The sequence below is a fragment of the Entelurus aequoreus genome, linkage group LG03, assembly GCF_033978785.1.
Source record: "Entelurus aequoreus isolate RoL-2023_Sb linkage group LG03, RoL_Eaeq_v1.1, whole genome shotgun sequence".
In the NCBI taxonomy this organism is placed as follows: domain Eukaryota; kingdom Metazoa; phylum Chordata; class Actinopteri; order Syngnathiformes; family Syngnathidae; genus Entelurus; species Entelurus aequoreus.
In genome coordinates, this window is record NC_084733.1 from 56159346 (window position 1) to 56447703 (window position 288358).

The 288358-nt window shown below is 41.5% G+C and overlaps 7 protein-coding genes and 1 pseudogene across 16 annotated transcripts in view; 6 read left to right on the forward strand and 2 right to left on the reverse strand.

Annotated features, from left to right (window-relative positions):
• Nucleotides 1-3761: 3761 nt before the first annotated feature.
• LOC133645725 (uncharacterized) lies at nt 3762-6548 on the forward strand (annotated as a pseudogene).
• Nucleotides 6549-34664: 28116 nt separating this feature from the next.
• Nucleotides 34665-43732, forward strand: LOC133646651 (thrombospondin-1-like). Its single transcript, XM_062042239.1, has 22 exons — nt 34665-34783; nt 34887-34970; nt 35047-35606; nt 35676-35754; nt 36327-36416; nt 36494-36603; nt 36836-36958; nt 37222-37318; nt 37394-37567; nt 37646-37822; nt 37900-38073; nt 38394-38674; nt 38758-38976; nt 39063-39170; nt 39604-39763; nt 39870-39988; nt 40290-40524; nt 40603-40830; nt 40912-41183; nt 41760-41857; nt 41936-42075; nt 42160-43732. The coding sequence occupies exons 2-22, from the start codon at nt 34907-34909 to the stop codon at nt 42165-42167; spliced, it is 3516 nt and encodes a 1171-aa protein (XP_061898223.1). The 5' UTR covers nt 34665-34783; nt 34887-34906; the 3' UTR covers nt 42168-43732.
• Nucleotides 43733-76064: 32332 nt separating this feature from the next.
• fsip1 (fibrous sheath interacting protein 1) lies at nt 76065-194197 on the reverse strand. 2 transcript variants are annotated; one of them, XM_062042241.1, is made up of 10 exons: nt 194052-194197; nt 193388-193478; nt 193131-193300; nt 192984-193068; nt 192809-192889; nt 192386-192501; nt 187981-188100; nt 184524-184682; nt 128419-128571; nt 76065-76723 (listed from the first exon to the last, which is right to left on the reverse strand). In XM_062042241.1, exons 1-10 carry the CDS (start codon nt 194148-194150, stop codon nt 76646-76648), a joined length of 1152 nt encoding a protein of 383 aa, XP_061898225.1. In that variant the 5' UTR covers nt 194151-194197; the 3' UTR covers nt 76065-76645. The 2 variants fall into 2 exon arrangements, with proteins under 2 accessions (XP_061898225.1, XP_061898227.1); XM_062042243.1 differs by lacking the exon at nt 76065-76723 and adding an exon at nt 98966-99094.
• On the forward strand, nt 81880-83103 carry LOC133647160 (uncharacterized). Its single transcript, XM_062043303.1, has 2 exons — nt 81880-82656; nt 82759-83103. The coding sequence occupies exons 1-2, from the start codon at nt 81880-81882 to the stop codon at nt 82993-82995; spliced, it is 1014 nt and encodes a 337-aa protein (XP_061899287.1). The 3' UTR covers nt 82996-83103.
• A 27-nt stretch (nt 194198-194224) lies between the features above and the next one.
• On the forward strand, nt 194225-209213 carry LOC133646652 (sushi domain-containing protein 4-like). 3 transcript variants are annotated; one of them, XR_009825328.1, is made up of 13 exons: nt 194225-194421; nt 196693-196829; nt 199801-199992; nt 200108-200302; nt 202626-202817; nt 202953-203144; nt 204052-204243; nt 204821-205015; nt 205221-205353; nt 207024-207394; nt 207472-207547; nt 208111-208810; nt 208905-209213. XR_009825328.1 is itself a non-coding variant. In XM_062042240.1 (11 exons), exons 2-11 carry the CDS (start codon nt 196715-196717, stop codon nt 207495-207497), a joined length of 1803 nt encoding a protein of 600 aa, XP_061898224.1. In that variant the 5' UTR covers nt 194226-194421; nt 196693-196714; the 3' UTR covers nt 207498-209213. The 3 variants fall into 3 exon arrangements, 1 of the variants encoding a protein (XP_061898224.1); XR_009825327.1 differs by having other exon boundaries at nt 194226-194421; nt 207472-208810; XM_062042240.1 differs by having other exon boundaries at nt 194226-194421; nt 207472-209213.
• LOC133646654 (hepatic sodium/bile acid cotransporter-like) lies at nt 206901-230981 on the reverse strand. Of its 4 annotated transcripts, XM_062042246.1 has the most exons (8): nt 230890-230956; nt 220581-220663; nt 219888-220318; nt 216890-217094; nt 216470-216648; nt 212237-212430; nt 212016-212148; nt 206901-207493 (listed from the first exon to the last, which is right to left on the reverse strand). In XM_062042246.1, exons 3-7 carry the CDS (start codon nt 220274-220276, stop codon nt 212042-212044), a joined length of 1074 nt encoding a protein of 357 aa, XP_061898230.1. In that variant the 5' UTR covers nt 220277-220318; nt 220581-220663; nt 230890-230956; the 3' UTR covers nt 206901-207493; nt 212016-212041. The 4 variants fall into 4 exon arrangements, with proteins under 4 accessions (XP_061898230.1, XP_061898228.1, XP_061898229.1 ...); XM_062042244.1 differs by lacking the exon at nt 206901-207493 and having other exon boundaries at nt 211950-212148; XM_062042245.1 differs by lacking the exons at nt 206901-207493; nt 220581-220663 and having other exon boundaries at nt 211950-212148; nt 230890-230981.
• A 10796-nt stretch (nt 230982-241777) lies between these two features.
• LOC133646657 (protein max-like) lies at nt 241778-252373 on the forward strand. Of its 4 annotated transcripts, none has more exons than XM_062042252.1 (4): nt 241778-241984; nt 244025-244144; nt 250592-250715; nt 251203-252373. In XM_062042252.1, the coding sequence occupies exons 1-4, from the start codon at nt 241949-241951 to the stop codon at nt 251385-251387; spliced, it is 465 nt and encodes a 154-aa protein (XP_061898236.1). In that variant the 5' UTR covers nt 241778-241948; the 3' UTR covers nt 251388-252373. The 4 variants fall into 4 exon arrangements, with proteins under 4 accessions (XP_061898236.1, XP_061898237.1, XP_061898235.1 ...); XM_062042253.1 differs by having other exon boundaries at nt 244025-244132; XM_062042251.1 differs by having other exon boundaries at nt 241779-241984; nt 244025-244132; nt 250577-250715.
• A 2708-nt stretch (nt 252374-255081) lies between these two features.
• LOC133646655 (ras-related protein Rab-15-like) overlaps nt 255082-288358 on the forward strand; it is a 65625-nt gene continuing 32348 nt past the window's right edge. Inside the window, exons 1-3 of the mRNA XM_062042248.1 lie at nt 255082-255340; nt 282619-282679; nt 282767-282827. Coding sequence (XP_061898232.1) covers nt 255217-255340; nt 282619-282679; nt 282767-282827 — 246 coding nt within the window. The 5' untranslated portion in view covers nt 255082-255216. The remainder of the gene's footprint in view (nt 255341-282618; nt 282680-282766; nt 282828-288358) is intronic.

The window sequence follows — 288358 nt, forward strand, 5'->3', positions numbered from 1 at the left end:
TATCTTTGTGAAAATATTGGACACAGTGTGTTGTCAAGCTTATGAGATGCGATGCAAGTGTAAGCCACTGTGACACTATTGTTCTTTTTTTTTATTTTTTATAAATGTCTAATGATAATGTCAATGAGGGATTTTTAATCACTGCTATGTTGAAATTGTAACTAATATTGATACTGTTGTTGATAATATTCTTTTTTGTTTCACTACTTTTGGTTTGTTCTGTGTCGTGTTTGTCTCCTCTCAATTGCTCTGTTTATTGCAGTTCTGAGTGTTGCTGGGTCGGGTTTGGTTTTGAAATTGGATTGCATTGTTATGGTATTGCTGTGTATTGTTTGGTTGGATTGATTAATAAAAATAAAAAATAAAAATAAAAATTGTTTTAAATAATAATTTTAAAAAAACAAAACGATTAAAAAAAAAAAGAGAATCAATTCTGAATCGCACAATGTGAGAATCGCGATTCGAATTCAAAACAATTTTTTCCCACACCCCTAATATCTATAATTTGAAAATATACAGCCGGCCGCATTGCAATGTCTATTATGTTGTATTATGCCCAGGTTGCCCAATTGCTTTTTTTATGCTGTTGCAAGACCCGTGCCACCTGACTTCAAACTTGACACCTCATTGGCTGTTTTTAAGACAGCATCGATTGCATCAGTCTTAATTTACCAGAAGTCAGCAGCAAATTTTTTGACACTGAATTTTTCAGCCCATCCATCCATTTCCTACCGCTTATTCCCTTCGGGGTCGCGGGGGGTGACGGAGCCTATTTCAGCTACAATCGCACTGATTTTTTTTTTTTACACTGAATTCTTATACACTGAAAATTAAAACACTGAATTTTTAAACACACGCATTTTGCTGACATTTTTGTTCAATTAAATTGTCAGCATAATTAGATTGTTTTAGAATTTATTTCTCAAAATTCAAACGCAGAAAATTCAGTTACATAAATTCAGTGTAAAAAAAAAAAAACTTTTGTAATGAAGGCACAAATGAACCTCCATAGTAAATAAACATAGACAAGAACTGAAAATGGTCAATCTAATCATCAAAGTGACGATATGACATTCAGCACTGTGTCATGTTGCTTTTGCAAACAAATTAAGGACAAATATTCAATATTGCATTCATTTGCTTCACTTTCTGCATCTGTGTTGAAAAACATATTATACTCATGAATGGTCAAATACAACATAGTGCACATACGGTATAGGCAAACAACTATTCTAATGTCTGTTTTCTTGCTATTCACTCTATCTACATTGGGTTGGTTTTAGTGTGCACAATAAAAAAAAAAATAGGGGTGGGCGGATCGATCCTTTTCCTTAGAACTCCACATAGCAACAGTGACAACTCTTGCATGAACTTGAACAGAAAGAAAACAACATGACTACAAATGCTGTGTGTTGACTCGCCCTGGGCGCTGGCAACCAACTGCACCTCAAAAGAATAGTTTACTTGTTTTTGTAACAGGTATTTAACTTGTTTAGTCAGAAAGAATCATGAAGTTTTGCACAGGGTTTCTTCATTTTTGCGTGTTATCTGGCCATCCTTTTTCTTCTTCTGATCCTATTCAGGGTTGTTGGAGCCTGTCCCAGGTGACCTCAGGTGACACCCTGGACTGGTCATTAGTCAATCATTGACAAAAAAAACCCCAAAACATGCTCACTCACAAATAAATGTGTTTTTTTTTACTGTAAAATGCACTTAAAACCCTTTCATGGCAGTTTTATGGCAGTCACACATAAGATATATGTGTGGACTGAAGGCTGAAGCCTGTTCAATAAATGACGCTAGCAAGTAACCGTAAACAAGCAAGCCCAAAACATCAAAACATTAATGTTTCATTGAGAATATAGAACATTACGCACAGCGCTCAAAAACCTTCAAAATGTTTAGTACGACGTTAGTAAGCTACGAAGCTGCACCGCTTGATGGATTGTTGGGGCATTGCGGCTACCGTAGTCAGACTCACTGTGCTTCAACACACAGGTATTATGACGGTATGTATAAGGACACCAAAATGGTACCTATTAGGAGGGATATTATCTAGCGTTTTGTCTCGACCTATTATAGAATAGAACAAAATAGAATATAGTTTTATTGTCATTATTACAGTGAACAGGTTCAAAGAACAACAAAATTGGAGCAGATCCCCTAAGGTGCATACACAGTAATTTAGTAATATAAATAGTAAAAAAAAGATAAAAAAAGAAGATATGTATCTATATATATATATATATGTATATATCCACACACATACACATATCCATACATATGCATATATATACATATATACACATATAATAGGGGTGTGGGAAAAAATTGATTCGAATTCGAAACGCGATTCTCACGTTGTGCGATTCAGAATCGATTCTCACTTTTAAAAAATATTTTCTTTTTTTTAAAATTATTATTTAAAAATGTTTTTTTTATTTTATTTATTTTTTATTAATCAATCCAACCAAACAATACACAGCAATACCATAACAATGCGATCCAATTCCAAAACCAAACCCGACCCAGCAACACTCAGAACTGCAATAAAAAGAGCAATTGAGAGGAGACACAAACATGACACAGAACAAACCAAAAGTAGTGAAACAAAAAAGAATATTATCAACAACAGTATCAATATTAGTTACAATTTCAACATAGCAGTGATTAAAAATCCCTCATTGAAATCATCATTAGACATTTATAAAAAAAAAAAAGAGAACAATAGTATCACAGTGGCTTACACTTGCATGGCATCTCATAAGCTTGACAACACACTGTGTCCAATATTTTCACAAAGATAAAATAAGTAATATTTTTGGTTCATTTAATAGTTAAAACAAATTTACATTATTGCAATCAGTTGATAAAACATTGTCCTTTACAATTATAAAAGCTTTTTACAAAAATCTACTACTCTGCTTGCATGTCAGCAGACTGGGGTAGATCCTGCTGAAATCCTATGTATTGAATGAATAGAGAATCCCTTTGAATCGGGAAAAAATCATTTTTGAATCGAAAATCGTGTTCAATTGAAAAAAAAATTGATTTTGAATCGAATCGTGACCCCAAGAATCGATATTGAATCGAATCGTGGGACACCCAAAGATTCACAGCCCTAACATATAACATTATTGCACATTTATTCCGAAAAAAAAAAAAGACATGAGGACATGATGGACACATTGTGCTCACTCAGGCCTGTTTAATGCTACTATGGCTCTTGGGTAAAAAACTGTTTTTTAGTCTATTTGTGCCCGCTTTTAGCACCCTATAGCGTCTGCCCGAGGGCAGCAGTTCTAGGTGGCAGTGCTTGGGTTGGGATGGGTCTTTCAGGATGCTCTGTGCTTTCCTGAGACAGCGGGAGCTTTACAGGTCAGCCAGGGAGGGGAGGGGGCATCATTATGAAAAAACAACTTTTCTTACCTATTGGTACCTGCTGATGTGTATTTGGGATCTGCATAAGTCTCGAAAATGTATGAGTGTCTACCAGGAAGAAGTGCCTGATGGGAGCAGAAGCAACACAACGCACAGGTGTTACACCTGGTGAGACGCAGGAGGTGCCAGGCCCGGAGTCACCCCATAGTGCCCAGAACCTCCATGTGTTGCAAACTGCTCCCTCGAGCATCAAGTCTGAACGGAGGCGGATCAAGTGGCCTGCAGCTAGCATGACCTCACACTGGAAGCAATTCGATGACGATGTCGACCAAATTCTGGAGGCAACGGCGAAGGGAGAAGCCGACGGGAAGCTGCAAGCTATGACAACAATCATTGTCAGCATTGCAGCTGAACGGTTCGGCGAGGAGGAAAAGAGAAGCTCCGGAACCACGTACTCAAAGAACCACAGAGCTATAAGGATCCATAACATTAGGCAGGAGATGAAAGCGCTGAAGTTCCAGTACAAGGCGGCAGGACATGAGGAACGCACTGGCCTGGCCCAGCTGATGTGCATCCTTCGTAAAAAGATCAGAATTCTCCGTCGGGCAGAGTGGCATCGGAGGCGGCGATGCGAGAGGGCACGTAAACGTGCTGCTTTCATCGCTAACCCCTTCAAGTTCACAAAGGATTTGCTGGGACAGAAGCGCAGTGGCAAACTGGCCTCCTCGCAGGAAGACATAGATCAACATCTGAAGCAGACATACACTGACCCCGTAAGAGAGCAGGAGTTGGGAGAGTGTAACAACCTCATAGACCCCCCTGAACCAGAATTGCAGTTTGATATGTCGGAGCTGCAGCTAAAGGAAGTCAGGGAGGTTGTCCGCAGAGCGAGGGCAAGCTCTGCACCGGGACCGAGCGGCACTTCATACAAAGTGTATAAGAACTGTCCCAAACTCCTGCAGCGTCTGTGTAAAATCCTGCGAGTCTTCTGGAGAAGGGGGAGGATCCCTGAGCAATGGCGAGTGGCGGAAGGAGTATGGATCCCAAAGGAGGAAAACTCCACTCAGCTGGACCAGTTCCGCATCATCTCCCTGCTGTGCGTTGAGGCAAAGGTTTTCTTCAGCGCTGTTTCCAAACGACTGTGTACCTACCTGGCAAAGAACACCTACATCGATACATCTGTCCAGAAAGGCGGCATTTCAGGAATGTCAGGATGTATAGAGCATACCGGTGTGGTGACGCAGCTCATTCGGGAGGCTCGAGAGAACAAGGGCAACCTATCAGTACTGTGGCTTGACCTGGCAAACGCATTCGGCTCCATTCCGCACAAGCTCGTTCAACTCACTCTGATGAAACATCATGTACCCAGCAGGTGTAGAGACCTCATTGCTGATTACTACAGCAATTTCAGGATGAGGGTCTCTTCCGGACCAACAACATCCAGTTGGCACAAAGTGGAGATTGGTATTATCACAGGGTGTACTATCTCTGTGACACTGTTCTCACTAGCCATGAACATGCTCACCAAGTCTGCTGAGCCAGAGTGCAGAGGGCCCCGCACAAATTCCGGACAAAGGCAACCACCCATCAGGGCATTCATGGATGACCTCACAGTCATGACAGAATCAGTTCCAGGCTGCCGTTGGATTCTGAAGGGACTTGAAAAGTTGGTGGAGTGGGCCCGGATGCGTTTCAAACCCGCCAAATCCAGATCAATGGTGCTGAAGAAGGGGAAGGTGGAGGACAAGTTCCGGTTTAACATCACAGGCACGGCCATTCCAACTATCTCAGAGAAGCCAGTCAAGAGCTTGGGCAAGGTTTTTGACTGCTCTTTGAGAGACACAACCTCCATCCAGTCGACATGCGCTGAGTTGGATGGCTGGCTGAAATCCGTGGACAAGTCAGGCTTACCTGGGAAGTTTAAAGCCTGGATTTACCAGCATGGCATTCTTCCCAGGATTCTATGGCCCCTCCTCATCTACTCGTTCCCCATCTCGACAGTTGAGATCCTAGCACGGAGGGTCAGCAACCACCTCCGGAGATGGCTGGGACTACCTAAGAGCCTGAGTAGCATTGCACTCTACGGGAACAGCAACAAAATGCAGTTGCCTTTCAAATCCTTGGAGGAGGAATTTAAGGTAACTAGAGCCAGAGAAGTGGTACAGTACAGGGACTCAAGTGATCCGAAGGTGGCCAAAGCAGGGATCCAAGTGAGGACTGGCAGGAAATGGAGGGCAGAGGAAGCAGTTCAAGAGGCAGATGCAAGGCTGTGACACAGGAGCCTGGTTGGAGCAGTCACACGGGGTCGAGCTGGGCTAGGATTCTTTCCAACTCCCCAACTGAACACTAGGGGGAAGGAAGGCCGACGTCTTATTCAGGATGAGGTGAGAGCGGCAGTGGAGGAGACAAGAACCTGCAAGGCTGTTGGAATGAAGCAACAGGGAGCTTGGACAAGATGGGACAATGCGGTTGAGAGGAGAGTGACCTGGGCTGAGCTTTGGAAAGCCGAGCCGCAACGCATCAAATTTCTCATCCAGGCAGTGTATGATGTGCTCCCAAGCCCTTCAAACCTGCACACATGGGGCATAGCAGAGACACCAGCATGCCCACTGTGCTCCAAGCGAGGAACCCTGGAACACATCCTCAGTTGCTGTACAAGGGCACTTGGAGATGGAAGGTACAGGTGGAGGCATGACCAAGTCCTGAAGACCATCGCTGAAGCCATTAGCACAGGACTGGCATGGGCAAAACAGTTCCACCCCTCCAAGAAAACCATCGCCTTTGTCAGAGCTGGGGACACGCCAACTCCTGCTAGTAGAACATCAGCAGGCATCCTGACGTCTGCAAAAGACTGGCAGTTGTTGGTGGACCTTGAAAACCAGCTGAAGTTCCCCAGCCACATCGCAGTCACCACCCTGCAAACAGACATTGTCCTTGTGTCTGAGTCCACCAAACAAGCTGTGCTGCTGGAGCTGACAGTCCCGTGGGAAGATCGCCTGGAAGAAGCCTTCGAGAGGAAGCTCTCCAAGTATGAGGGACTGGTCAGCGACTGTCAACAGGCTGATTGGAGAGCAAGGTGTTTCCCTGTGGAGGTTGGATGCAGAGGATTTGCAGCCCGTTCCTTGGTCAGAGCCTTCAGCAGTTTGGGCATCGATGGAGAGAGAAAGAGGAGAGCCATCCGCAGTACCACCGAAGCGGCGGAAAGGGCCTCGAGATGGTTGTGGCTCAAAAGAGGAGATCCTTGGAGTCATGGTAGCTAGCGAGCCGTCTGGACACAAGCCGGGGGATTTGATCACCCCCGGTTGGGTCGCTTGGAGGAGGGCGTTTGACCAGTTGAGAGACCCGAAACGCCCGGTGAATCCAAGAGGTCACTGAGGATGTGTCCAGACTAAGCATCAGTAGATGTATGTACACAGCCATTGTAGCCTGCGCCGTAGTCAATAAGCTCCTTCCTTTTCTCTATCTTCTTGTTGTGGGACATTCATCCTCCACTGTTGTCATTTCTAAAATAAAGTAAATTATAGTTTGTTTTTCTTCTGTCAATACACTCCATATGGAAGCGTTAACAAACTACAACATATATGAAGGGGAAAATACAGTTGAAGTGGAAGCACGTACATAAGACCCGCCCACAAAATGGTGAATCCTGACAAGACGGTCAGAAAGAAGTTTATGGATGATCTGTAAAACATAATATATGAAAAATCATGACCAAAGAACCACCATTACATGTTATTCTGATTACGTAGACCACAAGAAAAAAAATTTTGAGGTAGAAAAAAATAATCGTAATACGACCCCTTTATTGAGCCTTGTAATACGACAAATATGATACACTTCAGTATTATAACTCATTGAGGTGCCTCAGCATGCAGCTGTATTAGCACCAACACACATTACAATTGTAATCGATACTCTCCTCCATGTCGAAAGCCATTGTGCATCTGCATGGGATACAACTGTCAGTCAACACCAATGCATACCCTTCCACATGAGTAAGAAACATGACAAGCCAACACTGTGCAAATGACACATGCTGTCTTAGCAGCGTGTTTTAATGGCCACCACGACCATAAGCATGATGTTATTTGGCCCAAACCCAGATGAACATATGGTGGCATAAAACAGTCCAAGCCCTCACACGTGAGCTAGGAGAGTAAAAAAAAAGTTTTATTGTGACAGACAGGGTTATGTCCAATAAAGCGAAGGAATCCCCATCGTTAGGATAAAAGCATCAGAGATGGAAAGTGGGTCAGAAAGAACAGGTCTGGGTCGTTAACAAGGACACAAAAATGCAGTGCGTGGATCAAATAGTGGAGGAAGGAAATATAATGTAATGGTCAACACGTGCAGAGGGGGCCGCAGATAGAAACGTCGAAAGATGTGGGGCCAGTTTGTACATTAAATATGCTAAAACCAATCCAATGTAGTCAATATGAACCAAACAACATGTGTACTCTACATTTGTGTTATAGGGCACAAAGCTAATTAGGGTAAAATCTAATCATTAAGGCTGTCCTTACGATTAAATATCTTAATTAAATTAATCACAGTGTTGCTGTGAATTAATTTTGATTAATTATGATTAAATATAATTCATTTTAAGATATATTTATGGTGTTCCATATTGCACAAGCAAAGAGACTAAAGAAAGTAGGTAATATATACCAGTGTTTCTTAACCATAGGGCTGTGACCCAGTGTTTCTCAGCTGTGGTCCATAGGGCCGCAGAGGTACTCAGCTGTAATACACTTTTCCACCACTTGTGGCAGTAATGACAATATCAAACAAACAGAAGAACTCTGGCGCTAAAGTCACAGAGAAGTTTCTTAAGCGCAAAAATGATGACAAAAGTGATGAAACTGTATTTTTTCATTAGTACTTAAATGTTGACAGTTTAGTTAAAAAAACATATATTATTATTATGTAATATTACCTAGTTAGAATGTATTTATTTTAGCACTGCGTAATTGTATGTAAACTTGTTTTGTCAGTTTTATAAGTTCCTTCTTTTGCAGTACATTTGATTAGAGTTTATTTTTGTAATCAGCCAAACACAAGGGTTCAATTGACAAGGTTTATCCTGTTTAACTGTAAGTAGGTTAAATGTAACTATTGAATATGATTAAAATCAAGAGTAAGATTACTAAGTCAGTGTTAATATTTAAGTGGGTGCCCAGCCCCTCTGTTGTGGAAAAGTTCAGAGGTTCAAAACCCCCGAATGCTGTATGTACCTAATTTGTTAAAGAATCACCTTTAACGTCATGTTCATGTCAAAGGGGAACTGCACTTTTTTGGAATTTTGCCTTTTACAAATCCTGATGTGAACACATGTTTTTCTTTTTTTTACGGAATTTAATTTGTCAGCTCGTCGGCCAGCTACTGGGGTAGTGACCTTGTGTGTCAGCATGTCTGTGATCTTCTTTTAATTATTATTTTTTTTATATATAATAATAATAATTATTATTATTATTATTATTGTTATTATTTATTTATTTTAAAAATTATATTTTATTGTTATTATAAAAAACAATTCCCCCCCCCTCAGGGGGGTAATTCGACAGGGCGGTTGCTGGTTGTTCCATCTCCATCGTTGGGGTCCCTGCGGGTGGGGTGGGTGGTTCCCATGGCCCCATGTTGGGCGGTCCTGCGGTGACCAACTTGGGTGGGGCGGCCTGGGGCGGGCCGCGCCGTGCTCTCCGGGGGTGGGGGTGGGCTCGTGTGGGCCCGGTTGCTGGTGGGGCAGTGGTGGTCTTCCCGTCCGGTTGCGGGGAGTCTCTGGGCCCTCCGGGCGGGGCGTCCCGCCTTTCTGCCCGTGTGGGGTGTGTTTTCTTGCTGGCTTGAGGGCTGGCTGTCCCCTGCTTCTCCCGTACCTTGTCCTCTGCCGGGCGGGTCTGTCTGTGGCCTGCTACTGGCTCTTCCGGGGGTCACGGTGGGCCGGGCTCTGGGGTTCCTGTCGCTGACTAGCTTGGCTGCGTGGTCCCTGGTTTCCTGGGCGCCACACCTGCTGTTTGTGGGTTGGGCTCTCTGGGTGGCTGGGGCTGTACTCTGGCTCCCACACACACTGGGAGTCAAATATATTGTACGTACAAATACACATATACTCATATGCACACCATTATTCATACATACATACATACATATATACATACATTCATACATTCATACATACACTCCCACATACATACACAAATACAGTACATACCTACATACTCAAAGTTTGTACATCCACACGCACATTCACTGTACAAACATACAAATACACATACTGTACATATACATTCACTGTACAAACATACATATACACAATCTTTGCATATACATTCACTGTACAAACATACATATATACATGCTGTACATATACATTCACTGTACAAACATACATACAGTATACACATTCTGTACAAACATGCATATACACATACTGTACATATACATACATACACTCATGCATATAATCACGTTTCATCAAACATATATTAACGTTGTTACCCTAGGGTAACCTGGATAACACTTGGCACACTGACAAAGCTTAAACTATTGATACTATAACAATCTACAAGGTTAATATAGGTTGCTTCCCTTTCTTCCCCTCAATTTTTCTGCTTTCTTTTGTATCTTTAGTTATCATTACGTATATGTATTGTTGCATTTGAACAACTGTATTGTTGATAGAGGTAAATTATTGGTATTATTAATTTTTAATAGCGCTATTTCTATTGGTATTTGTATTGCTCCATTTGTAATGTAATAATGCTCATTGTCATTTCTGTATTATTATTTATTTTGCTAACTGCTTCTTTGCTATCACTTTTACCATCATATTTGTACATATCGTATTTGCTGATGTTGCTCTATTGTTGTTGTTCTTGTTATTGTTGTGTTTGCTGTTGTTTTTGTCTCTCTATCTTATCCCCCTCTTGTCCCCACAATTTCCCCCTCTGTCTTCCTTTTTTTCTCTTTCTATCCCCTCCTGCTCCGGCCCGGCTGCACCAAATGATAATATAAATACATTTAATAAAGTCAAATACAAATAAGGCAACAAGAGAAGTATCCTACACTTCTCTTTTGTAAAGTAAATCTGAACAGCCAATATGGGCATCTACATCAACAATATGATTTGCCTGAGAAGCTGGACAGGACAAAATATATATATATATATATATATATATATATATATATATATATATATATATATATATATATATATATATATATATATATATATATATATATATATATATATATATATTTATATATTTGTCAGCTCGTAGTACACAGCTAACAATGTAGCTAAAGGGAGTCATCTCTTCACCCAAGTATTACCTGACATTATTATTCCAAACTACGCATTTATCGTCCAACTTGTAAGTCCCAAGTAAAAAATATATATATATATATATATATATATATATATATATATATATATATATATATATATATATATATATATATATATATATATATATATATATATATATATATATATATATATATATATAATAATAATAATAATGGATTAGATTTATATAGCGCTTTTTCTAGACACTCAAAGCGCTTCACAGAGAAGTGAGAACCCATCATTATTATATTATATATATATATATATATATATATATATATATATATATATATATATATATATATATATATATATATATATATATATATAATTTTTTTAATCTGTCCTTTCTAATCTCTAAACTCTCTAGCCGCTCAGGCAAACTATATTGTCTGAAAATGCATTTTCCCATCGATAACGTGACATCATCGCACTCGGAATATATATATATATATATATATATATATATATATATATAGACACACACACACACACACACACACACACACACACACACACATACATAAAATGGTATTGTTTTATCTACCAATGTGAAGTGTGTGAAGTGAATTATATTTATATAGCGCTTTTCTCTAGTGACTCAAAGCGCTTTACATAGTGAAACCCAATATCTAAGTTACATTTAAACCAGAGTGGGTGGCACTGGGAGCAGGTGGGTAAAGTGTCTTGCCCAAGGACACAACAGCAGTGACTAGGATGGCGGAAGCGGGGATCGAACCTGCAACCCTCAAGTTGCTGGCACGGCCACTCTACCAACCGAGCTATACTGCCCCAATGTGGATCCTAAGTTAATAATAATAATAATAATAATAATAATAATAGCCGTGGTCTGATATAAAAAATAGCCATTCACACTCACTCCTATGGACCATTTAGGGCCTAATTTACCAAGATCCAAATACCAAGTGCTAAACAGCGTGTGCAATCTATAAATTAGTATGTACTATTAGTGGGCGTGTTGCGTGGGATCTACCAAGACTACGTGTACAATTGAAAAGTGGTGCAAACCGCCCTTTTTAAATGGGAATTTTGCGTGTACTATACGGGTCATCACCACGGACACACTCTCATTTACTGCACATTCATGTTATCATGCTCATACCTGTGGCATTTTGCTAAGTTTTCAAATATACACGAGACATGTACTACTTTTTATGGGCATTTAGAAGCATTCGTGCAGTGCATCTACAATGAAATCTCTTTTTTCTTTACAACTCAAGGTGCGCTCGTTAGAGAAAGGCTGCACTTACTCCTCCCAAGACACAAAAAAATGCATACTTAAAGAAATGTATTCATATAAGAAACATAATTGTGGTAATCTGTAAATGTCCTTGCCTATTTCTGTTGTCTGCACTCCATGTTCACTCTCTCTCTCGTTCACAGTATGGAGTGCAGCTGACGCAAGGCAGCAGCACACACCTGACTGTAATTAAAAACAGCCTATTTAACCAGGCTGCTGACAACCGGTGAGCGCCGGAACTTTGCCATTGCTTGCAACCTGTTGGTCGTGCCAAAAGAACTCACTAGTTCATCGTGTGCTTTTCATCTCAGGTTGGCCCGTATTATTCCTAGCCTTGTCTAGCGTTTTATTTTGTATCCAGTCTATTTACTTCTTTCATGAAGTATAGTTTTCCTAGCCTTGTCTAGCGCTTTTGGTTTTGTGTGTTTTTTTCCCTCTCAGTAGTTTTTTACATGGTGTGTTTTGTGTTTTCCACCATCGCCTTTGTTTTGCTACCTTGTGCTTCCGCCTAATAAAAGGAAGAACAATTGTAAACACAAATTCGTCTCTGCATCCTTGGGATCCACCTCACCAAACCCTAACAGAAAGTTCCGGCCAAACTATGGAACCCGCAGAGACAGACCCCTGGAAAAGAGCATTGCAAGGCCAGGCTCAAAGGATCAACCAGCAGGGGGACCAGCTTGACCACCTGAGCCGAGGTCTACAGGGGATGTCGGAGCGTCAAGACGCCATGTTGGAGCGAATCAACATGCTGTTAGCCACCGTCGTACCCACCTCGACCACCGTGCCTGACCAGGCATCCACCCAGCCTACACAACCCGCTAGTACTAGCAACATACGGCTTTCCCGACCCGAACGTTTTTCCGGGGAAAAGGAAGACGTAAGACAATTCCTGACGCAGTGTGAACTTCATTTTGAGCTAAACGCTTCCGCTTTCACCTCTGAGCGGGCTAAGGTAGCGTTTGTGATCTCTCACCTGTCTGGCCGTGCTGGCACCTGGGCGACTGCAGAATGGAACCGTCAGACCACCTCCAGCTCCACATACGCGAACTTTTCCAAATCCTTGAAGCAAATCTTCCAACGACGACTCCCAGGTAGAGAGGCAGCGAGATCCCTTTTCCGGCTGCAACAGGGTTCACGACGGGTCGCGGATTACGCGATCGAGTTCCGCACCATGGCGGCCGATTGTGACTGGGGTCCCTCAGCACTATTGGACGCTTTCTTCCTGGGTCTCGCGGACGAGATTCGTCACATGATGATCCCGCTGTCACTCCCGACGAATCTGGATGATCTCATCGAGCTGGCGGTGCAAATCGACTTCCGCCTATTGGAGGAGAGGAGGGATCGACTAGGAAGACAAGCCCCACCTTGCAGCCAATCAGCGCCTGCTAGACCTGCCATCTGCAAGACGGAGCAACTCGAAGACAACCCCCCTTCATGGCAGATAGATGAGCCGATGCAACTGGGAGGCCACCGACTCACCGCCGCCGAGAGGGAACGTCGCGTTCACCTCCAACTCTGCCTATACTGTGGGGCCGCGGATCATCTCATCTCCCGCTGCAAAGAACTGCCGCGCCCCGCCGCACGGCCACGAGTGCGCCCTCACTCGCCAGAGGACACGTCCACCAGAGGTCGTCGTTCTCCTTCGCTGGCCGCAGGCAGAATGCAGCTAAAAGGTACTCTTTCTTGGTCTAACCAACAAATAGACATTTGCGCTCTCATTGACTCAGGAGCAGATGATAACTTTTTGGATTTTGAATTCATGAGACTCCATAAGATTCCTGTTGTCAAACTATTTGTGCCCAAGAGGGTGTATTCTCTTGATGGGCGCCTGTTAGCCAGCATAACCCACCAGACACTCCCACTCAACCTGCGCTTGTCTGGAAATCATTGTGAGAAAATAATTTTTCTTGTTGTGCCATCACGGTCCGCGCCCGTCATTCTAGGGTTAACCTGGTTACATAAGCATAACCCGCACATAGACTGGCCTCGTTCGGCCATTATTAATTGGAGTGTAACCTGCCACACACATTGTCTTCGTTCCGCAGCAGGATCTCGTACACCGCCACCCACCGCTGTTATAGAGAACATAGACTTGACAAACGTGCCCAAGCACTACCATGACTTAAGGGCGGTGTTTAGCAAGGATAGAGCACTCTCACTTCCCCCCCACCGACCCTACGATTGTGGCATTGATTTGCTAGCCGGGGCGGCGTTACCATCGACCCGTATGTACAAGGTGTCTAACACCGAACTCAAAGCACTAGAAGAATACATAAACACATCTATAGCTGCCGGCCTCATTCGCCCTTCGACCGCACCTGTAGCCGCTGGATTTTTTTTTGTCGAAAAGAAGGACAAGTCCCTACGGCCTTGTATAGACTACCGCACTCTTAATCAGATTACTATCAAGAATAAGTATCCTCTACCACTCCTTGATTCAGCTTTTACTCCATTACAATCAGCAAGGTTTTTTACTAAACTCGATCTACGTAACGCTTACCATCTTGTTCGCATCCGAGAGGGGGATGAATGGAAGACCGCATTCAACACTCCTCTCGGACATTTTGAGTATCTTGTCATGCCTTTTGGACTTACTAATGCACCTGGCGTTTTTCAGGGTTTCATTAATGACATTTTTCGGGACATGACAGGTCGTTTTCTCTTTGTTTACTTGGACGATATATTAATTTATTCATCTACATTTGACGAACATGTGCAGCAGGTTCGGTTAGTCCTTCAACGATTGCTCGAGAACAAACTGTTCGTCAAGGCGGAAAAATGCGAGTTTCACTCATCCTCCATTCCATTCTTAGGTTTTATCATTGAGGAGGGTAGACTCAGACCGGATCCCGCTAAGGTAAAAGCAGTAGTAGATTGGCCCACTCCGGTTTCCAAGAAGCACCTTCAGAGATTCTTGGGCTTCTCTAATTTTTATAGGCGATTTATTCGTAATTTTAGTCGCGTCGCTGAGCCACTTACGAGGCTAACCTCTACTAAGGTTCCGTTTGAATGGGGACCCGAAGCCAATTCCGCGTTCTTGAGGCTGAAAAGGTTGTTTACTTCTGCCCCTGTTCTGTGTTACCCTGACCGTTCTCTCCAATTTTTTGTTGAGGTGGACGCTTCTGATTCAGGTGTAGGGGCCGTACTCTCCCAGAAATCTACCACCGACCAGAAGTTGCACCCCTGTGCTTTCTTCTCTCGTCGCCTATCCCCTGCTGAGAGAAATTATGACATTGGCAACAGGGAGCTTCTGGCGGTCATTTTGGCCCTTCAGGAGTGGAGACATTGGCTGGAAGGGGCGGAGCAACCATTCATCATCTACACAGACCACAAGAACCTGTCCTACTTAAGGACCGCACAGAGACTGAACCCCCGCCAGGCCAGGTGGCAACTATTTCTGACCCGTTTTAACTTTATCATCACTTTCCGACCTGGTTCTCAGAATGGGAAGCCCGATGCCCTGTCCCGTGTCTACTCTTCATCCTTTGAGAATTCTTCACATGAACCAATTGTTCCCCATACCCACGTCATTGGGGGACTCCAGTGGGACATCGAGCGGCAAGTCTTGGAGGCCCTGAAGTCGGACACATCTCCTCGGGGCTGCCCACCAGGCCGGTTGTTTGTGGCTCCTCGGCTCCGCTCCAGCGTTCTGGATTGGGCACATGGGTCGAAGATCGCTTGCCATCCAGGTATTCGTCGCACCAGTTTTGTCCTCTCCCAGCGTTTTTGGTGGCCATCCATTCTGGCAGATACGAAGGCGTTTGTGGCAGCATGTCGGATCTGCGCCCGGAACAAGGCATCCCACCAGGCTCCAGCAGGACTGTTACACCCATTACCCATCCCCTCCCGCCCGTGGTCACACATAGCTGTGGACTTTGTCACAGGACTACCCCCCTCCGAGGGTAATGACACTGTCTTGACCATTGTGGACCGGTTCTCGAAGATGGCCCACTTCGTGGCCCTCCCCAAGCTGCCGTCAGCTCTTGAAACTGCCCAATTATTAGTGCTCCACGTTTTCCGGCTGCACGGCATCCCCACTGATGTGGTATCCGACAGAGGACCACAGTTTTCCTCGGCCGTCTGGAGGGCATTCTGCAAATCTCTGGGGGCCTCCCCTAGCCTGTCCTCCGGCTACCACCCTCAGAGCAATGGACAGACCGAGCGGACCAACCAAGACCTGGAGGCAGCCATCCGGTGCACTTGTCATCAGCAACCTTCGACCTGGTCTGAGAATCTCCCATGGATCGAATACGCTCACAATTCCCTCATTAGCTCCGCCACCGGCCTGTCTCCATTTCACGTCGCCTATGGGTTCCAACCACCAGTTTTTCCTTCTACCCAACCCAGTGCCGACGTCCCATCTGTTACTGCACACCTACATCGGGCTCACCAGGCTTGGCGCAACACCAGGGCGGCGTTAAGAAGAACATCGGCCAGGAATCAACTCTTAGCCAACCGCCATCGCACACCAGCCCCACACTACCTGTTGGGACAGAAGGTCTGGTTATCGTCTCGGGACCTACCATTGGCCACCGAATCTAGGAAACTGGCTCCCAGGTTCATTGGACCATTCCCCATTGCCAAGATCATCAATCGTGTTGCAGTCAAGCTCCATCTCCCTAGATCTCTCAAGTGCCATCCTGTTTTTCACGTGTCCCGCATCAAGCCTGTCTCATCCAGCCCGCTCAGTCCTCCGGAGGTACCGCCTCCTCCACCCAGGCTGGTGGATGGTCACCCAGCATTTACTGTAAACACCATCTTGGATGTGAGAAGAAGGGGAAGGGGTTTCCAATACCTGGTGGACTGGGAGGGGTACGGCCCAGAGGAACGGTCATGGATCTCTAGATCGCTTATAATTGACAAGGACTTGATCAAGGACTTTTACGTTCGATTCCCAGACAAGCCAGGTAGGTCGCCAGGAGGCGTCCGTTGAGGGGGGGGTACTGTGGTAATCTGTAAATGTCCTTGCCTATTTCTGTTGTCTGCACTCCATGTTCACTCTCTCTCTCGTTCACAGTATGGAGTGCAGCTGACGCAAGGCAGCAGCACACACCTGACTGTAATTAAAAACAGCCTATTTAACCAGGCTGCTGACAACCGGTGAGCGCCGGAACTTTGCCATTGCTTGCAACCTGTTGGTCGTGCCAAAAGAACTCACTAGTTCATCGTGTGCTTTTCATCTCAGGTTGGCCCGTATTATTCCTAGCCTTGTCTAGCGTTTTATTTTGTATCCAGTCTATTTACTTCTTTCATGAAGTATAGTTTTCCTAGCCTTGTCTAGCGCTTTTGGTTTTGTGTGTTTTTTTCCCTCTCAGTAGTTTTTTACATGGTGTGTTTTGTGTTTTCCACCATCGCCTTTGTTTTGCTACCTTGTGCTTCCGCCTAATAAAAGGAAGAACAATTGTAAACACAAATTCGTCTCTGCATCCTTGGGATCCACCTCACCAAACCCTAACAATAATGTATATTATGTGAAAAAAAACAACGTAATTGAAAAAATATAAATGGACACCAAAACGCATTCATTTAATTTGTTTTAAGCAGCTCTTCAAGTCCTGCAGCAGCTATAAAATTATAAAATGATGTTGCTGAATAGACAATACGTCTAATGTTTTTTAAGTTCTGACCGTCCAAAATGTTGACACACACACGTAGGATAGAGGATCCTTGTCTGTCCATCAACTGTACTGCACGAGCCCTGATCCTGCAGCCGTGTGTGTAACTGTCAGTTTGCGCGTCCTTCTGACATGTGCTAAATAAAACGTGAAATAGTGCTTGCAAAACTGGAGTGTTAATAAATCACATTGGGTGGGCTAAATAATTATATTTGTATCTTCTCCTCCTAGCATGGTGGGCGTTTTGATGATCAGCATATATTTTGCATTATAATGAAGACAGAGACGCAAAATGGATTGCACGCCTTATTCTGCTCACTTGACCGACACAATTCAAGGTTTGGTTGATCAGCTTTGCTTGAGCGATCAGGTTTGCACGTGTTTTAGTACTCGCACACATTTAGTAAATTGGGCCCTTAGTCTTCATGCATGTGTTAGACCAGGAGTGTCAAACTCATTTTAGCTCGGGGGCCGCATGGAGGAAAATCTATTCCCACTTGGGCCGGACGGGTAAAATCATGGCATAATAACTTAAAAATACAACTACGACAATTTCAGATTGTTTTCTTAGTTTTACTTTGGCCCAAAATAGAACAAGCACATTCTGACAAATAACATGTACAAATAACAAAACACTTGAAGTTAGTTGAAAATTCTGAGAAAAAAATCAGTGCCATTTCAAAAACACCATGAAGAACACAATGAATTTAGACTTAATCTCAGTATCTGTTAAGCAATTAAACTTTAAGTCGCAGCCCATCTAGGATTGAACAAAATAAATCATCAATACAAACTATTTTCATTTGTCATTTCCACATATTAATCCTGTGCTAACTCAACAAACCTTACAAACTGAAGTAGAAACTATTCAAGAAGGTTGAGTTACTCGCTGCCTTCTAGGCATCACTGTGTATCGATAGAAAAATAAAAGCTGTGCAATGTGTTAACAATTTCAACAAACCAACAATAAAAACTTAAAAGACTGACAGTATTGTATTAAATCCCACACTCTTTACTTTCTTAAATTTGCACAGAAGACAATCATTTTCAGAGAACTATTTCAATGTGTAGTGTCTCATGCAGCATTTTAAGTGGCGTTATCAATCATTTATTTTACTCCTGTTTGTTTTAAGTTGGTTGGAGGTGGAGGAGTCACAGTACCGCTTTACCGTGTAGCTCTTGCTTGGTATATTTAATAGCAACTACGATGGTTCGATAGTTGTTAGTGTGCATTGTGTGTCTATAAGACAAAATAAGGTAGAGTGACAGATTGTTATTTGTATTTTCTGGTACTACTTAATTTGTTGCTACTAAGTACACATATTCCTAAATGCTAAATAAAACGTCCTGATCCTGGAGGGCAATTACATATATAAGACAGAATGAAATGTCATTCATCAGGGAGTTGGCAGATGTTATAGGCGCAGAGGGCACTGTACTGTAAAATAGCTACTAAAAGTATCTAGGGAACAAGGCAACTCCAACAGTTTAATATCCTCATCTCCATGGTGACAGCACACACTTCCCAAATTCACAGTTGTATTTTACGAGAAGGCCAGGAAACAACATGTGGAGCTTGGAAATGTGTGCTGAGGGAGAAGGAAATGTTGCTGTTAACTTATGGTTTGGGTCTGTAAAGTCCAGTGGGTGTTGCCAATGGCTATTTGTTTAATCACTAGAGACTGTGTGGGCTCTGTGTGCTTCACAAAGACAGACCATTTTCTTTTGAATACCAAATATTTCTGTTTTGGAAAGCAGTTGTTTTTTTTAATGAATTGTATTTTGCATGTTTTATGTTTTTTTACTAGACATTTTATTATGATGGAAGGGACAAGCGGTAGAAAATGGATGGATGGATGGATGGTGGCATGCTGCCTTATGGTTTGCTTTATTTAACCACAACTACTAAACTATTTAGTAGTGACACTGGTAATAATTTTCACCCATGTTAAGATTTTATAGCCTAATGAGTTTTGTTTTGCTTATTTTGGCATAACAATTTATGGTTTGGGGAATTTTCAAAAGAGATACACATTGACGTGATATTATTTTAAACAATATGAAAATATAGAGCCACTTAAAAAATATATATATATAAAAACCAACTACTTTCAGCTTTTCCCGTGCCACGCTAAGCTACGCTAACAGATTCATGGTCTGATTCTAAGCTAAGACTTAGCAATAGAAATTGAGCTAATTTTGAAATAGGCTACAGAAACAATGCAAGGTTAAATCGGGTAGTGATGCATTTAAAATCAGCATATAATATAAGTACGAGTTATTGAGGAGGTGTTTTTTTTTACCGCATATATTTAGAAGATGACTTAACTAAGTTTTTCTAATAAATACACAAAGAACGGTAAGGTAACACAGTTGAGGGGGAAAAGCACACCTTTTCAGAAAAAGAAGCCATCAAATGAAAACATTTAAAAATAATGAGCAATAAAGAAGCAGTGTTCTCTATTTTTCTTTTCAGTTCAGAAACTCACTATTTTAGTCTAATCCACTTTAATGCTAAACTGTGCTAACAAATTCAGAGAGGATTTCTATATAATTTTTACATATCAACTTGAGTTTTCAGAACAAAAACAAGAGAATACTTTAAAATAATAAGCTATAAAGGATACTATATTTATTATTTTTTCATTCTTGACCATTTCAGGGCAATTACAGTATAATACCAAAATAATTTTCTCACAAACAGAGGGATAACATAAACACTAAGTTTTGAGAGAAAGGGACCTATGATTGAACAAGTAAACAATAGACATATTTTTAAAAATAGCCTAATAGAGGAATTTTGTTTTTTATTCCAAATTCATAGGATGGCTAACTATTGTTACTTCTGGCGTAGTTAGCAGCTAGTTGGTTAATTAGGTGACTGTAATGGAGTAGCCAAAGAAGGATGGTATGATGTGCCTATCATAGAACAATATCTCAAAAAATGGTTGTTTTATTTTGAAATGCACAATATATGACGTTGTCCACTTATGTGATCCGAAAGGGACCGTTTTTGTGACATCGCTTCTGACACATTCGACCTCCAAAATAGATTTTACGGCCTACATTTCTTGTATCATTCGAATGGTATGTAATGGTCCGTCAGGCCAGGAGTTAAAGATGTGCACAGCAGTGAGCATTTTAGCTCCATCACTCAGCACACCTGAGGGGCGCATGGATGACTTGGCGTGTGCAAACAAAGTAGGACGACGCCAGCTTTCCGAGGGCAGCATCCATCCAACATAATCAGACTGTGACAACACATGCAGGAATTTAAATGTGCTCACCGCCATCAATTTATGTTCTTTTTCCATGCATTTTTCCTCACATATGTCAAACTCCTAATGTCTAATATTTGATATATTAATGCTTGAAAATACAGACGGTGACGAATGAAAAAGACAATGTTATGAAGCAAACATTTACTACACCAAAAATAGTTCTTTTTCCTTAAGCTACATTATAGTTTTCCACAGAGGCACTGTCTGGTGAGGGGTCTATAATCATTTAAATGGACCACTGTTCAGACACGTACCATAGATAAAACATTTTGCAACTCGCAGCCTCCAGCTCTGTTGGGAAAATAATACTTTTTGACTCACTTCCTTGTAATACGTCAAATAACATGGTGTGTCTGCACATTCCCTATTCCCAGCATTTCCATCTTTGGGTACGGTTGAACCCTATGAACACCACATTTATCGGTGACCTTATTTATCACCACCAGGTTACGCTTTCATCAGCATCTTTTATTTTGCTTATTTTTCAGGATGACGATTTGTGAATGGACAAGCCAACCAAAGAACCATTTGATTTTGAAATGGAGGTTTTAAATAAATGTGTATATTTATTTCTAGTATTTCCTTCTATTTTGAAAAAAATAAAAAATAAATGTCATTTAATTTGAATTAAGACAGTACATATTAATTAGTGTGTCAGCAAGGAATTAGCATCAACATAAATATGCTGGAATTGGCACAAAAGCTGAATTGCATCCATTGTTCAAGGCAGGTAGAAAAACACAAGCACATAGACACTATGGACACAATAGACAAACAACAACACCACAGGTAAAAATAATCTGAGTTTTAGTCCAAGGAGAGGTTAATCTATGGGAGCATGAATGGTTTAACTTCAACCAATTTTTAAGGACACCTTTAAATGTCAGGTAGTGCCCACAGTTTCTTAGGCATTCCAGTTCAAAGTGTGTACGAGTTAAAAGTTTTCGTATACCGTCTTGGTTATAATACGGTCAAACATTGCATGTTACAAAGTACAGTCGTCCCTCGTTTATGGCATGACAGCAATAAACTAATTTCGGCCAAATAACAATCTTTGATTATAAATAGAACCGCTAGATCATTAAAAAAAAACTGTTTATGACCTTCTAAATGCATTTTTCAACATTATGAGAGCCCTTTAAACATGAAATAACACACTCTAGTCACCTTTACACTCTTTTAATCCAATTTAGTAATGCTGCCTGTGGCTGAGTCAGTCAGTGGCCACTATATTGAACAGCGCATTGCTTTGCTTTCCTCTGGTGGCCAAAACTACTTTAGTATTGCTATTTATAGTTCATTTAGCTACTGTTATGCCTAAAATAATGGAGGTCTAAAATGTTGTGAGATATGCCTTGAAAAAATTGTAATAAAAAAACAAAAACAATGTGTGAAGGACAACTATAGTTGTTTTGCCCGTGTATCATTCCGCCCATTTGAGTGCCCAAATAGTCTTTTAGTATACTCACAAACACAGAAGGTGAAGCAGGGAAGTTCACGAAATTATAGCAGCCACCAGCGCTGAGTCAGTAACAACTCAACAGAGGGTCCTTGACATAATCAATCCTCGAGCACTGAGGAACAGGCGAGGCAGGCATAAATAGCCACAACTGCAACCAGGTGTGCCCGGCTGCCAATCAGATACAGGTGAGCGCTCAGGGAGACATGCAGGAAATGCAAAAAAAAAAAAGAGCCCTGACAGGAAATAAACGTCAAACAATCGACAGATTGTCACAGGAACTACACCCGATGAGACACTTGTGATTAAGGGCTATATAAATAAACTTTGATTGATTGACATTACACTTTGGTAATAAATACAGTACTTTCTCAGCAGGATCAAAACATTAAAACAATGTTCAAAACCTGTTGAATTAGGTCCTGACGTTTTGAAACTCTATCTTAATGTTGTAACAACATGCTTTTTGACGATTTTGATTCAATATTGGCTTCTGATGTTGATTTGACCTTTGAATTTTGGTCATTTCCCAACCAATATTTTACAACACAAGTACAACGTTGAAACAACATGCTTTTTGACGACGTTGATTTGACCATTGAAATGTGGTCATTTCCTAACCAACGTGTTGTCATGTCTGTGTTAATGATGTTTATGTTTGGCCATGTTTAGCTTGGTTTTTGGACTCTTTTTTTAGTTCCTGGTTTCACTTCCTCTTTTTGTTTGGTTTCCATGGTCACCCATTAGTTTTCACCTGTCATGTCACGCACCTGTTTCACGTTTAGACTCACACACACCTGTCACCAATCATGTCACTGTTATATAAGCCCACCTTTGTTCATCACTCGTTCTGCCTGCATTGTCTTTATGTCACACCGGTTCATGTCTCTTTCTGACCAAGTAAGTTTCATAGTCCATGCCATAGCTTCTGCTAACTAGCAGCTTCATTTGTGTTTTAGGCACGCTTGCCTTTTTTGTTGTATTTTTGTGGTTATGGTAGTGAGTTATTTATGTTAAATAAATCCAAGCCTACCTTCACGCTGTCGTCCCGAGCCGTTTTTGCGTTGGAAGAACAACCCCGCAGCAAGCTGCGACCCCCACCTGACAGAATGCAGGCAGCAGACGTTCTTCCGCAGACGAGCCATGAGGAGGTGATGGAGACGCGCTGGCGAAGATGGAGGCCAGGCAGAAAGGCTTCTTTTCGCCAGCATGGTGCGTCATGCCCCCAGGATCCTCCTCCGGACCACAAGATTCCCCAACCAGCCCAGTCTTCCTCGCCGCCGCAGGAGACCCGTGCTGATGACGTCATCCCGCCCACTTGTGATGACGTCAGAGACCAAGACTTTTTTTTAGATTCTATTTACGCCCTCTGTCAGCCGCCCACTAAGGACTTTGTTTCTAAAAATAATCCTTTTGAGAATTTTTTTTCAAAATTTAGATTTTTTCAGACCCAGTCTAAAGTGGGGGTGGTGAATAGATTTTCTGAACAATTTAAAGGGAAGGAGTCTACCCCCCTCCTGACCTCCCTCCACCCACCCCAAAAAACGGTTCCAGACTGCGGGAGCGCGTCTGGTATCCGCTCCTTGAGGGGGGGCTAGGGCCGGGAGCTGTACTAGTGGGGTGACTCAGCTGCGCCCAGCCAGGCAGCAACCTCCGGTACCGGCTCCACGACGCCAAGCTCCGGTACCAGCTCCACGCGGCCAAGCTCCGGTACCAGCTCCATGCGGCCAAGCTCCGGTATCAGCTCCACGACGCCAAGCTCCAGTACCAGATCCACGCTGCCAAGCTCCGGTACCAGCTCCACGTCAAGACCAATACCCTCGCCAAGACCAAGACCCTCGCCAAGACCAAGACTCTCGCCAAGAGCCACGCCAAGCTTCGCCACACCACGACCCATCACGCCAAGCTTCGCCGCCTGCCACGACGACAACGCCCCCACCTCTTCGTCGGCCAAGCATGTGGCCATTCCATGGGCGTCCGCCACGCCAGGTACGCCAACCTCCTCGTCGGCCATGGATGTGGCCCTTCACGGGTCGCCCACCTCGTCAGGTACAGCGGCGGTCTACGCGTCACCGCCACCTGATCCTGCCCCGGTGGATTCAGGGACACGTGGTCTGGCGACCCACCGCCATGTCCCCCTCCCGCCCTCCCATGACTCTTGTTCATTTTTTTGTGTTGGGACATCTGGGATCTGTCCGTAAGGGGGGGGCTCTGTCATGTCTGTGTTAATCATGTTTTTGTTTGGCCATGTTTTGCTTGGTTTTTGGACTCTTTTTTTTAGTTCCTGGTTTCACTTCCTTGTTTTGTTTGGTTTCCATGGTCACCCATTAGTTTTCACCTGCCATGTCACGCACCTGTTTCACGTTTGGACTCACACACCTGTCACCAATCATGTCACTGTTATATACGCCCACCTTTGTTCATCACTCGTTCTGCCTGCATTGTCTTTATGTCACACCGGTTCATGTCTCTTTCTGACCAAGTAAGTTTCATAGTCCATGCCATAGCTTCTGCTAACCAGCAGCTTCATTTGTGTTTTAGGCACGCTTGCCTTTTTTGTTGTATTTTTGTGGTTATGGTAGTGAGTTATTTATGTTAAATAAATCCAAGCCTACCTTCACGCTGTCGTCCGGAGCCGTTTTTACGTTGGAAGAACAACCCCGCAGAAAGCTGCGACCCCCACCTGACACGTGTATCCAACGTTATACATTAACGTTGTCTCGATTTACAAATCCAACTATTTTGCAACGCTATTTCGAAGACAGTGTTAAAGGACATATATGTATAATCAACTTTATATCAATGTCTTGTGCCTGCTGGGTTATGACAAACATTGTCCATTGACACAACTTAATAAAAAGCAAAATAAAATTAATTAACCATGGATGATAAAGAGATTGAAAAAGGCATGTAACCAAAAAATACATTCCAATCAATCAAAGTTGATTTATATAGCCCTTAATCACAAGTGTCTCTAAGGGCTGTGCACGTCACAACGACATCCTCGGCTCAGATCCCACATCAGGGCAAGAAAAAACTCAACCCAAAGGGATACAATGAGAAACCTTGGAGGGGCCCTGACTGCGCCTAGAAATTCTGTTCATAAAAGTTGTAAACAGAATCGGTGACAACGGGCAGCCCTGGCGGAGTCCAACCCTCACTGGAAACGGGTCCGGCTTACAGCCGGCAAGGCAGACCAAGCTCTGACACTGATCATACAGTGTCATACTGGAGGTGAGAATTTAAACTCTCTCTGACGGGACACTCCACCAGATGTTCCCAGCAGACCCTCACTATACGATTGGGTTTACCAGGTCTGTCAGGTCTGACTCACCGTGGTGATCGGTTGAAAGCTCCGACCCTCTCTACTGACCAGTGACGTGCGGTGAGGTTCATGGCTGGTGAGGCACTGACTTCATCACAGTTAGATTTACAAACATATGAACCCTAAAGAGTATCTTATTCACCATGTGATGGGCAGCAGTTAACGGGTTATGTTTAAAAGCTCATACCAGCATTCTTTACACATGCAAACTGTAGCACACAAAAGAGCACATTTAATAAAAAAAACATTATGGTCTTACCTTTCTTGCTGGACATCCACACAGCCAGCCTTTGCGTGTGTACCACGCCGTTTGAAAAGAACGGGTCTTCTGTCCCGAAGTCAAAAGCAAACCTTTTAGCTCTGGCGTTGGTCTACCTTTAGTTATTACCTCCTGCTTCGATTGAAAGTCCAGTTTAGAAAACTGTTTTATTTTACATATGTAATCCTCCATGTTTTTAATAAAAGTTCAGGCTAGAGGAAATAAACAATCGCTGCACTTGACTTGCTAATTGTTGCTTGTTGTCACTTCTTCTGCGGCCGAGGAATGATCTCTGGGATCACTACCGCCCTCTACCACCAGGAGGCCGGATTACTGCGAGCCTCAGCCAGTACGTCTTTTGCAGCAGTTTTATGAATGCTCAGCACAAAAAATACGTTACACACATACAGTTGTTGACAAAATACACTGTACATTATATACCTCAGCTAACTAAACTATGGAAATGTATTATATAATTCATATAGCAATACGGTCTCATTGCACAGCAGGCCAGCAGTTAGCCGAGTCATTGCGCACAATCCATGTTGAGGCACAACTGAGTGACGTGCCTCAACTGGCTGCTCGCACCGTCTCTTCTCAGTATTTGAACGGCAAATGTGAAAATAAAAATAATCTAAAACTGTTGAAGTTAAATGGAAAGTAACTTTAGTATAATCACTGGATACATATAACAATTTTTTTTTTTTCTTTTTACGTTTTTTTTCTTTCCATGATGGCAGGTGAGGCCCTGCCTCCCCTGCCTCTACTGACTGCACGTCACTGCTACCGACTCTCTAATGTCAAAACACGAGACCGAAAATCCAATGATACAACCACAGAGTCGATCATCGAACTGCGGCCTGGGGTGTCCTGGTGCCAAGTGCACATATGGACACCCTTATGTTTGAACATGGTGTTTGTTATGGACAATCTGTGACGAGCACAAAAGTCCAATAACAAAACACCACTCTGGTTCAGATCAAGGCGGCCATTTCTCCCAATCCCTCCTCTCACTGTCGCTGCCAACGTGAGTGTTGAAGTCCCCCAGTAGAACAAGGGAATCACCAGTGGGAGCACTCTCCAGTACTCCCTCTGGGACTCCAAAAAGGGTGGGTACTGTTTGGTGCATAAGCACGGTCAGGACCGTCCCCTTACCCGGAGGCGGAGGGAAGCTACCCTTTCATGTACCAGGTCAACCTCCAAAGTGCCATCTTCGGGTTGGTCTGTCCCAAGGGGAGGAGTTCAAGTACGTTGGAGTCTTGTTCACGAGTGAGGAAAGAGTGGATCATGAGATTGACAGGAGGATCGATGCGGTTTCTGTAGTGATGCGGACCCTGTATCCATCTGTTGTGGTAAAGAAGGAGCTGTGCCGGAAGGCAAAGCTCTCAATTTACCGGTCGATCTACGTCCCTATCCTCACCTATAGTCATGAGCTTTGGGTTAAGACCGAAAGGACATGATCACGGGTACAAGCGGCCGATATGAGTTCCTCCTGTCGGGTGGCGGGGCCCTCCCTTAGAGATAGGGAGACAAAATCTGTCATCAAGGAGGAGCTCAAAGTAAAGCCGATGCTCCTCAACATTGAAATGAGCCAGATTAAGTGGCTTGGGTATCTGGTCAGAATTCCCCCCGGATACCTCTCTGGGGAGGTGTTTGGGACACATCCTACCGGTCAGAGACCACGGGGAAGTCACAGGACATGGTGGAGAGATTATGTCTCCCAGCTGGCCTGGTAAGGGCTCGGGATCCCTCGGGAGCTTCTCTGCTTAGGCTGCTGCCCCCGCAACACGACTTCGGATAAGCTGATATCTAACTAACTGAATAACTAACTACCTGCAGTATATGAATAAATAATACATTTTACATTAAGACAGAAACAAATGAATACGGCGTGGCTCAGGTGATTAAGAGGCTGTGCCAGCAACTAGAGGGCTCCAGGTTCGATCCCAGCTTCGCCATCCTAGTCACTGCTGTTTGTGTCCTTGGGCAAGACATGTAACCCTTGCTCCTGATGGGTCGTGGTTATGGATGGCAAAATAAATACCAACACAAACTACAATACCAAACAAATGACAATATATACATACATAATATTTTCCCTGAATACAAATAAATACAATGTATTAAAAAAGTATAAATGATAGTATAATTTAATACATTGTTATGAATAAATAAACCATCCAAATTAAGCCAAAATCAACTAGTTAATAAACAAAGATATATACACATTGTTCACTGAATAAATACACTGACTAAAAGGTAAATACATACAGTAAATAAAACCATAGACCAATAAGAAATAGATACATGAAATGGTCTCAAAATAATAATAATGACCATTTTTTTCAACTTTATTTTACCAGGAAAGATCAATTAAGAACAGCTTCTCATCTACAATGATGACCTGGCATGAAGACCCAGCAAAATAAAAAAATAAAATAAAAATGGTAGATGTTAATACAACACAACAATAAGGAAAAAAACAAGATGTCAAATAAAACGTAAATAATAACATTGAAGTCATTAAAACATTAACATCTGTACATTACCATTAAAATCCCTGTGAAAAAAAGAGGAGCTGGGTGTCATTGAATCGGTCACTTCTTCTTTGGTGGAGGTCAGGTGTTGCATGATTTCCAACAGTAATCACCTGGACACTCTGTAAATGTTTATCAGTGAGTCACAGCACGGTGTGATTAACAAGCAGGTACAGACGTGTCTTCCACACGCCAGACATTATCTTTGTTGAGACAAGGCCGTGTGTTTTCACCTCAACCACAGCTGATGGGTACTTGAGGCCTCCTTCGGGCGCTCGTGTAGCAGGTAGTGACGCACAGGAGTGGCTCGACTCCCCTTCAAAAAAATGAAAGTTCAACACTTTTTTTTTGCTGAATATACTTGGCAGCGACTGTTTCAAATATTTGGGAGGTCAGATTAGATGAAGGAATAGTACATTTTCAGCGTCATACATGAATCCAACCAGGAGTTCTTCTTTAGTGTTAGTAAACCGAAGTAAATTAGTACACATAGCAGTTTTTATTATGACTTCCATTCCGCTTGGATACCAAACATGTTTACGGTAATTGTGTGTTGATTAGCCAGTATTCTGTCCTTACTTCCATATGTCGGTGTTGGTCTGCTACCAAGGAAATTCAAGGTCAGTAATGCCGATATCCAGGCCAACATCCTGATTGTAATCAGGACAATGATACTACTGTATTCAAACAAACTAAATAATAACTCATTTATGAACAATGTAATATAGAAATATACTGTATATACAGTATTTTATGTAACATATAATGATAAAGTATTTGTAAACAAATTGTCACAAGCTGAAAGCGTTGCTTGCAATGTGACTCCAGGAGGTGGCATGCAGGCAATAAAATCATTTACTGAACACAAAACAAAAACTAGTGCAGACAGGGTGCACACAAAAAGCAAACCTTTGTCTTCGCAGCATAGCCCCAAAAATTTTGAAGCATAGCAGAACCGGAACCACAAAATAATGACAAAGCTGAAACAGTAAGAAACACTCAGATTGGCAACCAGGAGCAGTCCCTGTTAATCAGGGACAGGTATGGGAAGCAGCACTCATTGGCAGACAAGAAAAGCAGACAGGAAGTGGAAACTAGAAATACAAGACAAGAGAGCTGCAACCGAAATGACACAAAAACAGGAAAATAATAAATACAAGGTCAAAACTGTCATTGAGGATCACGGCACAAACGTTTTTTTGTACAGTATAACGTTATTTAATCCACATAAAGGCAGACATTTTGGTCGTTCAGCCATATATTTTATTAATCCATGATACTTCCATCCATCCATCCATTTTCTACCGCTTATTCCCAATGGGGTCGCGGGGGGCGCTGGAGCCTATCTCAGCTTAAAGGCCTACTGAAACCCATTACTACGGACCACGCAGTCTGATAGTTTATATATCAATGATGAAATCTTAACATTGCAACACATGCCAATACGGCCGGGTTAACTTATAAAGTGCAATTTTAAATTTCCCAGGAAACTTCCACTTGAAAACGTCTAGATATGATGACGTTTGCACGTGACGTCAATGGTTGAAACGGAAGTATTCGGACACATTGTATCTCAATACAAAAAGCTCTGTTTTCATCGCAAAATTCCACAGTATTCTGGACATCTGTGTTGGTGAATCTTTTGCAATTTGTTTAATGAACAATGAAGACTGCAAAGAAGAAAGCTGTAGGTGGGATCGGTGTATTAGCGGCCGGCTGCAGCAACACAACCAGGAGGACTTTGAGTTGGATAGCAGACGCACTATCCGACGCTTGTCGATGATCGGGTGAAGTCCTTCGTCACGCCGTCGATTGCTGGAACGCAGGTGAGCACGGGTGTTGATGAGCAGATGAGGGCTGGCGTAGGTGGAGCGCTAATGTTTTTATCATAGCTCTGACGAGGTCCCGTAGCTAAGTTAGCTTCATTAGTGTCGTTAGCAACAGCATTGCTAGGCTTCGACAGGCGGCACAGCATTAACCGTGTGGTTACAGGTCCAGTGTTTGGTTCGGTGTCTCCTGATAGTAGTATTGTTGATCTTCTGTCTATCCTTCCAGTCAGGGGCTTATTTATTTTGTTTTTATCTGCATTTAAGCACAATGCTATCACGTTAGCTCCGTAGCTAAAGTGCTTCACCGATGTATTGTCGTGGAGATAAAAGTCACTGTGAATGTCCATTTCGTGTTCTCGACTCTCATTTTCAAGAGGATATAGCATCTGAGGTGGTTTAAAATACAAATCCGTGATCCACAATAGAAAAAGGAGAAAGTGTGGAATCCAATGAACCCTTGTACCTAAGTTACGGTCAGAGCAAAAAAAGATACGTCCTGCACTGCACTCTAGTCCTTCACTCTCACGTTCCTCATCCACGAATCTTTCATCCTCGCTCAAATTAATGGGGTAATCGTCGCTTTCTCTGTCCGAATCGCTCTCGCTGCTGGTGTAAACAATGGGGAAATGTGAGGAGCCCTTCAACCTGCGACGTCACGCTACTTCCGGTACAGGCAAGGCTTTTTTTATCAGCGACCAAAAGTTGCGAAATTTATCGTCGATGTTCTCTACTAAATCCTTTCAGCAAAAATATGGCAATATCGCGAAATGATCAAGTATGACACATAGAATGGATCTGCTATCCCCGTTTAAATAAAAAACATGTCATTTCAGTAGGCCTTTAAGTGGGGTTTTTCAATGTTAAATTGTAAAATGTTCACAGGTGTACAATATTATGTCAGTTATTCCACATTACCCAAAGCCAAACAGGACATATAAGTCCTGCATTTTTCAAAGGGCATACAAACATTTTGGATTCATATATTTGTTTTACTTTATTTGCTCAAATCTCTCAATCGACTTCAGCCCTAAACAAAAAATAACATACACGTATTTATTTCATTTTAACCTTTTGATCAAACAATGTCACAGTTTTCAAAAAGCATATATTTTAACAATATATGAGTTATTTTACTAATCTAACATTTGACATTATCTGGTCAAAAGACCTTCAAAAGGGTAAAAATATTAAAAAATATGACTACATGTTTAATATTTAACTGAAGTTTTGCAAAAACCGAATCATAGGAAAAGTGGGGTGCATGAAAATGGAGTTTTCTGAAGGCACACTTTTTGATGCATGTTTTTTTTAAATTAAATCCCATGCTGACGTCTTCCATGAGGTATAATGAAGATTTATGTCTAAAGATGCGATTCATAGACAGAAATCTAGAGCAGACCTTTTCTGACTTATTTATATTGCTGTCTTCTTAGAGAAGTTATGTGGCACTCTCACAATGTAAAAGTTTGATATCTATGGGCTGTTTCCGCTGAGGTTTTGGCTCAGCTTCATTGCAATCATGAGTACTCTGTGCTCCAGCACGGTCTTGTCTTGTCAGTAGTCCGCCTACGCCGCGAGCTCTCACTCACACAGTCCCACCTGACTGGTATCACTGAACATCTTTCCCACCAGGACAACAACTCCTATCCACCTCCCATCCTGCAGTATTTCACAACCTTGCTCAAATACTTTCCATTTGAATCACAGTCTGACTGCTGTGTGAAATGTATGCCTTCAGCAAACTGTTCTGCCTATTCAGGAATCACGGGCTTTCCCTTGACAAATTAAAAAAATGAGCAGATTTCCCAGAATTTCATGTATTCCGGGACATTTTTCCCATTCAAAATGAATTGGCCATTTCTCAAACTTTTACCATTTCCACATTTTTCAACCTATTCAAACCATTCCACCTTCAACACATTCTGTAAATTTAAACTATCATTTTTCCAAGTTCAAAAAAATTACAGGTTTTTCCAGAATTCCTGCTTTTCCAAAGCCCTATTTCCACCTTTTTTTCTGGCGACTACTCCTTCCACATTTTTCAACGCATTTCAACCGTTCCACCATCAAAACCTTCTTCTTAATCAGGACAAAAAATTACGTTGTTTTTTTAACTGGAAAAATTCCCGGTTTTCCTGAAATTCCAGGAATACCGTAATACCATTTCTCAATTCAACATGTTACTAATTCAACATTTCTTGACCGATTTGAAAAATTTTGACACCAACTATTTCAACTCATTCAGACCATTGATGTTGTTTACCATTTTCCAAAAAATTCCCGCTTTTCCCGAAATTCCCAATATTTTCTGAAATTCCCATTGAAATCAATGGGACATTTTTCAAAGTTCCACAATTCCCACATTTTTCATCTGATTCAAACTTTTCCAACCTCAAAATATTCCACCTGTTCAGGAATTGTGTGCTCTACTTCAACAATTCTAAAACAAATTCCAGGATTTCTTATAATTCCTTTTTTTTTTGCATTTTCCCCAATTCAAAATGAATTGGCCATTTTTCAAACTTCCACAATTGCCACATTCTTCAACCAATTCAAACCATTCTGTCTTCAACACATTCAACTCATCCTGGACATTCAAACTACCATTTTTCCAAATTCAACACATTTCCAGAAATTCCCGTTTTTCTGTAACCTATTTCCACCCTTAAATTCGACTACTCCTTTCACATTTTTCAACCCATTACAACCGTTCCACGGTCAAAACACTCCTCATATTCAGGACAAAAACCAGGTTGGTTAAGGAACTAGAAAAATTCCCGGTTTTCCCAAAATTCCAGGAGTTTCTCAATTAAAAACTGTTTCTAATTCAACATTTGTTGACCGATTTAAACAATTCCAACACCAACCAATTCAGCTCATTCAGGACATTCATGCTCCAATTATTTTCAAAAAAATCCCGCTTTTTCCTTACTTCCCAAATTCCTAGGAAGTTCCCATTGAAATGAATGGGACATTTTTCCAAGTTGCACAATTCCCACCTTTTTCAACCTATTCAAACCATTCCAACATCAACACATTCCACTCATCCTGGACATTCAAACTAACACTTTCCCAATTTCCAAACCAAATTCCGGTTTCCCTGGAAATTCCAACTCTTCAACATTTAAAGCATTCTAACATTCAAACTATTTCAGCATTTAAACAATTTCAACATTTAAACCATTTCCACATTTATCCTATGTTCCATTAGCATTTCGGTTCAGCGTCAGCTTTTCAACATTCAAACCATTCCAACATTCAAACTATTCTTAAATTCATACTACATTCTGTCAGCATGTCAGTTCAACTTTAGCATTGGAGCATTCACACACAATTCCTTTAGGAATTGCCTCTTCTAGTTATTTTCTATTATTTGTTGTTGTTATTACTTTGTAACTTGACGTAAGTAAAATATTCTCGTAATAATGACAATTAATATGATGATGATGATGATGATACAAGCTACTTGCACTTAAAAAAGGAAATTTGAAGGAGGATTTGAAATTATTTAAATATTTACACAAGTAAATTGCACTTAACATTAAAAAACATTGTTAATACCATAATAATAATAATAATAATAATAAAATAATAATAACAATATAAAAATGTAAATCATCAATACAAAACATTTAAACATTACAGACTTATATTTATTAATTAATAATAATTAATTACAATATATTGCTTAATCACTTACAACATTATAATGATATTAATAAAAACACAATAATGAATAACACTCAGAGACATTAAAAAATACAACCTAAAGTGTATTTTAACGCCCAGAAAGTAAATGTACAATAATATAATGCAGAGTATTAATGACTGTATTTTTTATGCAGTGCAAAGGAGTCTCACTGGCTTGCTCATTGAGTCATCTAGTGGCCACATTAGGAATAACATAGCTTGAAACGTTTTACTCAGTCTGCAGTTGAGCTGCTATTAATAAACATAGTTTAAGTTTATATTAATAAAATACATACATACATTGTTTTATTCGTGTTACACACATATAATATACATAATACTAATGGCCGGGCTATAAATTGTCCAGATAATCTTGGCACACATTGTTCCTTGAAAACAACAGTTAATAAAAACGTCAAGTATTTATTGGGAGATTACATTTGTATTTGACCGGAAACTGCCCCTGGTGAGTGTATGGAATATTTGTCCGCTGATGGAAATGCAGCTCAGGAATGCATTTTTGTGCGCGTCTCGGATGTGACTGCGACTGGCTGTGTGAGGTCAACTGCCAAGACCCGCCCCCAAGTCTGCGTCTCTGGCCTCCCATTGGTGCAGTCTGCGCCTCAGGAATGTCCCTCAACTCTTCAAATAGCCTCCACTCCGCGCTACTTGTCAGTGGAATCCAACGTTTGAGCCTCCATCGGAATAAAATCAACATATACATTGAGCCTCCCCCAACTCCACAAGTTACAGGATAAATATATTTTTTTTCACTTTTTTTAGGAATTCTCTTTTTTACAGGTACGTCCACTATTAAATGTTTTATTTATATATTTATATGTTTTATTAGTGAAAATCACGTGTCTGCAATTAAGTAAAATTTACATTTTTGTTTAAAATATAGCTTTAACTTGGGAAAAGGAGATGATGCTGTGGGGCATCTTTCTGCTTTTGATGCTTTGGAGGTGTGAGGGCGCAAGATTGGCAGGTGAGCATGCAAAAAAACAAACATTTAAATGTTATATTCAAGGTATATGTAATTGTTTTTTATGTTTTCTCCGCAGAGGCTCGTGATGACAACAGTGTTTATGACTTATTTGATCTTGTCCGAGTGGACAAGAGATACAGTGGGGTGACTCTGGTCAAAGGTGCTGATCCATACAGCCCGGCCTACAAGATCCTCAACGCAGACCTGATCCCCCCCGTACCAGACAGCTCCTTTGGGGACCTCATCGACTCCATCCAATCCGAGAGGGGCTTCATCCTCCTGGTCAACCTGAAGCAATCCAAGAGGAACCGAGGAAGCCTCCTGACAATAGAGAAGAAAGACGGGTCCGGTCCTGTGTTTGAGATCATCTCCAACGGCAAAGCCAACACTTTGGACGTCTTCTACTCCACCGGCAACCACCAGCAGCTGGTGTCCATCGAGGAAGCACACCTGGCCACAGGGCACTGGAAGAACATCACACTCTTCTTCCAGGATGACCGTGTGCAGCTTTTTGTGGGGTGCGAGGAGATCAACGTGTCCGAGATGGACGAAACCATCCAGAGAGTGTTGTCCCAGGAGCTGGCAGATACCTCCAGGCTCAGGATCGGGAAGGGAGCGGCGAGGGAAAAATTTATGGTAAGGATTTAGTAGACCTTTTTAATATTTCATGTGGAATATTTCTGTAATAACACCGTCTTTCTTCAGGGAGTGCTGCAGAATGTGAGATTTGTCTTTGGGACATCTTTGGAGACCATCCTAAGAAATAAGGGGTGCCAAAGTGGAGGTAAGTCCTTAAAGTACAGTATATTGAGGAACATAAACACGGGAAGGGTTCAAATTGTCCAGAATTTATCTATACAAAATAAACAAGGGAGACAATAAAGCAACATTCATGTAGATCATAGATTATCAGACTGCTGTACGAACACTATGTTCAGTAGTATGGAGGAACACTGTAAATAAAAAATAAATAAAAAAAGTATACCGTAAATATATGAAATGTGTGTGAAATAATCATACACATTCAAATGTATTTCTAAATATTCTATGAAATTGAATTTACTTTGCTAAAGTACTATTGTTTAAGTCACCTAATACGTACGTACACATTGCATAAAGTGAGATACTTAGATTGGATTAGATATCATTTTTATTGTATGGCCTCATAAAAAATACAGTTTCCAGTTGCAGCAACACTATATGCAGTATACATAATAGCAGGGGAAAATAGAAAATAGAATGATCCAGCAGATCATTTCCCAAAAAAAATGTTTTGGTTTGAGTGACATACTGTAAATAGACCTATTTCTGACTGATTCAATTTACAAACAATATTTATTGATCATCTCCTTGCAGCCACTTTAACCGATGTCCTCACTCTGGAAAACCCAGTGAACGGCTCTAGTCCAGCCATTAGGACTGACTACACCGGCCACAAAACCAAAAGTAAGGAACCCACACGTGCCTCATTTTCACCTCAAGGAAGTGAGGTCCTGAACGGGTTTCTGTTTTTTGTACTCTAGATATGCAGTCTGTCTGTGGCCTCTCTTGCGAGGACATCGCAGGCATGTTCAAGGAGCTCCGGGGACTCGGCGTGGTGGTTACGCATCTGTCCAACGAGCTGCGTAAAGTGGTAAGCACTTCATCACCATAGCACATTCCCAGCGCCACTTGTCGCTGCTGTCCCTAATGAGACCCATGTGGATACACAAATATGTTTGCTCACAAGAGTCAGGCAATGTCTTAATCATTATGTAGGCTGGTGATTCATTTGTACTGGAACGTTGGCAAAGTGCATGTTTTCCGTCCTTGGTCCCAAGCTAGCAACCCCTCTCCCTCACTCTAGTCCTCTCATTCCCCTGCAGTCTGAGGTCAGCGCCGAGATTCAAAACAAAATCAAAAACCACAATGTGTGCATCCACAACGGGATCGTGCACAAGGACAAAGACGAATGGACGGTGGACGACTGCACTGAGTGCACTTGCCAGGTAAGTGAAGGAACACTTGTGTTTCCTACTCGGGAAGCCAAACACAATGTGAACGCATTAGTGAAGGTTCTCAGAAACAGACACAAGCACCATAGGGATATTTTCCCAGCATGAAATTATTTTTGTCAGGGTTCTGATTTGTGTCAACAAAGCAGGAGTGTTAAGCTCTTGCTAACAATCAAGCTGTTGTACAACATAGCAATTAGTCCACAAATGAAGCCAACTCAATATTCTTGTTCTAACCCGATCGTCCCTTCATTTAGAACTCGGCCACTGTGTGTCGAAAAATCTCCTGTCCTCTGATTCCCTGTGCCAATGGCACCGTGCCAGAGGGAGAGTGCTGCCCACGTTGCGGAAATCGTAAGCTTTAATCTTAAAATATATTCTTATGTCCTGTTTCATGTGAGAATGTTTTAACCGCCTCTCTTCCTACAGCAAGTGACTCTGCAGAAGACGACTGGTCTTCTTGGTCACAGTGGACTCAATGCTCTGTGACATGCGGTCGGGGGATCCAGCAGCGTGGACGTTCCTGTGATCGCATCAACAGCAACTGTGAGGGCACCTCAGTCCAAACGCGAGACTGCTTTCCTCAGGAATGCGACAAACGCTGTGAGTACAAATGAAGTTCTTTGTAGAATCTGCTGTTTTAGAATTGGGAGGACTGAATGTTGTGTTTGGCGCTCACAGTCAAACAAGACGGAGGTTGGAGCCATTGGTCTCCCTGGTCCTCATGCTCTGTGACCTGCGGGGAGGGGCTCATCACCCGCATACGCCTCTGCAACTCCCCCACACCCCAGATGGGAGGCATGGAGTGCCAAGGAGAGGGACGGCAGACTGAAATCTGCCACAAGTCACCTTGTCCTAGTAAGTTTAATTCCATCATCAAAAGTACATTTGAATTGAAAAAAACATACTAAGTGGTGGTCTTCTCAATCTTTCAGTCAACGGAGGTTGGGGGCCTTGGTCGCCATGGGACACCTGTACAGTCACATGTAATGGAGGCATCCAGATCCGCAAACGTCTCTGTTCTGATCCTGTTCCCAAATACGGAGGGAAGGATTGCATTGGAGAAGCCACCACGTCTCAAGTCTGCAACAAACAGGACTGTCCCATTGGTAAGCAAGTGTGACAACTGGTAGTATACTACTGTATTGACCCGAATATAAGAAGAGTCTTTGTTTTAAGACAACAAAACTAATTTGCAATGCAAAAAATACATTTCTTTGAATTTTACAGTTTAATAAATCTGTTTTTTTTTTAAAGTCACTTGTGTGTGTGAGTGACATGATTAAAAGCTCTGACTTATTTGCATGGATAGATCTGTAGACTCCAAATAATACATTATCTGTCTCTTCCAGGCTATTTTTGAGAGAAAGATTACCATTTAGACAATCTATTTGCAAAATTTAACACCAACCCATTTTTCTCTGTGCAGACGGTTGCCTCTCCAATCCATGCTTCCCTGGCTCAAAGTGCACCAGCTTCCCAGACGGCTCATTCAAGTGTGGCAAGTGTCCGATCGGCTACAACGGAAACGGCGTTGCGTGCAAAGACATCGACGAGTGCAAAGAGGTCCCAGATGCTTGCCACACACAAAATGGAGTCCATCGGTGCGAGAACACAGAGCCAGGATACAACTGCCTGCCATGCCCAGCTCGCTACTCCGGTCCTCAGCCCTTCGGACGGGGGGTGGAGCAGGCAACTGCCAAGAAACAGGTTTGAGTTATTACTCAGTGCATGCATGGAAAGTAGGCCTGCTGTTTTCAGTTAAATTAATTTGCGGGATGTTTTACTTCCAGGTTTGCAAACCTCGCAACCCTTGCCAAGATGGTAGCCACAACTGCAACAAAAATGCCAACTGCATCTACTTGGGCGTCTTCTCTGAGTCCATGTTCCGCTGTGAGTGCAGGCCAGGATATGCTGGCAATGGGCATATCTGCGGAGAAGACACTGACCTGGATGGATGGCCTAACTCTGAACTGTTGTGTGTGGAGAATGCAACCTACCACTGCAAAAAGGTAGCCTACACAGACTGGACAGACATCCAAAACAACCCAATTCCATGATTGTCCATCAATCTAACTGACTTGTTTCCCTTACTTAGGATAACTGCCCCAACCTTCCCAACTCTGGTCAGGAAGATCATGACAAGGACGGCCGCGGTGATGAATGTGACCACGATGATGACAATGATGGTATCCCTGATGATAGGGTGAGTCATCCCAACAAGGTTTTATTATTGCTTAAACATTGAGCATTCACCACAGAGCAGACAGAGCCCCAATTCAGTCTTGCGCAGGCCGTAGCTCTGTGTATGCTGTGTGTATAAATATAGGAATATATATATACAGTATATGTATATATGTGTGTGCTTGTTTGCTATGATATTATGCCCATATCATCACCTTTTCCAGTAGTGTAGATGTTTTAATTATTTACCTAAACCTCGAATAAAACTCAATATATGTAAAAATTAGCTTTTTTTAAATAATGATTCGGAGTGCAAAGGAAAACTCATAGTTATTATTAGCTGAGTGGCAAAACCAACATTTTAAAACACATGCAGACTTAGATAAAGTTGCTAAATAAGTAGAAGTTTTTTAATTAATTTTAATTTTAATTTAATTTACTTTTTATTTATTTAGGATAACTGCCCACGAGTGTACAACCCCGCCCAGTATGATGCAGACAGGGATGATGTTGGCGACAGCTGTGACAACTGCGTGTTTGAGGCCAACACGGACCAGACGGACACTGATGATAACGGGGAGGGGGATGCCTGTGCTGTGGACATTGATGGTGATGGTAAGAAGCAGTGACATTATGCTTCATAACTTCCCCACTGCGTCTAAAGAAAAAATGTACTTAGTCCCAAAGGCTAATAATACAAGTATGCTTTTTATCACAACAGGCGTTCTGAACGAGCATGACAACTGCCCGTATGTTTACAACGTGGATCAGAGGGATACAGACAGGGATGGTGTGGGGGACCACTGTGATAACTGCCCTCTGGAGCACAACCCTGATCAGGTGAGGCCGATTTTATATTAGTCATTCCTCAGCACGGAGCAATGCCGTGCAAGATAACAATGTGAGAGTCATCTGGAGGCTATAAAAGCTGTAAAATGTAAGAACTGTTTGAAGAGAATATGATAAAGAATGATTTAAGATTAAGCTGCAGCTTGCATACCTCGACACAAGGATTTGCTTTAAATCCCATACATAGCATCGCCTCTCATACTAAAACTGATGAAAAAAAAAACAAAAGCAAGTAACGAGTTATTTTCACATGGTGCTGACCCATAAATCTAAGAATGTATCTTTCCTGCAGATCGACTCGGACTCAGACCTCGTGGGAGACAAGTGCGACAACAACCAGGACATTGACGAGGACGGCCACCAGAACAATTTGGACAATTGTCCCTATATATCCAATGCCAACCAGGCGGACCATGACAAGGATGGCAAGGGCGATGCCTGCGACCACGATGACGACAATGATGGCATTCCTGATGACAAGGACAACTGCAGGCTGGCCTTTAACCCTGATCAGGTGGACACTGACGGTGAGTCACTCCTGTCAGTCTTACACGTCTATCAAGTCATGTCCATGCCTGATAACTTATTGGGTGTTCTTGTCTTAGGTGATGGCCGAGGTGATGTGTGCAAGGATGATTTCGACCAAGACAACGTCCTGGACATTGATGATGTTTGCCCAGAGAACTTTGCCATCAGTGAAACCGATTTCCGAAGATTCCAGATGGTTCCTTTGGATCCTAAAGGCACCTCCCAGATTGATCCCAACTGGGTGGTCAGACATCAGGGCAAAGAGTTGGTACAGACTGTCAACTGTGACCCAGGCATTGCTGTTGGTAAGAAACTTAGACGCACATTTCTGCTCAGACACAATGTAGTTGCCATCAAATCCTAAACCATCTCTCGTCCTAACTCAGGTTTTGATGAGTTCAGTGCTGTGGACTTCAGCGGAACGTTTTTCATCAACACAGATCGGGATGACGACTATGCTGGTTTCGTGTTCGGCTACCAGTCCAGCTCTCGATTCTACACGGTCATGTGGAAACAGATCACACAGACCTACTGGTCTCATACTCCCACTAAGGCTCAAGGCTACTCAGGCCTGTCAATCAAAGTGGTTAACTCCACCACCGGGCCTGGCGAGCACCTGAGGAATGCCCTGTGGCACACTGGAGACACAGCAGGACAGGTGAGCAAATATTTATAATGTATTTTTGAACGTTTGTTTGTCTGTAGCTTTCATGTTAACGAGCTGCGTCGCTCCAAAAAGTGCTTTTGTGCATGTATCCACATTTTACTTATATACTAACTATGTACATGTCCAACATAATAGATGTCATATAACAACATGAGTGGAACAGGAGGAAACAAACACCAGCAACACTAGCATAGCTATGTGAGCTACATTGCTAACATTACACTCACATTTTCACAACAAAATCATGCTACGTTAGCCTATTTGCTGAAGAAAAACTGAATGATCAAACTTACAGAACGCATATCCGTAGCTGAGTGACTCATATTTATTTTAAGATGTGTCGCAAAGCGTGTTTTTTTTCTGGGGGGGGTTTGATCATTTTAATCAAAGCTATCCTCTGTGAAGTAGTGACAATATACACAAGGCAGGCTCATCTAGTTAGGTAGCAAGATTGAAAACTTGAAACTTCAAAACCAAAGTGGAGCACGATTTCTGGTCATAAACAGAAATCAAGCCAATTCTGTATAATAGGGAACACTAAAGTTTGAACTTTGTATTGATTTCCAGGTACGTACTCTGTGGCACGACCCCAAAAACATCGGCTGGAAGGACTTCACCGCCTACAGATGGCACCTTATCCACAGACCAAAGACTGGCCTTATTAGGTATGTTTTACGGCTTCATTAGAAATTTCATTTTGGAAGCAGCAATGATCTGACGTGAGCCCTGGGTCTATTTTTTAGAGTGGTGATGTACGAGGGTAAGAGAATCATGGCCGACTCTGGAAACATCTACGACAAAACCTACGCTGGGGGGCGACTAGGCTTGTACGTCTTTTCTCAAGAGATGGTTTACTTCTCCGACCTGAAATATGAATGTAAAGGTGAGACTTGCTGAATGACAATCTATACAGCACTTGAGGTGGCTGTTAAACACAAAATACATTATTTGTGACTTTCTCTTTCAGATGCGTAATGCAATGAAGTCAGGCTGAAAGATGTCTCCCAGTTTTGAAGCGATGCACATTGGAGGAAGAATGAGCGGTAGCGTGAGGTAACATGACCTCAGGACTTTAAAACCAAATGAAAGTTCAGTGATATTTCTGCACCAATTGTGAGCGCAGCTCTGCTCAGAAGAATCTGCCTCCCTCCTTCCCTTGAACGCGGGGGGCACATTTATTGCTTTGCACACCTGAACTTTGCTGGTATCCCTCAGTGGAGAAGGGATGAAAGGGAACATTCCTTTAGTGTTCTTTTCATCTTTGAGCATTAATGTACATCTGCTGTGGACTCTTTTTTTTTTGTATGAAGAAAGCAGTAGGAAAACTTTCTTTGGCCGGGGGACTACCTATAACCCTCCTGAAAGGAATCTTTGAGGGACCGTGGACAGTTTGGAGTGAATGTTACGATCATAAATAACGAATGTGGTTTGAGTGGACGTGCATTTGTTTTAATTTTTTTTTTCAGCACTTCTTTTAGTGTGACCCCTTTCAAACTTGCTGATCTTTGTTATTAAAGGTCTTCTACGTATATAAGGATGGCTATCTCAGGTTAAGAGCACAAAAAGGAGAGCACAGGGCCCTAAAGCAATTGTTTTGGAACAAATTATATATGATATTTATGAAGATAATAAAAAATGTGGCCATATTAATCAATACATTGAAATTTGGTTGAACTATTATTTATTAATAAAGAGTGCACTACTTGGCAGAAAGCAGCAAAGGCACTGTTAAGTCGGTCTCAACTCGTTTGCTGAAACATGTCCGCTCTGGTAGATTGAGTTACATGCCCAATGGAAACAAGAGTTCAGAAATTTCTGAGACAAAACAATATTCCAATGCCATCGTTTTTTCAGTCAATTTTAAGAGATTGAGTCAGACACCCATCCCTACTTGTCAACAAGCTATTTAAAAATGATTTTTTTAAATTACAATTTCACTGACAATTTGTGCACAAAATGCATAAGTGGTGTGCCTGAGCTTGTGTGTGCAAAAAAACTAAACAAAACATACAAATATTACCTCATGACTTGTTTTTGCATTGAGGCCAATTCACTTTTCTTAGTCTAAATTGGATGGCATCGATTCGTTTTTGCCTTTTTTGGGTAGCTTTTTCTTAAGGTCTTTTAGCAAAGACCGTACTCTCAATCATGTGCTGTATATATACATACTATTTTTATAGGGGGGGAATGAAGCCCAAGCAGGAACAATTATGTTGTGCTATATGTATTTTCCAGTGCCTTTTTTTTTATAAATTATTCTGATGTTGAAGTTATGAGATTTGTGTAGATATATGCTATTTAAATAATTTATCTAGAAGCCTCATGGAAGCGTTTCTGTCTGTATAAACTTATTTGCACACTGATGTCTTTTGTTATTTTGATGTATTTGACGCTTTTCTATAAAAACCTTTGTATAGTTTTTACCAAACAAAAAAAATTATGTTTATACTCCTATTTGTTTTTATTGTTGTTTTGTTTGTTTGATATGTCAAGTGAACAATAAACGCTTTAAAATATATATATATATATACAGTATATATCATGTCATTACTTGCCTGTCAGACAGTCCATGCATGGACGCTATATTTACTTTGATGGAGCTCTTGTCCTTAAAAAAGCAAAAAGGGAGTCGAGCCACGCTGTGTTTAGCAAATGGAATTCATTAGTCGAGTCCGGTGAAGCCTTTGAGAAAGGGAGTATTCTTGAGAGTAAACAGCGGGAAAACTCAACATGAAATATAAGCCAGTTAACTGCACGTTCACACAGATATGATTACACATCACGCAAGCATCTCTTAAAGCTTCTAGCTCTGCATGTGACCCGCAGACATTAGGAATTTAGCAGACCACAGTGATAAATGCACTCATTGTTTCCCATTGTTGCTGCTAAGAATGTGCATTGTTTTGGTTGAAACGGCTAATAAATCATGTCTAAATAGATGATTATTCACTAAACCGGGGGTTAGCAACTCTTTAGAGCCCCCTCTCCCTGGAACTTTTTCAAAACTGTATGAAAAATGAAAAAAATGGGTGAAAATATAATTTTTTTGTTTTCATATAGTTTCTGTAAGAGAACAAAAAATGACACAAACATTCCTAATTGTTAGAAATCCCACTGTTGAAATTAAACATGCTTCACTGATGAGAGTATTTGGCAAGCACCGTTTTGTCCTACTAATTTCGGCAGTCCTTGAACTCACCGTAGTTTGTGTATGTGTAAAACTTTCTCCGACATTGCCACAGAAAGACATATTTAATGCCACTCCTTCTTTGTCTCATTTTGTTCACCAAACGTTGTATGCTGTGCGTGAATGCACAAAGGTGAGCTTTGTTGATGTCATTGACTTGTGTGGAGTGCCAATCAGACATATTTACTCAGTGCTTGACTGCAAGCTAATTGATGCTAACACACTATTTAGGCTAGCTGTATGTACATATTGCATCATTATGCTTCTTCTGTAGGTATATTTGAGCGTATTTTATTTCCTTTATGTCAAAACGTGGACTATTACGCAATTTACTGCGAGGAATGTTTTCCCGAGACGCAAACGGACTTGACCGGACACGGCTTGCAGGTAAAAATATGATTTAATTAGGCATGGAATGAGCAGCATGAATTAAGCATGAAATAAGTCAGCACAGAGCAAATCCAGAATATCAGAGTATGAACAATGTCAATGTCGCCAAGCAGACTAACTGAAAAAGACAGGCTTAAATAACAATGTTAGGATTAGAACAGGTTCGTGAGTCCAAACAAATGAGGCAGGTGAAACTAATGAGTTGTCATGGTGACTAAACAAACAAGGGAGCGTAAACAGGAGCTAAAAGAGTCTTAAACAACCAGAAAATAACAAAACATAATCCAGACCACATAACATGACACTTAATTTATGTAATCTGTGTATTAAATTTATCTTTGCATGTCTAGTGACACATTACAAACGTTACCCAGCTTGCAAACATTGTAATAAATATATTAGAAGAAGACAGCTTGCCGTTTCGTTTAACTTGGACACACAACTATACCTTTGGCCACTCTAAACCAGTAATTTCCAGGAGTTATCTCTCCTTCCTAGAAGCCTCCATTTTACTAATGTTGTCCAATGTTGTAAAAAGGTGTAGAATAAATATTACATTTCAACATTTCTGTCAACGAAGATTTGCGTCAGCCTGCGACACATAGTCATTTTGATAGTAGGCTAATATAGCTAATATATACATTTATATCATGTGCTGCCTTCATTATAAGACTTATGTAAGACTTTTCATTTTTTTGCAGCTCCAGACACATATAAGTTTGTATTTTTGGTCAAGTGTGGCTTTTTTAACATTTGGGTTGCTGACCATTGCACTAAGCAATGAACCAAGATCAGGACTGCTAATTGGGATTTCGCCACAGTTTCCCCTTCAAAATTATACTACAGAAAAGTACAGCTGCATTGAGAACCGGACAACTAACTACAAAATGCAATTGTGGTAGAAATTGCATGTGAGTGCTGAAAAGCCGAAGCTAAACTGAGATGCTAAAAGTTAACATCCTAGCCAGATAGCGTCAAGTAACACAATATATGACTCTTCAGTGTATACCTGATACATTTGGGAAAAAAAAGTAAGCATACTGACATGCTAACATTAGCATGCATGAAGTAACAAAATATTTGACGCTGAGGTGTTAACTTACAAAATCAACTAAAAAAGCTAACATGTTAAGGTTAGCAGTTAACATGCGCAAAGGGCATACTTGCCAACCCTCCCGGTTTTACCGGGAGACTCCCGGTATTCAGCGCCTCTCCCGATAACCTCCCAGCAGAAATTTTCTCCCGACAAACTCCCGGTATTCAGCCGGAGCTGGAGGCCACGCCCCCTCCAGCTCAATGCAGACCTGAGTGGGGACAGCCTGTTCTCATGTCCGCTTTCCCACAATATAAACAGCTTGCCTGCCCAATGACGTCATAACATCTAGGGCATTAAGAGAGTAAAGTGCACAACTGCGCACACAAGAAGGAGACGAAGCAGAAGAACGAGGAAGTTACAAACATGGCGACGCCGTCGACGAGCAAGATGAAGAAATATGCTTGCAAGTTCCAAAACGAATGGAAACAAGAATGTATAGCTCGGTTCGTAGAGTGGCCGTGCCAGCAACTTGAGGGTTGCAGGTTCGATCCCCGCTTCCGCCATCCTAGTCACTGCCGTTGTGTCCTTGGGCAAGACACTTTACCCACCTGCTCCCAGTGCCACCCACACTGGTTTAAATGTAACTTAGATATTGGGTTTCACAATGTAAAGCGCTTTGAGTCACTTGAGAAAAAGCGCTATATAAATGTAATTCACTTCACTTCACTTCACACTTCAATTTCAGTTCATCCAGGACAGTTCGAAGGGGAAGGGGTATGTAATTATGTCACCTGTACATTTTGTAGAACAGACTTCTCCATTGAACACGGTGGCTGGAATGATATACTCATTCATGAACGGAGAAGTTAAACAGGACAATACTGCCATCTACTGGATAGCCTCCGGCACACTGAAATTCAAGTATTTATTTTATTTATATGTATAATAAAATATATATATATATATATTTATATATATATATATATATATATATATATATATATATATATATATATATATATATATATATATATATATATTTATATATATATATATATATATATATATATATATATATATATATATATATAGCTAGAATTCACTGAAAGTCAAGTATTTCCTATATGAAATACTTGAGTTGGTGAATTCTAGCTGTAAATATACTACTCCCCTGTTAACCACGCCCTTAAACACGCCCCCTCCCCAACCACGCCCCCGCCCACCCCCGACCACGCCCCCACCCCCCACCTCCCGGTATCGGAGGTCTCAAGGTTGGCAAGTATGGCAAAGGGACAAAATATTACAAAAAAGTGTTATGGTAGAGTTGTAAATTCAGGGAAAACTGGGAATTTTCAGACATGAACAAATAAATAGCCGGAATGTCCTGAATATGTGAATTTTTGATGGCTTAATGGTTTGAATTGGTTGGGAAAAAATGTTGGACAAAAAGACAAAAGGGTGGAAACAGTGGTATTGAAAAGTGTGAATTTCAAGGAAAGCCGTAATTTTAGAAACGTTGAAAATTGTTAGTTTGAATTTTCAGGATGAGTAGAATGTGTTGACGGTGGAATAGTTTGAATTGGATGAAAAAATGTGGGAGGAGTAGGCGGGCAAACACAAGGATGGAATAATATTTAGAATACTATTTCAAGTATACACAGTACATACACAACAACAAGGGAGGGCAGTGAGGGCATTCTGTATGTACTTCACATGTTAGCCACAGTAAGAAGACACATTTCATGAGGGGAAACTGCTTGAGAGCAGCAAGAAAACAGATTGTGAAGAATAGCACTGCACTATTGCAGCCTCAAGAGGTATAACAAAACAACAAGGTAAGCTAATGTTAGTATTATCGCTAGATAACAGTATTATTCGTTATCTCATTTTCAAATATGGAACCTTGAGTTTTGTAGATTTCTCACTCGATACATAAAAGCGAGAGACAGACAGTTTGCCGCCTTGCATGAAGCAATATCTTTCGGGGTAAAACCATACAGTGCATTCCAGCTTTTGGCTAGCAAGTGGGTGACACGGCTAGCAATAGTCGCTACCCGATTTGCTGAGTTGCCCCATGAGCTGCATTTACAACACACCCGTGCCAACGTATAGGCCATAAGGTTTTTAATTTAATCTTGTTCCCATGTCTGGGCACTAAATAATTTTTGGTTCTTAAAAAATATATTTTGGTTTTCAAAGAGAAAAAAAAAGTTCTCCAATGGACATCCAGGCAATTTTTTTAAATTAGTGTTTAAAGTCGGTACTATTTCTTGCTTGGCGTAACAATATTTTCGTCTCAAGAGGTGACGTTTTTGTCACGTGCTTCACATTCGACCAATCGGGTAGCCGCGCAGATCCAAGATGGCGATGTCAACAACGTCTAGCGCTGAAGAGGAAAATACTCTGAAACACCTTAAAAAAGTTTGAAAAAAGAACAACAAAATATGCTACATGCATGTTACGTCTGTTAGGAATGAAGAGGTGAATGATTTCACTATCAGAAGGTGGGATACTTACAGGAATTGTTTAAAACGGTGGCTTTGCTGTGATGGCGAGTCTCATAAAGTAGCCGAGACATTCACATCCTGTATCGATGTTGAATTTAAAGATATTCCTGATGACGCTGGGCTTCACCCGACTTGTTACCGGCAGTTCATTGATAAGAAGCGTTTGGATTCTGCCGAAAAACTGGCCAATCGGCTGGATGTGGGTCAAGATGAGTTTGTGGCATCGGACATTCCAAATAAAAAACTAAGATGGAAGACGGGTCTGCCTATCGGTTCTATTGGCCCTGTGCTCCCTGCCATTTATACCATTTGCAAGAAAACGGACAAGAGAGTTACTGTGGGAGGAAAACGGCAGAGGGACCATCTTTCACAGGCAGAAACGCTTTCAGCAGGTAAACACACACACACACACACACACACTACACATAGCACTTACACACATACAAACCATTTAATCATATTTTATTTTTAGGCTAGTTGATGAATGCTGTCAGGATAAAGCAAGACAGTAGCATTATCTTGCATATTGAAGACAGAGACTATGTGGCCATGGAAGTGCGGTACCACAAGTCCTGTTCCAGATAGTACACCAGCTTCATGACAAAGTCTGATGTAACACTTCCTGGAACCGCAGATGAAGAAGTGTGAGTTATTAAATTGCATTATCAATTATATACACACTATAAATTACAATTCATATGGGCAGCACGGTGGAAGAGGGGTTAGTGCATCTGCCTCTCAATACGAAGGTCCTGGAGTTTGCATGTTCTCCCCGTGACTGCGTGGGTTCCCTCTGGGTACTCTGGTTTCCTCCCACCTCCAAAGACATGCACCTGGGGATAAGTTGATTGGCGATACTAAATGGTCCCTCGTGTGTGAATGTGAGTGTGAATGTTGTCTGTCTATCTGTGTTGGCCCTGTGATGAGGCGGCGACTTGTCCAGGGTGTACCCCGCCTTCTGCCCGAATGCAGTTGAGATAGGCTCCAGCGACCCCAAAAAGGGACAAGCAGTAGACAATGGATGGATGGATTATAGATGCATGACAGATACAGTGTCAATAATTATGAAATGAATATAGAATGAATCACTTTTTTAATTGACTTTTCCATGATATTATATTTGTTTTAGATGCACTTGTAAAGGCTGTTTGTATGTAGATACAATCTTGACTGCATACCTTTTGGCACATATTAAATGTGTGTGTGCGTGTGTGTGTTTCTTTTCAGAAGTGAACCAACCTTTGATGCCAGCTACAACATATTCTGCGAGAGGATCATCCACCAAAGAATAATTGTTAATCAGGAGGTGCTGAGAATGAACCAGCTACGACAAATGTTTTTAAATACGGTGCAAAAACATGAAGATTGTGATACTTCAAACTACAGGTAACAACAGAAGCTTTTTTTTGGCAGCGATGTAAAACACTTTTATGCTGGAAAATATCAAAACAATAATAAATAATTTAAAAAAAGGCTCTGATAGTATATTTAAACTACTAATACTTATGAATATATCTTTATTTACACCCTTGTGCTCATCTTTCCCTGTGTTCTTATGTTGCAGGCAGGATACATTAAAGAGAAGGCTGACTCTGGACTTTCCCCAACTGGTGTTTCAAGCGTAACATCTACAAACTGGTTTTTGTTGAGACATTGTCTGCAGATAAACTGATAGACAGGCTACCTCATCCATCAGGTACAGACACAACTGAGTCAACTGAAGTAAGCCAAGGTGAAAGTGACACTGAACACATGGCAAGAACAACAGTTGGTCCGCAAACTACTGAGAACACAAGGACACTTTATAGTGTAGCGCAGATATTGAAGCAACTCTGTGACTCTCCCGGTATGACGTGCCCATGGCCACCCACATCAGATGATTTAAATGTGTCCCATGCAAAATCTGCTGTGCCACTTGAACGGTACAATGTTATTGCTTGGATTGTAGGTGCAACAGAGGAACCAACGTTAGCCTGTTATGTTGATATTCCAGAAGATGTGAACCTAAAAGTGATATCTGTTTGTCAAGACATTATGTATCTTGCATCTAAAGGTCAGATGCAGACACCCAAATCATTATGTTTTGGTCTAAGTATTCTGCATTTAACAGGTTCCTCACAAGTTGTGTCACTGCTGAGTGGTATAGGACATTGTGCTTCATGAGACATTCTCTCAAATGTATAATCTCTGCCCCTTCACCCAATGGCAATGGATGGCACATTGAGGATGGGGAGTTAAAAGTGACATGGATGACTACAAATCCTGCCACTGATAGTGTGTTAAAGGTAGTCCACTGCAGCTGCAAGCAGAGCAAATGTGAGACCGGAAGATGTTCCTGTATGTCTGCAAGATTGTCCTGTACTGATTTGTGTCGCTGCCAAAATTGTGCCAATATTTCCATGGAAACAGAGGATAAAAGCACATGGGAAGATGGCTATGATGATAGTGATAGCTAAGAGATGAACAATGTCTCCCTCCTTCAGAATACGCAAAGTCACACTTAATCAGTTAGTTCTCTAATCAAAATTTGAGTTTTTGCCCCATTTGAGAAAAATCCCTCAGAGTATTTTACAATTTCTTTTTTTTAGTTACTTCAGTTAAATACTTTAAAAATAGAATGTGAGGTTACAGTGCACTTGACCTTAAAAAAAATTATACTAATCATAGTTTCAGTTTGTGCCAAATTTGAGGAAAATCTATCAAAGAATTCTTGAGATATGGCTTTAACAATGTGCAAAGTTAAGACAAAATAATAAAAAAATGTATTTAAAAAAATATTCAAGACCTGCTGTGACATCAACTCATTGTTTTGTTCAAGTAAATATTGGTTTGTACCATATTGTGTACACATTCTAAACTGTAAGGCAGTTTTTGTTGTATTTCCATTTTTCTGCATTATTCGATATTTTGATTGATGTCAGCCATTTTGGGCCAAAGTGTTCTTTATTTTATTGTATATTTTACTTCCTTTTATAACACAGTATCTACTGACATTTTTTATGTATACAACATCATTGTTTAGCAAAATGTACCATGTGTATGTTCAATTGTACAGGTTGCTATTCACTTATTTTGAAGCGGTTTTTAATTGTTTTTGTATGTTTCATGGTTTAAATTCAAATTAAAGTATACCAATGCTAAAATACTTGTCTCAAATGTTAGGTATATGTATTAATGTCAATTTGTGAGAGAGATTATGTTTCCAGAATGAATGTAAATACATTTACAAGAAAAAACAGCTGCATAAGATTTTAGTTTTTTGTAATTCCTATTTTTATACATTTATGGCTCTAAAAAAACCCACCAGGATATTTTGCGGAGAACTTTTAACCTAGTGTCCACAATGGCATTGTCTATGCAAAAATGCAAAAAAAGAGTAGTGCCCAGACGTGGGAACGAAAATCACTTTCTTGGTTCACCTTATGGCCTAATAGCAACTTCTTGTCGTGCTAGTACAACAGTTTTACGACAGCTTCATAAGAAATATTGAAAAAATAACGCATGTGTTTTTAAAGTGTTAGTAAAGTGAACATTATTTTCGAAAAATGTAGTACTTGTTGTCACTTTACATCGTGTTGTGAGGTGCCTGTCGCTACACAATGGGTTCCTGAAGACACGATCAGTCCAAGCATGCGCAAAGACTACGTCAATTATTTTACAGAAGTCATACGGCAGTTACGTTTGTGCACGATGTCACTGTTACCATGCATGGTTTTATTTTTTGTATAATCTTTATCTCGATAACTAATAAACTGTATCAAGAATAATGTCCATTGACTGTAACTACCTGATATTTATAGAAACCGGAACCAAAATAAAACAAAGTACAACGTAATCAGTCTTTTTTGCTACTTTATTTACATCCCGACAATTGCAAAGTCTACTCTTTGTGTTAGCCTGCAGATACAGATTTCAGTCACAGTCCTTAGCCTTCCCAGTAAGGTCTGTCCAAATGTACTGGAGAGGAGGCTACGCCGGATAGTCGAAGCTCAGACTCATAACAAAATCTGATAGCTCAGCTACATCTAATTTTTATTACCTATTACCTATTCTGTGTTATACAGTATGTCTTTTATGTTGGACGATTGTTCCAAGAAAAATTGCTAGTTCGTTAACCCGTTCTCAAACAATGGCAATAAAAATATTCTGATTCTGATTCTGACTCAGGAGGAATAGTGTGTTTTTTGTCCTGGTTGTGGAACTGTGGACCAGCTCTATACTCTCTGCAGGATCCTTGAGGGTGCAAGGGAGTTTGCCCAACCAGTCTACATTTGTCTTGTAGACTTGGAGAAAGCATTTGACCGTGTCCCTCGGGAAGTCCTGTGGGGAGTGCTCAGACACTATGGGCTATCGGACCGTCTGTTTGTGGGGTTCACTTACTTTATGAGCCGCCAGGATCAGGATCAGGTCTTTGCTTTTTGCGGATGATATGGTGACTTTTGTTCACTTCCTGTTCTCAATTTATTCACAATATACTCCATAAGTAATCACAATAAAAATAAATAAATAAATAAATAATACTCGGTGAAGTAAGTTACATTTCGTATGGTGAGATGAGTAAGATTATTTTGAAAATGAACGGATGGATGGATTAAATACATTTAGAATGTTTATTATGGTTCTTGTTCTTTGTACTTTGTAAACACTTTAAGTTTGAAGAGTTTCTTGAAGTGGATCATATTAGTACATTGTTTGATTTCTTTGCTTAATCCATTCCATAATTTAATTCCACATACAGATATACTGAAGGTCTTAACTGTTGTACGTGCATACACATGTTTTAAATTAAATTTTTCTCTAAGATTATATTTATCCTCTTTTTTAGGAGAATAATTGTTGTATATTCTTGGGTAGCAGGTTCACTATGTCGTGGAATTTCAGTATTTTTGATTCAATAAATAAAGGGTGTGTATGTTCTCTATATCCAACATTATGTATTATTCTAACTGATCTTTTTTGTAACACCGTTAATGAATGAAGTGTACTTTTGTAGTTATTTCCCCATTTCTACACAATAACTCAGATATGGTAACCCTAGCGAGCAGTAGATAATATGAAGTGATTTTTGGTCTAGAACATGTTTTGCTTTATTCATTATTGACGTGTTTCTTGCTACTTTATGCCGTATATTTTTTACATGAGATTTCCAGTTCAATTTATCATCAACCATTATACCTAGAAATGTGGTTTCATTTACTCTTTCAATTTCTATTCCGTCTATTTGTATTTGTGTTTGACTTTCTCTTCTACTGTTACCAAATAGCATTATTTTAGTTTTACTGAGATTCAAAGATAGTCTGTTTTTGTCAAACCATCTTTTTAATTTGTTAATTTCTTCTGTTATTATTTGTATTATCTTCTGTGTGTTCTGTCCTGAACAAAATGCAGTTGTATCATCCGCAAATAATACTAACTTTAAATATTTTATAATTTTACAAATGTCCTTTATATAGAGATTGAATAATTTTGGTCCTAGTATTGATCCCTGAGGTACACCACAGGATATATTTAGTGTTTAAGTAAGTTTAGATATTAAACGTATTTCCTTGTATATTGTATAACACAGAACTAAATTGTTGTTTTGACTAATATTGGATTGGTTTTAATATTTTTAATGCACAACATTGACGCAACTTCAGTTATTTATGCTACATTTAGGGTTTTATTTATATATATATATATATATATATATATATATATATATATATATATATATATATATATATATATTTTTTTTTTAACATGTGCTGCCATCAACCATATTCTTGATGTAGATGCCCATATGCCCAGAGAGGGATAGACAGAGAGACAACAACAACAAGAGAACAACATCAGCAAATACGATATGTACAAATATGATATGAAAAATTATAGCAAAGAACCAATTAGTCAAGTACATATTAATAACACATACATGACAATGAACATTATTGCACTACAAATGGAACAATAAAAATACCAATACAAATACACTATTGGTAATTAATAATAATAATAATAATAATTACTTATATTATCAACATTATTATTAGCATTTGCAATGCATCTGGAAAGTATTCACAACACTTCATTTTTTCCTCATTTTGCTATGTTACAGCCTATCTTTGGGCACTTTTGCCCATTCCTCTTTGCAGCACCTCTCAAGCTCCATCAGGTTGGATGAGATGTGTTGGTTATCATCCAGGATGTCTCTGTGCATTTCTGCATTCATCTTTCCTCTATCCAGACTGGTACCTGCCGCTGAAAACCATCCCCACAGCATGATGCTGCCACCACCATGCGTCACTGTAGGGATGGTATTGGCCTGGCGATGAGCGGTGCCTGATTTTCTCCAAACATGATGCCTGCGTCATGTTTGGAGGAAACCAGGCACGCCAAAGAGTTCAATATCTTTCTCATCAGACCAGAGAATTTTGTTTCTCATGGTCTGAGAGTCTTTCAGGTTTATTTTGGCAAACTTTAAAAAAAAAAAATTGCTTCTCTCTGGCCATACAGGCCTGATTGGTGGTTTGCTGCAGAGTTGGTTGTCCTTCTAGAAGGTTCTCCTCTCCACAGAGGAATGCTGTAACTGACAGAGTGACCATCAGATTCTTGGTCACCTCCCTGACTAGACTAAGATGAATGCAGCAATGTACAGAGACATACTGGAGGAAAACTAACCCTTCCTATCCAACCTGATGGAGCTTGAGAGGTGCTGCAAAGAGGAATGGGCGAAACTGCTCAAAGATAGGTGTGCCAAGTTTGTAGCATCGTATTCAAAAAGACTTGAGGCTGTAATTGCTGCCGAAGGTGCATCAACAAAGTATTGAGCAAATGTTATGAATACTTATGTACATGTGATTTTTTTTGTTTTAATAAATTAAAACTAATTTTACATTAGTAAAATTTAAATATTAAATACATTTGAATAAATAATAGTTTTACTACATTTTCACATTGTCATTATGGGGTGTTGTCTGTAGAATTTAAGAAAACAATGAATTTATTCCATTTTTGAAACTAGGGCTGCAACATATTAAAATGTGAAAAGTGAAGCGTGACAAATACTTTTTGGATGCACTGTGTTGGAGATTACTTGCCAGCGGCTTACATTTTTATTTCATTTCAAAACTCATATTAAAGGCCTACTGAAATGAATTTTTTTTATTTAAACGGGGATAGCAGATCTATTCTATGTGTCATACTTGATCATTTCGCGATATTGCCATATTTTTGCTGGAAGGATTTAGTATAGAACAACGACGATAAAGATTGCAACTTTTGGTATCTGATAAAAATAAAGGCTTGCCCCTACCGGAAGTAGCGTGACGTAGTCAGTTGAACATATACGCAAAGTTCCCTATTGTTTACAATGATGGCCGCATGAAGTGAGAGAGATTCGGACCGAGAAAGCGACAATTTCCCCATTAATTTGAGCGAGGATGAAAGATTTGTGGATGAGTAAAGTGCAAGTGAAGGACTAGTGGGGAGTTGAAGCTATTCAGATAGGGAAGATGCTGTGAGAGCCGGGGGTGACCTGATATTCAGCTGGGAATGACTACAACAGTAAATAAACACAAGACATATATATACTCTATTAGCCACAACACAACCAGGCTTATATTTAATATGCCACAAATTAATCCTGCATAAAAACACCTGCGTGTTTGTTATGCTAGCTCCTAGCTCCTCTGCTAGCTCCTTGCTCCATAGAACACGCCAATACAATTCAAACACCTGATCAACACACACAATCACTCAGCCCAAAAGACCGTTCACCTAACCCAAGGTTCATAAAGCTTATATATTTTTAAAAAGTTACGCACGTGACGCGCACATACGGTCAAGCTATCAAATGTTTAGCAGCCAAGGCTGCATACTCACGGTACCTGATATTCAGCTGGGAATGACTACAACAGTAAATAAACACAAGACATATATATACTCTATTAGCCACAACACAACCAGGCTTATATTTAATATGCCACAAATTAATCCTGCATAAAAACACCTGCGTGTTTGTTATGCTAGCTCCTAGCTCCTATGCTAGCTCCTAGCTCCATAGAACACGCCAATACAATTCAAACACCTGATCAACACACACAATCACTCAGCCCAAAAGACCGTTCACCTAACCCAAGGTTCATAAAGCTTATATATTTTAAAAAAGTTACGTACATACGCAAAAAAAAGTTGCGCACATACGGTCAAGCGATCAAATGTTTTGAAGCCAAAGCTGCATACTCACAGTAGCACGTCTGCGTCTTTGTCATCCAAATCAAAGTAATCCTGGTAAGAGTCTGTGTTGTCCCAGTTCTCTACAGGCGTCTGTGTATCCAAGTCAAAAGTCCTCCTGGTTAGAGTCCCTGTTATCCGAGTTCTTTCATCTTGACTGCATCTTTCGGGAATGTAAACAAAGAAGCGCCGGCTGTGTACTGTTGTTGCTGACTACGTTCGAAAAATACGTCCATTTCGCACCGACAACTTTCTTCTTTGCTTGCTCAGCTTCCTTCTCCATAATGCAATGAACATGATTGCAACAGATTCACGAACACAGATGTCCAGAATACTGTGGAATTATGAAATGAAAACAGAGCTTTTTCGTATTGGCTTCAATGTGGAAGGCATACCCGTGTTCCCCGGTCTACGTCACGCGCATACGTCATCCTCAGAGGCGTTTCGAACCGGAAGTTTAGCGGCAAATTTAAAATGTCACTTTATAAGTTAACCCGGCCGTATTGGCATGTGTTATAATGTTAAGATTTCATCATTGATATATAAACTATCAGACTGCGTGGTCGGTAGTAGTGGGTTTCAGTAGGCCTTTAAAGCTGTTTACAGAAACTATGTTTTGTATTTTGTTCCCTTATACTGAAAATGGATGTAACTTTAAAACCATGTTACACACCAAACCGAGCTTATTGTGACGATCTGTCACTTCATTTTTTCTGTTTGTTTCCTTGTTTTGTATTCACTTCCTGTCTAACATTTCCTGTTTGCCCTGCTGGGCACTGTGTTTTTTCCCTCACCTGCTGTTGATTGGCAGCCGGTCCACATCTGCCAGCCTCGCGCACTCCTCAGTGCTAGAGAATTTAGTTATGTTTGGACCTTTATGCACGACTGCTTCATCTCCTCTGTTTTGAATTATATTAAAAGGATCTTACCAGCTCATCGTCTGCTGGTTCCTGCATCTTGGGGTCACAACAATTGCAGCCATGCGAGTTTGCGACACTTATGGCTTAGCGTTACACCTCTATACAGTAGTTAGCATGTGTGTCACTTCCAGACGGGTATTTCCAAATGTTAGGATAATGAGTTTATCAACTGACTAGCTACTACAAATAGTAGAATCTCGTATCTGCTTTTGCCACTGTAAAAATATAAAGGTTTATTTTTTTAAAGGCAACAGAAAAGGTCTGGCGCAAAAAAGCCAGACAGTGTAAGAATGCAGCAGGTCACTTTACATTAGCACTGACCTCATTCTTACCATGCTGAGCTCACACTGTTTAACCCACATAGGCTTAATATCCTCCCTCCCTTTACATCAGTAATGGTACACATCTGGGAAACCCTTATCAGCTACTCTTGTCGGAAAAAAATATTTTGCTTTAGTAAGGTGTTAAGATTCCTAGACGGGTAGTGCTGGGTCTGACCCTGTAGGCTCTACCTGCCTGACATGTTCTCAATCCGTTGGAATGTGAGATGGTTCCTACTGTCGACAGGACGGGGTCAGAATGTGAGGTGGAGAGGGGAGATGAACAGGCCTATAGGTGTCCAATGCAAAAGTCAAGGACCTCTACCTACGCTGAGGTCAGCCAGGTGCAGCGTTGCTACTCAACACTTTGCACGCAAACAGAAACGCTGCCAAGAAAAAATCTCCCGAGCAAACCTGAAAAGACTCAAAGACAATCCTCTTTTTAAAGGTTTCTTTTTTTTTTAGGTTACTTGCCAAAATAAAGAAAGGTGCAAGAGAGGGTCTGCTTTCAGAGAATCCAACTTCTACAGTAGACCTGTAGCAGCAAGATTGAGAAGAATGTTGTCAGTTTGTCTCGTGGGGAGACCACCGTCTCGTTGGCAGCTGTGATGGACACCAGTAGTAGTTTTATTTGAAACATTTTTTGACACCACCAAGAAACTTAAATTATCTGCTAGTCATTGTTTTCAACTAAAACATTACTCTATATGAAATACAACAGCGGCGTGGCGAAGTTGGTAGAGTGGCCGTGCCAGCAATCGGAGGGTTGCTGGTTACTGGGGTTCAATCCCCACCTTCTACCATCCTAGTCACGTCCGTTGTGTCCTTGGGCAAGACACTTCACCCTTGCTCCTGATGGCTGCTGGTTAGCGCCTTGCATGGCAGCTCCCGCCATCAGTGTGTGAATGTGTGTGTGAATGGGTGAATGTGGAAATACTGTCAAAGCGCTTTGAGTACCTTGAAGGTAGAAAAGCGCTATACAAGTACAACCCATTTATCATTTATCATTTACAACAAACAACACCCTCTGCTGGGTTTGGTTGGGCACTGCCCCTCCAGAGGGCCCCTTAGGGGGCCGCCAAAAATAAGTGTTTATCAGCTATGGGCCTCAGCAGTACTCAGTTGTAATATGTTTGTCCACCACTTGTGGCAATAATGACAAAATTAAACAAACAAGAAGTCTGGAGCTAAAGACATAGAGAAGTTTCTTAAGCGCAAAAAATATGACTAAAGTGGTGAAGCTGTATTATCATTTACACTTTAATTTTAATGGCAGTTTATGTAGGAAATATTTTCATTATTATTGTTAATTTAGATATAATTTTTTTAATTTTAGCTCTGTTTAATTGTATGTTCATTCATTTTTCGTCAGTTTTTATGAGTCCCATTTTGTGTAGTATATTTGATTATTATGTATTTTTGTAATGAGCCTGACCTATACCTTGATAATAATATTTGTGATTAACACATGATTTCATATCATTTGATAAGTAGGTTAGATATGATTATTTAGTATGACTAAAATGAAGAGTAAGATTATTAATTCAGTGTTAGATTATTCATTCAGTGTTAGATTATTCATTCAGAGTTATGTAATAATTTCATGTCAAGTCATCATTAAATGGCCCTGATTTGTCAAAAGGCATTAATAAATAATGTTCTTTTTGAATACATTTATAACTGATAACAGTAGTTCAGCCGGGATATGCACATTTCAAAATTAGATTTACAGCCCCGAAATATTGTTGTTGTTTTCATTCCGATGCCCCGCCCTCCACCGTTTGACCAATTAAAAGTCTGTGAGTGTGTCACATCCAGGTTGTCAGTTACGCACCGTCATCTTCATCTAGCTACTGCCATTGGTAAAGTTACTAAACATGTCAGACCTCAGTAAATCTAAAAGGTGTCGTTACGATTCTTAACTTATTCATGAAAAAGCCAGGAACAAAACGAGGACTTGTATCGGGGATGCCTTTGAAAGATGGAGACGATGGAAGGCGGAGAAGATTTTTTCATCTGATGTTAAAATTGTTAATTTCCTCCTTGCTAGGTAAGTCAGGCATTTACGTTTTCTTATTGCTTGTAATAAATTCAAATGGACATTTTGTATGTAAACATTAATGTCCAATACAGTCTATGATCTTGTCTAACAAAGCTAGTATGTTCGTGCAACGAATGCTTAGCATGCTATCCCGTTCAATGACACATCGACATACAGGCTAATGGGGGAAATATATGCCCGTTAGCCTGTATGTCGATGCATCATCCAACTGACAGTGCAAAATATATTTTCGACAAATAAAACCTATGTGGATATGGGTAGTGTCAGTGCCTATTTCGTTCTCAATATTCCGATACGCTGAGGAAATGTGTTCTAACATTAGCACGGCTAATTGCGGTTTCTGGTACTGTATGTGCATCACACACATATGGGGTGGTATTTGCTTGGCACAATATAATGCATTACATGTAATGATTTTCTACTTTGTGTATTGACATGGTAGTAGGCTATATGATTTATGCGTAACGTGGTTTTTGCGTAACGTTGGTTGGATCATAGAATTGCACTCTGCACTGAAAGATGGTGATGTGTGTACATGGAAGAGAATGCAGTGCGTCAGGTTGGATGCAAAATAGAGTCATGCAGAACGAAATGTGGCGGTAATTTTACTGTTGGCCTTGGCTTGCCATCAAAGTAGGCCTATGCGATATATAATATATCGTTATGTATATAATTATTTCGATGGTGATCCGTGCGGTCAAACTAGACATTTCAGCAGGGTAATGCCAACAATCTGTCCTGACTCCTGACGAAAATATTGCTGCGTAACTTTACAAATACATTTGGCTAATCGTCATCAGTAAAATGTGGCATAATTACTTAGTAAACCATCTTGCAAGAAGCATAAACAAGAGAAACCTACAGGGTAGGACTCGTCGATTGCCATTTGAAGTTCCTTAGAGTACGATTTGGATTCGGCTGTGTATCTGGCAACCTCAGTCGTGGAGAGTGGGAGGAGACTACAGAATTTTGACCATGATTACAGTACCGTTTCTGGCCACATTACTACATATGGCACCTTTGATATTTGAGTGGGCCTCGGCCTCTACTGCAGTGAAAAACTCGAGCCCCGACGGCGAAAAACTTAAGAACCCCTGGATTAAAGGACCCATTGCGTCTTGATGACTGAAATTTCACTTACAAGTTCTCTGGGGCAAAAAAGTATCTAGTCAGCCGTCGATTGTTCAAGTTCTCCCAGTTAAAATGATGACAGTGTCAGGACGTGGACTATGAAGTGGTTTGTTTTCCTGAGATGCATAAGAATTGGATCGGACATGGCGTGCAGTTGAATACATGATTTAATAATAGACTATAAAAAGTATAAACAAAAGGCGCGCACAAGGCAGGAAACAAACTTGGTTAATAAAACAAAACTAGCACAAAGGCAGAACTATGGAAAAAAAGGAACAAACAAAAGGCGCTCACAGCGGAGGTACAAAACAGTGGCTTGAATAAAGAAAAAACTTACGTGGCAAGAAAAGAGCAGCATGAACTATGACCTGGACAGAGTAAGCAGCGTGTCAAGAGTGCAGGGCATGAATGTGATGTCGCCAGGCCGACCAACAGAAAATGAAAAGCTTAAATAACACAGACATGATTAACAACAGTTGCGTGAGTACAAATGAATCAGGTGTGTGACATGAGGACAGGTGAAAACTAATGGGTTGTCATGGAAACAAAACAGGGAGTGAAAAAACAGGAACTGACACAATCCAAAAAAGCACATGGCCAAACAAAACATGATCACACAGACATGACAGAATCCCCCCTCAAAGACAGATCCCAGATGTCCAAGAAACCAAAAAAAACAAAGCAGGATCAAGAGTCACGGGAGGGCAGGAGGGGGACATGGCGGTGGGTCGCCAGACCACGTGTCCCCGAATCCCCCGGGGCAGAGTTAGGTGGCGACGACGCGTAGAACGCCGCTGCACCTGACGAGGTGGGCGACCTGGGAATGGCCACATCCGTGGCCGACGAGGAGGTCAGCGTACTTGGCGTGGCAGACGCCCATGGAATGGCCACATCCGTGGCCGACGAGGAGGTGTATGCGTCGTCGGCGTGGCGCGTCGTCGGCGTGGCGCGTCGTCGGCGTGGCGCGTCAGGCGGCGAAGCTTGGCGTGGCGAAGCTTGACGTGGCGGGTCTTGGCATGGCGGGTCTTGGCATGGCGGGTTTTGGCATAGCGGGTCTTAGCATGGCGGGTCTTGGCATGGCGGGTCTTGGCTTGGGTCTTGGCGTCGTGGAGCTGCGAGTGGCGACACTTGGCGTCGTGGAGCTGCGACTGGCGGCACTTGGCGTCGTGGCGCTGCGACTGGCGGCACTTGGCGTCGTGGCGCTGCGACTGGCGGCACTTGGCGTCGTGGCGCTGCGACTGGCGGCACTTGGCGTCGTGGAGCTGCGACTGGCGGCACTTGGCGTCATGGAGCTGCTACTGGCGGCACTTGGCGTGGAGCTGCTACTGGTAGCACTTGGCGTGGAGCTGCTACTGGAGGAACTTGAAGTGGTTTGTTTTCCCGAGATGCATAAGAATTGGACCGGACATGGCGTGCAGTTAAATACATGATTTAATAATAGACTATAAAAAGTATAAACAAAAGGCGCGCACAAGGCGGGGAACAAACTTGGCTAATAAAACAAAACTAGCACAAAGGCAGAACTATGGAAAAAAAGGAACAAACAAAAGGCGCTCACAGCGGAGGTACAAAACAGTGGCTTGAATAAACAAAAAACTTACGTGGCAAGAAAAGAGCAGCATGAACTATGACCTGGACAGAGTAAGCAGCGTGTCAAGAGTGCAGGGCATGAATGTGATGTCGCCAGGCCGACCAACAGAAAATGAAAAGCTTAAATAACACAGACATGATTAACAACAGTTGCGTGAGTACAAATGAATCAGGTGTGTGACATGAGGACAGGTGAAAACTAATGGGTTGTCATGGAAACAAAACAGGGAGTGAAAAAACAGGAACTGACACAATCCAAAAAAGCACATGGCCAAACAAAACATGATCACACAGACATGACAGAATCCCCCCTCAAAGACAGATCCCAGATGTCCAAGAAACCAAAAAAAACAAAGCAGGATCAAGAGTCACGGGAGGGCAGGAGGGGGACATGGCGGTGGGTCGCCAGCCCACGTGTCCCCGAATCCCCCGGGGCAGAGTTAGGTGGCGACGACGCGTAGAACGCCGCTGCACCTGACGAGGTGGGCGACCTGGGAATGGCCACATCCGTGGCCGACGAGGAGGTCAGCGTACTTGGCGTGGCAGACGCCCATGGAATGGCCACATCCGTGGCCGACGAGGAGGTGTATGCGTCGTCGGCGTGGCGCGTCGTCGGCGTGGCGCGTCAGGCGGCGAAGCTTGGCGTGGCGAAGCTTGACGTGGCGGGTCTTGGCATGGCGGGTCTTGGCATGGCGGGTTTTGGCATAGCGGGTCTTGGCATGGCGGGTCTTGGCATGGCGGGTCTTGGCTTGGGTCTTGGCGTCGTGGAGCTGCGACTGGCGACACTTGGCGTCGTGGAGCTGCGACTGGCGGCACTTGGCGTCGTGGCGCTGCGACTGGCGGCACTTGGCGTCATGGCGCTGCGACTGGCGGCACTTGGCGTCGTGGAGCTGCGACTGGCGGCACTTGGCGTCGTGGCGCTGCGACTGGCGGCACTTGGCGTCGTGGAGCTGCGACTGGCGACACTTGGCGTCGTGGAGCTGCGACTGGCGGCACTTGGCGTCGTGGCGCTGCGACTGGCGGCACTTGGCGTCGTGGAGCTGCGACTGGCGGCACTTGGCGTCATGGAGCTGCTACTGGCGGCACTTGGCGTGGAGCTGCTACTGGTAGCACTTGGCGTGGAGCTGCTACTGGAGGAACTTGAAGTGGTTTGTTTTCCCGAGATGCATAAGAATTGGACCGGACATGGCGTGCAGTTAAATACATGATTTAATAATAGACTATAAAAAGTATAAACAAAAGGCGCGCACAAGGCGGGGAACAAACTTGGCTAATAAAACAAAACTAGCACAAAGGCAGAACTATGGAAAAAAAGGAACAAACAAAAGGCGCTCACAGCGGAGGTACAAAACAGTGGCTTGAATAAACAAAAAACTTACGTGGCAAGAAAAGAGCAGCATGAACTATGACCTGGACAGAGTAAGCAGCGTGTCAAGAGTGCAGGGCATGAATGTGATGTCGCCAGGCCGACCAACAGAAAATGAAAAGCTTAAATAACACAGACATGATTAACAACAGTTGCGTGAGTACAAATGAATCAGGTGTGTGACATGAGGACAGGTGAAAACTAATGGGTTGTCATGGAAACAAAACAGGGAGTGAAAAAACAGGAACTGACACAATCCAAAAAAGCACATGGCCAAACAAAACATGATCACACAGACATGACAGAATCCCCCCTCAAAGACAGATCCCAGATGTCCAAGAAACCAAAAAAAACAAAGCAGGATCAAGAGTCACGGGAGGGCAGGAGGGGGACATGGCGGTGGGTCGCCAGACCACGTGTCCCCGAATCCCCCGGGGCAGAGTTAGGTGGCGATGACGCGTAGAACGCCGCTGCACCTGACGAGGTGGGCGACCTGGGAATGGCCACATCCGTGGCCGACGAGGAGGTCAGCGTACTTGGCGTGGCAGACGCCCATGGAATGGCCACATCCGTGGCCGACGAGGAGGTGTATGCGTCGTCGGCGTGGCGCGTCGTCGGCGTGGCGCGTCAGGCGGCGAAGCTTGGCGTGGCGAAGCTTGACGTGGCGGGTCTTGGCATGGCGGGTCTTGGCATGGCGGGTTTTGGCATAGCGGGTCTTAGCATGGCGGGTCTTGGCATGGCGGGTCTTGGCTTGGGTCTTGGCGTCGTGGAGCTGCGAGTGGCGACACTTGGCGTCGTGGAGCTGCGACTGGCGGCACTTGGCGTCGTGGCGCTGCGACTGGCGGCACTTGGCGTCGTGGCGCTGCGACTGGCGGCACTTGGCGTCGTGGCGCTGCGACTGGCGGCACTTGGCGTCGTGGAGCTGCGACTGGCGGCACTTGGCGTCATGGAGCTGCTACTGGCGGCACTTGGCGTGGAGCTGCTACTGGTAGCACTTGGCGTGGAGCTGCTACTGGAGGAACTTGAAGTGGTTTGTTTTCCCGAGATGCATAAGAATTGGACCGGACATGGCGTGCAGTTAAATACATGATTTAATAATAGACTATAAAAAGTATAAACAAAAGGCGCGCACAAGGCGGGGAACAAACTTGGCTAATAAAACAAAACTAGCACAAAGGCAGAACTATGGAAAAAAAGGAACAAACAAAAGGCGCTCACAGCGGAGGTACAAAACAGTGGCTTGAATAAACAAAAAACTTACGTGGCAAGAAAAGAGCAGCATGAACTATGACCTGGACAGAGTAAGCAGCGTGTCAAGAGTGCAGGGCATGAATGTGATGTCGCCAGGCCGACCAACAGAAAATGAAAAGCTTAAATAACACAGACATGATTAACAACAGTTGCGTGAGTACAAATGAATCAGGTGTGTGACATGAGGACAGGTGAAAACTAATGGGTTGTCATGGAAACAAAACAGGGAGTGAAAAAACAGGAACTGACACAATCCAAAAAAGCACATGGCCAAACAAAACATGATCACACAGACATGACAGAATCCCCCCTCAAAGACAGATCCCAGATGTCCAAGAAACCAAAAAAAACGAAGCAGGATCAAGAGTCACGGGAGGGCAGGAGGGGGACATGGCGGTGGGTCGCCAGAACACGTGTCCCCGAATCCCCCGGGGCAGAGTTAGGTGGCGACGACGCGTAGAACGCCGCTGCACCTGACGAGGTGGGCGACCTGGGAATGGCCACATCCGTGGCCGACGAGGAGGTCAGCGTACTTGGCGTGGCAGACGCCCATGGAATGGCCACATCCGTGGCCGACGAGGAGGTGTATGCGTCGTCGGCGTGGCGCGTCGTCGGCGTGGCGCGTCGTCGGCGTGGCGCGTCAGGCGGCGAAGCTTGGCGTGGCGAAGCTTGACGTGGCGGGTCTTGGCATGGCGGGTCTTGGCATGGCGGGTTTTGGCATAGCGGGTCTTGGCATGGCGGGTCTTGGCATGGCGGGTCTTGGCTTGGGTCTTGGCGTCGTGGAGCTGCGACTGGCGACACTTGGCGTCGTGGAGCTGCGACTGGCGGCACTTGGCGTCGTGGCGCTGCGACTGGCGGCACTTGGCGTCGTGGCGCTGCGACTGGCGGCACTTGGCGTCGTGGAGCTGCGACTGGCGGCACTTGGCGTCGTGGCGCTGCGACTGGCGGCACTTGGCGTCGTGGAGCTGCGACTGGCGACACTTGGCGTCGTGGAGCTGCGACTGGCGGCACTTGGCGTCGTGGCGCTGCGACTGGCGGCACTTGGCGTCGTGGAGCTGCGACTGGCGGCACTTGGCGTCATGGAGCTGCTACTGGCGGCACTTGGCGTGGAGCTGCTACTGGTAGCACTTGGCGTGGAGCTGCTACTGGAGGAACTTGAAGTGGTTTGTTTTCCCGAGATGCATAAGAATTGGACCGGACATGGCGTGCAGTTAAATACATGATTTAATAATAGACTATAAAAAGTATAAACAAAAGGCGCGCACAAGGCGGGGAACAAACTTGGCTAATAAAACAAAACTAGCACAAAGGCAGAACTATGGAAAAAAAGGAACAAACAAAAGGCGCTCACAGCGGAGGTACAAAACAGTGGCTTGAATAAACAAAAAACTTACGTGGCAAGAAAAGAGCAGCATGAACTATGACCTGGACAGAGTAAGCAGCGTGTCAAGAGTGCAGAGCATGAATGTGATGTCGCCAGGCCGACCAACAGAAAATGAAAAGCTTAAATAACACAGACATGATTAACAACAGTTGCGTGAGTGCAAGTGAATCAGGTGTGTGACATGAGGACAGGTGAAAACTAATGGGTTGTCATGGAAACAAAACAGGGAGTGAAAAAACAGGAACTGACAAAATCCAAAAAAGCACATGGCCAAACAAAGCATGATCACACAGACATGAGAGACAGAGGTCATAGGTACACTTCAACTGTCAGAGACAGAATGTGAAAAAAATCCAGGAAATCACATTGTAGGCTTTTTAAATAATTTATTTGCAAAGTATTTGGTCAATAACAAAAGTTCAACTTAATATTGTGTTGTATATTCTTTGTTGGCAATGACAGAGGTCAAAAGTTTTTTGTAGGCCTTCACCGCAGGTTTTCACACACTGTAGCTGCTATTTTGGCCCATTCTTCCATACAGATCTCCTCTAGAGCAGTGTGTTGGGGCTGTTGCTGGGCAACAGACTTGCAACTCTCTCCACAGATGTTCTACTGGGTTGAGGTCTGGAGACTGGCTTGGCGACTCCAAGACCTTGAAAGGCTTCTTACAGAGCCACCCCTTCGTTACCCGGGTGGTGTGTTTGGGATCATTGGATCATTGGAAGACCCAGCCACGTGTCATCTTCAATGTTCTCGATTTTCTCCAAATCTTATGACACATGGCCCCATTATTTTTGTTCCTATCACAGATCAGTCGTCCTCTCTCCTTTGCAGAAAATCAGCCCAAAATAATGATGTTTCCAGCTTTATGCTTCACAGGGGGTATGGTGTTCTTGGGATGCAACTCAGCATTCTTCTTCCTCCAAACACCACACATTGGATTTTTACCAAAAACATTATAAGAAAAAAAGAAATATAAATATGATCAAATATAGACACCAGAGCAGGTTTTTCCATATCTTCAGTGTCTGCTTGGCATGGGTATTTTCTTAAGCTTATTATCAGCAATGCACATGCGCGGCAAAAATTTGGAATGCGTAACATCATTTAAATTACCACGTCCACGCCCATATGCGTACAGTACTTGACTGTCACGGTATGAACAGGACTATCTTATTTCACCTACACTTGTTGCTTGTCACCAACTAAAAGTTAAAAAAAACAAAAAAACATTCAGCAGCTGTTTTGGCGTTACGAATCTGGTGTTCTGTCGATGTCTTCTACCCAAAGCTACTTTGCATGCACACAAACAAAATTTGCCTTGAAAAAAACTAATCATCAAAAGCAGCTGCCTCGTATGCTTTGTGTAAAAGTAGTGATTTTAAATTATATTTATTTTATTGTATCTTCTGACCGGTTAGCATATAGACAATTACAGTGTAAGAAAGTTCTTATTGTATGTTAACAGACAGTAAGTACAGAGACCAGGGGTGTCAAACTCATTTTAGCTCAGGCGCCGCATTGAGGAAATTCGATTCCCACAAGGGACGGACTGGTAAATTTATGGCATAATAACTTAAAAATAAAGACAACTTCAGATTGTTTTCTTTGTTTTACTATGGCCAAAAATAGAACAAGCACATTCTCAAAATGTACACACTACCAATAATACTCTTGGAAAAACACTTCTATTTAGTTGAAAATACTGAGGAAAAAATTGGTGCAGTTTCAACAACACCTTGATGAACACAATGAACTTACTTCGTCTCAGTGTATTTACAAAGCAATCAACATTTTAGCACTTCCTGTTTAGCATTTTCATGTTGGCAGTTTAGCATTAAAAGTGTGTTCGGAAAAGTGTTTCCTCAAACTGCCGCATTGCTGACCTCCGCAACTGCTATAACACATGAAATGATGATCATTCAAATATTACAATTATGTTATAAACAAAACAATTATCAAAAATGACACCGTAGCCAAAATCAGGTAGCATAACGCCAAACTTAACCAATGTGAATATGGTAAATTTAAGCATGAAATAAAATAGAACAAACAACAAATGTAGTAACACACATTTTTACAGTGGAGTTCACGGTGCGCATCACACCGTCAACCAATTGTGTTTGTTAGAGTAATAAAAGTTTAAGGGCCCATTACACTGCACGGAACTCTAACAACAAAGATGATGGTCAAGTTGAATTAAGTCTTTGCATCTTACCGTTTCATTATTTTATCCGTTGAGTGGATAATTTACAATGAAAGAAAGGTATTGTGCGTAGATACTGCATCAGTCTTCCGCCATCTGCTGCCAGCCACTACAGGAGCAGCTGATTGCTTGCACCTGCGCTGGAGTAGTGGCAGTCAATCTAAAGGGCGCCTGAAGTCAGCTGACACATCGTTTTTAAACAGTTTCTTGTCTGACGGGGTTACACTTGAATTGCTATTGCGAAATCCAGTGTACACATTCAGAACAGCAGTTTCTTTCATTTTTAAACTTAGCAAACTCACCTTGTGGGCCTCATACGGCCCACGGGCCGCACATTTGACACTCGCTGACGTAGACAATTACAGCATATGAAAGTTCACATTGTATATTAACGGACAGTTAGCATGTAGACAATTACAATTACCTAACCCACAGGTGTCCAACTCAAGGCCCCGCGGCCACGTCTGGCCCGCCACCTTATTTTATGTTGCCCGCGAAAGCCTGAAAATAATGTGCATCAATAACGTGCTTCATCTTTTCTTACTAAATGTATTCATTATTTCCATTTTGACAGAACAAAATACATGCACTGCTTTTTAACTTTAATATTATCTAATATTACAACAAATATATTATCATATATTCTACAAAATGTATTAACATTTAATTAAATACTTAAATACTTGACTTCTACTATCAAACAAATTGTACAATATAACAATGATAATAGATTGTCCTGGGGGTGCACAAAATAATTGATTCATATCTCAAACCCGATTTGTATATATTCCAATTCTAAATCCATCCATCCATCCATTTTCTACCACTTTTCCCGTTCGGGGTCGCGGGGGGTGCTGGAGCCTATCTCAGCTGCACTTGGGCGGAAGGCGGGGTACACCCTGGACAAGTCGCCACCTCATCGCAGGGCCAACACAGATAGACAGACAACATTCACACTCACATTCACACACTAGGGCCAATTTAGTGTTGCCAATCAACCTATCCCCAAGTGCATGTCTTTGGAGGTGGGAGGAAGCCGGAGTACCCGGAGGGAACCCACGCAGTCACAGGGAGAACATGCAAACTCCACACAGAAAAATCCCGAGCCCGGGATTGAACTCAGGACCTTCGTATGGCACACGCACTAACCCCTGTCCCACTGTGCTGCCTTCAATTCTAAATCAATTCATAATCTTTTTTTTTTTTTTTTTTGTAATGGGAATCCATCCATTTTCTACCGCTTGTCCCTTTTGGGGTCGCGGGGGGTGCTGGAGCCTATCTCAGATGCACTCGGGCGGAAGGCGGAGTACACCCTGGACCAATTTTTAAAAATATGTTTTTGGGCCATCTCAATGGAGGAGTTTTTCCAACCTGTAACCTGTTTTGAAAAAGTTTAATCATAAATATAATAGCAAATAAGACATTGCGGTAATCGATTTGAGTCGAGAATCGTGTTAAATCAAGAAACGATTCTGAATCGAATCGTCACCTCAGGAATCGGATCAAAATGTTAGGTGCCCGAAGATTCACACCCCTAAATTGTACCGTAAAAAACTGGCAGCTCAGTCGCCAGAATTTTACCGCAAAAAACAGTGATGCAGTAAAATGAACGGTAAGAAAAAAAAAAACACCTTACATTTTATGGTAAAATTATGCCAACAGAGGTGTCAGTTTTTGTTTTTTACTGCAAATGCTACAGAATTTTAAATGATCACAGTGTACATAAAAAAATATAAATACTGTAATAATGGAACGTGTAGGCAATTGTGTAATATTATTATAAGGCGACTCCTTATACATTTATTTTAAAAAATACTAAGTTACAGGCGGCCCTCTAAGGAATGCCATTACTGCGATGTGGCCCTCAATGAAACCAAGTTTGTCACTCCTGACCTAGCTGGAAGTCAGATACACACACAAACTAAATTATTCTACTTTTCGGAATATAACGCACACTTAAAATCCTTTGATATTCTCAAAAATTGACAGTACACTTTATAACCCCGTGTACCTAATGTATCTGTTAAATCTGGTGGTGCTTACAGACCTCGGACCAATTTAATTTGGTGCATGGTGTAATGAAAAGTAGATGGCAGTCACACATAAGAGATATGTGTGGACTGCAGATTGATGCTTGTTCAATAAATGACGCTAGCTAGTAAGAAAGCAACACTAAAACGTTGAAGTTTTATTGAGAATATAGAACATATAAAATCTGTCATAACTTTGGTAAACTTTTAAGCCGCACCGCTTGATGGATTGTCGGAGAATTACGGCTACCATAGTAAGACGTACTGTGCTTCAACATACGGGTATTATTGTGGTGTGTAAATAAGGACCTCAAAATGGCACCTATTAGGAGACATTGTTATGCCCCACAATGTTATTTTCTAAGACACCTAGTGGTGGAAATCAGTTTTGCCGTTTGTGTTCTATTTTGACCTTCCTGTCTTGCCGTAGTCAGCTTAGTGAGGGTGTGTTTCAGAGAGCAGTAGAGATCAGTTGAGAGCAGATGTCAAACAAACAGGACGTACTGCAGCCTTTAAGCTTTCGTTTCAACTTTGAAGACTTTGAAGGTCTAAACCTGTAAGTTTATGTGAATGTAACATGCATATGTATATTGTGACACATTATTTGTGCATTTTCAGTTCAAGACTGCTTTAGTAAGATATTTGTGCCCATTGTTGAAAGCTAATTACTGGCAGCATTTTGTTGGTTTGGATGCTATGTAAACATGTATGTTGTATATAGACGTTTGCTGAATGTAAAATGTTTGTTTATGTGTTTTTGTTCACAGTTTTACAAAATATACGATTGATCTTTCACTAAAAAGACCTAAACTACACTAGACGCTTGGGACTCTTTTTTCATTAAGGATTATATCATGTTAGCTATCTGCTAAGCTAACCAGCAAAAAGCAAGAGCAGAATAGTAAAAAGGTTTAACATTCAGTCTGCTTACAAAGGAAAGTGAGCCATTACAACTGCAGACCAGAAAGACATTCAACAACATATCATGGATGATCAAAACCCTAAACCTGAAGATCGAGGTGCACCTTCTGAACGCTCCAGTCGTACTAATCACTCTGGCAGCTCTAGCCGTGCATCACACGGTTTGGCTGTCAGAGCAAGAGCCATAGCCGAAGCTGCAAGAATCATGGCTACATTTGCGCAAAGACAAGCAGACATGCAAATCGAGCAGGCTTGGATTGAAGCTGAACAATCAAAGAAAAAAGCGGAGATCGAAGCTGAACAAACAAAGAAAAAAGCGGAGATTGAAGCGGAACAGCAATGTAGAGCAGCTGAAGTACAAGCTAGCCTTGACGCGCTGAAGGTACGGACTGCTGCTGAAGCAGCAAGCGCTGAGGCTGAAGTCTTGGAAGCCCATGAGGATGAATTTGGAGAGCCTTCAAGGCAAAGTGTAACAGGTTTGGCTCCCTATTCTTCTCAGCAACGCACTAGGGAATATGTGCAACAACATTCTGTGGATCATGGTCAGCAACAACTCCGACATCCAAAACAAAAAGCCGTTTATTCACCAGAGCGCCAGCAGTACAGGGACAACGGTGATTCCGTCTTATCGCCAAAGCGCCAGCAATACATGGGCAACGGTGATATGGAAATGCACGGTGTGGATGTAAGCAGTTGTACAGAAAAAAACAACTCTTTTCATTTTTTGCACAAATGGCAAGGGGAACGCCAGAGCAGACCCACCACCCACAACCGACAATGCCCTGGAAGTCATGTGGAATTCCCTCAAGAAAGATATTTCACCCAGCAACGTGACTTCGCACGCCCCCGAGACCAGCAGCCTAGCCACCAAGGTGCATTTAACTACATGCCCCCACGTGATCAATCAAACTTAGACCAATACCTCATTCGCAAAGAAATAATTAGCACTGGTCTCCTGATGTTTGATGATAGACCTGAGAACTACTGGGCATGGAAGGCTTCCTTTATCAATGCCATTGGCAGCTTGAACCTCACCTACAGCCAGGAGTTAGATTTAATGTCCAAGTGGCTGGGACCAAAGTCTGCAGAGTTGGCCAAACGAATCCGTTCAGCCCACATCCATGAAGCTAAAGAAGGACTCTCAATGTTGTGGAAGAGGCTGGAGGAATGCTATGGGTCAGCTGAAATCATTGAAGATGCTATGTTGAAGAGGTTAGAGGAATTTCCAAGGATTGCAAATACGGACAACCAAAATTACAGGACCTAGAAGATCTATTGCTAGAGCTGGAAGCAGCAAGAAGAGATGGATTCCTACCTGGACTTTCTTACCTCAACACTCCCCGGGGAGTCACTCCTATAGCGCAGAAGCTCCCTATATACCTTCAGGAGAAGTGGATCTCAGTTGGCTCGAAATATAAGGAAGACTTTCAAGTTCGATATCCTCCTTTTCACGTCTTTGTACAGTTTATTCAAGACCAAGCAAAGATACGAAATGACCCCAGCTTTTCTCAGCTTGGTGGTGGTTCAAACAGGACAGATAAACTACAGAAAGAAATCAAACAATCGGTGTTCAACAGAAAAACGGATGTGTCCAAAGCAGATGCAGGCAAGCAAAACAAGGAGGAGAAAAGGGTTGACGATCCAGACAGAGTGTGTCCTTTACATAATAAGCCCCATCCCCTTAGAAAATGTTATGGCTTCCGCAACAAGAGCTTAGAGGAGCGAATAGCCTACCTCAAAGAGAAACACATCCGTTTCAAGTGTTGCGCCTCAACAAGACACTTTGCCAAGGACTGTGATAAAACTGTGCAGTGCAAAGAGTGTGACAGTAGTAGGCACCCAACTGCTTTACACCCTGGCCCAGCAGTAAGAAAACCAGAGAGCTCTGCTGTCATCAAAGATCAAGGCAGGGAGCGAGAAGAGAAAGAGCCTCCAGAGGTCAAGTCAAAATGCACGGAGGTGTGCGGGAAGGCAGTTGGCGCCCGATCATGCTCCAAAATATGCTTGGTCCGTGTATACCCTGCAAGTCAACGAGAGAAAGCTGTTAAAGCATATGCTGTCCTCGATGAGCAGAGTAACAGGTCGCTGGCCAAGAGTGAGCTATTTGACCTGTTTGGCATTGGATCAGGTGCCACTCCTTACACCCTTAAAACATGTGCAGGGGTCATGGAAACATCAGGAAGACGCGCAAATAATCTTATTGTAGAGTCAATAGATGGCAGTGTACAGATCCCACTGCCAACATTAATTGAGTGTGATATGATGCCCGATGACCGTGCAGAGATCCCCTCAGCAGAAATAGCACATCATTATCCGCACCTCGAGCCAGTGGTAGATAAAATACCAGCTATTGATCCTGACGCAGATATTGTCATGCTTCTCGGCAGAGACATCCTACGTGTACACAAAGTACGTAGACAGTACAATGGACCGAACAATGCACCATATGCTCAGAAATTGGACCTCGGCTGGGTCATTGTCGGAGACGTAGGTCTAAAGGGAGTCCACAAGCCAAGCAGCATTAATGTCTATAGGACCAATGTCCTACCTAATGGACGGATGTCGTTTCTGAGTCCATGTACAAGTGTTATTCATGTGAAAGAAAAGTTCGACAAGAACACACCAAGGTCACGTAAAGAGACAGGTCTCCTGGAAGATAACACTGATGAACTTGGAAGCAACATATTTGAGAGGACAAAGGAGGATGAAAAAATAGCATGGTCTATTGATGACAAAGCCTTCCTTGAGATCATTGACAACAATGTCTACATGAATGATGCTAACACCTGGGTAGCACCCTTACCATTCCGTTTCCCAAGACAACGTCTGCCGAACAATAGAGAGCAGCGGCAAAACGACTGTCATATCTATGTCGCACACTGGAAAGAAAGCCAGTTATGAAAGAACAATACAGAGTTCATGCAGAAAATCTTTGAGTCAGAACAAGCACAGCTAGCTCCACCATTGAAGGAGAAGCAAGAGTGCTGGTACCTACCAACCTTTGGTGTCTATCACCCTCAAAAGCTGGATCAAATATGCGTGGTGTTTGATTCTAGTGCTAAACACGGAGGCACTTCCCTCAACGACGTCCTCTTGAAAGGACCAGACCTGAATAATACCCTTCTTGGAGTCCTTATTCGCTTCCGCAGAGAGCCGGTTGCAGTGTCCACCGACAAACAACAGATGTTTTACTGTTTCACAGTCTGGAAAGAACACCGTGACTTTCTAAGATTTTTGTGGTTCGAAGACAACGACTTCACAAAACCAGTGACTGAATACCGAATGACGGTGCATGTGTTCGGTAACAGCCCTTCGCCAGCTGTGGCCATTTATGGCTTGAGAAGGGCAGCTGAAGAGTGAGAGAGAGAACAGGGTACAGATGCCGAGCAGTTCATAATGAGGAACTTCTATGTAGATGATGGGCTTGCTTCATTCTCCAATGCTGAGGAAACCATCACCGTACTGTCAAATGCAAGGGAGATGTTGGCAGAGTCAAGCATCAGGCTACATAAGATAGCATCTAACAGCAACACTGTGTTGGATGCTTTCCCCCCAGAAGACCTTGCCAAAGGCCTTAAGGATCTCGACCTGACATCTGATCTACTACCACTCCAACGCAGTTTGGGCCTCAGATGGGACCTTCAAACAGACAGTTTCTCCTTCTGTGTGTCTGACAAAGAAAAGCCATTTACAAGAAGGGGAATCATTTCAGTGGTCAACAGTCTCTATGATCCCTTGGGGTTCGTGGCACCTGTCACAGTTCAGGGCAAGGCACTCGTGAGAGATGTCTCCACAGAAGAGTATGATTGGGACACTCCGCTACCAGAAGACAAAGCAATCCAGTGGAATGTCTGGAAAGATTCCCTAAAGGAACTTATGCAGCTCCAGATCCAGAGAACCTACATCTCTGTTTCTCTGCTCGCCACAGTATACAGAGAGATTTGTGTGTTCTCAGATGCATCAACTATGGCTATATCAGCTGTAGCATACCTCAGGGCAATCGATACAGAAGGACACAGCCATGTCGGGTTTATCATGGGGAAATCCAAGCTGGCTCCACGTCCTGCTCACACTGTCCCTCGTTTGGAATTGTGTGCAGCCGTCTTGGCAGTGGAAAGCTACCAATACAACAAAGATGACGGGGAGAAGACGCAGTCGAAGTGGAGGCACGTAAAAAGACCGCATCATGAAGAGACGGTCAAAAAGCAGCTTGATGATGGTCTGTAAAACAAAATGTATGCAACATTTTGACCAAAGAACCACCATTACATGTTATGTAGACCACAATGAAGTGTTTTATTTGTACAAAAAAATAATAAAATAAAGACCCTTTTAATGCACCTTATATTTCGGTGCACCTTATGGACTGAAAGATAGGGTTCTTCAAAAAGAGAACTATAAAAATTGTGCAACACATTTTGAGATTGAGTCACTGCTCTGTATTGAAATTAACCATTACAAATGGAGTGTAAATGCACATACTACCACAGTTGGACTGCTGTAGAAACACTCTGCAGCTGTAATAATTAAGTTTAATGACGTCTAGGATATTTATAAGTACAAAGTACTGCTTTTCTTCCCCATGCTGATTTAGCAGCATTAATACATAAACAATTGTTTTTTTATGTATATATTTATATATTTCTGTTAGAAAAAGATATGTACTTAAAGGGTACTGCAGAAGATGGAATGCTCCTTGGCTGTATCAGTTTCACGCATGTACTACTTATTTATACGTCTCCACATTGGTGGCCAAAAGGCAGTGAATCATCGGTGGTTTTATGAGCTAAAATGACATCTTGTGACAATGAAATGCATGTACATTCGCTAGACTTGCTTCTGACTTAGAAGGCAGGAAGAGTGATCTCAGCGATGGCGCGTCATTTGATGGCCATCTTGACAGCAGGACCTGGCATGCAGGAGGTCCATGTGTGCGTCTCAAGGTCCTGGCTCTGTCAGCTCACAAGCATCCAGCAGGCTTAGTAACTGCTGCTCACTGAGGGCCTCTGACTCGCTCTGCAAGAAGACACAAGTACTGGACACTGCATCGGCTCATATGTTTCAGCCTTTGTGTGTATGTGTTCTGCACCAGCCAGACTTTTACAGCCACTCAGACACATACAATAAAGCGTGTCTGTTCCTAATTATAACGGGGACAGACAATATTTTCCATCTTCCATAATCTTCCCTAAACGCTGTTGCATTACAAACATTCTTTACCAGGCACATGCTCAGGTTTCGACTAATCACTGCAAAATTTCGCTTGATGTTGGACGACCCCGGGTAACAGAGGTGGTTTATTTTGTAGTAATGTATGGCACAGACATTTTTTTTTTCACTGTCCAAGGAAAGAACCTCCAATTGGATACAAGAATCGTTTTTGTTTTTTCTACTGAAAATCACATTCCACACAAGGACAGTAGACCTCCTGTTATAATATAAGCATGTGTACTTTAACAATGGCAGACCTCCACTTGTACTGTACTTACTGTACTCACTTCAAGCAGGTCCACAAATTTAAAGCCTGTACATTAGTTATTCTAGTTTATTGTCAGTTTGTTATTGTACTTAGGTAGTGTGTAAGTTAGTTAGTGTAGTTAGTTTACTGCCGTTTCATTGCGGAGCACTTAGAGGGCAGCCTTCAGGTCATGGAGTCATGGGCCCGTGTTAGTCATTTATGACCCTTCAATTACCCAGACACTGCATATCATTTTCTCTGCAGACGGGAGTCCGCAGGCACTGTGGATGCATTCCAGCCTCCACGGGACCACTGAGGCCTTCCCATGCTTTTACCCTTTCACACGCATGTAGCAGTGTGGACTTGACCTTCCACATTCAATGGCAAGGGGGTATTCACATTAGACATCGGTTTTTAGTTGTGCATGCATATTGACATTCTTTCCAATACATATTTCATACTGAATACAGAGTGATGTTCATATAAAGTACAAATAGCCCTAAACACAGAGCATTGTAGAACTTTGCTTTCATAATGTAGCCTACAGTACAGGCCAAAAGTTTGGTCACTCCTTCTCATTTCAATGCGTTTTTATTTTCATGACTTTTTACATTTTAGATTGTCACTAAAGGCATCAAAACTATGAAGTGAAAACTATTTCAGGTGACTACCTCTTGAAGCTCATTGAGATAATGCTAATAGTGTGCAAAGCAGTTATCAGAACAAAGGGTGGCTATTTTGAAGAAACTAGAATATAAAACATGTTTTCAGTTATTTCACCTTTTTTTGTTAAGTACATAACTCCACATGGGTTCATTCACAGTTTTGATACCTTCAGTGGCAATCTACAATGTAAATAGTCATGAAAATAAGGAAAACGCATTAAATGAGAAGGTGTGTCCAAACTTTTGGCCTGTACTGTATGTTAAAGTTGTTAAAATTGACCCACCTACAGACAAAAGTACTTGGACAGGCAACTATGACACTATTTGGCAAGAATAGAAGTAGATTTGTAGCAGCTTGATACATGAGTCTCTAAAAAAAAGCAATAGCTGATAATAATTTGGGATGTGTCAGTATTTTCACTGTCTGCAAAAAGAGGCAGTAAAAATATCTCACTGTCAAATGTTTCTCAACCGGGCCAATAGCCATTGCAATTGAGACCGACTAAAAGTTTAAGGGACCGTTACATGACGTGGTTTCAAACTTGTTCTGTCCAGCCAGTCAGGCAAATGATATTGTCTATGTGTATGCCAATATCTGCTGTACATATTTACTTTACAAAAGAGAAGTCTGGGATACTTCTCTTGTTGCCCTATCTGTATTTGACTTTATTAAATGGATTGTTGGTGCAGCCGGACTGGAGCAGGAGGGGATATAAAGTAGAAAAAAAAGAAGACACAGGGGGAAATGACGGGGTAAAGAGGGAGATAAGACAGAACAACAACAACAACAGAACTACATTATCAAATATGATATGTATAAATATGACACCAAAAATTATAAAGAAAAAAGAGTAAATAGTATTAACACAGAAATGACAATTACAAGTATCAGACTACACATAGATAAATATAAATACCATTAGAAATAACAATATTGATAATGAATAATAACAATTACCTCTATCAACATTAATGTGTTTGACGAAACACATTAATCTGAATCACATTAAAACTGACAACTTAAACAACATGATAACAGTTTTGGGCCATTGCTTTTTGCACAAGAGGGTTTTACGGTATTATTACCCAACAACAACCACCACATACAATTCTAAAAACAAGTATTTTTTCTTCCGCGATACTGTATCTGGTAATACCAAAATTATTTGCTATTTTTACGGAGTGCGGCTGCAAAATAACCCATGCATGGGGCCAAAGAAAGTCAGCACTTTGGTTAAAAAAAGTGAGAAACATTATTGCATTTGAAGTAGACCTATTGTGATTTTAATCTACATTTAAAACACTTCCCTGTGGTCTAGATATGTGATGGATATGCTTTGGTGTAAATTTTGCATGTATTTCAGTTCAGTTCACTTTCAGTTTATTTCAAACATGCATACGATACAATGTATTGCATCACTTATTTCCAGTTGTTTCATTACAGCACGCCCGAAAAGGAGTAGGAAGAAGCAGAGCTTATTTAATCCTACCCCTTTTCATATCATATACATTTTATCCCATTTGCTTGTTCTCTGTTTGTAACATAACAGTGAATAAATAAATAATACACCATAGTGAGTAAACAAATATGAAATACATAAATAATCGTTTTTTCTCAAAAAACAAACAAAAAAAAAGGTTCAAGATGTTCATCATAATTGTTTTTCATTGTACTTTGTGAACACTTGTAGTCATACCAAGTCATACCGAGCCATACCAAAGACTATACAAATGGGACCCATTACCTCCCTGCTTCGTACTCAGCATCAAGAGTTGAAATTGGGGGTTAAATCACCAAAATGATTCCCAGGCGCGGCCACCGCCGCTCACTGCTCCCCTCACCTCCCAGGGGGTGAACAAGGGGATGGGTTTAATGCAGAGGACAAATTACACCACACCTATTGTGCGTGACTATCATTGGGACTTTAACTTTAACTTACCTTGTAGTTTGAACAGTCTCTTAAACAGGATCATATTGGTGCTTTTGTTTGATTTATTTGCTTAATCCATTCCATAATTTAAATCCACATACTGATATGCTATATGTTTTAAGTGTTTTACGCGCATACGAAGGTTTTAAATTAGATTTTCCTCTAAGGTTATATTTCTCCTCTTTTGTTGAGAAGAATTGTTGTACATTCTTGGGTAGCAGGTTATAGTTTGCTTTGTACATAACCTTAGCTGTTTGCAAATGTACCAAATCATTGAATTTCAATATTTGTGATTCAACTAATTATGGGTTTGTATGTTCCATATATCCAACATTATGTATTATTCTAATTGCTCTTTTTTGTAACACCGTTAGTGAATGAAGCGCACGTTTGTAGTTGTTTCCCCATATTTCTACACAATAACTCAGATATGGTAACACTAGCGAGCAGTAGAGAATATGACGTGATTTTTGGTCCAGAACATGTTTTGTCTTATGCATTATTGATGTGTTTCTTACTACTTTATGTTGTATATTGTTTAGATGAGGTTTCCTGTTCATTTGTATCATCTATAGTTACACCCAACAGTCAACAGTCACATTTGTAACAAATTTTTGGAGTCTGTCTGCAAGCTGTTTGTTTGTGGAGGTGTTTCCAGATTACAATTGAAAACCATCCCCGCCCAGGCTCTTCAAAAGTATCAGAATGTATCTTTTAAAAAAAGTACACTGTTTGAATATATATCTTGAAGACAGACATCAATACTATTTATTTTTGAGTCAAAATATAAAAAATAAAAAATAAATAAAAAAATAAAAATAAACTTCATAAACAATTTAAATATATAGATTTGCCATTCACAACATGCCCACTCTTGTTTTACTATGCACATACCAAGATTATATGAAAATAATACTTGATCCCACTTTTTCTTGTGTTTCCTCAAACCAAGTAGTAATGTCTTAATGTTGCAGCCTAGTTTTGTCAAGTCCATTTTGTAGTGGCCCAACTGTTGTGGAGAAAAAAACAAGGAAGTATTTATTTCATAGACATATGATCAGGCAAAATACATGAAACGAGAAAGAATATACGCAAGTTCTAGCGTCAGTAGTTTCAGCTGTGTGGGTTCACCTGAGGGGGATAATTTCCAATAATGCCCACATACTGTAAGTACGTCCGTCAATGTTACCCAGTAGGGATGTAACAATAAACGGTAATGATATCCGTGGTAAAACTCCCGACAGTTAGTATTAACGTTTTAAAATAAAATTATCCAAAAAACGATAATAACTGATAACTGCACTCTGACAAACCCACAGACTAACTGGCGCCAGTTCGCTAACTTGAATGCTAACATGAAAACAAGAGCCGTTAACGTCTTTCCCCATTAAGTTTTTTTTCCCCTGGTGTGGGATCTGAGCCGAGGATGTCGTTGTGGCTTCTGCAGCCCTTTGAGACACTTGTGATTAAGAGCTATATAAATACATTTTGATTGATTGATTGAAGAAACAACATACGTACCCCAATCTAAACTTATATAAACACATTGCTGTCTGAGCAAACTACCACGTTCAATTGTGCTGTCTCTCACAGGGATCGATCTTTCCTCTGAGGAAAAAAGACAGACATGTTTATACGATGTGTTCAAGGACAACTGAACAGAGTAGGACAAAAGCCCGCCAAAAATAATAAATAATAATAATAATAGATTTTATTTGTCATGCACTTCTCATTTAACCCTCCTGTTGTCCTCGGGTCATTTTGACCCGCCACTGTGTTAAAACCCCCCAAAAAATCCCCTAAACAATATTTTTTTAACTTTAAATTGTATGACTTTTCCTAGATTGGCACCAACAGTAGAAAAGGTGAAATGTTGCTTTTATTCACATTTCCATGTAAGCTGTACAAAAAAATGTACAAAGGTGGTCTTCGGGTCAAAATGACCCGTGAGTCACAAAATGTTGAAATCAAAGTCACAGCGTTATTTATACATCACAGAATGTTACAATGTTTTACTTGTTATAGTCCATCGGTAGCAGAGCTCTTTTTCTGTGGATTTCCAGAGATTCTAAAGGTGCTGCAGATCACAGGGCCTCAAATTCTGTCTGTGCTGAAGCAATGAGTGTGCGTTATACCGCTGAAGAGGCTCTAGAGCTGATTTTTTCAGATGTCCAGCAAGACAACTCTGATTCAGAAAAGGAAGTGGAGGATGTATCAGAAGAAGAAGATGGGGAGGAATACAATCCAGAGCATGATGAATCATCTTCAGAAGAAGAAAACCCTGAAGCTGAAAGAGAGACTTTCCTTTCAAAAAATGGCAACATAACATGGTCCTCAGCAGCCTATGACCATCAAGGCAGGCAGGCAGAACAAAACATCATAAAGATGACCCCAGGACCCACAAGGTATGCCATTTCCCATGCCCATGCCATTGTCTCTACATTCTACCTGTTTATCACACCAGCAATTGAAAAAATTATCCTGGAGATAACAAATTGGGAGGGTTTTCGCAAATATGGAGACAGCTGGAAAAAGATGGATCAGACTGACCTGCAGGCCTACTTAGGGCTGCTAATCTTAGCCGGTGTATACAGGTCCCGAGGTGAGGCTGCAACTAGTCTATGGGATGCAGAGAGTGGAAGGCCAATTTTCCGAGCCACAGTGCCACTCAAACTCTTTCACACCTACTCAAGACTGATACGATTTGGTGACCGTGAGTCAAGACCAGCAAGACGTGTGACAGACAAACTTGCAGCCATAAGAGAGGTCTGGGACAATGTAGTTCTTCTGAGCACACTGCACACAGATGGTAACGTTAGCGATCGTGAGGACAGGAAGCCAGTCATCATCCTAGACTACAACCGCAACAAGGGAGGTGTGGACAACCTAGATAAGGTAATTGGAACATACAGCTGCAGAAGTATGACTGCCCGCTGGCCCCTGGTCATCTTCCACAACATCATTGATGTTTCCTCCTACAATGCCTTTGTGATTTAGAGAGAGATCAACCTGACCTGGATGTCTCGTAAGCAGAACAAGAGGAGGGTGTTCCTGGAGAAGCTGGGAAAGGCACTTGTAATTCCACTCATTGGAAGAAGGAAGCATGTCTCAGCAGCAGTTGTAAAAGCTATTCAGAGTCCAGGAGCTCCTGATCAACCTGAGGATCCAGCTACCACAGCCACTTCCCCAGCTAGGGCAAGTAAGAGGAAGATATGTCAGTTCTGCCCTCAATAGAAGGATTGTAAAACACATACTGTGTGCTGCAAGTGTAAGAAATATATCTGCAAAGGCTGCGCACTTGCATACTGCTCTACATGTGCCAATTAGGGTTAGTTAATTAGTTGAATGGGTCATGTTATTTTTCATATTTTTGTATTGTACATTGTCTTCAATGGTTCACTGGAGAAAGAAAAGAAAGAAACTGAGCCATTGGGATGGATAAAAATGCATTCAAAACACACATTTTTTTGCTTTTCTTAAGGTATAGAAATGAAGTGAAGAGGGAAAACTCAGTTATTCACACATTTTATGGTGAATGACAAGTTGTTTCTTCAAGCAAGATGAAATTTGGTGTTTAAATTCAATTAAGCTGCTTATATTAGGGATTTTGTGAGGACGGGTCATTTTTGACCCGGAGGACACGGGGTGTATACAGGAAATGAGGACAACACAAGGATTACATTTTAAAGTGATACAGTACAAAGCAATATTTAAAACAATAAAAGCTTAGCTATTAGGATAAAATATTAAGGGCCTGATTTACGAAAGGTTTGCATGTACTAAAACATGTGCAAACTTGATAGCACACAAAAAGTTGATCTACTAAACGTGTGCAAAGTGGATTGCGTCTATTAAGTTAGCAGAGTAAGACGTGCAATCCATTTTGTGTCTGTCTTCATTAATATGCAAAATATATGCTGATCATTAAAACGGCCACACCAGAAGAAAATGCTAATGTAATTATTCAGCACACGCATTGTGATTTATCAACACTCATCGTTTTGGGAGCAATTTTTTGCGTTTTATTTATCACGTGTCAGAAGGACGTGCAAACTGCCAGTTCCGCACACGGCTGCAGAGACAGTGCTCGCGCTGCACAGACAGATGATGGACAAACAAGAATCCTCCGTCCTACATGTGTGTGTCAACATTTTGGACTGTCAGAAATGAAAAATATTAAAAGCCTACTGAAACCCACTACTACCGACCACACAGTCTGATAGTTTATATATCAATAATGAAATCTTAACATTGCAACACATGTCAATACGGCCGGGTTAACTTATGAAGTGCAATTTTAAATTTCCCGCTAAACTTCCGGTTGAAAACGTCTATATGTGATGACGTATGCGCGTGACGTCAATCGTTGACACGGAAGTATTGGTACCCCATTGAATCCAATACAAAAAAGCTCTGTTTTCATCTCAAAATTCCACAGTATTCTGGACATCTGTGTTGGTGAATCTTTTGCAATTTGTTTAATGAACAATGAAGACTGCAAAGAAGAAAGCTGTAGGTGGGATCGGTGTATTAGCGGCTGGCTGTAGCAACACAACCAGGAGGACTTTGACTTGGATAGCAGACGCGCTAGCCGACGCTAGCTGCCGACCGCACGGATGATCGGGTGAAGTCCTTTGTCCTTCCGTCGATCGCTGGAACGCAGGTGAGCCCGGGTGTTGATGAGCAGATGAGGGTTGGCTGGCGTAGGTGGAGCGCTAATGTTTTTATCATAGCTCTGTGAGGCCCCGTTGCTAAGTTAGCTTCAATGGCGTCGTTAGCAACAGCATTGTTAAGCTTCGCCAAGCTGGGAATTATTAACCGTGTAGTTACATGTCCATGGTTTAATAGTATTGTTGATCTTCTGTCTATCCTTCCAGTCAGGGATTTATTTATTTTGTTTCTATCTGCATTTGAGCCTGATGCTATCACGTTAGCTCAATAGCTAAAGAGCTTCGCCGATGTATTGTCGTGGAGATAAAAGTCACTGTGAATGTCCATTTCGCGTTCTCAACTCTCATTTTCAAAAGGATATAGTATCCGAGGGGGTTTAAAATACAAATCCGTGATCCACAATAGAAAAAGGAGAAAGTGTGGAATCCAATGAACCCTTATACCTAAGTTACGGTCAAAGCGAAAAAAAGATATGTCCTGCACTGCACTGTAGTCCTTCACTCTCACGTTCCTCATCCACGAATCTCTCATCCTCGCTCAAATTAATTGGGTAATCGTCGTTTTCTCGGGCCTAATCTCTCTCGCTGCATTGTAAACAATGGGAAAATGTGAGGAGTCCTTCTTTCGGTGACGTCACGCTACTTCCGGTATAGGCAAGGCTTTTTTTTATCAGCGACCAAAAGTTTCGACCTTTATCGTCATTGTTCTCTACTAAATCCTTTCAGCAAAAATATGGCAATATCGCGAAATGATCAAGTATGACACATAGAATAGATCTGCTATCCCCGTTTAAATAAAAAAAGTTCATTTCAGTAGGCCTTTAAACCTATCGTCTATTTAGCATTTTCCCTTTATAATGTTATTGCTGCTGGATGGCTTAAACAAAAAAAAATTCAATAGATACCTGTTGGTGTCTGCTGACGGATATTTTTCAATGTCATTATTTTTTTTTTTATTTAGGAAATATATTACAATAACATATCTCATACAACTTAGATGTCTTTCATTGTGCATTTTTTTTTCTTCGCGTTTGAGTCATTTCAGACGCACAAATGCCCTGGTGATGAGATCCATAGCCTCGCGCACAGAATAAAGTGTCAAGAGTGCATATGTTTCTGTAGTCTAGATTGCGATTCCGAAAAGGTGTTACAGATTATAGATGTGTGCTGCTGTTTCAACACATTGCACACAGGTAGGAGCAACATGAATTTGCAGAAAATGTTCTGCACAGTGGTGAAAGCCCCGTATGCACACACAATCCTCATTTAAATAAGGGGGTCTGCACCACTTTTTAATTGCACACGCAGTGTTAGGAGATCACACGCAGGGCCGGCCCGTGGCATAGGCCGTATAGGCAAATGCTAAGGGCGCCGTCCATCAGGGGGCGCCACGCCAGGGCCACAAATGTTGGAGAAAAAAAATAAAAATAAAAAAATAAAAAAAGTTGGTACTATTATTTCTAAATACAAAAAATAATCCCACATTAATTAAAATGCAAAGTAAAGCCTATTTAATAGAAATATTATTTTTTACAACATTTACCCACCCCGCACGGTGCGCCCCCTCCCTTCCCGTATCATGACTCTTTTTGTACATCACCATATCAAAAAATCAACACAAGATGTCAAAACGGCCAAAACTGTCAGGTGCCCAGGGAAGAAAAAAGAGAAAAGAAGAGGAGGAGAAATGAGAAAAACACAGAGGTAGCAGGTAGGTAATGTTAGCCTACATGAAATTATTTGTCTGTTACAGAATGTGATAGTAACCTGGCTTTTTAGCATTAAGCTAATGTTACATGATTCAGCAATTGCTAATCAATAAATAGCTAGTTCTGTTTTAACGTCGGGTTAATATTGTGGAGGGGGCTAAATTGTTATGGAAAATAATAATGTAACGTTAGGTAATTACAGTACTCCCACCTTACATTCCTCAGGGACATTTGTATTAGATCTTTTAAGCAGGTGTTTTTTGTTTACATTGTTATTGCCTTCTGGTTAGCTAATGTTTGCCCTGCAGGTAACAGTCACCTTTCCACTCCTTTATATATTAGGTATAGTTTTAAGCCTAGTTGTTAAAGTGCACATCATTAATGTTAATTAAGCAATATCACATGAGAGGGAATGCTGTTTTTTTAATTTGAGCACTGCTGTGATTCGGTTAAAGATAAATGATAAATAAATGATAAATGGGTTATACTTGTATAGCGCTTTTCTACCTTCAAGGTACTCAAAGCGCTTTGACAGTATTTCCACATTCACCCATTCACACACACATTCACACACTGATGGCGGGAGCTGCCATGCAAGGCGCTAACCAGCAGCCATCAGGAGCAAGGGTGAAGTGTCTTGCCCAAGGACACAACGGACGTGACTAGGATGGTAGAAGGTGGGGATTGAACCCCAGTAACCAGCAACCCTCCGATTGCTGGCACAGCCACTCTACCAACTTTGCCACACCGTCCCATAATCATAACATAACATTCTCATATAATATATTATACTGTTACTTTGCATTCTGCTATTCAGCATTTCACTGTAATGATGACAATAAATTGAATCTAATCTAATTTGCATATACAGCCATCTCTTCACTTGATGAGAGATTTCAGAGCCTTGGAGAGGTGAATGACAAGTTTGGAGTACTCCTCAATTTCCACAACTTACAAAAAGAAGAGCTGCTAATAAACACAAAACATGCATTTTTTTATGCATTCAATTTATTGTGGTTATTTAAAACATATACCTTGGTGAAAAGATTTCAGTGTGTGAATAATTATGTTTGGACACATTCAACAATATTGCAGTAATGATAATAACTTTGATAATTTTGGTCACAATTACCACAATATGAAGTTGTAATATCATTGCATCACTAAAAACCTCAGAGGCATCTAAAACTGTATGCCTAACATAAACTTTATGATTTGATGCTTTGACATTGTTTAATATAAGTTTCGAACACAGTAACAGCATTTATGATTAAAAAAGACGAAAATCCTTATACAGTAGGTGCACTTGAAGAAAAAACGTGCGGCTCTCTCCTCTCCTCCCTATCTGCTTCTCTCCAGCTTCTCCAGCAAATGTCTTCAATTAAGTTACGAGTGATGTTAAATGTTAATTCATCCATTTATTTCACATTGTTTTCTGCTTTCAAAACTATAATTATTCTCTATAAAATGTGTTTCATGTTAATAATTTTGGTGGTTTGGGATGGATCAATTGGATCTAAAAAATGTATGTGTTGTGACAATTTGCTTCAGTTTCCATACAATTCAGTTTTCAACGGATTACCGGTAACAAAAACCAAGGTACTACTGTATCTTGGTTAGCACATGTGTGGCCATTTTGTATTGGTTCAAATGTGAGCCACAGATTTACATTACAAAAGTATACTCAAAAAAGGGTTTCCGATAAAAACCAGCCAAGTCAAGTCAAGTCAAGTCAACTTTATTTGTATAGCACATTTTCAACAACTTTTTAGATTGAACCAAAGTGCTTTACAGGTTAAAAAAGCATGGAGCAAACAAAGAAACAAAAAACTAAGCAAAACAAAAAACAAACAAAGAACATAAACAATGAATCTGCTAAACAAGATAGTGCAAATGCAATACGGTAAAAGGGGTCGAATAAAAAGTTTAAAAATTTGCAGAATAAAAATAATAATAATAAAAGTGCGACAAATTGAAAAATACAACTAAAGCGAAGGGGTGGGGGGGGGGGCTAGAAATGGTGGCCTAGTGGGCGGACTCAGCTCGGGTCAAAGGCCAGCGAGAAGAGGTAGGTCTTAAGGAGGGTTTTGAAGACCCCCAGGCTCTGGGCTGACCTAATGTGGAGGGGAAGGCTGTTCCAGAGCTTAGGGAGTACCAGGAGTAAAACATGCTACTCTACGTCATTTTTTGGTAGGTTTGAGTGAGTGAGCTTGTTTTGCTGCCATTTTAAGAGACTGTTTTCATGTACAGTAGGGTAGGGATTCATATAGCTCCATTCCTGGGTGATCTCGAGTGACAGGAAGGGGAGAGGGGTTAATCATTTTGCAGTGCAGTCTGGTGAAAATGATGGAAAGCGCCACTTTACATAGGAACTGACGCTGTGGTCAAAAATAATCTTGCAAAAAACACATTTCAAGATATTTAACACAATTCATGTGTCAGGTAAACAAAATGACAAATGGGGCCATACGAATCCCCCTTCCTACTGTAAAGGAACCCTAAAACGAAAAGACTCAAGAAGGACTTTTTTTGTACTGCTGTGTCTGTGAAAGTTTGACCTCGGTTGAGCCTGACACTGGGAGACCAAGGGTGTTTGTGGGGGACTGATATGTGTTTATCTTGTCTGTCTCGAGTCTACAGACCCAGCCAGATCATCTAAAAAAAGAAAAAAAAAAAGAAGAAGCTTTCTCAGCGTTTCTAAATCCAGGACTTAAAAGTCTCAGCATTTGATTCAAATAACAGGCGAGGAAAAAGATTTGTGATATGAGTGAATTTCCAAAGACAACACACAACATGTGTGTGTTTGAAGCACTTCCGGGCAGCACTGGGCTAGTATCGACAAGACAGAAAATCCCCAAGAAGAGAGATTATTAGATCTAGAGAAAAAAGTGGCCTTTATTTCTTGTGGTTATAGAAGATTAGCTGCATTTCTCATTTCTTTTCTTTCTCAGCTTTTTTTTTCCACCTGCTCTCCAGAACCAAAATTTTATTGTTTCCAGCAGCTAGACACAAACCATATGCACAGAAAATATGTCTCTGCACTTGGCTCTCATGGATGGAGTCATTTGTCATTTGTCAGTGACGCTGTTAAACTATAGTACTTCCTGAACTCTGGACCTTCCAGGATGAAGCTTCTCTTTGGTATTACTTTGGAAGCGATTTGACAAAGGTACAGTAGTTTTATCCCGCAGCAAGCCACACTATAATGGAGCAGCTCCTCTACAGAGCTCACTTTCCAGCTCCTGTACACGCCTTACAAAAGTGTTGCCGGGTGGGTTAAGCGGCTCAGCTTTCATGGTCACTGACTCGAGTCCCATAATTCAACTTTATGGTCCAACACACCCGCGGGGCCACTTCTCACTGCTACATTCTATCCATGTGCTCCCTCTGCACGTGAGGAATTCCTCACAAGGAAAGCCAGCAATGCCTTCTTCATTAGTGGGGCTGATGACATCATCACAGATTTGTCAGTTGTCAAGGTGATGTGATGTGTCTGGGGAACCTCCATTCTGTAGTTACTGTCATGAAATCAGCACTCAAAAACACCTTATCCTCACTTCACCTCAGCGCTCAGACATATTTCACCACTGGAATGATCCTTTTATAAAAGTCAGCTTTCAGCAGGAGAAAGGCTCACATATTTTTGTTACTGGCTCTGCATGTGCTGTTTTCCTTCCAAATATTGAAACATAGAATACCTTGCAACCACCAAAATCCTTTGAGCCAACCCAAGACCTCTGCTGTGTCAGCAAAATAACTTTTACACTCACTCTGTGCGATGTCATTGCAATGCAACTGATCAATAAATCCTTTACATCCACGTCCAATTAGTCTACCAAGTGGGCCGACAACAAATACATCGACACAACAGGAGGAATTTGTTGTTTTCGGAAATAATTTGAAGATGTGTCCTTTGGGACGCTGGCCAACCTGCTATTGGTTCATTTTGGGGCTTTAGGGCGGTGGCTCAGATGGTAGAGTGGCCGTGCCAGCGACCTAAGGGTACCTGGTTCAGATACAGCTTCCGCCATCGTCAGTCACAGCCGTTGTGTTCCTGGGCAAGACACTTTACCCACTTCCTCGATGAAGCAACATCAAGCAACAACTCCATTCAAGAGCGCCCCCTGCCGGCTGTACCTTGAAACAGCATCCCCAATAGGACACAGCAACACACTCCAAATAACTGCTCAACAAACAAACCAAACACATGTTGGTATGGTGAATGACATAGACCCAGATACCAACTTCATTCACAAAATTAGCAACAACTGCCAACATGACACAGAGGACCAATACACTAGGAACATAAAAACAGATGATAGACTATCATATATTCACTTTAACAGTAGAAGCATGTATGCCAACTTTGATAGCAATAAACTATATTGAAGACATTTTGAATACACATTTAAAGTAATGTAACGACCTGCTGAGGTTGATGTTGTGTTCTTGAGTGAGTGATATTCAGAATTCCCATTGTTGTGAACGCACCACGCCAGTAAGGTGATTAGCGAAGAAGGAGGAAGCGTTTGTTGTTGCGAAAATAAGGAATGAGGATAGACATGTGTGTGGAAGGAACAAGATAAGTTGAGCTGTGTTAGTATAGGTTGCTCAATAAAAGTTTAAAAAGAGCGTCAGACTTAGTGTGCACTTCTTCTGGACGCTACAGTAATAATGATCCCAGAAACCTGGATGGATACCGGAATTGGATGGATATGAACCTAATTATATTAACTGGAATAAAAAAACTGGAGGTGGAGTAGCAGTGTATGTTAAAAAACAACTGAACTCTGAAGTAGTTTAAAAAAAAGTGTCTTGCTATTGATAACTTATTATAATGCATCACTGCATATATAGAGCACTAAAGTCAAGTAGTGACATGCACAGACTGGATCAAAGCAACTTTTGCAGATAACCAATACGCATTTTTAAATGTGGGGATTTCCACATTGATCTTGAACCCAAATAAGCAGAGAGCAGTTGATGACTTCATAAACATAATGAACTGAATGAAACTGTATCCAAAAATTACTAAAGCAAGCAGAATAACAGTAGATCATGCCACTTTAATCAACAATTTATTCACTAATGACTTTTCACTAATGACTTTGACAACAAAACAAAGAGTAGTTTGTTACTCACTGATGTTACTGATCATCTTCCGGTCTTCACAATATACAATAAAAAGACAAAAAAATATATTAATAAATCATACAAAAGATTACACACAAAAAAATTATTATGGCCTTTAAGAATTATTTAAAAAAACAAACATGGGAAAAAAGAAAATTGTACAACTGATGTGAATAAATGATGAAATATTTTTAAGTATTTTCACTGTATGATAAAAACTGTCCACTAAGACTAGTCACTAAAAGAAAAAGAAAGAAAAACCATGGTTGACAAAAGCATTGCAGAAAGTTAGCAAAAAGAAAACAACATTATACAATTTATAACAATTTATCAAACAAAGAACAAAAGAAGCTGAACACAAATTTAAAACATACAATAATTTAATACGGACTCTACGTAAAAGTAAGAAAGAATATTACGACTACTAATTAAAAACAAAAATAACATTAAAGCAACATGGAACATCCTAAACAGTGTTATCAAGAAAGGCCAAAAGAAAGCAGAACATCCTCAATACTTTTTACAAAACCCCAAACCAGTGAAGTTGGCACGTTGTGTAAATCGTAAAAAAAAAAACAAGAATACAATGATTTGCAATTCCTTTTCAACCTATATTCAATTGAATACACTGCAAAGACAAGATCATTTACATTCGAACTGGAACATTTTATTTTTTGCAAATATTAGCTAATTTTATATTTGATGCCTGCAACATGTTTAAAAAAAGCTGGTACAAGTGGCAAAAAAAACTAACAAAAGTTGAGGAATGCTCATCAAACACTTATTTGGAACATCCAACGGGTGAACAGGCTAATTGGGAACAGGTGGGTGCCATGATTGGGTATAAAAGCAGCTTCCATGAAATGCTCAGTCATTCACAAACAAGGATGGGGCGAGTGTCACCACTTTGTCAACAAATGCATGAGCAAATTGTCCAACAGTTTAAGAACAACATTTCTCAACAAACTATTGCAAGGAACTTAGGGATTTCACCATCTACTGTCCGAAATATCATCAAAAGGTTCAGAGAATCACTGCACGTAAGAGATTATATTACGGTCCTTCAATCCCTCAGGCGGTACTGCATCAAAAAGCGACATCAGTGTGTAAAGGATATCACCATATGGGCTAAGGAACACTTCAGAAAACCACTGTCAGTAACTACAGTTTGTCGCTACATCTGTAAGTGCAAGCTAAAACTCTACTATGCAAAGCGAAAGACATTTATCAACAACACCCAGAAACGCCGCCGGCTTTGCTAGGCCCGAGCTCATCTAAGATGGACTGATGCAAAGTGGAAAAGTGTTCTATGGTCTGACGAGTCCACATTTCAACCATCCGGATTGTTATAGGCGCAAAGTTCAAAAGCCAGCATGGTATGGGGGTGTATTTGTGCCCAAGGCATGGGTAACTTACACATCTGTGAAGGCACCAATAATGCTGAAAGGTACACTACCGTTCAAAAGTTTGGGGTCACATTGAAATGTCCTTATTTTTTAAGGAAAAGCACTGTACTTTTCAATGAAGATAACTTTAAACTAGTCTTAACTTTAAAGAAATACACTCTATACATTGCAAATGTGGTAAATGACTATTCTAGCTGCAAATGTCTGGTTTTTGGTGCAATATCTACATAGGTGTATAGAGGCACATTTCCAGCAACTATCACTCCAGTGTTCTAATGGTACAATGTGTTTGCTCATTGGCTCAGAAGGCTAATTGATGATTAGAAAACCCTTGTGCAATCATGTTCACATATCTGAAAACAGTTTAGCTCGTTACAGAAGCTACAAAACTGACCTTCCTTTGAGCAGATTGAGTTTCTGGAGCATCACATTTGTGGGGTCAATTAAATGCTCAAAATGGCCAGAAAAAGAGAACTTTCATCTGAAACTCGACAGCCTATTCTTGTTCTTAGAAATGAAGGCTATTCCACAAAATTGTTTGGGTGACCCCAAACTTTTGAACGGTAGTGTACATACAGGTTTTGGAGCAACTTATGTTGCCATCCAAGCAAGGTTATCATGGACACCCCTGCTTATTTCAGCAAGACAATGCCATGGCCACTTGTTACAACAGTGTGGCTTCATAATAAAAGAGTACGGGTACTAGACTGGCCTGCTGTAGTCCAGACATGTCTCCCATTGAAAATATGTGGCACAATATGAAGCCTAAAATACCACAACGGTTGAACAACTTAAGCTGTACATCAAGCAAGAATGGGAAAGAATTCCACCTGAAAAGCTTCAAAAATTGGTCTCCTCAGTTCCCAAACGTTTACTTAGTGTTTTTAAAAGGAAAGGCCATGTAACACAGTGGTAAAAAATAGCCCTGTGCCTACGTTTTTGCAATGTGTTGCTGCCGTTAAATTCTAAGTTAATGATTTTTTGCAAAAAAAAATAAAGTTTCTCAGTTTGAACATTAAATATATTGTCTTTGCAGTCTTTGGGCAGCACGGTGGAAGAGGGGTTAGTGCATCTGCCTCACAATATGAAGGTCTGGGGTTCGATCCTGCGCTCGGGATCTTTCTGTGTGGAGTTTGCATGTTATCCCCGTGACTGCGTGGGTTCCCTCCGGGTACTCCGGCTTCCTCCCACCTCCAAAGACATGCACCTGGGGATAGTTTGATTGGCAACACTAAATTGGCCCTAGTGTGTGAATGTGAGTGTGAATGTTGTCTGTCTATCTGTGTTGGCCCTGCGATGAGGTGGTGACTTGTCCAGGGTGTACCCCGCCCACCGCCCGAATGCAGCTGAGATAGGCTCCAGCAACCCCCTGCCACCCCAAAAGGGACAAGCGGTAGAAAATGGATGGATGGATGGATGGTCTTTGCAGTCTATTCAATTGAATATAAGTTGAATCTTTGCAAATCATTGTATTCTGTTTTTATTTACGTTTTACACAACGTGCCAACTTTACTGGTTTTGGAGAATGCTACTTGGACATCCATCCATCCATCCATCCATCCATCTTCTACCGCGTATTCCCTTTGGGGTCGCGGGGGGCGCTGGAGCCTATCTCAGCTACAATCGGGTGGAAGGCGGGGTACACCCTGGACAAGTCGCCACCTCATCACAGGGCCAACACAGATAGACAGACAACATTCACACTCACATTTACACACTAGGAAAGCAAACAAAAAACAACAAATTATGCTGGCGGAAGTTTACCTGCGTTCACCACAGATACGTAAGTTAAAACAATTATTTTTCTAAATGTTTAGCCACTGCATGCAGTGTTGTCGACTTGGCGACTCTGTCGCTATATCTGGTGACTTTCCAATCCTCTTGGTGAGTTTTTGTTAACAGCTACAAGCGACAAATCCAGCGACTTTTTCCGGTGTTATTGGAGACGTTTTTGTGTCTTGGAGACTCTAAAATGCAGTAGTAGTGTCTTCAATGACCAGTGACAGTTCCTGCTGTGAGTCTCTCCCCGGTTCCAAAGCATTCACAGGCAGTCAGTTGTTCTTCTGTTGCGGGAGCAGAGCGGAGACCATCAAAGGGCAGGAATTGCAGTGGTTAACGCATGCGCAAATCATTTGCACTCTTGACTTTATGGTTCGTTCCTTACTGTACATCTCTGTACCTAGTTTGCTGTATTATTGCAAATACTTTTCAAATGTGCACTTAATTCTTACTATACCTACTGTCACCAAGGTTTGAGCAAATCAGTGACTTGCAGTTCAGAAAAATAATAAAGAAAGTTCCTCTATGAGATTCTGACTACCAAATTGCATTTGTATCCAAATATCTGTGTATTTTCTTAATCTTTTAATTATGCAAGCAAATATATAACCGGTGATTAATCATTATGAATTCTCACAATTCTGTATAACACAATTTGAGAGGAACCCAAGGATGCAGACAGAAGGTGAGCCGAACAGTTCTTTTACTAGAGCTGCATACTCACAACAGGCGCTCCTCACAGGAGGGAACAAAAGGCGACAGTGCAAAAAGGAGAATGCAAAGTGTGCACCGTGGAGAAAACATTGGGAGCAGCTGTGCACGTCTCACAACTTGCCCACAATGGGAACACAGGAACTCTAAGGGGAAGGAGAAATTAAGTGACAAACAAGGTCAACTGCACCAACAAAGGAAAACTGAATGCAAACCACAAGGTGGCAGCAGTTGGTGACAGTATCCCCCCTCCCCTTAATCAACGGACGCCACCTGGCGGACTTCCTGGTTTTTCAGGAAATCTGTGATAAAAATCGGTAATTAGTGTTTTATCGATGATAAGGGAACGAGAGATCCAGTAGCAATCCTCTGGGGGGTAACCCAGATCGATCAGAAACTGCACCCGCTTGCCTCGCCTCCTGGCGTCCTGGATGGTGTTGACTATGAAGGCCGGATGACCCTCCACCTGCAGAGGAGCTGGGGGAGACACTGATGGAGGGCTAAGGTCGCTCGACTCGATGGGTTTCAGGCGGGAAACATGGTAGATTGGGTATGACTTGAAAGACTTGGGTACCTTGAGTCGAGCTGTGACGGGAGTAATCATGTGCTTCACCTCGTATGGTCCAATGAATCTTGGTGCCAGTTTCTTCGACTCTCCTGGCAGTGCAATATCTCTGGATGATAGCCAAACCTTCTGGCCGGGTTTGTAGTCGGGGGCTGGTCTGTGATGACGATTTGCCATGGTTTGGTTTCGTCTGGCAGTGCGAGACAGGGCGGCACGGGTATCACGCCACACACTGTGCACCTGGCGGAGGAAGGCAGTCACGGAAGGGACTGCGGACTCTACTTCCTGAGAGGTAAATATAGGAGGTTGAAACCCATGCACCACATGAAAAGGGGACCGGCCAGTAGATGAACAAATGAGTGTTACGGGCATACTCCATCCAAGGGAAAAAGATGGACCACAATGATGGATGTTGGTGACAAACACATCTCAAGGCCGCCCCCAAGTCCTGGTTGGCTCTTTCAGATTGTCCATTAGATTGTGGGTGGTATCCTGATGAAATACTGACGGTGGCCTCCAACAGGTTGCAGAATGATCTCCATGTAGCAGATGAAAATTGAGGACCTCTGTCTGACACCACATCCATGAGGATCCCGTGAAGGCAAACCACATGGGTGACCAGAAGTTTGGCGGTTACCAGGGAGGAGGGAAGTCTACGAAGGGGGACAAAGTGTGTGAATTTAGAGAATCGGTCTACAATGGTGAGGATGACAGAAAACCCCCTGGAGATGGGTAGACCTGTGACAAAGTCCAGAGTAATGTGCGACCATGGACGAGAGGGGATGGGAAGGGGCTGCAACAACCCCGCAGGAGCCTGTCTGTGCCTTGCTCCTGGCACAGACAGGGCATGCACCCACAAATCTCTTCGTGTCAGTGTGGATTGTTGGCCACCAGAACCGCTGAGTGAGTAGGAACTCAGTGCATCTGGCACCTGGGTGGCAGGCAATCTTGGAGGTGTGAGCCCAAGACAAGACTTCTGGACGGAGGGTTCTCAGCACAAAAAGGCGACCAGGGGGGCATCCAGCAGGAGATGGGGAGTCTCTGAAGGAGTGTCTTCTGTTGGGGGAGAGAAAATCTTCGACAAGGCGTCAGGTTTACCATTGAGTGACACTGGGCGAAAGGTGATACAGAGGTCAAACCTTGTGAGGAATAGAGCCTGGCGGGGATTGAGGCGTTGAGCAGAGCGGAGGTAGGCTAGGTTACGATGATCCGTCTTAATGATAAACGGATGTTTGGCACCCTCCAGCCAGTGCCTCCATCCTTGTAGGGCCAGGACCACTGCCAGAAGCTCTCGGTTCCCAATATCATAGTTCCTCTCTGCAGGTGAAAGGCGTTTGGAGAAGAAGGCGCAGGGGTGCAGCCTCCGGGGGGGTAGCGACGTAGCCCGGTCTTTACAAAAAACATCACTAAGGGAATGATATTCCTCAGGAATCAATGAAAGATCAGGGGGTTGAAGACTAGGAAGAGTTACAGGCTTAGTAGGAGACGAAGCGGAGCGCAAACAGTGATTATGACAAAAAATACTCCAATTAGTAATTTTTAGTGTGGTCCAATCTATGCTGGGATTGTAACATTGCAACCATGGAAGGCCAAGAACTACGGGTGCTGAACGAGAAGGCATTATAAGAAAACCACCTCACGGTGATTACCAGAAATAAGGAGGGATATGGCGTGTGTCTGATGCGTAATATTAGCCAGGTGACGTCCGTCAAGTGAGCTAACAGTCTTAATGCGTTCCAAACACAGTGGGATTTTTTAAAGACTCAACAAGCCCACTGTCAATAATGCCCCTGAGTCAATTAGTGCCTTAATAGGGCACGACTCCCCCTCTCCCATGACAGACTACCTTCCACTTGAAGTCTTCCCACCAGCGAAGAAGATGCAGATGTTGACGCAGGGGCAGGCGGCCAAGGTGGTAATCTTGACCGAGGAAGATTTTCGGTCGAAGCAGAACGGCCCCTAGTAGGGCGCACAGGACAGCGAACGACGACGTGGTCCGCAGCTCCACAGTACAGGCATAACCGCAACCTCAGCCGACGGCTCCTCTCTGCTGATGACAGGCGGCTGCCACCCAGCTGCATGGGCATAGCCCCCTCTAGCCCCTCTTCCGGGGCATTGCAGTCAGAAGGCGGAAGCAACCCTCCCTGAGGCTTGGACGGTGATTGTGTGGACCCGGTGGGTGATTGCCATCTGGTGGACGGAGGATCCCTCACCTTCTGGGCATGTCGCTCTCGTCGGCGGTTGTCCAATCGGATAGAGAGCGAAATGAGCTCCTCGAGGGTCTGTGTTTCGTCACGGGCAGCCAGCTCGTCTTGGATGCGGGGGCTAAGGCTAGCCAGGAATATTCCCTGCCAGAATCCGGAAGGAGAATGAGTGGTCGGCTACAGAGGAGGACCCCTGGCGAGTAGCGAGGAGGTGGCTGCCTGCCTCTCGTTCCCTCACAGGGTGATCAAAAACGCTGCGCAGTTCAGCAGAAAACAGGGGTAGACTTGAACGAAGTTCTGGTTTGCTCTCACATATCTTGATAGCCCAGCGTGCTGCTCTTCCAGCCAGTAGACTGAGCATATATGCCACACGGGCGGAGTCCGTCGCGTACGACTGAGGCTGCTGTGCAAATACTAAGGAGCACTGGTATAAAAAAGTCTGCATTGTCCAAAGTCCCCCTCATACCTGGATGGATGTGGTATGCTGGGCTCTCAGGTAGGAAAACCCGATGTCGAGGCGTCGGAAGAACCAGAGGTTCCAGCTGCAGGTTGAGTTACCTCTGAGCCTGGGAGCGGGTGAGGGAAAAACATGCGTGTGTGCATTTCCTGCACCAGTGTTGGTGCGTGTGTGATGGCTTATTTGCTGGCCATGAGCCCTGAGAGCCAGCCGAACAGGATTTTCATCTGCGGGTTCCATAGATGACTCTGTGATTCTGTCACAATTCTGTATAACACAATTTGAGAGGAAACCAAGGATGCAGACAGAAGGTGAGTCGAACAGTTCTTTTACTAGAGTTGCGTACTCACAAAAGGCGCTCCTCACAGGAGGGAATAAAGGCGACGGTGCAAAAAGGAGAACGCAAAATGTGCCCCGTGGAGAAAACAAAAACTAGTATATATGAAAATAAAACAAACTTGGGTCGGAGTTGCAAGACGTACTACCTCCGACGTAGACACCAAGCTGTATGGCACCGGGAGTGGCCAGGGTCACAAGCAGCAAAAACACAAAGCATGGAAGTCATCAGGTGTGGAGAGCCGAGGAGTGGAATCACCGAGTGCCATTCAGCTGCCAAGGTGCTGCTTAAATAGCACCCGGGTAAATTGGGAGCAGCTGTGCACGTCTCACAACTCCGCCCACAATGAGAACACAGGAACTCTAAGGGGAAGGAGAAATGAAGTGCACAAACAAGGTCAACTGCGCCAAACAAAGGAAAACTGAATGCAAACCACAAGGTGGCAGCAGGTGGTGACATTAATCACTGTAAAAGACCCTGATTAAAAAAAGTAATCACTTGACAGCCCTAATATATATACATACAGTATGTATATATATATATATATATATATATATATATATATATATATATATATATATATATATATATATATATATATATATATATATATATATATATATATATATATACATACATAACATACATCCATACAAATGTACATATGCATACACATGCATACATATATGCATATGCAGACATATTTGCATATATACACACTTACTAGGGTTGTCCCGATACCAATAATTTGGTACCAAAAATGTTTCCGATAATTTTTGATACTTTTCCGAATAAAGGGAACTACGAAAACATTTCAATTTTGGCTTTATTTTAACAGAAAATCTTACAATACAATAAACATGTTTCCTATTGCACTCAAAGAACAATTTTAGAAGGTTAAAATATAAATTAAAGGGCATTAAACACATTGTGTTTGTCTTATTGCACTCAAAGAACAATTTACAGTTTTCCATAAAGGCTTCAATGTAAAGTAGTAGTAATCGATCCAGATGTCAATACTATTGGTACATAGTATAGTTTGAGTATGTAAACAATATTAAAATAATTACATCAATATTTTTTTTTCTTGTTCTTATTACAAAATCATTTTGGGGGGTAATTTTTATTATTGTAAAAACAAAAACCTAATTCTATATTTAGTAAGATAAGCTTTATAAAAATGTTACTGTATATACTCTTGTTACTTGCTGCAAAGCAGTTTCAGTTCTAGAATCTATTGTTAGAGTATCGGATCAAGATTCGAAATCGGATCAGATCTGAGGCCAAAAAATTAGATCAGGATCAATCACTTTCTGTGGTGTCTGTCATCTTGACTGTGGAACTTTGAGTCCATATTTGGTACATATGTTCTGTTATACTATGGCTATCTAGCCATTTGAGGCAATATGTCTATTTGAGGAAATACGGTATTGTCTGCTTATTGGTGCCCTGGCCACGTTGTACTGAGCAGCCAGGACAGAAAAGCCTGTATCGCTTTTTTTATGTCATTTTCTTGTTCTACTGTAATCATTCAAGTTTACATCTTCGCCCATCAGTGATACCTTTTTGATACACATTAAGTAAACCCAAGTTAATGCTTAATCAAGACACATAACTTCAAGGATAATACTTTTTGCACTACTTTTAGGTTATAATTTTTGATAAAATGTTGGTTGAGTACCATTTTGTATTTGTCTGTGCAAGAATTGACTACTAACAAATGTTGAAGCATAACACTCGATTTTAGCTTTGATCTCTTCAATTAACAATGACAGTATGATTGATGATGTTGGACTAATTAGACCAAGACCGTCTGCTGGAAGCAGCCTATCTTACTATAAATAGGGGGATTGTCCTAACAGATCCAATAGGGCCGTTTTTATTGAGAATAAATTGCATAACACAACATTGCTTGTAAACAAATGTGTCAATAGCTCTTGTTGTTTATCATCTGTTTCCACTGCATTCATAATACAATAATAAAATAAGACAGATCCAGCTTGCAACATTACACCAAAAACAAAAAATGTTCCTAAAACATAGTAAAAAGGTACATGGGCCAAGGGAAAAAAACATTCTAATTTGGCGAGGATCTAGATAAAGATAGTTTATTTGGCACTGTCCACACTCCAGAAGCCTATAATGCCACAGCCCATGATCCCCATGAATCAGAAGGTAACCTGCTGCTAACCAAATAATATATGGACAAACAAACAAATACCACACTCCATATGTGTTGTGAATTTGGTGGAGGTATGTATCTACTGAAAGAAGGCAAGAACAAAATCACTGCAGAATCACTTTCAATGTCCAAGTATGCATTAGTCAGGTCAAAGGTCACTAATGTTGGGCCTTAGACAGGGTGTGTGTGACAATCCCTCATCACAAATCTTGCCGATATTGTTCCCAAAAAGTTGGAAGCAAAAAATTGTCCCAAATATAAGTAAGAGCTGTGAATGATCAATACATTGTGTACGTTTTAACGAGGACTGTCAAACGATTAAAATATTTAATCGCGATTAATCGTATTTTGTTCATAGTTAACTCAAAATTAAACGCAGATAGATATAATTTTCATCATCAATAATGCTGTCTGTCTATCTTTGTTAGCCCTGCGATGAGGTGGCAATGTAGTAGCTAATTAATTTTTAGCATTAGCATCATGACTTTTCGTATATGGGCTAACAGCAACAGGCTTTTGTTGCTGTTATTCCTATTAAGGAAAAGCAAGAGTAGGTCGCATACGATAACTAATATAAGCTCAATTGGGTGAACATCTGAAGTAAACAGAAAGTAAATAAACAACATATGTAAAGCAGAAAATCCAGAAAAGAAGGTGAAAAAGTTGGTAACCCAAACCTAAACTGTATTTATATTGTAAGATCATTAGGCTGCAATGTAAGCTATTATTTAGTAGAAATAAAGGATGCTATTTGCGATGTGATGCAATCAGAACACATTTACAGCCACGACAGGCACATGGAGAGGCTGCTACAGAGGAGGAGGCGGCACTGTGTTAGTGTGTTAACCTGAGCCTTGCCGTGAAGAAACATGTACGTTTTTCAATTTTGGAATATGATTGCAGGGCAAATGTTTTCAATTATTCATGTTTTATTCATCAATAAATACAAATTGAATGCAGAAAAAGTACTTTAAAGTTACAATGCATGCGGAGATGACATTTGTGCATTTTGTGTTTTACACTACAGCATCTCTTCAGACAGCAAGCAGCAGCAGCACCGAGGGATGTGCTGGTGAGAGACAGACTCAACATGTATCCAAGTGAGTGTTTGTTAGTTGTAACAAACTGCAGTAACAATCCTTTTTCAATTAAAAAGTACAAAACATATATGTTCAATGGTAAAACATCTTATTCAATATCAGACTAATTTTTGTCTCAATCATTTTTAAATACTCTCAAGACATCCTGGCCTATTCATCTGAAATAGTTATCTTACTGTGGCTGCATTAAAATGAGTGCTTAAATGTATTATATTACTGATAACATCATGCTGCAAAAGAAAATAATGTATATTAATTATGGATATTAGCTTGCATGTTCATAAACTAGCTTTCATTGCTGTAATATGGACTTTTTAGCAATAGGTAAGTATAGTTAATATAACTCTGTTACTAGAATAGGTGTAACGACCGGGTCGCATCGTGGTGCGAGGTGTTCTCCCAAGGATGCAGACGGGCTCGGACACAGCTTGCAGGTAGGAAAAATGATTTATTCAGGAACTAAATCGGACAGGAAAAAAACAAAAACGACTAGCGTGGGAGCTAGCAAGCAAAATAGCATAGCCTGAAAGCTAGCAGGAAACAAAGTGGTCGTTAGCTGTTGCGTGAAAGCAAATTAGGAAGCCAGGCAGAGTGCTGCCCGGGCGAAGACTAAATAGCCCTCTGATTAGCGCTTGGGCAACAGGTGCGCGTCCCAAACGCTAACCAGAGGCAGGTGAGCAAAATCTGCCGTCATGGCAACAGAAACAAAACAAGGTGCTGAAAACACATGTGACTTGAAAACGTAAAACTATGATCCGGGCAGCGGATCATAACAATAGGAGGTAAAAGGTTATACTGTAGATATATTATGGGTTGTACCCTATCATTATATTATACTGACAAATATTATATATACTTTCTTTATATACTTTGATAAATAATTACAGTATCTCATTATTTATACTCATATTAACAGGGAATAATGAACACTCAAAACAGAGTCCAAATTGAAAATGTTGGTCTTGTAATTGAACTAAAATCATCATTATTAATACATTGACATACAAACCCTGTTTCCGTATGAGTTGGGAAATTGTGTTAGATGTAAATATAAACGGAATACAATGATTTGCAAATCATTTTCAACCCATATTCAGTTGAATATGCTACAAAGACAACATATTTGATGTTCAAACTGATAAACTTTTTTTTTTTTGCAAATAATCATTAACTTTAGAATTTGATGCCAGCAACAGGTGACAAAGACGTTGGGGAAGGTGGCAATAAATACTGATAAAGTTGAGGAATGCTCATCAAACACTTATTTGGAACATCCCACAGGTGAACAGGCAAATTGGGAACAGGTGGGTGCCATGATTGGGTATAAAAGTAGATTCCATGAAATGCTCAGTCATTCACAAACAAGGATGGGGCGAGGGTCACCACTTTGTCAACAAATGCGTGAGCAAATTGTTGAACAGTTTAAGAAAAACCTTTCTCAACCAGCTATTGCAAGGAATTTAGGGATTTCACCATCTACGGTCCGTAATATCATCAAAGGGTTCAGAGAATCTGGAGAAATCACTGCACGTAAGCAGCTAAGCCTGTGACCTTCGATCCCTCAGGCTGTACTGCATCAACAAGCGACATCAGTGTGTAAAGGATATCACCACATGGGCTCAGGAACACTTCAAAAACCCACTGTCAGTAACTACAGTTGGTCGCTACATCTGTAAGTGCAAGTTAAAACTCTACTATGCAAGGCGAAAACCGTTGATCAACGACACCCAGAAACGCCGTCAGCTTCGCTGGGCCTGAGCTCATCTAAGATGGACTGATACAAAGTGGAAAAGTGTTCTGTGGTCTGACGAGTCCACATTTCAAATTGTTTTTGGAAACTGTGGACGTCGTGTCCTCCGGACCAAAGAGGAAAAGAACCATCCGGATTGTTATAGGCGCAAAGTTGAAAAGCCAGCATCTGTGATGGTATGGGGGTGTATTAGTGCCCAAGACATGGGTAACTTACACATCTGTGAAGGCGCAATTAATGCTGAAAGGTACATACAGGTTTTGGAGCAACATATGTTGCCATCCAAGCAACGTTACCATGGACGCCCCTGCTTATTTCAGCAAGACAATGCCAAGCCACGTGTTACATCAACGTGGCTTCATAGTAAAAGAGTGCGGGTACTAGACTGGCCTGCCTGTAGTCAAGACCTGTCTCCAATTGAAAATGTGTGGCGCATTATGAAGCCTAAAATATCACAACAGAGACCCCGGACTGTTGAACAACTTAAGCTGTACATCAAGCAAGAATGGGAAAGAATTCCACCTGGGAAGCTTAAAAAATGTGTCTCCTCCGTTCCCAAATGTTTACTGAGTGTTGTTAAAAGGAAAGGCCATGTAACACAGTGGTGAACATGCCCTTTCCCAACTACTTTGACATGTGTTTATGAGTTTATGAGTTTGAACATCAAATATCTTGTCTTTGTAGTGCACTCAATTGAATATGGGTTGAAAAGTATTTGCAAATCATTGTATTCCGTTTATATTTTCATCTAACACAATTTCCCAACTCATATGGAAACAGGGTTTGTATATACTTCAAAATTGGTCTGTGTGTTTAATTTTCTTACAGGATAATGAAGCAATAGCAGCAGACTAAATGTAACAATCCAACAACCTGAAGACACACCCTCAGCTTCAACGGATGCCTGTGAATCTATCAAAGCTGCTCCTATTAGTTCTGCTGTCTGGCCACACCATTTGACTGATAACAACAACTTGCCATGGCTTTGAGACTGATATTTACATAATGTACTATTTTCCTTGTTCATTTCTGCTGGCAATTTTCCCGCTTGTGGCTCATCAGTACCAATTGAACGAACGCAGCAAAGTTTGGAACAGCCCGAGGGTTAAAAAGGACGTGTGTGTGTTAATCGCGTATTAAAAAAAATGGTTCCGTTATTAGAACTTATTGTTAAAGTGTTATCGCGTTAACTTTGACAGCCCTAGTTTTAACATTATTTTGCACCAAAATGTGTCTTTTCATTCTTCTTTCCCCGTTTTTTCATGTTCAACTAATTTAATGTGTTTCAACCAATTCAAATCATTCCAACGTCAAAATGTTTAACTCTATTCAAGCATGCAGGCAATCTACAGTAGGAAAGGGAATCATATGGCCCCATTCTTAGGTGGATCTCGCGTGAGAAGAAGAGGGTAGTTAATCATTTTGCAATGCAGTCTGCTGAAAATGATTAAACGCGGCACTCTACATAGCAACCGATGCTGTGGTCAAAGTTGGATTTACACTTTTTAAGATATTCAAACTCTACTGAACTAACTGAACTAATGTTTGGCGCAGCCGGACTGGAGCAGGAGTGGATAGAAAGAGGGAAAAAAAGCAAGAGAGAGGGGGAAATAGCGGGGACAAGAGGGGGATAAGACAACAACAACAAACACAACAATAACAACCACAACAACAACAGAACAGCATCAGTAAATACGATATGTACAAATATGATACGAAAAGTGATAGCAAAGAAGCAGTTAGAGAAGTAGATATTAATAACACAGAAATGACAATGAACATTATTACACTACAAATTGAGCAATACAAATACCAACAGAAATAGCACTATTGATAATGAATGACAATAATTACCTCTATTATCAACAATACAATTGTTTGAAATGCAACAGTACATACATGTAATGATAACTTGAAATACAAAAGAAAGCAGATGCGAACTGTGTTAACTGTTATAGTAACAATTAGTTAAGCTTTGTCAGTGTGCCGTGGGTTACCCATTTCCCCTTAGGGGAACAACGTTAATAAATGTTTGCTGAAACGTGATTATATGCATGACTGTACGTATGCATATGTGCTTGTATATGTACAGTATGTGTATATGTATGTTTGTATAGTGAATGTGCATGTGGATGTATGTACCGTGAGTGTGTATGTATGTACTGTATTTGTGTATGTACTGTACGTGGGAGCGTAGGTACCTATGTATGTGGGTAAGTACCAATGTGTGCGCGTATGTATGTATTATCCATCCATCCATCCATTTTCTACCGCTTGTCTCTTTCTGGGTCGCGGGGGGTGCTGGAGCCTATCTCAGCTGCATTCTGACACAAGTCGCCACCTCATCGCAGGGCCAACACAGATAGACAGTCAACATTCACACTCACATTCACACAGTAGGGCCAATTTAGTGTTGCCAATTAACCTATACCCAGGTGCATGTTTGAATATATGAATATACATATGTGTGTGGGTGTGTGTATAATTGTGTATATGTGAGTATATGTGTATTTGTATGTACAATATATTTGTCTCCCAGTGTGTGTGGGAGCCAAAGTACGGCCCCCAGCCACCCAGAGCGCCCAACCCAAAACAGCAGGTGCGGTGCCCAGGGAACAAGGAACCACCAGCCCCACACAGCCAGGCCGGCCAGTGACAGGAACCCCTGAACTGGGCCTATCGTGCCGCCCAGCAGGGCTAGCAGCAGGCCATAGACAGACGCGCCCAGCAGAGGACAACACACAGGAAAAGCAGGGGACAGCCAGCACCCAAGCCAGCAAGAGACCACACCCCATGTGGGCAGAAAGACGGGATGCCCCACCCAGAGGGGCCCAGAGACTCCCCGCAGCCAGACAGGAATACCGCCCCCGCCCCACCAACAACTGGGCCCTCATCATAAACCATGCATCTCACCTAAAAAGTAGATGGCTGAGGAAATAATCCGACAAGTTGGGACACTTTGAGAGCCATTTAGGACCTGGAACTGACGAGACCGACACGAAAAGGGCTTGATCCTTACGATACCCATAACTCCACATCTTATACATCATTTCAGTTTTGCTTCCGCTTTTCAGTGTTCACATGCAATTTCTAAAGAAATTGCTTACTCTGCTTATCTAAAAAGTGTGTCGCAATATATTGTTTATTCATTGAGTCAAAATATGGTTCCCTTGCTCCAAACCAAAAGGGGCCAAGCAACAGCGAGGTGTTTTGATTTGAGGTATTGCAAAACAACTCCCCTTAGATTTATCGTCAGGTCAATTTCAGCACTCACTTGTGGTCACAAACTTTGGCTGATAAAATGTGATTGTGGATTGTGGAAAAACAATAAGGAGAGTTGATGCACCTTGTATCTGTAACTACATAAACAATGTCAAAGTCTATGTAATTTGAGCACATTTTGTCATATTTAATCCTTCAGAAAAAAAATCCAGAGTGGCCAGGCTCTCAGTTGAGTTGTTTATCATAACGGACAGCTTTGACTAGTGAAGATGTAGTAATATCTCATAAATCCCCAAGAAGGTTTAGGTCATTTGAGGAAGGGGGCAAAAAGGATGTGAGGATAACAACACAGCTCGACACACGGTGGAGCACTTCCCTGCATGGATGGAACATTGTCTGCTGGAACTAATCCAGGGTCTACTCTGCCATATTACCAAAGGACAGCTGGGATAGCATCCAGTTTACCCATGGCCTTAATGAGGACAAGCTGTATAGAAAATGGATTGATGGATGGTGTTTGAAAAAAACGGCAGTACAGAAGGGAAGGGATTCATATGGCCACATTCCTGGGTTGATCTCAGGTGACAGGAAGAGGTGGGTTAATCATGTTGCAATGCAGTCTACTGAAAATGACAAAAAGCGCCACTCTACATAGCAGCTGACGCTGTGGTCAAGTTGGAATTGCCACAAAGCACATTTTAGAATATTTAACGCTCTGCGATCTGGCGGTTAATGTGGATAGTGGACCAAAGGTCTAACTAGCCGATTTTCACCAGATCCTCGTCCCCATCTTGCTGTGGTGTCTGATTGAAAGTGGAGCTGTGGGCCTGTTACTGATCCAGTCACAGACCCATCCATCTGGTCCCTCAAGACACTTTCATCCCATCATTCCATTAAATATTTGGCAGTTTATTTGATTTTCTCAACAAATTTATTACAACCTTGTTGACTGTTTGCAACAAAATATTTGATGGTTCTGTGATCATTTGCCAGTGACTAAGCAATTTCAAGACACTGCATTGTTCTGTCCTTGTTGTATCATTTTGCCTGACAAAAAAGCTGTCTAATGATTGTGCAAACCTTGATAAAAAAATACTTGATCTGCTTCGGCCACACCTTCACTCATTACACCAGGGGTGGGCAATTAATTTTTACCGGGGGCCGCATGAGCAACCAGAGCACTGCTGGAGGGCCGCATCGACAATATTTCAATTAAATGTTGCTCAATATTATTTTTGATACACCGTAAGATAAATAATAATACTAATAATAATACTTTCATTTAACCTAACTTAACTTTATACAAAAGCAGATTGCTTTTGATGGTTTTATTTTTAACACTGTCTTACACTACACTTCCCCATCTCAGTGGCCTAGTGGTTAGAGTGTCCGCCCTGAGAACGGTAGGTTGGAGTTCAAATCCCAGCCGAGTCATACTAAAGACTATAAAAATGGGACCTATTACCTCCCTGCTTGGCACTCAGCATCAAGGGTTGGAATTGGGGGTTAAATCACCAAAATTATTCCCGGGCGCGGCGCCGCTGCTGCCCACTGCTCCCCAAGGGGATGGGTCAAATGCAGAGGACAAATTTCACCACACCTAGTGTGTGTGTGACAATCATTGGTACTTTAACTTTAACTTAACTTTAACTGATGTATAATACAATGCAAAAATGTCAATTTCTCCACAGGGTTAATTTAAAGTTTATCCTGCATCCTCTTTAAAAGTCCAACATTTTTCCCGTCAGATTTGGACAACCATCTGTTGTCACACCTGCCAGCTTGTCACATTTCAGTCCTAACATGTCCAAACACGCATTTACCTATGTGAACAAGTCATTACCTGTGGTTGTCCCTTTTAATTGACTGCATGGCTGCCAGCTCCTCTGTGATTTGAAAGTCTGCAGTTATCCCACGTAAGAAGATGAGCAGCTGGGCGGTGTCTCGTACTGTACATTGCAGCTCTCATCCAAAGCCAGCGAAAAACAGTCAAAGTCGGCCGTTCTGTTCTTCAGCTGAAGCTCCAAGTTTCCGAGCATACCAGCGCAACAGAGTCCAATAAGCACTCCTTAATAAACTCTCCGTCAGAAAGCGTCTTACTTTTTCTGGCGATTTTGTGAGAAATGACGAAACTTGTCCTGACGGCTGCATTCTGGGGGTGTGAAATATGGCAAAAAGTCCTTGTTGGGTTTGCAGTTTTACCATCAACGCATCAGCCTCCCTTGCGCGCTCTTCATTAGACAGATTCCGGTAATTTTCCTCGTGCTTCTTCATGTAGTGGCGATTCAAATGATATTCTTTAAACACAGCAAACTGTGTATCACAAATTAAGCACACGGCTTTACCTTTAATATCTGTAAAGAAATACTTGGCAGTTTTAGGGGATATGCCATTGCATACTCTTCATGGAAAAAAAAAAAACTTAAAGCGGCAGAACAGGAATTAAAGAAAGAAATTGAGGATTTACAAAAAAACATTGACAGTAATGATAATCTAACTAGTGAGCAACTGAATACCTTTAAAGCCAAACAAGAGGAGTTAGCAGATTTAGTTGAAAAACAATTATTGAAAAGTTATGACTGCAACAGAGCAATCTGGATGAAAAAAGGTGAGAAGTGTTCAAAATGATTTTTAAATATCCAAACAAAAAAAATGTTCTAAAAATAACATTTCCAAGCTTATTAAAACAAATGGAAAGGCATTGGATACACACACCACATTGTTGAAAGAAATGGAAAATTACTTTAAAAATGTTTTTCTAATCCAGTAATCCCTCCTGAAATTACTTTTTTTTTTCCAGAAAATTATGAAAGAAAATTGAATTCGGAAGAAAGCCATGTGAAGGCCTCATTAGAGAGGAAGAACTTGTGGAAGCTGTTAAATCTTTTCATCCAGGGAAAACCCCAGGGTTAGATGGAATACCTATTGAGGTTTATCAAGTATTTTATGAAGATCTTAAGAAACCATTGCTTTCTACTTTTAATTACTCATATAAAACAGGTTTTTTGTCCAACACTTAAACAGAAGGTCTTATTTCTTTATTATTGAAACAGGAAATAAATGGTCAGTATAAAGACCCAGTTCATCTAAAAAATTGGACACCAATAACACTTCAGTGTTATGATGCTAAGATCCTGGCAAAATGTTTGGCTACACGACTTAAGTCTGTTTTGTCAAATATTATTCACCAAGATCAATCAGGCTTCCTACAAGGAAGAAACATAGGCAACAATATTAGACAGTTATTAGAAATTATAGAAAATTATAATATGGAAAATAAAAGAGGATTCATTTTTGTAGCCGACCTGGAGAAGGCATTTGACAAAATTAGCTTGGATTTTATTTGTAAAAGCTTAGTTTTCTTCAATTTTGGCAACTCCTTATTACACTGGATCAAGACGCTATATAATAAAACTAACTGTAGAATTATCAATAATGGATACATCTCTGGGACAATACCTCTATTAAGAGGTCTAAAACAAGGGTGCTCTTTTTCTCCATACTTATTTATTATTGCTATGGAAATATTGGCGATTAAAGTTAGATTGAATAAAAATATTGAAGGGCTCAGTAATAATAATATTGAAAGTAAAATAACAATGTATGCAGACGATACAAGCTTCTTTATAAGCCCCAATCTTCATTGTTTGTGAAACCTTCTTGATCTTTTGGACATATTTTCACAGCAATCTGGGCTTAAGCTAAATTATGATAAATGTAAAATATTAAGGATCGGAAATCTAAAGGGAACATCCTTTCGAATGGAATGCAAAGGGCCTGTTTTGTGGACAGATGGACCAGTTAACATACTTGGTGGTGTTGTCCCAGAGAACCTGGAAGATCTAGGCTCAGTAAATTATGATAATCGACTAAGAAAGCTGGATAAAATTATGCAATTATGGAAAGGGAAACCCTTAACCTGTAAAATATCTATTGTCAACTCGTTAATTATTCCTCAATTTATTTATTTGTTTTTGTCATTACCAGCTCCATCACAAAACTTTTTTAAGATTTATGAGCGGAGGGTCTTCGATTTTGTCTGGGACGGCAAACCAGAAAGGATTAAAAGAAAGGTTTTGTACAATGAATATGAATATGGGGGCCTGAAACTTCTCAACCTTGAAGCTATGTGTCTGTCTTTAAAAGCATCAATTGTTACAAAGATGTATTTAAACACTGAGTGGTACACAAGTGTCCTGTTGGACAAAAAACATGTATTGTATCAAAAGAAATTGTATTCTTTTTTACAAGTGATCCCCTCCCATTTTCCTTATGTAGACAGTCTGCTGGGAAACATGGCGGGGTTCATAAAGGAAACAATCCCCTCATGGTGGTGTTTTCAATTTTATGTGCCAGAAAAAAGAGATGCTATTTTGCAGCAGATAATTTGGATGAACTCTAATATTGTAATAGATGGAAAGCCTTTCTTTTGGAAAAATATGCTTGAAAGAGGAATCATTTTTGTCAATGACATTATCAATGAGAATGGTAAAATTATGAAATATGATGAATTTACAATTATGTATGGTGATGTTCGTTCAAGCTTTTCATTTAATCAACTAACTAGAGTCATTGGGAAAAGATGGAAACAAATTAATTATGGAACTACTAAATTATTAGTTTGTAAACCCTTAATAAGAAATACTAGTTGGCAAAAAGGAACTAAAATAAATAGAACAATATATAAGTTTTATTTAATAAAGAAATCTTTAAAGGCTGCCCCATACAACACATATGGAAATTGGAGGACTTTTTTGACTGCCCGTTGCCGTGGGATGGAATATTCAAATTAATCTACAAAACTACTATCGATGTGCAAAATCGTTATTTTCAAATTAAAATTATTTATAACTTCTTACCCACGGGAAAAATGTTAAAAATATGGAATATGACAGAGTCAGATGATTGCCGATTTTGTTGTCAGGAGCCTGAATCCACCCGACATTTGTTTTGGTATTGTCATATTGTGTCTTCGTTTTGGGTGGAAGTTGAAAAGATGTGTTTAAAGATTGGTTTGTTTATGAAGCTTGATGTGGTTTCTGTTATTTTGGGAGAGTTCATTGACAGTCATGATTTAGTCAATTTAATTATAGTACTCTGTAAAAGGTTTATTTTTAAGGCCAAAAACAGATATTCACTTAGTATTTCTTTCTTTAAAACATTTGTTCAGTATTTTTTAACTTTAGAAAATTATATGGTTAAAAACGATAATGATGCCAAAAAACATAAAAAAAAGATGGGAAGTCCTCAAAGGCTTATTTTGAAAATGTAATGTTGTTTATATATGATATGCAATCTGTTGTTGTATTCCCTATTTTAAGTGTACATAAATGAAGGTATGTGTTGCTGAGTTCGACTTGGATATGATCTGGACTGCACATGGGTGCTTAATTTGAAAATATATTTTTGTTTGTGGATTGTATGCAACCTGTTGTGTTCCCTGGTTTTCAGTGTACATGGGTGAAGGTGTGTGTTGCTGAGCCCGATCTGGACGTAATCAGAACTCGACCTGGTTTTAAGAACCCTTTTGAACAATCTGATTTCATTGACAAGCCGGTCTGGTGAAGATAAGGTCCTTTGTTTGTTTTGTTTTGTTTTGTTTTATTTATTTATTTATTTATTTTTTTAATAACTTTTTTTTTTTTTTTTTTTTTGTGTAATAAAATAAGATACATAAATAAAAAAATAAATAAAATAAAAATAAAAATAAAAGTAAAAAAAAAAAAATACATTTTCTTGGATAGAAAAGAAAGTAAAGCAATATAAAAACAATTACATAAAAAATAGTAATTAATGAAAATGTTAGTGGACCAGCAGCACACACAATCATGTGTGCTCTAAAGACTGCATCCCTTGCAGACTGTATTATTCTAAATTGTAGGAACCAGAAGTTTTTAATAACAGAAAGAGACAGCCCCTTTTGTGTAAATGAGGGTGGATGAGTGTGAATGGGGGAGCGAGGGTTTTCTTGGGTTGATGCACTAATGGTAAGTGTATCTTGTGGGTTTTTTTTATGTTGTTTAAAATTTAAAAAATGTAAAATTAAAAACTTTTTTTTTTTTAATTAAAAAAAATACTTGGCAGTCCATGTCTTGTTGGAAACACGGCATTCATCATCAACTTTTCTCTTTTTAGCGTCTCGGGGGTAACCGTGTGTGGGGAGGCGGGGCCGGCGGACCGACGGCGCCCGCTCCAAGATGGCGGCGAGGAGGTGTGGACGAGGGAGCGGCAAGGCGGGGCGCGCTGGGAGCGACGCCGCAATCAGCATAAGGTGCGTGGAGCGCGCAGCTGTGGACAGTGCAATCACCCTCTCGGACCGTATGAGAGGGCGAGAGATGTGAACATCAAGAGAGAGACACGGAGAAAGACGGCGGACGGGAGGAAACCATCCTCTGCTACCACGCGAACGACGGCGATGTGCTGCTGAAAAGCAGGCGGCGGACGGAAGGAAACCATTCGTGTGCTCACGTAAGAAAAGGCAGCTGCTGAAAAGCACGCAAAATACTCTGTTATTGAAATAATAAAGAAGTCTAAACCGTCACACGACAATGTCTTCCCTGGATGGTCCTGAGAACCCGCACCGCAGTTAGGACTGTCACACCGTGCATCACTTGTCGCTGTGCACCTTCACTCACAGGTTACACACGGACATACGCCCATAAATAACACTTTTAAAAATAAAAGCAGCACAGTTGTATTGCGCGCACGACATAGATGTTTTTTAAACTTTATTTTTTAATTTGTGATTGCCGCTGTTCACATTCACTCACGCGCATACGTCCACACGGAAGTAATACAAATAACGCTTTTCAAAACAAAAGCAGCACCATTGTATTGCACACTCGACATAGATACTTTTTTAAATTTATTTTGTAATTTATGATTGGCCTCACGCGGGCCGGACAGGGACGCACAAAGGGCCGGATGTGGCCCGCGGGCCGCAGAATGCCCAGGTCTGCATTACACAAATACAGATCACCAGATATGGTTAAATCTAAAGAATTTAAGTTAATACAGCTTGGAGTCAAAAAATATGTATTAAAATGATGATAAACTCAAAATACTTGATAAATAAGTGTGCACAAAGGGTCCTATTCTCCCATGTGCTCATTATGACAGACATGACAACGGATGGATTTTTTTATTTTATAATGCATTCCAACTCGTTTCTATGTTGCATGTATGTGCATGGAAACATAGTGGGTCATTACGTTATCATGCACTAAATTAGTTCGTTTTTTTGTATTTTCACACCTACGTGTGAAGTCCAAGTGTCCATGCACTTTCTCCAATGCGACTACCGGTCTTACGCCATGTGCCTCCCGTACGCTGGGGGGTGCTTATTTTATTTTAGCGCGGTTTAATGAATTCCTTTTCCGGTTGACCTATGACGTCACACAAGCCACCTGCAAATCCTTGTTTTAAGTGATGTCCCCTGTAATATTGGCACAAATTACAAATATTACATCTGTAATGGCTATATTGATGTTAAATAGCAGACAGCATCACGAAATTATCTTGGATTGCGCTACAAACATGACGCTACGAACATGGCACTGCCACCAAGAATGTATCACAGCGGATGCAGGTCTGAAGCAAAGACTGACCGGCGGAAGAGTTTTCCAAATAAATTTTTGGACGAAGAATCATGGAAACAAAACTTTTGAATGTCTCCGAGTTCATTCATAAGCCTCTGTAGATTGACGGAAGGAGTTTTAAATCAGAAGGAATAGACCGTTCGTGCCACGGTCGATACTGTTTCAAATGAAGTTTGCAATGTTCTGAACTATCTTACCAGTTATAGCAGAATATTGCAGAATACAGTCATTGTTAATGAGTTTGGAGTGCACAAATGTAGCGTGAAGAGATTTGTGTACGCTTTATTATTCACATTTAATATACCTGCTTCATTATCTATATCTATCTCATTCATATTTCGTTCCGGAGTCCGAATTAAGCCGGTATTTTACATTTCATTAGCTACCTTCTTAAATACATTTCTGTTTATTTTTTTCTACCATCGACGCACTTCAAAATGTTCTGTTCTATTAATTTGTGAAGCAAATAAAAAGTATCCTCTTCATGACAGTTGTTGCAACGTTTTTATTGAGTGGTATCTGCTTCCAGGTTGTATTCCGCGCGGTAAACTGGTGCATGCGCAATACGAAGGGTCCTCTCCGGCCACACACACCCCCTCGATAGAGATCTGGTTTAATAAATCGGACTAATTTAGGGCATGGACACATACTGACTGCTTAACAGACATGCTGTACTAAACAGAATTCTTAAAGAGGAACTACACTTTTTCTTGGAATTTTTTCTATCATCCACAATCCTTATGAGACAAAAAAGCATTCTAACTTGTACAGTTGTTACACGCTAGCAATAGGTGGCTAACAGTGTATGTAATGGGATTCGCTCTATTCCGCCTAAAAAGCACTATATACGGGGTTCTAGCAATTGCCTTTAGCTAGGATGTGGGACTTTCGGAGAAAGACGGAAAAGGACGTGTCATTGTGGGGTAAAAAGTCGTTCGAGTATAGCAGGGAAAAGAGGAGAGACGTACGTTTGTGCTCGTTGTACGATTGTGTTGCACGCTGTCAAATAAAGACAAGACAAACTGAGAATTTGTATAAGCCTACATTCCTGGAATATTACACTGGTTTCAGAAGTAAAAACTTTGATTTCAAAAGAGGATTTTGTCGCAGTTGTGGACCACGTGGTAGCTCGTTAGCTCCAGTCTGTGAGTTAGCTAAGCCGCAAGCCAATGAGCATATTTAGCTTCGGAGAGGGAAGTTTAACGTTGAGGGTGAGGACAGGTGAATGTCGAGCAGCCGCGCTACTGCACCCACATTAGCAGCCCGTCGACCCGTGAAGATGTCAGAACGAGGCCGCCACCGCTGCCCACTCCTTTCCAGCACGACGCACTCCCTCCACCGTCTGCTGGCTCGGTGAAGACTACTAAATCTGCTGGTGGATTGGATAAAGAGTCGTTTCATGCATGCCAAATTTGAGCTGTTGGCAGACGCTACAAGGTGGGAGACGAGGTACAAAGCATTCCAATTGACTTTGTGCCTGGAGGGAGAGGCTCTTTTGTGCCGCCTGCTACTGGAACCTGACCAGCAACGATGCTACGACGCTCTGGTGGGCGCCCTCAAAAGGAAGTTTGGGAGATGGTCTCAGCCAGTTCAGTTTTCACAAAAAACTGAACCGAGAGGAAGCCTTGTGAGCCATCCCGGGGGTTTGCTAATAACATAGAGGGACAGGTGCGCTGTGTGTGTGAGTTTTGCTCGCAGGGTGTAGTGATGTGTCTAGTGCAGCATGCTTGAGAGACATTGCATGTAGTGATGTATGTGACTACCCTCCCTTAGTTCCTGCCGCTGACCAACCCAGCCTGGGTATAGGAAGCCAAGTGCGTAAGCCTTCCAAGGTCAGTACATAGCCTCTCTCTCACCAAGACTCATATTGTGCCTCCTTGTGGCCACGCACGGGAATGCCCCGCACAGTAACTGGCATCTCGCAAAGCCAGGCTAAACCAGTAGGGGATCTCTGAGCTGCAGCGGTCCCTAGAGGTTGGGTGTGCAGGCCCACACGAATGTGGACACGCCCTGGCTCCCCACCAACCACTCTTCAGAGCACCAACTTGTCATTACCAATACCATCTTTCAGTAGCGTATCAACTCATCCAGCGTAGAGGTGCTTTTTAGCACACAGACAACTACGCTGGCTAGGTCATGAGATCTGCCTGCTGCAGCCTGTCTTCCACAACAGATCCTCTTCGGTCAACTCCAATATGGCCACAGGTCTGCAGGAGGGCAACGTAAGCGCTTTAAGGACCACATGAAGGTGCTCCTCAAGAATTGCAACATTCCCCCTTCAAACCTGGAAGGTATTCTCTCAGGTGTCTCCCATCTGGAGGAGAAGACAACCCTGTGACGTGCAGAGAAACGGCATGAGCGGGCTGAAAGAACTACCCAACCAGGTTCAACACACACCTGCCCCATGTGTGGAAAAATGTGTGGATCAGAAATTGGTCTTCACAGCCACATGAGGGGGCACAAGCGCACCAAGCGCTAAACACCCCCTTTCCTCTCAGGAGTTATGAAGTCATCATCGACAGCAATGGACTGCCATAAGCAAGTAAACATAGTCACTTATATGCTGATGCACTGAACCAGTTTTCCACCGACCTGTTTGTCAGGGCCATCTCTCCCAGTGGCCTGCATGTGCAAGTGCAACTTGCAGGCCTGCAAGTCCCTGCAAGAGGCACTGAAAGTTGCCATGAAGAGGGAGATGCTGAGGAACGCGGCTACGGCCTGTGGACTGGAAATGAAACCTCATTCAATGAGGTTAGCGTTGTCATGCCCAGCCTCTTTATGGTTAAGGAGGCCCTTGTCGGGAACCGGGAAACGGCTTTGGGCCCGCATATCCCTGACTATCACCGCGGGCCTACGTTGCCAGTCCAGGTGTGTCAGCCACCGGAAGGAGCCCGTCGGCACAGCAAGGAAGGAGCCCCCCCCCCCCCCCCCCCCCCAGAAGCAGACGACAGCATGTCTCAGCTTCCTTCGTCACGCTTTCGTGAGGAGGAACTGCACTGGAGGAGCCCAATTGCACCGCCAGTGGGGAAGAGCTCCATCCCACAGAGGTAGATGAGAGCAGTGCCTACTGCGGGCCTGGTGGACAGGTCGTCTGCAACGCTGGTGAGACCTGATGTTCTGCCAAGAGGGACACCACTCAAGCATACAGCGGTGCAGCTCCGCACAGTCCCGGGCTAGCTTGCTCCAATGGTTGGTAAAGGGTTTCGTAGTTTTGTGAGGGGGGAAAGCGGATTCGCTATCTAGTTTCAGTGGCGGACGTACAAGACTACTGCATCTTAGGGGCTGGACATCCTCTAGGACATGAGGAAGGGAACACTTAACTTTTTGGGGGGGTCCTACAATTGCCATAGGTCCCCTAACTTTTGGCCCCCCGCACTCTTCCCCGCCCGCCCAAACACTATTGATGCCCTACATCGCCCTTGACTACTTCTCCTGCCCTCCCCCCTTCCCCTTCAGTCAATGACAGGGGTAATGTTTGCTACTCGAGGGTGCCAGCTAATGGCGGCCCCATTCATTGACGCCCATCAGCACCCGTCCCCCCTGGCCCTGAACCCAGGGTGTGGAGAGAGGAGTACAGAGACCTGGAGAAGCAGCAGCAGAAGCAGCTGAAACAGCTGCTGATAAAATGAGGAACGCTGAGTGGAGGCACGTGCAGGAGAGCCCATCTTACAATGAGTGGAGCCCAGCAGCGCCTGCCTGGGAGGCGTTGGCACCATTCTCCAAAGTTACCAGGGGTCTGTGAGCCATGTTGAAATCACAGCGGATAGCCCAAGGCATGCTGCAGCTGGCATTCAAGGCGTCAGCCACGGGGAAAGAACTGTGGCAGGTGGTGGTGCTGAAGGGCCTACAAGGGGAAGTGCTTAGGGCAGTGCACAGGACAGGCGGTTCTGGTCACTTTGGGGTCGCCAAAACACTAAATCGCCTGCGACTTGGGTTCTATTGGGGCCGGCAGAAGAGAGATGTGGAAAACTTTTACCTCCGCCGTGACCTCTGTGTTGCCCGCAAAGGCCCCACCGGGCGCTCGCAAGCACTGTTCCAACAGTTTGCAGTGGGATGGACAGGGTGGGGATCAACGAGGGCACTATGTCCTCTCCGCCATGGAATATTTATTTGAGAGGCCAGAGCCGTACACCATTCCAAACCAGGAGGCGGAGACAACCACTGATGTTCTGGTGGGGGACATGATAAGTGGGTTTGGTGTCATGGCTCCCTTTTGACAGGGGTAAGAACTTTGAATCCCGGGTTTTTGCAACAAGGTGCAAGCGCCCGCACTAAAACCTGCACTGCACCCTCAGAGCAATAGACTGGTGGAGCAGTTCCACTGAAACTTGGGAAACCAGCTCTCCATCGTTTCCTCCCAACTCTAGCACGACTGGGACAAACACCTGCCACTGGTGCTGATGGCGAGTTGCTCTGCTGTCCAGGAATCCACGGAGCGGATGCAGGAAGCCAACATGAAACAAAAAAGCTACTATGACGTTAAGTCTCAGAAAATGGACTTTGCGCCAGACGAGTTAGTCTGGGTCTACAATCAAATCCAAAAGAAGGGCTGTAGTCCCAAGCTGGACAGCACATGGATAGGTCCCTGCAGGATACTTAAGAACCTTGGAGAGGTTGTGTACTGTGCCCAGTTGCTCTCTTGGGGAAGGAAGGTGGCCCTCCACAGGGACAGACTGGCTCCCTACTGGGAGGGTAGCCCTTCTCCCGCCTCGGATACACAGGTGACATCACTCTTGCAAGCCCAGCCTCCTTTGAGTTCTTTACTTATGTCCCAGGGAGAACCCATTCCTCCAATATTCTTGTCCCATGCCTCCTCCAGCCCCTTCACGGGGACTGTTACACCCGGCCCGGTTGTCCCACCCCCGTTTACTGGAGTTGAGCGGCCGAGGCAACGGCCGAGGCAACGGCCGAGGCAACGGACCAGGCCTGCGGCCCGCTTGTAAGATGTTGTGGTGTCTTTTGACTGAATAAAAAAAAGAAAATAAAGAGGGGGTTGTAAACCCACTTTTGAATAATGTGGAGTTGCACTGTTTACACTAATTTTTTGCATTAATTTGTTACACTTATATATAGTCTGCTGTGATTTTAACAGGTTTTTGCCTTACAGGTCAGTTCTCAAGGGAGTTCTGTAAGGGTGAAGGTTAGAGACTGGCTACGGGGTCCTAGCCAATGGCTTTGACTGGGGGGGGCGGGACGTCCGGGGAGGGACAGGAAGTGACGTGTCATTATGGGATAAAAAAGTTGTTTGAGTATTGCCGGGAAAAGAGGGGAGACGTACTTGTGTGCTTGTTGTACGATTGTGTTGCATCCTGTCCAAGACAAGACAAAGATAATTTGTATGAGCCTACATTCCTGGAATATTACAATATGTAATGTAGTAACAGATACATTCATAATAACGTTAAAGGCCTACTTAAATGATTTTTTTTAATTTAAACGGGGATAGCAGATCCATTCTATGTATCATACTTGATCATTTCGCGATATTGCCATATTTTTGCTGAACGGATTTAGTGGAGAACAACGACGATAAAGTTCGCAACTTTTGGTCGCTGATAAAAAAAAAGCCTTGCCCCTACCGGAAGTAGCGTGACGTCACAGTCTGGAGGGCTGCTCACATTTCCCTATTGTTTACAATGCAGCGAGAGAGATTCGGACCGAGAAAGCGACGATTACCTCATTAATTTGAGCGAGGATGAAAGATTTGTGGATGAGGAACGTGAGAGTGAAGGGCTAGAATGCAGTGCAGGATGTATCTTTTTTCGCTCTGACCGTAACTTAGGTACAAGGGTTCATTGGATTCCACACTTTCTCCTTTTTCTATTGTCGATCACGGATTTGTATTTTAAACCACCTCGGATACTATATCCTCTTGAAAATGAGAGTCGAGAACGCGAAATGGACATTCACAGTGACTTTTATCTCCACGACAATACATCGGTGAAGCTCGTTAGCTACTGAGCTAACGTGATAGCATCGGGCTCAAATGCAGATAGAAACAAAATAAATAAATCCCTGACTGGAAGGATGGACAGAAGATCAACAATGCTATTAAACCATGTACATGTAACTACACGGTTAATAATTCTCAGCCTGGCAAAGCTAAACAATGCTGTTGCTAACGACGCTGAAGCTAACTTAGCAACTTAGCAACCGGACCTCACAGAGCTATGATAAAACATTAGCGCTCCATCTACACCAGGTTGTATTGGATTCAATGGTGTACCAATACTTCCGTTTAACTAGTGATGTCACGCGCATACGTCATCATACATAGACGTTTTTCAACCGGAAGTTTAGCGGGAAATTTAAAATTGCACTTTATAAGTTAACCCGGCCGTATTGGCATGTGTTGCAATGTTAAGATTTCATCATTGATATATAAACTATCAGACTGCGTGGTCGGTAGTAGTGGGTTTCAGTAGGCCTTTAATTTCACAGATGCATTGCAACGTTTGCTATTTCCTTCAACAACAACTACTACTAATCATAGCAGACTTCATGAGAGCCAAGAACGACTACCGTATTTCTCCAACTATAAGCCGCTACTTTATTCCTCTGCTTTGAACCCTGCCGCTTATAAAACTGTGCGGCTAATTTATGGATTTTTCTTCGCTAACGACTATTGTGTTTTGTATTCAAAAAATAGTTTTCAACATCAACAAAGACAATGAAAAGGTGTGTTATTGTTTGTGCTAGAGCGCCATCTTTTGGACGAGTTCGCTCACTGCAGGTTGAAAATGAACTTCCTGTTTTGTGCGTAAGATTATTCATTCATTACTCCAAGCAATATTTTACAATATAAATAAAACAATTCATACTTACTAAAGTGTCCCATGTGTGATGTCTATAGGAGTGTTTTCATGCATATTTGTAAGTGCTATCGGAATGTAATCAAGCGAGGATAATTTTTTTGTTAGTATTATTAACTTACAATACAAAAACAATGCCATTATCTTTTTGTAATGCTTTAGTTTGGTGAATTCACCAAAAGATCATCATGGAATTATTGTTTAGCTGATTAAAAAGCGAGCTTTCGCAGCCAGTTAAAAGTCCTCCAATTACGTTGACTTCTGTTTTGTTTGATCAGCCGATTTACTGCCGTGTGACAGGCTCAAATTGGAAATAATTAAGATATGTCAATAAACATGTACAGTTAAACCGTTTACTTACAGACGTATCTTTTCCAAGGCATGTAGGAGCTAACACAACTTGGCTACTTCTCAATTGTCTCAACCCAGAAGTGCCCAAACTAATGACGCGTAGTATTTTCATATCGCCACAAGGTGTCAGTAAGAGTCTACAATCAAATGGGCATAACATTGCGTGACACGGGCATTTCCTGTACGTGGGAAGGGATTCGTTCTCAGGGATTCCAATAAAGAACCAACTCTTTTTCTTTACTATAGTGGTCTCGATAACGGGTACCGGTTCTCAAAAAGGGATTCGAGTCCAAGGACTCGGTTCTTTTCTTATCGAACAACCGGGAAAACCGGTTTCGAGCATCATCCCTAATAACAACAGACCCTTTCCCAAAGTAGGAACTTTTTTCAGGAACTTCTCCTGTGTTTCCACCAAGAACTACTCTTGTAGATCCTAGCTAGATGGGACTTTTCGAAGCGACGGAGAACCTTTTCGGGGATGGGCTGTTCGGTCGAACACTGATTGGTTGAACACAGTTGAAAAAGAAAGCTTCTGTTTAAAACACACGACCGCCATTGGAATATACGCGGCGACTTGTGTATTTCTATTACAACAAACTTGACAACGGAGAGAAAGAAGAGCAAAAGGAGCTTTCAAAATGCAATAACTTTTGTGGGGCATCTTTGTGCTGAAGAACGCTGATCTTTAAACTCTATGCAGTTTAATGTTGTTTATTATTTTTACAAACTTCATTTCAATACGCGAAGCTAAGAGAAGTGAACGGACCCTTTTAACGTATTTACAGAGGGGTATGAAGCCGGATTCGACGCGGCCGCCTCAGGTGCTTACTACTGTGACTTAATCGGATTAATGTGGAAAAAAAGAAGGCAGCACCCGAGTGGAATGAAGGTAAATAACATCAAATATTAACTATTTATTTTATTTCATGTTGTAAAAGTAGTCAGCAACAATCCATTTGTGTAGTTGTGAGCCTCAAACCGAGTGAACAGAATGATAATGCTAACACGCTAATGTTAAAGCCGATGTGTCTGTGTTTTCGGCGTGAGGTAAACACTGACATATAATTTTTCTATAGTGTTATTTAAAGAAACAGACCCATAGCAATCGCCTGACTTCATCATTTACCGAGAGGAAGAATTTCTGACTGTTGGACATTGCGGACAAAAGCCTGACTTTTTATGAACAATCCGGTGCACTTTATTGTATAAATCATATTGTTTTGTATATTATTGCTTTGTATTTCAATTACTTGCTTTTTAGTAAAAGAACTGTGACCTAATATTGTCTGTTTATTTACATGGTTTTAGAATAGAACTAGAGTAAACCACTCCGTCATACGTCATCAGCCTGATTTGTATAAACTACCCTGAATTGAGAAATGCGGTGGAAACACAAACTACACACTTCTAGAGAAACCTATAGTTACAGGAACCAGAGGTTCGAGGAACCAAGATTTCCTGAATGTTAGGTAAAAAAGGGCCTAATATCACTAATACTTGGTTATTATGCAGGTCACAAAATATATTGAGTATTGTTGGCGGGTTTTGGATGTTTTTTTAGAGCGCTTTATTATGCGCAATCGATGACTCCACTTCCTGCTAGACACCTCATACTTGCCGTATATTACTAATTAAAATGCATTAAAAAAAAATTAAAAAGTGTGTTTTTCTTCTTACATAGGATTGTGAATGATAGGAAAAATTCAAAACAGCACACTACCCCTTCAGCATTACACATAACTTCAGGGTGGTTATAATAACAAGTGAAAGAAAGTTTCATCTACAGCCGGAAGAAGATGCTGTTGCACGTGCATACACACACTACATGAGCATGGCAACACACGTACACATGACAAGCACTGCCTGGATTTACACCGCCTTTTCAGATTCAAACTGTTAATTTTTTAGGAATTACAGTGACATTCACAAGTGTTAGGAAAAGTCAGTGTTTGGCGATTTTCACACAATCAAAAAAAAATTGTCATGGCAAAGTTTGCCTTCATTCACGACTTACGCACTTGTGCAGGATGGGCATGTCCGGAGAATACAGATAATAGAAAGGTGCATAACTTAAAGTATGTACATTTATTTTAATAAATAAACACTTTCGCTATTGGCATCTAAATCCCCCCTAAATAATTTGTTGTAATTTTTTTTTTTTTTTTACAAAAATATTGCTGAAAAATTCAATAAAAATATGCTGGAATATGAGTTTAAATGAATGATAATAATATAACTTGTCAATATTCTATATGATTGTAAATCATTGGAAGAGCCTTTGTCAGTGCTTATTATCCAATCCAATCCGTTCCATCAGTAACACCCGCATTACCATTCTGAAAATCAAGTCCACGTTCTCACTGTTACATTAGTAAGGTCGAGCAAGACAGCAGCATTAAGGCTATGTTCAGTGCGTTCACAACACTGGAGGGCAGGACGTACAATTCAGAGTTTGTTTTGTAAAATCTGATCTTTTTATGTAGTCATTCACATTACAAAAAAAATGTGTCCAGATTAACGTCCAACAGTGTTTACGGAAGTAAACACGGAAGCAGACGTGCTTCAATTCCTGTTACTGCCGCAATTGTGGCAATTTCAAAGATTATGTGCAATCAAAGTCAACATTTTCTGAACCACGGAGAAGATTATGAAAGAAAATGTCTCCTGCAGTTTTGGGGACATTTGCCTCGGTTTCTGCTCTTAAGAGCATGTTGGCGATCAGTGTTGGAAAATTGATTAACGTGAGTTCCTAAAACATTATTTTCACCTGTTTCTGCTAATTTGTCAACTATTTATTTGGTATCCATGATGACGCTTATGATAAGCGCATCATTATGCGACCGGAGCGCGGGAGACTTCACACTGAAGTCGCATTATAAAACTGAGTGAGTTGTAATATTAAACTCATAATAATAATGTTTGTAATATTGCTGATAGACAAAAAACGTACATACCGTATGATAAGCAAAGCACACTACTACAGCTTTGCAGTATAGGAGCATGCTTGCCAACCTTGAGACCTCCGAATTCGGGAGATGGGGGGAGGGGCGTGGCCGGGGTTAAGGGGGAGGAGTACATTTATAGCTATAATTCACTGAAATTGAAGTATATATATATATATATATATATATATATATATATATATATATATATATGTATATAAATATATGTAGTACAGTACACAGTAATGAAAACACAGTTGTTCCACTAACTGTACTGTACTTGCTGCTTACTTAAAAAAAAAAAAACACTTATCCTTTAACTATTTGAGTAGCCTTTGTTCTGCCATTTGAGTACTGGCGAGCGATCTCTGAAAATGGGAACATATCCTTCACGGATTTGTTGAAAGCATCCGCAAATGAGAACGGGATGTTGCTTGCAGTTTTATCAGCACAGCCATCTTTGTCTCGGCATATGTTACACTTAAATTCTTGTTTCCAATCATTTTGGAACTTGCAAGCGTACTTCTTTTTACTCGTCCTCGCCATGACTGTCTCTTCTTCGTTCTTCTGAGAGACAGTGGATTCCCCAACGGAACATTGATGACCCCTCCCTGATCCGGGACTTTTATAGACTCCACCCTGAGGTCCCTGGGCCGTCAGGAGTCGGCCCTAGAAGGGTGGGTTCTGTCACACCTGGGTAAAGTCTTGTCTGGGTTTCGTCTGGTTTTATGTTGTTTTGTCATTTCCTGTTTTATTTTGAAAGGTTAACTCTCCCTCTCGTTTCAGGTCACTTGCCTTTCCTCCTGTTTCACTGGTCTGATGTCTCTTCTGATTGCCTTATTGTGCCCACCTGTGTCACCCTTCCTCATGTGTATAAATGTCTCGTCCTCCTCTTGTCCTGTGCCAGAGTGTTTCGTGTCGTCTTGTGCGTACCTCCAGCGTTCCTGTGCCACAGTCCTGTTCACAGCCATTGCCACGTTTTGTACCTTTTGACCCACGGGAGATCATTTGTTTGTAGACCTTTTGTCAGGTAAAATTAGCTTCCTAGCATTTCCTCCATTGGAGCGTTTTTTGTTGTATTTTGCATATTGTATTCATAGCACCTTTTTTCCCTCCGCAGCCAGAGCGTTTTGAGTTTATTGATATTTTTGTTAGTTTAGAGATCAGGTTAGTTCTGTTTTTGATAGCCTGTTTTGTTTCTCCCGTTTTGGACCCCTCCCCTTCTGAGAATAAACTGTTTTCAGTAATCCTGCATCTGTGTCCAGAGTCCTTGTCGGGTCATGACATTGCCGTAGTTTTGAAGCAATGCATGATGGGAATCCGGATGTTGTGTGTCAGTGTATTAACGTGCCGGCTGGAATAAACACACGCTGAGAAATAGCTCCGTACCTGCCTACTTTATGGGTTATAGATAAACCTATGGATAACGGAGACATATATGTGCAGTTGTGCACTGAGCTCCAAAAGCCGTAGATGTTATGTGACTGGGCCGGCACGGGTGGAAATCGGGGGAAATTCGGGAGAATGGTTGTCCCGGGAGATTTTCGGGAGAGGCACTGAAATTCGTGAGTCTCGCGGAAAATTCGGGAGGGTTGGCAAGTATGTATAGGAGTGCTCCTTAAACTTAATTGATTTTAATAGCCTTAGTGTTATTTTAGAGTAGTGCTTTGGGGGCTGTGAACACTGGATGCACTGTTAGAATCAGTCAAAAAGGCGGAGTTCTATGGGTGTTTTTTATCTTCACTTTTATCATTTTCACCATAAATGGCAGGTTTTTGTGGTAGTCCATATCACCCATCCCTACTGGCAGGTGTAGCCTGTGGGCCTTAAATTTGACACCTGTGGTCTAAATGTCTTAGATTATCATTACAGTAATTACAGGAAACTAACAATATTGCTTTTCAACCAATTTGATTTCTTCAGTCTGGTTGTGCACAGACAACATATCTTTGGGTGTACGTCCAGCCCCTGTTTTCCAGGCAAGAACGTTTCTTTACACCAGAACCTCCTCTGTTTTCAGGTCAACTCTGCAGTGCTGTGCAAGTTGGTTTACACTGCTATCATCTGTGCAACATTTCCCTGTTTGCAAGTTGCCTGCTTTTCCATGTACAACACTGTCCTTATGTGTTTGGGCCATCTCATGCTTACAAAAGATGACTGAAGCTTTCTTACACTTCCAATTTCAACCATTTAGATGTATTGATTGTTTGTTGTGTAAGTAAAATACAGTGCCAAAAAGTTGTGAGCGAAAAGATCTCACAAGTGCAAAAATTTGAATCACACGAACCTCCTGAGGGCTAAGCCCTTCCTCTTCTTCAAACCCTGACTTTAGCGCAAACATTGTGTGCCCACCCATACCATCCATCCATCATACCTTTTCTGTGAATTTTGCATCCCATATAAAAGTACGCACAAAACATGCAACATGCATACATTTTAGACAAATTCAGTAGTAAAATACAGAATAGAGTTATGGCTGTAGTACAAATCAACTTTCTGACTAAAGTGGGTAGGGAAAAAAGCCCTCTTAGACACATTTCATGAAGGTAATTATATTCCCGCAAAAAAAAAAGCCTCAATGGACTAAAATACAGGGCAGAAAGTCTTGCTCAGGTACTGTTGCAGGTTGAATGCAAAAAGTGGCTAAAGACAGCAGCAATTAAAGAAATTACTGGTAATGAAGACAGTTTTAGAGCAAAAGTTCTTAATGATGCCAGGAATAGGTTTTGTTCGCATGTCATTGAGGCCTTGTTTAATGTCAGGGTGTGACGGTCATGTCAGTGTATTTTATTACCCCTTAGTTATTCCATCGTCACATTAGTCAGACTACATCATGCCAGTGTAGAGCTGCATGAGACCCAGATGTTTTTAATTTTGATGTATTTAATTTGTTGCGCATGTTTCATTCAGCATCCAAAAGGGGGGTTATATTAGTTAAAAATGTAAACAGGCAAAGTCTTCATTTGTGACTTTAGATACGTTCATGATCCAAATTAGCAATTAGGTCCCGTCCCCCCTAAAATCCCAGTTTACAAAAAATATATAATCCACTGCTATATACGAACATATACTGTAAATATATTGATAATATAGAACAGAGAAGGCATGTATTTACTGCAACAAACATGAACAAAGTCATCAATGATTATTATTAGTATCTTAAGGATATTTTCTCCGACAATCTGCAAACCAATAAAAACAGACCCGCTCCTGACCCTGCTTTGGACCAAGAAAAGTGTAAGAAAGGCAAGAACACCCATAGCAAGACTCTCTCACTTTTGGTTTCTGAAGCTTTCTTGCATTTCGATCTATAGCTACAGCATTTGAAGAGAGTTGTAACTCTACTGAGGCTACTAAATGCAGACACAGACCAAAAGGGCTTTCCAGGGCCATCAAGAATGCCGAGAAGCCATGAAGCACTAGGTTGGACATAAGGACAATAGCTGATTCTTCTTCCAAACAAAGCAAAGCTAATCACAGAATAAACTGTAACATATCTAAAAAGATGGAAAAGTGAGAAAAAGGAAACAGTGGCCTTGTAATGTGACAAAGCCTGCACTGTTTTTTATCAACCTCACTGTAAACGACCTTTGTGCTTGTAATAATTTGTCATGTATGCGCATGAGATCAACAAAGGAGGGTGTCTTAATAAAAAGCACAGGTTGTGTGTTGATGACGTGCATTTTTGCCTTGTGAGTGTGTGTGAAAACATGGCTGCTGCCAACTCACTGTCATGTCCTGGCCCTGACCCAGAAGGTCCAGCTGCCGTTGGATCTCCTGGAGCTGCATCTCTTGTGTTCTCATCTCCTTGATATCCTGCAGGACCTTCTCTCCTGGCTGAGCGTCACAATCGCGCTTCGGCCCGATGTCCGAGCCACGTTCCTGATAGACAACAGACACAAAAGCGATTCTCACGAAGAGCCAACAGCTCACAAAGCATACTGATGTACTTGGGTACTGTCCTAGAATCGCACTCCCAGCTGATGGATCCCACATTTGGGAGCAGATCCATGTAGCAGTTCATCATAATTAATTTGAGTTGAAATATTTAAATTGCTTCAAGACTTGTGATGCTCATTGCTGTGGCTTTCTGCTGCTTAGCAAATAATCACATCAGGTATGCAACAGGACCCAAGGAAGCCAGAATACTTTTGAAAATTACTCACAAACTCTTGGTTGAATATCAATTACTTACAAGTCAAAATATAAGGCAAACAATGAAAAGAGGCTAATCAGGCATCTACACTCTCTGTACTTTCTACAGACAGTAAATTTCTGAACATAAAGCTACACATCATTGTGTCTTTGTTTTCTCCCATCATTGCCACAGTGAGAAATGTGGCTTGCACGTTTAAGTTTTGCACCAGATGCCTTTCCTGATACAACTCTGTCTTTATGTGGCCTTTCGACTGGCACAAGACTTTTACTGGCTGGATGTTCGAGCATTGGCAGGAAACTGAAGCCAGCAACATGTACTACTACACTACCAACACCTCAATTACCTCAACAACCTTGTAGGACAAAAACCTGAGTCCAAAATATGATACACTGAACCGCCATACTGTCCAGATAAATTGTTGTTTGGTGCATCGTCCACTAGAGATGGAAGTATCGATTATGTGGTATCACATGAGTATCAGTTACTCTCACAAATGATTGATTGTAATGTATGAATGAAAAAAGTGTGTGTGTCATTTCCAGATCTTTGAGGGCAGGGATGTCCAAAGTGATCATTTTTTTAGTGGTCCATGGCACATTCTAAACAAAAAATAAACATGCCCCGGATTAGAAGATTATACAGAAAAAAACGAATAGAAATAAAAATGCAGCTGGCCCAAATCCCTCCAAAAACGGGAACTGAAAACCAAACTGTCCGATGACCTGTTTATGGTCTTTAATGGTTCCCCTGCGTCCTTTCGTGTACAAGGTTCGACTGTATGCTAAAGCTCTTAAAAAGGTTTTAATAGGCACAATATTATTAATATTAGTGAATAATAATCCATTCATCCATTTTCAAGACCTCTATCCTTGTTAGGGTAAACAGTAAACTGGACTTTATCCCAGCTGATTCACGCACTAATGTAAATAAGAAGAAATTAAATATCTCAAGGAAGTTGATTAAGGTAGTTATTAGTCTAATTTGTGTGGTGGAAACAATGACAGTAAGCTAGATGTTTTGTTCAGATAGTTTGGCATATTGTACTGTATTGTAATTTTATTGGGAAGACCGCCCCGCCCCACAAGCAACCGGGGCCCCACAAGCCCAACTCCCCCCCACCAGGACAGCACAACGGGGCCCGCCCCACTCAAGTCGGCTGCAACAGCACTGGGCCACGGGAATCACTCGCCCCACCTGCAGAGACGCCAACGTTGGATATGGAACATACAGCAACTGCCCTGGCAGAGCCTCTCCCTGAGGAAAGACAAAAAAAAAGGAAAAAAGGAGATCACAGGCACGCACTACCGCAGCAGCTGGCCGCCGTGCAACACTGCAGAATACCATGTGATGCACCGAGGCGACATGATAGACCGCACGCCGCGACTAGATCCAGCAGGCCGCCACCAAGACGGGCAACCAAAAGAGGTTGGGTGGCGGGACCTACAGGCCCCAGAAACGCAGCCTGGTTGCAGCAGCCCGAGACGCCGACGGCTACGGGGCAAGCAGGTTCCAAGAGCGCCCCAAAAGATAAATAATAATAATGAATGAAATAAAAAAAACAAAAATAAATATATACTGTATATATATCGAAAAAATATACACGCATACACACATATACATACATAAACACACTCATGCACACACATACTAACATATATACACACAATAATAATAATAATAATAGTGGATTACATTTATATAGCGCTTTTCTAGACACTCAAAGCGCTTCACAGAGAAGTGAGAACCCATCATTCATTCACACCTGGTGGTGGTAAGCTACTTTCGTAGCCAGAGCTGCCCTGGGGTAGACTGACGGAAGTGTGGCTGCCAGTTTGCGCCTACGGCCCCTCCGGCCCCTCCGGCCATCACCCATCATTCATCATTCATTTACCAGTGTGAGCGACACTGGGGGCAAGGGTGAAGTGTCCTGCCCAAGGAGACAACGGCAGCAATTTGGATGTCAAGAGGCAGGGAGCAAACCTGCAACCCTCAGGTTTCTGGCACGGCTGCTCTACCCACTACGCCATGCCGCCCCGACTACGCCATACATACTGTATGTACATACATACACACACATACATACAGCCATACATACACACAGTATCATATAACAATAATAATTACATACATATACGCACACACATATATAAACAAATCCATATATAGGCCAGCGAAGCAGCGATCGAGCCACGGAACCACCATCCAGCGAGAATCAGCTGATCAGCCCCCTCCCCACAGGTCTGGCCGCGCTCTTCCTGCCCTAGGGACAACCCTTGACAAGCCCGCACCCAGACGACAGCACGACATCGGGCACAAAGTACGCCCAGGTAGAATGTGAGGGAAGGCCCGGGCCGACACGCCAACCAACATGACAACAAACAAAAACAAAGCCGGCAGATTTGTCAGCCTGGACAACCATGTGCTGTCACAAAGCACAATAGCGGCTACCTCCTCGCACTGGACTCAGCAGCCACGGGTGCCCACATCACAAATAAATGGCACCAAAGACAACCGCTGCAAAACCCGTGACAGCCAGCACCACCTGAACAAATCAAAATGACTGGAAAACCTCGACCGACAACCACACATAAACAAAACATGAGACCAGCCAGCACCAGCCCGCTAGTCAGCCCAAACACCAAAGGTGGGACCAAGTCATTGTTTTGTAAGTCACAAGTAAGTCTCAAGTCTTTGCCCTCAAGTCTCGAGTCACGTCCCGAGTCAAGACAGGCAAGTCCCGAGTCAAGTCCAAAGTCAAGACTGGAAAGTCTCAAGTCATGTCCCAAGTTCTGCATTTTGAGTTCCGAGTCCTTTCAAATCCTTTTAACCACAGACTAATATATTTCCACAGATTGTGTATGCTTTTAAAACGCTGTATTTATTTATTAAACAAGTGCATTTGAAATTGCAGGAACAAAAATAGTGCTGACATTGCACTTTATAATAGCACTATTAACCAGTCATTTTAAACATTTAACTCATTCCTTTACAGAATAAACACATTTGAAAAAACAAGTGCTACTGCACCTATTTGCACAAAAGTGTTAACATTGTATTTCCATGGCATATTGCATTGTAACTAGTTCCACAGCAGTTTATATCCTGTTCTTACCTTATCTTATTGATCTCATCTCATACTGTATGTGTGTTTATTTGTGCGTACACATGAAAAACATAACAAATACATGAACATAACAATGAACAGAGTTGTACTTTTTAGATGTCAAGGCCCTGTGCAATATGTACACATATGCTTAATATAGTATACATTTTTACTGACCTTTATTTGACTATGTTTATCTTTTTGTAGGTGGCTAAAATACGCGGTGCTGCTGACAGCCATCTAACGTTACGTTACTGTGTGTGATACATTGACTAACGTAACGTTAAGTGTAGGTACCTTATGCAACCCTGCAAACTGCAGTGGACGCAACAGATTGCCGTGTTTGCAATGACGTTATAACCGTAGACATCTTATAAGTAGACGCAGCATTGGCTGCTGTGACGCGAGCAATTTGGCCGCCATCTTGAAGTGGTGATTAGGAGCCGGCGAGCAGCCTAAACTGACAGTTGACAGGTTGACAACAAAGATGCCGGGCTGGTTTTCAGCGTTTTTCTGCTCAAATGAGCGGACTGTTGAAAATAGGAAAATGGAGAATTACTTTTCACAAATAAGATTTGACATTAATGTACTATTGGTTGTATTTTGTGAAAAGAATATTACCAGAGAGTTGAGAAGGAGCAAAGATCTTCAAAATGTGTATGTGAAAATCACAAAGAAATCTTCTGGGGGAGGATGACGCCTCTACAGGGGTTTGGTTTACAAACTTTCTGCCCCACCTAAAACAAAATTCACCAGCTGCCACTCATTATGATGCATTCTCATTTTAGGCAAAATAAAAGACAATACTTTCTTAACAGTATAATTGCAACCAGGAATAAGTCTTCAAGTAACAATATTCAAATACTAACATTGTTGGGTAAAACAGAATTTGGTTTTATTCTGAATCCAGTGAAACAGATTGGTGGTTTTAGCTGATATAAAGACTTTCAGGTGTTTATATATGTTTATGTTTAAGTATTTGGCAGACGCTTTTATCCAACGCGACATACATAAAAAATACATAGAAAACAATCACTGTAAACATTATCATTTAAGGGAAGAATGTAATACAAAATATGAATACAAAGTGTCAAGAGAGAATAAACTCTCTGCTGCTGCAGCAACAGAGACACAGTCTACAGGTCCCTAAAATATATAGATATCGAATGTATTCATACATTGTTTATGTAGGATATACGCACGTATATATAACCTAATCATATTGTTTCTTCAATTTAAAAATAGCTGACCGTTTTTTTCCCCCTTCTCTGGGATTATATTCCCAGTTTTAAACTCAGACGTCTGGTCACTTAGCATATAAGAATATTCTATTACTGTTAAGCAAACTATGAATAATAAAACACGCCAAAACATGTGTCCTTTATCATAGCTACACGTATGACAAAAAAACGCGTGAAAATCAGTGTTATTCAGTGAGGTAAAATTAATTAAATGCGCTGACAGTTCATTGCTCCTGCCAAATGAATTACACTGAGTGGAGCGGATCACCACTCCAAAATGGCGGCCCTGCATCTTGTCAGCGCCAGTAGGCAGTAGCGGTCGATGCTGCGTCTACTTATATATAACTTTTTAATCTTTTGGTTTTGGGGAAAGTAGCAAGTCAAAAGGCTCAAGTCCAAGTGAAGTCACAAGTCATTGATGTTAAAGTCTAAGTCGAGTTGCAAGTCTCTTTACATTTTGTCAAGTCGAGTCTAAAGTCATCGAATTCATGACTCGAGTCTGACTCGAGTCCAAGTCATGTGACTCGAGTCCACACCTCTGCCAAACACCAACATGCAAACAAGAGCCATCAACTCCACCCCACCAAAAATTCCACTCCCCAATCCGAACCCACAAAAAGACACCACCATCCAAACAACCGAGCCACAGCACCCACACCAAACAAAAAGGCTGCAATGCCCCGCAACCAAGCCATTAATACGGTACCTTAAACTTGAACGATCCATCCATGTCACATGACCACTGACCAGAAGATCGGTGACTTCATGCTGGAGTCGACTAGCACAACACCAACAGCTCGCATTAATGTGAATAAGAAAAGTCAAACATCAGTGTCCTTATGTATAAAGATGGCGGCGCCCTGCACGGCTGCGGCTTCAGAGGCTCATGGTAGAAATAGAACATTTTGGCAAATATTCCAGTAAATTCTGTGAATTTCATGGCTGGCTTCCAGCGTGGACACTCCGTGGTAACATACGACCGCCAGACAATTCTGGATGTGGAGAGATCGGGCTGTTTTGGATCGAAAGATGCGTATACATTGGACCTCCTCGCTAGCATCGGAATTCTACGCCAGCTACATCCAGCGGACTGTGAAGCAGCGGAGCCTAGTACCAGCGGGGACCGTCGACGGAGGAGACATAAGCGGTGTGATCGGAAGCAGAAGCGGGGATGCCGAGCGGGGCTAACAACAAAGCTAAAGGCTAATCTTCACAGAACGCCGCTTCCTTCCATCCTGCTTTCAAATATCCGCTCCCTGGAGAACAAACTGGACTACCTAAGCTGGATTTATATGCAAGACGTGAGATGAGAGACTGCTGCGCCATATTTCTCACAGAAACGTGGCTGAAACCATCCATTCCGGACGAGGCGGTTAGTATCGAGGGGCTAACTATGTTTCAGACCAGACAGGCGCAGAACTCTCACTGGTAAATCCCGAGGCGGTGGTGTTTGTATATACATCAACAACAACTGGTGAAATAATTGGAAGATAGTCCCATGTCACTCACTGCTCTCCCGATGTAGAAGTATTTACTATGAAATGCAGGCCATTTTATTTACCCCGGGAATTCAGTGCTATGATATTCACAGCAGTGTACAAATACCCCCCAATGCTAACACCAAAGAAGCTTTGAATGCTTTGTACTGTTCCATCAATGAACTACAATCTACACATCCAGAGGGAGTTTTCATCGTGGCAGGGGACTTTAATCAAGCTAACATGAAAACTGTGTTCAGTCATTTCCATCAATATGTGAATTTTGCAACCAGGGGTGGAAGCAAGCTGGACTTGGTGTTCAGCAATATTAAAAATGCGTATAAAGCTGCACCACGCCCCCACCTCGGCTCCTCAGACCATCTATCTGTGATGCTAATTCCTGCATACAAGCCCCTGCTGATCAGGAAGCAAGCTACAGTGAAGCAGGTGAGGACCTGGCCAGAGGGAGCAATGGAAGCATTACAAGACTGCTTCGAAACCACAGACTGGGACATGTTCAAGACAGCCGCCACCGAAAACCATCACACATGTGTGGAGGAGTATGCAGAGTCTGTGTCCGCATACATTCAGAAGTGCATGGAGGATGTCAGTGTGATCAAGAACATCCCCACACGGGCCAACGAGAAACCCTGGATGAACAGTGAAGTATGTGCAATGCTGAAGGCTCGGAACAAGGCTTTTAAGTCTGGCGACATGGTAGGATTAAAAACAGCCAGAGCTAACCTGAACCGTGCCATTAAGGTTGCAAAGCGTGCTCACAGTCAGAAAGTGCAGGACTTCTTCGAGAACCCCACAAACACTAGACGAATGTGGCAGGGCATACAGGTCATCACAGACTATAAAGCTGCCCCCCGTCCCTGTGACAACAGTATGAGCTTCCTAAATGACCTTAACAACTACTTTGCAAGGTTTGAGGCACTTAACACCACTCCGGCGAGAAAATCCATCCCTCGCCCTGATGACCAGCTGCTCAACCTGGACATAGTGGATGTCCATTGAAGTGGGTGTGGCATGGATGATTGTTTGGCGCCCAATAAAAGACTTGATGGAGGATTCTTCAGTCAGCAGATGTTAAAGCAGCATAAATCTACTGGAGCCTATCCCAGTGCACCTTGGCACTGGACAGGTGAAGTGACAAACAGGTGTGTGCATCAGTCTCAAACCCCCGAAAAGCACCAGGACCTGATGACATTCCGGGCAAGGTGCTTAAGGGATGTGCAGACCAGCTGGCTGGGTTTCTCACAGACATCTTCAACATCTCGCTGACCTAGGCTGTGGTACCAGCATGTTTTAAGATGGCCACAATCATTCCAGTGCCTAAAAAACCCTCAATGATTACCGCCCCATTGCACTCACCCCCATCATAATGAAGTACTTTGAGAGGCTCGTAAAGGAATATATTGTCTCCAGACTTCCCCCCACATTCGACCCATACCAGTTTGCTTATCGCCCTAACCGCTCCACAGAGGACGCCATCTCCTCTGCACTCCACCTGAGCTTAGAACATCTGGAAGGAAAGGACACACACGTGCGGATAACGTTTCTGGACTTCAGCTCAGCATTCAACACCATCATCCCGCAGCACTTGGTGAGCAAACTGGCCCCCCTTGGATTCAGTACCCCCCTATGCAACTGGCTGCTTGACTTCCTCACAGACAGACACCAGTCTGTGAGAGTGGGCAACAACACCTCCAGTGCCATCTCCCTGAGCACCGGCTCCCCCCAGGGCGGCGTCCTGAGTCCGCTGCTGTTCACGTTGATGACCTATGACTGCTGCGCCAGGTCCACTACTAACCACATTGTGAAATATGCGGACGACGCGACAGTAGTGGGCCTCATCCGTGACAACAACGACATGGACTACAGTGAAGAGGTGAAACATCTGGTTGACTGGTGCAGAACCAACAACCTGGTCCTGAATGTCGACAAGACCAAGGAGATCATCGTTGACTTCAGGAAGCACCAGTCTAGCCACGCTCCATTCTTCATCAACGGCACAGCGTTGGAGATGGTAAGCAGCACCAAGTTCCTGGGGGTGCAGATAACTGACAATATAACCTGGTCTCTACACACCGGAGCTCTTGTAAAAAGAGTTCAGCAGCGCATGCACTTTTTGCGTCGGATGAAAAGAGCACAGCTCCCCTCCCCCCATTCTCACCACATTCTACAGAGGCACTGTAGAGAGCCTGCTGACCAACAGCATCTCTGTCTGGACTGGAGACTGCAATGCCTCAGACTGGAAGTCTCTCCAGAGAGTGGTGAGGACAGCGAAAAAGATCATCAGGACTCGTCTTCGTCCGTACAAGGCGTGCAGGTAAAAACATGATTTAATTACCCAAAACTCAAAGAGGTACAAACAAACAAAAAACACAAAGCGAAGGCACAACACGCTGATCGCATTTGGAGCTAAAGCACAAAACTTAGCGCAGGAAACAAAGAAGCTAACACTTAGCATGGACTTGAGACAAGTAATACTCACAAAACTTTGGCATGAAACAAAACTTCCGTAGCAAGTTGCATGAAGCAAATAATGATGCCAGGACAACTGACAGGCAAAGGCAGGCTTAAATAATGCCTCTGATTAGTGCTCGGGTAGCAGGGGAGTGGCCGAACACTAATCAGAGATAGGAGAACATAATTAGCAACAGGTGCGTGAGTTCAACACGTGAAACAGGTGACACTAATGGTTGTCAAGGTAACAAACAAACAAGAATTGCAGCCAGGAACTAAAAAGAGTCCAAAAAACAAACAGCACATGGCCAAACAAAAACATGATCAACAGACATGGCAGAGCCCCTCCCTTAAGGACAGATCCCAGGTGTCCAAAAACAAACAAAACAAGGCAGGATCGAGAGTCATGGGAGGGCGGGAGGGGGAATTGGCGGTGGGTCGCCAGACCACGTGTCCCCGAATCCACCGGGGAAGAATCAGGTGGCGGCGACGCGTAGACCGCCGCTGTACCTGACGAGGTGGGCGACCTGGGAATGGTCACACCCATGGCCGATGAGGAGGTGGGCGCGTTGTCGTCGTCGTGGCAGGCGGCGAAGCCTGGTGTGGCGGGTCCTGGCATGGCGGGTCCTGGCGTGGCGGGTCTTGGCATGGAGGGTCTTGGTCTTGGCTTGGGTCTTGGTCTTGGCTTGGATCTTGGTCTTGGCTTGGGTCTTGGTCTTGGCATGGAGGGTCTTGGCATGGAGGGTCTTGGCATGGAAGGTCTTGGCTTGGAGGGTCTTGGCGGCGTGGAGCTGCTACGGGTGGAACTTGGCGGCGTGGAGCAGCTACTGGTGGCACTTGGCGGCGTGGAGCAGCTATTGGCGGCACTTGGCGGCGTGGAGCAGCTACTGGCGGCACTTGGCGGTGTGGAGCAGCTACGGACGGCACTTGGCGGCGTGGAGCAGCTACGGGCGGCACTTGGCGGCGTGGAGCAGCTACGGGCGGCACTTGGCGGCGTGGAGCTGCTACGGGGCACTTGGCGGCGTGGAGCTGTTACGGGTGGAACTTGGTGGCGTGGAGCTGCTACGGGAACTTGCCTGGGTGCAGGTACTGGAACCTGCCGTGGAGCTGGTACGGGAACTCGTCGTGGTGCAGGTACTGGGACCCGTCGGGATGCAGGTACTGGGACCTGCCGTGGAGCTTGGCGTGGTGCAGGTGGTGCTAGCCTTGGACTTGGTGCTGGTGGCCTAGCTGGAGGTTGCGGCTTGGCAGGTCGAAAGACTGGTGGTGGTGGCCAGGCCGGAGGTTGCGGCTTGGCATGGCGAAGCTGAGTCACCCCACCCGTACAGTTCCCAGCCCTAGCCCCCCCCTCAAGGAGCGGATACCAGACGCGCTCCCCGCGGTCTGGAACTGTTTTTAGGGGTGGGTGGAGGGAGGTCAGGAGGGGGGCAGAATCCTCCCCACTAAATTGTCCAACAAATATTTCATTATCCCCCACCTGGGGTTGTGTGGGCGGGAAAAAAGAAAATTGTGGTGACGGGGGCGGGGCTTGAGTCTTGGGGGGCAAGGACAGTCCCGGTGAGCGGGTCTGTGAAAAAATGTTCTGGAAGTGTCTGATTCTGGCAAAAAAGTCCTTTGGTGGTGGCTGATAGAAAAAGTTAACAGAATTAAAAAAAAAATCTTGGTCTCTGACGTCATCACCAGTGGGCGGGGTGACGTCATGACAAGGCGGCGGCGTGATGTCATCTGCGGGAAATCTGAATGCTGGCGTCATTCTGTCAGGGGGGGATCGCAGCTCACTACGGGTTGTTCTCCCAGGATGCAGAATGGACTACCCCGGACAAGGCGTGCAGGTAAAAACATGATTTAATTACCCAAAACTCAAAGAGGTACAAACAAAAAAGGAACACAAAGCGAAGGCACAATGCGCTGATCACACTTGGAGCTGAAGCACAAAACTTAGCGCAGGAAACAAAGAAGCTAACATTTAGCATGGACTTGAGACAAGTAATACTCACAAAACTTTGGCATGAAACAAAACTTCCGTAGCAGGTTGCATGAAGCAAATAATGACGCCAGGCCGACTGACAGGCAAAGGCAGGCTTAAATAATGCCTCTGATTAGTGCTCGGGTAGCTGGTGGACACCGAACACTAATCAGAGATAGGAGAACATAATTAGCAACAGGTGCGTGAGTCCAAGACGTGAAACAGGTGACACTAATGGTTGTCAAGGTAACAAACAAACAAGGAAGTGCAACCAGGAACTAAAAAGAGTCCAAAAAAAAAACAGCACTTGGCCAAACAAAAACATGATTAACAGACATGACAATAACAATATAGTATATGGACAATATAGTTTTCATATGAAATGTCCATTTCCATTTATTACAAGTGATAAGAAAACGTAAATGCCTTACTTACCTATCAAGGAACTAATTAGCAAGTTTGGCGTCAGATGAAAAAATGTTCTCCACCTTCAATCGTCTCCATCTTTCAAAGGCATTCCCGATACAAATCCTTGTTTTGTTCCTGGCTTTGTCATGAATAAATTGAGAATCGTAACGAGGCCTTTTTGATAAGGTCTGACTTTTGGAGTTTAGTAACTTTACCAGTGGCAGTAGCTAGACAAAGATGGCAGTGAGTAACTGGCAACCTGGATGTAACACACTCACAGACTTTCTGATCGGTTAAAACGGTGAAGTGCGGGACATCGAAATGAAAACAGTAACAAGATTTCGGGGCTGTAAATCTAATTTTGAAATGAGCATATCCCTGCTGAACTACTGTTATCAGTTAGAGGTATTCGAAAAGAACATGATTTATTAATGCCTTTTGACATATCAGGGCCATCTAATGATGACTTGACATGCAATTCTTACATATGGCTCCTTTAAAGTCTTGAGTATTGTTTTTATGTCGAACAAAATACAGAAAGAGTAATCGGTATCGTGTTGATATCCATTGCGTTCTGGTTGCATTGCTGAGAATGGTTGTGTTCTCAGGATGCAAAAATTACGACAGGAAGCAGTGTACAGGCAAGAAGAATCTTTTACTTCTCAAACAAGGCAAATGCAAATAAGTTGTGCAACTAAGAAGTCCATGAGAGGCAAAGCCTAGCAAAACAAAAAGTCACATGGCAAAGCATATTAAACACAAATAAAGAATGTAACTGTCACATAGAGTGAACAAAAATCGTGTAAGGGCTGGTAGCTTGACATGGACATATAAAATACAGTGATTAGTGGCGGCAGCAGGTGCAAGCACTAATCAACCAACAGAAATAGGTGAGTGACCTCAGTGTTCCTAGTAACAAAAACGTATACAAAAGAGAACTAAGAGTATTGGCAGCATACATATACACTAAACTAAGAAAAATAACAACAACATTTACACAAGACCGGGAGGGACCCTGGGAGGAATCGGTCATGACAGGTATCGAAACGAAAAAATCTGGTACCACCTACCACTGTTGCCTCAGTTTAATAAAATAAGACCCAAAAAGAGTCTAAGTGTTATGATCTGTTGCCCGGATTATGTTCTGTTTGGTTTTGGACTCCCCAGTTCCTGTTTTGTGCACCCTAGGGTTTGTATTTTGTTACCATGGTTGCCGATTGGTTGCAGCTGCCTCTGAGTAGTGTCTGGGATGCTTACCTGCTTCCAGGCACTAATCAGAGACCTATTTATTCCTGTTTCTTTCCGAACTCAGTCTGGCTTCCTAGTTTGCATCACGCAACAGGTAACGACAGTTAGTTTTGATTCCTCTTTATATGTTAGCTTCCACGCTAAGCTCTATAGTTTGATTCCTGTTTTATATGCTACCTTCCACGCTAGGCTCTATAGTTTGATTCCTGTTTTATATGCTGGCTTCCACGCGAGGCTCTACTATGCTTTGCCATCCGTGCTATCGGCATGCTTTTGGTGTTTCCTGTTTTTTCCTGCATGATTTTGGGAGACCGAATCCCCGCATCACAATGGGACCCGATCGTTACAGTAGGAAGCCAGCATACAGTTCCCCCGCAACGGACGTCGAGGAGGTGGACGAAGAAGGTACGTGGATGGTATTGAAGGTGATGGAGGCGGAGACTCTCGGCTATTCCCCCATGGAGCGCCAGGACTAAATGTGGGGCCCTAACGGTTCGTTGGTCCCCATCGACTCCGTTTGGCCCTAGGACATCGCCGCACCACCGCAGTACCGGATGCGTCAGCGAAGACGGAAGCCGTCCAAAAAGGCTTCGCTTCGCTGTCAGGACGCACCGCTCCCTCAGACTCCTCCTCCGGACCGGAGTAAGTTGCAGGCAGCCCAGTCTTCCTCGCCTCAGATGTTTGGTAATCCAATCGACCATTTTGCCAAACACTTCACCGACTGGGCTGTGAGCCAACTGGATATCCGCGCCAATTCTGTCACACCGTTGGCGCCCGCTGATGACGTCACTACGCCTGCTAGTGATGACGTCATAGAGCAATAATTTGTTTTCACAAACTTCTAATTCATTATGTCAGCCACCTCCTGAGGATTTTGTTTCCAAGATAAAACACTATCAAAACATTTTTTTACAGACCCGCTCACCAGATCTGCATGAGTCCTCCAGGACTCATGCTCCTCCCCCAATGACTTTAGCCCCGCCCCCAATGACATTTGCTCTGCACAGACTTTTTCCTCCTGTTTTCCCACACAGTCTCAGGTGGGGGGTGGAAATAAACTTTTTGACCTCCTCCCACCCACCCCTAGAGACTGTCCCAGATACCACATAAAGCGTCTGGTATCTGCTTCCTGTGTGTGGGGGGGGGGGCTAAGCTCTACTTTGCTTTGCCATCCGTGCTATCGGCACACTTTTGGTGTTTCCTGTTTTTTTCCCGCATCATTTATGAAGAATAAATCATTTCCTACTTGCACGCTGTGTCCGGAGTCCGTCTGCATCTTGGGAGAACGACCCCCGCATCACAATGCGACTTGATCATTACACTGAGATTGACAAATGCCAGAAGATGATCCAACATTTTCCAGCAGGCAGACAGCAAGAAAACCATTACTAAAAACAGTTATAGGGGCTCCCGCTTTACAGTAATACAGGTCATGACCCAACTTGAATAAGTAAATGTTTCGCCTCAAATAGAGGCCTCGGCTGTCTCTTAAGGTAAAGAATGGCTGTAACTAACTTTATATTAAGGCCTTTTTAAAGCAACATTTACTGGATCCCCCCAGTGAAGTCTTACTCGTCCAGTCAACAAAACCCAGGACCCCCGTCATGAAGTAAGATATACAATGTTCCAACCAGGACAGTTAAAGTGTGGTTTACACCCATCCACACACCACTAAATGCTTGTTTCTAAAAACAAATATAAATCTAGGTTTGTTTATTTGATTTGGAAATAAACCCAGCAGAACTTTGGCTGCAAGCATTAGCATTGGTTTTATGTCAACGTTTAGATGATTTTGGCATGTATTCTACAATGTACAGTATTTTAATTTACTGTATTTTTACAGTAATACAGTTAATATGATAGGGGTATGACTACAAAAACATTGTTGTTGCTGCTATGCTGTGCAATACACAGGTGCAACTAATTGAATTGGAATATTATGCAAAAATGTTTAGACTTCAGGAGGTTAATTTAATATAAGATAACAATTAAAGGTTAGGGAAGTTTAAGCTGATTTGAATGTGAACAGGTAGTTTACACTATTGCACTTTTTGACTATTATCTTAGAACAGTAATTCTCAAACTGTGGTTCTCAAACACGGGCTACATCTAGTGGTACGCCGAAGAATCACTTGATTAAATTACAGTTTTATGTTCCTATATTCAAACACAGTGTTATTGTTCAAACTGTAATGTTACAATGGCCTAAAATACTAAATATACGTGTTAAATAAAAATATACCTTGTAAATAAAACATCTGTCTTGTTTTTAATGAATATTTAAAGACCTACTGAAATGAGATTTTCTTATTTAAACGGGGATAGCAGATCCATTCTATGTGTCATACTTGATTATTTCGCGATCTTGCCATATTTTTGCTGAAAGGATTTAGTAGAGAACATCGACGATAAAGTTCGCAACTTTTGGTCGCTGATAAAAAAGCCTTGCCTGTACCGGAAGTAGCGTGACGTCACAGGTTGTGGAGCTCCTCACATCTGCACATTGTTTACAATCATGGCCACAAGCAGCGAGAGCGATTCGGACCAAGAAAGCAACGATTTCCCCATTAATTTGAGCAAGGATGAAAGATTCGTGGATGAGGAAAGTGAGAGTGAAGGACTAGAGGGCAGTGGAAGCGATTCAGATAGGGAAGATGCTGTGAGAGGCGGGTGGGACCTGATATTCAGCTGGGAATGACTAAAACAGGTAACAGTATCAACTATCATGTTTGGCTGCGCCATCGTGTTGTCTCACAGTTGATTCTTTGCATGGAGTGAAAAGAGAAAGTAAAAATGAAAAAATTGTGGTAAGTAAGTCTTAGACAAAATGGCGGCGCATGGGAATGCAGCGGCTCTGCTAACGCTCTTGGGAGTGTAGAGCGATTTGGCAAAAAACACCCGTCATTTCTGTCAATTTCATGGCTGGCTCAAAGCGTGAACACTCTGTGATCACATACGACCGACAGACAATTCTGGATGTGGATGGATCGGGTCGTTATAGACTGAAAGATGCATGTACGGTGGACCTCCTCGCTAGCATGGGAATACTTCGTGGGCTACATCGAGCGGCCTTTGTAGCAGTAGTCAAGTGCTAGCGGTGACCGCCAATGGAGACGACATAAGCGGTGCGAGCGGAAGCAGAAGCGGGGATGCCGAGCTGGGCTAACAACAAAGAGAAAAGCTAACCAAAGAAACGTGGAGTCTCCGGGTAAGAAGCCATTTAAACTAGAACTAGCCGGCGTCAGGCTGGATAATCCCTGCACACGTAGCAATTCTCTTAGAATAAAACACAACTCACATAATGTTTTTTCTTTTGTGACCGTGTCAGAGGCAGACATACATTGTACTGAGGTAGCTAACTATGATGCGTTCAGTTTATCGCAACATCAAGCAAACAATCTGAATATCCCCGTCGTATCAATTCCTAGATATGGTCGAAACTATTTAAAGTGCAATACGCATAATAAACGCAACATTATTAATATTGCTACTTCGGATAATTTCAACAAACAATCCTCAAAACAGCCCACTACCTATAATATGGGCTTTTTAAACATGAGATCATTATCTTCCAAAACGTTATTAGTTAATGAAGTCATTAGAGACAACAAACTTGACGTCGTTGGTCTCGCCGAGACCTGGCTCAAACCAGACGATTTTTTTGCGCTAAATGAAGCATCTCCTCCTGGCTATACCAATACACATGTTGCCAGACCTCTTAAAAGGGGAGGGGGTGTCGCACTAATATACAATGAAAACTATAATCTTACACCTAACCTAAATAATAAATATAATTCGTTTGAGGTGCTCACTTTGAGGTTTGTCACACCGCTGCCTCTCCACCTGGCTGTTATCTACCGCCCCCCTGGGCCCTATTCGGACTTCATCAGTGAATTCTCAGAGTTTGTTGCCGATCTAGTGACGCACGCCGACAATATAATCATAATGGGGGACTTTAATATCCATATGAATACCCCATCGGACCCTCCATGCGTGGCGCTCCAGACTATAATTGATAGCTGTGGTCTTACACAAATAATAAATGAACCCACGCATCGCAACGGTAATACGATAGATCTAGTGCTTGTCAGGGGTGTCACCACCTCTAAAGTTACGATACTCCCGTACACTAAAGTAATGTCCGACCATTACCTTATAAAATTCGAAGTTCTGACTCATTGTCAACAAACTAATAATAATAATAATAACTGCTATAGCACCCGCAACATTAATGCTGCCACAACGACGACTCTTACTGACCTACTGCCTTCGGTAATGGCACCATTCCCAAATTATGTGGGCTCTATTGATAACCTCACTAACAACTTTAATGACGCCCTGCGCGACACCATTGATATTGTAGCACCGCTAAAGCTAAAAAGGGCCCCTAAAAGGCGTACCCCATGGTTTACAGAAGAAACTAAAGCCCAGAAATGATCATGTAGAAAGCTGGAACGCAAATGGCGTGCGACTAAACTTGAGGTTTTCCATCAAGCATGGTGTGATAGTTTAATAACTTATAAACGCATGCTTACCTCAGCTAAAGCTAAATATTACTCAAATCTCATCCACCTCAACAAAAATGATCCTAAATTTCTGTTTAGTACGGTAGCATCGCTAACCCAACAAGGGACTTCTCCCAGTAGCTCCACCCACTCAGCAGATGACTTTATGAATTTCTTTAATAAGAAAATTGAAGTCATTAGAAAAGAGATTAAAGACAATGCATCTCAGCTACAACTGGGTTCTATTAACACAAATACGACTGTATATACGAAGGACACTGCCCTCCAAAATAGTTTCTCTCTCTTTGATGAAATAACATTGGAGGAATTGTCAAAATGTGTAAATGGGACAAAACAAACAACATGTTTACTTGACCCAATTCCTGGGAAACTTATCAAGGAGCTTTTTGTATTATTAGGTCCATCAGTATTAAATATTATAAATGTATCACTTTCCTCTGGCACTGTTCCCCTAGCATTCAAAAAAGCGGTTATTCATCCTCTACTCAAAAGACCTAACCTCGATCCTGATCTCCTGGTAAACTACCGGCCGGTGTCCCACCTTCCGTTTATCTCGAAAATCCTCGAAAAAATTGTAGCACAGCAGCTAAATGAACACTTAGCGTCTAACAATCTCTGTGAACCTTTTCAATCCGGTTTCAGGGCAAATCACTCTACGGAGACAGCCCTCGCAAAAATGACTAATTATCTATTGCTAACGATGGATTCTGATGCTTCATCTATGTTGCTGCTTCTTGATCTTAGCGCCGCTTTCGATACTGTTGATCATAATATTTTATTAGAGCGTATCAAAACGCGTATTGGGATGACAGACTTAGCCTTGTCTTGGTTTAACTCTTATCTTACTGACAGGATGCAGTGTGTCTCCCATAACAATGTGACCTCAGACTATGTTAAGGTAACGTGCGGAGTTCCCCAGGGTTCGGTTCTTGGCCCTGCACTCTTTAGTATTTACATGCTGCCGCTAGGTGACATCATACGCAAATACGGTGTTAGCTTTCACTGTTATGCTGATGACACCCAACTCTACATGCCCCTAAAGCTGACCAACACGCCGGATTGTAGTCAGCTGGAGGCGTGTCTTAATGAAATTAAACAATGGATGTCCGCTAACTTTTTGCAACTCAACGCTAAGAAAACAGAAATGCTGATTGTCGGTCCTGCTCAACACCGACATCTATTTATAAATACCACCTTAACATTTGACAACCAAACAATTAAACAAGGTGACTCTGTAAAGAATCTGGGTATTATCTTCGACCCAACTCTCTCGTTTGAGTCGCACATTAAAAGTGTTACTAAAACGGCCTTCTTTCATCTCCGTAATATCGCTAAAATTCGTCCCATTTTGTCCACAAGCGATGCTGAGATCATTATCTATGCGTTCGTTACATCTCGTCTCGATTACTGTAACGTTTTATTTTCGGGCCTCCCTATGTCTAGCATTAAAAGATTACAGATGGTACAAAATGCGGCTGCTAGACTTTTGACAAAAACAAGAAAGTTTGATCATATTACGCCTATACAGGCTCACTTGCACTGGCTTCCTGTGCACCTAAGATGCGACTTTAAGGTTTTACTACGTACGTATAAAATACTACACGGTCAAGCTCCTGCCTATCTTGCCGATTGTATTGTACCATATGTCCCGGCAAGAAATCTGCGTTCAAAGAACTCTGGCTTATTAGTGATTCCCAGAGCCCAAAAAAAGTCTGCGGGCTATAGAGCGTTTTCTATTCGGGCTCCAGTACTATGGAATGCCCTCCCGGTAAAAGTTAGAGATGCTACCTCAGTAGAAGCATTTAAGTCTCATCTTAAAACTAATTTGTATACTCTAGCCTTTAAATAGACTCCCTTTTTAGACCAGTTGATCTGCCGTTTATTTTCTTTTCTTTTCTACTCTGCTCCAAACCCGGGGTGGACCGCTAGCCTGTTCATCAGATGGGGACATCTCTACGCTGCTGACCCGTCTCCACTCGGGATGGTTCCTGCTTGCCCCACTATGGACTGGACTCTCGCTGATGTGTTGGACTTTCACAATATTATGTCAGACCCACTCGACATCCATTGCTTTCGGTCTCCCCTAGAGGGGGGGGGGTTACCCACATATGCGGTCCTCTCCAAGGTTTCTCATAGTCATTCACATTGACGTCCCACTGGGGTGAGTTTTCCTTGCCCGTATGTGGGCTCTGTACCGAGGATGTCGTTGTGGCTTGTACAGCCCTTTGAGACACTTGTGATTTAGGGCTATATAAATAAACATTGATTGATTGATAAAACAGTAAATAAACACAAGACATATATATGTTATGTTATGTTATGTTATTTTCATTTATTATGCGCCCCCCAACCAACTGTTACATCAGCCCGGGGCGCAGCCCGAGTGGAGAAACAAAAAAACAGAAACAGATACTGAGACACACAAAGGAATCTCAACTAAACATTCATATATACTCTATTAGCCACAACACAACCAGGCTTATATTTAATATGCCACAAATTAATACGGCATAACAAACACCTCTCCCCTCCCGTCCATATAACCCGCCATTACAAATCAAACACCTGCACAACACACTCAATCCCACAGCCCAAAGTACCGTTCACCTTCGCAAAGTTCATACAGCACATATATTTCCCCAAAGTTACGTACGTGACATGCACATAGCGGCACGCACGTACGGGCAAGCGATCAAATGTTTGGAAGCTGCAGCTACGTACTCACGGTAGCGCGTATCCAATTCAAAATCCTCCTGGTAAGAGTCTCTGTTCTCCCAGTTCTCCACAGGCCAATGGTAAAGCTTGACTGTCATCGTTTGGGAATGTAAACAATGAAACACCGGCTACGACGTAGCCTCTACGTGTTTGTGTTGCTTCAGCCGGCCGCTAATACACCGCTTCCCACCTACAGCTTTTTTCTTTGCTATCTCTATTGTTCATTAAACAAATTGCAAAAGATTCACCAACACAGATGTCCAGAATACTGTGGAATTTTGCGATGAAAACAGACGACTTAATAGCTGGCCACAATGGTGTCCCAAAATGTCCGCTACAATCCGTGACGTCACGAGCAAACGTCATCATACCGAGACGTTTTCAGCAGGATATTTCGCGGGAAATTTAAAATTGCACTTTACTAATCTAACCCGGCCGTATTGGCATGTGTTGCAATGTTAAGATTTCACCATTGATATATAAACTATCAGACTGTGTGGTCGGTAGTAGTGGGTTTCAGTAGGTCTTTAAGCCTACTACGCTACTGTATTTTAATGTTGGCTATTATTGTGGTACTTGGAGAGCCAAGTGTTTTCTGAGGTGGTACTTGGTGAAAAAAGTTTGAGAACCACTGTCTTAGAACATTTTTATATTCCTGAAGATATCTTTTTTATTACCTGTACGCTATAGTCATTAAAATCATTGTAGTCACAAGATTACAACATGATTTCCAAATAAATACATGATAGTAAATAATGTGGCCCAGCCTCACACACACTCTCCCTCCAGTGGCCCCCAGGTACCCTATTTTTCCGACTAAAAGGCTTACCGGAAAATAAAGCGTACTGCCGAAACTGGTCTATTCAGGTCTATCAGGCATACTGCACTGGATTATAAGGCACATTAAAGAGGTCATTATTTTTGTCTACATTTGAAACACTTTTTTGTGGTCTACATAATATGTAATGGTGGTTATTTGGTCAGCATTTTGCACGTTTCACAGATCAAGATGTGATGTCAGGCCCTTTTCTGAACGTCTCTTCAGGATGCGCCGTTTGGTGGGCAGGTCTTATTTATGTGGCTCCCCTTCGACACCGTCTTTTTGGCGTCATCTTTTTTTGTAGTTGTTAGCGCTACTCTGTACAAAAAATGGCTACAATGGACGATGAATGCCCCACGACCAGAGCATAGAGAAAAAGAAGAAGCTTATTGACTACGATGCAATGGTGGACGTGCGCAATTTTTCGGGTCTTATGCAGATCCCAAATACACAACATCAGGTGGAGGAGTTCAAGTACCTCGGAGTCTTGTTCACGAGTGGGGGAAGAGTGGATCGTGAGATCGACAGGCGGATCGGTGCGGCGTCTTCAGTAATGCGGACGCTGTATCGATCCGTTGTGGTGAAGAAGGAGCTGAACCGGAAGGCAAAGCTCTCAATTTACCGGTCGATCTACGTTCCCATCCTCACCTATGGTCATGAGCTTTGGGTTATGACCGAAAGGACAAGATCACGAGTACAAGCGGCCGAAATGAGTTTCCTCCGCCGGGTGGCGGGGCTCTCCCTTAGAGAGGGTGAGAAGCTCTGCCATCCGGGGGGAGCTCAAAGTAAAGCCGCTGCTCCTCCCCATCGAGAGGAGCCAGATGAGGTGGTTCGGGCATCTGGTCAGGATGCCATCCGAACGCCTCCCTAGGGAGGTGTTTAGGTCACGTCCGACCGGTAGGAGGCCACGGGGAAGACCCAGGACACGTTGGGAAGACTATGTCTCCCGGCTGGCCTGGGAATGCCTCGGGACCCCCCGGGAAGAGCTGGACAAAGTGGCTGGGGAGAGGGAAGTCTGGGTTTCCCTGCTTAGGCTGCTGCCCCCGCGACCCGACCTCGGATAAGCGGAAGAAGATGGATGGATGGAAGGTAGCAATAGGTAAGAAAAGTTGATTTTGCATAGGTTGAAACAAAACAACAGATAATATGTCTCTTAATAGGTGCCATTTTGGGGTCCCTTTACACAAAGCATAATAATACCACAGCAAGTCAAGTCAGGTCAAGTCAACTTTATTTTTATAGCACGTTTACGACATCTTTTAAATTGAACCAAAGTGCTTTACAGGTTAAAAAAGCATAGAGCAAAAAAACAAAACAAAAACAAAAAAACATACAGAGAACATAAACAATGAATGAGCTGAAAAAGATAGTGCAAAAGCAATACGGTAAAAGGGGTCGAATAAAAAGTAAAAATTTGCTAAATAAAAATAAAAATAATAATAATAAAAGTGCGACAAATTGAAAAATAAAAGTAAAGCGAAGGGGTAGACTACAGTAGCCGTAATGCTCCAACAATCCATCAAGCCGTGCAGCTTCGTAGCTTACCAAAGTCGTACTAAACATTCAGAAAGATTTTTGAGCGGCGTGTGTAATGCTCTATATAATTGATGAAACATCAAGGTTTTCGCCTTACCGGCGCTTTCTAGAGTCATATATTGAAAAGGCTTCATTCAACCTGCAGTCCACACGAATCTCTTATTGTTGACTGCCATCTATTGGTCACAATCATCATTACACAAAGTACCATATAAAATTGGTTCAAGGTCCGCAAAACCAGAAATAATTCATACACAAGGCGCACCGGGTTATAAGGCATACTGTCGATTGAAAATAGAAATTAAAGGATTTTACGTGCGCCTTATAGTCCAGAAAATACAGTACATTTGTTTGAAACCCCTGTGTACACAAATGTAGTTAATCCTTGAATTGGCGCCAAAGTTTTACAAAAAGAGTACTAACAGCGACCAGTGTTTAGAAAAATGGCGTTACATAATAACAAGTTTATTAACACTGTTAGTTTTTTTAGTCACGAGTAATCTCATTAATTATTTTTAATTACGTTAAAAAACTGTTACCGATACATTTGCTGTAACGTGGCACGCTACTTTTATTGCGGACAAAATAACTTTAAAATCCCAGTAAATTCACTTTCGGAAGTAGCTCTCGAGTAGTGCAAGCAGCAGCCACCACACACACACACACGTCCACACTACTAATACTTCGGTACTAATAATACTACCCTAATGAACACTCAATAAAGTGACAATCATCAACTGGTGGTGGACCGTCAGGGCCAGCAAGGCCTTTTCTGCTGGTCTAATATAACAATAAATCGTGATCATAATTAAAGATAAAAGTGATGTTTAATTTACTTTACCTAAATATTTAAAAGTTTTCATATTCTCTTCATGTCATACAAACCCCGTTTCCATATGAGTTGGGAAATTGTGTTAGATGTAAATATAAACGGAATACAATGATTTGCAAATCCTTTTCAACCCATATTCAATTGAATGCACTACAAAGACAAGATATTTGATGTTCAACTCATAAACTTTTTTTTTTTTTTGCAAAAAATAATTAACTTAGAATTTCATGGCTGCAACACGTGCCAAAGTAGTTGGGAAAGGGCATGTTCACCACTGTGTTACATGGCCTTTTTCCTTTTAACAACACTCGTAAACGTTTGGGAACTGAGGAGACACATGTTTTAAGCTTCTCAGGTGGAATTATTTCCCATTCTTGCTTGATGTACAGCTTAAGTAACAGTTCGGGGGTCTCCGTTGTGGTATTTTAGGCTTCATAATGCGCCACACATTTTCAATGGGAGACAGGTCTGGACTACAGGCAGGCCAGTCTAGTACCCGCACTCTTTTACTATGAAGCCACGTTGATGTAACACGTGGCTTGGCATTGTCTTGCTGAAATAAGCAGGGGCGTCCATGGTAACGTTGCTTGGATGGCAACATATGTTGCTCCAAAACCTGTATGTACCTTTCAGCATTATTGGCACCTTCACAGATGTGTAAGTTGCCCATGTCTTGGGCACTAATACACCACCATACCATCACAGATGCTGGCTTTTCAACGTTGCGCCTATAACAATCCGGATGGTTCTTTTCCTCTTTGGTCCGGAGGACACGACGTCCACAGTTTCCAAAAACAATTTGAAATGTGGACTCGTCAGACCACTGAACACTTTTCCACTTTGTATCAGTCCATCTTAGATGAGCTCAGGCCCAGCAAAGCCGACGGCGTTTCTGGGTGTTGTTGATAAACAGTTTCCGCCTTGCATAGGAGAGTTTTAACTTGCACTTACAGATGTAGCGACCAACTGTAGTTACTGACAGTGGGTTTCTGAAGTGTTCCTGAGCCCATGTGGTGATATCCTTTACACACTGATGTCGCTTGTTGATGCAGTACAGCCTGAGGGATCGAAGGTCACAGGCTTAGCTGCTTAAGTGCAGTGATTTCTCCAGATTCTCTGAACCCTTTGATGATATTACGGACCGTAGATGGTGAAATCCCTAAATTCCTTGCAATAGCTGGTTGAGAAAGGTTTTTCTTAAACTGTTCAACAATTTTCTCGCGCATTTGTTGACAAAGTGGTGACCTTTGCCCCATCCTTGTTTGTGAATGACTGAGCATTTCATGGAATCTACTTTTATACCCAATCATGGCACCCACCTGTTCCTAATTTGCCTGTTCACCTGTGGGATGTTCCAAATAAGTGTTTGATGAGCATTCCTCAACTTTATCAGTATTTATTGCCACCTTTCTCAACTTCTTTATCACGTGTTGCTGGCATCAAATTCTAAAGTTAATGATTATATGCAAAAAAAAATATTTACCAGTTTGAACATCTAATATGTTGTCTTTGTAGCATATTCAACTGAATATGGGTTGAAAATAATTTGCAAATCATTGTATTTCGTTTATATTTACATCTACCAACTCATATGGAAATGGGGTTTGTATTATGCTCCTTTCAGTGCTGTTGTTTTTAGGTTAGAGTTGTTATCCAATTAGATTTCAGTTGGCTTATGTTGCCATGCTGTACGAAATCTTCCCGGGGCCTTCAGAATCAACAATGCAGGCGTCTGTGCACTGTAAGTGAACGGGCACATACAGTTGATACACAGTTGCGATAGCCAATCAGATCACAAGTTGTTGACAGTAATCTACATAGCAGGGCTGTGAATCTTTGGGTGTCCCACGATTCGATTCAATATTGATTCTTGGGCTCACGATTCGATTCAAAATCGATTTTTTTCGATTCAACGCGATTCTCGATTCAAAAACGATATTTTCCCGTTTCAAAACGATTCTCTGTTCATTCAATACATAGGATTTCAGCAGGATCTACCCCAGTCTGCTGACATGCAAGCAGAGTAGTAGATTTTTGTAAAAAGCTTTTATAATTGTAAAGGACAATGTTTTATCAACTGATCGCAATAATGTAAATTTGTTTAAACTATTAAATGAACCGAAAATATGACTTATTTTATCTTTGTGAAAACATTGGACACAGTGTGTTGTCAAGCTTATGAGATGCGATGCAAGTGTAAGCCACAGTAACACTATTGTTCTTTTTTTTTTTTTATAAATGTCTAATGATAATGTCAATGAGGGGTTTTTAATCACTGCTATGTTGAAATTGTAACTAATATTGATACTGTTGTTGATAATATTCATTTTTGTTCCACTACTTTTGGTTTGTTCTGTGTCGTGTTTGTGTCTCCTCTCAATTGCTCTGTTTATTGCAGTTCTGAGTGTTGCTGGGTCGGGTTTGGTTTTGGAATTGGATTGCATTGTTATGGTATTGCTGTGTATTGTTTTGTTGGATTGATCAATTTAAAAAAAAAAAAAATATGAAAAAAAAAAGAAGAAAAAAAATCGACTTTTTAAAAATGAGAATCGATTCTGAATCGCACAACGTGAGAATCGCGATTCGAATTCGAATCGATTTTTTCCCACACCCCTACTACATAGGTAGCCTGATGTTAACGAGACTGTGATTGGATACTCACCTTTCATTCCAAAGTGAGTATCCAATCACAAGTTGCAATTTAGCAGGAAGAAGTGTTGACCCACAAAGAAGGAGAACAAAACATTTATTAGGTGGCAGATATATATTTGCAAGGCCATTTTCAAGAAGGATATTTAAAGAGAAACTACATCTGTCGACTGCGATGAGGTGGCGACTTGTCCAGAGTGTACCCCGTTTTCCGCCCGATTGTAGCTGAGATAGGCTCCAGCGCCCCCCGCGACCCCGAAGGGAATAAGCGGTAGAAGATGGATGGATACATCTGTCGATGTCGGCGATGAAATGGGGAAATGCCCACCATTTCCACTCGAATCAACCGACTATGAGCGGTACCACTGGCTTATACGACGTCGAATGGGTGCTACAATTGTGAGTTCAAATATTTTATGTATTTATTTTTTCATGTTTAATATGTTTTTTGCAACTTTAATTTTATAGCTTCACTTGGCAACAGACACCGCCTTTTAAAAGCCCACACTAACTCTTGAAACATCTCTCAACTGCAAACCCTAGATATTTGAACGTTTAAAAAAATAACACAACATTGCTTTCCATAGTAATTAATTACACCAATAAAAACTATTTCCGTTGGTAATTCAAATACTTTGAGGAAAGTAACGAGTAACTGTAATTATTAGCTTTTTATGTAAGTGATGTTCCAAACACTGATTGTGACATAAAAATTGATTTGAATCGAGAACTGTGTTGAATCAAGAATCAATTCGGAATTGAATCAGCACCCCAAGAATCTGAATCTAATTGAATCGTGAGTTGTTGTAAAATTCACATCCCTGGTTACTGTGGTAAAGCATGAAATCTACATTGTATACTGGAGTAATTGAATAAATATTAAAATATGGCACATGCAAAGGCCTTCATGCAGAACAAAGGGATCACGGAATGGTGTACATGTGCATCGACATGACGTCGCTCCAGATTGTGACCTAATTAAATACTTGTGGGATATTTTGGAGCAAAGTGTTAAAGTCAGTCCTCAGCATTACCCCATCAAAACAAATGATGGAATAGCTTTTAAAAGAATGCTTTTCATCCCTCCAGTAACGCTCCATAGACTTCTCAAGCTGCATTGAGGTGACTGTCACGGTGGTCTACCAGCTTTATGTGTTTTCCTTACATTTGTCACTCGTTTGGAGATTGACAATGGGATATATTTGAAGTCTTTAGTTTATTTGTTGCTGTGCTTTGCAGTTAAGTAATAGCCAATGAGTGACATGTGTATGTTTATTTTTAAGGAACTGGCAAATATCTCTGCAGCTGTGCCAGCTGAAAATGCAGTAATGATTCACTTGTTGGAGCCAATATCAATTCTTGACCTTAAACTCCAGAGGCCGCAGTGATATGAAACAACATGTGTACTTCTTTACAGTGGTCTTGACATGTAATCACATCTCCATCAAAAGTGTCTGGATCAGGAGACTTTGTGGAGACATGAAAAACATGTCAAGCACTATTATATTCTTTCAAGAAAAGCATGTCAAAATATCAAAGATATGTCAAATTGAATACTTTGAGGTTTTTGCTGCTGGGCCACATACATTGATTTAAATTGCCCTATTGGAAGGATCCAAAATTGAGAGGCTTCAAATAGTCCTTAACTGCAAAATGGATGTCAGTGAAAATAAAAAGGGATCAATCATGCTCAATGTGACACCTCCTGAGAATTTGTACTCACGTTACCGCAAGGCTTCTTTTGCTTTCCCACAATGTGAAAAGAAACAAAGACGGCTTGCCAAGCGCTAGAGCAGAAAACACGGTCAGTGTGCTAGTTGACTCCCTTTCAGAAGGATTAAGCAAGCATATTTCACTCTCATGACCAATATTACTATTGCAACATGTTCCACACAGAAGTTGTCACAGTGACAGAGTCTAATAAATGCAGTGGTTGAATGGGAATGTTCCAATGCACCAAGTGACAAAACAAAACCATTAATGGCAATTATGTCTTATTCCAAAGGCTTTGTTTCAAATCTACTTCAAAACATGAACCCTCAGAGATACAAGTGGTCCTCTTTTAATTAAGCAAAGATGTACATTTTAGCATGTCTTGCAGGATCTACAAAAGCAAATGACCGCCAGGATGTCTAATCAAAAGATTGCGCCAATTCACACAAATTCAACCAGTCTCTGTGAATTATGCACTGCTTTGCAACTTTGTCCAATCCACGCAACTTCCTGGCATATGTTGGCCAATAGAATTGGTCCCTCAGTAGCTCTCAAATGCGCATGTGTAAACTGTCTAAAACCAAGTGACCCAGTAACAACTGTTACATTTGTTTATTGTGTAAACCAGTGGTTCTCACCTCAGAAAACACTTGGCTCTCCAAGTGCTACCACCAACATTAAAATACAGTATCTTTAACATACCACAGTTTTAGAATAATTTGGTAAGACAAACCAGGAACAGAAACGGGTAACAATATCTCAACTTCTCATTCCTCTAATGGTACGAGTGTCATAATTACTTGTAGCTCAGACCTTAGCCTTCTGTGTAATGTGGTATAAACATTCAGCACACCCACGTTTATGCTTCCTTGTTTTACATTGACAAAGATGTTAATGTGTAATGATAATCTCACATTGTCTCTGATTTTCCAACAACTCTACGCCACGGATCCAATCCCGCCCAACAGTTGCCCGATGTCCTCGACGAAAATAAGCAATGTGTTGGAATGTAAAATAAAAACGTTTATGATCGACAACAACTTTTCAAACATAAAACATACAGACAAATGTCTCAGACAGCGGACACAAAGGTAGCCAGAATAATACAGAAATTTGAGAATGCGCCTTTACTGATTTTTTGTGTCTTCTTTTAATTTAGTTTTTTTTATTCTCTGTGTAGCAATAATACATATTTGTTTTCCAAACTATTTACACACTTAAAAATAAAGGATATTTTGTTAGATTTGTTGAAATCCATTGCTATTGGGGGTTAAAGTTACAAAGAGCACTTAAACATATACAAACTCAAACACTACAAGCTCATGCAATGATATTTGGGGGAAAAAAGCCTGAAACCATTGCAACTTTTGCCACAACTTTCTCAGAAAGCTGCCTGGAAATCAGGCATTTTAGACTGCAACAATCACAAAAAAACATTGACTGTCAGTGGGGTCACAAGGAGCTATGCTTTCCCTTCTACTTTGTCATGCACTCCAAATCAATATTAAAGTTAAAAAAAAAAAGTTGTGATATAGAATGTTTTTGTTATTTTTATTTCAAATGTAAGAGCCTCTCCAATGAATGCATTGTTATATTTACGTCGAGCAGTAGACAATTAATTAATCTATGTATTGTTACCGGTGTAACCAGGAAAAACAAGTCTAGGACAATTTCAAGGAGCAACTGCATTAGGTTATGGTTCTTAACTAAGTATCCAATATCTACATATGGGTTATTGAAATTTAACATCTGGACTGAAACAGGTTGCCTTTGGCTAAACTTTACAAGAGTATTATTGACCTGATGTAGAACAGCCCGGCTGGCTGACTCATCCCTTGATGACTACTGTCGTTCAGAACAATATGATGTATCTACACTTATCTTTCTGGTTGTCTGCAAACCGTGCAGTCCAAACGCTGTGTGTGCCACGTGGACTCAGGCCACCAGCCAAGACCTGTCCACATGCCTTGGCTTGCCACAAAGCTCTCCCTGTGAGAGCTGTTCAGAAGCTATTGCTGAAACACACAACGTTGCTGTCTTTTTCTTTTCTCACAGACAGTCTTTGCAGCCCTGACCTGTATCTGTCAAGTCGAGGGGTGCAGGGCCACAGCTGTGTGCTATATAATGTGGATAAATGAAGAAGAAATGCTTCATCAAGATTAAAATCTGCTCATTGCTGGATAATTTATCTTGGACAAAGACAAGGTCCGACTCATATCAGCATAGCCTCTTTCTTTTCCTCCTCTCCATAATTTCCATCCAGAACACCTTTCGCCCTACATATCTGTCTGTCTACACAGGTTATATTTATACATCATTATTTTGTAATTACTTGCGATATGTGATAGGTGATGAGCATTCCTGAAGTGTTAGGACATATCCATTTGCGGCTGATTTGGATTTTTTTTTAGGAGTGAAGGTGGTCTGGAACAATCTCATACTATCACAAATGTGATACTGCACTAATAAAATATCCTCACCACTGGTAGTTTGCTAAAAGTGCAGTATATTGAAAAGAATATTCTCTTTAGTAGATTTTACATTTCAGTTGAATAAACTCTCTTTTCTGATCTTGTCAGGCTCTCCTTTTCTCTTAGGTTGCAAGAAATCTTCCCTGAGTTGCTAAATAGCTTTGTAGAATTTCTTCCAGTATTTTAGGATTTATGTGTGCAGTAGATGAAGTTGATTGCACATGAAGGAGTTTGTTGGTTTTCCACCAAGACTGTCTTAAGCCTGCAAGTATCTTCTGCCAGCGACAACACAGGGATGCTTGGCTGTAGAATACGCAGCTCTGAATTATAGCTTAACCTAGAAATATGCATAATGCATATAAAGTATGCATCGTGCAAAAACATGGAAACCATGAGAGCTTGCTTTACGTATGTATAAAACATCTACAATGCAAACGTTGACTCCATACAATTTGGAATTAGAGGCTACTCGAGCTGAGGTCAGTTCTTCAGTTAAGCAAGCATCCTAGGAAAGGGAATAGTCACAAAAGGTTGGGTTTTGCTTTTTCTTTCAATGTGATGGTTTACTTACTTTTATGTCTATGTGACAGGAATGTTGGAAAGTTACATGCGTAAGGCAATACAGTCAATCCTCACTACACCACAGATTTCTTTTTTAAAACGTTTTAACCCTTGTGTGGTGTTCGGGTCTGTGGGACCCATTTTCGATTTTTAATAAAAGAAAAATGATACAATTAATTAATTTTTCAAACTGAGACTCACTGGCTTTGGCTCATTTTCTGTGAATAACATATATCAGAATACATATTTAATGAACACACACCATACACCCCCCCCCTACACATTTCTATTACATATAAGATGTCCGGGGTCCACTGGACCCGGGGCTAATAGAAGTTTGGAAATTGATGTTCTGTGTACCACACGCCCACACACACACACACACACACACACACACACACACACACACACACACACACACACACACACACACACACACACACACACACACACACACACACACACACACACACACACACACACAGCAGGCCTAGACAGGGAGGACAGAGTGTAGGTACACAGAACATTAGAGGATCAAATGTGCGACAAAATGAGCGCAGACAGTGTTGACAAACAACAAACAATGTTGCAACCTTGTGTGGGAACCGCAGGTGCAGAAACACAAAAGAAGAATCCCTGTGGGATGCAGAAACTAGCAGAGAAATGTCCATGCAACGTTCATATTGTTGTTACTCAGCCAGTGTTTGTGGGTCTTAGACTTACTTACTTTTTATTGTCGTTCAAATTTGAACTTTACAGTACAGATAAGAACGAAATTCCGTTGCATTAGCTGGTTGGCAGTGCAGGATAAAAAAGCAATAAGGTGCAGATATAAATAAATAGATTACTGTAAAGATAAATATATTGCGCTTTTGCATATGCAGCTACGTTTATGGATGTATGTTATATTGTCTTTATATTCCAGTGAGTTCATCCATTTTTGGGGGGAATTGAGGGGATTATTATGATGCGTTCAAGAGTCTTACGGCCTGAGGGAAGAAACTGTTACAGAACCTGGAGGTTCTGCTACGGAGGCTGCGGACCTCCTTCTAGAGTCCAGCAGTGAAAACAGTCCTTGGTGGGGTTGGGAGGAGTCTCTGCAGATTTTCTGAGCCCTGGTCAGGCAGCGGCTTTTTGCGATCTCCTTGATAGGAGGAAGAGGAGTCCTGATGATCTTTTCCGCCGTCCTCACCACTCTCTGGAGAGACTTCCAGTCTGAGGCACTGCAGGCTCCAGTCCAGACAGAGATGCAATTGGTCAGTAGGCTCTCTATAGTGCCTCTGTAGAATGTGGTGAGAATGGGGAGAGGGAGCTGTGCTCTTTTCATCCGACGCAAAAAGTGCATGCGCTGCTGAGCTCTTTTTACAAGAGCTCCGGTGTGTAGGGACCAGGTTATATTGTCAGTTATCTGCACCCCCAGGAACTTGGTGCTGCTTACTAGAGATGCACGGATAGGCAATTATTATTAAGAGTGCTGCTCGTTTTTCGTATGTGGGTAACAACATTTAACTATGTATTGTTTTTTCTGAATTGGTTCAACCGCCACCCGCCCGAATCTATTTCAAATCTATTTTTTTCGTCGTGCATCCGCCCGACCCGCGGATTATCCGCGGAGTCCGCGGTTGTGTCCGCAAACCGCGCATCTCTACTGCATACTCTCTCCACCGCTGTGCCGTTGATGAAGAGTGGAGCGTGGCTGGACTGGTGCTTCCTGAAGTCGACAATGATCTCCTTGGTCTTGTCGATGTTCAGGACCAGGTTGTTGGTTCTGCACCAGTCAACCAGATGTTTCACCTCCTCCCTTTAGTCCATGTCGTTGTTGTCACGGATGAGGCCCACTACTGTCGCGTCGTCCGCATATTTCACAATGTGGTTAGTAGTGGACCTGGCGCAGCAGTCATGGGTCATCAACGTGAACAGCAGCGGACTCAGGACGCAGCCCTAGGGGGAGCCGGTGCTCAGGGAGATGGCACTGGAGGTGTTGTTGCCCACTCTCACAGACTGGGGTCTGTCTGTGAGGAAGTCAAGCAGCCAGTTGCATAGGGGGGTACTGAATCCAAGGGGGGCCAGTTTGCTCACCAAGTGCTGCGGGATGATGGTGTCGAATGCCGAGTTGAAGTCCAGAAACAACATCCGCACGTGTGTGTCCTTTCCTTCCAGATGTTCTAAGCTCAGGTGGAGTGCAGAGGGGATGGCGTCCTCTGTGGAGCGGTTAGGGCGATAAGCAAACTGGTATGGGTCGAATGTGGGGGGAAGTCTGGAGACAATGTATTCCTTTACCAGCCTCTCGAAGCACTTCATTACAGATGTTTTTTGGGATAAGTCAGTATTTTAATATAAAAGTGTTTGATTGTGAGGCATTAAAAGCCACAAAATGCAACGGGTCCATCAGACCCACAAACACTGGCTGAGTAACAACAATATGAACACCACACAAGGGTTAAAGCATATTTTCCATGTTTTTGGCATAAATTATGTGTTAAATTAAGTTTTATTTATGTAATATATGTATAACAATGCATTATTTTCTCTTATTTTCTAATATGTTGTGGGGATCAACAAAGACGTTCACCAAGCGGGACTTCTGTTTCCAGTTTAAAGGGGCCCTATTATGCAAAAACAACTTTTCTTACCTATTAGTACCTGCGTATGTGTATTTGGGATCTGCATAAGTCCCGAAAATTTCAAATCAGACCATGGAGGTATTGCAGTGATACTTATATACCAATCTTGCCTTCCTTCATACTTCTGGCAAATGAGCTGTTGGCCCCAAGTGTGACATCAGCGGACTATCCATAAATAGAGATTTACCTAGACATCCTTGCACGTCAGCCAATTTAAATTGTAAATGTAAAATAAAATAAAAATACATGTAAAATCGGCTGTGGTAACATCATCTCCACAATAAAACTCAATGAGAGAAAATGCTCTTTTGTTGTTTGCTTTATCCAGCACAAGTCACTACACAAGCTTTCAGCCTCATTTGAAGTAAAAAGTGCCTTACTTTTAACTTTTATTATTCATGGCAATGTGCCTTTAAATGTGGGGAAGTCGCTTCAAGAATGTGCAAAGATTAGTTCTGCTTCAACAACAGACCTTCACAAAAAGACGGATTTTCTGAAAAAAATACTTTTAATGTCGGAGTCAGTGCCTATTTTCTATGGCAATGGAGGAGACAATGAAACGGTATGTGTGAATGATATATTAGCAATGTTTTTATTGACTTATTTGACAGGGACAGTATAATTAAAGGACCCATATGTAATAATTTAATGTCAAGTCATCATTAAGTGGCCCTCGCTCTCGCTCGTTCTCCACCATCAACCACCTCCTCTCCTTCCCGACTGCTGCCTTTTACAGAGCGACAGGTGATCAGACAAACACTCACAGCTGTGTCATCTACGCACCTGTCACTAATCTCGAAGCCGATCCTGACACACCCGGCTTCGCTGCAGGTCCGCAGGCCACGACCCCCCACAATAGTTAGTCAGGCAGTCTTTTTTAATACCTCGCGTGGCGAAGTTGGTAGAGTGGCCGTGCCAGCAATCGGAAGGTTGCTGGTTACTGGGGTTCAATCCCCACCTTCTACCATCCTAGTCATGTCCGTTGTGTCCTTGGGCAAGACACTTCACCCTTGCTCCTGATGGCTGCTGGTTAGCGCCTTGCATGGCAGCTCCCGCCATCAGTGTGTGAATGTGTGTGTGAATGGGTGAATGTGGAAATACTGTCAAAAGCGCTTTGAGTACCTTGAAGGTAGAAAAGCGCTATACAAGTATAACCCATTTATCATTATTTATAACTGATAACAATAGTCTAGCCGGGATATGCTCATTTAAAAATTAGATTTACAGCCCCGAAATATTGTTATTGTTTTAATTTCAATGCCCCGCCCTCCACCGTTTGACCAATTAGAAAGTCTGTGAGTGTGTCACCAGGTTGCCAGTTACGCACTGTTATCTTCATCTAGCTACTGCCACTGGTAAAGTTACTAAACATGTCAGACCTTAGTAAATCTAAAAGGCGTCGTTACGATTCTCAACTTATTTATGACAAAGCCAGGAACAAAACAAGAATTTGTATTGGGGATGCCTTTGAAAGATGGAGACGATTGAAGGCGCCAAACTTGCTAATTTGCTTCCTGATAGGTAAGTAAGGCATTTACGTTTTCTTATTACTTGTAATAAATGTAAATTGACATTTTGTATGTAAACTATATTGCCATAACAGTCTCTGACCTTGTGCAACGAATGCTTAGCATGCTAGCCCGGTCAATGACACCACGACATATAGGCTAACGGGGGAAATGTATGCCCGTTAGCCTGTATGTCAATGTGTAATTGAACTGACAGTGTAAAATATATTTTCGACAAATAAAACCAATGTGGATATGGCTAGTGTCAGTGCCTATGCTGATACGTTGAGGAAATGGGTTTCAACATTAGCACGGCTATCATGGAAATGTGAAACGTATGGAGACAGCCAAATCACATGATAAAAAAAAATCCTCATTCATGTTTGCATATTCTGGACTACATGTACCAAGTCATATGGCAATCTGAAACATTTGAAACAGTAGCCTATAGGCGGTGAGCCGCTGGTCTCGCTATATCATCTGGAATGTTGTATTGTGGTGAAAGTCAAGTAAAAATTTGATGGCTGGCGATCACCGATGTCCATATTCCATACGGTCTTAGCAAAACAAAACAAAAACAATTACAAAACAAAGCTGCTGGGGCAGTGACAAAAGGCTAGGCTTAATTTGCATCTCACTACTCCGCCTCTCAAAACGACCGTTTTTGAAGGAAGCCAACATTTGGCTTGAAGATAGGTCTTTACAGCCAATTCTATGCAAAATTTGGACCAAAGAACCATTATTACCTGTTATGTAGAGCAAAATAAATAGTTTTAAATATAAAATATAAATCCTAATATGGCCACTTTAAGGGTGAAGACTGCTAACAAAAGCGTCTAATATTCGCCGTGTCAATCAAGTTGACCAACTTCTGGCATAACACCTTTTTGATGCACTTTTTCTTCAACTTCTGCCCCATCAATAACACATCTCCACGTTGGTAAGATTTTGACACAATTTCAAAAGACAGCAGAAGGACGCTGCATCAGACTAGGCACAGCACATCAAGCTAATATGACTGCTATAAACTATACTATATAAATCAGCAGCTGTCCAGCCAAAGTAGTAATCTTCAACGTAACGCAGACACGCAACGGTAACAGCAAATGCTAAGCTGACCAAAGGTCTTGCAAAGCATTTTACGCCTGTGGTTGCAGCACATGAGATGAAGATGATGAATGAGATGAAGTACAGTATTTCCACATTGTAGTCGTGTTTTAGTGGCTAGGCAACGGCCATAGCAATGACACTTGGACCATCCTCCGGGCTACCAGTGAGTACTGTAATCTACAGCAGAAAATGCTTTAGGCTACTATATTGGCTGGAACAAGTGTAAAGGTGACTAAGGGTGTTGTTTCATGTTTAAAGGGCTCTAAGATATGCATATATATATATATATATATATATATATATATATATATATATATATATATATATATATATATATATATATATATATATATATATATATATATATATATATATATATATATATATATATATATATATATATATATATATATATATAGTGGAGTCTCACTGAAGCACCGCCTGACAGGTAGGCACCTCACAGGGGAGAAGCCAGGGAATGGAGGCAGAGTGGAACACTGAAGACAACGCCCCAGCCTTGGCCGCATCATCGAGGGGCGGTACATTCCCCTGTACCTGCTCAATCAGCCTGAAGTGCCACCAGCTGTGCGGCCAGGTGGGGCCCAGCTACAAACCTTTCTTAACTCTGCCTCATTCAGGTCTGGCTCTCCTCTGTGTCAAGGCAGGTGCATCAGGCGGTAAGTTGAGACATCCACTATTTCACCACTAAGGACATTACTAGTGAAATGTTTTAACTATGTTGTTGTTACAGCTCAGACTCCTGCCAACGCCTCTCATCTGTCTGTGCGCTCCAGTGAGCGCACCTCGGGACACGGCCACGAGCGCGCACATCCAGGAGCGCGCCGTGCGCGTCTCCGCCCTGCAAACGATCACCGGCTATTAGCACACCTGCACGTAATGAAGGACCTGCCTTCATGAGCTCTCACAACCTGCCAGGCGGCGCCGGAGTATAGTCTTCTTTACCCTTGTAAGCATCCTGTATCTGGTTTCCATCCCGTGAACTCGCTCCTTCCCTGTGACTTCCATGTTTCCCTTGTTCTGATATTCCTGTTGTCTTCCCGCAGCGCTTCCCGTGTTCCCCTGTGATACCTTGTTGTTCCCCTTGCCCACCGGACTGCCTTTTGGATTCTCGACCTCCCGCTTGGACTTTCTTCTCTGTCGCTTCTCTCTCGCCCGGATCACCTCCCTGCCCCCTGGACTTCCTCGTATCTCATTCAACACTTTGGTAACACACACTTCAGTTAAATTACACACATAGTCTTACACCACACACTCTTGTATTTTGGTCACACACTTCATTCTATAGTTTAATTGTATTGTTATTATTATATATATATATATATATATATATATATATATATATATATATATATATATATATATATATATATATATATATATATATATATATATATATATATATATATATATATGTATTATATATATATATATATATATATATATATATATATATATATATATATATATATATATATATATATATATATATATAATAAACTAGTGAACATTACTGCCCTCTGGTGTCTGTTTGCTGTCACCTCCCCTTTAGTCCCCTTAGTGATACAAAACAGTTGTGTTTCTATTGTTTTATAGGCAATTACCTACGACATATATAGAAGTGTGCTGTGTGAAGGATTGAGAGCCCCGGATGGGAGATATTTATGTTTGTTAATAGACACTTTAAGTTTGATACATTCACACCCTGCCCTTCCTACAAAGACTTGTGCAATAGATGCCCTTTTCGGCTTTCTGCAAACCCAATCCTGTGTCTTGGTGAGAATCAGGTGCCACATATGGTGGAAAATGCAGGTATTCTGATTCACGCCAACCTCCCACGATGTCATATGCAGAAGCACTGAGTGCTTTATTAAAAAGCCAAGAGGAACTTCAAAGTGCAGTGCAAGAGCTAGTAAAAAAGATTGCTAAAGATGTGGCTAGTACACGCGCACCCGCTGCGGTCCTAACTAAACTATCGGGTGAGGATGATGTAGAAGCCTATTTAGATTTATTTGAGCGCACTGTGGCCCGGGAGAAGTGGCCGGTAGCTGAATGGGGATCCATTCTGGCACATTTCCTCACTGGAGAAGCCCAGCGAGGATGTAGTGACCTGGCATTGGCGGAAGCTCGAGATTTCAAGAAACTAAAGAAAGCCATTCTCGTCAGCCGAGGGTGCAGTCTGCCTGCCAGGGCCCAACGATATCACAAGTGGACCTTCCAGCCCACACAGCCACCGCGACCGCAGGTAGCCGCACTGCTCCACCTAACACACCGCTGGCTAACGAGCGAAGGGAACTCCCTCTCCGTAGACTGACTGGTGATAGACCGCTGTATCCGAGCCTTGCCGCCTGATGCCCGGAAGTATGCCGCACAAGTAAGCCCTTCAACTGTGGAGCAGTTGGTGGCCTTATTAGAGAACCACCAAGTGAGCATGGAAATGCTGAGAGCCACCCGTATGGAAACGGCCAGAGCCACCGGGGAAGAGAGGCTTGGCCGCGACCGCCGAAGAGCGCCACCGCCAGCTCCGTCCCCACCTCGACCTCAGGGCGCTGCCCCTGAGAGACCCAGTCGGCCCCCACAGCGGAAATGTTATGTGTGTGGACACCCGGACCACATGTTTTGGGCGTGCCCAGAACGCGACCGTGATGCCTCCATGGCCACAGCCCCCAGCTCAGATGCAGGCAAACCATTCCTCCACACGGGGAGTGGACGACGGCATGCCAGCCTTCCAGTAAAGATCAGGGGGACCGATGCACAAGCATTGCTGGACAGTGGGAGTGCTGTGACCCTGGTACACGCTGACCTGGCCGGACGCCTCAGCGAGGATACCGTTTCAGTGACGTGTGTACATGGAGATGTCCGCCAGTATCTGGTGAGTCATATACACGTTCAGACACCACGAGGTGATGCACTGGTAGCAGCTGGAGTGGTACCAAACCTGCCTGTTCCACTACTCATCGGGTCCGACTGTGTACTATTTGGCCGTTACTGGACCCCGGGCTACAACCCAGGTGCCGTTCCACGGCAGCGTCACCGCCGCAACAATGGACTCAAAAGTATGAGACAGCTTGCAGCCTGCCCCGCGTTTAGGCCCTCGTCAGAGGCCCCACGGAGTGACAGTTCGGCTGAAGAGGAGAGACGGGAGAGCAGGAAGGAGAAGGCAGAAGAGGAAGGGGACCCCTTTGTGGAGTTCCCCGTACCAGAAGAGAGCGCCAACCCAAAAACGGGCGAGTTTGCCACTGCCCAGTGGAATGATCAGAACCTCAGCTGAGCCCGACAGCAAGTCGTGGAAATTGACGGACAGAAATGTGAAGGGGTGAGTGAAGTGTATTTTCTGATTAAAAATGGCCTTCTGTATATAGGGGTGCTAACTAAGGGCGGGGACATAATTGAGCATCTGCTGGTGCCTAAGTCTCATATCTCCCGAGTGCTTTATCTTGCCCATACTCATCAGCTGGGAGCTCACCTAGGTGTACAAAAGACATAGACCACATAATAACCCGCTTCTATTGGCCCGGTGTGAAACGAGCCATAGAAGACTTGCAAGGGCTGTCCCAAATGCCAAAAGAATGCACCTAGACCCACGTATCGAAACCCTTGGTCCCGCTCCCCATCATCAGCACCCCGTTCTCACGTTTGGCAATGGACATCGTTGGACCACTCCCAAAATCAGCCAGAGGACATCACTACATACTGGTAATACTAGACTATGCCACCCGATATCCTGGGGCTGTACCATTACAGCCTCAGCCAAATCTGTAGCACACAAACTGTTTATGATGTTTAGCCGAGTGGGAATTTCAGATGAGATTTTAACGGACCAGGGCACATGTTTTATGTCACAAGTGCTAACCATGCTCTGCAAATGGTTAAAAGTAAAACGCATATGAACTTTTGTATATTATCCTCAGACAGATGGCCTGGTGGAACGTTTTAACTATACGTTGAAAAAGATGCTAACAAAAGTAGCTGACGAAGACGGGAAAGACTGGGATCACCTCATTCCATATGTCCTCTTTGCCATCAGAGAGGTGCCCCAGGCGTCCACTGGCTTTTCCCCCTTTGAGCTAGTTTATGGCCGTCGTCCCCGAGGCCTGCTGGAAATTGCAAAAGAAACCTGGGAGAACCAACCCTCGCCACACCGCAGTGTGATCGACCATGTCGCCCAACTACAAGCCCGGGCTCGCAAAATCTGGCCCATGGTAAGAGAACATATGGAAAAAGCCCAAAGAGAACAGGCAAGAACGTCGTTCATGCTCCACACTGACGCCTCAGGCACAGGCATTGGAGCCGTGCTCGCCCAGCTCGTGGACGGAGAAGAGCACCCAGTGACATTTATTAGTTGGAAGCTCCAGTGCCATGAGCAAAATTATGCAACAGTAGAAAAGGAGTGCTTGGCAGTCAAGTGGGCCATACACCACCTCCGCTACTACCTATGGGGTAGGACCTTCACCTTGGTGACAGACCACGCCCCCTTGAAGTGGATGTCCACAAATAAGGACCGAAACGATCGTGTCACACGCTGGTTCCTAGAACTACAAAATTATCACTTCACCGTGGAATATCGGCCTGGGAAGGCGATCCCACATGCAGACGCCATGTCCCGGCTCTATGAAGAGGACAAAGAGGGACGAGCTTAGGGAGGGGATATGTGGAGTCTCACTCAAGCACCGCCTGACAGGTAGGCACCTCACAGGGGAGAAGCCAGGGAATGGAGGTAGATTGGAACACGGAAGACAACGCCCCAGCCTTGGCCGCATCATCGAGGGGCGGTACATTCCCCTGTACCTGCTCAATCAGCCTGAAGTGCCACCAGCTGTGCGGCCAGGTGGGGCCCAGCTACAAACCTTTCTTAACTCTGCCTCATTCAGGTCTGGCTCTCCTCTGTGTCAAGGCAGGTGCATCAGGCGGTAAGTTGAAACATCCACTATTTCAAAACTAAGGACATTACTAGTGAAATGTTTTACTTATGTTGTGTTTCTATTGTTTTATAGGCAATTACCTACGACATATATAGAAGTGTGCTATGTGAAGGATTGAGAGCCCTGGATGGGAGATATTTATGTTTGTTAATGGACACTTTAAGTTTGATACTTCCACACACTTCCTACAAAGACTTGTGCAATAAATGCCCTTTTCGGCTTTCTGCAAACCCAATCCTGTGTCTTGCCATCTTTCTTCATTAAACAAGTAACACTGATTCTTTTGTTTTCGCATTTCAAAATAACTTGTGATTAACTTATTTTTACATGATAATGACAATTGTATGACAATTAAGAGTCTTAAAAAGTCAAGTGTGTGAGGCGCATTTTACCTTTGCAGTACACCATTTATTATTTACACAAATTCAAGTTATTTAGAACACTGCCTGTTTAACAGGAACTTTCCAATTTACCCTGGTAAATGTAATACGTTTCCACCAAACACTGCCCGGGTAAATAAAGTTTCACTAGGAATGAATTTGATTCCTGGTAGCGAGGTGGTACTTCGAAAAGTTCCTGCAGGACCCTATGAGCAGTGGGCTTTGCTGTTGAACACTGAACAGAGTTGTGATATTTCTAAAACTTTGTGTTTGACATTTCAGTCGCCATTAGAGTATGCAAGGAAAACGTGTGTATTTTGTGTGCATTTGTATTACAGAATACAGTATTTGACAACAGAGAGAAATAAGAATGTTAAGAACTTACAAGTTGCAGGAACTTTTGTGTCAGGCAATTATGTGCTGAAGAACGTTGAGTAGTGAAACTATCTTGCAGCATTTTTACTCAGCCCGAGTAGCTAGTTTGCAGTTTAATGCTGTATTAATTTTTACAAGCTTAATTTTAATTCGCTTAACTAAGAGAAGTGGATGGACTCTTTACAGAAGAATATTCAGTATTCAGTCGGACTTTAGGCTGGTGACTTCAGCTGCTCATTGGGACGCGACAACCTCCTTGTTTGAGGATAAATGTGAAATAGAAGAGGTAAATTACATCAAATATTCACTATTTACTTTGTTACATCAGAATCAGAAGAGTTTTTATTGCCATTGTTTGAGAACAGGTTCACAAACTAGGAATTTTACTTGGCGCAATCGTGCAACATAAAACACATTTAACACAGAATAGAATGACATGAACTGTAACTGAGCTATCAGATTTTGTTATTGTTCATGTGCCTTATGGCCGAGGGGAAAAAACTGTTCAGGTGGCGGGAGGTGTGGGTCTGGGTGGACCGTAGTCTCCTGCCTGAGGGGAGAGGGGAGAATAGTTTGTGTCTAGTGTGAGAAGAGTCAGCTGTGACACAACCCACACGCCTCTTGGTCCTGGGGGAGAACAGGTCCTGGAGGTGCGGGAGTTTGCAGCCAATAACCTTCTCAGCAGCACGTACGATGCGCTGCAGTCGATGCTTGTCCTGGACAGTGGCGCCGGGGAACCACACGGTGATGGAGATGGTAAGGATGGACTCGATGATGGCTGAGTAGAACTGCACCAGCATCTCTGTCGGCACCTTTAGTTTCTTCAGCTGCCGCAGGAAGTACATCCTCTGCTGGGCCTTCTTCATGAGGGAGCTGATGGTCGGCTCCCACTTGAGGTCCTGGGTGATGGTGGTGCCCAAGAAACAGATGGAGTCCACAATGGAGACGGGGGTGGGAGAGTCAATCAGGGTGAGGGGGGATGGTGGGGCTTTGACTTTCCTGAAGTCCAAGATCATCTCCACTGTTTTCTGGGCGTTCAGCTCCAGGTTGTTGAAGCTGCACCAGGACGCCAGTCGGTCCATCTCTCTCCTGTAGGCGGACTCGTCGCCACCCGAGATGAGCCTGATGAGGTTAGTGTCGTCCGCAAACTTGAGCAGCTTTACCGACTGGTGACTAGAGGTGCAGCAGTTTGTATACAGGGAGAAGAGCCAGAGGGAAAGTACACAGCCCTGAGGAGTACCAGTGTTCGTGGTTCGACTGTCCGAGACAATCTTTCCCAGCTGCACGTGCTGTCTTCGGTCCGTCAGGAAGTCATTGATCAAACTGCAGAGGGAGTCGGGCAAGCTGAGCTGGTAGAGCTTGTCTCGCAGCAGTCCAAGGAAGATGGTGTTGAAGGCAGAGCTAAAGTCCACAAATAGGATCCTGGCATAGGTTCCTGGGGAGTCCAGATGCTCCAGGATGAAGTGAAGGGCCAGGTTCACTGTATCATCCACAGACCTGTTGGCTCTGTAGGCGAACTGCAATGGGTCCAGGAAGGGGGCGGTGATGTCCTTGAGGTCGGGCAGGACCAAGCTTTTAAAGGACTTCATGACCACAGACGTCAGCGCCACCGGCCTGTAGTCATAAAGTCCTGTGATCCGTGCTTTCTTGGGGACATTGACGATGGTGGAGGTCTTGAAGCAGGTGTTAAAAATGTCAGTGAAGATCCGTGCAGTGTCTCAAGGTGGAGGGGGAGACACCATCCGGCCCGTGTTCAGCTTCAAGAACTGCCGGCGTACATTCCCCCTCTTGGATGGAGAGGGCCTCTGATGAAGTCCTGTGATGTTCTTGGAGGCCTTTGATGTACTTGGAGTCCTTTAACGACCTCACAACAAACTTGAAAAGTCTAACAGATTACTCTTCATTCACAATTGAAGTTAAAAAGTGGCTTTGGAGCATTCAAAGCTGCTCACACAGTCACTAAGATGGGCATTATGTTTGACACATCAACCTAATGTGTATTATATTTATCCATGAGAGCATTTTTATTGTAAATTGTGAGGTGTGTGTGTTAAAATCATGGTTGTTTTTACAAATGATGACAGATGTGAACAAAAGCATGTATTGTCTTTGTGTGGTGATGTAAATGAGGTGTGGTTGTATTGTATATTAAGTATGTGTCCATGAAAGGGCATTTTATGACTTTTATCTTTATACTTGTGTATGATTTTATTGTCATAATTTTATTGCATGATTTTTGTATCCCTTTAATTTAGGTAGCCAGGGACTGCAGATGGAAATTAGCTATTTAGCTATAATCTGGTACAGAGCATATCTGTCTTTGAGCCTAATGTTTCTGTACATTGTCCCTTCAAATAAAGACTAAACTAAACTAACTAAGTCCTATAAGTCCTTTAAGTCCTTTAATGAAGTGCTGGAGTGGGTGGGGTCATTCAGGGCCTGGGGGGGCTTTGGGCTTATAGTTCGTAAGGGCCCTTTAGTCCTCTCCACACGGCTGCAGTCATTGGAGCTGAACTGTTCCTGTAGACGGTCAGAGTACACAGATTAAGATTTCTCCACTTCCCTGTTGAAGTGTTACTTCGCTTCTCTGTAGGTACTCCGGTCCCCGCTCCTCCACGCAGTCTCTTTCTTCTTGGGCAGCTGTCGGAGCTTGGGTGTAAACCAGGGCTTGTCGTTGTTATAACAAGCCCTGGTGCGCGTTCGAATGATGCGCGCCTCATTGAACTGTATGTATGAGGTCACAGTGTCCGTATACTCGTCCAGATTGTCCGTTGCCGCTCCAATTGCCTCCCAGTCTGTCATCTCCAAACATGCGCGCAGCTCCCCCACAGCCTCAGCGGTGTATTTCTTAATGGTCTTCATAACAGGTTTAGCCAGTTTCAGTCTCTGTCTGTATGAAGGGATTAAGTGCACCATCATGTGATCTGATAGTCTGAGAGCAGTATGGTATGCCTTGCTTACTGTGGTGTAACAGTGACCCAAAGTGTTCTCCTCTCTGGTCAGGCATTTAATAAACTGCCTATACTGGCTCAAATGTCCCTTGTTAAAGTCACCAAGCACGATAACAAGAGAGTCCAGAAAAGACCGTTCTACATGTAAGATCTGGTCTGCAAGCGTGCGCTGAGCGTCATGCACGTCCGCGCTGGGCGGTATATAGGCAGCCACTAGTATCTCAACCACAATCTCACGCGGTGAGTAAAAGGGCTTACAGTGAATGAAAATATATTCCAGAGCAGGAGAGAAGTGTTGGGATATCACCGTCACGTCTGTACACCAGTTGATGTTGATGAAGAAGCAGACTCCACCACCTCTTGTTTTGCCGGAAAACCCCAGGTCTCGGTCCGCACGGAGAAGATGAAACCCCTCCAGTTGAACGCCGCTGTCCAGGACACTCACGCTCAGCCACGTTTTCGTGAAGCACAAAACACAAGATGAGGAAAAGTCCTTGTTTCTTCTCATCAGCAACGCTAGCTCGTCCATCTTGTTGGGAAGTGAGCGGGGGTTTGAGAGAAAGATGCCAGGTAAGGGCGTGCATAATCCTCGTCTGCGGAGACGGACTAGGGCTCCCGCTCTCTTTCCTCTTCGGTGCGGTTTCCCTCTTTTGATCAAAGAATGGACCAAATCCGCAGCTGATGCTAAAATGGCCGGTAATAAGTCCGTAGGGGTGATTGATCTGATGTTCAGTAGCTCTTTGCGGGTGTAAGAGCATGCGGACACACAATTTACGCACAAAAACAAACAAAACAGAGTGCACGAAAGCACAGAGGCAGCCGTGATCGGCGCCATGATGACATGAAAAACATGTTGTAAAAGTAGTCAGCAACATGCTATTTGTGTAATTATTAGCCTCAACCTGAGTAAACTGAATGCTAACGGGCTAACACTAAATCTGACGTGTTAATGTTATCATTGTGAGATAAACACCAACATTTATTAATAATGTATTGTTATTTACAGCTGATATGGACCATAAGGACTCACCTCACCCTCATGAATTAATAATTTACTGAGGGGACGACTTTCTGACTGTTAGACACTGTGGACAAAAGACCAACGTTTTATGTAAAATGGCATCAATTTAAAAATAAACTGAAGGCTACCACTCCGCCATACATCATCAGCCTGAATTGTATACTGCAAAAAAAAGCTGTCAAAATATAAGATAAAAAGACTAGCTTTTATCAAAAAAATACTAAGAACTAGAGAAATTAACTAGCGGCATGGACAGATTGTTTGACTTGATAATACATCCGAAATTAAGATTTGTATATCTGGAAATTAGAAGAAACTTTAGGACAGAAATAAGTATTTAATTCTGAAAACAAACATTATTTGACTTGCAATTCTTAAATTAAATATCCTCGAGATGTTGCAGAATCTTTAATCAAGATTTTCTATGTAGGGAAAACCCAAAATCTTATTTGAATATTTATTTTCTCAATTTTAACATTTTCAAACTAGAATTGAAAAAATATAATTATGCATGCTAAAATTAAGATTAATCGATGACTAAAAATAAGAAAATAGCTCTAAAAACTAGTTACATTTCTAGAAATAAAGTTCTAAATATTGACAAGTGGCAAATAATTTGCACTGTATAAATTACCCAAATCTCAGACCATACAGAACTTAAACCTCCTGAAGTTTTGGTGGAAACGGACCTTTTGTTTTTGAGTACTTTACCTTGGAACAGAGTTTTTTCTATTGGAGAAATACATTGCACGGTTTGAGATAAATGATAAAGTCACTAATGATAGTATAATTTTTTATAATTTTCATCTGTAAATAAAGAAATCTTGCTGTGACCTGGATATTTGCATTTTTAAAAAGTGATTCCTCAGTTAAAAAGAACAAACAAAAAAAGATTCACGTCATTAGAAAGCTTTTTGCCCAGTTCCGTCAAGTATCACTTAGCTAATAGAAGTGAATGCAATGTTTTCCAAAATATGACACAGACACAATAACATTTGAACAAGTTCTTCAGGACAACCAAAATGTAAGCGCATCTGGAGAGAATCTTATGTTCCAGCGCCCTTTTTTGCAGTCCTCGCCTTCCAGTGACACGTGCTGTGAATAGGCAAGAACAATATGTGGCCCACATTTTTCCTTCAAAATACTTCAGCTCTTTGTCACACAGTCAGACAAAAATGTGGGACAGTGAGCATATGTTAGTGTGATGCTAACTTTAACTACTTGTCGACTGCCTCAGTTTGATTAATAAAGCTATTAAATTATCAAACGTATATGTATTGAGTAACTACAGGTTTTCACATTTTTATACTTGTGCTGTTCAGCTACCCAAGCTGCGGTAAGCCACACAAGCTAGGCTAACTGCTAACAGTTTGCTCGAGAGTAAGCTCAGCTATGTTTACACTGCAGGGCTGGGTATGATGCCCCATTCTGAATGTTTGATCAAATACAATCTTTTTTATGTACAAATGTAGAAAATGTGACTTAGTTGTGACCTGAATGCGCACAAAACACGACGTCACTACGGTCATGCGCTTCAGTGTGATTGCGAAGTTTAGCTTTCGGGGTGGGCATATCTATGTAAATATCGGGTTTGGGTATCAAAGCAATTCTAGCGTGATGGGATCTATACTTTTGTTACAATTTCTCGTCTGTACGTCCAGCAAATTAATCACTTTTCGTCAGAGTCCATGCATATTTCTTTACATTATGTTGTATTATATTTTCTTTACAAATATCTGCCTGCAATATAAGTTATGTTGTTTAGTTGACGTTGTTATATTTTTATAACACTTATGCATTTTTGTACTGCACGAGTAACTTTTTTCTTCAATAATTGTGCGTAGTTGAATAAGGTAACTATTTTAATACATTGTATACTACTAATACATTGTTTTGTATAGTTGCATTTAGTTTTGATAAATTTTTTCTTAAAATTAAATAGTTTTCCTGTGTTATCATAGTCATAATCAACTAAATTGAGGCAAATTCACAAACATAGTATAATATTATTACAACTTGTATCGTACCTGAGATATTAGGCCCATATTTACTTGGATCGATACCAAAATTCTAAGTATAGCTTACCCCTAATAAACATTGCCCCAATTTGTGTAGGCCTCAGTCCTGGTGCATTTGTGGCCATTTCAAGGATTTTGTGCCATTGGAACCTGCGTTGAGGTGGCGACTTGTCCAGGGTGTACCCTGCCTTTCGGCTGAGTGCAGCTGCGATAATTATTATTACTAATTTTAGTGCAACATGAATTGTGAGTGTACAGTAGTGTAAGACTTCATACAGTATACTAAGCATTTCCATGTGTCCCACTATATCCAAATGACAGAGAAAACACGGTTCCTTCTGGCGCTGGCCCTTCCTTCCTAACTTCCAGCAGGCCTGCAATTATGTTCTGATGGGGTGACTTGATTCTACACTCTGCCAACATCTTGGTTAAAACTAAGACCAAGCAAGCTGGATTCACCTAAGCAAAACCTCGGGCAAATGCAAAAAGGTTTTGTTTTGATTGCCATAGCTAGTTAGTTTGTAGGCTGGTGACTTTAGCCTGGTTTATACATCTGCGTGGTAACTACACTGCCCCTTCCAATGCCGTCTTGAACATACCTGTTAACCTTCGTGTTTTTTCTGGTTCCAGTTATTTTCTCTTGTTTCCCATCGTCCTCCCGGTTCCGTTGTTTCCCCAATGTTTTTAAATTCCACAAAAAAAATCCATTACTATCTAGGGTTAGGTAACGTATACATTTTAATGTGTGTGTGAATGGGTGAATGTGGAAATACTGTCAAAGCGCTTTGAGTACCTTGAAGGTAGAAAAGCGCTATACAAGTATAACCCATTTATCATTTATTTATAACCAATACGGTACTGGTTCCCAAAACCTGGGAATTTATACTGGTGCTCAACAGTACCAATTTTTGGTGCTTTTGTGTATTAATAAATGTTACCGGTAATTGTCAAATAATAAAATATATTGTTTTCTTGTAAGCACGGAGTAAGCCAACATGGGTGTTCCACATAAACCCAAATATACTGAAATTGTTATTATTTTGGAAATTATTACTCTCTGAAATGGTTGCATATTGTTCTAATGTGTGGCAGCTTGAGACAAGAATATGTTCATTGACAGTCTAAAATATGTAATATGTAACATGACTTCCTTCACTCATAATTTTAGCAGTTTTATGCATTTAAATTTATAAAATATAAAAAGTGCAAATTCAGCGTCTCATTTGCAAGTATGCATGTTGCTGCAATTCCAAGACGTTATGGCGGTAGTGTATACTGTAGGCTACGGTGTGTTGCCTAGCTCGTTAGTGTAGTCTTTGGCATGAAACTGAATGTGGCAGTCAAGTCTTACCCTACAAAGGATTTAAACTGTAAGTACCATATTTTTCGGACCATAAAGTGCACCGGATTATAATGCGCACTGTCGATGAATGGGTCTATACAGGTTGATTTTCATACAAAAGGCGCACCGTGTGACGACCGGATCGCATCGTGATGCGGGGTATGTTCTCCCAGGAATGCAGACGGGCTTCGGACACAGCGTGCAGGTAGGAAATGATTTATTTAAGAAGTAAATCATACGGGAACAAACAAAAACGTGCTCATAGCACGGAAGGCAAAAACAAAGGGGCTAGCGTGGGAATTAGCAAGCAAAATAGCTTAGCGTGGACGCTAGCAGGAATCAAAATAGTCGTCGTATGTTGCATGAAGCAAATTAGGAAGTCAGACCGAGTGAGGCCAGGGCATATACTAAATAGCCCTCTGATTAGTGCCCGGACAACAGGTGAGCGTCTCGAACCCTAACCAGAGGTAGCTGAGTGCAATCTGCCGTCATGGCAACTGAAACAAACAAACTCAAGAGGTGCTGAAAACACAAGTGACTTGAAAACGTAAACAGAATATGATCCGGGCAGCGGATCATAACAGTATCGCCCCCTTAAAGGACAGATTCTAGATGTCCCCAGGAAACACTAAAACCCCAAAAACTAAGATATAGTTCAAGAGTCAAGGGAGGGCGGAGGGAGGACTTGGTGGTGGGTCGCCAGGCCATGTGTCCCCGAATCCACCGGGGAAGAGTCAGGTGGCGGCTGCGAATGGAACGCCGCTGCCGCAGGCGAGGCGGGCGACCATGGAAAGGCCACATTCGTGCCCGCCGAGAAGGTGGGCGTGAGTGGCGCCAGAAGTTCATCAGCCGGAGAGTTCTACGCCTATGTCCTAGGCGTCGCTGCTTCTTGCGCCACAGGCTTCCATTGACTTACCTCTGAGAGAGCCGCATGCGGGTCCCTGATTGCTGCTTGCGCAGCCGAAAAGCTCGAGGTTGCAGAGAACGATGATGCCTTAAAGGAGGAAGGTGGCGGCGCCGGGGGAAGGTCCGCCGGAGACAAGGCAGGAGACATCGTCCCCGTGGAAGCGGGAGCAGGAAACAATGTCGCCGTGGAAGCGGGAGCAGGAGACGTCGTCGCCGTGGAAGCAGGAGCAGGAGAAGAAACGTCGTCGCCGTGGAAGCAGGAAGAGACGTCGTCGCCGTGGAAGTAGTAAGAGACGTCGTCGCCGTGGAAGCAGGAGCAGGAAAAAACGTTGTCGCCGTGGAAGCAGGAAGAGACGTCGTCGCCGTGGAAGCAGTAAGAGACGTCGTCGCTGTGGAAGCAGGAAGAAATGTCGCCGTGGAAGCAGGAAGAGACGTCGTCGCCGTGGAAGCAGGAAGAGACGTCGTCGTCGCCGTGGAAGCAGAAAGAGATGTCGTCGTCGCCATGGAAGCAGGAAGAGACGTCGTCGTCGCCGTGGAAGCAGGAGACGTTGTCGTCGCCGCGACAGCTGGTGCAGGTTCTGGTGCTAGCCTTGAAGCAGGGACAGGAGCTGGTCGTGAAGCCGGTGCTGGTGTGGAAACCAGTCTTGAAGTCGGTGCTGGTGTGGAAACCAGTCTTGGAGCCGGTGCTGGTGTGGAAACCAGTCTTGGAGCCGGTACTGGTGTGGAAACCAGTCTTGGAGCCGGTGCTGGTGTGGAAACCAGTCCTTGGAGCCGGGTGCTGGTGTGGAAACCAGTCTTGGAGCCGGTGCTGGTGTGGAAACCAGTCTTGGAGCTGGTGTTGGTGTGTAAACCAGTCTTAGAGCCGGTGCTGGTGTGTAAACCAGTCTTGGAGCCGGTGCTGGAGCGGAAATCAGCTTGGGGGAAGGTGCTAGCCGTGACTTTGGCGGAGGTGGCCTGGCTGGTGGTTGTGGCTTGGCTGGGCGCAGCCGTGCTACCCCAGTAGCACCAGTCAAGAAGCGGATACCGGACGCGCTCCTTGTGGTCTGGAATCGTCTTTTAGGGGTGGGTGGAGGGACGTCAGGAGGGGGGACTCCTCCCCTCTCACTTGTCCAAAAAGTCCATTTATGGGAGCAATAGTCACTGGGGAGGAGCCAAATCCACTGGAGGCGGGGCTTGGAAAACAGGAGACTGAGACTGAAAAAAATCTAAATTTTGAAAAAATCTTCTCATAAGGATTAATTCTAGAAAAAAAATCTTTAGTGGGCGGCTAACAGAAAGAAGCAGAAGATAGAAAAAAAATCTTGGTCTATGACGTCATCAGAAGTGGGCGGAGTTACGTCATCAGGGGGCGCCAATGGAATGACGTCATTGTTGCCGCTGTCCAGGTGACTGACAGCCCAGTCGGAGAAATGTTTGGCGAAGTGGTCGATTGGGTTACCAAACATCTGAGGAGGAGAAGCTTGGGCTGCATGTAGCTTGCGGTGTTCAGGAGGGAAAAATTGTGGGATTGGCGCGTCTCTGTCACGAGCCGAAGCCTTCTTCGATGACTTCCGCCTTCGCTGACGCATCCGAGCTGGCTGTGAGCAAACATCCCCGGGCCAGATGGAGTCGATCGAGACAAAACACCTCCAGGTCCGCACATCATATCTTCCTCTGGAGAACAGCGGATCGTCTCTGCCTCCATAGCTCGGTGCACCATCCACGCACCTTCATCCACTTCCTCCACGCCAGTTGCGAGAGAACTGTTATCTGCTGGCTTCCTACTGTGACGACCGGGTCGCATCCTGATGCGGCGTTTGTTCTCCCAGGAATGCAGACGGGCTTCGGACACAGCGTGCAGGTAGGAAATGATTTATTTAATAAGTAAATCATACGGGAACAAACAAAAACGTGCTCATAGCACGGAAGGCAAAAACAAAGGGGCTAGCGTGGGAGCTAGCAAGCAAAATAGCCTAGCGTGGAAGCTAGTAGGAATCAAAATAGTCGTCGTATGTTGCAATCAGCAAATTAGGAAGCCAGACCGAGTGAGGCCAGGAGCATAGACTAAATAGCCCTCTGATTAGGTGAGCGTCTCGAACACTAACCAGAGGCAGCTGAGTGCAATCTGCCGTCATGGCAACTGAAACAAACAAACTCAAGAGGTGCTTAAAACACAAGTGACTTGAAAACGTAAACAAAATATGATCCGGGCAGCGGATCATAACACACCGGGGTAATAAAGCGCTTTAAAAGGTTCATATTATGATATGTTTTTCTACATTTAAAACATTTCCTTGTAGTTTGCAAAACATCAAATAGTGTTCTTTGGACAAAATGTTGCATAGATTATGTTTTACAGACTGTTTTCAAAGGCTTTCTGAAAGTCTCTTCTGGATGTGCCGTTTTTGTGGGCGGTCTTATTTACCACCTAGCTTGTCTTCTCTCCGTCATCTGTTGTTGTAGTTTTTTGCGCTTCCATACCAAGTCTACTAACAAATATCATTTTGAACTCTACGCTATTTTATATTATAAATGGCAACAGCGGAGGATGAACACCCCACAACAAGAGGATACATAAAAAGAAGGATCTTATTGACTACGGCGCAGACTCCAAGGGTGGACGCGCGCACATTTTCGGGACTTATGCAGAACCCAAATACACATGGGTAGGTACCAGGAGTTTCTTTATATATTTAAATATAACCTACTGTTAGCACTGTATGGCGAGGCACATCCATCCTCAAGCTACTGTAAAAAATTGAAAATAACTAGCTGGTAGTTCACTATAATACACTTTGTACTGTATATTACTGTCACTTACAGGACCGGAGTGGAACTGTTTTACATAACATTTCCATTTTGGTAATGATTTTAACTACTTTTTACATTTTAGGTGGCCATCTGGTGGACTTCAGATTATAAAAAGCTCACAGGGTTGGTTCTGCTAAATCTAAGCGCCGCTTTTGATACAGTTGGCCATCACATTTTATCAAATAGACTTAGACACCTGCCTCGCTTGGTAGTGTTTTTTAACTGGTTCCACTCTTATCTCACAGACAGAGTTTTTTATGTAAGTATAGATACATGTGCCTCAGGAACCCATAACATTAGGTGTGGGGTTCCCTAAAGCTCCACTATAGGTTCCCATCCTTTTTAATCTTTACACGCTTCCTCTTGGGGGCGTCATTAGGAGACATTGCATCAGTTTCCAAAGTTACTCTAATGATACAGACTACGTAACCAATAGATACCCTTTTAACTACATTTTAGACATGAAGTCATGGCTGGCAGTGAATTTTCTACAGATCGACTAGGACAAAACAGATTTAGTTCTACAGTAGAACTGAAGGCTAGAAAGATATATTTTTACCAACATTACAGTGTTGTTTTTTTACTGGTGTATATATTTTCCTGAGGGAACTCTCCTGAAGGAATCAATAAAGTACTATCATTAGCACTTTGTGTTGTAACTTTTCATGTCCTAACCCTTCCTTTTTTAAGCCAGTTCTTAAAATAGATGGAGAGCTATGACTTGATGTTAATTTTTAAGTATGAGATGATCAACGTGACATTAGCATTCAACACAAAAGAGGCGCGAATAAATAGTTTGGCCTACGTGGTACGAGAACACACCCGTGATGACAGCTTTGAGACACTTGTGATTTAGGGCTATATAAATAAACATTGATTGATTGATGACACTCATCTGTCTTTTGCCTCCAAGAGGGCGCCCCTGTAGTGAACAAGAACACGAGCAGAGCTGCAGTCCAAGTGGTTTGAGTTAGGAACAATTGACGAAGGAAAGGTAACCACAAAAACAAAGCATATTTACTTTTATGATTGCTTTTAGGGATTTATGGCCACTGATGTGGAGGGAATGAATTACTGTGAAATACATCAGCTACTTTTTAGGGCGCAGGTGTGGCGGGCAGCATCTTTCCATGGTTTATGGTGACTTTTACAGGTCGTTACATCTGCACCCCAAGCATATTAAGTGTGTCATTGTTGGGTTAAATTTTAAAGGAGAATACCTGCAGTGACCATATTAGCATCAATGCAGAGCAGTTGACAGATGGATTTGACTGTCCCCAAATCGCTTAAACCATGCAACATGATTAAAGGCTAGAAGAAAAAGTAGGTCATTCAAATTACACATACCGTACAGCTTGCCAATTATATTATATTTTGTACCAATAGTTAATTTAACATAACAACGGAGGAGACTCGAACAAGGGCTGTATTGTCTAATCTTAAAACAAACCACTAAAGATTATTTAAATTATGAGCTCTGTCCTTTGCTACAAGACGGATAGGAGTTTTTGTTCTAAGGTGATGATACAGCTGTGGAATACTTCAGTTGAATCAGGGAGTTGACATTACCTTGACAGTGAAATTACCCTGTCTAAGTACACTACTTCTTGCCATGTTCACTTAACACTTCTATTTGATCGCATGCAGACAGACAGTTTGGCATCATCGAGCACACATCAGGCCCCATCCATAAACAGTTTAACCATCAATTCCCACTCAACATCAGAAGGTTTTGCAAAATCTAAATTAGGCTAGTAAGATCAACTTTCTAGATATAGCAGTATATTCCAGCACTTGGCTTCATTTATCGTCTTTTTTCCTATGCAGATAGTTTAAAGTAAGTGGTTGTTTCATGACAGTGCACAGTAACATTTAATGGCTATTTTCCACTAAGAGGCCCAAAAAGGATGACGGAAAAAAAGATGCCATGTGGCGAACCCACAGTAAGATAAGGTCCTGAGATAACCTTCTGAGCTCATGTTTGGGATGATGGCCAAACTTAAGATCAGTGCTTGGTCATTTGGCCTGGACAGAGACTTCCGCACTGTTTGGTGTGATAGTGTTTTATAAGATCAGACTACAATTTCAAACAGGTGGTGTTCAAAGAAAAAGTGTCGCTTTTACATAAAGCCTCTGATCGACAGTACATTTACATGGGTAAATCACTGTATATGAAGATTAAAAAGTAAAACATTGACACATCTATGCCATCTACAGCCTGTACCCCGTTAGCTTCATGAGTCTCACAACAACCATCTATGAATACAGGTAGTAATTGTTTGTATACAATGCAACAGTGCTATATATGACTAAATGATGCTGAGTGTGATGACAATTTCTCAGGGGTTGAAATGCAAAAGTAACTAAAAATGTGTAGTTTATGTGGAGGTAAAGATTGAAAACTGAGGAAAGCATGCGTTCCAAATTACCACTGAAAGAAATTTGCCATTTTTCTAATATACACCTAGACTTGTTACTCCACAAAGTGTAATTAGAAAATAATTTTTAAGGATGTTGCCATCGATGTTCTGGCAAATTGATGGCGTAGTAATGCCTATTAATACTGAAATTAATTTGCGAGTTTTATGGGGGTGATATGAAAACTATTTCCATTACAATAGAAACCAGTGACGTGCGGTGAGGTTCATGGCTGGTGAGGCACTGACTTCATCACAGTCAGATTTACAAACATATGAACCCTAAAGAGTATCTTATTCACCATTTGATTGGCAGCAGTTAACAGGTTATGTTTAAAAGCTCATACCAGCATTCTTCCCTGCTTGGCACTCAGCATCAAGGGTTGGAATTGGGGGTTAAATCACCAAAAATGATTCCCGGGCGTGGCTCCGCTGCTGCCCACTGCTCCCCTCACCTCCCAGGGGGTGAGCAAGGGGATGGGTCAAATGCAGAGGACAAATCTCACCACACCTAGTGTGTGTGACAATCATTGGTACTTTAACTTAACTTTAACTTTACACATACAAACTGTAGCACACAAAAAAAACCATTTAATAAAAAAAACGTTATTATGGTCTTACCTTTACTTTTAAATGAAGTCCATGCACCGCTCCTTTTGAACAAAAGCATCGATAACTTGTTTATAGAAGTCTTCCTTATCTTTCTTCAGTTTTAAAAGTCTCTCTGTCTCGATGGAGATCTTCCTTTAATAATTACCTCCTGCTTCGATTGTAAGTCCAGTTTAGAAAACTGTTTTATTTTAGATATGTAATCCTCCATGTTAAAAGTTCAGGCGAGAGGAAAAAATAAACGATCGCTGCTAACTGTTGCTGCTTGTTGTCACTTCTTCTGCAGCCGAGTAGTCGCAAGAATGATCTCTGGGATCACTACCGCCCTCTACCACCAGGAGGCGGGATTACTGCGAGCCTCACCCAGTGCGTCTTCGCAGCCGTTTTATGATTGCTCAGCACAAGAAATACGTTACACACATACAGTTGTTGACAAAATACACTGTTCATTATATACCTCAGCTAACTAAACTATGGAAATGTATAATATAATTCATATACTGGGGTGAGTTTTTCCTTGCCCGTATGTGGGCTCTGTACCGAGGATGTCGTTGTGGCTTGTACAGCCCTTTGAGACACTTGTGATTTAGGGCTATATAAATAAACATTGATTGATTGATGATTGATATAGCAATACGGTCTCACTGCACAGCAGGGCAGCAGTTAGCCGAGTTATTGCGCAATCCATGGCGAGGCTCAACTGGCTGGTGACTCACCGCAAATCTCTTCTCAGTATTTGAACGGCAAATGTGAAAATTCAGCGATTTTGAATAAAAATAATCTAAAACTGAAGTTAAATGGAAAATAACTTTATGGTATAATCACTGGATACATATAACAATTTAATTTTTTTTTTTCTTTTTACATTTTTTTTCTTTCCATGATGGCACGTGAGGCCCCGCCTCACCTGCCTCCCCTGACTGCACGTCACTGATAGAAGCATACCTTATTCAAATGTGCATGGGAGGAGCTTTGCAGTAAAGGGACATCTACAACCGGCTGGAATATACTGAGTTCGCAGTCGATGGCAGTCAGTCGCTCCAGGTCGGAAGTCCCCTGGGTGTAACCTTGGTTTGTGGACACCGGCACCGCCCACATGTCCTCCTGGAAGACATGGGTCAGTTGAATACGTAAGTCATACACCGCCATCTTTGGCCTGCTTTATTTTGTAGCAACATTAAATAGGCGATGCTAAACATTGGATATCTGTAATATACAGGGATGAGATAAAGGGTCACTCCTATCTCATAGAGTTCAAACTAAATGGCCTAATGCTGGGTCTACTGCCCCAAGAGAGGGAAGGGTCGTGATGGTGAGACAAGGCCATGACCTTGAGCTCAGCTGAAATTACGCAACTGTATCCTCGGAATAGTAAGTTTGGATCCACATATGTCAGACTACATTGTGTACACATCCCCAATGTAAAGTGAATGTTGGTTTGTTTCAATTTGATTATTAGCCATGGCACCCAATCGGTGATGTTTGTGTCCTGAGGAAATAAAATGTGTAAATGCTTAATAAAATTTACTATAAAATACATTTTCTTTTGAAGCAAAGTGTCCCTCACATGTATACAGTATGATTGCATATTAAAACATCTAAATTGAAATTATATAAAATGTAAAAGATGTATTCAAACTATTTTGGAACAATGGACAACTAGCATTTTTTGCCTGTCCCTGCTTTTTATAATTGTATTTTACAATGAAATATACTTTAAATCATTCAGGAATGTTATTACAACTATACTATAAGTTTGTTTTACTTATAATAATGAAATAGAATTTAAAAAATTCCCTGGGTTTTCATTAAATCATGTTACCCTAACACATAACTCCCTCTGATTTTTTTATACTTTATATATATATTCCACAAGTCACGTGGTTGACAGTAAGTTGCATCATACAGATCCTCTGCAGACCACGGGGAGGCCAAAAGTAAATCTCAGCACAGTCCTGTTACCTATTTCATTATATCTATTCTATGTTATTTGCTTACTTTTGAAATACTGATTTTGTTGAATCAATGTAATGAGTTTAGTGTCAACATGCTATTAGCTTAAATATTACGTCACGATATTTAATGTATTTGCTAATTCTATGCTAATAACTCACTCATGTTATTTTTAGTCCTGTTACTCAAATGTGTCATCTTCAGCTTATAAACCTCGTAAAACAAAAATGAAAGACAGTTAATAGTGTCAGTGTATGGGCAATACTAGAGTGATTAGGTTGATAGTTGTATTATTCTCAAAAAACAGTAACCTTTGTGTTTGTTTTGTTAATGGTTACAAACTCAAGGAATAATTCCTTGGGAAGGAGGACGTTGAGTGCAAAACCCAGTTTTTAAATGAGCAGTAGATAGTATTTTTTACTTTTCTTCAGTTATTGTGCACTTTTTACTTTGTTTTGATCCACAAATTATATGTAGTTAAAGAGAATAAAGAATTAGTTTTAAATACTGTGTTGATGTTGTTAAGTTGTCAGTAGCACTTACCATAGATAAATAGAAAAATGTACAGTAATACATGTGATCGCTATCGGTATTGGTATCGGCTGATCTCTCTCATTGATGATCGGTATTGGAATCAGCAGCATTAAACCCTGAACGGAACATCCCTACAATAAACTAATGAGATACAGGAAGAAAATGATGTGTTCAAGATGCTGGGTGTAGGCTTTGTATTTCTGAATATAACATTGAACTAAAAACGATCATACCGTTTCCATAAAAAATATATAACCGATCCTATCCATCTCAAGAGTCTTCCACTTAAACAAATAAGCACCACAACGTCAATATGTCGCATTTGGCATCTTTGCCACAACACCTGCAGAGCAGATAAGCTGAAAATGAAAGAGAATGTATGTTTTTTTCTTGCAGATTCTCCTTTATGGGGTTACCACAGGAAGTCATGTTTCTAACCAGCATTATTTGTTTGGCTCAGTTTTTACACCTTATGCCCTTGATGATGTAACACTCCTATTCATCCATGCCCACACTTGTTGCATGAAAGGCAGCATTATGTGCATTACCAATACCACCTTTGAAGAGAAAGTACACATAGTACTGTGTATTGTTAAACACGATAGAGAAATACAAAACAAAAATGCCAATAGATGCCTGGTACTCTCTGCAGTTGAGTAAGACATGAAGAAATCGAACACATATATATATATATATATATATATATATATATATATATATATATATATATATATATATATATATATATATATATATATATATATATATATATATATATATATATATATATATATACACACATATATACATACACACATATAGGCCTACTGCTCTTGCAGTAATATATTCACAAACAAATGGCGAAAGATTATGAACATGTACTACCTTATGTTACCATATATAAATAAAAGAAACAGCGTGAGAAACATCAAAACAATTTTAAAGGTCAAACAATGTTTATGTTTTAGTTGATGTGTCCCATAGACTCCTACCTAGAACTGGCCCCGAGACTTAAAGATGCATCTCTGCCAAGGTCTTAGTGACATAAATATTACTTTTGCTCGGTCAAGCTCATTCCCAATAGCATGCTTTGCAATAACAGGAAGTATTCCTCGAGCCAGCGAAATATGAAAATCTGAGCAACAGCAAAGCCATCAATTTGGTAACTGCCACTACAATGACTGCAGTATTTGTTTCAAAAGTCAAACATCATAAATAAATAATCAAAAATGGCAGCCTCCCACGGATTCAAAGCTGGTGTTAGGGTCATGCTAAACGGAAAAGCATGTGAAAGAGATGCGGGTATGCGTCCCCAAAAGCGTCATCCAATCTGACTTTTAGCTGCCCTCTTAAAAGTTATAATGTGTATCAAGACAGAATTAATATTAAAACAGTTCAGATCCTACATGTTGTATGATGTCTACTGCTCCAGATGGTCTCTTTCTTTGCAACTGCAGCTTTTAAAAATCAATCTTCATATTTATGAAAGATTCTAGCTTGGCAGTTGCAAAGAGCACAGGCGGAATCATTATGAAAATGTGACAATAAAAAGAATCGCTAACATGTGGCGTTTCTTGTGAAGTGCATCTGGTTCATCTCTGCAGCTTCGGGGAGTAAGGAAGGTCTTCCCAGAGGCAGACTTTTGAAACATACACAGTGGACCAGAGTTAGTCTATGTGCTTAGCGCTATCTACAGGCAGAAGCGATCGTGATCGTGATTCCGGCCTTGATTCAACTATGTGAGAGCGAATGTTGAACACTGGAAACGTTTGCCTTCCATGAAATATAAAAATATATTTTAAAATGGTGAAAGCAGATGCGGTGAAATGGAATTACCACCTGCAAAAACTTCCAGACAGGAGATAGAGGAGAAGTTGCAAAAGTCATACGTTGCCTGTTAGTGCTCTCAGCCTACCTTGTTGTCTGCGCCACTGGCACTCTCCTCTTCCTCTTCGTCTAGGTCTTGCAGGAGCTCGGCCAGGCGCTCTTCCTCTGCCTGTGTCAACAGTACTTGGCCGCCTTTGCCGCGTGCGAGCTAGTGCAGCACACAACATTCAGAAAGACAAAGAGGTTAAACAACACCAAACACCTTACCAACTGGTAAAAACAAAAAACATACTGTGCGGCATTATCTTAGTATTAAGACGCTTTAACCCTGCTGTTTCAGAGATCACCATTCTGTTTGAAGATTAAAAAGGTCGGCGTGGCTAAGACGGTAGAGCGGCCGACCAGAAATTTGCACGTTACTGGTTTGAATCCAGCTTCCACCATCATAGTCACTCCTGTTGTGTCCTCGGGCAAGACACTTCACCCGGCTTGCTCCCAGTGCCACCCGCACTGATGTAAATGTAGATAACGGGTTTCTCAATGTAAAGCACTTTGAGTCACTAGAAAAAAAGTCCTATATAAATACACTTCACTATATCACTAAAAATATGACTGGTGTGATATAATTTATTAATTTCACCTTTAACCTGACGTTCTCTGGCCACTTTATGCTATGTATAAAGAGGAACATCAAAGTGAAACAATTTCTAAGATCAACCAATATTTATAGGGAAAAAATAGAACTCGAACGTCAAACTAAACTTGGTTGCGATATCACCGTCAATTGGTATCGGTGGCATCAAAGAGACAAAAGTGAGATGCTTAACAAAAAGAACCTATGATGATTTTAATCTACATTGTGTGTGAATTTTGTTCCTGTGTTGCATTTCCGTTTTTTTTATTTGTTTGTGGTGTCACGGCGCATGCGCAATGTCATCTGCAGCAAGCACTTCCGCTAGAGACGCGCCGGGACACGCATCGCGGCCACGCGCCTGCACAGCTGCAGGCAATCTTCAATCTGCGCACCTGGGGCTAATGAAGACAGACGGCATAAAGACCAGCGGACCCGAAGATCCAGTGCCGGAAAGTAATTCACTCCCGTAGTAAGCATCCCGTCTCTGGCTTCCCTCCTGCGTACTTGATCTCTCTCTGTGCCTTCCCTGTTCCCGTGTCTTATGTCCTTTGTGTTTACCGCAGTGCTTCCCCTGTCTCCCGTGATCGAGCTGTGTGCCTCGACTTCCCACTGGATTCCGGACTGCCTCCCTCGATCCTCGACCTCCGCTTGGACACAGACCTCATTGCTTCTCTCCAGCCCTCGACCACTTGCCTTCTCGCCTAACCCCTTTGGTCTGACGAAGGATTCATCCAACACTCACGTACAACAAACTCTGGTAACTCACATGGTTAATTCTACACATCGTCTTGCACCTGAGACTTGGAGTAGCATACACATCCCACCTATTCATCAAGTTCAATAAACCTATTGAACTGATTTCTCTCGTTGTGTCGTCTCCTTCCCCCGCCGTACGTAACATGTGGAGGTGTTCCCAGATTGTGATTAAAAATTTCCACGCCTCATCCTTTCCAAAAGTATCCTAATTTATTTTTCAAAAATGTACACTGTTTAATAATTTGGAAGACAAATATCCCCACTATTTTATTTTGGTCACAATCCCAAAAAAAACTTCATAAACTTTATATAGCTTTACCCAGGCACATCATTAGGTGCACTTGCACACTCAGATCGATACAGCGCTCCTTAAAAAAATCTGCTTTTAGCAGCATTTATTTATTCACTTTCTTTTGTGTTCCCTGAAACCAAGTAGTAATGTGCAATGGAGTTAAACGCCTAATCCAATTTTCATAATGGCCAAAATGTTGTAGACAAATAAACACTAAAGTATTTATTTTATGGTATCTAATTTACAGACAAAGAGCACTACATAGATCATTTGACGCTTTGGCAATGTTTTAAAGGGGTTAAGGGGGGAGGAGTATATGTATAGCTAGAATTCACTGAAATTCAAGTATTTCTTATATATATATATATATATATATATATATATATATATATATATATATATAAAATAAATACTTGACTTTCAGTGAATTCTAGCTATACATATATATATATATATATATATATATATATATATATATATATATATATATATATATATATATATATATATATATATATATATATATATATATATATATATATATATATATATGTATTTTATTATATATATATACATATAAATAAAATAAATACTTGAATTTCAGTGTTCATTTATTTATACATATACACACATAACACTCCTCTCTACTCATTGTTGTATTTGAAAGTGCAATGCTTTGCAGCCAGTACCACAGCCTTTGAAGGAGCGTAGGTATGGGCAGTGTAATATTCTGGGTTGGAGTCAATAACCAGGCGAGGTGACGAAGTTACGTCTCTTTACTTCATACTTCAGAACCGACTCCCACACTTGCCGTCAGGGTGTGCAATACAACGTAAACCGTTGGCCAACCAATGTTCTGTGGTTACTATAGTGTTCTGTGGTTGGCCAAGCGGACGTGACGACAGGCTGTCCTCACTCAGGTCCGCACGGACCTGGAGGGGGCGTGCCTTAAGTCCTGCTGGAAATCGGGAGAAATTAGAGAGAGTGGTTGTCCCGGGAGATTTTCGGGAGAGGCACTGAAATTCGGGAGTCTCCAGGAAAATTCGGGAGGGTTGGCAAGTATGGCCAACCCTCCCGTTGGCAAGTATGGCCAACCCTCCTGAATATATATGTATATATATATATATATATATATATATATATATATATATATATATATATATATATATATATATATATATATATATATATATATATATATATATACATACTGTATATATATATATATATATATATATATATATATATATATATATATATATATATATATATATATATATATATATATATATATATATATATATATATATATATATATATATATATATATATATATATATATATATATACATACATATATATATATATATATATATATATATATATATATATATATATATATATATATATATATATATATATATATATATGTATATATATATTTATATATATATATATATATATATATATATATATAAGAAATATATATATAAGAAATACTTAAATTTCAGTGAATTCTAGCTATAAATATACTCCTCCCACCTCAAAGGCCCCCCCCCCCCCAAAACTCCCGAATTTGGAGGTCTCAAGGTTGGCAAGTATGGGGTTGGCAAGTATGCTTGTGTGACAATTGGGAATGGTAACATTCAGAAAGACAAAGAGGTTAAACACACCAAACACCTTACCAACTGGTAAAAAACAAAAAACATACTGTGCGGTATTATCTTACTATTAAGGGATTAACTATTTCATACTTGTGTAACAATTGGGAATGTTACCAAAAAGAGTAAATAAAGGACTTTGACCACAAATAATGTCCCAGTCTTCTTTGAATGGGGCCCTCGTAGGCTTAAATTGGACAGTGAATCCCAGCAAATTATATACAGCCTCACAACTTTCCCTGTCATTTTGGCCAATAGAATTTGTCCCAAGAAAACCAATTGTTGTTTTTTTTAATAGTAATGTGTAAGAATGTCTCAACTCTTTATTGCTCAACAAAAGTTTAAACCACGTCAACAATGGACAAGCACTTTTCAGCCGTAAAACATAAAATGTCTGCAATTTGTGGACAATGAGTTTGTTTTTATAAAACAGTAATTTGACAATGGGTCGAGAGGATGTACTTTTAATGCTATTTTACTGTTGGGTAATAGAACGAGTGATACGTCAACATTTGTTTTCCAAACTATACAGACATTTGTGCACGAATAAACTTGGGTCCGCCAAGAGCGCTAGGCACCGAGTTTAAAGCCTGAGCTGTCAACTCCATGTCCAGTGCAAACGTTTAAGGTGTAAGGGAGTGAGGTTTACCAACGCACAGGCCTCCGTTACATAAGTTTACAAAGGACACTTAATTTAGTTTTGACAAATTCAGAACAACACAAGCTGATGCAATGTTATGGAAAAACATAAGCCAAAAACTTCTGCAAAGTTTTGAAAAAGCTTCTGCAAAATCAAGGCTACATTTACAAAAAAACCTGCAATATCCGAGCATCCGCATGATAAAAGACAGACTACTTGGTGCACTGTAGTGTATATGTTTAAACATATATAACACAACTACAAATTGTCAAAGCTAACTTAAAACATTGTTAACAAAGGAGTATATTGATCTCAAGTAATATCCAATCTCTTCATTGAGACTAATCCCAATCCCAATCCCAATCAGTTGTTCTCAGGGCTACCCTTGCGGGCCTTGAATGTGTTTTTCCACTCAGAGTCAGAGTGGGAAAACAAAGAGTGAGTAGACTCACCCGAAGTCATTTGATGACTCCCATAACTGCATTTGGCCTCAGATTAACTTTGACATACCTCAATGTTCCTCTTGACAAAGTTCTTTTGTTTTTTCTCGGCCATGGAGCCTTCATTGTGGCTCCCTTCGTCTGTCTCTTCGCACACTGACTCGGATGCTTGGGTCCAGTCGTCACCTGTAAAGACATAACTGCACTTTAGATTGCAAGCGATGGTTCATGTCTTAGTTTTCCCTCATTTCAGCTACAACCATTCTGTGTTAAATGCTACCAAGAAAATGTGAGTAAGTGGTTAAACTCAATTGTATGCCATGGGAAGTTTACTGGGCTTATGGCGCCATCTAGTGCACATTTGGTTGCTTACATGGCAGCATCTTCCAACAGCAAGTGATTGATTTGCAATGTCATTCATTAATGATAATAATAATAATAATAATAATGTACAGCACTCTACTTAGTCCAGTATGCGTATGCACAAACTCACTCTCTAATATGCGTTGCAGTCTTCTGTCAAGTTCACAGTCAAATAACTGAGTTTTGAAAAAGTCCTCCCTCTCCGGAGGTCCTTTAGGAAAGAACATTATACACATGTACTATATGTGATGTCAAGCACCACTATTAAGATAGAACTTTTTTATTATCATTATTATGTTGCTCACCAATGGGGGCTTCCAAAGCCATAAACAGTCTTGCATTCTTGGCTTCTTGGCTACTTTCAGAGCAGCCCTCCTCCTCTAAACTATCCTTTAACAAAATAAAAACACTTTAATTATGTCAGGAATTTTAATAAATGCCTCTGTCCTTACCTTTAGCTCTTGCCAGAGTTGTTCCTGGAGTTCTTTCCTTTGACGCTTGGCTTCTTTTAATCTGCACATGCATGCAGATAGTGTTTCATCAAGTCTCCTCATTTCCTCAATGGCCTGTTGTAGTCCAGGGTCTTGCTTTTCTTCATCCGTTGCATTTATATTAAAAAGACCTGAAGAGCATGCATATATTACGTATATTGTGATGTTGTGACAAAAATAAAGTGTGTCTTACTCCACTTTGCATGCCACTAACAAACCTTTGTCAATGCTCCCAGAGGATTCACTTGATGCAGGTGTGGAGGTATTCTCCGAAACGCCTGTGACCATTTCCATAATGGTGCAATCAAACTTTAGCAAAAAGTCGTTAAAACGGATTAGACAATTTGATATCACAATCAATCAAAGTATATATATATAGCCCTAAATCACGAGTGTCTCAAAGGGCTGCACAAGCCACAGCGACATCTTCGGCTCAGATCCCACATCAGGGCAAGGAAAAACTCAACCCAATGGGATACAATGAGAAACCTTGGAGGGGACCGCAGTAAAGTATTCATGTAAAGATTATCTACAGTATTTTATTTTTGTTACATTCTCGTTTTCAGGTGGTTTGCCTTCTTGTTTTTACAGCAAAGTAGGAACCGGTGCAATGGACGTCCAGTGGATCTATTTATATTATTTATATGTATATTACTCAACAAATACAACTACGAAAACAGTGTTACTACCACTGGTCATTGTTTTGTCTGTGACGTTACGTACGTGTAGTGGACGAAAGCATATTTGTGGAAATGATCAACTGAGACTCGAAAAACATCCCTTAATGCTTTCAAGCATTCGCATAGCTTTACCGTTGTTGTTTAGATCGCCATATATGTTAACCATGTACTAAGAATGATTTTACCATTGAAATAAACATACCATCAAGAGACTTTGCAACAAAGGATGTCCTTTTGTTTCCACGCTGAAGTATAACTGTCTGTGTTTAAGTCGTCGCCAAATGTATTCGCTGCTCAGCATTCTGTTTGGTTACTGTGGACGCCAAATGTCCCGGATGTTGTAACTATGGAAACATGCATTTTGTTACTATGGAGGCAGTGCTGCCTCGAGCCGTCAGTACAGCCTGTACGTGAGTACATCATCCGGCTAGCTAGGGTAGCATGAGCAGGCTGGTTGGTTAGCCTCATTTAGTCTTAGTTTTTGATAAACATTAAAGTAGGTCCTGTTTATCATTATTAGATGTCAGCATTGTGAGAAGCGAAGGTGGAGAATCCGACGCAGTGTTTCAGTGGTGGGTACCAGAAAGCCATTTTATCGTCCGTAAATATTACGTAGCTTCTCTTAAAGCTAGGTTACAGTAGGTAGCTAGCCTGACAATTCAAAAACACATTTCCGTCAACATCTAGTCACTACTGCAAACTTATTTAATTGTAACAATTATATCTCGAACTATGTCTCTGTAATGTTACAAACCCGTTCTTTGCTGGAAATAGGTGTACAGCTAGTAAATCTGTTGACATCGAACCAATACAACCGCACTAGTTACAATGTGTATTCGAGGGGTGTTAATAAATAAGGGTGCTGTGTGTTGACAGCTAACTGCTCATAATTCATGAGATAGGCCTCTATATGTTTCTAGAAACTCGAGATCATGCCCCACAGTCAATTTTGTCACTGACCCATCATAGCATCTGTCCAGCCTCTGCAGGGTACCTAGTTTCAAGCTATTATATATACCAGGGGTGTCCAAAGTTTGGCCTGGGGGCCAGTTGCAGCCCGCAGCTAATTTATTTACGGCCTGCAGAACATTTTAAAAATACTATTCTTAAAAAAAAAACATAAAAAATGGAATAAAAGACAACACAACGAAAAAATGTTGCAATATTGACACTAATAACACAAAGCTGTCATGCAGGCTGTTTTTTTACATAAAAAAAATGTCATTGCTCAAAAAAAAGAATTAGTTAAAATCAATGTTATTAATTATTGATCTATTCAAGGCTCATTACTTCACATCGAATATTTTTTGGGGATATTTTAGCATTTTTGTGTGTTCGCCGTATAAAGTTTTATTTGACACAAAGGGCATTAAACATAAGAAAACATAGATAAAAAATTATTATAATCGACAACTAGATCTGAAGTTGATCTTGAAATTTAAGCATGAAAGTAAAAAACTAATATTTATTGATATGTGACCTTTTTTTTTTAAACACATGCGTTGGGGCAGCATGGCGTGGTGGGTAGAGCAGCCATGCCAGAAACTTGAGGGTTGCATGTTTGCTCTTCGCCTCTTGCCATCCAAATCACTGCCGTTGTGTCCTTGGACAGGACACTTCATCCTTGCCCCCAAGTGCATTGGCCACTGGTGAATGAATGATGAATGGTGGGTGGTGGTCAGAGGGGCCATAGGCGCGAGCTGGCAGCCACGCTTCCGTCAGTCTACCCCAGGGCAGCTGTGGCTACAAATGTAGCTTACCACCAATGATGGGTTCTCACTTCTCTGTGAAGCGCTTTGAGTGTCTAGAAAAGCGCTATATAAATCTAATCCATTATTATTTTATGAGTGGGGCCCTTTTAGATCCTTTAGAATTTTAGCCAGATTTTTTTAAACTGTCATTGCTCAAAAACAATAACGAACGTATGAATTATTTACCTATTTAGGTTCTAATTGATTCACATCAAATATTACACTTTGAACTTATTCTAGGGGGACAATATAGCATATTTTGTGTTTTTGTCATAAAACAGGGTTTTCTTTGACAAATGTCAACGGATAGATCTGAAGTTAAACAACAGATATGTAAACGTTAAAAAAAAAGTATTATTGTATTACTTATTTTTAACACTTTAATGACTAAGACCCAAAATTGAGGAGAGTCCTAAGGATTACAATATACAGTACAGGCCAAAAGTTTGGACACACCTTCTCATTCATTGCATTTTCTTTATTTTCATGACTTTTTACATTGTAGATTGTCACTGAAGGCATCAAAACTATGAATGAACACATGTGGAGTTATGTACTTAACAAAAAAGGTGAAATAACTGAAAACACGTTTTATATTCTATCCATCCATTTTCTACCGCTTGTCCCTTTCGGGGTCGCGGGGGATGCTGGAATCTATCTCAGCTGCATTCGGGCGGGAGGCAGGGTACACCCTAGTTTCTTCAAAATATCCACCCTTTGCTCTGATTACTGCTTTGCACACTCTTGGCATTCTCTCGATGAGCTTCAAGAGGTAGTCACCTGAAATGGTGTTCACTTCACAGGTGTCATAGTTTTGATGCCTTCAGTGCCAATCTGCAATGTAAATAGTCATGAAAATAAAGAAAACACTTTGAAATGAGAAGGTGTGTCCAAACTTTTGGCCTATTGTATTGGTTTTGCAAGTGAAAAATATCAAAATGGGCCCGAAATGCTTTAATTTTATGTGTGCGGCTCTCAGTGAAAAATGCTTGGGACACCCATGATATATACCATACCATACCAACTTTATTTATAATGTGACACAGTCATGTTAATTCATTTAGATAAATCATGTTATGATGGTCATTTCAGGGTGCGTTGACTGCAGGGGAAGATGTGCAATGGGAAGACAGAAGCAACATCAGAAGCCTTTCAGAACCACACTTGCCTTCAATTGTTATTCTGCTTGTTGCTGGCACTGGCAGTGGTTGCTTCAGGGCAAGGTTTAGGTAAGTTCTACATAGCATGTATGCCTTTTTAGGTGGGGAAAGTTAGGACAATTAAAAAAACTGGATTGTGGTGAGTCAGTGACTAACAGCTGCAAAGGGGAGAGCCCAATGTGGGGGAAAATACAGGCCCAGAATTTCATACAGTCCCAGAATTGCATGCAAGCGTAATGTTACCAAGGCCGGGGCACCACTGAAGGACAAAATATACATTACGAGTGAACAGCAAAATTGAAATCCCACTCAAACAAAACATGGCATCTGAGATAAGCAGCTGCTGTCTCTCTCCAGAAATGTGACACGTTTGTATACTGCAGTGACGTGCAGTCACTGGAGGCAGGTGAGGCGGGGCCTCACGTGCCATCATGGAAAGAAAAAAAATGTAAAAAGAAAAAAAAAAAATTAAATTGTTATATGTATCCAGTGATTATACTATAAAGTTATTTTCCATTTAACTTCACCAGTTTTAGATTATTTTCATTCAAAATCGCTGAATTTTCACATTTGCCGTTCAAATACTGAGAAGAGACTTGCGGTGATCAGCAGCCAGTTGAGGCACGTCACTGCGTTGTGCCTCAACATGGATTGCGGACTCGGCTAACTGCTGGCCTGCTGTGCAGTGAGACCGTATTGCTATATGAACTATAATATACATTTCTATAGTTTAGTTAGCTGAGGTATATAATGTACAGTGTATTTTGTCAACAACTGTATGTGTGTAACGTATTTCTTGTGCTGAGCGATCATAAAACTGCTGCGAAGACGCACTGGCTGAGGCTCACAGTAATCCCGCCTCCTTGTGGCGGTTAATGCACCCCCGCTGTAGAATGCACCCCCTGACGGGAGTGTTATATCAACTAAAGCCCACACTTAAACTTTCCACGTGCAAGATTGAATCTATTTAAAAAAGTTATTTCATAAGAAGCCAAAAAGTGCAAAAACAATAATGTTCGTGTTGGAGGAGTTGTGAATGACTGCAGGGCCACAACATTAGGTACACCTGCAGACTGCAGCACGGATTTCATATTTCATTCATTCACAACTCCTCCAACACGAACATTATTGTTTTTGCCCTTTTTGGCTTCTTATTAAATAACTTTTGTAACCTATTTTTATGGGCTTTCCTCTTTGTGATGTTAAGGTCCTGTTATATGCTGTTATACAGTATATGCCTTGAGCTCTTATTTTGAAGGCGCTAAGAGCGGAAGTTATGACACGTTGGAGTGGAGCGGAGGTTTTTGAAAGAAGGTAAATAAAGTGGTCCTCGTGTAAACTGGAGCCTCCGTGTTTGTTATTTTGTAGTTTCATACAGTATAGGCGACATTTATAAACCCCCGGTTACAATTTTTTAAATAGATTCAATCTTGCACGTGGAAAGTTTAAGTGTGGGCTTTAGTTGATATAACACTCCCGTCAGGGGGTGCATTCTACGGCGGGGGTGCATGGACTTCATTTATAAGTAAAGGTAAGACCATAATAACGTTTTTTTTATTAAATGTGCTTTTTTGTGTGCTGCAGTTTGTATGTGTAAAGTTAAAGTTAAGTTAAAGTACCAATGATTGTCACACACACACTAGGTGTAATGAAATTTGTCCTCTGCATTTGACCCATCCCCTTGTTCACCCCCTGGGAGGTGAGGGGAGCAGTGGGCAGCAGCGGCGCCGCGCCCGGGAATAATTTTTGGTGATTTAACCCCCAATTCCAACCCTTGATGCTGAGTGCCAAGCAGGGAAGAATGCTGGTATGAGCTTTTAAACATAACCCGTTAACTGCTGCCAATCAAATGGTGAATAAGATACTCTTTAGGGTTGGCCATTTGGTTAGTAGGCCCCTCAGCACATTGTAGAAAAAAATAAAAAATATATATAGCAAAAATCTTTAAAAAAATCTTTAAGAGAAAAAGCTGAATCATTATTAATAACCAATAACTAACAATACCACATAACTTTGTCTTCAAATGTGTATCGCTTTTTTAACCTTAAGACCATGAATCTTTGGCTCAAAAATGTTAGTGACCATTTATTTTTGATTAAGTTTTATCTTCCCACATACTGAGGATGCTGCCATTATATTTCTGTTTCGGCAAATGTCAGATTAAGTCTAAAAATACAGATATTTGACTGCAAATAATTTTATTGTGAAATCACACAATATTTAGTATACACACACACATATTTGGGAGGGGGGCGTGGCAAAAGCAATTTGGGGAATGACTGACTTAAGGGGAACTGCACTTTTTTTTGGCAATGTTGCCTGTCATTCACAATGCCTACATATTCTTGTAAAATGGCGTCTTTTTTCACTTGAAATATATTTTTTATATAATGGTAAAATAAGGACTGTTCTAACTTCGATTTTAGTCTTAAATTATGATTTTATCCTTGTAAAATTATTCATTGAGATAACCAATTTTTCCCGTAATGTTACATCTTGATTGTCATAAAATTCTGATTATTTGGTCAATTGTGGGGCGCCGTGGCTCGGTTGGTAGAGCGGCCATGCAAGCAACTTGAGGGTTCCAGGTTCGATACCTGCTCCCGCCATTCTAGTCACTGCCGCTGTGTCCTTTGGCAAGACACTCTACCCACCTGCTACGAATGCCACCCACACTGGTTTAAATGTAGCTTAAATATGTAGATAATGGCTTTTACTACATAAAACGCTTTGAGTCTCTAGAGAAAAACGCTATTCAAATCTAATTCACTTCAGTGTTAAAACTTTTTGAAATATGACTCTGTTCGGTAAATTAATACTTACGATGAGGTGGCGACTTGTACAGCGTGTACACCTGCCTTCCACCTGAATGCAGCTGGGATAGGCTCCAGAATTTGATTAGTTAATTGGCATTGAATCTCACTATTTACTGGTCCAGTGCAATAATCATCGAATCTTGAATTTAGTTTTATCATGGCCGTCTCAAGCTTCTCAATATTGTTAAAACTATATTTTTTATCGCTTGCTGTTCCATTTGCAGGTTGTGTTAGACCTGTGTTGGTAGAGCATGGTTTAGCTAATCTGCCAGAAAACAACAATGGTCATTTCCCAGTGGGGGCCATACTGGAGTATCATTGTGATCCTGGTTACCTGGTAGACGGACCCAGTATCCTCACCTGCACAGCACTGGGACACTGGTCCTCAGACCCACCGCAGTGCATACACAGTGATGGTAAACTCAGTTATTATGATTATAACATAAAGCAGCCAATGTGTGCATAAATAACCAAGGTTTCTTAGAAAAGTATATAAGTAGTGGAATTAACAAGAGTTTTTTTTGTTAACAGTATGCCTGCCTCCACATGCACCAAAGAACGGAGGCTACAACTGTCATCCCTCGCCATGTCGAAGACTCTCGCATGGCACTGTGATCGAATTGTACTGCGATGAGGGCTACATTCTGAAGGGAGACTATACATATCTTACCTGCCAATACGGGGACTGGGATGGCCCCGTTCAGATCAGCTGTGTCAAAGAGCAAGGTGTTTAACTTTGTATATTTACTGTAATGAATAATGTTGGGGATAAATTGTCTCTCAAAAGTGAGTACACTTCTCACATTTCAGCAATCATTCTTCTCAATGGAAAATATATTAGTCAGTGTACAGCTAGTATAATCAATCAATCAATCAATCAATGTTTATTTATATAGCCCTAAATCACAAGTGTCTCAAAGGGCTGTACAAGCCACAACGACATCCTCGGTACAGAGCCCACAGTATAACAGTGTACTGTCTTCTAAACATGGGTCAACAGACACCCATTATTGTCGGAATAATCGGCAACACAAGTGGTACCCCTCACATTTTACTTGCCCAAATTGTTAGACACTTTCCGCTTGAGGATGCCTCACATGCGTGCAGCTGGTTTCAGGTCACACCATCATCTTCGCCTTTAGCTTCCTCGGCAATGCACGAGTCATCTTGGGAGGTGTGTTTGGGCTTCTTATCATGTTGGAAATCTGTCATGCTAAAACAGTTTCTGAAGGGATGCGGCAGGTTGGGAATGGGAGGTTTCACTTCAGAACGTCACAGTACATTATTTTTTCTCTCAGTGAACCGCAACTCCCCGCGTGCCAGCAGCACTCATGCATCTATAGACAATAAAACCATGCTCGACTGTAGAGAAGACAAAATTATATTGCTACTCACCTGTTTTGCTAGCTTTTTAAACAATAATTGACCTGATCTACTAAAGATTTTCATGTACTAAAACACGTGCAAACTTGACAGCACATGCAAAGCCAAGGATTGCATCTCTTAAGTGAGCAGAATAATGAACGCAATTGATTTAGCGTGTTCGTCTTCGTCAATATGCAGAATATAATGCTGATCATCAGAATGCCCACAATACTTAGAGGAGAAGATGCAAATAGAATCATTCAGCACACAAAGTGTGATCTATCAAGGCTAAAACTGCTATGCGGACGCGATTTAGCATCTTTATTTAGCACGTCTGAAAATGGCTGTGAAAAAGGAGCCGATTGCACTGCTAAGACAGATGATGGACAGAGAATGCTTCGAGTGTGTGTTTCAACATATTTGGACTGTCAGAGATAAAAATAAAAATAAAGTAGACATATCTTCAATTCAGCAATATAATTGTATAGCTGCTGTATGACTTAACGGGCTGATTAAAAATAATTCAACTGACGCATTTGTGTGTCTGCTGGTGTTTTTTTTTTAATGCTGTTCGTTTTTCTGGGGGGTTTTCGGAAATGTATTAGAATATATTTCCTATATAAAAACTGTCTTACAATATGTATTTCCTTTCGTTTGTATCGTTCCAAACGCATGAATGCGCTGAGGTGTTGTGATGGTCCACTGAATATCTGCAGAGCGCGCATTGGCGAACTAAAAATAGTTGCTGCTGTCTTGATTGTGATTCTGTATTGCAGAAAAGTTATTACAGATTATAGATGTGTTTGGTAGTTCATCAACATTGCACACAGGTTGGAGAGCATAATACTATAAATGTGGAGAAAAACAAATATTTTCCATGGCCACAGCCAGAAGTACACACAAAATCCTTATTTAAATAATGTGGTCTGCACCACTTTCCAATTGCACACACAGTCTTAGTTGATCACAAGCAACACGCCCACTAATAGTACACGTAATTTTATAGTTTGCACTTTGCACATGCTGGATCTTAGTAGATTAAGCTCAATGTATGCGTGTGTTGATTTAGGGCATTTTCATTGGATTGACTGGTCTTAAATATATCCAAGTTTCATTTCTATAGTATTGTCCCATTGGAAGAACAAAACAACTGAGACTTAAATTAAAAGGAGATACTTACCTTTGTGATAAACTGTACACTTACTGGACAATTGAAATATGCACACCTGCCTTTGTAAAGGGAAAGGTAGTTTTATTTGTCACATGTACTATGTACAGTGAAATGTGTTCCTTTATCGTTAAAATTGCTATTAGTATTGTATCCTAATTTACCTTGTACACAAATAGTCTAATTGTGTCTGCATCTACTTGTTTTTAAATGTATGACACACATTAAGCTGATGCCAGCTGGGATAGATTATGGAATCATGCATGTATAGTTAGGAGAATGACATTTTGTCACACTCAAATGCTTAATCACTGTTATGTCAATTGTTACCCATGGAATACATTTGTCTGTATGATTATAGATGGCGTGCCGCTGTAAAATTCCGTAAATCTTGCTGAACTAATTCAAAAGAAAACAGCAGTGTCCTTGGATGAAAGTACTTGTTGCCGTAATTCAAGTGAAAACAGCATTTCCCAGAATTTCTTCTTTTTCTTTCTATTTTGGTCATCCTCCTAGGATGCGTGAGGCCGTACATGGTTGAAAACAGCTGGGTAAACCACACAGAAACCAACAGGGGCTTGTTCCCTGTAGGGACAGTGCTGCAATACAGCTGTGACCCTGGTTATCTGCCAGATAGACCCAACATTCTCACCTGCATCTCGACAGGACGCTGGTCCTCAGAACCACCTCAGTGCACACAGAGTGATGGTAAGACACTCCACTCCACTGTTATGTTTTAGTTACAATATAACAAAGCTCAACTTTTAGTTTCTAAACAGCCTAAAGTAAACAAGCAAATCAGAAGTCATTCAGGTATTTACGATGTCCTGTTTCCTCCAACAGCTTGTCTGCCCCTGTCTGAACCAGAGAATGGGGGTTACACCTGCCACCCGTCCCCCTGTCGATTGTTTTCCCACGGCACTGTTGTTGAGTTCTTCTGTCACACGGGCTTCATGCTCAAGGGGAAATACAACTACCTTACTTGTCAGGATGGACAGTGGGACGGCCCTGTGCAGATCAGCTGTGTCAAACGAGGTGTGTCATTCTTAAAAACTCTATTCACTAGAATAAACTTCATAAAACTGATGCAGTTCCTTATATACTTTGAAAATTAAGACTTTTGCTTGTGTTATCAATGTCAATGTCTACAGTATACAGTATGGCTCAGGTGATAGAATGGTTGTGTCCCAACTGAAGGTTGCGAATTCGATCCTCAGTCCACCTGTGATCAAGTCGAAGTATCCTTGAGTAAGATACTGAACCCCCAGTGGCTCCCAGATGCTGCGTGATCTATCTGTAAATAGTAATAGTGTCAAAGTGCTTTGATTACCTTGAAGGTCGAAAAGCGCTATAAAAGTAAAATCATTTATACACCCTCCTACACTGTACTCAAATTTCAATGCAGGCTTCCCATTGTTGGGATTTTGAAAATGGTTTGTAAATTAAAGTAATATGTTTGAATTTCAATAAAAGTGGGTTTAGTTTTAAATTTTAGTGAATTAACTCATTATTTTCATTTCTTTCCGCTATGTTTTATTTTGCAATTTAATTTGGATTATTTATATCAGGGGTGCCCAAAGTGGCCCACCGAGTTTCATTTGGCACTTCCCAAAGTGAACACATATTCATATAGACCTCTTTACATGATTTATCCGCAAGGCTACCTAGTTGCTGTCAATAACACTACCTTATATATGGCGGTAATTGGCTAAAATCCTCACTCATTGTGCTGATGTACGCTTAAAATCGCTGTGTTTGGCTCACAGCTCATTGGCACATTTTCACTTTGGCTTTTGCAGGCAAAACGTTTGGGCACCCCTGGTTTATGGCATAACTCTGTCTCTTTTAATGCAAGTGGTAGTTTCGAAAGTAGAACAGAATGTTTATGCTGATGAAAAATGTGTTTAGATTTGGCCTTGGAAAACTCTGATTGTTTTTTAAGGTTGTATAAGACCTTTAATGGAGCAGCACATTTCCTCTAAGCTGATGGACACCAACATCAGTTCCTTCCCCGTGGGGGCTGTGCTGCAGTATCGCTGTGACCCAGGTTACCAGCCCGACGGACCTACCATCATCAGCTGCACCGGCTTGGGACACTGGTCCTCAAAACCTCCTCTTTGTTTACGCACTGACGGTAGAGAAAAACACATTTCTATTGTCTCTGTCAAATGATAAGCATCTACCCAGCAGGCACAAGACATCGATACAATGGTGATTATACATACATGTCCTTTATAACGGACTTTGAACAAAGTTGATAAAATAGTTGTATTTGTAAATTGAGACAACGTTGATGTCCAATGTTGGATCCAAGTTGTTGGTTGGTAAATGACCAAATTTCAATGGTAAAATCAACATTACAACCTGACATTGAATAAACCTCGTCAAAAAGCATGTTGTTTCAAAGTTGTATTTGTGTTGTGGACACTGGTTGGGAAATGACCAAATTTGAATGGTCAAATTAACGTCAGAACCCAACATTGATTAAACCTTCAAAAAGCATGTTGTTTCAATGTTTGAGTTACTCAACGTCAGGGCCTAATTCAATAAGTTTGTGTTGTTTTAATGTCTTGTGCCTGCTGGATAATACATTAACAAAACATTATTATCAAACAAATCTTGTTTTAAGTTAAAAAAAAAAAAGTCCAAAATGTTATGCAGACTCTGCTGAGCCAGCAGGGATGTTGTGCTTTTTTCCTTGTCATTGACAGTATGCCAGCCTCCATATCAACCAGAAAATGGAGGCTACACCTGCCACCCTTCCCAATGTCAAAGACTTTCTCACGGCACTGTGATTGAGTATTTCTGTGATGAGGGCTACATCCTGAAAGGAGACTATAAATACCTCACCTGTCAATATGGCAAGTGGGATGGGCTAATGCAGATAACCTGCGTAATGGAGCAAGGTAACTATTACAATTGTACTTAATAACTTGGGGTTTTAGTCTATCTAAGCCGATGACACTTTCAACTACTTTAATCAAGAGGTGCGCTAAATACAAATGCTTGACAGAAAGCACTCTTTAATGTATGACAGGTATACAAACATTACTTTATACAGTAAACTAGTTAAATTACATTTGAATTCAATCCCTACTGTTTACCCCTCAGACCATGACAGAACTTTACCGTTGGGGATGCCGGCTCTGTCCATCGTGTCATCCACAGCCAGCTCGGTGGCCCTCATCCTGCTCCTGGTGGTACTCTTTGTGCTTTTGCAGCCAAAACTGAAATATTTCCATTGGTGAGGCAAATACTCACATCTTTTATTAAGATTCATTCATAGTTTATTTCATGGAAAAACTTATCAAAGGACACGTTCATTTACACCAATCTTTTTAAATTTAGTTCACTTCCTGTGTGAAAGAAAGGAAGGTATTGGAAAAAATATGAATAGATCTCAATAAGCAAATAAAAAGCTTATTGAGACAAAAGGCCTGAATAACTAACATTCAAATAACACATGCTAAATAAATTGTGCAAACAATAAAAGTATGTATACTATTAGTGGGCATGTTGCGGGTGATCATTGTATCAAGACTGTGTGTACAATTGATAAGTGCAAAAGTGATGCAGACCACCCCATTTAAATAAGATTTTAGTGTGTAAACCGGCTGTCATAATTGAGACACTAATTTACCTTCCCATTTACCGCATTATATAGTCCAACTCGTGGTGTTTTTTCATGTTGTTGACATGCAGCAAACAAATATAATATGGGCTTTGGGACTGTGCTTGCCATCCAGTATGCCCTTTTCTTTGTCCATTTCTGCTTGCTGTTGGTTCTTACATGTAGCGCGGTATCGGCTGTAGCAGGGCTGCGTTTTCCTACGCTACATATGGACAAAGGGTCATACAGGATGCGCGTCAAAAAATGTTGTCGTTAGAAAATGTTCGTTAATATCGCGCTAATTTTGACTTCCCTAATTGCTTGATATTGTAGAATATGGCATAATCTATGTTACTATTGTAGAGTTCTTATTTTTGACCTCAGCTCCATCAAGTCTTCATGAGTTGTGTCTTTTATGTCCTTGTTGTTGAGATTTTGTATGTCATCTTCAATGATTGTCTAGTTCCTTGATGTCTTAAGCTTCTTTCTTTTCCCATTTCACTTGATGTACATTTTAAAGTTGGCGCTCCAATAGCCTTGGATTTTCCTCTGCTTTCTTGGGGATCTCAGCATTGCGTTTTGTCAGATGCTTGATGTACACGTTTGTTCCTTTCAGCTTGACTCTATGTTTCCACCTTGTTTTTTGTTGGTGGACTTAATGATGGCAGGTGTGTTGATTTTCCTGCTAGACATTGGACGGCATGTGTTAATGTTATTATGTTGTTGACATCCACATCCAACCCCTTTGGTTGCAGGAAGTTGGCCACCTGGTGTTCTGCTGAAGCAGCAGCATTTTGTCTTGTGTTATCAGCTGCCCTGCTAATAGGCATGCATGTTACCTGGAGCCCAGCCATAATCACATTGTTCATGCGGACAGACTCTAGAACGTTCCTTCTGACACAGACAGCCAACCCACAGAGCCTGGGTTCTGTCTGAGGTTTTTTTCCTAAGTGTTTTTTTCCTTAAAAAGCATCTTTTTTGTTGATTCGTTTAATAAGTTAACTTGATAAATATTTATCAAATCCAGATCGCATGGAATGTCTGATACTAAAATGCACAGATGTCCTTTCTCCCCTACTTGCAATAGAGCGCACATGAGAGTGGTGCTGTTAGGTGCTGCGGTTTACACTGTGACAGGAAAAGTGGATTATAGATGGAAATAGATGGCCCCAAAAAATAGACAATGATGGGGGGGAAAGAGAGCAAAGGACCCCAAAATGTTAACATTATAATGTACAGTACAATTGAATTAAAAAGTCAGTTTTATTTGACATGGAATAAATCTTCTTTACTTCTCCACCCAGGCGGGATCAGGGGGTGTCAGGCCAGCCTGTGTCCATCATGGTGGAAGGAGTCCAAGTGTCTCTGCCCTCATACGAGGAGGCAGTCAGCAGTAACACCGGCTCAGCCACGGCTCTCGACTCAGAGTCTCGCGTCCAGATTGTGCTGTCTGAGGGGCAGCAAGCCACAACGCCAGTGGCTGGCCCCTCTCGGCCTTCGTCCCTCAAAGAGCTGCACTCAGGGATGGCCGTGGTTCACCCTTTGCCGCCTTCATTGTCGTCATCACCCTCCTCATCCTCTAGCTGGACTCTAGAGAATGCCGGCGCTGCAGCTCTGCCATCCGGGGACCAGCATAGCCTCAATGTGCTAGACTCGGAGATGGACTGCTCTGACGGTGAGGCACATTCCTCATCATTGCTGTGGTGTACACACTTTGCTCTGATGCTTTTTTTGTGTCTGTGTGTTGTGCAGATATGCCATTGCTGAAGGAGGCCTGAAACATGCAAGACATTGGATGATGCAGAGACAGCAAGTTTTGCTACTGATGGTGAGGAGCAGTGAACACACCTTAAAGTGGTCACTTTTCCAATACCAAAGCACAACATAAGGGGACTAACATCTACATTCATGTTTGCATTCCCACAATCTCTACGTATGCATAATGTACCACTAATGTCTAGATGATGAACGATGGAACTTCAATGACTTCAACTTTAAACATCATTCAAGCTTTACTGCATCATGTAATTATGAATGAAATAATAATGTAGGCATCATTAATTCTGAGTTCATGACCTATCACATGTTAACACACACGGCTGATTGTCCCACTTGTTTACCTCTTCACACACGTGTCCCCAATGGCCTTATCTTCCCACTTCTATGCACACTTATCCGATTATGTACAACAAGGAGTTTTAAAAGTAAATATCATGGAAATGCCTCCACTCCTTAGTCATACGACATGTAGCTTTTTCTCTCAAATCACCTCAGCCACAGTAAATATTGTACTCTTTGATTTATTCTGTCTTAAAATGTCTATATAATTTATTGCGCTGTTGATCAGCCTCTTGGATCTACTTAAATGTGTGCGCTTGTTTCATGCTGCAGGCACTTTTGATGTGACGCTTGAAAGTACAAAACCCCACTGTACAGTTTGGTGTAGTGTAAGTGTTTACATTTTGTTTTTGCTTGTCCTTTGAACTTACACAATAGGTCTTTTTTGGTTTGTTTGTGCTTTGTGAAATGTTTTTTAATGTAATGTAAAGTTTGAAAGTAACTTTATGATGTAACATGCCATTTTTTAATTAAATATTATTTAAGATGTGGCAAATGATTTATGTCAGTTCCGTGTCTTATTTTGCTGTGCATTTCAAAGGCAACATGGTTTTCACTTTTACTTCAGATTATTTGAATCAGTTGTACTGGTCACAACATTAGGTACACCTGTACTAGCTAATATTAGTGTCGACTTGTCCAGGGTGTACCCTGCCATCCTAAGCTGGGATAGGCTCCAGCCCTCCGCTACCCCAAGAGGGACAAGCGTTAGGAAATGGATGGATGGAAAAAGTACATCAGTGCTCAGCTATAATTGACACTCTCAGAGGTATTCATTAAGCATTATTTGTGTCACGGCGCATGCGCAATCCCGCATGTCATCTGCTGCCTGCTTGCTCTGCCCGAATCGCGGCCAAGTGCCTGCAAGACCGCAGGCAATCACAAGTCAGCGCACCTGGGACTGATGAAGACAGACTGCATTAAGACCAGCGGACCCGAAGATCCAGTGCTGGAACGTAGTTCACTCCTCGTAGTAAGCATCCCGTCTCTGGCTTCCCTCCTGCGTACTTGCTCGCTCTCTGTGCCTTCCCTGTGCCCGTGTCTAATGTCCTCTGTGTTCCCCGCAGTGTTTCCCTTGTTTCCCGTGATCGAGCTGTGTGCCTCGACTTCCCTTTGGATACCGGACTGCCTCCCTCGATCCTCGACCCCTGCTTGGACACGGACCTCGTTGCTTCTCTCCAGCCCCCGACCGCAAGCTTGCCCACGGACTGCCTTCTCGCCTTGCCCCTTTGGGCTGACGAAGGATTCATCCAACATACACTTACAACAAAGTCTGGTAACATTTACATTGTTAATTCTACACATCGTCTTGCACCATTCACTTTTAGTAGCATACACACTCCACCACTTCATCAACATCGAGTTCAATAAACCTATTGAACTGATCCCTGCCGTTGTGTCGTCTCCTTCCCCCGTCTGCTTGAAACATGGTATTGATCGGAATATAAGTTTACCCATTTTTCCAATTTTTTTGGAATAATATTTTCTAAAGATAAAAATTTAAAAAATTTATGTTTTCCACATGGCTAAAATAAAGTATCTACCGATTGATTGCATAAACATCGCATATTAGCCACTATGTTTCATTGATTAGCACTAAAGTGGTACCTCAACTTGTTTGAGATTCTGTAATAGCTGTCTATCAGCTAATTGTTATGCTACGCTGTGCTGTGCTTCTTTAGTAATAAGTGTGTAGCCAACTTGGCGAAGCAATTGGTGCGTATATCACTGCTAGTCTGCACCATACTGAAGCAGAATGAGTTTAACGACAGCACTGAATGTTAAAATAATATTTAAATTGCAGACATACCTCCATGAACATATGGAAAAGCTGCTAATAGTGTGTTCGACTGAGAAGCAGCTGGAAGGAGAAACCATGGAAGTGCACTCTGCAAGTTAAATGTTGTAAATTATTATTACATTACTTCATAAAACTACTGCAGTTGTTGGTAGATAATTGTTCGTCTTGTTTTGGACAATATTATTTAAGTAAAGTTTTTTTTCTTATTTGGTAAGAGTGCCACGTTGATTTGAGGTACAAGTCTTTTCAGTTAAAACCTCTGTCACAGAACCAATTAAGCTTGTCAGTTGATCAAAACGTCTTCTCTTTTTGTCTACTTGCTAACAACTCGTGTGTGTGTGTGTGTGTGTGTGTGTGTGTGTGTGTGTGTGTGTGTGTGTGTGTGTGTGTGTGTGTGTGTGTGTGTGTGTGTGTGTGTGTGTGTGTGTGTGTGTGTGTGTGTGTGTCATACTTGCCAACCCTCCCAAATTTTCCGTGAGACTCCCGGATTTCAGTGCCTCTCCCGAAAATCTCCCGGGACAACCAGTCTTCCGAATGGTCCGCTTTTTCTCCATATAAACAGCGTGCCGGCCTAGTCACGTTATAACATCTACGGCTTTTGGAGCTCAGTGCACAACTGCACACACAACAAGAAGGAGACTATTATATATGTCTCTGTTATCCATAGGTTTATCTATAACCCATAAAGTAGGCAGGCACGGAGCTATTTCTCAGCATGTGTTTATTCCAGCCGGCACGTTAATACACTGACACACAACATCCGGATTCCCATTGTCATGTCTGGGATCATGTTTTGTTTAAGTTATGTTCTGTTTGGTTTTTGGACTATTTTTAGTTCTTGCTTTTTCACTCCCTTGTCTTGTTTCCATGGTTACCCATTAGTTTCACCTGTTCCACGTTTGGACTCACACACCTGTCACCAATCATGTCACTGTTATTTAAAGCCTGTCTTTTTCTGTTGGTCGGCCTGGTGACATTAACTCTGTTACCCCTGTTTACCTCTGTTACCTGATGCTACTCATGTTTTCCATAGTTCATGCTGATCTTCTCACGTCATAGTAAGTGTCTGTTGTATATTTCATGTTCATAGTTTTTACCTTTGTGCTAGTCTTTTGTTTTCTTAGCCAAGTTTGTGTACTTCCGCCTTGTGCGCGCCTTTTGTTTCTTTAGTTAGTGTAAAAATAAAAGATGTATTTACCTTCAAGCCAAGTCCAGTCTAATTGTTTTGCATCCTGGGAAAGCAATCCACACAGTAATTTTCCCCGCCATAGTCCACGTATTGACACCCATCATGCATTGCTTCAAAACTACAGCAAGTAGTAACGTTAAAAAAACATAACAGAGACGAAGCTGAAGAACGAAGAAGAGACAGTCATGGCGACGACAAGTAAGAAGAAGAAGTACGCTTGCAAGTTCCAAAATGATTGGAAACAAGAATTTCAGTTCATCCAGGGGAAGGGGTATGCTAGGGAGAGATGGAAGATTCCAGACTCTGGTGCATTTGATGAAGGCACTTTTGTGCGTGCCACACAGCAATGCATCATCAGAGAGGGTGTTCAGCATGGTTAGAAAGATAGTGACAGAGAATAGAACGAGGATGGACAATTCAACCCTAAACTCACTCCTTTCCTGCAAATTAAAATTCACAAATGCTGCCCATACCTATGCTCCTTCAAAGGTTGTGCTACTGGCTGCAAAGCATTGCACTTTCAAATACAACAATGAGTAGAGGAGTGTTATGTGTGTGTATATGTGTAAATAAATGTAAACACTGAAATTCAAGTATTTCATATATATATATACAAAATAAATATATATATACATATATATATATATATATATATATATATATATATATATATATATATATATACATATATATATATAAGAAATACTTGAATTTATATATATATATATATATATATATATATATATATATATATATATATATATATATATATATATATATATATATATATATATATATATATAAGAAATACTTGAATTTCAGTTAATTCTAGCTATAAATATACTCCTCCCCCCCTTAACCCCACCCCCCGGCCCGCCCCACCCACACCCACCTCACCCCACCCCCAATCTCCCAAATTCGGAGGTCTCAAGGTTGGCAAGTATGGTTTGTGTGTGTGTGTGTGACAGGAAGAAAAGCTTTGACTCGTTTGCGGAGAAGTCAGTTTGCATGCAAAATTCGCTGGACCTCTTTCTTTTACAGACATTTCTTGAAGGTAAAAATTGGTTTTATATCTGGGCCAAGACTGTTGTTCTGTGTGAGTGACAATCAAAAAGAAACAACTTACAGTTTGAATCCTTTACCCAACAATTGGACATAATGAAAAAATACAATACTTTATAGTTTTACTTTTATATTGTAGCACTTAAAGTGTGTCACTCCGAGACAGGGATCCTAAGTGTTTTGTCATGTTTGGCTTCCAAACTTGTCGGACACCTAGGTTGTTTCTCTTCGTCTTGTTGAACGTACACATTCTTGTCTTCTGTAAAAAGAACGTGAAAATGATCATTTAAAAAAAAACTTGCTGTGTGCAAACTACAAAACCACAGAGCTACGGCATTTACCCTCACCTGGTGACTTGACCATCTGGTACGATCTGAAGCACACGGTCAAAAAGAGAGCCTCGGCACACTGGAACATGTAGTACAGCAAAGGGAAGAGAAACATGGGCCCAATCACCTCCGGAGGAAAGGCCACCTTCAGAATGGCCACACACAGGTTGATGTTTTGGCAGCCCGTTTCCACAGAGATGGTTCTGCTGCATCTAGATATGTACATATAGATAGAGAGAGAGGAAGGGAAATTACATCACAGCAGCAGTAACTCAGTGTTATCCATTTCAAAAGGTCAGGCAAAGAAAAATACAGTAGGTACAGCTGCACAGAGAACTCTCTCCAAAATAACCTTGCTTATTTTTTGAGGTCTTAACAACTAATTAACTAACTAATGCACTGCATCATACTGACAAATAACTCTAAACTACAGCTTGTGCATGGACAGTGTTGGGACTAACGCGTTACAAAGTAACGCGTTACAAAGTAACGCGTTACTGCAACGCCGTTAGTTTCGGCGGTAACTAGTAATTTTTTATATTCAGTAACTCAGTTACCGTTACTACATGATGCGTTACTGCGTTATTTTACGTTATTTTTTATGTAGTATCGGCTAGAAACAATATCTGCAGTGTCCAAACCAACAATGGTGAGAGTACTGTTGGCATATATGTCGAGAGCTTTTGTTGTAATTGACCATGGAATCCTGATGCAAAACATACTGGACCTAGGACTGTGCCCATATCTGACAGCCTGGCTACATAGTTACATCTCAGGAAGGAGACAGAGAGTGGTGGCAAATGGAGCTCACAGCCCCTGGATTGAAGTTAAATCTGGGGTGCCACAAGGGGGTGTTGTCTCCCCAAATGTCTTCCTCCTTTACATGGCCACCCGGGATGCTGTGTTTGAGGACACCCTTGATGTCGGATATGCAGACGACATCGGGCTATCGAGAGTGATCCCCATATCCAGCATCATGTCAGACACAACGATGTGCCAGGAGGCACAAAGGCTGGACGAATGGGCAGCAAATAAGAAAATGATACTCAACCGGAAGAAGTCTGTAGAACTCCGGACATGTTTTGCCCGAAATCCATCACAACCTCCTGCACTGAGGTTGGGGGGACAGGAGGTCCCTGTCGTGGAAACAACAATGTACCTGGGTTACCACCTCGATCAAAACCTGACTGGAGATGTGCACATCAAGAAGGCAATAAAAACCGCCTCCAAGCGGCTGCACTACCTCACAGTCATGGCGAGACATGGACTACCTGCAGACGACCTTGTTACCATCTACACCACTCTCATCAGGCCGTGTCTGGAATATAGCTCAGTGCTCTTAGTGGGCTGCTCCAAAAAACAACAGGCAGAGCTAGAGCGAGTCCAGAAACGTGCATGTAAAATCATTATGAGGAGAGCTGGAAACATCTCACAACCCCTACCATCACTCCAGACCAGGAGAGAGGAGGCTGCAGTGAAGCTGGTCAGGGATATGCATGATGAGCAACACCCTCTGCATGACCTGCTACCTCCAACACGAGGCAGCCGCACTGCCAGGACATTGAGGAACCAATATAAACTGTCTGAAACCGAGCCCAATGCCAAGACAAAGAGACTTAAAAACTCTACCCTGCTGCAATTAAACTGTGTAATGACACTATCTAATTAAATAAGTAATACAGTCATATACCAGAATTCTAGTAGTTTCCATGCTGCTGTTGTCCTGAAAATGTTTTTTTATATAAAATACTGTCTGTTCTTTTCATTTTTTTTATTTTTGTTTGTTTGATATTCATTGTAAAGTTCAGCTGTTTTTTTCAGTGGGGCCCTGGCTCCACTGCAAGCATGAATTAATAAAGTCAAGTCAAGTCAAGTCAAGTGTCGTTCTTCTGAATCTTCCTCTGTCACAAGCCGGAGAGAAGAAAAGAGGCCCGCTCTGTGTGTGTGTCTGGGTGTGGGTATGGGGAGGGGAGGGACACACGTGATCCGCGGTTTGATATATGAAACAAAAAAAAAAGTTGTTCGCATGTTCAGTCCACACACAGCGTGGTCATGGCGAGCGGAGTACCGGAAGAGCTTCAACGCCCCGCGCCATTTAATCGGTGTGTTTATAGGTGCAGACTCGGTTGTGCAAAACGAGGGTTTTAAACACATGCTGAACGTGCTTGAGCCACGTTACGACATTCCGTCGCGCCCCCACTTCAGCGATAAGATTGTGCCAGATCTTTATGAGCAGGAGAAGAAAAAAGTTGTGGATGAACTATCCCGAGCATCATCTGTTACGCTCACGACAGACGGGTGGACGTCCAGGGGAACTATAAACGCTCACTTTATCACAGCAGACTGGCAGATGAGAAGACATGCCCCCTTGCGCAGGTACTGACACAAGCAGTGGAGGAATGGAAGATAAAGATATCCCAGTCACACGTGATAATGCCAAAAATCAAATAATTGCAGTGAATGAGGCAGGACTGGGACCACAGATAGGTGCTTTGCACATGTAGTGAATTTGGCATCACATCTCAGTCAATAGGATGGAGCGCCTCATTGGGAGGATCAGGAAGGTTTCCTACTTCCACCCAAGCACAACAGCTGCTCATGTGCTTAAGACAAAGCAAGAAATGCTAAAGCTGCCTACTCATGAGCTCATACATGATGTCCCAACGAGGTGGAACTCCACTTATGATATGTTGGCGCAGCAGGCAGCTATATACTCTGCATTGACTCACAAGACCCTGAAAAGAAATGTCAAAAACATCATCAACCTGTCTGATGATGATGATGTGAGAGTGGCAGAGGAGGTCCTCCAGGTGCTTAAACCCCTCAAAACTGTTACATCTCTACTGAGCACTGAAACTTCACCATCTGTGTCAATGATCCTGCCACTGAAAACAAGAATTCTACAATTCATGGCTCCAAGTGTGGAAGACAGCAGCATCACTCCAGATGTCAGGCTTTATTTCACTATCTATGTTTCGAGGAAGATGATGTGCCTTTTTATGTTGCACTTTAAGTTGTTTTTTATTAATGGTCATTGGTCCAAGTTTAAAGAAAGGAGAAGGCCTTTTTATGTTGCACTGTTTTTCATTAATTATGTTAAAAGGAAAATAAAAATGCATGTCAAGTTGATCAACAGATTGTATAATTCTCCAGTGCAATAACAGTACTGAAATGAAGGCTAAAAGGGCATTAATGGGAGCTTTAAGAAAACAATAAGTAACTAAATAGTTACTTTTCACAGTAACGCATTCCTTTTTGGTGTAAGTAACTGAGTTAGTAACTGAGTTACTTTTGAAATAAAGTAACTAGTAACTGTAACTAGTTACTGGTTTTAAGTAACTAACCCAACACTGGTGTTGGATTTCAGACTGTGCACGTATACCTATACCTAAGTATATATGGCAGCATTTAAAAGTTATTTTCAAATATTGAAAATAAGGAAAGGAATATACTGTAAGGTGGCACATGGATGAGTTCACTGTGCAACAAGTGAGGTCAAACACAATAATGCATTATCATGGACAATATAAATACAGTACTAATGCATGTTACTGAAATATGTTGTGCAGTGGTTGTCAAACTTTGTTCACCAAGTACCACCTCTGATAACACTCGGCTCTCCAAGTACCACTATTATGACCAACATTCAAATACAGTAGCATAGTAGGCAAACATATTCGTTAAAAATTATTTAACAAGTATGTTTAATATTGTTGTCCGCTGTAACATTACACACAGCCTGAACAGTGACACTGTGTTTGAATATAAATAAAACACTGCGCTTTAATCAAGTGATTATTTGGCGTACCACTAGATGAAGCACTGGTATGTGTACTTCAGTTTGAGAATCACTGATGTAGCGTATATGCTACATATATTGCTTTACAGCAATCAATAACTAAATGAATACATTACATGAAAACTAAGTGAATGTGTAGAACACTGCCTTTACTTTCATTGAGATACGTTTGTAGAAAATTGGTAAGTGAAAGAATTAGCAGTATTTGCTGAGACAATAGAGGGATAAGATTACATACCACCTTCTGCTTCTTCCTACTCCTTTTCAGACATATTTGATTATATTATATTTTATTTTATAGATAGAAAAATATATTATCTTGGTTATTTATATTATTATGTGAATACTAACGCTTGGTAGGAAAAAAAGTATTTTAGTCAAAAACAAGAATTTTCCATTTCAGATTGTTGAACTTGCTCATACTTCCACTTGTTTAGGCGTGTCAAACCTACTTTGGACTGAGTCTGCACATGGTGGACATGACGAATCCCAGCACGAAGCCTATGAAGGGCATCAGAGCTGCCACAGTCAGAACATCAGCGGTGAGGATCATCCACAGAATGTCTTTGACGGCCAGGCCAGACAAGGTGAACAAGATGACGCTGGAGATGATCAGTATGCCTAAACCAGACTTTTAGCAAAGTCAAGCAGAACACATATCGCATCACGTTGCAACACTGCATTTAAGACAAGGTAGGAGGAAAACATGGCATTCATTATGTGGGAACATGTGGGATCATTTACTTTTGTATTTGTGGAGAACTTCCTGTTGTTGAGAAGATAAGCACCACTGATGGTTCTTTAGCCTGACCTGTGACTCATATGTGCAGTGTTTTTGTTTGGGGAATGTCTTGAGCAAGAAATTATATTACCTTCAAGACCACCGGAGTGTATTTTGGCTTGTAGTGATTGATAGCGATGCCCATGGCGCAGGGCACCAGGGTGAAGGCGAGAGCTGTGATGATGCCGACATAGGGCACGGCGTTCTCCAGGCCGCTGAAGCCCTGGCAGTAGACTAGGAGAAGCAAGGGCATCAGACCCAGAGCTGCAATGCAGGAGCAGGTGGTCATCACTATGCTTGAAAGAGAAAAAAAATATGATTTTAATACAGGACGTCAAATTATATTCATTCATTTTATATAGCGGACTTTGGGTACACACGGACTGCTCACCAGTCAATCACAAACAACCATTCAACAAGCTGACAAAGTGGGATGACAACCATAGAATTGGAAATGTAACATACTGCAACATTGGAAAGGGTCTTGCTCCTCAGTACAATCTCAGGGCATTCAATCAATGGCAACTGGAGTGTTTGGTTTGTCTTAGAAGATGTGTCGCCGCTCATCCGAGTAGGCTTCATCACTGGTATTGGCACCAGCTGCTAGATTAGATCTGACCAATCTAAGTCTAAGACCAGATCTGACCAAACTAAGTCTATGAGCATTAACTGATGAAGTCTACTCGGATGAGCGGCAAAACGTCTTCTAAGACAAACCAAACAGTCCAGTTGCAATAGATTGAATGCCCTAAGATGACAATGACCTGGATGAATGGGAACATTCATACATATCCTCAGTACAATATAAAAATAACATTTTAGCCATGTATCTTTCTAACAGAGTGCAGCTGCAGTGTTTATGGACCTGCCAGAAGTGTTGATACCATCAACCATAATATGTTAATTAGCAAATTAGAACTAAGTGTAGATAGCATCAGAGCGTTGTCTTGAACTGGATTAGACGCTATTCAACCAAGATTTCTAAATATCTATCGATGTATCTAATACATCTAAATGGTTCGCCAAAACATATTATTTTTTCCAGAGAAACTGCGCTTTTTTTTTAACATTTTGCCTATTCACAACCGTTATGAGGCAAGCACACATACATTTTCCCTTTTTATGCATTCAAATCGTAACTAAACGCTAGCAAACGGCAGCTAACAATAGATGTAATGTGACTCACTCTATTCTGTCTATAAAGTGCCCTGAATATTATCCAAAAGCCTTCATCAGCGTCTTATTTATATGCTGTAAGTATATTTGTAGTGTAATGTACTAAAATGAACATTCATAATAACATGTAATATTTACATATTTTGGTCATTTTTAGCGTACGGCGGCTTTTGCTATTTCCTTCAACAACAACAATAACTGCTAATCATGGCAGACTTAATGACATACAACAACGACTACTCTGGGACCAATGATGATTAAAAACTAGAGATGTCCGATAATGGCTTTTTGCCGATATCCGATATTCCGATATAGTCCAACTCTTAATTACCGATTCCGATATCAACCGACACCGATATATACAGTTGTGGAATTAACACATTATTATGCCTAATTTTGTTGTGATGCCCCGCTTGTTAGGAACTCGCATGGCTGCAGTTTGTGTGTCCCCAAGATGCAAGAACCAGGAGGAGGATGTGCAGGTAAGATGATTTTAATTAACATAAACAGAAAATAAAGCAGTCTTGCAGAATTGTTCCAAACGTAGAGAGTCTATCATCGAGCCCTGAAGAGTGCTCGAGAGAAAACATAAATAGACATATGCTGATTGGCAGCAGGTGTGGACTGGCTGCCAATCAACGGCAGGTGAAGAGAAAACAGTGCTCCGCGGAACAGGAAATTTAACAAAATAAGAGCACTGACCGGAAGTAATACAAAAACCAAGGAGACAAACAGAAAGGAAGTGACCGATCGTCACACCGCTGGATGCATTAAACAATGTAACAAGGTTTTCCAAAATAAATCAACTCAAGTTATGGAAAGAAAATGCCAACATGGCACTGCCATATTTATTATTAAAGTCACAAAGTGCATTATCTATTTTAACATGCCTCAAAACAGCAGCTTGGAATTTGGGACATGTTCTCCCTGAGAGAGCATGAGGAGGTTGAGGTGGGCGGGGTTGGGGGGGGGGGGGGGGAGTTGAGGTGGAGGGGTAGGGGTAGCGGGGGGTGTATATTGTAGCGTCCCGGAAGAGTTAGTGCTGCAAGAGGTTCTGGGTATTTGTTCTGTTGTGTTTATGTTGTGTTACGGTGCGGATGTTCTCCCGAAATGTGTTTGTCATTCTTGTTTGGTGTGGGTTCACAGTGCGGCGCATATTTGTAACAGTGTTAAATTTGTTTATACGGCCACCCTCAGTGTGACCTGTATGGCTGTTGACCAAGTATGCTTTGCATTCACTTGTGTGTGTGAAAAGCCGTAGATATTATGTGATTGGGGCGGCACGCAAAGGCAGTGCCTTTAAGGTTTATTGCTGCTCTGTACTTCTCCCTACGTCCGTGTACTACTTCGTACAGCGGTGTTTTAAAAAGTCATAAATTTTACTTTTCGAAACCGATACTGATAATTTCCGATATTACATTTTGAAACATTTATCGCCCGATAATATCGGCAGTCCGATATTATCAGACATCTCTATTGAAAACCTTAAATTTCTGAGCCTGCATATAAGGAGGATGAGCTACAAGTTTTGGAGCCTAAGTGATAAGCATATCTGAACCATAGGACCGAGGCTCGTTGTTGGGCCGTGAGTGCCTCATATCTGTTTCTCAGCTGTGGTCTTAATGGGCCGCAGAGGTACTCAGTTGTAATACACTTTTACACCACATGTGGCAGTAATAACAACAACAAACAGAGAAAGTCTGGATCTAAAATTTGAACACTGCTCTCGACCTTGACTTTTTTAGACTCTTTTTACGGGGAAAAAAACGTCTTATATTGAGAGTAAAGTAGCACATATTAGTTTGGGAAAATGCGACATCTGCTGGATTTTGTAAGGAGTGCAGTAACTAATGCAGAAGTCATCATTTCAAATTTGACATGGAATTGAACCCACGATTAGGAGAGTCATTTACCTGAGGTTCATGTCTCCCTTGAGGGCCAAAGCAAAGATATTGGACAGGTTTCCTCCAGGACAGCAGCCACATATGAGCACCGTCACAGCCTTAATGGAATCCATCTTCAGTAATTTAGCAAGACAGAACGCAGTCAAAGGCATGATTCCGAATTGGGCCACGATGGCGATGGCGACCCCTTTAGGTCTCAGCAGATGGGTCCTGATTTTGGAAATCTCCATCGTACATCCCAGAGATGTCATGGTGATGAAGAGGAGGAGGATGGAGAGGATGTTGATGGCTTTGTTGAGAGGAGAGGATGTGTTCAGCACTCCCATGCTGCCGTTGTAGGACATGTTGCCTCCATAGTGAAGTATGGAAATCCCCTGGTAGACGTCCGTCACATTCATGGCGGTTCTTTCTCAGTGCAGCTTTTACTGGACACTTGTTACCTGTCGCAAAAAGAAAACCTTTTTTCAACATAGAAAAATGCTACAATTTGGAGTTCAACCTCTAGTTTCTTGGACAAATAGGCCTCAAAAATCAAACACAACTTGGACTTCAAACTACTGTCATGCAAATCTTGTGATTCATTTGGAAGTGTGTTTTGTTTGTCATGTGGGATGATACAATAATGACCATAGAACCAGACTTGCTGCTATGCTACATAGGAAAGGCTCTGGCTGCTCAGTACAAAAAAAGCAATACACTTACCTAAAAATGTGTTGTTTTTGTTGTGTTTTGGACACGTACAATCCTCTCGACAAGACACTGGTCATCTCCAATTAAGGCCTTAGCTGGTCATCAAAATCAATCGTTACAGTGCCAAAGCTAATTAAATATTGAGCAGAATGTAAATAGCATGTACAGTCGTCCTTCGCTACATCGGGCTTCAAATATTGCAGCTTCAACATTGCATTGCTTCACCACATTGCACATTTTTTATGTATTTTCCTTTTTTTTTAAAGCATGTTCTCACATTTTTGGGTTCCTAAATTAAGCATTTTTAAGTTTTAAAATGGCCCAAATTAACTAAAAATATCAATTCTACAGTAGTATTGGCCACTAGCACTGCAAATAAATTGCCACTTGCCAAAATTAAACGTTTTATTTCTAGAAATGTGCTTAGTTTTAAGAACTATTAACTAATTATTTTCAGTTATTGACGAATGCAGCTGAGATAGGCTCCAGCACCCCCCGCGACCCCAAAAAGGACAAACAGTAGAAAATAGATGGATGGCCGGACGTTACAGCAAATCTTAATTTTAAAATGAGTAATTGTATTTTGTCTATTGTCATTTAAAAATGTTAAAATTTAGGAGGAAAAAACATTCAAATAAGACATTTTTGGTTTTGCCACGTAGAAAATCGTGCTTCAAGATTCTGCAACACCTCAAGGATGCTTAATTTAGGAAATTCCTTGTTTTCAAAATAAAATACTTACTCTTAGTTTAAAGGGGAACTGCACTTTGTTTGGAATCTTTGCCTATCGTTCGCAATCATTATGAAAGACATGACGACAGATGGATTTTTTTTGTATGCATTCTGAATAATAAATTAAAGTTCGCTTACAGCGGAGCTAATTTGAGGTCCTCTATTTCGCCCATAAAATTCAATAAATAACCTTTCAAAATGCGGCAACAATACTTAATTTACATTTCGTGGCTTAAATATTAACCAAGTATTAGTAATATTTTTGTTATAAGCGCTAACGCAGACACACTATTTATAGCAGCGCCATGATCACTAGCTTGTGTGCCTATGTTTACATCATCGAGTGGTCTGCTGTTACCTCGCTTCCTTATTCGCTGTAAGTTTATTCTACATCATAAGTCATGTATCTCACCTGGACAGTAGATGGCTGAAGAGATAATCCGACAAGTTGGTACACTTTGACCGCCATTTAGGACCTGGAACTGGCGAGGACGAGACGAAAACCGCTTGTCCCCCCTCCCCTCCCCCACCATCATAGCAGTCTGCAACCTAATGACAGCCGAACTTGCACAGTAAGTGATGTTTTATTACAAAACCCAAAACCAGTGAAGTTGGCATGTTGTGTAAATTGTAAATAAAAACAGAATACAATGATTTGCAAGTCCTTTTCAACCTATATTCAGTTGAATAGACTGCAAAGACAAGATATTCAACATTCGAACTGGTAAACAGTGTTATGTTTTGCAAATTTTTATTTATTTTTTTAAAATTTTTTATTAAGGATCCCCATTAGCTGGTTACCTCAACAACCCACTAGTCTTCCTGGGGTCCACAATTCAATACAATTACAAGTAAAAGCATATAATTATAACTACACAATACAGAAACAAATAAAAAATAAAAGCATCAATAAGAAAACAAGCAAACAATTTACAGTCACAGAATAATAATTACCATATAAATATAACTACACAATATAAAACCAAACAAATCATCAACAAGCAAACTAATTTAAAGACTCAGATAAACTATTACTCTCTTTTTAAAAACCTGTTTACTTTCAATGCCGGTGAGAATTTGAGGCAGGTTATTCCCGAGCGATAAAGATCTATAAATAAAAGATTTCCGCAAAGCATTCTTCCTGGGACGAGGGAGTACAAAATGTCCCTCACTGGACGCCCTGGTATTGTGATTATGTATAGTGCTACTGTGAACTATCTGGGCCATGAGAAAAGCAGGAGTTTTACTACCGGTTACTGGTTTGAACAATATAAGAGTATTAGCCGACAACCTGTTCTGCACTGTTAGCCAGGAAAGAGAAGCATGCATTTGGTTCACATTGGTTCTTAGTGAACAACCAAGAACCAGCCTTGCTGCCCTATTCTGGACAATCTGGAGCTTACTGATCTCACCACTCGCAGCAGACGCCCAGACTGTAGAACAATAGTCAAGATGACACAAGACTAAACTCTTAACAATTTGACAAAGAAGAGGTGGATCAACAAAAGCAGCTCATTTCCTGGAAATACCAACAGCCCTTCCCATCTTTGTAACTATATCACTGATATGATTTGACCAGGATAGAGTGCAGTCCAGCATCACTCCAAAGAGCTGGGCACTTTTGACCTGTTGAACTATTGAAATACCTAGCCTCAAATCCAACTTTGGGTCACAAGATAACCCTTGCCTAGTCCCCAATATAATACTTTTTGTTTTTGAGATGTTAAGGACAAGTCTGTTACATACTGTCCAGTCATGCACAGCTTTTAGTTCCTCACTAAATACTACATTAAGTACACTGCATGATGGTGCAGCTTGATATAAGGTTGCATCATCAGCATAAAGAACCAATCTTGCACGCCCGGTAGCCCAAGGTAAATCATTGGTGAATATAGAAAAAAGTAAAGGTCCTAGGCAACTTCCCTGTGGAACACCACAATCCAAACTTCTGCTATTAGACAAGCTGCCATTAAGATACACCTGTTGTGATCTTGAGGACAAATAACTCTGTATCCACATTAAAGCCGAAGTATTAAAACCATAACATTTAAGTTTCTCAATTAAAAGAGAGTGGTCAATCACGTCAAATGCAGCACTAAAATCTAACAGCACAGCTCCAACCAACATAGAATTATTTATAGCATTAAGCCAATCGTCCGTCATTTGTATAAGTGCAGTGGAAGTAGAGTGGCCCGTTCTATATGCATGTTGAGAATCAGTTGCTAGCCCATTTGATTGAAAGTAAGCTTGAATTTGTGCTTACACACATTTCTCCAGTATTTTACATAACCCAGGTAGGATGCTTATTGGTCTAGAATTGCCCTCATTGAAAGCCAATTTGGTATCCTTATGTAGAGGAGTAACCTTAGCCACCTCCCATATCTTTGGACACAGGCCCACTTGTAAACATTTATTAAAAATATGACAAACAGGCACTGATATGATACCAGCAGTCATTTTCAGTAATTTACTATCCAGGTTGTCTACACCAGCTACTTTATTGTCCGGAAGAGAGTGTAGTAACCTCTCAACCTCACTGACTTCAACCCAATGAAAATTGAATTCACAGTCCTTATTATCCATTATAATATTCCTAGTGAGGTCAGCTGATTTGGTGTTATTGGATATATGCATACCATGCCTTAATTGAGATACCTTGTCAACATAATAGTTATTCAAAAGATTTGCAATGTCACATGGCTTAGTGAGTACCAACCCATTTGATTCCACAAAAGGTGTACAGACATTGTTCTTTCTACCCATGATTTCATTCAAAACATTCCATAAGTTTTTGCTACCATATCTCACATCATATAACCTCTGTTTGAAATATTGTCTTTTTTTCAGTTTGTTTAACTTTGTGACCTGGTTTCTTAAGGAACAGTACTTATGCCTGTCATCATTTAAACCTGAGTTGACGAAGGCTTTTTTAGCCATGTCTCTTTCTGTCATTTAACTTCTAAGTCCATTATCAATCCAGGGGGCAGACTTAGTTTTGACTGAAAACTTTTTCAAAGGGGCATGCTTGTCCACAACACTCATGTACATTAACATAAATAAGTCCAGTGCAGCCTCAGGGTCTTCCTCACTGCACACCTCGTTCCAATTTAAACAGGATCTATCATCAATAAAACATTATTCATCAAATCTCTTATAAGACCTTGTAAAAATAATTTTTTGTCTTTGTCTTTCTAGTGACAGCTATTATATTGTGGTCAGTAAAACCTACAGGAACCGAGACTGCTTTGGAGCATTGGTCCGGAACATTTGTATAAATATGATCAATGCATGTAGCTAAAATAATACCATCACTATTACTACCTATTCTCGTGGGAGGGGCAACAATTTGGGACAGATTGCAAGCATTTAAAATGGATAGTAACTTATTTTTGTTTGTACACCCCTGTCCATGCCAGTCAACATTCATATCACCCAGTAAATAGATTTCTCTATTCTCATCTGATATCCTGTCAAACATCTCACATAACTCCTTCAGATACAGAGCATCAGCACTAGGAGGCCTATAGAAACAACATACTATAATTGGTTTCAAATAAGGCAGATGGACCTGCACACAAATAGCTTCAATGTTCTCCCTCATCAAATCATTACGCACTTTGATAGATAAATGATTCTGAATATAAATAGCCACCCCACCCCCAAACCTGTTCCTATCTTTCCTAAAAATTGAGAACCCCTCAATGGCTACAACTGAATCAGAAAAGGAATCATCAAGGTGGGTCTCAGAAATGGCAAAGATATTAATAAAATGATCTCTGATAATACACTCTACTTCCTGATACTTATTACGCAGGCTGCATACATTCACGTGAGCTAACATCAGGCCCCTATGAAGGCCCAGTTTAGTGCAGGACATAACAGTACTGGAAGTAGTCATGACACAGCCCAAACCAAGATACTAAAAACACCCACGAATGCCATTCTAAAAAAGCCAGGGGGCAACCTTTGGGTCCCGATACAGCTGTCCATTTATGTACAGCCTATCCACTGTTAGTGCCACTCTGGACTCGGTTCTCTCTCATGATCGGTGACAGTTTCTTTCTCCTATCGTTGATCTCAGCCGGAAAGTGGTCATTTAACCAGAGAGAGGTCCCTTTCAGCTCCTTTCCTCTGCTTTTCACCAACTCTTTGTGCTTAAAATGCTCAAAACGAGCTATTATGGGACGGACTTTATTGTCCACAGGTCTGCCCATTCTGTGCACCCTAGAGAAAGTTATGTCTCTTACCACCTCCGGGGAGAGCTTGAGCTTATCCGACATGAACTCTCTTACAGTTTTTTCCGGATCGGCGTTGCCCTCTCGGATCCCCGAGAATATGAGATTGTCTCTCATGTCCCTGCACTGTACATCCAACAGCATGTCTTTAATGCGCCTATAGTCCGCGGTAAGAAAGTCGGTAGATCTCTGCATGTCAGTCATCGCGCCTCTCAGAAAGGCATTATCCTTTCTTAGATCCTCAATCTCCTTCTGACTGAATTCCAGGCTACTTCTCAAGTCACGGATGTCCTGCTGTAGTGCATCCAAAATATCCAGCTTGCTCAGTTGATCGATTCCAATACCGATGCGTCCACCTCCATGCTACCACCCGGCTCGCCTCCGCTATCGGTCAAGCCTCGCTGGGATCGGTGTCTCCTAGCTGGTTGTTTGACTTTACACGCAGCCCCACCAGACACCTCCTTCTTGTCACTCTTTTTGTTGGTCATCGCAACTGTGACTGTCCAAAAACCCGGTATTCAAACGTGCGATCGTTAAAATACCAAGCTCAAGGCGAGCTGGAGGTTAGCGACTGGCTAGCTAGCCACCTGGCTAAAAACAAACCAAGCCAGCTAGCGGTCAGTGATGTTTTTAAACAAACAAGGACACCTTGATCACTTTAGAATTGTCCATAAAGTGCCCATAAAAGTATCAAGAATAGGTATCCAAAATAAAATATGATATATTTGCGACCTAAAATTGGATAAAAACGCCAATTTCTGCTCACGGCAACGGAGAAGTTGACTTCAGACGTCACGTCACGTTGCAGGTAGAAGGTGTATATATTAGCTCATTTGGAATTAAATGCCTGCAACATGTTTCAAAAAAGCTGGCACAAGTGGCAAAAAAAGATTGAGAAAGCTGAGAAATGCTCATCAAACACTTATTTGGAACATCCCACAGGTGAACAGGCTAAGTGGGAAAAGGTGGATGTCATGATTGGGTATAAAAGCAGCTTTCATGAAATGCTCAGTCATTCACAAACAAGGAAGGGGCGAGGGTCACCACTTTGTGAACAAATGCATGAGCAAATTATCGAACACTTTAAGAACAACATTTCTCAACTAGCTATTGCAAGGAATTTAGGGATTTCACCATGTACGGTCCTTAAAGGCCTACTGAAACCCACTACTACCGACCACGCAGTCTGATAGTTTATATATCAATGATGAAATCTTAACATTGCAACACATGCCAATACGGCCGGGTTAACTTATAAAGTGCAATTTTAAATTTCCCGCCACACTTCCGGTTGAAAACGTCTAGATATGATGACGTATGCACGTGACGTTAACGGTTGATACGGAAGTATTCGGACCCATTGAATCCAATACAAAAAACGTCTGTTTTCATTCCAAAATTCCACAGTATTCTGGACATCTGTGTTGGTGAATCTTTTGCAATTTGTTTAATGAACAATGGAGACTGCAAAGAAGAAAGCTGTAGATGCGATCGGTGTATTAGCGGTGGACTACAGCAACACAACCAGGATGACTTTGAGGATAGCAGACGCGCTAGCCGAACGACCTCACCTTGACTTCCTCCGTCTCCGGGCTGCCAACCGCATCGGTGATCGGGTGAAGTCCTTCGTCGTACCGTCGATCGCTGGAACGCAGGTGAGCACAAGTCGTGATGAGCAGATGAAAGCTGGCGTAGGTGCAGAGCTAATGTTTTTAGCATAGCTCTGTCGAGGTTCCATATCTAAGTTAGCTTCAATGGCGTCGTTAGCAACAGCATTGCTAAGCTTCGCCACGCTGGACAGCATTAACCGTGTATTTACATGTCCAGAGTTTGGTAGTATTGTTGATCTTCTGTCTATCCTTCCAGTCAGGGACTTATTTGTTTTGTTTCTATATGCAGTAAAGCCCGATGCTATCACGTTAGCTCAGTAGCTAAAGAGCTTCACCGATGTATTGTCGTGGAGATAAAAGTCACTGTGAATGTCCATTTCGCGTTCTCGACTCTCATTTTCAAGAGGATATAGTATCCGAGGTGGTTTAAAATACAAATCCGTAATCCTTAATAGAAAAAGGAGAGAGTGTGGAATCCAATGAACCCTTGTACCTAAGTTACGGTCAGAGCGAAAAAAGATACGTTCTGCACTGCACTCTAGTCCTTCACTTTCACAATCCTCATCCACGAATCTTTCATCCTCGCTCAAATTAATGGGGTAATCGTCGCTTTCTCAGTCCGAATCTCTCTCGCTGCATTGTAAACAATAGGAAAATGTGAGCAGTCCTTCCTCCGGTGTCGTCACGCTACTTCCGGTAGGGGCAAGGCTTTTTTTTATCAGAGACCAAAAGTTGCGAACTATATCGTCGTTGTTCTATACTAAATCCTTTTCGCAAAAATATGGCAATATCACGAAATGATCAAGTATGACACATAGAATGGATCTGCTATCCCCGTTTAAATTAAAAAAATTAATTTCAGTGGGCCTTTAATATCATCAAAAGGTTCAGAAAATCTGGAGAAATCACTGCACGTAAGCAGCAAGTCCGAGAACCAACATTGAATGCCCGTGACCTACGATCCCTCAGGTGGTACTGCATCAAAATCGACATCAGCGTGTAAAGGATATCACCACATGGGCTAAGGAACACTTCGGAAAACCACTATCGGTAATTACAGTTTGTCGCTATATCTGTAAGTGCAAGTTAAAACACTACTAAGCAAAGCGAAAGCCATTTATCAACAACACCCAGTAAAACCGCCGGCTTTGCTTGATTGATTGATTGATTGAAACTTTTATTAGTAGATTGCACAGTACAGTACATATTCCGTACAATGACCACTAAATGGTAACACCCGAATAAGTTTTTCAACTTATTTAAGTCGGGGTCCACATTAATCAATTCATGGTAATTCATGCTGGGCCCGAGCTCATCTAAGATGGACTGATGCAAAGTGGAAAAGTGTTCTGTGGTCTGTCGAGTCCACATTTCAAATTCTTTTTGGAAACTGTGGACGTCGTGTCCTCCGGAACAAAGAGGAAAATAACTATCCGGATTGTTCTCGGCGCAAAGTTGAAAAGCCAGCATCTGTGATGGTATGGGGGTGTATTAGTGCCCAAGGCATGGGTAACTTACACATCTGTGAAGGCATCATTAATCCTGAAAGGTACATACATGTTTTGGAGCAACATATGTTGCCATCCAAGCAACACATTTTTCATGGACGCCCCTTCTTATTTCAGCAAGACAATGACAAGCCACATTCTGCTCGTGTTACAACAGTGTGGCTTCATAGTAAAAGAGTGCAGGTATTAGACATGGCCTTCCTTGTCTCCCGTTGAAAATGTGTGGCGCAATATGAAGTGTAAAATACGTAAATGGAAACCCTGGACTGTTGAACAACTTAAGCTGTACATCAAGCAAGAATGGGAAAAAATTCCACTTGAAAAGATTCAAAAATCGGTCTCCTCAGTTCCCAAACGTTTACTGAGTGTTGTTAAAAGGAAAGGCCATGTAACACAGTGGTAAAAATGCCCGTGCCAACTTTTTTGCAGTGTGTTGCTGCCATTAAATTCTAAGTTAATGATTATTTGCAAAAAAAAAAAAAGTTTATCAGTTTGAGCATTAAATATCTTGTCTTTGCAGTCTATTTAATTGAATATAAGTTAAAAAGGATTTGCAAATCATTGTATTTTGTTTTTATTTACGATTTAAATAACGTGCCAACTTCACTGGTTTTGGGTTTTGTACTTATATTCCTGATCAACTTGACTTTTTCAAGTTACATTTTAGGTAATAAAAATGACATATAAAATATTAAAATATATTACAAAAAATGTGGTGAAATGTTGTAAAATACAATCATTTGTGCAAATCAATGCTGTGGAAACGATCTTGCCATAAATATCTGGTAGTGTCTGCGACCTTACGTTTGTTTTTGGCATTCTTCATTCCAAAGCTATTGAAACAATAGGTCCTTATAAATTAATCCTTTGGTGCACAACACTGATACACAACTGGAAAATGTTCTTTCTACTTTTTTAATTTCAAATTTCATTTCTCATTTCTATTTTTATTCACTCTGTTATGGTGAAAGATAAGATAAGAGTTCAAAATGTTCAGTGTTAGACTACAATTGAAATAATTACAGTAATAACAACATTTCTTGCTGTATTAATGAATACAAGGCCATCCATCCATCCATCCATTTTCTACCGCTTGTCCCTTTACAAAACTCATTTATAACCGACAACTGTCACTGACCCTTGAAACATGTGGTAAAGATTTGGTAAAAAAATAATTTAAAAATTAATGTTTTAGTTCTGATTGTCATGGTTTCCTAAAGTAATGGACACTTTTTTTCCACCTGACAACAACATTGCCTTTCATAATTAACTTGACGATGTAGGCGCTAAAGCCCATTAGCATCATTATTACACAACCATTGTATTCCTTAATGCAATTAATAGATACTTCATTTACAGGTACATTATAGTACAAACAAGAATGGAATTAAAATAATGTCAATATAAAAATATAAATAATACCGGTATAATGTATTTCCTTGAAATAATTTGATTTATTTTGTATCAATATAATAAATAATCGATATAATACATAAAACACACTACTGGTAAATAGTAAACAAACACACACACACATTATGTACATTTTTGTGTATCTGTATTGTACAATCAGATGGAATATGCAATCGTTTCACAAGATTGTTCACAGGTGTATACAACACACGTTTATATGCTGTAATTAACACGCATAGCACACAAATGTACATGACCTATGTTTATAAAATAGTGTCAAACGATAAAATGTTTTAAATCAGATTAATCACACTATTGAATTTCGATTAATGACGATTCATCACAGGTTATTATGTGCTTGCATAATTTAAATGACTTTAAAAAAGCGTCCAGTATTTGAACACAAATGCAATTTTATTGTCAGAATGTCAGGTTTTTTTTTATATGTTACTTGAATACACATCATTTATTTGCTCAAAACTTGGTAACAGTTTTATCCAGTTAGGGTGCATTTTGATCTTCCAGTGAGCACACCAGTCCGAGTCTCCTCACTCATCTTTGATCTGATGCATGCATTGAGCAGCGTGATTAATCTGCATACATATTAATGCTATGATGTTTTGTGATTAATCACATGACTTAATGCATTAAATTTGACAGCCCTTTAATATAAACCTGTCCCTGCTAGATAGCACATACAGTATATACAGTATATATACACACACATAAATATACAGTATTTGTGGACAAATGTAAGTGTGTTGACTATTTGTATTTCAAATAATAAGAATAAAATGTTAGTATTAAATACTGACTTTCTTACCTTCATTCCAAGCAAACTTGTGCAACTTGAAACGTTCCTTCCTCACTTCCATCTCTCCTTTTCGTTTTTGTGCCCAGACCCCGAGCCCTCCCTCCTCTGTCACGTGGCGCCATAGCAACACGGTGGGTCGGCTGCAGACTCCAGAGGAACATGACCTTCCCTGCAACTCCACTTCATACACAGCTGCTTTATTGTTGTATTTTGCAAAGGATTCCATGAAATCAATCTTTAGGAGCTAGTTACAGGAAGTTATTTGTAATGACAACACTGTGGGGAACAATGGCGGTGGTGGGATTTGCGGAAAGAATGTGGTTTGTGGTTGTACACAGAAAGAGGTAACTTATTCATTTGGGGGCTACACAAGGCCCAGTTAATGTTACGCAACCAGGCAGATAATTCATTTCAGCTGTCAGTTTTAGGACTTGGCAGAAGTGATCCTCTTTGTTTTTTGGATGGTAGCATTCTGGTAAACAAAATGACCATCCGCACGTGCGCATAAAGAGCTTGAACGTGATGGTTGCCTAATCTCCACCAGTATGTGCAGATTAGCTCCACATTAAAAGGACTTCAATGAAGATAATTTATGAACTTTGTGTGTGGAAGTTTTTCCTTTCCTCTATTGCTAGGGGTTGGCGATACAACAAACATTCCTAATTTCCTTATTTGACCTAATTTTCAAATGCAAAGGTTGGTATGCAATAATAATTACTTTTACAGTAAAATATCAGCAGATCAGTCGCCATAATTTTAATGGAAAAATAACAGTGGTACCGTTTATCAATTTACAGTAATTTAGTGTAAAAACCATCATAAATGTAGCGGTGAAATTCTGGCAGGTTAATTTTTTATTACAACAGTGCATCCGGAAAGTATTCACAGTGCTTTGTTTTTTCCACATTTTGTTATGTTACAGCTTTATACCAAAATGGAATAATTTTATTTTTGTCCTCAAAATTCTAAAAACAATACCCCATAATGACAATGTAAAAACTTTTTTTCTTTTTAAATGTAAATTAATAAAAATAAAAATAAATCACATGCACATAAGTATTCACAGCATTTGCTTATTATTGTTGATGCACCTTTGGCAGAAGTTACAGCCTCAAGTCTTTTTGAATACAATACCACAAGCTTGAAGTTGGCACACCTATCTTCAGGCAGTTTTGCCATTCCTCTTTGCAGCGCCTCTCAAGCTCCATCAGGTTGGATGGGAAGTGTTGGTTTTCATCCATGATGTCTCTGTACATTGAATCAGAATCAGAATCAGAATCAGCATAGTTTTTATTGCCATTGTTTGAGAACAGGTTCACAAACTTGGAATTTTTCTTGGTGCAATCGTGCAACATAAAACACATATAACACAGATTAGGTAATAAAATGAGCTGTATAGCTATCAGATCTTGTTATTGTTCATGTGCCTGATGGCCGAGGGGAAAAAACTGTTCAGGTGGCGGGAGGTGTGGGTCTGGATGGACCGTAGTCTCCTGCCTGAGGGGACAGGGGAGAATAGTTTGTGTCCAAGGTGAGAAGAGTCAGCTGTGATCCGACCCACACGCCTCCTGGTCCTGGAGGAGAACAGGTCCTGGAGGGATGGGAGCTTGCAGCTAATCACCTTCTCAGCAGCATGTACGATGCGCTGCAGTCGATGCTTATCCTGGACTGTGGCGCCGGGGAACCACACGGTGATGGAGGAGGTGAGGATGGACTCGATGATGGCTGAGTAAAACTGCACCAGCATCTCGGTCGGCACCTTCAGTTTCCTCAGCTGCCGCAGGAAGTACAATCCTCTGCTGGGCTTTCTTGATGAGGGAGCTGATGGTCGGCTCCAACTTGAGGTCCTGGGTGATGGTGGTGCCCAAGAAACGGAAGGAGTCCACAGTGGAGACGGGGGTGGTAGAGTCAATAAGGGTGAGGGGGGATGGTGGGGCTTTGACTTTCCTGAAGTCCATGATCATCTCCACTGTTTTCTGGGCGTTCAGCTCCAGGTTGTTGAGGCTGCACCAGGACGCCAGCCGGTCCACCTCTCTCCTGTAGGCGGACTCGTCACCATCCGAGATGAGTCCGATGAGGGTAGTGTCGTCCGCAAACTTGAGCAGCTTTACCGACTAGTGACTGGAGGTGCAGCAGTTTGTATACAGGGAGAAGAGCCACGGGGAAAGTACACAGCCCTGAGGAGTACCAGTGTTCGTGGTTCGACTGTCCGAGACAATCTTCCCCAGCCGCACGTGCTGTCTTCCGTTCGTCAGGGAGTCATTGATCCAACTGCAGAGGGAGTCGGGCACGCTGAGATGGTAGAGCTTGTCTCGTAGCAGTCCAGGGAGGATGGTGTTGAAGGCAGAGCTGAAGTCCACAAACAGGATCCTGGCGTAGGTTCCTGGGGAGTCCAGATGCTCCAGGATGAAGCGGAGGGCCAGGTTCACTGCATCATCAACAGACCTGTTGGCTCTGTAGGTGAACTGTAGGTCCAGGAGGGGGGCGGTGATGTCCTTGAGGTGGGGAAGGACCAAGCGCTCAAAGGACTTCATGACCACAGACGTCAGCGCCACCGGCCTGTAGTCATTAAGTCCTGTGATCCGTGCTTTCTTGGGGACAGGGACAATGGTGGAGGTCTTGAAGCAGGACGGCACTCGGCATAGCTCCAGAGAGGTGTTAAAAATGTCAGTGAAGACAGGAGCCAGCTGATCCGCGCAGTGTCTTAGGGTGGAGGGGGAGACACCATCCGGCCCGGGGGCCTTCCGCGTGTTCAGCTTCAAGAACTGCCGGCGTACATCCTCCTCTCGGATGGAGAGGGCCTTTGAAGTCCTGTGATGTTCTTGGAGTCCTTTGATGTCCTTGGAGTACTTTAAGTCCTTTAATGAAGTGCTGGCGTTGGTGAGGAGGGTGCTGCATTCATCTTAGTCTAGTCAGGGAGGTGACGAAGAACCCGATCGTCACTCTGTCAAAACTACAGCATTTCTCTGTGGAGAGAGGAGAACTTACCATCCCTGCAACAATCCACCAATCAGACCTGTATGGTAGAGCATTGCGCCTTAGCTACTCTCAGACCATGAGAAACAATATTCACTGGTCTGATGACACAAAGATTGAACTCTTTGGTGTGAATGCCGGCGTCATGTTTGGAGGAAACCAGGAATTATTCATCAGGCCAATACCATCCCTACAGCGAAGCATGGTGGCAGCATCATGCTGTGGGGATGTGATTCAGCGGCAGGAACTAGGAGACTAGTCAGGATTGAGAGAAATATGAATGCAGCAACGTACAAGACATCCTGGATGAAAACCAATGCTTCCCATCCAACCTGATGGAGCTTGAGAGGTGCTGCAAAAGAAGAATTAGCGAAACTGCCCAAAGATAGGTGTGTCAAGTTTGTGGCATCGTATTCAAAAAGACTTGAGGCTGTAATTGCTGCCAAAGGTGCATCAACAATATTAAGCAGATGCTGTGAATAGTTATGTACTTGTGATTTATGTTTTGTTTGTTTTTAATACATGTCATTTATTATTTTTTCAAACCAAAACTCTTCACAGTGGCGTAATGGGGTATTGCCCACATAATTATGAAGACAAAAATGAAATTATTCCATTTTGGAAAAAAAGGGCTGTAACATAACAAAATGTCGAAAAATTGAAGCGCTGTGAATACATTTATGGATGCACTGTATTTAACTGATGCCCCACTTGCAAGATTGTGCAATTGTGTGATGAAGGGTGAATCCAGCTAAGGAAGTTGGATCGTAAGATCAGAATGGGGAGAAGACGAGGACAACGCTATGCTACATAACACCTTGAGTACAAAGACATGAGTGTACTGTTAACAATCAGGACCTCGGCTCTACTGCACACTCACTTTAGGAGTTCTGTCCATGCCAGAGTGACAAATCCAACTAGGTTGATGGATTTGAGCGATGGAAGAGTGGAATGCCAACCCACAGCAGTGTGTGACCAGCTGGAGGCAAAAGTTTCAGGTTGTTAGAAAAGAAGAATATCGGTACTAATTAAAAACTTACTTAGTCCAAGCAATGAAGAAATCCAAGTTTCGCAGCAGCAAAGTAAAGGGTAGATGCACAGAATATGGTTTAAGTAGACAAACTTAGACTCTGTAAGTCAACCAACTTATCAGGCCCTAGTATCACGGCGTGGACTCAAACCCGCTTTTCTCCAGCAGCTGAGTCTCCCAGTTCCTTCCCTGGCTGCGCGCCCAGACACGCCCATGCTCGCGCTGGGCGCAGCACGCCCACGCAGCGACAAAGCTGCAGACAATTGCGAATCAGAACACCTGGACCTGACGAGAGGGAGCGGCATAAAAGCCAGCGGACCCAAGAGACCTTTGCCAGAACGTAGCCTATCTTTCACAGCAAGCCTCGCATCTGGCACCCCTCCCTCGTTCCTTGCTCGCCTTCTTTGTGCTCTTCCTCGTTCCCGTTTTTGATGTCCCTTGTGTTTTCCACAGTGTCTTCCTTGTTGCCGGTGATCGTGTCTTGCCTCACGACCTGCACCCGGATCTTTGCTTGCCTCCCTCGATCCTCGACCCCTGCTTGGACACGGACATCGTTGCCTCTCTCCAACCCCCGACTGCTTGCCTCCCTGCTGACTGCTTCTTCGCCTTGCCCCTTGGATTCGGCGGTAAAACTTACATTGTTAATTCTACACATCGTCCACACTCATTGACTTGTGGTAGCATACACACCCCACACACTCATCAAGGGTTTCAATAAACCTGGTAAACCGCAGTTCTGCCTTGGTGTCGCCTCCTTCCCTTTGCCCGGTACACAACACCTAGGTTCTCATCAATAAAACTGTATGTAGAATTTGGACTAAAGTCTCTGTACGCCACAAACCCAAATACATATATTCCAATGAGTGGGAGTGTTTTTATAGATCACATACTTAGTACCTCATTTTACGAGCTCCTCAAAACAGCACAATTTTAACTTAACATACCTTTTGTAAAGGAAATATTTTTTTTACATTTAAAAATAATAATACAATAGAAACTACAAACAACTACAGTAGTTTGATCAAGTAAATTTATAATAATAATGGCAGTATTTACAGAGGAAACCGAACTTCTACGGTATATCTTGCCAGCTCCTTCTCCGTCAAACACAACATCAGCAGCTTCTCCATATTTTCGTGGGAAAATGTCTGCCATTTAGGAGTCATTTTACACATCGTTGGCTTGCGTTGTCAACACTTTCTGCTTCAGTATGGTGCGAACGAGCAGTGAAACGCTCCAACTGCTTTGCCAGCTCTGCTGCATTTTTTTAAAATGATTTTTCCTTTAATTCAATGAATAGCAACCACTTATTTTTCTCAGCACTGTCCTTCACACTCACTCTCTTCCTTCCCATGCTTAGAAAAACAAAGTTATGTCAATCTTCAGCTGTAAGCTAATGCTCGCGGGTAAGACAGGATGTTATGGGATTCACTGTGACATTAGCTATGCAAACTAATGGCAACTATGGCAGGATGCTTGTAACTGAATATTTTGCTTGCAATTTAAAGCATAACAATTATGGAGACACGAGACAGCTCTTATCGTAAAACATTCGCAAGTTGTGGAAAACATTGTACGCAACTTGTTGGCCCTTTGTTGTGCGTGTGTATGCAAGCTTTGTACAAACCCCGTTTCCATATGAGTTGGGAAATTGTGTTAGATGTAAATATAAACGGAATACAATGATTTGCAAATCAATTTCAACCCATATTCAGTTGAATATGCTACAAAGACAACATATTTGATGTTCAAACTGATAAACTTTTTTTTTTTTGCACATAATCATTAACTTTAGAATTTGATGCCAGCAACACGTGACAAAGAAGTTGGGAAAGGTGGCAATAAATACTGATAAAGTTGAGGAATGCTCATCAAACACTTATTTGGAACATCCCACAGGTGTGCAGGCTAATTGGGAACAGGTGGGTGCCACGATTGGGTATAAAAACAGCTGCCCAAAAAATGCTCAGTCTTTCACAAGAAAGGATGGGGCGAGGTACACCCCTTTGTCCACAACTGCGTGAGCAAATAGTCAAACAGTTTAAGAACAATGTTTCTCAAAGTGCAATTGCAAGAATTTTAGGGATTTCAACATCTACGGTCCATAATATCATCAAAAGGTTCAGAGAATCTTGAGAAATCACTCCACGTAAGCGGCATGACCGGAAACCAACATTGAATGACCGTGACCTTCGATCCCTCAGACGGCACTGTATCAAAAACCGACATCAATCTCTAAAGGATATCACCACATGGGCTCAGGAACACTTCAGAAAACCACTGTCAGTAACTACAGTTGGTCGCTACATCTGTAAGTGCAAGTTAAAGCTCTACTAAGCAGAGCGAAAGCCATTTATCAACAACATCCAGAAACGCCGCCGGCTTCTCTGGGCCCGAGATCATCTAAGATGGACTGATGCAAATTGGAAAAGTGTTCTGTGGTCTGACGAGTCCACATTTCAAATAGTTTTTGGAAATATTCGACATCGTGTCATCCGGACCAAAGGGGAAGCGAACCATCCAGACTGTTATCGACGCAAAGTTCAAAAGCCAGCATCTGTGATGGTATGGGGGTGCATTAGTGCCCAAGACATGGGTAACTTACACATCTGTGAAGGCACCATTAATGCTGAAAGGTACATACAGGTTTTGGAACAACATATGCTGCCATCTAAGCGCCGTCTTTTTCATGGACGCCCCTGCTTATTTCAGCAAGACAATGCCAAGCCACATTCAGCATGTGTTACAACAGCGTGGCTTCGTACAAAAAGAGTGTGGGTACTTTCCTGGCACGCCTGTAGTCCAGACCTGTTTCCCATCAAAAATTTGTGGCGCATTATGAAGCGTAAAATACGACAGCGGAGACCCCGGACTGTTGAACGACTGAAGCTCTACATAAAACAAGAATGGGAAATAATTCCACTTTCAAAGCTTCAACAATTAGTTTCCTCAGTTCCCAATCGTTTATTGAGTGTTGTTAAAAGAAAAGGTGATGTAACACAGTGGTGAACATGCCCTTTCCCAACTACTTTGGCACGTGTTGCAGCCATGAAATTCTAAGTTAATTATTATTTGCAAAAAAAAAAAAAAGTTTATGAGTTTAAACATCAAATATCTTGTCTTTGTAGTGCATTCAATTGAATATGGCTTGAAAATGATTTGCAAATCATTGTATTCCGTTTATATTTACATCTAACACAATTTCCCAACTCATATGGAAACAGGGTTTGTAGATGAGATCCCAGGTCCACTGTGTTCTCCCCTATTACTTGGTCAACGTCAACATACACTTTAGTCGGCATAAAATGAAGGACTTAATAAGATAGATAGATAGATAGATAGATAGTACTCCTAATAAGTTAAAGTACCAATGATTGTCACACGCACACTCTAGGTGTGGTGAAATTTGTCCTCTGCATTTGACCCATCCTCTTTTTTACTCCCTGGAAGGTGAAGGGAGCAGTGGGCAGCAGCGGTGGCCACGCCCGGGAATAATTTTTGGTGATTCAACCCCCAATTCCAACCCTTAATGCTGAGTGCCAAGCAGGGAGGTAATGGGTCCCATTTTTATAGTCTTTGGTATGACTCGGCCGGGGTTATAACTCACGACCTACCGATCTCAGGGCGGACACTCTATAACCACTAGGCCACTGAGTAGGTTCTTACAGCAGAAATTTTTAATGAACAATCAGTCTGTGTATGTAGACAAGCTTAGTGGTTATGTCAAAATCAGTAAAACGGTAAAGGAACTAACTGCTGTATCTTCAAATCTTCGACATAGGATTAACGGTTCTCCTTTTGAGGTAAACTTCTCGGCCGTTCTTTCATACCTTTTTCCACAACAAAGAAAATGCACCAATTTAAATGTTACACAAATGGAGGAAAACAATGACAAAAATATGTTGTAACTTATTTGAGTTAGTCAGTCTCAGGGATGTCAACCTGAATGGGTTCCACTGTATCTATACACGAGAATCTGCCATAGCAGTGTACTGTGCATAAATAATCAATACTGTATCTGCAGAGACTTGTTCAGGGTGTACCCCGCCTTCCGCCTGAATGCAGCTGGGATAGGCTCCAGCACCCCCTGCGACCCCGTGAGGGACAAGCGGTAGAAAATGGATGGATGGATGCATGGATCTGCAGAGAAACATATACAAAACATGCAGATGTAAAAGACAGCTGTACTTTACAACAGTGGTCCCCAACCTTTTTGTAGCTGCGGACCGGTCAACACTTGAAAATTTGTCCCACGGACCGGGGTGGGGGGTAGGGGGAAATGTTTTTTTTGTCATAAAGAAATACAATCATGTGTGCTTACGGACTGTATCCCTGCAGACTGTATGGATCTATATATAATGTATATATTGTGTTTTTTATGTTGATTTAATAAAAAAAATAAAATAAATAAATATATATATATATATATATATATATATATATATATATATATATATATATATATATATATATATATATATATATATATATATATATATATAATTTTTTTTTCTTCTTGTGCGGCCCGGTACCAATCGGTCCACGGACCAGAACCGGGCCACGGCCCGGTGGTTGGGGACTGCTTTACAAGATAAAGACTCACTACAAATACCTGTATAACTAAATATAACTGTATGTTTTCCCAATCATCTATTGATACAGAGTCTAAATAAAGGGTTTATTCACCATCTAGCCTCATAGTCATATACTGACAGAAGAGCCTGGTTATGTACTGAGAGAAGAACAATGTTATTGTATCAAGCAACTCGGTGTGTTATAACACCACAGGTTTATTACTTCCAGTGAGCAAAATAAATCACTCTTAGCCTTATGCACAACTGTAGAACTTGCATTTCTCATCTGACTGATTAAAAGTGGAAATGTGATGTATTCGAGCCATAACTATTTGCAGCTTGCAAGCTGTTATTGGTTGGAAGGATAACGTATCCTTTAAAGGCCTACTGAAACCCACTACTACCGACCACGCAGTCTGATAGTTTATATATCAATGATGAAATCTTAACATTATAACACATGCCAATACGGCCGGGTTAACTTATAAAGTGACATTTTAAATTTGCCGCTAAACTTCCGGTTCGAAACGCCTCTGAGGATGACGTATGCGTGTGACGTAGCCCGACGAACACGGGTATGCCTTCCACATTGAAGCCGATACGAAAAAGCTCTGTTTTCATTTCATAATTCCACAGTATTCTGGACATCTGTGTTCGTGAATCTGTTTCAATCATGTTCATTGCATTATGGAGAAGGAAGCCGAGCAAGCAAAGAAGAAAGTTGTCGGTGCGAAATGGACGTATTTTTCGAACGTAGTCAGCCACAACAGTACACAGCCGGCGCTTCTTTGTTTACATTCCCGAAAGATGCAGTCAAGATGGAAGAACTCGGATAACAGAGACTCTAACCAGGAGGACTTTTGATTTGGATACACAGACGCCTGTAGAGAACTGGGACAACACAGACTCTTACCAGGATTACTTTGATTTGGATGACAAAGACGCAGACGTGCTACTGTGAGTATGCAGCTTTGGCTTTTTTTTGCGTATGTACGTAACTTTTTTTAAATATATAAGCTTTATGAACCTTGGGTTAGGTGAACGGTCTTTTGGGCTGAGTGATTGTGTGTGTTGATCATGTGTTTGAATTGTATTGGCGTGTTCTATGGAGCTAGCAGAGGAGCTAGGAGCTAGCATAACACGTACCGTACCGTACGTGCGCGTCACGTACGTAACTTTTTAAAAATATATAAGCTTTATGAACCTTGGGTTAGGTGAACGGTCTTTTGGGCTGAGTGATTGTGTGTGTTGATCGGGTGTTTGAATTGTATTGGCGTGTTCTATGGAGCTAGGAGCTAGCAGAGGAGCTAGGAGCTAGCATAACAAACACGCAGGTGTTATTATGCAGGATTAATTTGTGGCATATTAAATATAAGCCTGGTTGTGTTGTGGCTAATAGAGTATATATATGTCTTGTGTTTATTTACTGTTGTAGTCATTCCCAGCTGAATATCAGGTACCGTGAGTATGCAGCCTTGGCTGCTAAACATTCGATAACTTGACCGTATGTGCGCGTCACGTACGTAACTTTTTAAAAATATATAAGCTTTATGAACCTTGGGTTAGGTAAACGGTCTTTTGGGCTGAGTGATTGTGTGTGTTGATCAGGTGTTTGAATTGTATTGGCGTGTTCTATGGAGCTAGGAGCTAGCAGAGGAGCTAGGAGCTAGCATAACAAACACGCAGGTGTTTTTATGCAGGATTAATTTGTGGCATATTAAATATAAGCCTGGTTGTGTTGTGGCTAATAGAGTATATATATGTCTTGTGTTTATTTACTGTTGTAGTCATTCCCAGCTGAATATCAGGTCACCCCCGGCTCTCACAGCATCTTCCCTATCTGAATAGCTTCAACTCCCCACTAGTCCTTCACTTGCACTTTACTCATCCACAAATCTTTCATCCTCGCTCAAATTAATGGGGAAATTGTCGCTTTCTCGGTCCGAATCTCTCTCACTTCATGCGGCCGTCATTGTAAACAATAGGGAACTTTGCGTATATGTTCAACTGACTACGTCACGCTACTTCCGGTAGGTGCAAGCCTTTTTTTTATCAGATACCAAAAGTTGCAATCTTTATCGTCGTTGTTCTATACTAAATCCTTTCAGCAAAAATATGGCAATATCGCGAAATGATCAAGTATGACACATAGAATAGATCTGCTATCCCCGTTTAAATAAAAAAAATTCATTTCAGTAGGCCTTTAAGGGGGCAAATGTAAACCCAGTGGATTGTGGGGGATGCAGTTTTAAGGACAGATAGAACAAGCTGCAAGCGGTTGCTGTATGTTTCAGTGTTACCTCATTACCCACAATCCCTTGTGGTGCCTGAGCATGCGTGGTGTATGTTTTCCAATCCATGTGTAGGCGAATCACATGTGAAGAAAACGTCGATCGTCATGTCTCTGCTGTAGCAGAGCTTCGCGCAAGATTCCCGCTTTGTTTTGACATCTGCTTGTTTTCTTTTCCGCACACGCCTTTACCGAAGAATGAGCGAAAACGATGACATCGAAGTCGACAGCGATGTATGTGTCTCAGTTTCCCTTAGAAAGCAGCTACAGTCCGCTAGCTTAGCAGCAACTTTGTAGCCGCAGCCCGTGTGAGCTACACCGAGTTAGCCAGCTAGCAGGCTAACTCCTAGACTGTTTCAACCAACAGTGAAAAGTCTTTGGAAACTATCTTTCATTCTCGGTTGTCACCGTTTGGTGTGCTATTAAAATATGAAGGACACATTCTGATGAAGTTGTGGCGTCGACTTGGTGTTTACAACCTTTTTAGATTTGGTCTTTCTCGTAGTTCGTAGCCAACTGTTTAAACAACAACTGTCTGGTTGCTATGAATATATTCTGAAGACTGACATGTGGGTTAGATCAGTTTAGAATGCCCTTAGATAAATATTTAACTATTAAACCACATACCTTGATGACACGTTATTAACAACTATTGTACGCGCTTACAGCAAGGTCAGCTCATGTGAAAGGTTAAGTTTCCTAGATTGATTTTCAAATATTACCTAATTCCAATTGTGTGCTTTAAACTCACGCTTTGCTTAATATGCAATTCGAATAGCAATATTATTATCAATATAGAATGACCCATACTGCTAACCTAGTGCTACAGCGCTTCACGTTCGTGTCATGTCGTGCTTAGTATTGCGTCGAATTTTGGTCATTAAGTGCAAAACCTTTCTTAAAATAATTTGTGTAGATTTGTGTTCCAATACGATGCTGACAGAGACTGCTCTCCTGATGTTGTATCAGGCTACTTGTGTGGTTCCCTGCACCCCCTTTACAGCATGTGACAGTGATATTTGCCCAGTGAAATTCTTACATTGCACGTTTAAGCATTTTATCTTTCCTAATTAATGTACGCATAATATCATGCCACATCCTCGATCTAGTTATTTTTCTGAGCCGTAGATTCCCCTCCCCCTCTTGTTTAAGCTCCTGCTCATAGACCCACTCACTGCTTGCAGGCCTGTCAAGCCTTCATCTCCTAACGTGATGTTTAGGCTCATTTGTGCACACCTTAACACAATATTTAGGTCACTTGTCGTTTTGCATGCTTCAATTTGCATAGGGTATTACCATTCAGTTTGGTGCGCAAATATAATTGTGGTAAATTATTTGTGCATGTGCGCATTTTGTCTGACAAGGAAACTTCCTGCAAATCAATAATAGGAAAATGCCACATTATAGATTTTCGTCAACAAAGAAATATATCGTTACACTCAGGTTTGCATTGATGTTTGACGTTACACTGCATGAGCCTGGAGGGTATTTCTGTTCCGTAAACCTTATCTTCATTTGCATCCTGCTTGACTCTGCGGTTTAAATGAAATTAGAGATTGGTATTGGTCTACATTTCATTCATCAACTTTGGAGAGAAAGTCATAATTATTTTCATATTTTTAATGCGGTGGATTCTCATGCACTACTGTTTTAATGCCAGTGTTGTGCTGAGGAGTTGTTAATTTAGGCCTGAGTTGACTTTTGCCAGACCACAAACTAGTCGAATTAACAGCACCTCTGCTGGTGGCAGCCAAGTAGTACACTTTATTTTGTCGCAATGACCCAAAGGCAAAATCATTACCAGGGTTGCTGGGGCCTATCCCAGCTGCACTCGGGCAATCAATTCCAATTCAGAAAAATCATTATTATGAATATTGATACTTTCAATGCAATTTCCCCTGGTTCATGGACAAGAGTTGATCTATTACTTGATAATTCATTGGCTCAATGAACGACAATATGAAATTAGCGATTTTTTGGAAGGAAGAAACATTGGATGGGATTTAATTCTTGGTGTAGTAACACTAGAGATTTCAAGACAAATCTGCTTGTATTTACTCCAATCCATATAAACATCTTAACTCCCTAAACCCTAAATGCTCGTTTTTGTTCTAAAAAAACACAAATCAGGCAAATAGATTGGAATTAAGGTGTAGGCCACCATTGCAGCCCAGCACTTTGCTTGGTGATGTCATGCACATTCATTTAATGCACAAACACGAGGAATGTATTGAAAGTGCTTTGCACCAGTTAATTTAACTTTGCCTTTTACAGGCAGACAAGCGAGCACATCACAACGCGCTGGAGCGCAAACGCAGGGACCACATTAAAGACAGCTTTCACAGTTTACGAGACTCTGTGCCTGCACTGCAAGGAGAAAAGGTGGGGATCGAAGTATGTATTTTCAAAATACTTTTCATTCAGACTGTATATTTTCAAAGATTTTGTATTGTCAATTTTTCCATACACAATGTAGCATGTATGCACAGGCTTTTAATAAAATAGACAAGTCTGCTATAACCATACTTGCCAACCTTGAGACCTCCAAATTCGGGAGATTTGGGGTTGGGCGGGGTTAAGGGGGAGGAGTATATAGCTAGAATTCACTTACATTCAAGTATTTCTTGTATATATATATATATATATATATATATATATATATATATAAATAAAATAAATATTTGACTTTCAGTGAATTCTAGCTATATATAAATATGTATTTTATTATATATATATATATATATATATATATACATATAAATAAAATAAATACTTGAATTTCAGTGTTCATTTATTTACACGTACACACATAACACTCCTCTCTACTCATTGTTGTATTTGAAAGTGCAATGCTTTGCAGCCAGTAGCACAGCCTTTGAAGGAGCATAGGTATGTGCAGTGTAATATTCTGGGTTGGAGTCAATAACCAGGCGGATGAAGTTACGTCTCTTTACTTCATACTTCAGAACCGACTCCTATCCTTGCCGTCAGGGTGCGCAATACATTGTAAACCGTTGGCCAACCAAAAGTAACCACATAACGCTATAGTGTTCTGTGGTTACTTTTTAAACCGTTGGCCAACCAAAAAGTAACTTTTTGGTTGGCCAACGGTTTACGTTGTATTGCGCACCCTGACGGCAAGTGTGGGAGTCGGTTCTGAAGTATGAAGTAAAGAGCAGACGTGACGACAGGCTGTCCTCACTCAGGTCCACACGGACCTGGAGGGGGCGTGCCTTAAGTCCGGCTGAAAATCGGGAGAAATTCGGAAGAATGGTTGTCCCGGGAGATTTTCGGGAGAGGCACTGAAATTCGGGAGTCTCCCGGAAAATTCGGAAGGGTTGGCAAGTATGGTTATTACATGCAAATCTGGACCAGGGCTTCGCCTTAATGTAACTGACCGTGGCGCACAGCCACAGCAAAACTATAGCTGCCACAACTTAAAAATAAGGGTTTTTACATGAAAATAAATTAAAGTTATATCATGTATTGTAGACTCCAGAAGAAGTCACGCAAAGTCTGACTTTTATTGCCAATCTTATGCTAATCGCCAGCCCAATTCCACAGTATTCCCTCCCGTTTAAACATGTACGCCTCCGTGCTTCTCCAGACACGCAACCCTTTCTCATTTTCCGCCAATCCCTTTTGAGGCACGGATGGTGTGTTAGCGAACATGGGAACAATGAACATCAAATCAAAATCACAGGAGCATAAAACATTACCGCCAGCAGGTTGTTTCAGTATGAATGGCCATATGTAGCCTATTATTTGCGAACTATGGACTAGTGATGTACCAAAAATTTGACCGCCTACCTACCTTTGGTAGTCGAAGTGTGTTCGACTAGGATGTTATGACTACGTAACAATACACTCAAGATAGTCTGCAGTGGAGGCAGCATGTCTGCGATGTGGCCGTAGTTTAATATACCGAGACGTACCTGCAGATGTCATGCTCGCTGCACTTCACTTCTTTCGTTGCGGACATCAAGAGACAGAAGTAGAGTCTCTAAACACGAGTACAGTCTATGATAAGACCACAAATAGAGGCTAGATTTGTTGTTAGTCGTTTTTTAACAAATAAAAAGTCACTAAAAGGCTCTAGACACTTGAAAAATTCTCAACAAAGTACATTGTACAATAAGCAGCAACAATTAAAAAAATATAGCATGTGTATATATATATATATATATATATATATATATACAGGTAAAAGCCAGTAAATTAGAATATTTTGAAAAACTTGATTTATTTCAGTAATTGCATTCAAAAGGTGTAACTTGTACATTATATTTATTCATTGCACACAGACTGATGCATTCAAATGTTTATTTCATTTAATTTTGATGATTTGAAGTGGCAACAAATGAAAATCCAAAATTCCGTGTGTCACAAAATTAGAATATTACTTAAGGCTAATACAAAAAAGGGATTTTTAGAAATGTTGGCCAACTGAAAAGTATGAAAATGAAAAATATGAGCATGTACAATACTCAATACTTGGTTGGAGCTCCTTTTGCCTCAATTACTGCGTTAATGCGGCGTGGCATGGAGTCGATGAGTTTCTGGCACTGCTCAGGTGTTATGAGAGCCAAGGTTGCTGGTAGACGGCTGCGTTGACCCTGGATCTCAGGAAACAGAGTGGACCGACACCAGCAGATGACATGGCACCCCAAACCATCACTGATGGTGGAAACTTTACACTAGACTTCAGGCAACGTGGATCCTGTGCCTCTCCTGTCTTCCTCCAGACTCTGGGACCTCGATTTCCAAAGGAAATGCAAAATTTGCTTTCGTCAGAAAACATGACTTTGGACCACTCAGCAGCAGTCCAGCTCTTTTTTCCAGGGTCAACGCAGCCGTCTACCAGCAAGTTTTAGAGCACTTCATGCTTCCTGCTGCTGACCTGCTCTATGGAGATGGAGATTTCAAGTTCCAACAGGACTTGGCGCCTGCACACAGCGCAAAATCTACCCGTGCCTGGTTTACGGACCATGGTATTTCTGTTCTAAATTGGCCCGCCAACTCCCCTGACCTTAGCCCCATAGAAAATCTGTGGGGTATTGTGAAAAGGAAGATGCAGAATGCCAGACCCAAAAACGCAGAAGAGTTGAAGGCCACTATCAGAGCAACCTGGGCTCTCATAACACCTGAGTAGTGCCAGAAACTCATCGACTCCATGCCACGCCGCATTAACGCAGTAATTGAGGCAAAAGGAGCTCCAACCAAGTATTGAGTACTGTACATGCTCATATTTTTCATTTTCATACTTTTCAGTTGGCCAACATTTCTAAAAATCCCTTTGTTGTATTAGCCTTAAGTAATATTCTAATTTTGTGACACACGGAATTTTGGATTTTCATTTGTTGCCACTTCAAATCATCAAAATTAAATGAAATAAACATTTGAATGCATCAGTCTGTGTGCAATGAATAAATATAATGTACAAGTTACACCTTTTGAATGCAATTACTGAAATAAATCAAGTTTTTCAAAATATTCTAATTTACTGGCTTTTACCTGTATATATCTCCATCCATCCATTTTCTACTGCTTGTCCCTTTCGGGGTGGCGGGGTGCTGGAGCCTATCCCAGCTGCATTTGGGAAGGCGGAGTACACCCTGGACAAGTCGCCACCTCATTGCAGGGCCAACACAAAAATGTGATCATATCTATCATTTTTTATACTGACAATGATATCGGCATACCAACAAGCTTGCTAGAGAGTATGTCCACAGTCTGGGATTATTTTCAAGTTTTGCCTATAGATTGTAAATATGTAATTTGCAGTGAGTGACGTAAAGCGACTTGGGAGAATAAGGCGTCTTTTGTCAGTACTTCTAATCTAATATCAACCCTCAGAAAGAATCACATGGAGTCACACAGCTTCTGTTTGCAGAAAAATAAAATGCGGCCTGTGGTACTGACAAAACCTACTCAGGGAAATCCAAGAGACAAAATTGATAAGAATGAGGCATACGAAGAATTGGACATATACAGGTCTATCTGTAGCAGAGTAGGAGAAAGTTATGCATACACTTTTCTTCAGTCCACAGCAATCCGTGGTGCTTTTAAGGACCACCGACCAATCACACCACCTGACGAAATAACATCCTCAGTGAAGCATAAAGACATTAACATGCAAAACTGTAAGATTTCTAACACCAGTTTAAAATTTCACTAATTGTATTAGTCTAGGTTTCAGTTTAAGTTATTGCAGTGGTGCTCAAACTTTTTTGACCAAGTACCACCTCAGAAAAAAACTTTGTTCCAAGTACCACCATAATGACCAACATTAAAATACATTAGCATCGTAGACCTAAGTATTCATTAAAAACAAAGCAAAGGTTTTATTTGACAAGTATATTCAATATATTTGGCTACTGTAAGATTACACGCAGTTTGTACAGTAACACTGAATATAGGAAAATAAAACACTGTAACTTAAGAGATTCTTTGGGTTGTCACTGGATGTATCCCACGTACCAATAGGAGTACACGTACCACAGTTTGAAAATCCCTGAGTTAGTGGATAAACAGGCAGCAGGGGAGGTTTTCATAATTTCATAATTTGTCTACACTCTAGTAGTCATCTTAGAATGATACTCACGCCTGAGACTAGGTGGCAACAATTTCATTTCATTTCATTTCATTTCATTTCATTCATGTTTATTTCGAATATGTAGACAAAACAAAAACAACACATTTTGAAAAAAACAACAAAAAAGCCATTCAAGAATCCATCCATCCATCTTCTTCCGCTTATCCGAGGTCGGGTCGTGGGGGCAACAGCTTAAGCAGGGAAGCCCAGACTTCCCTCTCCCCAGTCACTTCGTCCAGCTCCTCCCGGGGGATCCCGAGGCGTTCCCAGGCCAGCCGGGAGACATAGTCTTCCCAACGTGTCCTGGGTCTTCCCCGTGGCCTCCTACCGGTCGGACGTGCCCTAAACACCTCCCTAGGGAGGCGTTCGGGTGGCATCCTGACCAGATGCCCGAAACACCTCATCTGGCTCCTCTCGATGTGGAGGAGCAGCGGCTTTACTTTGAGCTCCCCCCGGATGGCAGAGCTTCTCACCCTATCTCTAAGGGAGAGCCCCGCCACCCGGCGGAGGAAACTCATTTCGGCCGCTTGTACCCGTGATCTTGTCCTTTCGGTCATAACCCAAAGCTCATGACCATAGGTGAGGATGGGAACGTAGATCGATCGGTAAATTGAGAGCTTTGCCTTCCGGCTCAGCTCCTTCTTCACCACAACGGATCGATACAGCGTTCGCATTACTGAAGACGCCGCACCGATCTGCCTGTCGATCTCACGATCCACTCTTCCCTCACTCGTGAACAAGACTCCGAGGTACTTGAACTCCTCCACTTGGGGCAGGGTCTCCTCCGCAACCCGGAGATGGCACTCCACCCTTTTCCGGGCGATAACCATGGATTCGGACTTGGAGGTGCTGATTCTCATCCCAGTCGCTTCACACTCAGCTGCGAACCGATCCAGCGAGAGCTGAAGATCCTGGCCAGATGAAGCCATCAGGACCCCATCATCTGCAAAAAGCAGTTATTCAAGAATGAATAACAAAAACAACAATAATAATAATAGTAATAATAAAAAGCAAAAGAAACAAGAAATGAAAATAAACATTAATGTAAACATATCCGAAAAGGAGTGAGAAGAAGTAAAAACTTATGTACTCCCACCCCTCTTATTACTTACTGTATGTTTAATGATAATAATAATAATAATAGTATATAAAAATGTTATGTCATATAAATAAATAAACATATACAAGTATGTACATATATATATATATATATATATATATATATATATATATATATATATATATATATATATATATATATATATATATATATATATATATATATATATATATATATATATAGTGCAGTTCACTATATCCTGTGAACAATATATTTTTGTACATTCCTTTTTTAAAAACAATTTTTTTTTAAACACTGATGCTTGGACTTTGCTTATGTACTTCGCTCAGATTGTTCCACAACTTGACACCTGTGATGGAAATGCGAAAACTTTTCATGGTGGAATTTCTCATCTGAATTTTAAAATTGAGTTCTCTCCTCAAACTATGCCCCCCTTACGTTCACTAAACATGTTTTGAATGTTCAGTGGTAACAAATGGTTCCTAGCCCTGTACATAGTTATTGCTGTTTGATATGAGACAATGTCGGTGAATTTTAATAATTTAGACTGTAGAAATAGTGCATTGGTGTGTTCCAGATAGCCGACCTTGTGAATGGTCCTTACTGCTCTTTTTTGTAAAATGATTAGTGACTGTAACGAACTTTTGTAATTGTTACCCCAGACTTCAGTACAGTAGTTGTGCTCAATGCTCAATCTAATCAACAGACTCCCTGTTCTACCCAGGAGCAGGAGTAAGTACACGTGTATAGAGCTAACAAATGCAAAGAGATTGAGAAGTTTGTGACAGGAATTTTAAAAAAAGGAGTCATTTTGTATATCTTATTTTGTACAGAATTGCAAGATGTGACTCGCATTAGTTCGAGGAGCTGCTGCATATATTGGCATTGCTATCGGAAATGTAGTGCTGGATGAAGTGATGGATATCAGTTTAAAAAAAGCCATTATTGGACATCCCGAGTTATTTTAGTACCATTACGTCTTTACAACAAAATCCATACCAAAGTGAACTAATGTGCTGCTTCATAAAAAAACAACAACATTGTGACTTCAAAGACGTGTACCTAATAAATTGGTTGTTCAATACTATCTGTTTTGTGTTGTTGTTGCCACCGTACCACTTTATCGATTACTAAACTTGTCTGCTGACAGAACTCTGTTAAACAGGCTTCCCGAGCACAGATTCTTGACAAAGCCACCGAGTACATCCAGTACATGAGACGAAAAAACCACACTCACCAGCAAGACATTGATGACTTAAAGAAGCAGAATGCACTGCTGGAGCAGCAGGGTATGTAGAACATATATATATATATATATATATATATATATATATATATATATATATATATATATATAAATATATATATATATATATATATATATATATATATATACATGTATATATATGTATATATATATACACACATATATATGTATATATATATATATATATATATATATATATATATATATATATATATATATATGTATATATATATATGTATATATATATATATGTATATATATGTATATATATATATATGTATGTATGTATGTATATACAAATTTTATCCCGAAAAAATGGGACCTCCAAAGTCAAATGCCTCTAAAGTTTTACTATTTGGAGACGTGCAAAGAGGAAAAGTGTAATGATAACCATAGAATTTGATCTTATTACGACATTGAACAGTGTTGCAGACATGGAGGTTCCACTTTAGGGCTTTTTCAAATATGATACGTTGTGCAGCCTCTTGTGATGAGCTTGCTCATTGCAGTTCGAGCTCTGGAGAAGGCCAAGGGGAACAATCAGCTCCAAACCAACTACTCCTCTGACAGCAGCTTGTACACAAACCGCAAAGGCAGCGCGGTATCGGCCTTCGACGGCGGCTCCGACTCCAGCTCGGAATCAGAGCCTGAAGAGCCGCCCAACAGGAAAAGGCTGCGCGTGGAGCCTAGCTAGATTTTCCAACAGACTTGTTTTGGTTTTGTTTTTTGCCCACCAGCCTGAAACTCCTCTTAGCTGTGTGCATTCAGCCCTGCCTTCTTCTTACGTCAGTCAGGAGGCGAGGTGGAGACTGTGTGAAAGAGGTGCTATATTGTGTATCAAATGCTTCGACCTTTCTAAGCATCCTGTCATCCCTCCTCTCTTGTCCTAGCGTGCTCCCCCTTCCTCCTCCCTCCCAAAGTGAGGCAGCTCTGCAGTTTTGAAGGACTTGACGCTTTTCAAACTTCACAATGACGTTCTTTAACGAATGTGGAGATGAAAAGGTACGAGGCGTTGAGTCGGACAACCACTGCAATTTTTGGGAGGCGTTGCTTTGAAAAAATTGGCAATTGGAAATAGTTTACCTTTTGAATATTAATACTTTTTTCAGAAGAATGTGATGTTATGCAAAATGCGACTCTCCTTACTCATCGTAGATGGCTAAGGTTTTGTGTTTTGAAAATGTTTGTGAAATTAATTGAATCCCTTATTTATAGTGGTCCACCAAAATTGATGTCAGTTATGTTTGGCTTGAGATTTTCCAACACAGGTTGAGTTCTTGTTTTATTGCGACTAGTTAATTATTTATTTTTTCCTCTATTTTTATTACTATCAGACAGAATGAGAGAGTATAAAAAAAAATACCTAATCGATACTGAATGTTACACAATGCAGTTAACTTTATTTTTATGAATGAACTCTTGATTTAATGTTTAGCATATAATCTAAACCTAAATGGTGTCAGTTTTGCTAAGAAAAAAACTTCCCTGGAAATATTTGCTTGTGCTGGGAATGTTTCTTTCTCTATTTTTCCTTTTCTCAGAGGTAAACAACTAGTGTGTATGTAATCATTTTTTGTTCCATTCCGTGGAAATTACAGGTATGTTGTACATACTGCCAACAGGTGTCTTGCAAGTTAAGACATACCTTTATTATGACAATAAATACAACTTTTATCCTTATCGGATGTATTTCTAACTGCCTGGTTTCATGTCTTGTGGCAACATTTTGTGTGTGTTCTCTTTAAAGGGTTCCTATTAGGATTTTTTTCCCCATTTAAAACACTTCAGAATCAGAAATACTTAAATAATCCCAGAGGGGAAATTAAGATTTTCAGCACAATCCCATTCAAGATCAGACAGACATTACTGGGAGACAGAACAGGATCGCTGACGGGTCTGCCAACTTCCGGCGCCCCTTACAAAAAAGGTGTAGAAACAGGTAAACGCTGCGGAGGGAGGGGGGTGAGAAAAATACAATTTCTGGCTAAGCTTGGGCCCCTGGAAAGGGGGTCCAGACTGAGGCCAAGGAAAAAAACAACTTCATAGCCATAGCACACATAAACATGTTTGTAAGAGGGAAACATCAATGTACATTAAAAGAGCAGAGCTGATGCAACCAGCCACTCTACACACAGCCACTAAAGTAAAAAAAACAACATACACTGTGGTGGCCTCTGCAGTGTTTAACGCCATCGTCTGCTGGGGTGGGGGGAGCATGGCCAAAGACGAGCAGAACCAACAAAGCAACCAAGAGAGCCGACTACACCCTCGGCCGCCCACCAACTCTCGGCCAGTGTCCAGTCCACATGGATGAGTGAGGCAGTAGACCGAGGTGTCCAATACCTGCTCATTCAGCCAAGAGACTGTGAAGCTTGTCTGTCCCGGCGCTCAGCGTCAGCTCCGCAGCCCTGTCTCTTCATTTGCATCTCTTCCAGTCTCTCCAAACGGACTCTGGTGTGGCAGAGACCCCGTAGCTAGTCTCCACGGCCAAAAGGCTTCCGGGAGGCAGCTCCAGAAGTTCACAAAAAAGCACCGCAGAAGTCACGAAACTGCCACCCCTTGTCACACAGTTCCAAAGGGTCCCGAAGCAAAAGGGAAAAAAAACAATGAAAACAAGAAGGAAACATCAGGAACACTAAAGGATGACACAAGAGCACAGAGCTCCTGCCAACAGCAGCCACTACAGCGGAGCCATCTTGGAAAAAAAGGTTCCTTGGGCTCTACATAACATGTAATGATGTTTTTTTTGTTCAAAACCTTGCGTAGATTGTTTTACAGACTGTTTTCAAGCCGCTTTCTGAACATCTCTTTAGAATGCATGTTTTTGGGCGGTCTTATTTACGTTCCTCCACTTTGACTGTGGCTTTTCCCCGTCATCCATGTTGTAGTTTATAGTGCTTTCATCTAGAGCAGGGGTCCCCAAACTTTTTGACTCGGGTTAAAACAATTTGGCCGGGGGCCGGGCTGTATGTATATATATATATATATATATATATATATAAATATATATATATATATATATATATATATATATATATATATATATATATATATATATATATCAAATATATATTTGATATATATATATATTTGATATACATATATATATATATATATTTGATATATATATTACATATATATATATATACATAGTAGATATATATATATATATATATATATATATTACATATATATAGCGCACTTTCCGCGCGCGCGATGTCACGTTATCGATGAGAACATTTATTTTTACACAATATGATTTGCCTGAGTGGCTAGGAGACGCCGTGAGTAGCAAGCGGTACAAAGTGGATAAGAAAAGACAGAAAAAAATAATATTTTTAATTAATTTTTTTATACTTGGGACTTCCCGCGGGCCTGATTTTGGACGCTGGCGGGCCGGATCAGGCCCGCAGGCCGTAGTTTGGGGACCCCTGATCTAGAGTCTACTGACAGATTTGTTAGAACCATAAGCTATTTTGTATTGGGAATGGCAAAAGCAGAGAATGAATATGCATGAGCCAGTCTGCTCCACAACAAGAGGATCGAGAAAAAGAAGGAAGGAATTTGGTGACTACAACGTTGGCGTACAATGGCCGACTTGCGTAAAGCCCTTCAGGTAAACGTCAACCAGTTAAGGAAATATCTAAGACAAATATATCAAATTCCAATCAGCTCGTTTGGCGCAAGTATAAAGAAAGGCAATATTTGGAAAATATCTCCACCATGCCTACATAGTTTGATTGGAAATGTTTAGGACTGCGGCCCATTTATGGATGTTCCATGCCGTCACATCCGACCAAAAAATTGCCGAACGTGTTTGGTGGACCAATAAAATTCGTTACATTAAATAGCGCTGCAGCTATCGATTATTTTAATAATCGAGTAATCTATTAAGTTTGTGTGATTAATAAACTAGTCCAATAAAACCGACTTTATATCTTGAATGCGTGTTATAGGGAAAATTGTTGAAATGTTCTCCTTGCCATAACTTTCTTTAGATGCATTTTTTAACGTGTGCATTATTAAAAATAGTAAAAGTTCATGACACCCGGCACCGTCGCTTACAAAAGTCAACAATAGCTTTTCGTGAAATACAGCAGAGTTTGGTAAAATGTTCTTTGAGGTTGAATAACTTGAGCGAGGATCAAAAGTCTAAACAGCTAATATTTGGCCAAAGTTATCCTGACTATAGCGAGAAACGCACGGATGTATGCTCTGGCGCCTTCAAAGACCGGGGGAATACTGACAAGCTCGCAATTAATCTATTACAAAAGGCCAATGGCTGAAGTAATCAACTTGATTTTTCATAGATTATATCGATTTGTATTCTACAAAGTTTTATTATCATACATTAAAATTACCACTCCACCTTGCTGCGTTTGTACGTATGCCATGAAGCTGGCATTTCCCAGCTGCAGTAAATCTACCATGCGCCAACAGTTTAATTAGCCAAGACAACAGGTGAACGTAAACATGGAAGAGTTATTCGCTTTCAGTTAAAACTTTCTTTTAGATAGTCCGCCATGGCGAAGCAGTACGATGTTCTCTTCCGGCTGCTCTTGCTCGGCGATTCGGGGGTCGGGAAGACCTGTATGATGCGTCGCTTCACGGACAGAGAGTTCGACTGTGGACACATCTCCACCATCGGTAAGACACGAATAAGCCACACGACTATCGAACAAAAACATCACATAAAAGACAACCGAACTTTTATGTTCACTAAAAAAAGTTGCTGCATTAGACGTCTTCCTTATAACTTTACATTTCTCGTGTGGAACTACGTTGGCTTTGTTTTTGGAGTGGCAAAAGAAGTTCTACCTGTTATCCCGGCAGGTTATTTGGTCATAATCGCTTCGGGCCATCAAGTCAACATTGTTGACTGATATTTCACCAATAAACTCTACTATATTGTTATATTTGGAACTAAACTACAGCAAGCAGGAACACATTCTTCAAAAGTCCACGAACTGGTTAACTGACTTGTTATGGGAATAGTAATCCTCTCACCTAATTCAGCACACTTGTTTGTTCATGTAAAGGCTAGCCTTTACATTTCAGGCAAGAGCCAGCTGGCTCTTGCCTGAAAATAAATTTTTCAAGGCTTTCATGGGGATTAAACACATATTGTCAGAATAAAACACATGTGATTCATAAGTAATACGCATCAGTCAAAGGTACAGTATCTTCCAAAAAGCCAGGAGAACACATTATTTTCAAAAAGATTATGGATATGTCCGGATGAAACAGAAATACATAAACTTTTTGCATGTAATCTTAATGCAGTGATGTCCAAAGTGTGGCTTGGGGGCTATATGTGGCCCGCAGCTTGAGTTTTGTTGGCCCACAGGATATTTTTGAAATAAACTACAAAATGTCAGAAAAAAGAGCTAAAAGTTGAGGAAAAAGCAGAAATGTTGATACTAATAAGTAGTGATGCCGTGTACCAGTATTTATTGGTGCTGGTGATTTGACGAATCCAGCTGCATTGTCAAAAATAGCTTCCCGACACTTCCTTGAAAACAAATTAAAATTAACTACTTTTTGTAGACTTGGTCACTCGTGCTACAAGTAAGTAATTATTTAAAGTTATATTTATTTCATTGTATTTTCTGTCCAGTAAGCATGTAGACACTTGCAGAATAAGGAAGTTCACATTGTATATTAACGGACAGTAAGCAAAGCATATTATAGACAATTACAGCCAGAGGAAGTTTACATTGAAGCAAATAATGGTAGCCTACATTTTTATTTTCATCACCATTGTTTAAACAGGAATAGCAACTGGTAGCTTTTTAGACAAAGCATTTGGATTCGACAGAACACCTTTTCCTAATAGATTCGGTCCAAGAAGACTGTTTTCATGACACGCTGTCACATTCAGTTCAAGCGCCGTTAGTACGCACGGGTAGATGCTAATCGGCTTGGAATAATCATAAAAAAGGAGGCAACACCACACAAAAGTTTGTAACACAAAAATATTTATTCCTAGTCCCCAAAGTCACTGCTGCGCGCTCCATCAACCCAACCTTCCTCTAAGCGATTCAGTAGTCCACAGGCTAATATTAATCCACTCAAAAAAGTGAACATTTTAAATAATCACTCTTTTTTTAATTTAATTATCCGGTCTGTCACTCAAATACGGCTGTGTGCAACATAAACATGAATAACAATTCCTATTGTTACAAAATGCACACCCACCTGAAATGTATATTATATATTTTATGAGATATCATGTTAAATGTCTGTGAATAAACATGAACACCATATATGAAAATTATTTGAGTATTATTTTATCATTACTATTTTAAATGTTATTAAAGAGACGAGCGGTAGAAAATGGATGGATGGATATACTGAGAGTAATTGTAATGAATAGAAACAGTGATGGATCTGTGTGGTCTTTACAAACTGATGACATAACTGCATTGCACCTTGCACATGCACACATACTTCACTTATATAAGACCTAAAAAGCAGGTGTTGATAAAATGCTTCCCTGCAGTGAGATGTTCTATCATGATGTTGCCGGTTCACGACCTTGTGCAAATAAACATGCTAATAAAAAAATGCATTTTTCAGCTCTTTACTCAATTAACATATAGTACAGATAAGACTACAGATGAACACCGGTATCAATAAGGAATATCAATATTGGTATCGATAAAATCCTAATGATACACATCCCTAACAATAATGCGCTTTGTCACTTTTGACACAAAGTTTTGTCTTTTAAAAGGAAACTACATTTTTAAAAAAAAATGTTTGCCCATCGTTCACAATTATTATGATATACGTATATGTATGTATGTATATTATACATATAATTTTGATGCATTCAAACTTGTAAATGAATGTAAAAAGTCCACTTAGAAAGGCGTCAATGAAATAAAACCCAATTTAAAAAAGCGTCCAAAAAGAGCCCAAAATACTCCATGTACATTTCGTGACTTGAATACCTGTAATAACCAAGTATTAGTGACATAGTGATTATAAACGCTAACGCAGACAATGTATAGCGGCGCCCTGATCACGAGCTTGTGTGCCAATGTTGACATGATCGACTGATCAGCTGCTATTCGTTCCGTTGCTCGTCAAACTTTATTGTAGACCATAAATCATGCCTCACCTGGATAGTAGAAGGATGAAGACGTATTCCGACAATTTGGTACACTTTTACAGCCAATTTAAACCCGGAAATGGCGAGAAAGACACGAAAAGACACTTGGTTTCACCCTCCCTTTTTTGTGAGGATTATGAGTCATTCTTCATCTAAATGGGACTATATCTAGCAGTCGGCATCATAATGACAGCAATACTTGTACAGTAAGTGAAGTTTTATTATTTAAAAAAAGTTGTGAGGCGTTTTTTAATGCGCCGCATATGCTTAAAATGAGCAAAGTACGTAAATATTAAATGTTATTATAAATGTGCCTGTTACTACATTACATATATACAGTACTTACACCATGTATATAAAACTTTATTGGAGCTGTTTGGATGAATAGAACGGCTCCCATAGGCTCCATTGTAGGCAGACTTTTAAACGTCACCATGTCTTTCATATCGATTGTGAACCATAAGCAAAATTTAAAAAAAAAAAGTGCAGTTCTTCTTTAAATAAAAACTAGATGTTGTCTGTCTATCTGTGTTGGCCCTGCGATGAGGTGGCGACTTGTCCAGGGTGTACACCGCCTTCCGCCCGAATGCAGCTGAGATAGGCTCCAGCAGTCCCCTTGTTAATTTGCAATATGTTTTCAGAAACAGGTAAAAGTGTATTCATGCCAGTGGCGTGCGGTGAGGTTAATGTCTGGTGAGGCACTGCATCATCACAGTCAGATTTACAAACATATGAACCCTAAAGGCCTACTGAAACCCACTACTACCAACCACGCAGTCTGATAGTTTATATATCAATGATGAAATCTTAACATTGCAATACATGCCAATACGGCCGGGTTAACTTATAAAGTGCAATTTTAAAATTCCCGCCACACTTCCAGTTGAAAAACTCCTTTGGATATGATTTATGCGCGTGACGTCACAAAAGCAACGGAAGTGGTTGGACCCCATCGGACCCGATAGAAAAGCCTCTTGTTTTCTTCGACAAAATTCCACATTATTCTGGACATCTGTGTTGGTGAATCTTTTGCAATTTGTTTAATGAACAATGGAGACTGCAAAGAAGAACGTTGTAGGTGGGATCGATCGGTGTCTTAGCGGCTAAGTACAATACTGTAATATCTGTGATATTTGCATTAGTGTACTGTCTTTAAGGGTTTGGGGAACGTGCATGCGCGAGTGAGTTGGCGGAGAACTTGTGTGTGTGAGCGTGAGTTTTGGCTAACAGCAGCTCGTGTATGTGTGTGCGTTACTTTTTTAACTACAACCAGTTACCGCTTTTTATTAAAGCGATTGAGCAGCGCTTCCTCGTCTTTGTGACTCCTTCTTCACTGCGGGGCATTACAATACTTACAGCAACACAACAAGGACTACTTACTACGCCTAGCCGATGCTTGCCGCCAAACCCACGGATGAAGTCCTTCGTCGTGCCGTTGATCGCTGGAATGCAGGTGAGCACGGCTGTTGATGGGTTTCTATCTTCATTTGAGAACGATGCTACGCGCTAGCTCAGTAGCTAAGTGTGTCACCGATGTATTGTCTTGGAGATAAGTCACTTTAAATGTCCATTTCGCGTGCTCGACTCTCATTTTCAAGAGGATATAGTATCCGAGGTGGTTTAAAATACAAATCCGTGATTCACAATAGAAAAAGGAGAGAGTACATAGTTCTGTGAGGTCTGGTTGCTAAGTTAGCTTCAATGGCGTCGTTAGCACAGCATTGTTAACCTTCGCCAGCCTGGAAATCATTAACCGTGTATTTACATGTCCACGGTTTAATAGTATTGTTGATTTTCTATCTATACTTCCAGTCAGGGGTTTATTTATTTTGTTTCTATCTTCATTTGAGAACGATGCTATCGCGCTAGCTCAGTAGCTAAGTGTGTCACCGATATATTGTCTTGGAGATAAAAGTCACTTTAAATGTCCATTTCGCGTGCTCGACTCTCATTTTCAAGAGGATATAGTATCCGAGGTGGTTTAAAATACAAATCCGTGATTCACAATAGAAAAAGGAGAGAGTACATAGTTCTGTGAGGTCTGGTTGCTAAGTTAGCTTCAATGGCGTCGTTAGCACAGCATTGTTAACCTTCGCCAGCCTGGAAAGCATTAACCGTGTATTTACATGTCAACGGTTTAATAGTATTGTTGATTTTCTATCTATCCTTCCAGTCAGGGGTTTATTTATTTTGTTTCTATCTTCATTTGAGAACGATGCTATCGCGCTAGCTCAGTAGCTAAGTGTGTCACCGATGTATTGTCTTGGAGATAAGTCACTTTAAATGTCCATTTCGCGTGCTCGACTCTCATTTTCAAGAGGATATAGTATCCGAGGTGGTTTAAAATACAAATCCGTGATTCACAATAGAAAAAGGAGAGAGTACATAGTTCTGTGAGGTCTGGTTGCTAAGTTAGCTTCAATGGCGTCGTTAGCACAGCATTGTTAACCTTCGCCAGCCTGGAAAGCATTAACCGTGTATTTACATGTCCACGGTTTAATAGTATTGTTGATTTTCTATCTATCCTTCCAGTCAGGGGTTTATTTATTTTGTTTCTATCTTCATTTGAGAACGATGCTATCGCGCTAGCTCAGTAGCTAAGTGTGTCACCGATGTATTGTCTTGGAGATAAGTCACTTTAAATGTCCATTTCGCGTGCTCGACTCTCATTTTCAAGAGGATATAGTATCCGAGGTGGTTTAAAATACAAATCCGTGATTCACAATAGAAAAAGGAGAGAGTACATAGTTCTGTGAGGTCTGGTTGCTAAGTTGCTAAGTTAGCTTCAATGGCGTCGTTAGCAACAGCATTGTTAACCTTCGCCAGCCTGGAAAGAATTAACCGTGTATTTACATGTCCACAGTTTAATAGTATTGTTGATTTTGTATCTATCCTTCCAGTCAGGGTTTTATTTTTTTTGTTTCTATATGCAGTTAAAGCACGATGCTATCACGTTAGCTCGTAGCTAAAGCATTTCGCCGATGTACTGTCGTGGAGATAAAAGGCACTGAATGTCCATTTCGCGTTCTCGACTCTCATTTTCAAGAGGATATAGTATCCGAGGTGGTTTAAAATACAAATCCGTGATTCACAATAGAAAAAGGAGAGAGTACATAGTTCTGTGAGGTCTGGTTGCTAAGTTGCTAAGTTAGCTTCAATGGCGTCGTTAGCACAGCATTGTTAACCTTCGCCAGCCTGGAAAGCATTAACCGTGTATTTACATGTCCACAGTTTAATAGTATTGTTGATTTTGTATCTATCCTTCCAGTCAGGGTTTTATTTTTTTTGTTTCTATATGCAGTTAAAGCACGATGCTATCACGTTAGCTCGTAGCTAAAGCATTTCGCCGATGTATTGTCGTGGAGATAAAAGGCACTGAATGTCCATTTCGCGTTCTCGACTCTCATTTTCAAGAGGATATAGTATCCGAGGTGGTTTAAAATACAAATCCGTGATCCACAATAGAAAAAGGAGAGTGTGGAATCCAATGAGCCAGCTTGTACCTAAGTTACGGTCAGAGCGAAAAAAGATACGTCCATCACTGCCTCTCAAGTCGTTCACTGTAACGTTCCTCATCGACGAATCTTTCATCCTCGCTCAAATTAATGGGGTAATCATCACTTTCTCGGTCCGAATCTCTCTCGCTCCATTGTAAACAATGGGGAATTGTGAGGAATACTAGCTCCTGTGACGTCACGCTACTTCCGGTACAGGCAAGGCTTTTTTTTATCAGCGAGCAAAAGTTGCGAACTTTATCGTCGATTTTCTCTACTAAATCCTTTCAGCAAAAATATGGCAATATCGCAAAATGATCAAGTATGACACATAGAATGGATCTGCTATTCCCGTTTAAATTTAAAAAAATCATTTCAGTAAGCCTTAAATAGTATCTTATTCACCATGTGATTGGCAGCAGTTAACGGGTTATGGTTAAAAGCTCATACCAGCATTCTTTACACAACTGTAGCACACAAAAAAGCACATTTAATAAAAAAAACATTATTATGGTCTTACCTTCCACACAGCCAGCCTTTGCGTGTGTACCACGCCGTTTGAAAAGAACGGGTCTTCTGTCCCGAAGTCAAAAGCAAACCTTTTAGCTCCGGCGTTGGTCTACCTAAAATTATTACCTCCTGCTTCGATTGAAAGTCCAGTTTAGAAAACTGTTTTATTTTACATATGTAATCCTCCATGTTTTTAATAAAAGTTCAGACGAGAGGAAATAAACAATCGCTTGCAAACTTTTTTTTCTTTTTTTTTTTTTTCTTCTGCGGCCGAGGAATGATCTCTGGGATCACTATCGCCCTCTACCACCAGGAGGCCGGATTACTGCGAGCCTCAACCAGTACGTCTTTTGCAGCAGATTTATGAATGCTCAGCACAAGAAATACGTTACACACATACAGTTTTTGACAAAATACACTGTACATTATATACCTCAGCTAACTAAACTATGTCATAGTTTAGCCCTTTGAGACACTTGTGATTTAGGGCTATATAAATAAACATTGATTGATTGATTGATAGTTTAGTTAGCTGATATAATTCATATAGCAATACAGTCTCACTGCACAGCAGCTCAGCAGTTAGCCGAATCATTGTGCACAATCCATGTTGAGGCACAAATCAGTGACGTGCCTCAACTGGCTGCTGATCATCTTCTCAGTATTTGAACGGCAAATGTGAAAATAAAAATAATCTAAAACTGGTGAAGTTAAATGGAAAATAACTTTAGTATAATCACTGGATACATATAACAATTTAATTAATTTGTTTTTCTTCTTACATTTTTTTTCTTTCCATGATGGCAGGTGAGGCCCCGCCTCCCCTGCCTCTAGTGACTGCACGCCACTGATTCATGCATACTTGATACAAAATGAGCTGAGCAAATTTGAATGTCCATCCATCCATTTTCTACCGCTTATCCACATTATTCACATCCATAATTCTAATTGAGGCTTGCAAGCCATAATCACCTTATTTCTTTTCAGACAATCGCTATGACTGCACTCTGTTGTTTTAACTTTGTGAAAATACAGTAGTAGTACTGTCGTTGTTTTTATTGTTTGCTCAATACTGACTGCTGCAAAAACACTGCAAAAGTCAACCATTTAGCGTTACAGATATGCTAACAGTCCCTTTCACTGACAATATATTGTTGTGCTTTCCTCTACCATGGCTGATGTTCTGGTTGTTGTTACATGAAAACCCTTGATCGAAAGCACACTGCACTTTTGCAAGAAAACGGTTCTATGGCAAATCTTAAAATTGGCTGTTATGATGTTTGCTAATATTTTTTTTCAATTAGTTTACCCCAGAGAGGCTTCTGGTGTAGTTAGTTGGTTTAGCCATTTCGTTTTCCAATTTGAAAGAGCAGTGAATGAATTCATATACAAAACCCAAAACCAGTGAGGTTGGCAAGTTGTGTAAATCGTAAATAAAAACAGAATACAATGATTTGCAAATCCTTTTCAACCTATATTCAATTGAATACACTGCAAAGACAAGATACGTAACGTTCGAACTGGTAAACAGTGTTATGTTTTGCAAATATTAGCTCATTTGGAACTGCAACGTGTTTCAAAAAAGCTGGCACAAGTGGCAAAAAAGACTGAGGAAGTTGAGAAATGCTCATCAAACACTTATTTGGAACATCCCACAGGTGAACAGGCTAATTGGTAAAAGGTGGGTGCCATGATTGGGTATAAAAGCAGCTTCCATGAAATGCTCAGTCATTCACAAACAAGGATGGGGGGGGGGTCACCACTTTGAACAAATGTGTGAGCGAATTGTCGAACAGTTTAAGAATAACATTTCTCACCGAGCTATTGCAAGGAATTTAGGGATTTCACCATCTACGGTCCGTAATATCATCAAAAGGTTCAGAGAATCTGGATAAATCACTGCACGTAAGCGGCAAGGCCGTGGCCTTGGATCCCTTAGGCGGTATTGCATCAAAAAGCGACATCAATGTGTAAAGGATATCACCACATGGGCTCAACACTTCAGAAAACCACTGTCAGTAACTACAGTTCGTCGCTACATCTGTAAGTTCAAGATAAAACTCTACTATGCAAAACGAAAGCCATTTATCAACAACACCCAGAAACGCCGCTGGCTTAGCTGGGCCCGAGCTCATCTAAGATGGACTAATCCATCCATCCATCCATCTTCTTCCGCTTATCCGAGGTCGGGTCGCGGGGGAAGCAGCCTAAGCAGGGAAGCCCAGACTTCCCTCTCCCCTGCCACTTCGTCCAGCTCCTCCCGGGGGATCCCGAGGCGTTCCCAGGCCAGCCGGGAGACCTAGTCTTCCCAACGTGTCCTGGGTCTTCCCCGTGGCCTCCTACCGGTCGGACGTGCCCTAAACACCTCCCTAGGGAGGCGTTCGGGTGGCATCCTGACCAGATGCCCGAACCACCTAATCTGGCTCCTCTCGATGTGGAGGAGCAGCGGCTTTACTTTGAGCTCCCCCAGGATGGCAGAGCTTCTCACCCTATCTGTAAGGGAGAGCCCCGCCACCCGGTGGAGGAAACTCATTTCGGCCGCTTGTACCCGTGATCTTGTTCTTTCGGTCATAACCCAAAGCTCATGACCATAGGTGAGGATGGGAACGTAGATCAACATGTCAATTGAGAGCTTTGCCTTCCAGCTCAGCTCCTTCATCGCCACAACGGATCAATACAGCGTCCGCATTACTGAAGACGCCGCAGCGACCCGCCTGTCGATCTCACAATCCACTCTTCCCTCACTCGTGAACAAGACTCCGAGGTACTTGAACTCCTCCACTTGGGGCAGTGTCTCCTCCGCAACCCGGAGATGGCACTCCACCCTTTTCCGGGCGAGAACCATGGACTCGGACTTGGAGGTGCTGATTCTCATCCCAGTCGCTTCACACTCAGCTGCGAACCGATCCAGTGAGAGCTGAAGATCCTGGCCAGATGAAGCCATCAGGACCACATCATCTGCAAAAAGCAGAGACCTAATCCTGCAGCCACCAAACCAGATCCCCTCAACGCCTTGACTGTGCCTAGAAATTCCGTCCATAAAAGTTATGAACAGAATCGGTGACAAAGGGCAGCCTTGGCGGAGTCCAACCCTCACTGGAAACGTGTCCGACTTACTGCCGGCAATGCGGACCAAGCTCTGGCACTGATCATACAGGGAGCGGACCGCCACAATCAGACAGTCCGATACCCCATACTCTCTGAGCACTCCCCACAGGACTTCCCGAGGGACACGGTCGAATGCCTTCTCCAAGTCCACAAAACACATGTAGACTGGTTGGGCAAACTCCCTTGCACCCTCAAGGACCCTGCCGAGAGTATAGAGCTGGTCCACAGTTCCACGACCAGAACGAAAACCACACTGTTCCTCCTGAATCCGAGGTTCGACAATCCGGCGAAGCCTCCTCTCCAGTACACCTCAATAGGCCTTACCGGGAAGGCTGAGGAGTGTGATCCCACGATAGTTAGAACACACCCTCCGGTTCCCCTTCTTAAAGAGAGGAACCACCACCCCGGTCTGCCAATCCAAAGGTACCGCCCCCGATGTCCACGCGATGCTGCAGAGTCTTGTCAACCAAGACAGCACCACAGCATCCAGAGCCTTAAGGAACTCCGGGCAGATCTCATCCACCCCCGGGGCCTTGCCACAGAGGAGCTTTTTAACTACCTCAGCAACCTCAGCCCCAGAAATAGGAGAGCCCACCACAGATTCCCCAGGTACTGCTTCCTCATAGAAAGACATGTTGGTGGATTTGAGGAGGTCTTCGAAGTATTCCCTCCACCGGTCCACAACATCCGCAGTCGAGGTCAGCAGAACACCATCCTCACCATACACGGTGTTGATAGTGCACTGCTTCCCCTTCCTGAGGCGGCGGATGGTGGTCCAGAATCGCTTCGAAGCCGTCCGGAAGTCGTTTTCCGTGGCTTCCCCGAACTCCTCCCATGTCCGAGTTTTTGCCTCCGCGACCGCTGAAGCCGCACACCGCTTGGCCCGTCGGTACCTGTCCGCTGCCTCAGGAGTTCTATGAGCCAAAAGAACCCGATAGGACTCCTTCTTGAGCTTGGCGGCATCCCTCACTGCCGGTGTCCACCAACGGGTTCTAGGATTACCGCCACGACAGGCACCAACTACCTTGCGGCCACAGCTCCAATCAGCCGCCTCGACAATAGAGGTGCGGAACATGGTCCATTCGGACTCAATGTCCAGCACCTCCCTCGTGACATGATCAAAGTTCTTCCGGAGGTGGGAATTGAAACTCTCTCTGACAGGAGACTCTGCCAGACGTTCCCAGCAAACCCTCACAATGCGTTTGGGCCTGCCAGGTCTGTCCGGCATCCTCCCCCACCATCGCAGCCGACTCACCACCAGGTGGTGATCGGTAGAAAGCTCTGCCCCTCTCTTCACCCGAGTGTCCAAAACATGAGGCCGCAAATCCGATGACACAACTACAAAGTTGATCATGGAACCGCGGCCAAGGGTGTCCTGGTGCCAAGTGCACATATGGACACCCTTATGTTTGAACATGGTGTTCGTTTGGGACAATTTGTGAGGGGCACAAAAGTCCAATAACAAAACACCGCTCGAGTTCAGATCCGGGCGGCCATTCTTCCCAATCACGCCTCTCCAGGTTTCACTGTCGCTGCCAACATGAGCATTGAAGTCCCCCAGTAGAACGAGGGAATCACCCGGGGGAGCACTCTCAAGTACTCCCTCGAGTGAATCCAAAAAAGGTGGGTACTCTGAGCTGCGGTTTGGCGCGTAAGCGCAAACCACAGTCAGGACCCGTTCCCTCACCCGAAGGCGGAGGGAAGCTACCCTCTCGTCCACCGGGTTGAACGCCAAAGTGCAGGCTCTGAGCCGGGGGGCAACAAGAATTGCTACCCCAGCCCCGTCGCCTCTCACTGCCGGCAACGCCAGAGTGGAAGAGAGTCCAGCCCCTCTCGAGAAAACTGGTTCCAGAGCCCTTGCTGTGCGTCGAAGTGAGTCCGACTATATCTAGCCGGAACTTCTCCACCTCGCGCACTAGCTCAGGCTCCTTCCCCCCCAGCGAGGTGACGTTCCACGTCCCAGGAGATAGCTTCTGTAGCCGAGGATCGGACCGCCAAGTGCCCTGCCTTCGGCTGCCGCCCAGCTCACATCGCACCCAACCTCTATGACCCCTGCTATGGGTGGTGAGCCCATTGGAGGGGGGACCCACGTTGCCTCTTCCCCTATGGGGACAGGCCCGGCCACCAGGCGCTCGCCATCGTGCCCCACCTCCGGGCCTGGCTCCAGAGGGGGGCCCCGGTGACCCGCGTCCGGGCGAGGGAAATCTGGGCCCTTTGCTTATATTTTTCATGGAGGTCTTCGAGCTGCTCTTTGTCTGATCCCTCACCTCAGATCAAATGGACTGATGCAAAGTGGAAAAGTGTTCTGTGGTCTGAGGAGTCCACATTTCAAATTGTTTTTGGAAACTTAGACAAACTTTGTAGATCCAAAAGGGAAATTGTTCAAAAATAAAGTAAAATGAAGGCAGTCAAAGGAGCTACTGTGATGTACTGCCACTCTTTCAGGCGCATCAAAGAAAAGAAAAAAAGGTAAAAAAAAGAGGGAAAAGAACCATCCGGACTGTCATAGGCACAACGTTCAAAAGCCAGCATCTGTGATGATATGGGGGTGTATTAGTGCCCAAAGCATGGGTAACTTACACATCTGTGAAGGCCCCATTAATGCTGAAAGGTACATACAGGTTTTGGAGCAATATATGTTGCCATCCAAGCCGTCTTTTATGGACGCCCCTGCTTATTTCAGCAAGACAATGACAAGCCACATACTACACGTGTTACAACAGCATGGCTTCGTAGTAAAAGAGTGCGGGTACTAGACTGGCCTGCCTGTAGTCCAAACCTGTCTCCCATTGAAAATGTGTGGCGCATTATGAAGCGTAAAATACAACAACGGAGACCCCAGATTGTTGAACAACTTAAAGGCCTACTGAAATGAAATTTTCTTATTTAAACGGGGATAGCAGGTCCATTCAAAGTGTCATATTTTTGCTGAAAGGATTTAGTAGAGAACATCGACGATAAAGTTCTCAACTTTTGGTCGCTGATAAAAAAGCCTTGCCTCTACCGGAAGTAGCGTGACGTAACAGGTTGTGGAGCGCCTCACATCTGCACATTGTTTACAATCATTCCCACCAGCAGCAAGAGCGATTCGGACCGAGAAAGCGACGATTACCCCATTAATTTGAGCGAGGGTGAAAGATTTGTGGATGAGGAAAGTGAAGGATTAGAGGGCAGTGGAAGCTATTCAGATAGGGAAGATGCTGTGAGAGGCGGGTGGGACCTGATATTCAGCTGGGAATGACTAAAACAGTAAATAAACACAAGACATATATATACTCTATTAGCCACAACACAACCCGGCTTATATTTAATATGCCACAAATTAATCTGCATAACAAACACCTTCCCCCCTCCTGTCCATATAACCCACCAATACAACTCAAACACCCGCACAACACACTCAATCCCACAGCCCAAAGTACCGTTCACCTCCGTAAAGTTCATACAGCACATATATTTCCCCAAAGTTACGTACGTGACATGCACATAGCGGCACGCACGTACGGGCAAACGATCAAATGTTTGGAAGCCGCAGCTGCGTACTCACGGTAGCTCGTCTGCTATCCAACTCAAAGTCCTCCTGGTTGTGTTGCTGTAGCCAGCCGCTAATACACCGAACCCACCTACAGCTTTCTTCTTTGCTGTCTTCATTGTTCATTAAACAAATCGCAAAAGATTCACCAACACAGATGTCCAGAATACGGTGGAATTTTGCGATGAAAACAGACGACTTAATAGCTGGCCACAATGGTGTCCCAATATGTCAACACAATCCGTGACGTCACGCGCAAACGTCATCATACCGAGTTGTTTTCAGCAGAATATCTCACGGGAAATTTAAAATTGCACTTTACTAATGTAACCCGGCCGTATTGGCATGTGTTGCAATGTTAAGATTTCATCATTGATATATGAACTATCAGACTGCGTGGTCGGTAGTAGTGGGTTTCAGTAGGCCTTTAAGCTGTACATCAAGCAAGAATGGGAAATAATTCCACCTGAAAAGCTTAAAAAATTGGTCTCCTCAGTTCCCAAACGTTTACTAAGTGTTGTTAAAAGGAAAGGCCATGTTACACAGTGGTAGAAATGCCCTGGCCAACTTTTTTGCAATGTGTTGCTGCCATTAAATTCCAATCTCAGTTCGAACATGAAATATCTTGTCTTTGCAGTGTATTCAATTTAATATAAGTTGAAAAGGATTTGCAAATCATTGTATTCTGTTTTTATTTATGATTTACACAATGTGTCAACTTCACTGGTTTTGGGGTTTGTAGTTGTAGAGTAATATACTAATTAGTTTGTTTGATTCATCAAGTAATCGGAGAAAACACACTTTATAGCCTCTTGTGTGAAATTTTGGGAAAATAGTTGAAATTAACGATTTGTATGCTTGTCATAACCTTCATTCTTTTTTTAAAATAAAAGCACAACACTAAAATTGCAGTTTTAATATGTGCGCAATGATAACGTGCTAGTGTTGTACAGTGTACCGATACTAATAAAGTACCGCAATACTAATGAATTTTAAAAGGTACAATTGCTGAGTTGCAATCACACTTCTGGGTTTCATGCGATGGTTTTAGAGCCCCATTAGGCTACTGTTTGTACACCTGCATCAGTGTAGTTTTCAGCGTATTTTGAAAGGTTTAGAGACAAATATATGAGTGGTCATGAAAACACTATTTTAAAATGAGATGGAGTGGATTTGTACACTCTTAAGAAAAATAATATTTGAAAGATTTAAACCAGCGGTTATTAACCTTTTTAAACTCGGGTCCTAACTTTACCACTACAAAGGGGCCCGGGTTCCACTCAAATATTAACACTTACCGGTAATTAGTAATCTTACTTTTGATTTTATTCATATTCAATAATTATTTAAAACCTCCTTACAGCTTAACAACCTTGTCAAAGGATATGACACCATGTGTTAATCACCAAAAATATTTAACACCTAAACTTTAGGCTTAGGTCAGGCTGATTAGAAAACAAGTACTAATCAAATATACTGTATTCAAAAGGACTCATAAATAACTGATTAAAATAAAGATAGACAATTATGTAGTGCTAAAATAATAAACTAAATCCAGTACTAAATATGTTTAACCAGGGGCGTCACTAGCTTTTAAGGACAGGGGGGGCTTAGCCCCCAGGAGATGCAGTATGCGAGCGAACGTAGCGCACGAGCACAAAACTTCACAAACGGCTAACAAAGATTTAGAAATGATTCATTGTTATTATTATTATTTCAGTCGGTTTAGTTTCAATCTGTGTTCAGTACAACAACAAACATGGGTTTGCACAGTGACATTTTGTTTACAGCATCAGAAAAGAAACAATTACTTGCATGATCCTTCAAGATACACTGAAACACAATGAAAGTCATGGCATTAGCCTCGGTTATTAAAGGCCTACTGAAATGAAATTTTCTTATTTAAACGGGGATAGTAGATCCATTCTATGTTTCATACTTGATCATTTCGCGATATTGCCATATTTTTGCTGAAAGGATTTAGTAGAGAACATCGACGATAAAGTTCGCAACTTTTGGTCGCTGATAAAAAAGCCTTGCCTGTATCGGAAGTAACGTGACGTCACAGGCTGAAGGGCTCCTCACATTTGCACATTGTTTACACCAGCAGCGAGAGCGATTCGGACCGAGAAAGCAACGATTACCCCATTAATTTGAGCCAGGATGAAAGATTTGTGGATGAGGAAAGTGAGAGTGAAGGATTAGAGTGCAGTGCAGGACGTATCTTTGTTGCTCTGACCGTAACTTAGGTACAAGGGCTCATTGGATTCCACACTCTCTCCTTTTTCTATTGTGGATCACGGATTTGTATTTTAAACCACCTCGGATACTATATCCTCTTGAAAATTAGAGTCGAGAATGCGAAATGGACATTCACAGTGATTTTTATCTCCACGACAATACATCGGTGAAGCACTTTAGCTACGGAGCTAGCATGATAGCATCGTGCTTAAATGCAGATAGAAACAGAAGAAATAAGCCCCCGACTGGAAGGATAGAAAGAAGATCAACAATACTACCAAACCCTGGACCTGTAACCACACGGTCAATGCTGTGCCGCCTGGCAAAGCCTAGCAATGCTGTTGCTAACGACGCCATTGAAGCTAACTTGGCTACGGGACCTCGACAGAGCTATGCTAAAAACATTAGCTCTCCACCTACGCCAGCCCTCAGCTGCTCATCAACACCCGTGCTCACCTGCGTTCCAGCGATCGACAGCGCGACGAAGGACTTCACCACGATGATCGGTGCGGTTGGCGGCCCGGAGACGGAGGAAGTCAACCCAGACAGGTGAGGACAGCGGCGCGGCTGCGGACGGCGTTGTAGCTTTTGACGACACCCTGGCCGCCATCAGAGTCGGCAAGAAACATATATTTCCCCAAAGTTACGTACGTGACATGCACACAGCGGCACGCACGTACGGGCAAGCGATCAAATGTTTGGAAGCCAAAGCTGTACTCACGGTAGCGCGTCTGCCATCCATCTCAAAGTCCTCCTGGTTGTGTTGCTGCAGCCAGCCGCTAATACACCGATCCCACCTACAGCTTTCTTCTTTGCAGTCTCCATTGTTAATTGAACAAATTGCAAAAGATTCACCAACACAGATGTCCAGAATACTGTGGAATTATGTGGTGAAAACAGACGAATTAAGCTGGTCACTGTGCTATTCCAAAATGTCTGCTTCAACCCGTGACGTCACGTGCAAACGTCATCATACCGAAACGTTTTCAGCCGGAAGTTTCCCGGGAATTTTAAAATGGCACTTTATAAGTTAACCCGGCCGTATTGGCATGTGTTGCAATGTTAAGATTTCATCATTGATATATAAACTATCAGACTGCGTGGTCGGTAGTAGTGGGTTTCAGTAGGCCTTTATTTCACAACATAGAGGCTAATGCCACGACTTTCGCTCACAATACAATAATTGTTTGTTCCCAAATATTTTGAAGTTGCACAGATTACATTTTGGGCACATATGTGACTAAAATGGTTGTAAATTCAAGCCCTGGAAATATTACTTAATTACTTGAATTAAAGTAATATCTGGATCGGGATAATTTGGCTTGTATATAATATATTTATATATACATATTATGGCAAGCCGTTAAGGAAATTAAATATATATGGAAGTCTGAATAGAAATGAGAAACATTTATATATACTGTAAATAAGAAATACTTAGTCTGCTGATCTGAAAAAGAGCCAAAGCTGTCAAAGAGCTGAGGGACCATCTTCAAAGTGCATTGCTGAAACAAATAATGCAAACAATAAAATGTAACTTCCAGGGCTTGAGATAAATGTAGTCCCGTCTTCCCGGGGACGGTAAAAAAAATGCACGGGACGAAATTAAATGCTCCCCGGGACGATGGCTTTTAACCATTTTTTTTCTTTTTCTTTTTATGTATTTATTCATTTTACATTTTATATTAAATGTCTTGGTTTTTCCACCCTCTGAAAAACCTATGAAATGTTTAACAAGCCATCCTATAATAATACAACAGCTATTAATGTAACAATACAATAAAACAAATATATTTAATGATGTTGTTTTCATTATTTTAACAATAGGCTAATGTATATTACTTTATATACCGTAATTTCCGGACTATAAGCCGCTACTTTTTCCCCTCGTTCTGGTCCCTGCGGCTTATACAAGGGTGCGGCTTATTTACGGCCTGTTCTTCTCCGACACCGACGAAGAGGATTTCGGTGGTTTTAGTACGCAGGAGGAAGACGATGACACAATGATTAAAGACTGACTTTTCATATACCGGTAGGCTGGTTATTTTGATAACGTACAGGCGAGCACTTTGTATTACTTTGCATCGTTGTATTATTTGTACTCTGCACGAATGCTGTTCGCCATGTCAAAGATGTGAAAGTTTGATTGAATGATTGAAAGATTTATTGTTAATAAATGGGACGCTTTGCGTTCCCAAACAGTCATCTCTGTCCCGACAATCCCCTCCGTGGTAGCAGGAACCCCTATATACTACGGTAGTTACACATCAAAACCCTGCGGCTTATATTTGGGTGCGGCTTATATATGGAGCAATCTGTATTTTCCCCTGAATTTAGCTGGTGCGGCTTATAGTCAGGTGCGGCTTATAGTCCGGAAATTACGGTAGATTCTACAAGAAACACAAAACTTAAAAACTAAATTATTTACAATTGGAGACACAAGGTTCTTGTTCTGCAGTGCTGTGTGCTAATGTGCTTCGTACACCTGCCAGACCGCAAGCAAGGTCGCAGAGAAAACGCGGACTGGATTTTGAGTGATGTGGGCATTTTCTATATGAACAAGTGGAATGGATTGGATACCGACGCACTAAAGGGGCTCTCTACCTTACACTATGAAGTGAGGGGAAACTGAGTGAATAATGAAAGGTTAAATGATTATTTATTTAAACTCATATTCGGGCCACTTTATAATGACTATGTCGGCATGTATTTGTAAAAAAACAAAAAACAAAGATTTTTTTTTTTTTTTTTAACACCAAATTATTTAGGGGGGCTTGAGCCCCCCTAAAATAGGCCTAACAACTCCAATGTGTTTAACTATAGTGTCAATACAATTAAAGTACAAATGAAAATACAGCTTCACCACTTTAGTCATAATTTTTGCGCTTAAACTTCTGAGTCTTTCAATTATTCTTTGTTTGATATTTTCATTAGTGCCACAAGTGGTGGAAAAATGTATTACAACTGAGTACCGCTGCGGCCCATACAGACCAGGGGCCGTATTTATCAAGCGTCTTAGAGTGCCATTTTACACTTAAGTCGTGAGAATTTGCAAAATATAGTCCTACTCTCAAACTTAAGAATAAAAGCTATTTATCAACTTTCTTAAGTCTAAGAATCACTCCTACTCTCCACGATATTTAAGCGACCTTCAGAGGTGTCCTAAGTGGTTAGGAGTTGCCAGCAGGAGATGGCACTGAGGCAAGAGAGACATGCGTGAACGTTCAGGGAGCGGAAGGATGTCCTGGCTTTGTTTGATGACGAGCAGCTGATCAAACAGTATCGTTTAGACAGAGCGGGTATTATTTTGGTCACAGATTTAATAAGCAACATCACGCTTTCAGTTTCAAATTAGTTGCCTAATTAATGAATTGGAAAGAAAAGGAAACATTTGTTTTTGATTCATTGCCAATATTTTTTGTTTGTTTTGTGTTATTTTGTAGTTTATTGTCAAAATATACACTCCCATTGTCCACTTAAATATTTCTAAGATATTTCTTTATTCTTAGACAAGGGATTCCCTTCCGTGATTGGTCATTTCTATGGACACAGAAATGACGTCACCTAAAATTCCGTTTACGGCACATAGTAATGTGGCTCTGGGTGTGACACTTAAGATTCAGTCCTACACTTCGCTGAAAGTGTGAGTAAGACGCTTAATAACTAACTTTTAAGTGCAGCTTTCAGCGAATAACTTCTTTACTCATAAGTCAATTCTTAGCAGACTTCTTAGGAGTAATTCTAAGAGGCTTGATAAATACGGCCCCAGAGCTAAGACATTTTTTTTGTCTGCCCTCTAGTGAGCGCTCGCGGCCCAGCAATGGTTAAGAAACACTGATTTAAACCATTCATCACCACCAAGACGTAACTGCTCGCTACAACCTCACTTCCTCTAACATTCACACGGATAGAAAACATTGAAGTCACATCATGTCTTTACATCTGAGGGGTCCCTTAATTAAGCATTAATCGGTGAAAGACAATGTTGGACTTATTCATGCATCGTTAAGTAACGTGTTTGATTGACATAAGGAGTGCTGTAGTGCTGTGATTGTGATGCTAATGAGAAAAAGGATAAGTTTGTTTGCAGTTGATTTTCTGCTACTAATATTAGTCTCATCTACAATTCATGTCTGCAGTTGTTTTTATGGTGTGAAGTTCATATTTTCTCTCATTATTTAACTATAGATGTCCTTGTTCGGCAATGTTTGCCAGCGATAAGATTCAGTATATGCTGTTCATGTATTCATCTAGTTTATTAATACTAATAAGGATATGTTCTTGATGCTAAGGAATACAACAGCTATAATGTGGTCATCCATGTCGAATAAAGCACTTGTCTTTCCTGCACAACAACAACAACTAAGCTTTTAGTTTCTGATATGAAAATCGACAACGAAAATACGGTGGATTGGACCAACAATTACAATAGTCATTACTAGGATGATGTTACAATGGTTTATTTGCACAAACAGCATACTAACCACAAAAGAACACAAACTAATGTGATCTATTGTCCTTTCTTTATGTTTATTTCTGCTCTCAAACACTGGTAGAGAATTAACTCGATTGCATTTATGAACACCTTCTTTCTGGACTCAATGAAAGCTCTTTCCTATCTCTCTATTTGAACGACTGGAACACCTAAGAACAACAGCACTACAGCATTTTCTGCTCAAACTCTACACTCACTCTCACTTGTTTTAATGCTCTTGCTGGGTTCTATATGGCGTCACGTCTTTCTTAAATTGTAAATGGGTTATACTTGTATAGCACTTTTCTACCTTCAAGGTACTCAAAGCGCTTTGACACTATTTCCACATCCACCCATTCACTCACACACTATTGGTGGGAGCTGCCTTGCAAGGCCCTAATCACAACCCATTAGGAGCAAGGGTGAAGTGTCTTGCTCAAGGACACAACGGACGTTACTAAGATAGTGGAAGCTGGGGATAGAACCAAGGAACGCTCAAGTTGCTTGCATGGGCGCTCAACCAACCGAGCCATGCCGGCCTCACGTTCTTCTTTGCAGCTTAAATTACACTATGGTCAAGCAGCTTAAGCGTAGCATTAAAACAAGTGAATGTAGAGTTTGAGCAGAAAATGCTGTATTGCTGTTCTGTTCTTGGGTGTTCCAGTCGTTAAGATAGAGATATAGGAAAGAGCTTTCATAGAGTCCCGAAAGAAGTGGTTCATAAAGGTAATAAAGTCAGGGGAAAAACGAAAGTGCGTCGAAAGAAATGGCTCTTAAAGGCCTACTGAAACCCACTACTACCGACCACGCAGTCTGATAGTTTATATATCAATAATGAAATCTTAACATTGCAACACATGCCGAAACGGCCGGGTTAACTTATAAAGTGCAATTTTAAATTTCCCGGGAAACTTCCGCTTGAAAACGTCTCTGTATGATGACGTATGCGCGTGACGTCACGACGGCAACGGAAGTATTCGGACCCAATGTGTCACCATACAAAAAGCTCTGTTTTCATCGAAAAATTCCACAGTATTCTGGACATCTGTGTTGGTGAATCTTTTGCAATTTGTTTAATGAACAATGGAGACTGCAAAAAAGAAAGTTGTAGGTGGGATCGGTGTATTAGCTGCGGACTACAGCAACACGACCAGGAAGACAGAGATGGATAGCAGACGCGTTAGCCGCCGAACTCACCTTAACTTCCTCCGTCTCGCCGACTGCATCTGTGATCGGGTGAAGTCCTTCGTCGCACCGTCGATCGCTGGAACGCAGGTGAGCACGGGTGTTGATGAGGGCTGGCTGGCGTAGGTGGATAGCTAATGTTTTTAGCATAGCTCTGTGAGGTCCGGTTGATAAGTTAGCTTCAATGGCGTCGTTAGCAACACAGCATTGTTAAGCTTTGCCAAGCTGGAAATTATTGACCGTGTAGTTACATGTCCATGGTTTAATAGTATTGTTGATCTTCTGTCTATCCTTCCAGTCAGGGATTTATTTATTTTGTTTCTATCTGCATTGGAGCCAGATGCTATCACGTTAGCTCAGTAGCTAAAGAGCTTCGCTGATGTATTGTCGTGGAGATAAAAGTCACTGTGAATGTCCATTTCGCGTTCTCGACTCTCATTTTCAAGAGGATATAGTATCCGAGGTGGTTTAAAATACAAATCCGTGATCCACAATAGAAAAAGGAGAGTGTGTGGAATCCAATGAGACCTTGTACCTAAGTTACGGTCAGAGCGAAAAAAGATACACACTGCACTGCCTCTCTAGTTCTTCACTCTAACGTTCCTCATCCACAAATCTTTCATCCTCGCTCAAATTAATGGGGTAATCGTCGCTTTCTCGGTCCGAATCTCTCTCGCTCCATTGTAAACGACGGGGAATTGTGAGGAATCCTACCTCCTGTGACGTCACGCTACTTCTGGTATAGGCAAGGCTTTTTTTTATCAGCGACCAAAAGTTGCGAACTTTATCGTCGTCGTTCTATACTAAATCCTTACAGCAAAAATATGGCAATATCGCGAAATGATCAAGTATGACACATAGAATGGATCTGCTATACCCGTTTAAATAAAAAAAATTCATTGCAGTAGGCCTTTAAAAATATCACTTTCATCATCTTGTGCAATACAATCGGACCGTTTGCTTCTGCAGCGATCACTTTGTAACATGTTTGTTTGAACATTTGATTTGAGAGACTTTGTTTTAGTGTTTGAGAGCAGAACTAAACGTAAAGAAAGGACAAGAGATTGCATTAGTTTCTGTTCTTTTGTGGTTGCTATGCCTAAATATACAGTAACTATGAAGACCTGCTTGTATAACTAACGTCCTATTAAGTTTTAGTAATAAATATTTTGATTAATTTGTTGGTCCAATCCACCATATTTTCGTTGTCGAAATTTCCTAATAAACTAAAAGCTTAGTAGTTGTTGTTAAAAGCCAAGTGCTTTATTCGAAACGAATGACCACATTATAGCATCTTTGGTGCTATTTGGTAGCATTAAGAAAATATCCTCAATAGTATTAATAAACTACATGAATACATCTCTAATAGGCTCAAAAACGTGAGGCAAAATATGAACTTCACGCCATTAAAAACAACTGCAGACATGAATTGTAGATTAGAATAATATTAGTAGCAGGAAATCAACTGCAAACAAACGTATCCTTTTTCTCATTAGCGTCACGATCATACAACCATGACACTCGTTATGTCAATCAAATACGTTGCCTAGCGACGCACAAATATATCAAGGATTAATGCTTAATTTGTGGACCCCTCAGATGTAAAGACATGATGTGCCTCCAATCTTGTCCCTCTCTGGGTAGCGGGGGTGGCTCAGGGTGTACCCCGCGGAAGGCGGGGTACACCCTGAGCAAATCGCCACCTCATCGCAGGGCCAACACAGATAGACAACATTCACACTCACATTCACACACTAGAGACCATTTAGTATTGCCAATCAACCTATCTCTAGGTGCATGTCTTTGGAAGTAGGAGGAAGCCGGAGTGCCCGGAGAGAACCCACACAGCCACGGGGAGAACATGCAAACTCCACACGCACTAACCTCTGTACCACCGTGCTGCCGCCTCCAATCTTTTCTTCTTTAAATCCTTGTAAGTATCGAAGGAAGTGAGGTCGAGGCGAGCAGTAACGTCTTGGTGATAATGAATGGCTTAAATCTTCCAAAACACATTTTTAAGAGTGTATAAATCCACTCTATCCAATTTCATGATTGTTTGTATATGTCCCTCTAAACCTTTCAAAATACGCCCAAATTTGCACTGATGCAGGTAAATAAACAGTAGACTAATGGGACTCTAGAGCATCACTTGAAACCCGGAGGTGTCTCGAGGTCACGTGATTGAAACCCAGCAATACGGTTTCAAAAAATACCAGTACTTTTTTTTTCATGTCATGACAGGGTGCCTTTGTTACAATACACACAGCACACACAGCACTTATACACAGAAACAGTGTGAATACAGAAGAGGGAGAATGGACATATTTTGGCTGAAGAGCTAATGAAAAATGTAAAGCTATAAATTATTAAGGAAAACATAGCTAGCTAGCTAGCAGTTAATGTCTCTCAGCAGTATTTAGCTACTTCTAAATCACTAATTATCGCCTCCATGGCGACAAACTATGGTTCTTACAAGTATCATCCCTGTAACACAAAGAATATCCAAACACGTTTCACTACACACCGTACGAGGATACGATAGCTAACCCCTAACAGCAAGCTAGCACCCCTGCATGTAAACAAAAGGGTGGATCCAAACAAACATCGACTGTATTGATACCAAGTACAAGAGCTCTATCTAGTCGATACTACAATGATATTTGTTATTATCTTTTCTAATTTTTGTATGGTTTCTACACTCAGAAAATGGACACATGATGACTTTAAATATGACCAATGTATGTTCCCATAACTACTTGGTATTGGGTTGATACCCAAATGTATAGTATGTCCCAAAACTTATGTTAAGTATCCAAACAACAGAAGAATACATGCTTATTACATTTTAACATAAGTATAGACTGACCATGTCAAAACAGAATATAACCATATATGGTCTACGGTTTATGGTTTAAGTTTATTTCAAACATGTATACAGTATATTAACAGTAAGTGAACAAGTAAATGAATAATCCATGCATCCATTTTTCTACCGCCTGTCCCACATTATTTTGACAAAATAATACAGACACAATATGTTGCTGCATACGTCAGCAGCCAAATTAGAAGCTTTTGTAACCTGTTTGCTTACTTACTACTGAAAGAGAAGTTGTCTAGTATGTTCACTATCTAATTTAATGCCTAAATTGTTGTACGTTTGCAATAGGAAATGTATGTTTAATGTACCATAATATTTTCTGTTGAAATAAAACCAATAAGGACATTTTTGGTGGTCCCCTTTATTTTGAAAAGTGACTAATACACATTTTGGTACCGGTACTAAAATTTTGGTATTTGAACAACCCTAGCATTCTGGGCACACTATGCGGTCCTGATGAAAACATTTGTTTAATTACTCCCACTAAACGATTAATCGAAGCAACAGAACATGAATCAAAGCTTTTTTCTAATCAAATTAATCATTGCAGACCTCGTATCCAATGAATTTGAAAGTTAAAAAATAAAGTTACATTGCATAGCAGAAACAAGAGAAGCAGATTGGGCTTCTCTCGTAGTCGTCTTTCAAAGTTTTTAATTTCTATGTACGTGTGTACCAACCGAGCGGATTCACCGTGTCAAAGTTTTGATGCTTCGAAAGTGCTTCATCAGGTTACACTACCCTGGTATCGTCATGGAAATTGCAAATGGCCCACCGTCTGAATGGCAAGAGGTTCAAGGTTAAAATTAATTGCTAACTTTTTTTTGTAAGTGCATCTTATGAAAACTAATTTAGTGCATGTATTATGGAACATTTCATGGAACATACAAAGTCTCTAAGGCAGTGGTGTCCAAAGTGCGGCCCGGGTGCCATTTGTGACACACAGTACGTATGTATTGGCCCACGACACATTCTATAGACAAAACGTGTCGTTGTCTGGAATAACAACAAAAAACTAAGAAAAAAGGGAACTTGAAAACAAAAATGTCAAGATGTAATATTTTCAAGTGAAAAAGGTTTAAATTGGTGCTGTAAAAATATTAGTAAATAATGCGAAGAAAAAACTACTTATTTGCTTTTTTACCACTTATAACAAAAAGGTAAGATGTGGATGTTTTGTTCAGATAGTTTGCATGTATTGATTAGGCTACATTGCATAGATATTAGTATCTTTAATGTGCAAAATGTATTAAAGTGGCCCCTACATACTCCAGTTTTCTGTTGACAAGTTTGGACACCACTGCCCTAAGGGCCTGCTTTGTTGAGTTTGGTATGGAGAAAGTTCCTCCGCCCTATCAAAACCTTTGAGAACAGAGATGTTGGGGGCATGCTGGATCCAAGATTAGTGACCTTTGACCTTACAAATGTTGTTTTAGATGATTGGAAAAAAATTCCCAAACGACATTCCCCAAAATCTTTCCAAAAGAAGGAAAGTGGCCAATAAATGGTTGTTTCAATATTTTAGTGTCTGAATGGTACAGCTTTTCTATTATTTTATTGTTGGAACCACTTTCATTTTAAAATGCATTTTTTCCTACTGTCTCTCTATTGTGGGCGTGTCTAAAATGAGGCCTGCGGGCCAATTGCCAAAATTGGCCCACAGCCCCGCCCGAGTCATTTCGTTTGGCCCTTCTCAGGGCGCCTTCCCATATGTAATACATACCCATACTGACCTCTTTCATTTTCACACAATCATTGATGGCATGTCCGCAAAGTTAACTATTTGCCATCTATCATTAATGTAATGTGAAATATAACATAATATTTGCACAAAATAAAGGAAATTTCTTATTTACATTTAGGTCAGGGCTATTTAACTACATAATGAAGAGGGCCGCAGTTTCAAAAGGCTCAGAAAGTGCCTCCGCATGTTATATTTCTTTGAGACTGCGTTTACTTGATTGCAAAGCACATCGGCTTTCACACTGCACTGTCAATAAATTCATTATTCTGCCTTCGCTTTGCCTTTCTAGTGTGTGCAGACAGTTAAAAGTATGAGGAAAAATAAGCTCCAGTTTTTGTTGATTGATGTTCCGTCTTTTGAATTATTTTCCCTCCTAAGTTTTATTTCTTTAAACGTCTTCCTTAATTTAGGTTTGTAAGACTGAAAATACAAACATAAAATGAACATAACAAACATAAAATGAACATAAAAGTATAAATTTTTTTACATAATGTCCATTGTGTATTTTACAAAAATAAAGTAGCTTTAGTATTAATATATTCACACAATAAACTACAAATGTTTACACATATATAGAAATTACACATCATTTACACACCAAACATTGCACACACTGTATGTGACTTATCACAGTTAAACATAAGGTCTAGCGTTGTCGCCCTCTACTGGTCAAATTTAACGCTATAAGCTCTGATCGCCCAGAGTTACTCTTAGACAAAAACAACTTGACCACGAATAAAAGTACATTCAATACAAAACAAAATAGATATTTTTATGCACAATATCTATTTACAAAGATTTGACTAAGTTTCAAGATAAAGCTTACACTTCACTACTATTGTTGCTGCTTGTCTGGATCAATGTTTCCGTTGCTTAAAAGGTCTGCCAGAAAACAGACTGACTAGACAACAAAGTAGGAATGTTCTACCCCACACTTGTTTGGGGCAGAACATTCCTACTTTGTTGTCTAGTTGTTGTTAAGTCTCATTTTTGCAATGTATTTAGATTTTTTTTCCAGGGTTGAATGAGTAGTCTTCTTGTACTCACCCCACTGCTGCTTCACTGTGACACATATGCCCCGCTGTTGCCCCCTGCGGGGTGGCGAGAGTACTGCATACATGATCAACCTGAGTTGTAATGGTTTCATCAAGCCTATTTGGGTGATGTTCGGCGGGCCAAATTAAACATGTTGGTGGGCCGAATGTGGCCCACGGGCCGTCAGTTGAGTACACCTGATTTAGTTGATTTGTGTTGTATGCTCAAAATCATTTGGCCCGCGGCCTTGGCACATTTTCACTTTGGCCCTTGGCGGCAAAATATTTGGGCACACCTGTTCTAGTGTACATTCTATGGACCAGAATAAGTGACTGGCCATTGCCTTGGGCATGTATCAGTTGTTTTTGGTTCTTGGTGCTGTTTTTGTTACATTTCTCATCCCCCATTGTGCCATCCCCCCAGAAGAAAATACTTCTGCAGTGTCTTTGTCCTTTTTAAAGTCTCAAAGATTTAAACAAAGACACTATAAAAGGGTCTTTGAACACCCATAACATGCTCACAAAACCTCAGTTGTCCACAATGTTGACAGATGTACATTAAGGCTAAGTGTTGTATCATTTTTCTTTTGTGTGTGGTGTCATTTTAGGTGTGGATTTTAAAATGAAAACGCTAGAAATAGACGGAATCAAAGTGCGAATACAAATATGGTGAGTAAACGTATTCTCTTTTTATTCTCTGTATCATTACATTGTATTTGTCATGCCATCTGTGTGATCTTCTTTCTTGTTTTTCAGGGACACCGCCGGTCAGGAACGCTATAAGAGCATCACCAAACAGTACTACAGGCGTGCACAGGTAACTAATAACTTCAATTATTAATATTACCTCTGCCAAGGAAGTTAGTTTTCATCACTGTTTAGTTGACTTTATTATGGGTGTGTTTATAATAGGTGTTTTCAACCAGTCAAATTTAAAGGCCTACTGAAATGAATTTTTTTTATTTAAATGGGGATATCAGATCCATTCTGTGTCATACTTGATCATTTCGCGATATTGCCATATTTTTGCTGAAAGGATTTAGTAGAGAACATCGATGATAAAGTTCGTAACTTTTGGTCGCTGATAAAAAAAGCCTTGCCTGTACCGGAAGTAGCGTGACGTCGCAGGTTGAAAGGCTCCTCACATTTCCCCATTGTTTACACCAGCAGCGAGAGCGATTCGGACCGAGAAAGCGACGATTACCCCATTAATTTGAGCCAGGATGAAAGATTTGTGGATGAGGAACGTGAGAGTGAAGGACTAGAGTGCAGTGCAGGACGTATCTTTTTTCGCTCTGACCGTAACTTAGGTACAAGGGCTCATTGGATTCCACACTCTCTCCTTTTTCTATTGTGGATCACGGATTTGTATTTTAAACCACCTCTGATACTATATCCTCTTGAAAATGACAGTCGAGAACGCGAAATGGACATTCACGGTGACTTTTATCTCCACGACAATACATCGGTGAAGCACTTTAGCTACGGAGCTAACGTGATAGCATCGTGCTTAAATGCTGATAGAAATAAGCCCCTGACTGGAAGGATAGACAGCAGATCAACAATACTACTATCAGGAGACACCGAACCAAACACTGGACCTGTAACTACACGGTTAATGCTGTGCCGCCTGTCGAAGCCTAGCAATGCTGTTGCTAACGACACCATTGAAGCTAACTTAGCTACGGGACCTCGTCAGAGCTATGATAAAAACATTATCTTTCCACCTACGCCAGCCCTCATCTGCTCATCAACACCCGTGCTCACCTGCGTTCCAGCGATTGACGGCGCAACGGACTTCACCCAATCATCGATGCGGTCGGCGGCTAGCGTCGGATAGCGCGTCTGCTATCCTCAAAGTCCTCCTGGTTGTGTTGCTGCAGCCAGCCGCTAATACACCGATCCCACCTACAGCTTTCGTCTTTGCAGTCTCCATTGTTCTTAAACAAATTGCAAAAGATTCACCAACACAGATGTCCAGAATACTGTGGAATTTGGCGATGAAAACAGAGCTGTTTGTATTGAGATACAATGTGTCCGAATACTTCCGTTTCAACCATTGACGTCACGTGCAAACGTCATCATACATAGACGTTTTCAACCGGAAGTTTTGCGGGAAATTTAAAATTGCACTTTATAAGTTAACCCGGCCGTATTGGCATGTGTTGCAATGTTAAGATTTCATCATTGATGTATAAACTATCAGACTGCGTGGTCGGTAGTAGTGGGTTTCAGTAGGCCTTTAAGCACATTTTAAAATAACCTAATTTAAGTAATTACAGTTTAACGATGATCATAATAAAAAAAATACACAAAATGGAACTGCTGAAGCAGAAAAAGGAAGCTGAAGGCAACAAATGTGTACAGTGCGTGAAGGGCCATCTGACAAAACACAACGTCAACATTGCTAAGAAATCATTTAAAGGAAGCAGGAGAAAATTCAATACATTTGGAGTGCCAATAGTAAAATGTACATCAAGTTAAAGAGAGGACCTGAAGAAACTGAAGTACTTCAAAAACAAGTAATTGGATAAATATCAAAATCACATCTTTACCACAAGTAAGACTCAACACACATAATCCTACTATCCAATTATATTCATCATATATCCATTATATTAGTATACAGATATACGGACAAAGAAGTGCTCACTAACACAGATTTTGTGAACATTTGAGAGGAAAAGGTCTTTTGTGTACTGTATATCAGTGGTCCCCAACCACCGGGCCGCGGCCCGGTACCGGTCCGTGGATGGATTGGTACCGGGCCGCACAAAATTAAAAAAATTAAAAATATTTATATATATATTTTTTTATTAAATCAACATAAAAAACAAAAGATACACTTACAATTAGTGCACCAACCCAAAAAACCTCCTTCCCCCATTTACACTCATTCACACTCTTTCGTACAAAAGGGTTGTTTCTTTCTGTTATTAATATTTCTGGTTCCTACATTATATATCAATATAGATCAATACAGTCTGCAGGGATACAGTCCGTAAGCACACATGATTGTATTTTTTATGACAAAAAAAAAAAAATTGTCCCCCCCCGGTCCATGGGACAAATTTTCAAGCGTTGACCGGTCCGCAGTTACAAAAAGGTTGGGGACCACTGCTGTATATAGTAAAAGTTTTAGATCTTTGAGTTCAACTCATGAAAAATGGGAGCAAAAACAAGTGTTGCGTTACTATATTTTTCTGTGTGTGTGTGTGTGCGCGCGCACACAGTATTTTGAAATGTCTATATATTGCTCATATATATATATATATTAGGGGTGTGGGAAAAAATCGATTCGAATTCGAATAGCGATTCTCACGTTGTGCGATTCAGAATCGATTCTCATTTTTTAAAAATCGATTTAAAAAACAAAAAAATATATATAATTTTTTTATTATTTATTTATTTTTTAATTAATCAATCCAACAAAACAATACACAGCAATACCATAACAATGCAATCCAATTCTAAAACCAAACCCGACCCAGCAACACTCAAAACTGCAATAAACAGCAATTGAGAGGAGACACAAACACGACACAGAACAAACCAAAAGTAGTGAAACAAAAATGAATTTATCAACAACAGTATCAATATTAGTAACAATTTCAACATAGCAGTGATTCAAAATCCCTCATTGACATTATCATTAGACATTTATAAAAATAAAAAAAAAAGAACAATAGTGTCACAGTGGCTTACACTTCCATCGCATCTCATAAGCTTGACAACACACTGTGTCCAATATTTTCACAAAGATAAAATAAGTCATATTTTTGGTTCATTTATTAGTTTAAACAAATTTACATTATTGCAATCAGTTGATAAAACATTGTCCTTTACAATTATAAAAGCTTTTTACAAAAATCTACTACTCTGCTTGCATGTCAGCAGACTGGGGTAGATCCTGCTGAAATCCTATGTATTGAATGAATAGAGAATCCTTTTGAATCGGGAAAAAATCGTTTTTAAATCGAGAATCGTGTTGAATTGAAAAAAAAAAATCGATTTTGAATCGAATCGTGACCCCAAGAATCGATATTGAATCGAATCGTGGGACATCCAAAGATTCACAGCCCTAATATATATATATATATATATATATATATATATATATATATATATATATATATATATATTAGAGATGCATGGTTTTCAGACACAACCGCGGAGTCCGCGGATAATCCGCGGGTCGGGCGGATGACATGACGAAAAAAATAGATTTTAAATAGATTCGGGCGGGTGGCGGTTGAACCAATTCGGAAATATATATACATAGTTAAATGTTGTTACCCACATACAAAAAACGAGCATCACTCTTTGAAACAGTCAATTATTCTGGAGCTGGAGCTGATGGCGCATCACCGAAAAAGAAAAGGATTGACTTCACAGAATGGGAGGAGGATACACCTGTGCTTGTTGATGAAGTAGATTATTCCTCTACAAACTTCCATCTCGACAGATCAGCAGAGGAAAATCTACTTTCCTTTTGGGGGAAACAAGGACAATCATTCCCACGACTACAACACCTTGCCAAGAGAATCCTATGTTCCCAGCAACAAGTGCCGCAAGTGAGCGCTCCTTCAGCGCAGCAGGGCGCATTTTAGAGGCCAGGCACTCTCGCCTGAATCCTGGCACTGTAGATGCCATTTTATTCCTGCATAGTGCTAACAAAAAAAAAAGTAAGTAGACATACGGTTGGATATTTTAAACGAATTAGTCTACGTTACCTAGGCTATACCAAATAAGCCCATGTCTAACCTATATTGAGTTCGGTCAGCTGAATAATTTTGATGATTAAGTGTTGTTTGGGCGCACTACAATGCAAAGGAATTAAGGCAATTGCGTTGTTTATTGTGTTTTTTTTCTATTCGAGATATACTACTGTGTGTTAATTATTTGGCCTTGCTTTCAAGTGAAGCGCATCTCCGATTAGCTACAATGTAAGGCTATTTAGCCTGCTTTGTTTGTCGCGACCGTCTAGTTTCATTATAATTCAAGTTTGATGATAAAGTGCAGTCTGATGGGTTTGATTTCCCCCCTTCAGCTATTTGCGTTGGCCAATAAGTTGCAGGTAATTTATTATTATTATTTATTTAATTTATTTTTGTTTAAATAGAGATGACATACATATGTTATTGTATAATTTAAGTTTGTGCGCGTGATTGACAGCCTAAGGCTTATGAGGCACATTTTTTATTTTATTTATTATTTCAGCAGATCAATCAATAAAGGTTCATCTTTGTCGCGAAATTGTTCACTGTTTCACTGTGCACCCCGCCCTTGTCCCTATTTGAGCATTATAACGTTAACAAGTTAATATTCATTAAAATAAATTCAGAACATTTTTTTTACCTAACGAAAATATAGGCCTAGTCTTTCTAAAACATTTTTTTAACTTCTTAAAAGCATCGTTCTGCTTGCTGCAACTGCGCACACAAAGTGTGAGGAACACACTCTTGATCTGAGGGCATTGGCAACAATAGTCAACACTTTCTTAATGGAAATGACAATAATATTATAATAATGATAAATAATATTATCACGCATTAATATCTCTTAGCCACTAATGCGTGGCCAAGAGATATTAATGCGTGGCACGCATTGAATGTCTCTGCTGCATTGGATCAGTCTCCTTTCTTTAACAGGCAAAAGCTTTCTAACCTCACTAATGCCTTGCATCGTCTATATTAGATATATAACAACGGGCGGGTGTGGTTTTGATAAAATGTTGGTTCGGGTGGATGGCGGGTGGATGACGACTTTTGTGATGCGGTTGCGGATGAAATAATTGCCTATCCGCGCATCTCTAATATATATATATATATATATATATATAATATCTCTATCTATGATATTAATTTAATCAATCAATCAATCAATGTTTATCATTAGACAATAGAAGTAAGGGAACTTGTGTAGTGGATTGTCCGAAGCTTAAGCAGGCAACAAAAGTAGTTTAGTACAACAAATTTATTTACCCATTATCAGAAGTGCAGGTTGAATTAAGTTGGCCGTGCAGACAGACCACATGTTACTCCGGAGTAAACAAGACACACACAAGCCAAAATCACTCCTGAGTTCCGGTCTTCTGCCATTTTTTATATGTCTCTTGTGCGTCATTGTTTTTTATCGAGTGCGTCATGATTGTTTTGTTTTGGTTTTGTCTGTTCCAAAACAACCTTGTATCTGTTAGTCATATTCGGAAAATCTAAACATTCTGTAGACAGGTTGGCATAACTCCATATTCACCTTTGTCCCACAACTGGTCCATTCAATGGCACAAAATAGAAGAGAATTGAAAATGAGCGGACATTCTTAAAAGACAAGAAATATAGGTCAAAA

Coding starts and splice junctions, on each gene's coding strand:
- LOC133646651 (XM_062042239.1), top strand. CDS start 34,907: ATGATGCTGTGGGGCATCTTTCTGCTTTTGATGCTTTGGAGGTGTGAG. Junction 37,319..37,393: donor CTGCCCACGTTGCGGAAATC/GTAAGCTTTAAT, acceptor CTCTTCCTACAG/CAAGTGACTCTGCAGAAGAC. Junction 40,525..40,602: donor TGATCAGGTGGACACTGACG/GTGAGTCACTCC, acceptor TTCTTGTCTTAG/GTGATGGCCGAGGTGATGTG.
- LOC133647160 (XM_062043303.1), top strand. CDS start 81,880: ATGAGTGTGCGTTATACCGCTGAAGAGGCTCTAGAGCTGATTTTTTCA. Junction 82,657..82,758: donor GTGTGGACAACCTAGATAAG/GTAATTGGAACA, acceptor TTTGTGATTTAG/AGAGAGATCAACCTGACCTG.
- fsip1 (XM_062042241.1), bottom strand. CDS start 194,150: ATGCTGAGCAGCGAATACATTTGGCGACGACTTAAACACAGACAGTTA. Junction 193,479..194,051: donor TGTTGCAAAGTCTCTTGATG/GTATGTTTATTT, acceptor TTTTTGCTAAAG/TTTGATTGCACCATTATGGA. Junction 188,101..192,385: donor TTGTCAAGAGGAACATTGAG/GTATGTCAAAGT, acceptor GTGCTGCACTAG/CTCGCACGCGGCAAAGGCGG.
- LOC133646652 (XM_062042240.1), top strand. CDS start 196,715: ATGTGCAATGGGAAGACAGAAGCAACATCAGAAGCCTTTCAGAACCAC. Junction 196,830..199,800: donor TGCTTCAGGGCAAGGTTTAG/GTAAGTTCTACA, acceptor TTCCATTTGCAG/GTTGTGTTAGACCTGTGTTG. Junction 207,395..207,471: donor GGAGATGGACTGCTCTGACG/GTGAGGCACATT, acceptor TGTGTTGTGCAG/ATATGCCATTGCTGAAGGAG.
- LOC133646654 (XM_062042246.1), bottom strand. CDS start 220,276: ATGAATGTGACGGACGTCTACCAGGGGATTTCCATACTTCACTATGGA. Junction 212,431..216,469: donor ATGTGCAGACTCAGTCCAAA/GTAGGTTTGACA, acceptor GTACATATCTAG/ATGCAGCAGAACCATCTCTG. Junction 212,149..212,236: donor CCAGATGGTCAAGTCACCAG/GTGAGGGTAAAT, acceptor TTCTTTTTACAG/AAGACAAGAATGTGTACGTT.
- LOC133646657 (XM_062042250.1), top strand. CDS start 241,949: ATGAGCGAAAACGATGACATCGAAGTCGACAGCGAT. Junction 244,145..250,576: donor GAGAAAAGGTGGGGATCGAA/GTATGTATTTTC, acceptor GTCTGCTGACAG/AACTCTGTTAAACAGGCTTC. Junction 250,716..251,202: donor TGCACTGCTGGAGCAGCAGG/GTATGTAGAACA, acceptor TGCTCATTGCAG/TTCGAGCTCTGGAGAAGGCC.